The sequence below is a fragment of the Cottoperca gobio genome, chromosome 14 (genome assembly GCF_900634415.1).
Source record: "Cottoperca gobio chromosome 14, fCotGob3.1, whole genome shotgun sequence".
Lineage (NCBI taxonomy): Eukaryota > Metazoa > Chordata > Actinopteri > Perciformes > Bovichtidae > Cottoperca > Cottoperca gobio.
Window position 1 is genome coordinate 16,274,000 of NC_041368.1, and position 210,181 is coordinate 16,484,180.

Consider the following 210,181-nt stretch of genomic DNA (forward strand, 5'->3'; position numbering starts at 1 on the left):
AGATGATTCCGTGAACTCTTTTAATAAAATAAAGCTACAGCGCATTGATCTGTCGAGGTGCAAAAAGGTCAAAAACTTTTGTATTATTCAGCTGGCTGTGAACATGATTGGCAGGACGAGCTGGCGCCGTTCCAGGGTTTAATTCCCAAAGGTTATTGAAAAACGCTCTTGACCTTGATTATGGAGAATGTGAGTCTTTTATGCTCCAGTTTCCTGCTTATAGATGGAGAGAAGGACAGTTGAGGATCAGCCCGTAAAGGATTTAATCGGGTTCACAGCTGAGGAAAAAAATATATGTGAATGAAGGAGTGTTAAGAGGCTCTGGTGTTTGGATCGATCGGAGAGGGCTGAAAGCATGTGTATTAGTTTATTTAAAAAAATATATGAAATGAGATATTTATTCCTGCATGTCAACTGTCGTAGGCAATTAACTAATGCAAAAAATGCATTACTGCAAGTTGTCATTGACTTCTCTCGCAAACCATTTTAAATTACTCAATAAATGCAAGCGGTCTGCTAAACTTTGACGAAGAGATATTATCGAGTTATGTTCACCCTGAAAGATTTGTTGATTTAAATCTATCAGGTCAGACTTAAAACCAGAGGTGTGTTTATTATCCTACAGGATTTTTACATCATAAAACGCTGTAAGAATACTTAAATGTACAAATATCATTAGTATAAAGGTAACTTTGAAACTGGATTGAGCATAATATATATTATGTTTATCTACATGAATATTAAAGTGTTGTATTGCAGATTTTAAAAGCGAGATTAAATCATAAGAAATAAGAAAAGCAGGATTAAATAACCTAATAATGCAGAAACATGCACGCGCCCAACAGTAGCCCATTGAAGAACAGGAACAACTAAATAGAAAACACGATATAAAACCACTATAAACTTACTGTTGCGCAGTGAGTCCCTACAGTACTGTGACAGAAATAGTCCAGTGTGTGTGTGCGCGCGCGCGTGGCCCGAGCGACAGTTTGGTTGTATCACTTCCCATTCAAGTCTAAAAACGACACAACAGCGCCATCATGTGTCAGACTCGTCCAACTGCACGCGCACTGACGCACCACCAAACCTGGTAGCGAAATAATAAAATATATTATTCTGAATAAAACAAAGCTGTATGCATAGTGAAAAATCAACCATATCACCAAGTTCTCCTTCCTAATAATGTTTCAAAAAATATTGTATTATTTATTAAAAGTCTATATTTAAATACTAGGCCTGCTAATATACTTATTATAAGAATCCTGATTACCACTTCCCATATTTCTACTAAAGTGCTAAACTACTGCACTATTTTGGTACATACAATTACATAATATATGAAATTCAAATAAAATAAAGGTCCAGAATGGATGGTTCATTTTATTTCTGACATTCAATTTTTGTAAAATAACCAAGGCAATGTCAGGCAGAAAGTCCAAAACCAACCGTGGAGCATTTTAACGGAATACAACTTGCATTCAGAGTCAGGTTTTACAGAGCAGGTCTTAAATGTGTGTGTGGAAAAACTAAAATCAGACAAAACAACTAATTAAACAAAAAGTTGTCGGGCGTCTCAGCCCTGAAGATTATCAACTAACATCTGTTCGTCAGAGGCAATAGTATTAGACAGCAGTGAGGTTTTTTTTCTAAAATGCATTCAGAAAAAAAAAAAACAATGTGATGAGAGCGCTCCGTGGCAGCTACAGATTCCATTACAATATTTGCTTACATTTTCAGCGTTATAAAGTAACGTTTTTGCAAAGTACTGTGATAAATTGAGCTTCAAAAACATCTGGATTTCAGATGGGAGACGGACTTCAGCTATCATATGTATATGTATGTATCATAGGTATTCATATTACTCTTGGTTACTCCATTCAATTCAATGGAGGTAATTTCAAATGACTACACATCAACTGTTTCAGAATAAGAAATAATTGGGACATTTAGATCACATTGGCTTGTTTCTTTTGTGTTATTTTACCAGCAAGTCAATCAAGAGCAATGATATAAATATAATTTGTTTTAACTGACGTGGATTGATGGCAAACGTACTGTTTTACAATCTAAACAAACACTAGAGCTCACAGCTGACCGGAGGAGCTGCTATGTAAAGATAAATGCTGCTCAACATGTAGCGCAGCGGTGAAGGGTGATGCATGTGTTTGGCACAAGAGCTCACGGACAACTTGCCTAAACATTCATTGCTGCTTTTTATATGAAGTCAAACCCACAAGCTGAATGCAAATAACGCATTTAAAGATTGAAACGCTGAGTTTTATAATATGTATTTTCCAAAAAGCTTTCTTTGATTATTAGATGATTATGTTGTATACTCTTAAGATTGCATTAAAACATTTGATGTTAAATCCCAGACAGTATGAAAAGAGAAGTCACAGTTCATAGCCTGGAGATTGAACTAATACCTGCAATTTCTCCAACATGGAGTATAAACTGAGCAAATACATCTGGAATCAACAGCTGACAGGCTTCTCTGCCCGTTACTTATCACATAATACTGCACTGCAAAAATCACATACAGTTGCCAATGACAGTTCTCATCTTGACATTTTGTCGCGCAGGTGATCGCTCTGCTTTACACAGTTCAAATGCTCCACATTGAATTTTTTTTTTTAAATCTTTGTAACCATTTCAAGTGCTTTGTTTTACATCAAAGTAGAAGGAATGGAGCTGATAATAAAAATGAGAATGAGTCGTTCAAGAATACAGAAAAGTCCTTATGTTCACCTTTTAGTGGAACATGTGCAAAATACATCAAACTTTTCATCTCTTAATAAAAAAAAAAGAAACAGTTAAACAGCGTTGGCCCGGTTTGATCCTACATTGATTATGTATTCATTCTCAGCCCTGCGGCCAACGCTTTCCAATGTCAACAATTAAGTCATTCATAGTAATAAGACCTTAAGTTATAGTGGTAGTAAGTAATACAGTTGAGGGTTAACTAGTGCATCTCCTGTCCGTCGGCGTCGTGCTGATCCCACTCCTAACAGTAGAGGGCACTAGAGTGATCACACCAGCTTAAAAACGCGTCATACAGAGCGGAGAAGCAGCAACACTGGCTGGTCTCACAGATCAGAAGGCTTGGTTTCCCTCAAAGCTTCTTAGCCACAAGTTTGTCTTTGTTCACAGGCATGTAAAGTAACAAAGAACATCAAACCACTAGGAAGCTTTGGAGAAACCAAGCCCTAATCTTATTTATATATCAACAATCCTCTGGTTTAATATAGATGCCGTACAGAGCAACGTTTATATACATTACACACTAACAGATTGGGCTGTTTCCTCGTACACAAACACATCAGAGGGTATTTGGTTGCTGACAGCAACAAAACAGCTTTGGAGCGTTGCTAGTATAAATGACATTAGTGCAAATGCAACCCCCCCACCCCAAAAAGAAAAAGAAAAATTGCAAAGAAATAAAAACAATTGGTAGCAAGGTTAGAGCACATTGGAGACAAACGAATAAATGCTGTGGTAACAGTGGCAGCGTGCAAGCTCTACATATAAGCGTGCATCAGGACTCAGCATTCTCAAGTTTTAGTCTCATTCAGACTCTCCAACACACACACACACACTTCTCCCCGTCCGGCCCCGTTTACTAAGCACAGATGCAGACCGAGAGAGTGTGCGGGCGAGCATGTGTGAAAAAAAAAATATCTTTCTTATCAAACGGCTCAATTTGCTGGTAGTAACATTTCATGGAGTGACTGAGCAGCAGGAGGATAATGATGGTCTTAGAAAACACAGGGTGCTTTGAAGTGATTGGTTTATAAAGGAGGTGGATGGAGCAAGGTGATTGGCCCCTGCTATGAAAGAGTCTCAACAATCGCTTGCTCGCTCGTTGACAAACTTTGGAAGGACTGGTTTAATGCGTTTGTAGAATCAGCTGAGCTCGGGAAGATGAGCGGATGAGTACCATGAACGAAGTAAACCCAACGACAACAAAGTGTGGGCTCCTTGTCGGCTCGGTGGGCGAATTTACACACATTCTCACAATGCTGAAGGTTCAAATACAAACTGTGGCCTCTGTCGTGTGTTATCTCCCTTCTCTGTTTTTCTCTCCCTTGTTTTCAGTCCGTCTGCACTGCGGGCTGTCCAATAAAGCAGTAATGTAAAAACTATCTTAAAAATAACATCTCTTAACAGTTATACAAAAGTTTGGCGGTGAGGAGTAGAACTGTTTTTGCTGGGACCAGCCTAACAAGTTTGATTCATATATTGAAGCTGTATCATGGAGAAGACTTGACACATGAAATGAATTCGTTCTTCCATGTGAACCCTTTGATTTGTTCACACTGTAACACTTAAATAGACCACACTATGTATCCTCTTGCTTAGCACCGGGCTTCAGGTCACGTGACGGCCTCAAGAAACAACATTCGGTCTCTGTTAATGCTCAGTGTATTCATGAATACACTACGGTCATCCAACAGTGAAAACCAAAACTCTTTATCGAATCGATGGAGAAATCTGTAGACTCTATGAAGCTTTATGACTTCATCACGGTTTAAAACGCAACCATCATTTATCTCTAACCTATCGAGGCTCTCTTTGCCTCTGACCCCTTCCTCGTTGGATCATGGCACAGACAGGACAACGAAGAAAACCCAAATACTATGAAATGCACAGCGATGAAAAGAGAAGCTGCACAAACAAAGGCATGATGGGAGCAACCATCACATGAAATGAGAAGGACATAAGCATTGTTTTAGAAAGGTCATCATGTGTCCAATATAAATGTCAAAAGCTGTGATCTAAGTATTTCAGTTTCATTCAGGATTTCACATTTCATGGACTTGATGTAGAACTAGAGATAAGATTACTGCTTTCCCCTTTTTGGTTTGAATGGAAAATTAAAATCATTGTTGGCATGAAAGTTAAACTCATCATGGAAACACATTTCGACAAACTGTTCCAAGACAATTGCCTAAAATAAATTGTGAAGTTTGAATCATCCATCTTTCTTTCAATGCTCTCTCAAAATGGAAAGGTTTGGAATTGAATGTCTGACATGATGGGATAGCCAACAGCAGATGTAGAATATAGGCAGAATATTGGAAGATGGAGTATTTAGATTGTGTGTTTATATGTGCATGCACGTGTGTCGTGTGTGTTACGATGGGGCTCAGAGGCTGCGAGGAGGAGGCGACTGTTCCTCAGAAGGGGAAGTGAGCTGGTCAAGCTGTGACGACGGACCAGCAGGTGACTCCTGGCTGTCCAATAGGAAGCCTGGGTTTAGGTGAGGGCCGGGCTCAGCAGGGCTCACCTCTGTCTGGGCCAGTGAGGAGGAGGTTTGGGAGAAAGATGGAGGAGAGGGGTGCGTGTCCAATGTGTCAGAGGAAGAGGAGGAAGACGAAGAAGGATGATCTGTGAGCAACTGGTTCTGAGATTCAGTCACAAGTGGGGAAGGAAAAGAAGAAGAAGATGATGATAATGATGATAAAGGAGTCTTGGCCAGGTGCTGGGGAGTAGAGGGCACACCGGAGGAGGAGGAGGAGGAGGAGGAGGAGGAGGAGGAGGAGGAGGCGGTTTCTCCAGCTGACATGGCAGATCCACTACCTCCCTCCTGCTCTCCTGTTCCTTCCTCCTTCCCACCATCTGGAAGAGCGTTATCGTTCTGCTGCTTATGGGCTGTGGCTTCTTCCTGGCCTGCAGGGCTCTGATTGGCTGCAGGGGCTTCTTGGTTGGTGGTTGGTGATTGGCTCTTGAGTTGTGAGTGACAGAGGGGGCATGTCTCCTGGACATAAAGCCATTTCTTCAGACAGCCAGCGTGGAAGAAATGACTGCATGGAGTGATCACAGCATTGTTCATGTCCTGGAAGGAATGAGCACACAAAGGCTGTGTTATGTTTCCGTTGACATTTCATTTGTTTCAAAAACCACTTTGCTCTATGCAGGGTTGTTCTAAAAAACAAAAACAAACAATGTATATACATCACTTTTGATAACTAGAATTGTGCGGCGGGGTCTGTATCTGCAGAGATCTGCGTAACTGTCCTATAACAAAACGTTTTATTCCTCTGATTCTCTGCTAACGTGGTTCCCTGGAGAAGGAGGAGGGGCCAACTATGAATGATGTGTTTACAAACAGCTACCGACAAATCCTGCATAATACGCCTTGAACATGTATCAAATCAAATTTCACATTAGCCGAGCCTGAAATGTATTCTTGGCCATGTACTGAACGCAAACACACAAAACCAGTTCCTACCTGGTAGCAGATAGCACAGATGTCGTTGTACTGTTCCAGCTGTGTGCTGCTGGCTGTGGGGAGGCTTTTGATCTTGTTTACAGCATCTCTCCTGAGCAGGAAGCTCTGCCAGCCCAGCTGGGCTCTAAGCCAGACGTTATAATACGAGTGGACCAGGATGATGGTGCTGCCCATCACACTCCACTCCCCAAATACAGTCTCCGACACGCCGTAGCACACCACACACACCGCAACCTGGCAGGGGAGAAAAATCAGCAACATGCCATAGAAGCATTATCGTTTGTCAACAATGCCGCTGCATTTGGTCACATGCTGCCTTCTCGTTAGTGCTTCCTCACATTACTGTATTACTGTTTGTCACTCACCATGAACTCCAGCAATCTGTACGTCCCGTTGACACAGTAGATAACTTCATCCATGTTCTCCACTGGAGCCTTTTGAAACTCCTCCACCATGAAGAGAATGTAGATCAGCAGAGTGCCGAGGACCTGGGGGTGACGGAGGAGAGTGTCTCAGCATTTTGATGTAATTCAATTCAATAATTAAACACAAATTACAGATGGTTTAGGATCCTCAGGCACAGTGCGTAACGCATGAGTTTTAGAGACAGGATTTCTATTATCTTCTGTCTCTATAAATTGAGACAAATTAAGTGCAATTACAGCTATTGCAATTTATTGTTCTAAAACATTCAAACATAAAAAAGTCCAAGAGGTGTGTGAGTACCTTTAATAGCATGTGCATGCTCTGAGTGTGTCGGCTTGTGTTACCTGCAGTGACGTGAGGATGGAGGAGGAGATGATGATGAGTAGCCAGAAGTCCATGTGGAAGAACTGACAGATCATATAGGCCATGTAGGCTGGAAATATCAGCAGGAACAGACACAGTGAGACTGCTCTGAAGTGTTTCCACAAACTCCTGAAGGACAGACAGAGGAGGGAGCAAAAGAGAAGACGTTCAGCTTCATCTGTACCAACATGGGCATCTTGCTTTCACACATTCTGGGTACTTTTCTCATTTTCCAAAGCATTGCCTACCTTTCGGGGTAGTGGTAATAAATAAATGTCTAGTTTTGACCTTTAACTGTGTTGCCAAAATACAGAGTTGGCACTTTTGTTTAAAAGTGAGGATTATAAATCAGCAAAAAGATACAACTAAAATGAAATAACTTATTTTCTTTTTAAACAAGATGTATGGTAAATGTATTTTACTTGTCTCTTGATGCTCCCAGGGCCAGGACTATGGGGTCAGCTATCTCCAGCATGGACTGCAGGATGGAAGCTACAACAATGAAGAGGATGATGGAGAGGAGGAAGGCTCGGTGGATGACTTGAAGCTCGATGAGGCCAGTCTGGACAGCGAGGATCAGCAGGGTGATGCCTTCTGTCATCCCTCTGCACAGACGGACAGGAAACAAACATGTTAAGTGATTAAAAGTATAGACACATACCAACAGACACCCTCAACAAACCCACACACACGTGCAGACATATGCACTGACTGACCTGTGCATGGTGTTGTCATTCATAAAGGCTCTGTAACCTTGCAGGTAGAACTTGCAGAGTGTGAGAACTCCCAGAGCAATGAAGGAGACGGTGAAAACCAGACCCAGCAGGGAGTACGGTGTACTGCAACATTCTGCAATACTGAGGACATGGGGGGAGGAGTAGGAAGAAGGAGATGAAAGAATAGTTACAAGACAAGGCAAATAAAAAACAAAACAGAAAAGCCATTTTATATTCCAACACCACCATAACCTGCAAATATACAAAACACACTCTAAAGACTGTGATGTACAACCTGTGATGCCCCACACAGTCGGACCTGTGGTATGATCCTACCTGGTAAGAAAGAGGAAAAGGAGCCTCTCCCTTGAGGTAGGCTGGTCTCTGGAGCTGAAGTAGGAGTAGATCTGCAATGCGAACAGCAGTAGCCAGAAACACATGAAGAGAACTGGAAGTACCAGCTGGTTCCAAAGAGACATACCCAAAGCTAGCAGCCCGTATACTTCCACCACCTGGGGGACAGAGCGAGAGAGATACAGAGACGCAGAAGGAGAGGAGAGATGGAGGCAATTGGGACAAAGACAGAATAACATTAATATTAAATGTGATGAAATCTCTCAGGACTACTATGGCTGAACTCCTAATATAAAAAAGAAAGCTTGCAACATCAGGCCATATAACTAGGTTATTACCTGAGCCAGCTCCCTGTAGGCTGTCTTGGCCAGGTTGTATGGTACCAACAAATTGGATGCCAGGAAGTAAATGACCTCCAGGCCTGTGAAGATCATGGAGAACTTATTGATGAAGACGATGGTCTCCAGTGGGACCAGGCACAGTCTGGCCACCAGAGGGAGAAGGTGAGCAGAGAAAAGCCAAATCCTCTTGGTCTGCATCACATATGAACATAGCGTACACACCACCAGCTGACCTGAAAGAAGATGAAACGGAATGAAGTCGAAAGACGATGCACGGTACACACGTACACAAACCACTTGGACATTTAGCAGCTCTGATCCCTCCCCCCCCCACTCTCTCTGCAGCAGTATATCTTTGTCACTGTAACTATGTTATTTTCGCTTTCTGAGGCTTTCACTGTGCAGTGTGATCAGCACTGAGTGTGATCTATTTATAGCACAGGAGACTCCATATCTACTCTCCAGTAAGATGAAACCAGGACCTATGGATCCAGGAACATAGCAACTCGTAACATTTTCAATTCAACATGGACCAGCTTTCACAGTACTAATGGTAGAAGTGGATGATCAGTGAGATTTATGTCAAGAGCAGCCAGGTGATATGACCTTAAAGAGATGCTTTTTAATATAGCCGGGCAATTTGCAGCAACTCCCGTAAGAGGTCAGTGCCTTCTATATGAAGGATGGATTTTCGCTGTAACAGAAACGTGGGTTTAAGTTTCGTATATTGCAGTACTATAAGTGACAGAAGATCTATGTAATTCTTTTTTCAATACTTTTTTAAGACTGTGCAGATGACTGGGAAACCACAAAGGAGAGGGGAAAAGAGAGCTCAAAATAAAATAGAGCCAGAGTATCCTGTGAGCTGAGAAATGAGCTGTTGAACTACGTCCAACCTGCCAATGCTTGGCTTTGTGAACGACGCATCTGTGCACCGTTATGTATACTCTGCAAGTGCGTCTATATGCATCCATGTGTAATATTATACCTATGAGTGCAGTGGTGAATCTGTTCATGGAGAGAGGTTCCAAGTAGACAGGCCCTTCATGGCCAGACTCCAGTTCACTGCGGACATAATCCCTGACAAAGAGAGGTCAAAATGCTCAATTTACAAGGAAATCTATTGAGTCTTGTTATATACCACTGACCTATAGCTCAACACAAATATTTCTAGAGACTCAACTTAGCTAGCACAAGGAACACTCAGCAGCTATTGATATATTTGAAATTTGATTATTCACCTAAACATTATACAGTACAGTGAAAGCTTACAAATCTAAATATGACAACAAGCATAAGCAACAGTATGTCAGATAAACAGTATGCGTATCTGACAGAATATACCTAGCCACATTTGAAAAGTCACGGTCTACATTAGACACGGAAATAATGTCTCTGTGTGTGTGTGTGTGTGTGTGTGCGTGCGAGAGAGTGTGTGTGTGTACCTTGAGACTTGGTGACCAGCAAACAGCAGCAAGGCCGTAAGGACATACAGGTAGAGTTTAACCAGGTGCTGACGAGGCAGAGTCAGGAGCACCAAGCTCAGGATGTAACCTGCGATGTAATCAAACATGAAGACAAGCACAAACAGACACGCGCACGTACAACCGGTAAGAGACAATCGACAGAAACAGCATCAAGTAAAAGAAGAAGTGATAATACATGCCATATAAAAAGCATCTCTGCTGCTTCCTGTTTGACCATACTATCTTTTCAACACATAAGTGATATACTTAGGTGTGTGTGTAAAATAGGTTTCTATGTGATTGCATGGAGACATCTTTGATAGTGAATCAAACAGTCACTGTGGTCAATGGGCTTATCGCACAACAATCTACTTTCTAAAAACAGTGCCCAAAAAACTCCTCAGTGCATAGCAACAGTTACTCTCTCCCTTTTATTTATTCGTCTGTCCAGCCACAGCGCTCATCAGCACATACCAAGCCTATTGGCTCATTAACTGCAGCAAAGTCTGACTGCAAACACTCACAGAGAAAGCTCAACACTGTGCTCGTCGGTTTTCTTTTAGCTAGGTCAAATCACAGTCTGACCATCAGACTTTGCTGAGTCAACTTCACATCACTGTTTCTGTCTTTCAGTGCTCCTGTGTCACTGGAATACCTGACCGTCTCCCCGTGTTGCAGAGACCTTGTTTTATATATTCATAATCTGACTCAAGGGTCTTTCCCGTGTCATTTCTTCCATCACATGCTTAACCGCAGGTAAGAATGACCAACGCTACACTTGTAAACATGTTTACTGGATAACATTTAAGTGGACATTTCAAATGACAAAACTGGCAACTATCCAGTTAAACTTCAATCCTGGAATTGGCCAACCAAACATTAAGAAAAATTGGAAAACAGTTCAGTGATGATGAAGGTTGGCATTCTCACAAATAATTTTTCTTTGTTATTTTTCCTGTTTTCTTGCGCCATGTAAATCTTTTGCTTCTGTCTGACAGAGCTACCTACACGTATGACACACACTAATTCTGACTGGCACAGCTGACTCACAATGTCACAAATACTGCACAGCTGGAGGAGGAAACCTGGTTTCAGGCGGCATCCATCTTTTTTTATTTTACCAACAGATAAATCAGATAGTTTTGGTCGCACTCCACTTGTCTCCATGCCAAACCATCCCTCCCTCCCGACCGTCCTGAAATCACTACAACGCAGAGCCTCGTGGCTTACTGCCTACCACCATGTGTGAGCATTCTAAAACTGACCAGCGCAAGGTACAGAAGGCTGACTTTGATGAATAGAAAAAAAAGAAAAGAAACCATGCAAATCCAACCAAGAGAGGTAACATTGTGACTGTTGGCTCTCCACCTACTGATAAAGCCAGCGGAACAGGAGTCACTTGAGTTGATAGCCCAGTCAAAGTCCCCACAAAACACCTACCATAGGTCATGTTAACTTAACTGATAACATTGACAGGCCAGTAGTTACACCTCATTACACGTGTTACATTATGAAATGTGTAAAACTCTATTTTGTGCAGACAGCGCAAAGCATTTGTGTAATGCGTTTGTTTTACACTAATCCTCTAGGAAGTGTTAATACAGGGGGAATGTGTTTGTACTGGAACAGGCTTTGTGTCACGTGTGCGTGAGTGTGTGTGCGTGTGACACCAACACTGACCTACGTAGTGCAGGTAGAGTGCCAGGTATTTGTACTGGAAAAGGGGGTTGTTGGAGAGGCTGGAGCGTTGGATCTTCTGGAAGAAGGAGCTGACGTCCCAGCGGTACAGGACATCCAGCAGCATGATGCTGGGAACACGCAGACCCACATTGAGCACCGACTCTACACGGTCCTTCACTGCCATGGTCTCAGCTTATCCTCGGATCGGCAGGCAGAACTGACCACTAAGACGGGATGTTAAGAGTGGATGCACTGCAGAGAAAGAGGGAAAATGCACAAAAAGATGTTTAACAGGATGCGCGGGGGATACTAAGCAGTTACAGTTTATGAGAGCAAAAAGATGAAAAGTCAACCGGCAGAAAAAAGTAGGACGACTGAGGTGGGGAGTGAAGAGAGGTCACAGGGAGGTAGAGAGAGACAGATACAGGAAGTGCAGAAGGAAGCCGGAGATATAAAACAGCTATGTCATCCACGGGGCAACCGTGAAGTGCACACACCAACTGCTAAGTATTTTATGACACAAAAGTATTTTTATTGTGGCTGGCAGTAGAACTAAACCTACCCAACAACAGCCAATGTTTTCCTGCATCTAGCAGGTGGGTAATGTTAAATCCACACCTTTATAACAATAATTATCCATAACACTAAATGGGTTTAGTGGTATCTTTTGTATATGTCACTGTTTGTTTTGGTATTACAAGTTAGTGCTGAAACCCACAGTATGAGTGGCAATATGCCGTTGAAATTATTATCTGTAAAACATTAACAAAACGCTGTCTTGCTGCTTCCCCAATGTTTTTGTACTGTCAGGTGGGGGCAGGTAACAAAATCAAACTACTGCCACTAAATTACTGGCAGATACAACAGTGTTGACAGTCTTCCTACCTTCACTTTTGTGTGTTATGTTCCCATCTGCTAAATGTAGAAAAAACAATCCATGGAAACATTGTTCTAGTCCCAAAAGTGAGATTATATACAGTACATTACATTACATAAAGGCTTGTTGGCATGGAAATGGGTAGGTGAACAACTGCTTCACCCACATTTACAGTCAAATCTATCAGTTTATAATCATTTCAAACTCAAGTTCATGCAAAGGAATTGAGGCTATTCTGTTTGCACAAAACTTTACATGAGCACTGCACACGCAACTAAAAAATAAACTATGTGGGAACACTTCCAGGTGTTTTTATGCAGGTGCAACTTCACGGCAGGTTTGATAAATTAGGCGCACTTGCAAAATCTGCTTGTTCACATACAAAGTATGCTTAGTCAGTTTTTCACACACTGTTCTGTTTATATTCACAGCATACATTTATTTTATGTTTTACAACAGTCTAGTTGTAGGCAATGTGGGTTACTGTATGTGATATTTTATATCACAATAGTTATATACAAGGACATTTTTAGAAAGAAAACATTTATTTACAAAACAGATCAAATATCTAAAATAAATACTATAATATGTCTATCTTTATATGACATCACCAAACTTCAACACTGTATATGCATGTACTCAAAGAGCAAATATTTATTTTCCCCCATGTTTTCTTATTGGCTTACTTCTCTGTGACTATGTATACAGTGAAAGACATATTTCATATGTATCAACCAAAATGTAATAGTGCCAGCTGTATGTGAACTCATATATGTTACTTCCCACGTTGTTTAACTACTTATTGTGTTGGAGTCATCAGCAATCAAAAAACATAGACCACTAATTCAAAAGAGTTTCAACTGATGCGTCAAAGTCAAAGTAACTAGCTAATCAATAAAATGTAAACTGTAAAGCAAACACACTCAATATAATCACTGTTTCCCATGTAAATTAAAGCTTGGGTAGGTAACATTGGAGAAGCCAGCAAGAGTAAGCTAAACTAATTTAAATGATCCAAGTGAAAAACCCAGCCAATTGTTGCGAACTTTTTTCCAATGAAAGCAGGAGGCAGCACTAACCCCAAAAGTTGCTAAATCTATCAAGAAAGTCGCCATGTTGGCAACACTGACAACCCGTCCCTTCATGCCTCCTTAGAATTAACATAATTAAATGATGTAACATGTGATAATTTTTCCTTTTTTAGTCAGAGCATTTGATTTATTGATTGCTGTTGGGATGTAAGGGGTATTTGAACAAATATAACAAAAACGTTTCTAAAATGCATTGCCACTTTAGCTTTAACCCTTAAAGGGGATGAAAAGCTCTTATGGGGCTTAACAGTTACTCCAAGGCTATTAGAGTTTATTGTTACTGTCAGGTTAAGTTAAGAACCTGCTGCAGTTTCAAACTGTCCACGACAAACCAGATCTGTCCTCTTTTTGTAGACTTAAGGACCTCCAATAAATAAATCATTGCTAACCAAGGAACTTGTTATAAAGTCAAAGTACCACAAAGGGAAATCTGAGGCGGCCTTTTTCCTAACTTAGTTGAAAGAACTCTGACTCAAAACAGAGGAGCTCTTGAAGTCTTTTCGGACATGCATTTTCAACCCTGCAAGTTAGGTACTGCAAAAGGCCATTTCACAGGCCGGATTGAAGCTCACTGGGGATGCTACTTGCAAAATAAGAAACCGAAACTATCCTTGGTTGCTCAACACACGTTGCTCACAGAAGAACAACGTTTGATCATTTCACCTCAACTTCCGGTGTGGCACTTAAAAGACACGTTTCCAATCACTTCATGATGCCAATAGCAGAGTTTCCATCAATTAATAGTACTGCATCCCATGACAAGACCCTAATAACTTACATAACTTTGAATTCACCACAACTATCACTGGCCAGAGAGAGATCACTTCGCAGAATCCGATCTTATATAACGCGAGGTCTACCACTGTATTTTTATCTGTCGTAATCCATTAACAGCTACATGGTGTGGTTGGATTTAGTCTAAATGGGTGTATTTATACATGGTGTGGTTGGATTTAGTCTAAATGGTTGCTAAACATAAACATCGGCACTACAAACGTTATGGACGAGTGAGTGCTGCATCGATTGTGGTACGCCATGAACTTTAGTAACCCCTCCGTCTCGACGGACGAAAGAAATGTCTTCGCTACCCCGTAAAAGACTGCAACACTTTGCTAACTAGAGGCTGGTTTGTATGTGGCGGTATAATATAGGACTGCCAAAGCAAATTCACGGCTTCGGTTTCTCCAGGTGTGAAGTTGGTAATATATCTATAACTGTGTACGTGCTGTGTAGGGATCATGAGCTGCATCGAGCAGGCAGCAGGCAGAGTGCCAACAATTCAAGCTAACGTAGTCAGCTAGCATCGCTGTCTGTTAGCTACTGTCAACAATAAAGCTCACTTCAATACAACGGAAAATAGAAACATAACCGCGTTAGCTTGGTTCTAACGCTACTATTTTAGACACCAGCGTTCATACTAATTCAAATAAAAGCGGATATCGTTATCTTAAACCGTTTGAAGATTAGCACAAACTGTTTTCCCCTAGCCATTACCGTTAAGTCCAACAGTAGCATAGCTAGCAAGCAGATTGATATATCCTGAGCTAGCTATGGCGACAATCCCAAGACTAATAAGAAAAAATAGAGCTTACATTTTAAGGACGATGTTCGCAATATGTACAACTGTTTCGGGATACTTTTCGGGTCGGATATCGACCATTTTAACTTGGCACCGCCCGAGTTAACGGTCCTCTCGATGGAAGTGCCTCAAACTCAAAGGATGCGGCCGATCCGCTCATCTCACCTAGCAGCCATTACCCCGAAGTACCGAGGAGGACATAACGAGCATGCGCAATACAGTCTGTCCCGTTGCATATTTTGGCTCTTACTTGTTATACCAACACTGGACAGTACAGATAGTTTTGCCCATACGTAATGCACTTGTGTCTCCTTTATGAGGCATTATTGTACTTACTAGGCCTGGATATTTACAAAGTATTCGCTTCTGTTTATCATGAATGTGATCAAGTTTAGAGTTTGGATGGGAGGCTCGAGGGCAGTAACGTGGCTGTTAGTGTTGAGTTATGTTCAATGCAAAGGGCATTGAGATATTGTCACTGTTTTTGTGATATTGTTTTTATTTACTGTATGTAATATAAATGTAAATATGTGTTCATTAAACTTTATATTTTAATAGGGGCCACAGGTACAGGAGTAATAATAACTAATGGGAATCCAAATAAACACTAAACACTAAAGGGACTAGACATTTAGATAGTAAAAGTGGGGTTTTATTGGTGGATGGGATGCTCTGCTGTCATGTTAAAGCATTGTAATAAAACATTATTACATACCAGTAAATTTAACCGCACGTAAAATATGCCCCCATTTCATTCACTGAACTAAAGGTGATATAAAGTGCAACAACACACAACAATCACAATTCAAATTACTTAATTTCACCAGGTTAATACACTTTGTATCACTGCTACTGTACAGGGAGCACAGGGTACATATTAAAAACAATAAATAAAACATACCAAATTTTAATAAGCCTCTGCACAGTCTGTCAATGTTCTGGTGCACAGATTTGTAATTCAGTGGTATCTCACAATAATTTATGTGCAAAATGCATTTTCTATAAAAGTACTACTGGATCTATATGCAGGTTGCAGAGGTCGTCAGTGGCAGCTCAAGTACTGTACTCAAGTATCATTTTGAAGTACTTGTACTTTACTTGAGTATTTACATTTTATGTTCTTTTATACTTCTACTCCAATACATATTGTGAGCCAATATTGTAGGCCACTTTTTACTGATCTACATTTATGTAATCACTTTAGTTAGCCTACTAGTTACTTATCAACCTCAGTTAATACAAATCAACTAATAACTGATGATATATTATTATCATAGGTTACGCTACCCAGCAGTGATTATATCTAGCTCCACATTAATCAGCTGCAACATAAGGTGGTGAACATATTAATGCATCACTAATTATTATCCATTAATATGATATATATATTTCTGAAATGGGCCATTCTGCATAATGAATACTTTTAATTGTATATTTTGTAGTTATACTTATGCACTTCTACTTAAGTAATACTTTGAACGCATTACTTTGACTTGTAACAGAGTATTTTTACACTGTTGTAACCTGTTATTTTTTCCTTTCTTGTCTTTATAAAATTACATTTAAGGATGAAGTCAGTGGAAAACGATTTTATGTTAATCTATTGAAATATGGTCACTATGGCAACGAAGCTTTTTTTTTTTTCCGCGACGTCACTACCGGCATGATTCGAGATGCCAGGATGTGCGCCGCTCGATGAATGAAAATGAACGGCAAACTTAATTCATTCATTCAACTTTTCGACGAAATTTGACAGTGTTTGCCAAGCATTACATGTTCGCTTGCTCTACCAGGTAAGGATACCCAAACCGTGTAGCGTAGTCAGCTAATGCTAGCTAGTTTGCTCATTACCTCGCGTGTTTACATTGTTGCTAGTCAGTGTTAGCCATCTCTTGCTAAAAATATCAACATCAGGGAATGTCAAAGTATCTGCTCCGATTTAGGTAGCATTTGGCCGGTGTGTCTTGAATTAGCCAGCCAAAACAACACATGCTTAACACTAGGAATGTCATGTTTTGTTCTCTGTATTTCATTATTAGCTACTTTTTATGTTTTGCTCAAGCAACTGCCAGTTACAGTGTGGCATCCTGACACCTGTCCTTGTTACTTTCCCCTCTCTGCAAGGTGTACGTGTGCATGTGTGTTACTGTAGCTGGAAATAATTTTGCTTGAAAGTGTGTGCACTCGTTTGTGCGCCTGCATACCCAACTCCAGCTGCAGTCAAGTGTGTTTATGTGTGTGAAGAGTCCTGTGTGCCATGTCAGTATCAGTGATCATAAAGTGGGGAGGTCAGGAGTACTCCATCAGTTCTTTGTCTGAGGAGGACACAGTGATGGACCTGAAACAGTCCATAAAGACCTTGACTGGGGTGCTGCCAGAGAGACAGAAACTACTGGGACTCAAGGTCAAAGGTGAGTTGTCCCAAGTGCTTTATACCTGAGGGGGCCTCTGTGAATGATGCTATATGATATCCAAAACAAGTGGACAAAATATCAAGACTTTATTTTCCATAGTTTTTTTGCATTATTGTTAATTATATGTAAGAAACTTCTCTCCTAAGTGAAATAAGCTTCTGATCAAATAAATCCACCACTACATCTCCCCAGGCGTTAGCTGTGTTAATTCACATTCATACCAAGCTGATGTTTTACATGTGAAAACATGTCCATTTCTATGTCTTGTACCTGTTTGAGTGTCAATTTGCACCACCTGACTGCAGTCTATAAATTATTTCTATTTTCATTTTATGTGTTTTTTTAACTTTTTTAGCTAAATGAGTATCCCTATTCTACTATTGTTTTTTCTCTATGTCATTCCTGCCTCCAGGTAAACCTGCAGAGGATGAGGTGAAGCTGGGTTCACTGAAGCTGAAGCCTAACACTAAGATCATGATGATGGGTACCAGAGAGGAGAGCCTGGTAGGTGGCGGGGTGATAGAGAAATGAACTGACTCCAAATATATTTGTATGACTAGTTGTAGCTGCTATGTGCCTGAGTGACAAGCTAATTGTCAGTTCAACCAAACATGATAGTTGATGAAAGAGTAACATGATAAGCATGTTCTCTTACTCGTTATTTAAGCCTGTGGGTCACTAACTATCTTTAATCAAATGATCCATAAGTGTTTTGTTAGGTAACGATCCTGCTAGCTGTTGACTACAGTGTTGTCATTTTGATATAACTTGCCAATTGGATGGTTTGTTCTCTGACATCTTAAGTCTTAATATTTATTTTACTAACTGTGTTGTGTTTGAGGATGGGATGATGTAGAATCGCCCCTTGGCTGACTGGTACACTTTAACTGTGCATGTGTTTTGTTTTGTTTTGTGCAGGAAGAGGTTTTAGCCCCTCCCCCAGAGAACGATGACGTAGTCAATGATTTTGACATCGAGGAGGAGGTCATTGAAGTGGAGAACAGGTCAGATATTTGTCTGTGGTTGTAAGAAAGTAAGATTACATATGTGAGATGGCGTGAGTAAATATATCTGTGGTTGTCTGAGAAACAAATGCTGTTCTCTGTCAGCAGAGAGGAGAATCTGGCTAAGATTGCCCGCAGAGTGAAAGACTATAAGGTGGAGGAGATGAACTCTCCCAGAGAAGGCAAGGGGCTTCTGGTACTGGATGTGGACTACACACTGTTCGGTGAGTTACAGTGACACCAACATTTGTCAGATTTGACAGATTGATCTCTATTTAGCTCACTCCTTCTGTAATGATAGTCAGTCGAGCATATACATTATTTACAACATATATAACCATCACTGTTTGTATAGTTGCTAGCTAATCTAGGACATTATGTATTTATGTCTGCATCTTGTGTGTGTGAAGATCACAAGTCATGTGCAGAAACGGGTCAAGAGCTGATGAGACCGTACCTTCACGAGTTCCTGACGTCAGCCTACGAGGACTATGACATTGTTATCTGGTGTATGTATCTTCTCTTCTCTTCTCTCAGTCTTATTTGGGCTAAATGGCATGCTTCACTGTTGATGAATTGGAGAATGTAGTTAAAATATGTATGACTGCATTTCTTGGAACATGCAACAATAACAGTTTTTAAATGATTTACTTTGTATTTATTGGACATGTACCGGGCTTCTAAGCCACTGAATGTCCTCAGTACTTTTCAACTAAGTACACATCTTATGACTATTTGTTGTTTTTGAGTTCTTCTGTGTGCTGGTACCCAGCGGTCTTCCCACATCTTACACATATGCTTTTTATCCGTAGCTGCTACAAGTATGAAGTGGATTGATGCCAAAATGAAAGTAAATATTCCACTTGTTGTGTTCTTTGTTTGTGTTGTTGCTCAAGCTGCGTTACTGTACTGTATCTTTTTCTGCCAAAAGGTGGCAGTGTTAATCAATTTAACCCTGTGTGTGTGTGTGTGTGTGTGTGTGTGTGTGTGTGTGTGTGTGTGTGTGTGTGTGTGTGTGTGTGTGTGTGTGTGTGTGTGTGTGTGTGTGTGTGTGTGTGTGTGTGTGTGTAGGAGCTGGGAGTGACAGACAACCCTAACTACAAGATTACGTTCATGCTGGACAGCGCAGCAATGATCACGGTACATACCCCTAAGAGAGGGGTTGTGGAGGTTGGTACACACACTGCTGCAGTTTCACATGTTACTGATGCAAACAAATCTTTCACAGCAGAAGAAAGCATTTATATTTAGTTGTTGTGTCGCTTTTTCTTCTTTTGTTTACATCTCGATTAGGGATTATGCTTTTATTTGTGCTGTGTCCGTGTATCCAGGTGAAGCCCCTGGGTGTGATATGGGGGAAGTACGGAGATTTTTACAACAGAAAGAACACCATAATGTTTGACGACATCGGACGAAACTTCCTCATGAACCCACAGAACGGACTAAAGGTAGGCGGTCAGCATTATCGTCTTTAGAACCTCAACTCTTCTATTATTTTCAGCATTATGCAGATGTTTTGCTGAATTTTAGTGTGTGTGTGTGTGTGTGTGTGTGTGTGTGTGTGTGTGTGTGTGTGTGTGTGTGTGTGTGTGTGTGTGTGTGTGTGTGTGTGTGTGTGTGTGTTAGATCCGACCCTTCATGAAGGCCCATCTTAACAGAGAGAAGGACAGGGAGCTCTATAAACTGGCTCAGTACCTCAAAGAAATCGCCAAGCTTGACGACTTCAGTGGACTCAACCACAAACACTGGGAGAGGTAGACACACACATAAACACTACTAACAGTTTCATAATATTAGTGACATAACGCATGCTTGTACAACCTGTTAGAACTTCCTTTATACAATAAAATAATAAAGAAAACAAATATGCAAACACCTAAAAATACCTGTGTGTGTAGGTACCTATCTAAGAGGCAGCACCACTGAGGAGGGACTGCATCCTCGGCAAAGACTCGGGCTGGACACTACCACCCCATCATCCAGTTCACACACACACACAACACACACACACACACACTCACACTTGGCTAATACAAGCCCTTTGACACATAATGAAATCAAATCCAACACTAACCCTGCAGCCACCAACACTCAAAAGCTCAGGACTAAGATGGGCTTCCCAATTTATATATTTGCATGTTCTCTCCCAAATCACAATAATAACGGCAGTTGCCGCCCGTCTGTGTGGTGATCATAGAATAAACCTGTGTGGGTTAACAAAAACTACCCCTAGGTTTGAGGCCACATGCCACAATTCACCGTGACCCATGAACTTCTACATGTATATTTTTGAACACCTGGACATATTTGAGATCTTTTAAACCTGCTTGGCCTTACAGATGGGTTGAGTTTACAGCATTTTCACATTATAGGTAGTGTGAAGTTGCTCATCTTTCACTAAAAAGTAGGCATACTTTACTCTGACTATCAAGCCTCTCTGCTATACCAAGCAGCAACAACAAAAAAGCCGATACAAATGTAATTTCACAAAGGTTAAGGTCAATAAGTGGTGTCCTCCTGCCCTGTACGACGTTGAGTTGTTGCCTATTGCATACACCGAAGGGACTGAGAGTAACCTTCGAAAATCCAATATGCTTAAATAATCATGTTTGAGAAAGACGGATTGAAAATGATTGAATGTACAATTCAACAGGAAAGATTAAGTTTAACAAATATAATTTTGACTGTAGTACATCTGGGATGTTAATTATGTGCAAATGATATTGAGAGGAAGATAAATCTAAGTCCATGAGCATCTAACTGATGCGTGCAACCACACAATTTGACGTGCGATAATATGCAATAATCCTCAAACCTACAGTACCATTAACATCTTTGATATCCAGACGGGTTGTAGCGGAAATTGGTTCATCAAAAAAATCGACTTCTCGCGTTTTGATGGAAAAGTTGTTGCATGCAGGCGTCTCTGGACACAGGCCTGTGGGCTGCAGCAGGTCGTACACATACACATACTGTAGGCACGCCCATCAGGTTTCAATGGGTGTGTGTGCTTTGCCCATTGCTACATGCCAGCTCTGTTACACGCAAAGGATTGGAAGGATTTTTTTATGCAGAATTTATTAGTTAATTACTGTTTAGGTGAATTCAAATGTTGATGAACAAAGTGAAGACGAGTTATGGTGCTGAGAATGCAAGAAACTGACAGCACAAAATGTGCATTTTCTTTTGTTTTTGTTTTGATGGCTGCTTCATTAATGAAATTATTGTGTCTGTACTTATTGTCAATGTTGATTTTAAGTTATGGATGAAGAAGCAGAAGGATCGGGGGAAGGTGTGTCCCATCTCTATGAACAAGTAGCACCTGAAGCCCTTGGAAGCATCAGGGATGTGATTTATTTTCTTCTTCTGATTTTGTCAGGGTTACAGCTCTCTCCTTTTCATTTCTTGACATGATTTCTTGAGATCTGCCTTTTTGTGCTTTTCTGCATCACATCGCTGACATCCTGGCTGTAAATATGAGAATAAACCTTTTTTTTTGTACCTAAATTGCCTGAGTTGTTCATCGTTCCTTAAGTCATTAAAAATGAGTGGTCACAGAATATAATCTTTTTTTTTTATAATAATTACCACTGTGTTTGAAATGCATTTGAAATGTCATACAAAAAATGCCAAAAGTGCAGTAAATTAATATGTTCATTAATTTATTAAGAAAGTTTAAGAAACATTTAAGCAACAATTCTGCAAGGATAGTTAAATAAAGAGTTACAAAGGACAAAAATGAATGAGTTGTTGATTTCACTCATATTACAAATAAGCATTTTAACAATATACTGTAGTTCCAGAGAGACAACTAGTACTAATAAATAAAGGTATACATTGCATCGCTTAAAAACATGATAAAAAACGAGATGAAATAAATGTTTTCTTGCATCCTTTTGTTTTTCCCATCCTTTATGGCTGCAGTCAGGTGGAAGCGCAGCTCATAGTTTCTTTATCCACTCTGGAGACAGGAAAGGTTGGAGGGAAACAGTAAATCAATGTTGGTGGCATGACTCACGCAAATTACATGTTTGGTAACAACCCCCAGTTAAAACCGTTCTTACTCCCGATGGTCCAAGTAATATACTTACATGCATTGGTTCCAGTCGCTAAATGGGCCGTTGGTGAATTTGTCGTTTGCTCGCACACAGAAAACAAACTTCTTGGTTTTGACATTGACCTCATATTTGGTTTCCTGAGTCGTGTTTAGCTGCACAAGAGAAGAGACGACACATTAAAGACAAAGAAATGAATGTTCTCAGTAACTAAGTGTAACTTGAATATGATCTAGTGTCAATCGTGCATTTATTGATTACCGTTATGTTGTTTTCACTATCACAGTTAAATCCTTTTTTGACCACCTTGACATGGAACTGCAGGCCAAAGTAAGTACAGGGCTTCTCCCAGGATTCAGGGTATTCCCAGCTGAACACCCTCTCATTACTGATCTGCAGGTTTTGGACTTTTTCCGGCTTCACTGAATAGGGTGAGGAGGGAGAGGAATTAGGTGGAGAAGGGTGAAAAGGGAGTGTAACGGTACAGTGAGGAAGATGTGGCAGGATCGCAACAGTAGGTAAAACAAAAGGTCGGAGCGTCGGGAAGCTACTTTTTAAAGCTTTGCAAGGTACCAACAACTTCACCCTACACGAAGCTGAACTACAGCAAAGCTTACCGGGCGGAGAAATCTAATTTGGTTACCTAACGCTACTTAGAAAAAGTAGTTCAAACTACTTATGTATTACAGTACAAATGGTAAAATACATTTGTATGGCCCTAAATTGTTTGGAATTTCAGTAGTTCACTACACAACAAATAACCAAAAAGTTATTTACGGTAACTACTTGAATCACTACGCAAATATGAATAGTTTAACAACCAGCAAGATACTGCAAAATGTAGTTAAATGACCAGTTTAACATGTAGAAGAAGAGTGGATGGATGAAAATAAGGCCACAAACTGCAAATAACATTAAAATACAATCACTTACCAATGTCTCTCAGGTAGAAAACCTTAGTGTAGGCCTCGAGGAGAGCGGAGTTGTATATGTAGATGGTGATGGAGATGCTGTGCTGTTCCTCTTTGTATGGACAGTTGCTATCCTGGCAGTGAATCCCTGACCCATTAGCATCCAGCTCACAGGAAATATTTTCTGAATGACTAGATTGAAGAAAAAAAGTGGTTGTTACGATGTTATCTAGAACAGATACTCAATCTACTCGTGATTGAAATGAGTACAAAAAAAAAAGTTGGATGAGCGTTGTGTGAGAAATCATATTTTGTCCTCACCGTTCTGCCTTCACCAGGAGCACAGCGGCGTTCTGTCTGTACTGTGTTCTGGTCCAGGAGCAGTGGAAGGAGTCTCTATAGTTAGACGCTGAGCAGCTGATGTGACCTGGAGGAACAGAAACACAGTTAACACTCTGAGTCTGAGTCCCTCTCTTTGTGTTTAATGCTCTAGTGAAGAATTGATTTCATGTGTTGTGTTTCAGAGAGCTTTCTTTTGAAGGTCCCAGCATTTAAACATCAATAAATCATAGCAAGATACATTTCAGGTTGTCAGCTTCACACCATCTATATTTCACATTTTGTTTCCATCAAATCAGGCACAAAATCATTCCCAAACTGTTCCAACGCTTTTAGAGCTTTCACAGGTTTTTGCGAAATGTGAGACGTGGCACAAAAAACTATTTTAATTTCTTAAATGTCTTCAGTGAATCAAAGGAAAAACGTTTTTTTGTATCTGCTTTTGTGGAGTAGGAGCAACAAGTTTAGTGTTTTTAAGTTTCTTTTTTTGACAAGATGGTGATGGGTGTGTAACATAAAGCCTGCCCATTGTGTCAACCTTGGTGTGGTTTATGCCACATCAAAATATAATCATGAATTTAAAATAGACACTGTGCTCTCTGTCTGTTCCTTTTCCCCTCTTTCTGTTCATTTGCGTCTTCCATTCCCATTATCAGTCCACCTCTGCTGCTCCTTTCATCTAGTTTCTTTTGAAATGTGCCGCACTGTTCATCTTGTATTTGTGTTTTTGTTTTTGGACAACAGCTCTCTGTGGATTTGTTCCCCTTCTTATCTCCCTCTGCCACCATCTTCTTATCTAATCTCTTACCTTAACTCTTTATCTTTCTCTGTTTATCTTTTCTCTCAATGTACTTTCTTCTTCTCCTTCCTCACTCCCTCCATCTGTCTTATCTTACCCTCTTTATGGGATTTCTTTTCCAGTATGTAAGTCCTGTTGGCTGGATCTATTTGGATCAGGATCACAGTGTAGTTGAGGTATTCTCCGTCTGGGCTGAGGTGACAGGTGTAATTTCCTCCATCCAAATCCTTCACCAGCACCTTGACCTGGTTCCCCTGCAGATCTGGTATAATCTCGCCTACAACAACAACAACATAGTTAAATGTAACAATGATGCTTCAAAATGTCATAAAGAAAGAAACAGAGAAAAGAAATGGCCATCTAACTAAAGACGAGTTTAAGTTTAACAGAAAATGTCTTGTTTTTAAAGATGTAATAGTATCATGCAGGCACTGTGAAAAGTACCAGTCGTAGTAGAAGTATTACTACTAGTAGAAACAGTTGTATTACCGTCTTTCTTCCAAACCACAGGCTGGTTTTGATAAGCTTCTCCACAGCTCAGGGGAACATACTTTGTGGAGCTCACACCGTAAGGAACCCTCAGCACCAGAACTAGTTAAATCATAGACAAGAAACACACACACGTTCACACTTGAATCAACAGTAACTGCATAAGAGGCAAAGACACAAATGGAGAGAAAGAGGAATATTCGGTAGAGAAAGGAGGAGGTACCAACCATTATCCATTAGAGTCTCTATGTTTTCTTGGTCAGAGCTGGCGTAGCATAGCCCAGCATACAAGACCATAAGGAACAATACACGCATCTGGAAGAAAGGACAATAAGTGAGTATAGTACAAGGACTGGAACCAAATGTGTATCATTGATTTAAAGCCAGGCATATGTTTGGGGACAAACAGAGGAAAGTGTTCAGTTGCTTAAACCTCGATTGCTCGGCTTATTTTAATATCTTATGAGACTGAGACTCTTGTTCAATGATAATGATAATTCAATAACTAGAGACACAAGTTTTTTCACCAACAGGTTGTCGTATGTATGTCATACAACTGTAACAAGTTGTATCTTTCTTAGAGATTTATATTCCAAAAGATACAATAAAGTAAAATTAAATGCAGCGGGGTAGAATGTACAATACTTTTCTCTGTGTGTGTAGTGGATATGTATAAAGTCTCCCGAAATATTGTGTAAATATACAAGTTGTGACCAGTTCAACCACAATGCCTTTGCTGTATTTTAATATTCTTTTAGGGTGCGGAATCAAATCAAATCAAATTTATTTGTATAGTCCAATATCACAAATTATACATTTGTCTCAGTGTGCTTTACAGACTGTACAGGTTACGACACCCTCTGTCCTCAGACCCTCGCATCGCACAAGGAAAAACTTTGAAGAAAAGTTTGCCAGTAATTCATACAAGTACCTCTAAAGTGCATTTAGTTGCGATGATGCCGTAAAAACAAAAGTGTTTAAGTTATGACTTTTAGATATCACCTGTATTTTTGTATTTTTTAATACAAAACAATAAAATGAGTGTTTACCTCAGTATATTAAAATACATATCTAATGAATAAAGTGCAGGAGAGAAAAAAACAAACAGGAGAGATAAAATAAAATGAGTAAAGTAGATCTTACCTTGGCAACTGGACTTGACCCAACACTTTAAGAACAGATCTGATGAGGATGCCACAGAGGTGAGATGACTGTTCTGAGTGTGTGTTCAGCTTGTCTGCATGAACTCAGCGTGCTGTCGCTGTATTTATGTAGGACAGAAGCAGAAGGGACGAAACCCCCGGTGACACAAATAGAGGAACAGCCTTGTGTATCATACTCGGTGTTTGTATATTCGTGTGTGTGCGTGTGTGTGTGTGTGTGTGTGTGTGTGCGTGTGCGTGCGTGTGTGTGTGTGTGTGTGTGTGTGTGTGAATACAATGGCTGATGATGTGAGATCCTGATCTCGTTTATCGTTTATATTGGAAAAGGACAATTTTTATAAGTTAAGCAGCAAAAGAAACAGATCAGCATTATTTCTTCAGCCATCACACTTTATTTTCTCGCTCCTGACTCTTCAGTGTCGTGTTTTGTTCAGCCTGACGTGTGCAGTCATGAGGAAGAGGACACAATCTGAAGAGAAAAATCCAATTCATTCATTACTTTCCTACTTGTGAAATGTGTGCGTATGGTTGTGCAGCCACACTGACCATAGTTGAGGAAGTATGGGAGAACAAAAGAGATAGAAACCTCAAGGAAAGGGAACTGGAGAAGAAGTATGGTGGCGCCTCACTAAAGCTGTTACCGTGGAAAATGGTCATGACAGGTCTCAGAACAAGAACAAGAAATCCATTTAAGGCAATAGAGTTACTAGAATGAAATGGAAAAGTGTTTATTAAAAGTCACAAGATTGCTCTTTGAATAAGGTTTGTGAATTCATAGATTCAGTTTTATAAGTACGGTGCCACTTCACTGCTCCTTTGCACCAACTTTGATACCATACACTTGTCCCAAACTACAAACTTTTAAAAAAAACAGAACACTTTCAACACACATCCCCAAACAATCATGAAATTCACTCCTTAAAACCATACTGGAAAGTGACACATTTTCTCTTTTGGGATAGTAGGTCTCAAAACAGAAAAAAATAAGTTTAGACACCTCGATCAGGTATGATGTACAAAGGTATTTCCCACAATTGCAAGGAAACTATGAAGGCTGGAGATTGACCTAATAATTGATCCACTTCCTCTCTGCCCGTCACTTATGTACATCATGACCTTTCAGGTTTAAGAGCACGAAAATGTCCTTCCAATCTCCTTCTTCCTCTACATTATGTACTCAGGAGCTTAGTTTACACAGGTTTATGTGACTAATGGCAGATTGTTCGCAGACAGGTTCCTTCCTCATTCTATTACTGGTTAAATGACAGTTTGGTATTTGCACTCAAGCTGGGAATGCCAATTGGTGGCAGTTCTTTCAAACACAATGTTGATTGTGGATTCCTCTCTGCAGACAGCCTCTTTGCATCATGCTGTTTTTTTCAAGGTATTTTCCATGTTCTGTCTGGCTGGAATGAGCACATTTAAAAGGAGGAAGTTGAAATAGGCAAAGGAGGAAATCAAAGGACAAAAAAGAACCAGACCTCTTAATCAGCTGTGATATTATTACCGACCAATTTATTAGAGTATTATGGATTTATCGGTATCGACGTGTATGCTAGCAAGGAAGTGAATAAGTGTGTTTCCCACAATGTCACAATATTCTTTTAAATTCTCAGATATTGATATTTGTAATAGGTTTCTGTTAGAGATAAACTCATGCTGTTGCTACTGATCTGTGGTTTGAACCTGCCCACAATATAGATATATATTGATATATAAAGCACAACATGATTCTTATACGACACATTGCTCCAAGACAACGATGGTATAATGAAAAAAAGTGTTACTCACAAATATGTTATTAAAATGGGAATATGTTTGAATTAGTGGTATCAATCACATATTTGTGAGATGCATTATGAGGCCCCTTCTTTAGAGATCGGAGATCAAATCTGCCAAAAACTGTAAAACTTGATTAACGATTATTAGCTGAAGTGGAACTGAAAGACTGCAAGAGAATGTAAATCGCATTGTTATACCAAGAGAACATAGTGGGACATACTGCCATGATGTTTGTCCCGCTTCCACGTCATATCATTAACATATATTCAAAGCAAATAATAAGACAGAGATTGAGGAATAGAAACAATAATCCATTTTAATTAAAAACATTTTATTTTTAATCAAAATAAGCAACTGTGTTCCTGATGTTCCATCCTTTTGCCACATTTATAAGTGTGGTTGTGGTCACACACACACACACACACACACACACACACACACACACACACACACAAACACACACAAACACACACACACACACACGTGTTTATTACATGATTTTGTTTTGATTGTTCCGTGAAGCAGAGTGAAATAAAGCGTCTAATCCAGCGGCAGCTTGGTAAAACATCGTCATGCCCCCTGACTGCAACCTCAGTCTTGACAAGAAGGACACATCAGTTTACTAACTAGCGACCTTTCTGTACAGCATAGCATACTGACTTGATCCCCAAGTGAGGTGTGTTCTTGATTTGATTTACATATAATTAAAATAATTGTCTGAATAACATGATTGTTAAACTATCTTTAATCCTTTCCTTTCTGAACTGCCCGTGTAGAATTCTATTGAAATGAAAATGTATGTATGTATATGTATAACCCTGTAGCCTCATAAACAGAATTCTGCTGACCAAGAGCTGACTGCTTTGCCAGAGAGCAGAACTTGAATGGAAACTGAAATACAGAAACATTTGAACATCAGTGTTGCTAAGAAAACCCTTTACGCCATCTGACATAGTTCTCTTTTTAGTTGTTTGGTTTCCATAGGAACAGTTAAAAAGACGGTCAAAAATTAAAAAATGGTCAACGTTTCAACGTGTAAAACCAAAAGGAAGAGTCTTTTTCTCAATTCAAGAGTCTTTTCGCTCTGGCAGACAGTCAACCTCTGCCCAAAAAAACTAAGAGAAGAGAAGAGACCAAAAGAGAAGAGACAAGAAGAGAAGAGACCAAAAGAGAAGAGGAGACAAGAGAAGAGACAAGAAGAGAAGAGACCAAAAGAGAAGAAGAGACAAGAAGAGAAGAGACCAAAAGAGAAGAGAAGAGACAAGAAGAGAAGAGACCAAAAGAGAAGAGACCAAAAGAGAAGAGACCAAAAGAGAAGAGGAGACAAGAGAAGAGACCAAAAGAGAAGAAGAGACAAGAAGAGAAGAGACCAAAAGAAAGAGAAGAGACAAGAAGAGAAGAGACCAAAAGAGAAGAGACAAGAGAAGAGACCAAAGAGAAGAGACAAGAGAAGAGACCAAAGAAAAGAGAAGAGACAAGAAGAGAAGAGACCAAAAGAAAAGAGAAGAGACAAGAAGAGAAGAGACAAGAGAAGAGACCAAAAGAGAAGAAGAGACAAGAAGAGAAGAGACCAAAAGAGAAGAAGAGACAAGAAGAGAAGAGACCAAAAGAGAAGAGAAGAGACAAGAAGAGAAGAGACCAAAAGAGAAGAGACCAAAAGAGAAGAGGAGACAAGAAGAGAAGAGACCAAAAGAGAAGAAGAGACAAGAAGAGAAGAGACCAAAAGAGAAGAAGAGACAAGAAGAGAAGAGACCAAAAGAGAAGAGAAGAGACAAGCAGAGAAGAGACCAAAAGAAAAGAGAAGAGACAAGAAGAGAAGAAACCAAAAGAGAAGAGGAGACAAGAGAAGAGGAGACAAGAGAAGAGACAAGAAGAGAAGAGACCAAAAGAAAAAAGTCAGAATCAACTTTCTCCCTTGTTATCCTCCTTCTTTTACACTCCCAGCCCGCTGGTACGCCCACCTCCAGGCTGCCATGTTGGGGCGAGTTAATTCTCCACCGGCGTGGGCTCTTGCGGCAGTGCAGCCACTCCTTCCACCATCACTGGCCCAGAGGCCTCTGGTGTGTGTCCTGGTGTTAACACCGGCTCTGGCTGTGGCGGCTGGCTGAGGATGACCTGCACCACGTAGTCCCTGGAGATGTTGAGTTGGTCCAAGCGCAGCCTGTCCGTCAGTGGCCGACCTGAGAAAAACCAGCGTTGGGTTGCTGCAGGCACGCCCTCCTGACTATGTAGACGACGCTTCATCATACCCACTGTGTCCGTGGAACGGACCGCCAGCCGGAGGTCGCGACCCGTTGAAAGCCGGAGCCGAAGCTGGCACTCCCCTCCTGAGGCGGCGTCGCTGGCGCTGCCTGTGGACGGGTCTGCGGCCCCGGAGTCTGGATCTGAACCGTCAGGCTCGTCAGAGCGCTCTTCAATCATGTTGACGGGAGGAGAGAGGCAGTAGACTGGCAGCTGGTATCGATTCCCCAGTTCATCATAACATTCAGTCAGAGCTCCTGGAAGAATGGAAACATATCAACACTTTAATATAAATGCTGATTCAACCATCATTCCTATCAGTTACAATAACATTAAGATCTTCTGCTTCATTGAGTCTTGAGGGATACAGAACATTTGCCTATTAGAGGTTATAACAAGTCTATTTTATCCCGTGTGCAAACCACACATCTCAAAGTAAGAAGCGAAGAGAAACATTGTCCGGTTACTTAATGATTTAACTTGCTGTAATGATCTGATGTGCCACAACTATATTCTCTTCTTTCATTTCTTGTGTGCATGCGTAGTTATATTAAGTACACTAGATTAATGTTTAAGTTCCAATACAAAGCAATTAACAACTGAAGTGCCTTGCTAAGCCTGAGGTTTTTGGCACATTTATGTTGTATTTAAATAACTGTGTTCCTTTGTATATTTTCATTATTGCAATCATAAACTGAAGGTTAAATATATGCGTCATTTTTCCATCAAACAATGCCAAAACCTGACCTCAGATTCACATTTCATTGTAGTCAAATGAAATAGAGAAACGAGAGTCAGACACAATAGACAAGACTGAGACGAAAGAGGAGCGAAAGCAGGAGAAAGGGGAATGTCATGTTGTATTTAAAATACATTATGTAACTGTTGACCAACTGTGATTCAGACAAAGAGTATAGAGTTGGAGGAGAGGGGGGGGACATATAATGTAGTGAAGAGGTCATAGTACTCCACAAACAGAAACTTAATACAGTGATATTCGTAGGGGGAGACCCCCATAGGTCCTCAAGGGGATTTCAGACAAGTCCGCCCGAACAATAGTTTATTGTTAGTTTTATGTCACTACTCTTCATTCCTAAAAACACCCATGTCATATCAAGGTTTGCTTGCTTTAGTTTTTTACCCTTAAAGTTTGAGTGCGGTACTTTTACATATAAATGAACGCTTGTTACATTCAAGCCTTTGCCCAATGAGTTCACACTATGCTGAGCCAATCGTCACCAGGGAAAGCTTTCTGTATTTCGCTGTCGTGTCTGGCATCTGTGGTGACTTTCCAACGCTGAAATTTTTCCTTCCTCTGGACGCCAGGTTTCTTTTTTATCTGGAGAATCCTATCCAGTAACTGCCATAGTTTTCGGCAACTCTCCAAGCTGCTGCTCCGTCCCTGTGGTCTCCCCCATATAGTAATTTCTCTCACCGTCAGAGAGGGGAGACAAATGTTCCGCACTGCAGCTTTAGGAGTAATACACAATTAACCGGTGAATCTATAAACAGTCTAATCTTAACAAAGTTTTGTATTTTTAATGCAGAAGGTAGTGATGTTGACCTTCAGAGGGTCTAAAATTAGAACCAAATCATTAAAGTAAAGGGTGAAAACTCTTCCCACAAAAGCAAGTCAACTCAAAAGTCTTGTTGGTAAATATTTTAAAAGGTTAATGCACCGCTCGTGTTGTTTTATGACATGAATTGGAGTATGAATCACTTTTGAGGGCTTTGGTGGTTAGTGAGACCGAGAGGAGTTAGCAGAAACCCACAGGATGTTGCTCGCTGTTCTCTAAATGACTGCTGTGATCAAGGTGAGGACAGTAAGCTAATGCTACGCCTCAGGACACGGCTGTCATCACAGTGAATGTGAGAGCGAGAGAGCTTCACTCTTAAACTGAAATATGTAGTAATGTGGATAACAAGTGGGCAACACCTTATAACAACAGCACTCACCAAAAAACACTTGGTGTGAAAAGAAATACAGAAGTTAATTCAACCACATCTTCCTTCCAGTGTGAGAAAAGAAGCATGTATGCAAAATCCGCACCTTAGGTAACCATATAATTTGATGGCATACCATCATACCATATTTAAGGTATTAAAGCGCTCCACCTTTGCCACTAGCATAACTGAAATATCAACATGTACCAATAAACCCAAAGATTCAGATTCACCAGACCAGTTTGATTACAAATGTATTAAGTCTAGTTGATATCATATTTAATGATTTTTTTTTTTTGTAGTCAGGAATTACGTCAACAAATGTATTGTTAGTTTATAATTTAAAAGTTGGACTTTAAATTCCTTCCGTGTAAGATACCAGCAGAGACAGCAAAATGTGTGTAAGCTATCATAGCCATTAGCCAATGCCACAAGTGGCTAATATAGATACAAGATAAAAGACACACATGGTTCACTGACATTCTATAAACATGATTTAGGGTACGAATCTGTGTTTATATCTCACTTGCTTTGTTTGTTCTCCGGTTGGCTCCATGTTAGTGTTTACCCTTCGGCTGCAGGATGCTAATGGTTTCCAGGTGGTGCTAATGCCTTTGGTTTTGGGATTTCATTAAACAAGTTTAAATTGAAAAAAACATCCCAGCCTTGCACCAAAGTGCTGTTTCGCAACCAACAAGTAGTTTGACTGGTTAGGGCTGAAAACATAAAAAGGTGTACAACGATGCGAATCAGGTAACATGATGTTTTTATTTGTTGCAGGTTGGATGGACTCCAACATGTTGACCAGCTGATGCAAATGGCTCCCATGTTCTGCTCCACAGAGTCACTTTAGAAGACTGCAGATCAACTTGGTCTCCAATCTAATTATATGCACTGAAAAAGGAGCCCATCAACCGATGCATCTCTAATGAGGGAAAAGTCTCCATTATGAATGCAGTGGGTGTTTTAAGAAACCTAAATACTCGGTTCTATTTCCTGAATGGCAACAACAAAGTCTACACTATATGATAATGTGTTTTTAATTCAAGACTTTTTGGAGGGTCATTGACTGCTTCTAAAAAGCTGATGTTTAACCAACTAGTCCCACAGTGACGCTGCTTCTTTCACCATGCGAGCAGCTTCACTCTGTGGATGGCAATGAAAGTTGATCAGCCCACCACTTTGGTCCTGAAACATCAACTGATGGATAGATTGCCATGACACTTTATTTACAGACATTCACAGTCCCCCCCCCCCCCCCCCCCAGGACTTTTCCTCTAGTGCCACCATGAGGATTTGTGATTCTAAATGAAATCTCTCAATTATTGGACAGGACTGCCATGAAATTTGAAAACTTCACACATTAGATAGAACTTTATTTATCCCAAGGGAAATTGTTGAACATTCATGACATTCATGTCCTCCTCAGGATAATTCCCTTTGGTGATACGCTGACTTTTGTTCCAGCACCAGCACCATCTCCATCAAAATCAAAAAATATGATTTGTCCAATACTTTGATTTATCTAATGTCATTCCCATAAGCTTCAGTTGTATGTTGTGTTTAGTACTAATTAGCAAAAGTAAGCATGCTTATAAGCTAAACTAAGATGTTGAACATGAGAAATAACAACATCAACACGGGAGCCTCATCAATGTGAGAATGTTAGCATGCTGCAGTTCCTCGGATGGCCACTTGAGACTGGCTCTAAAAGCAAGTCAATCCCCATTGACCCCCATGTTAAAATGAGCAGCAGAAATGACATAAAATAAAAATAATAATAATAATAAGAAGAAATAAACATGTTTACAGTCTGGTACAACAGAACAGTTTGGGTCTCTATAGCTAATTTCACTGTGGATTTTTAAACAACTCACTAATTTAAATGATATTAAAGCCACTAGCTGTCTGTTCTGCTGCGTCACACGGGCCCTCCTCGGCTTCACCAACAATACACCTCTTTGTCCATTTTTGGATTAGCCGGGAGTGAGGCAAAGTCAGCACTGCCAAAATGGTGACAGCCAGAGCCGCCCACTTCACAACCGCTCTTCAGAAGACTATGGGTGACGTCCTGGAGATTATGTCCATATCTTATACAGTCTATGCTTTTAGTGCAAAGTACCACAATGCCTAAGTACCACATTGAAACTGGAATGGTGGAAGCAAAAAAAAAAGGGAATAAAGTTGTAAGTAATAAAAATATTTAAGTGATCTGGCTGCTCTTTGTACCGGAGTGCTGGATTAGTGAAATGGTGACATCAGGCCTGGGGAATCCACAGCTGCAGTCCTGCAGGATCTGATCTGACCTGGCCAAACTACGAAAGGGAATGGAGCAGGACAAGACATGACTATGTTTACATGCACAGAAAGCTGGTCTGTTGCCACCCAAATTGCATTCAGGCAGAGCTGACCTTGAAGTCTAATGTCCCTAACTAGGGTCGGGCGATGACGATGTCCACAGTGAAACATCGCGATGGACGATGAGATCGTTGCGGGGACAGTCTTAATGGATACTTATAGGCTAAAGGTGCTTCAATTTCAACTGATCGAACTGTGATAATGTGCTCAAATTACATTTTTTTATTAATTAAAATGAAAGGCATCTTGCTCCCTGTGCGCTCTGGCCGCATGTCTGTATCCGTCTCTCCTCTCTGCTTCACTCGACACTCGAAGTGAAGAGTCTATCATTTTATCAATCATGACGTTCTTTCGCCAGAAATGAGTGTGTTCCATAGACGGTAAAGACAAGTGCGTTTGTAATTGTACCATAGCGCTTGCTCTCCTTTTGTCCACCTCTGTTTTCCTGCAGAGGAGTTCACCGAGCCCCTCATAATAGAACTGCCTTTGATTAACAGGATAACACAAAGTGAGGTTATGTTTACCACCATGTTATCTATTGACTTCAAATATACAATACCCATGATGAATAAATCTTAAAGGTGAATCTTTTGGCCTTTAGCTTTTATTAAAGACATACGACAGATAGATTAGAAAGAGAGAGCGGGTATGACACGCAGCAAAGGGCCATAGGTCTGGATTCCAACCAGTCTGCTTGATAAGGACTCAGCCCTGCTACGCGGGCACCTGCTCTACCAGGTGTGCCACCCCGACCATGAAAACATTTTCACAAGAAAACTAACCTTTGCTTTCCTCAGTTGAGGTAATATGACTGAGGTGATACGAATAAGGAATCGAGAGAATGATGCACATCCACAAATAGAAAGCCTACACAAGCAGCGGATAATTACTGTGTAGAGTTGAGGGCTTTCTGAATCGAAGCCAATTCTATTGATTGGTTCTATGCAAATGCTCTCCAGTAAGTTTTCTAAGATGCACTCTCTTTATACTTATGCAAGTGATTATTTAATTCCTTCTTTCAGAAGACCAAGGCCATGCCCCTTTTAATGTATTATTTATTGATCCCTCATACAGTAGATTATTCCTAATAGCTCAAGTCTAAACTCTACAATGTGGTCATTGAGATACACTTAGGAGGTTCAGCATCTGTAACTTATTTTTAACTGCAGGCTGAATACTGTAAATGACTAACTGCCTGTAATCAGGTCCATATTCATTGAACACTCAATTATTGTGCACAGAAGCCACTCACCCAAACAGATGGCAACGTCTACTTCCTGTTTATGAAACTTCAACATCAGATGACACTTGAAACTACAGAGGGTGTATAAGATACTTCCTGAAGAAGCTTTCTTACATCCTTTTTCTTCTCAACTCGAACTCTGTTGAATATCTAAGATCTGATATTCAGTGCCCCCCCCCAAGTCGTAAGGGCGGCTGTCTGGTGGCAGGACTGTACGTCATGGCTTGGCAAAGCCATCTCTCAGTTTTTGCTTTTCTTATTGTGGTCTTGAAGGGCCATAGATGCATTTACTTGAGATGGGTGTTTTAAGCTTCCACTTTTCAAGCTAGACAAACATGGAGGCTGTTCTGAAACTATCCACCAAAATCAGTTTTAAAATCAATTTGAGGCAAGAAATTGTCAGCGCAGTTGCAGCATCATACTTCATTTTCTAGATAGTTATGAATGATAGTTGGCAGGTGGAAAGCAAGCAACAAACCCTGTCCTAAGTGTGTCCCAAATCCAGACTGCATACTAATTGAATTCAGTATTTACTGATTGTCTTACACTGCTTATACAATAAACGTTTACGCTAATAAAAAATGAAACAATATGAGCACCAATGACTGTCAAACAAACTGCTAATTCAGAATGTCATTGCCAAATAAACTTCACAACTAAATCAAAATGTTTTTTCCAAGGATTTAATGGCTTTTCCCCCTCTTTTCTGCATTGTTCCTGGGGCTGTTTAACCACCGTCCACAATTTGTTTTATTGTCTTCCTGCTGCGAGTAGCTTTTTCATTTCCTTTGTCTAATCTTGCATTGAGGGACAATAGTGTCCATCACCATAGGGCTGCAACTAATCATGTATAGGGAAAACATACAATTCTTTCTTTTAGTAAGCTGGCACCAGCAAATGTAATACATGTAATAATCAATTTTCTGTTAATCGACCAAACGGCTAATCGTTGTAGCTCAACATCAACAGCACACTGAAAAATCAAGGAGTTTTTAGTGTGCACACTCACTGCTTTGAGTATACTTATGTCACTTTTTAGAGTGTACACACATTGCATAGTCAAACCCACTTGGAATTCTTTGTTTTTCTTAAGATTAAGCCGCTTGCTTGGTCTCTCTTAAAATGCATTCTTGTCTCTTCTTGGATTTGAATTAACTTGCAATCCAACAGCCAAAAAGTAAAACTTCCAATACACATAAAAACTAGCATAGAAGATGAGATCTGCAGCCTTCAGTAAAGACTCAAACTGTTAAGAAACTCTCTACAGCTGAGTTCCTGAGTTTAAGTTTCTCTGGAGAACTTGGGAAGAGGGAGTTGAAATTCTTGAGGTGGTAATCATCCACTGCAATGTCCTACATAAAGTCCCCCCAGCGGTATTTTATAGAGAGTACAAGAAACAATATGAGGTATGTGCTACATCTTCCACTGAGGAAATGTGCGTTACCGTGCGGCAGTGTGATGCTGGCCCCGTCAAGGATGGCCTGAGCCAGCAGGTGGTCATTGATCTCAAAGGCGCTGGCCGCAGCCCGCAGTGCATCCCAGATCTCCTTCCGGCCCTCGAATGCTGGCGCCGTATCCCAGAACTCATCTCTCTTGCTGCGCAGCTGGCCTTCAGTCATCGGGTAGTCACTTTTCCATTTAGGCCGCTCTCTCTTCAGGGGCTGGTTCCGCCCTAGAGCCACTGGGAGGGAGGGCAAGAAAGAGGAAAGGAAAGGAGAGGAAAGAAAGATAAGAGGAAGACAGGAGGGTGGGAGGGGAGATGACGGAGAGGAACCAGAGGGGAAAGATAGAAACACAGAGTATGAGTGTGAGGGTGGGGTAAATTAAGGGATGTGAGGACAGAAAGAAAATGGGGATAGATGGGGGGAGGGGAAGAAAGGATAACCAAGATAAGGAAATGATAAAAAAACAGAAACAAATGGGGATGTAGGGAATCAAAAGTAGCCATGGAGTGGAAGTTAGAGAAAGAGAGAGAAGGTGGTGGAATACACAGAGGATGAACAGGAGAAGTAGGGATGAAGCGTTAAGGAGAAAGAGGGAATACGAAGTGTTAGGATTGATCTGAAACAAAGCATCAGTCTTTTAAGATTACTCAAGTACACAACTAAACGTAGAAGACAGATTAAACATGAGCCTACACTAGCATGTGATGTATACAAGTACACACAGACTGAGCAGAACTGAAGTTAGATGTGTTATGTTACTCAACCCAGTTACAAGGTTAGGGTTATAGCATCTAACAGCGCTCCATCTGCAGCAGAATGGCTGATGAATAACACCATCTGGATCAACACCGAAGGGGACGACAGGTAAAGGACGGTGTGTACGTGCGTGTGTGGTTGTTCGTGCAACACAGAGAGGAGAGGATGACGGATCAAGGTGTTGAGTTACACCTGCTGCTGGTACACATGTACTCTGATGATCACATGGCACAGTCCGATAACACCAACCTTCAACTGACTGTCTGTAGTAAATAAGAGCTCTAACTGACTGTTTACGCTTACTTTGACTTTTTCCCTTTTGTATACAAGACTCACACACTGTTTCAAGGTCACTTAATGGAGGGAAAATTAGGTCCTCGGTTGACAAAACAAGGCAAAATTATAGTTATTTTTTAGCCTGTGACGTCGCAGCAGTTAACTCAAACCGATAATCGTATAAATAATGATTATTTTCATTTTTGATTAATCGGAAATGTCAGAAAATAGGGAAAAATGTCCAAACGTTGCTCAAAGTCCAAGATAATGTCTTTAAATGTCTTGTTTGTCCCAAACCCAAAGATATTCAGTTGAATTATATAAAACAGAGAAAAGCAGGAAATGTCCGTAAAATATTTGAAATGCCATTTTTGAATCAAAATAACTTCAAAAACTAACTAATTATAAAAAAATTGTTGTCAATTCTTTTCCCCTCAGTCTACTAACCTATTAGTCGACTAATGGTTGCAGCGCTAATATAAACATCATCAACCACACATGTGGTTATGTAAAACATCAGCAGCCGCTCACACTGACTCAAGGCGAAGAAAATAAACTGTACATTAAAAATGTTCTGCGTGCAGGTTTAATAACAATAATCTGCTAAAAATAACTGCCTGAATTCTTGACTTCGTGTCCGTTAGTTCATCGGCCTACTTCTGCAACATCCTACTTTCCAGCTCATGCATCTGTTCACAATTTACTAATTTAGCCTCCTTGCCTGTCTTTCAGTAATTCCCAGAAATCTTGAGGGATGTACAGTATACGGGCCAGTATGTATAAAATAACACATAAACTAGGTAAGCCTAGTTATGATTCAGATAAATGTACATGTGTTGTGGTCTAATTGCATTGTCTCTGTCCTCATCAAGCAGGGTGTCAAGTAACAGCTGCTTGTCTGCATCTGTTTTAACACTGCGTAGCTTCTTGTTACTACACGCTCTCCTTCACAGATAAAAGGGATCTCGGAAACCTGTGACATCTAGAAGTCCAGCAAGTCTGGGAACGAGTTGTCAAAACGGATGTAGAGGCAGACATTAAGGAAACCAGGCTATATCTCACTAAGTGCTCAATCCCCACCCCCATACCCTCAGCTCCATGTCCCATTCTGTGATTAAAATAACTTACTGTTCAGTAGTGAAACCCCTTTTCAGATCAGACAAGCAGGAAACTACTGTACAAAGTAGTCTACAGCACTTCGGCTTGATAAACATGTCTAGAAAAAGGGGCAGGGATGCTTTTGCATGTCAGTTTTTGCACCATGATGTTGTGCACTCATGTGTATCCTGGTTAAAGTCTCACCAGTAAAGAACAACTACAAGTAAAACATATGTATATAATGCCCCATAACCCTAGGTATTACATGCACTACTGTTTATTGCTCAATAAATAGGCCTTTAATGAAACTAATCCGTTGCAGTCTTCTGTATTCTGGCACTACTGTGCTGCTCACAGTGGATGGACAGCATTGTGCTTCTTGCTCTCGGGCCTTGTTCACCAAATAATCGCAGTTAAAAACACACTTCCTTTATATAAAGCTAAGGCACCCTTTAAGTTGACACCTCCTCTTTTCTCCCCAACACTTTCAAGCCGTAAACATGCCAAACACCAATAAAAAAAAAAAAGAAGAAGCAGTCAATACAAAGCAAAAGCACAAGATGAATCCTATAAGTGCAGCTCTCATTAGGATCACAGATGGGACATAAGTCAAATCAGACTGCATCACTCCCTTGCATGCCATTGCCGTCTGTGACCCATATTTGTTATGCAGAAACGCTAGCAAGCTAACTAGGCTACATTTTAGCCGACTAGCTCAGTCAAAAAAAATAAAAAGAACAAAGGGAGGCAGCGTCGCACAGTAAATATCCCCCAGTTTACAAAGTGGCGACGAGGCGTCATTTCTCGCGTCAAGGCCCGCTGTTTGGAGCGAGATACCCGGGAGGTCTGCCGTGTCTGTCTCCGGCTCTGTCTGGCTCGGGTATAAAGGAACCTCCAGCCAGGACAACATGCAGAAAGCCTTCAGGAAGCCCCCCCTAAAAAAAAGCTTATATGCACTAAAATACGTTGATACACCCTGTAAATTACCTCCAGTGCCGTCCGAGTTCTCGTTTAAGCTGCCCGAGGAGTCGTGGTGGCTCCCGACACAGCCACCCATGGATGTTTCGGCAGAGCAGCCCGGGCTAGGTAGCTCACCCCCCGGCCCACAGCTAGAGCTACATCTACTAGCCCCCCCTCTTTCTCTCTCTCTCTCTCTCTCTCTCTCTCTCTCTCTCTCTCTCTCTCTCTCTCTCTCTCTCTCCCCCCTTCCCTTATTTCCTTCCTTCCCTCCCGTCCACCCTTTCCTCTTTCCTTCCTCACTACCCTCTTCCTCTCAACATTGGTGGGGTGCAGCGTGCATCCTCTTCTTCTTCATCTGTGGGGAAGGCGGGGGGGATACACAGAGAGGCTCACGTCGTTACAAGGTGACCGAGAGAGGAATGAAGGAGAGGGGGAGAAAGGAGGAAGAGAGGAGAGAGAACAAAGGAGAAGTGCACTGTAAGTAAAAAAAGAAGAAGAAGAAAAAGAAGAAGAAGAAAAAGAAGAAGAAGAAAGGATACCATCTCCTTTGGGGGAGCAAATGTTTACTTTAGACTTCAGAATATGTTGATGATGATGTGTTTTGACACAGGTGTTATATTTTGTGTTCAGAGAAGCAGTTTGCTGTCTTGAAGATCAACATCAAATGATGTATCCTTGTTTTCATGAATGTCAAGGAACCCCCCCCCCCCCCCCCTGCTGTTAGTGCTGGCCTCATGTTAACCAGTAGGCAGGGTCATCTGTTGTGTTCTCATGCATAGTAGGGTTTCAGTGTTAAGACTGAAGATACATTTTTTATTCTATTGCAGATATGAATGTGATTTTACAACCTACAGTGACATGTTGTTATTGTACTCACTCGGTCTTGCAGAGAGGGCTTTGTATCTGTAGTTTATGTAGTACTTACACATTTGTTACATAGCACATTTTAATATTATTGTTCTTTTCTATTCCCTCGTGCATAGTAGTGCTATTCTTTTGCAAATAAAATAACTGTATTTGAGTCTATCTTGCAGAGAGGACTTTGTTTTAAATTCTAATCTATCCTCTCCTTTTCACTTCTTGTCTGTTCTGTTCCACAATACGTTGTGATCATCTTGTAATCTCCTCTCTCTCTCTGGCAGAGCAATTCTACTCACTCTATTTCTGCGTCCGAATGCTGCAACGTTACACCAGATGGATCCTGCCTGGTCACTATCTTTAGGACTGTCCTAAAGAGACGTTAGTGTAATTTGACACACTGGCACTGACACACACATTCACACACACGGTCACTCACGTGTTCATGTACACACACACACACACACACACACACACACACACACACACACACACTAGCAATGGGATAGGGAGGGTACTTTTACAACAAAGCTGTATGGAATTACAATTATTTCCAATTGCTAGGAACAGAAAGTAGACATTTTATGCAGCAGTGCGCTTACTTGGAAACCCCTTCCTGATTGTCTGCATGACGTAATATGATGTAACAAGTTACTCGGGATACACTTGACATGTCGCTGCGTATTCTGTGATCAAGGTCACAGCAGGAGATACAGCACAATCTTTTGTATTATCTTCTCTCCACTCACGACGCAAGTGATTGAACATCGCTTCTTATATCAGGATGTTTTGTTCAAGAGGTGCCACTGTGTGTCGCCTGAGGGAAGGGATTTCAATCGTGAATGTTGCTCTTTAAGGGACCAATAAGTGCGTTTTAATAGAGATTACTGAGGCGTTATGGAATCTCAAACCCACATTGATATGAACATGTCCTAAAACGGTTGCAAGGAAAGTTTAATCGTCTAAAAACATGTGGTTGTATGGTTCCAATTAAAGTCGTAGGCCTTGCTGAAGCCACAGTTAGCTGTGAAATAGCTCTCACACTGTTCAAGACAAGAATACTCTGTTGACTAAACAGACATGGAAAGTGTGGAAATTTCTGAGATTTACAGTGACCTCTAGTGACTTTGTTTTATCCTACACTAGAATACAATTACAAATAGCTATAGTAGGACAATTAAGACACACAAAGTGTAATTAAAGCATTTTACCAGCAGAAACCCTCATTGAGTTAAAAGATACTCGAGGGACACACTGTAGTAATATCTTGTACAGCATGGGCGAGGAAAAATACATGTGTTACTTTTAAAATACAGTATTAAAAAAATGTTTGTCACGTATATTGTTTCAAATTAGACTCACCGACAGGTTGAAAACATCAGATTCATCTGTATGTGTGCAAACAAGCTGATACAGTTAATATTATGTACGACAAGTAAAAGGACACTTTGTCATGGATTAATGTCCTTGTTTGTTATTAAAGAAGAATATGACCAATTTGCTTTGTGACATATGAATCAATTACAATGTGTTTGTGTGATGCAAGTTTCACTTTGAAAGTGTCCGTCATTGATTGATATTTGGAGCAATAAATAAAAGTCATATACAGTTTACATGACTCAGCCAGTAGATGGAGCCATAGAGTCTGAAGTGCAGACTGAGGTACCAAAGTACTGTGTGTGTGTGTGTGTGTGTGTGTGTGTGTGTGTGTGTGTGTGTGTGTGTGTGTGTGTGTGTGTGTGTGTGTGTGTGTGTGTGTGTGTGTGTGTGAGAGAGAGACCCAGAAAGGGATGGAGGCTTAAAGGTCAGGATCATCCATGTTCTAAAGATTGAGAGTAATTTGAGTCCCTCGAAGGTTTTCCAACAAAAGCCTCTTCCATTTGTTCTGATCATGCAGTTTTCTGAAAGTGAATAATAAAGTGTAGTGCCGTGTAAGTACATTAAGACATATGACCCTATCAGCACTTCTTTGTCTGATATCAACCATCTACATATATAATGTAACATTTCTTTGTAACATATTTTGCACCGCTCGCATGCATTGCAGCAAAAAAAACCCCACCAACAATACAACAGATATGATGCACACGATGAAAAACATGACTCTAACTTCCTAAGCTTCCCGTAGAAAATAAAACAGACACTGACCAGCAGTCATTGCTTTTCACAGACTTGATGTTAACTCCTCTTTATCTGGCATTTCTCTCTAATCTCTATCTCTGTCGTTTCTTTCACTATCTACATCCTTTATTCTCTGATTCATGATCTTCTTCAGCAGTCTCGCCTCCTTCCTCCTCTTTCATACATAGCCAACAGAACAGCGGACACAAAGGTTAATAGGCTGGTCATTGATTTATTTCTTAACAGCGTGACTCGTGCGCTGCCCCAAAGTCTTCAGCCCTACATCTGTCCCATCATCTATCTGATGCTGCAAACCCAATTGTCTGGCCATTTAAAGATGTTCAACTGCCTCATCTGTGTTGAAGATTGGGTTGCTAGTGGATCCATTGATTTATTGTTATCTGTCAAGAGCTACCCCCATCCCCCCCCCATCGACCTATATAACCACAGAGTGTGTTTGTTGATGGCTAGAGAGACTTGTCCGTTTGGAGCTTTTAAAATCATTCTCATCCAGCTGTGTGTGAAGGACGCTGACAGACAGCACACACTTGATTGTCTTGTCATTGATTTACAATTACCTGATTTGTCAGAGCAAACTGCAGCCCGACTAATGGCCCTCCACTGTGTCACGAGTCCCTGGAGAGAGAGAGAGAAGATGAAAAGGAAAAAGACAGAGTGGAGCAAGGGAAGACAGCCAGGTTGTAAGAAATTTAGGTCAAGCTGACCCTGAGGATAAAAGCTGCATTCAGCAATTGGCCACTTATTTTCTGCCTTTTCTGTTTTTAAATATAACCGAAGACATCTATTCTTCTGTCGTTATTGTTCTGCCTACTAAACCTACTGCTTTACGAAGACCCTCTATTCAGTTTTCTATATTTGTTCAGATGAATGGAAACAGAAAAATGTTCAACTGACATGCAATTGGAGAGTCAGGAGACACACAAAAGATTTATTTTTGGTAAGCGCATGTAATTTGGCCATATTTGTTAAGGTCTAATCATTTTATTGCAAAGCTGAATGTTCCTGGCTACATTTAGATTTATGCTTTTCCTTTTGTTTCCCATTGACAAAAGAGGCATTGTCAAATGTATCTGCAATAGTGCGGGTACGCCATCCAATCCCCTCTGATGGTCCTCAAGTGTGTGTTTTTGTAAATAGTGTATACTTTTATAACATTTAGAAGAAGCAGCAAGAAAAGTGTCGCCTTGATCAAATACAAATCAAAATCAAATGTATTCCCCTGAGTGGAATACTGGTGAGAGTGTAAATAATAATAATAATAATAATAATAATAATAATAATAATAATAATAATAATAATAATAATAATAATAAGCTTTATTTGTTTATTTCATACAAGAATTGCAGCCCAAAGTGCTTCACAGCAAAAACATAGTACAAAGTTAGACAGAGTATTTACAGTACAATAATCACAGTGTTGATGTAAATGAGTTACATTAAAAATAATATAAAATAGCAGAATTAAAATAATATAAAATAGCAGAATTAAAATAGTATAAAATATCAGAATTAAAATAGTATAAAATAGCAGAATTATAATAGTATAAAATAACAGAATTAAAATAGTATAAAATAGCAGAATTAAAATAGTATAAAATAGCAGAATTAAAATAGTATAAAATAGCAGAATTAAAATAGTATAAAATAACAGAATTAAAATAGTATAAAATAGCAGAATTATAATAGTATAAAATAGCAGAATTAAAATAGTATAAAATAACAGAATTAAAATAGTATAAAATAACATAATTAAAATAGTATAAAATAGCAGAATTAAAATAGTATAAAATAAGAGAATTAAAATAATACAAAATAGCATTGGAAATCATGCCTAGTTTCCGTATATGTGCCGTAAGCGAATAGAATAACACCAGCGTTCAGCCCAACATGCTGAATTTAAATTATAAATGGCGAAAGATACCGTTGGTGTAGAGGTCTGAGAAAAACGGTGGAGACCTCCTGTGCATAGGGTCCATTCCTGTGTTTAATATTAACTGCTGGGACTTCATTAGAAGATGAATACTATTTGACAGAATTACAGTTAGATGGCTGCAATAGCAGAAGTGGATGGAAGATTTTCAGAAAGACACAAGAAAGACTGCATGAAGTAAAGATGTGTGGTTTGTTATATATTAATAAATAATAATAAATGTTGGCTGAAATGACCATCTAACACAGTCCCTCCACTGCAGAGATGAGGGGAATTTTGAGTTTACAGAGGGACCAAACCTGAAGCCAAACATTTCTTGAGAAAACCTGCTTATGAACGTCTGCAGAATCTTTTTAATGTTCAAGTGACAATGACCTTAAAATCCAGCCAGCTCAACACTGGACTGGCTCTTAAACAAGAATGTTAAAGTCCTTGAGTCCAAGCCCAGACTCAAATCCCTTTAAAAATGTAATGGCCAACTATTTACTGAGTGGATGAGCTCATGGACACCCCCTTTAAATTTAGCTGGGACAAATCTGCAAGGAATGATATTGGTATCCTAAAATCCAGATGTGCTAATCTGACCAAGATGAATCAAAGCTGTGTTTACTGATAAAACCAAAGATGTTTCTGCAAAGAGTTTAAACACTCCTTGTTTATTTACAGGAGATTCATAAGAAAACTATTATAATATTTGAGCTTTGTAAATTGTGTGAAGTAATGTCAAGAATTTAAACTTTAATCCGCTTTGAACTCAGGCTGCAGCGCCACAAAATGCAGAAGAACTCAAGGGTTTGTTGTGTAATGTAACATAAAGGATGCTTTATTATAGACTCTTACTCTATACGTTATCACTATAACATGAACAAGGACAGTAGTCCTTAGTCATGAGACCATAACAGACATCCACTTTGAAGAACCTCAGCAATAATACATCAACACAATCCACAATTAAACCATAAAATAACCATAATTGCTACAGCTGAAATGTCTTTGATTGAGTTTTAAGAGAGAGAGAGAGCGAGATGGGAGAGCGGTCCCTCTCTTACTTATTTTGGGCATTACTGCTGCGGTACTGGTCGCTTCGTATATCTTATCATTCCAGAGTCTCTTCAGTGCTCCGAGTGTGTGAGCGTGCCCGCACACAGACCTGACTTATTATGGTAAAGATCAGGCGTATGGAGATTAGTCTGTCCGCTGGATGTATCTCGCACCACCTACTGTATGTATTTGCTCTATAAACACAGCTATAGCCTCTCTCGATGTAAACCTTTAAACTCAATAGATTACACCACCGGCTGTGAATCTTCAGTTTATCATTAATGTCCAGGACAAATCTTGTCACATGACTTCACTGTTCTGGCTGGTGGTTAAGGAGTATTTGAAGTTGTGAATTCAACAGTAGAACACTTCCTTCAGCTGTTAGAAATGAAGATGCATGTTTCATTCTTGTTTTCTGCCACAACAGATGTGATCAAAAATACTGATCAGGTCCATCAGCAGAGTTAGACCTCCTGGCTGAATGTAAACCGCACCCTTTATTATCTTTACCATCTTAAAAAAACTTTTTTTTAATCGCTGCTGTTGTAGTCCGCAAATATCAAGAACTTCACTTTATACGACTAAGATTATGATTCGACTTTGAAATGAATTATTACTTTAATTTCCACTGTTTTACGGTGTTATTTCAGATCAAATGTTAATGTGTGTGCCTCAAAAGCAATGTGAAATGTGGACTCAACAGCCCACTTCGCAGATAGGAATATACTGTCAAGGGCAAATCCGGTTTCACGAGGACATATCTGTAATCACAGTTTGGCATTTCACACACACATTTCCTTTAGTCATTTGTTTGTGTGGTTTCTCAACTTTAACAGCAATTACCCACATGATCAGACGAGACCTCATCATGATCACCAAGAGCTTCAAGCACTAGCAGCAGGAAGACAGAGAGAAGAGTTGTATATCTTTTAACATCATTCTATAAAGAGGTCCGAGGTGAAAATGCAATCGTCATCCTGAGATTTCCTTTCCTGAGTACAGAATCACAGCATACTAACTTGTTTGTACTCCATCTCCGCAAGTGTCCCTCTGCAATGAGCAATGCAGTTGGGTGGAAAAATCCAGCAGGCTTTGGCAGAGCTTAAAGCTCAATTAGCAACATAATGAAATAAACCAGCAGAGTCTCCTGTTTGACAAGGGAAGGATTACATAGGTATTTCTTTTCACCAACCGGTAGCATGGTACAAAGGTTTTGAAGATACTTTTTCTGAAATTGGATTTGCACAAGGTGTAAAAGTCATGCATGGCTCCAATACATCTCCCGTGGTTCCTATCTGCATTATGTATCTCCCCATGTATGTTTACATTGCCATCCTGTGTGTGACAGCTGGATTGCCTACAGGGAACACAGAGATGGGATCGTAAAGTAAGCCTGAGACACCTCCATGGTTTGGATTGTTCGGTAGCAGTGTGAGTCAAATTAGATTTTTGTATCAGAGTCGTCTCCTAATGCGTCCTGGCATGATTGGATAATAAAAGTCACGATTGAAACAACAGGAGTAACGACAACATCAGACAGCCAGCATGAATTAAAGTGGCTGGATCTTTACCCTTTTTTGTTGGCTCTGTCTGCCTGGCTAAGAAAGTGTCTAAGTGATGATCTAATCCTAATCTAATTAGATCTAATCGGGCTTGATGTAATGCAATCTGATGCTGTTAACGTGCAGTGATTGGATTTCTTAGAAGGCAGAAAGGAAACTTCAGAGTTGTAAACACCGGTAGCACTTTTGTGTTGTCGACATAAAGAAGGGTACTGTTCAAAGGAAGCAAAGTGTTTGGTGAGTTTGGTGTTTAATGTGTCAGAAAACTGTTGAAAACTATGGATTAAAACATTGGCAGTTAAGATTTGGTCGCCCTTATTTTCTTGTCAGTGAGCCTCTCTTCAGTGCTGTGCCAATACTAACTGTTACCTTCAGTACATTTGGATCATTTAGTTTCTATTGGGAGACATTAAGTGAATCTTTAAGTGAGATAGCGCTGAACTCAAACTCACAGTGCTGTCAAATTCAGTAATTGCATTCAAACACTGTGTGAAGTTCATCTTTTGGTTGCAGGTCAGGTATCTGCTGGAGGGCCAAATGGGATGCAGACAGACAGCAGGACATTCAGGAATGTTTAGCTTCTTGTGCTGCCCTGGAACTATACCATAGACACACAAACACACACACACACACACACACACACACACACACACACACACACACACACACACACACACACACACACACACACACACACACACATATGCATATACATACATGGAGTCAGACATGCAGCCTGTTGCCAAGTCAGCTGGTGAGACGCCATATGTTGCAGCGTTGGCAGCGCCACACGTGTTCAGTTGGTGAGTTACAAACCTGTGAGAAGCTACTGACACACTCAGGAAATAGCCATGTGTTGTTAAAAAACAGGGAAGTACAAGTCTACACACACACGCACACACACTTATATCTGTTGAATGTACAATGTTTTCTTCCCTAAAAAGGCAGCAGAAGTGGCACCTAACCATCTTTCCTCAACGCACACGCGATAAACAATCTCGGTTCATGGACTTTACATTTTCTCTACTCTGGGGAAGTTTTACAAATACTTTCATGGAGTCAAAATTCTTAATAAAGAGAGACGGAGTAATAATTGACCCTGTATGTAGTTTCAGGTGTCCTGTCAAAAGTTTTACAGACGTCTTTTTTATAATGGTGGCCAATAGGGAAAACCCTTTTTTGGGGAAGGGAATTTCCCTCCCAAAGAAATGTGCAACTTGTCAGAAGGGTGTAGCATTGACCAATGAAGAATCCATTAAATGTTGGACCAGATCTGAATCATCACAAGGTGGATACATTATTTTTCACTTTAGGAAACGGCATTGGCGGAAGTCTGTTATACTGTATTATCAAGTTCTTCCTGGTTAATGTAGCGACCAGCTGAGCTACTAAAGTGGAACGGCTCCCTTGGACATGTTTAAAAAAGAAAAGAAAAATGGGTCTGATAGATTTGTACAGGCCCCCTAAGTCAAATTATTCAGTACATTTTAGCAGATTTAGAAAAATAAATCATCTTTTGGCACTTTGGGGACTCCATAAATTTGTTACAGTATGATGACAAAATTCTGAAAAAGAAAAATGCATGTAATATAATATATATAATCAAAATACTGTCTCAAGGTTTTGTTTAAAATCCTCACTTAGTGGGCTCACTGCTCGCCATGTATCTGTCAAGTTAATCTATACAGAGGCTATGGGAAGCTTAACACCCTGAGCTGAAGACTGCTTGACATCCAACTCTCAGAATACCACCAAGGCCCCAAATACCATCCGTTGATTGGGGCTCCCCTTAGTTGGACAGTTGATGTCAGGCTTTTCGTACAAAGACTTCCCAGAGTTTCATCTCTACTTCTGAACAGCTGAAGGATCTGTCTGTTGGAACCACAGACTGTATATAGTCCGTGGTGTGTTTAGTATACGACAGCTGGAGTGCTTCCCAGCTAGTTCTCGCACAACCTGGAGAAGCACTAAACTTGCTTCTGATGCAACATATAGTGTAAAAGATACGGAGCATAGGTTTCTCTTTGACATGCTTCACCTTCAATGTTCTTCAATGTTCTCTCTGTTTATCATCTAGCCTGTCTATCTGAGAATGGTTCTACACTTATTCCCTTGCTTGCCTGAAGGTTAGATGAGAAGCTAACAGCCAAGGCCCAGGAGACAGTTCTTATCGTAGCGTTGAGACTGAAAGCAGGGGGGAACAGCTTGTCTGGCTATGTCCAGAGGTAAACAAAAAATCCACTTTATCAGCACCTCTAAAAACAATTTATTAACATGTAAAATCTGGAAGTGCTTAAGAGCTTTAAGTGTAAAAGTATCCACCGCTCCCCCACTTCCACAAAAACATTCCTCATGTGATCAGAATGACGTGTGAGGAAGATAAGACAGGCTTTATTTTTAGATCAAAGCTACCAGAAATAATCAGTGTAGTGTTGAGTCACTATGTTGTTGTTGGATACAGTATTGTGTTTATTCCTATAACTAACGTGTGCTGTTGTTTAATTGTAATTCCTGGTTTTTATAGAGATCTGTTTGTACCTGATGTCAAAGGCGCCTGGTAATAAACTTCTGAAGAGCTGTTCAGACGGCGCAGGCTGAGTTGGGTCTTCTTTCCACTCACAGTCTTACCTCCCTGCTGTTCGTCCCGCCAAAGGAGCAGCAGCCAAGAGTAAAGTTAACTTTTTTGAGAAAAGAATATGAATAGAATATATCAAAGAATATCAATTATGTTGGTTATTCATTCCCAAAGTAGCAACACTACAAGCAGACAGCTCAAACAAGCAGCATGCCTGGTGCACGAGTACGAGTAACTCGAATTTCAAAGGTGAGTGTGTGTTTGAGTCTGAGTCTGGGTGTCCCGTTTCAATTCTTTTCTCCATTAAAATAGTTCATTCACTATTATTTCCTTCAAAACCGATCGGTAAAACTTTGTCGAATGTGATATGGATGTTAAATTAGTTAGTTCGTATTTCTCGGTGTGTGTATGTCTGTATCTGTCAGTGTCTCTCTTTCACTTCCGTTGAGCGACTCTCAGATTACTCTACCCGAGCACCCAAGGACAGAAAAACATTGTAATGTCTCTGTGACGAACAGCAGTCCACTGTAGGAGAGCAGTCATCCGGAACCACACGTGCGCTCACGCAAACAGATGCATACAGGCGCCCATGCATACATTCTTTAAAAAGGAGGAAAGCTGCCTTAGTAATGTTTATACCTTGCTATATTCAGTGGACATTAAACTCTAGTGCTGTGTTCGATAGTCTGTTCCATCTTTCTGCAACTCCTCGTTATGATTAAAAAGTACAAAATTGACCCTTTGAAGAAAAATGTATAATGAGATACATGTATGTGTGTGTTGCACGCTTAATATCATAACCTTTAGATATACAGCATAGCTATTGGGATTCATACCATTTTCAGATAAAAATGTGGTGCGTTTTGTACCTGTGACACCAGCAGACAGACAGACGCACGCACAGAATATCTGTCTGTTCTCACTGTCTTTCTGGCTTTTTGGCAGGAGATGTTGGGTCGGCTTCAGTTCAGGCAGCAACACACGCTAGCTATCTATAAACTCTCTGTGATCATAAGATACACTTGGCACATCTCTCTAACACACATTCAGGACATTGTGTAACTGTCCACGTATGTTCTACATATTTTACATAGCCAGTGTGTGTGGTGACGTGTGACATAAGTGATCATCTGTGCATGCGTACATGTGTGCATATGAATGTACAGTGTCACTGCATGTCCATGACTGTTTACAAGTGTATTTGATTGTGTGTGTGTGTGTGTGTGTGTGTGTGTGTGTGTGTGTGTGTGTGTGTGTGTGTGTGTGTGTGTGTGTGTGTGTGTGTTTATCTAGAGGGCACACCTTCAACCCTGTGTACTGTGTACAGAAGCCTGAGGCACAGCCCAGAGTGTGTCTGTTTTGATCTACAGGGATTAAACTGCATCTGCCTTTCAATGTGTGTGTGTGTCTGTGTGTGTGTGTGTCTCTGTGTGTGTGTGTGTGTGTGTGTGTGTGTGTGTGTGTGTGTGTTTGTGGGTGAGTGATCACACAGGATATATACGATCGTCTGTTGTCAGCATTATAATGCTGGTTAACACCTCGTAACAGGATAAAGCACAGACACACCCAGACAGATCTTTGACAGGGAAGTGAGGGCAGACACTCTCGTGTGGCAGATGAAGGTGGCAGGATGTAAAACATTTAAAGCATGTCAATTTCTCCATCAATTTAATGCTAAAATGTGAATTTGAATACAGGTTTAGGGGTAGAGTATTAAACAGATACGCACACAGAGAGAAAAGATGGCACCTGCTATTAATATTCAGGCGTTAACATAACCACTGAGAGTCCATTATAGGTTCATTATGATACGAATCTGTGCTTAGTGCTAAGAATGAACTATTTTATGTAATTAAACCACTGAGGGGATTTCTTTTTCACAATGTCCACCATGATTGTTTTGCTCACAATGGTAAGAGCAATGTGACTTGAGCTGCAACTTTCCGTACAAAGGAGTCACGTAACACCAGATGAAAATGCTGTTTCTATGGACCTCCAGTGTGTTGACGTACTCATCTTAATGCAATGATGTAGAAGTTTACGTTGCATGTGTAGACTATGAGGTGTGTTTACAGGTGCAACACAAGTAGTTCTTGATGTTAAGTTAACAAAAGACACAATCCACAGTACACAAACATCCAGAAGACAATACATTTGCAGGTTTTAATAATAAAAACAATCACAAAAAAAGACAAGACACAAATAGCTACAGCTGACAAACAGGACGCACAACAAAAGACATGCATGTTAAGTACATTTACTGGTACACTGGTATTATTTTGGAACTACGTTTAACTTTTATTAAATTGTAAACATGTTTCATTGAAACAGGTCACATACCCACACCCACACACACACACACACACACACACACACACACACACACACACACACACACACACACACACACACACACACACACCTCCTACCTTCCTATCGAACTGTAAAGCGATGTGTGTCTGCATGTATTGAGGCAGTATAGCTGATTGCATTTCCTCTGCAGCAGCTGATACTGTGGCTGCTGCGACTGCCTGCACCTGTCACTGTGTGTTACGCCACACACACACACACACACACACACACACACACACACACACACACACACACACACACACACACACACACACACACACACACACACTAACACTTTATAAGCACAAAAGGCCTCTGTCCCACAAGCTTAATTAAAAAGTTTATAGTTGAAGAGAACATTTCCTGATCTTAATGTTTTGTTGACAAAGATCCTTTTGAGGAATCTTTTTCCAAAATTGCCGGAGTTATGGTCATTTTGAATCTCGGAATACATCAGCTATTGGTCTAACGACGATAAGCCTCTGGGGGCAAGAGGCAATATTCTTGGGTTTTGGTTTAGGCAGCGGATATCCAGGCCAAGACTTCCTCTTCAGTGCGCCGCTCTTTATTTATAGTCCGATTAGCAACTTGAGAATGGGGTTGGAGTTGAGACACGACGTCTACAAAAGGATTATTTCACAAGTTTAAAAGCTAATGTTAAACTAATAAAAAGATAAATTGCTGTGAGACGTTAGCATGTCAGCCAATACGTTCCAGCTGTTTTTGCTCTCTACACGGTCTGTTTACCTGCATTCAACCAAAGCCTGCTCAAACGTGATTAGTCGATACTACTCGTACTGCAAACACTGTCGATACCAACATGTTTCCGCACGGCCTACATATTCTGCATTCATATGTTGATATGATACATCTGTTTGAAAAGAATATGGTCATTTCTTATATGCCTATGAAAATGTGTCCTCATGGTCATTTCCATTATGCATTGTCAGTGAGTGCAAATGATAAAATGAAAAATTTGCAATGCAGTAGTTGACACTTTTTAAAGGAAAGATTAGCCTAGCTTCCAGTCTAATAACTCCAGATGTCCCCGGGCTGTTTGTTGGAAAGCAAGCTGTGAATGGTACTAAGCCAATTTTAACCTTCTATCTTTTTCTTATCTCTGTCCCTCTTTTTCTGGAAGCCTGTCTCTTGTGATCACACACACACACACACACACAGACACACACACACACACACACACACGCACAGACACACACACACACACACACACACACACACACACACACACGCACACACACATGGCTGAGCAACAGATTCAAACAATATAATGTCAAACTTCATTATTTTACTCACAAAAAGATCCAACAGCTTATGAATAAATATCTACTGAGATGAGATGTGAGTGTGATGGAGGTAGAAAATAGAATCCGCTCCTCTGGTTAAAAGTTTCACACCTGAAAACGTACTTTTAGTTTCGACAAAGCAAATTTTAGATTCGTCTCAGTATACACACAGATATCATATAAAATGAAAACAAATCATTTGAGCGTAAACTCGTGTTTCAGTGCTGCTTAAACTCCACATGTATTAACAGACAAGATACAAAACGCACGTTAAAACAACCGTTGTTCTTTTCAGAGAAGCAGATCAATTATTGAATTGAAGTATTTTCCAACTTTAAATTAATCCAAGTACACATTACAGTTCATCACACATATTCAATGTTTCAAGCTTTAAAATGCACAAATAGCTAACATCACATCACAAGTACACAAAACATACAGACACACAGACACACAGACACACACACACACACACACACACACACACACACACACACAGACAGACAGACACAACACACACACACAGACAGACAGACACACACACACACAGACACACAGACGTGCAGATTATATTTACTTGCCAATCCTTGACCCTCGTTACCTTGTTGAGTTGTAATTTGACACATACAAGTTAAATAATTATCTATACATAGATGCAGGGTTGGGGAGATTATTTTCAAAATGTAATTTGTCCATTTAGAGTACAATGTCATCTATATGTATGTGTGCTACTTTAACATCATTAAGCGGCTTTGAGGTCTTGAAAAGCGCTATATAAATTCAATGTATTATTATTATTATTATTATTATTATTATTATTATTATTATTATCGCTACTTTGAATTTGGAAAATAATGATATAAAAACAAATCCCCCCCCCGGCTCTTTCTGACAGAAGACACTGTTATTAAAGAGACAGATAAAAGCAAAGTGGGTGCTGATGTTTGGAGAGATAAAGAGTTCCAGTGAATATGTGATGTTACAAAGCAAGTAAAAAGAGATATAGTTATGAGTAGAGTCACAAGTTTGGGTCTCAGATGTTTATCTAGCACACAAGTATACACCAGTAAATGATTTTGGACCTGCAGTGAGGTTTACCAGGAAGGAATGAAAAACAAAAATCTCTGGAGGCCATTATAAGTCAGCCTCAAATGACACCTTTTGTTTCATATAAGACTTTTTAGCTACAGGGCAAACAAAATGTATTTTTTAATCTCTACTTTATGGTTTTGGCTGGATGTGTTGTTGCTGTGTTGGAGATCATCAGCATTGCAAATGTGGCGGTTGAAACTGTTTTAACCGTCACACTTCCAACTGTAAGAAATGCTACACGTTCACAGCTATGACACACACATTTAGTGCGTTTTTTAAGGTCTGTTGTTGCTTCTGAAGCACTTTGCGATCTTGTTTTTATGAAAGGTGCTATATTAAACTTCACTTTCGTACAGATGTTGTTTGAATGTTTTACTGTTGATGGTAAGAAGTTGGTGCTACGATATGTTTGCGTCGTGGCGCTTTAACTGTAGTTGTTAGACGTAAAGGTGAATGATTTGCCTCTTCCCAGCCTGACAGTGTGCAGTCAAAGCAACAAACCTTCCTGCCAGTGGCTCAATTTTCTACATTTCTAAGCAGCAGCAACGTCTTGTTTTTCCTATTTGACTACTTTCAATAAAAGAGCATTTTGGAGTCTCCTTATCGAGCAGTCATTAAAACCTTTTCACTTGTAACAGTAGAATTGTCCTTAAATATTTTACTCCTATTCGTCCTGAATTTCAGAAGTAAGTAATTAATAGGAAGTCCGTTATAACATCACCTTTCTGTACATAATAAATACATCTTCTAATAATAGCTGTGTTGTAGCTACCAATTTGGTGAAGCTCGTAATGTTTAGTGTCACTTCGCTAATGCAGTATTCTTGGTCTTTTGAGTACATTTTGTATAATTGTGTTCACTAAGAATTCTGCCTTATTGTACCTCAATGAGCTGCGTTATGATGCCTTGAAGTTCCCTTCAAGTGTTAAGTCAGACCTCTTTGAATGCTGACAAATACTGCTTTACTTGTGTCTATGTTTTGAGGAAAACTGCAGCAGCAAAGAGGAACAGTGACCACAAGTGAACCCTCAGTAACACTGAATGAAATACACATTATAACATTAGCTACACCCTAAAAAAAGACTCAACCAAAACAAACACTTAGAGCTCCACTCAATTGGTGTTCTTAGCACGACTATGCACACACAATGTAATGTCTAATATAGGCTGTAAATGGTCACGCAATAGAAGCCAGATTTTCCTTACTGCTCCCATTAGCAGAACTGTTAGCCTGCCAGTTCGTCAGGGAACCAGGAGCTACTTCTAAAACCTGCTCAAGGCGAGGAGTCGGAGGAGCCAGAGTTAGTGAGCTGTCCCGGATAGAGCTGTCCAAGCTGCCCTTCCAGTCTGTCCTTTGCCGAACGTCCAGCCCCCTGACACCATCCACATTTGTCCTACCTGGGGGCTGTGAGTAACAATCTCTGTCTCTGCACCATCCCCATCCTCTCCTCCCTCCCCAGCTCCCTCGCTTGCCCCTCAAACAGAGTATCTCCTGAAAGGCGTGTCTGAAGTCGGGGCTGCGGCAGTAGATGAGTGGGTTGAAGGCCGAGTTGGAGTATCCTAGCCAGTTGAGGAGTCTGAAGAGCAGCGTAATATCACCCAAGTTGAGGAAGGTCATGAGGATGTTGAGGATGAAGAAGGGTAGCCAACACAACGTAAAGGTTCCCATGATGATCCCAAGAGTTTTCACAGCCTTGTGCTCCTTCAAACAGAACTTAAGACGCTTTGCGGCGGAGTGTTTTCCTTCCCCTTTTTCTGTCCTTGCTCTGCTTTCTCCTAACTGTTCCTCCTTACCGTCTAAACCTCCTGTTTTCTGCATGTTTAGTCTGCCCTCATCCTGCTTGTTCTCTCATCTCAGTTCCCGTTTGTTTATTTATTGCTGGACTGTCATCAGGATAAGACAGCTGTACAGAGTAATGTAAGTTATAGAAGTGCCTCTCCCTCCCTCTGATCTTCTCCAGCTGCTTCTGAGCCTCCTGGAAGACCCGAGTGTACAGGAAAATCATCACCACCAGCGGCAGGTAAAAGGACACAATAGAGGAAGACACCGCAAACGCTGCATTGGTGTTGAAATCACAGCAGTACTTGTCGTCCAAGCAACGGAGAGCTTCCTTATCGTGCGACACCCACAGCTTCAGATGGATGGGCAGGAATGAGATGAGGGAGGCCACTGCCCAAACCCCAAGGACCACTGCAAAGGCCCGACCCCTGGGAGACAAGAGAGAGCACACTTTCTAACTTCACACTTCCAGACTTCTTCATTTGCAAACTTATGGCCTTTCAACTCAATTAGCATCACTTTATAGACACATTTATAGTATTTTGCGCTGCTTCTTCTTCTGGAGCCACAAAAGACTGTTCACATATGCTGCTCTCAAAGACCTTTAAACAGACTTTGACGTGTAACATCGTTGCAGTTCCCCTTTAAGTTGTGTGTAGACAGTACAGAAGGGCTTGTACAGCAGCAGGTCCTTTCCAAAGAGCTTGAAAAACACAAAATAAATGGATACTAATACTAATATCTTAGAGGACCACATTTGCAGGAGGGTGGATACGACCTTGCTGACTAAAAAAGCATAAAGTTACCGGTGCACTGCTGTATGGATTCACATTTTCCAGAATGTTGCACCTCTGACCACACCCATAAAAGTGATGCCACAGCAGTTTTTGCCTTTGACAGTAGACGAAAACACCTGCTGTAACATCACATGCTGGAAAGTAAACATGTCTAAAGTGGTGCATCAGCAGCATTCTACTGCATATTAAGTAAAAGTTTCTAAACTTAGATACCAAAATGTCTTGGTCATACCTGGTGAGAAGCGTTGGGTAGCGGAGCGGCGAGGTGATGGCGAGGTAGCGGTCCAGAGCGATCACACACAGGGTTTCGATGCTGGCCGTCACACACAGCACGTCAGTCGCGGTCCAGAAATCACACATGAAGTGCCCAAACTGCCAGGTTCCCAGCAGGATGTAGCTGGAGCCAAAGGGGACAACAACTAAACCCATGATGAGGTCGGCAACAGCCAGCGAAGCAACGAAGAAGTTGGTGACTTTCTGAAGCCGCTGGAACCGCAGGATGGCTGTAATAACCAGCACGTTACCTGACAGAAGAAAAGACAGATTCAGAGTAACTAAAGGTTTATTTTGATCCTCCAGTCATAATTGAAATGTTTTGTAACTTACCAAATGCGATGGCAAGAACCAGAATAGCCATCGCAACACCCAGAAGCACGAGCTCTGCATCGCTGTACTCCGAAGATCTCGCTGGCCAATCTGAGCCTGAGGAGTTGCTGTCCTGGGATTGGTTAGCCAGTGCTGAGACAGCACTCACATATTCCATGATCTAAAGGCAGAACACACAGAACAGCACAACTTTGTTCAGGTCTGGTGCTTCTCAGGGACGGTGTGAGATGGATTTAAATAGAATTACACTATTTGGATATCAAAAGATGATTATTTACATAGAAAATAGCCTTTTGCAGGGTCAAAGGTCAGCTAGAGAGAGTTCCCTTTCTTGTAGAGGTGATGAACATATGTGCTCTTTCGCAGAGAAAGTTATGTATATGTCCCTTGTTGTTATAGTGAGTTCATCAAGCTGTCTGCAAGCCTTTCTTTCTCTACCAGTGTTGACTCATATAAGAAATCAGCATTTTGTAATGCAGTGTAATAGCGTGCATGTCCAGCTTACCATTTACCTCAGTTTTTCAGTCAATTCATGATGTACAAATGATAACGCTTTAAAAAAGCATACTGTAACCCGACAGCAATGTCTGCAGTGGCATTTGCAAAAGAGTAGCAGAGCAAAACCAGGCATTCACTGTCTTTTTTTTTTTTTTGCTATGAGTGAGTTTATCGTACAGTATATAGCAGTGAGAAGAATTCATACATACATATCCTGTGTTAATGTCCTGTAGCAGCAGAAAGACACTCGCCTGCTGTCGTCCTATAGCAGCTGCTTATTATTTAAGCGTCATTCTACCCGTTTGCTCGTAGGTGGCGGTGTGTTTATTGTTGTGTTGCTCTTATACAAGGGTACAGCAAGTTTATGTTTATTAAATGCACCTCTGACTAACTCCAAAAGCTGTTTGGTGAACTGGATTTTTCCTTGAGCATGGACACCTGGATTTATATGTACGTTGGCTTTATTTCAACACAAACACTCACAACACATGTTGTTGCCGGCTGTGAAGAGACACATTGATTCACAGGTGTTTACCAACTGGTCAATGAGCAAAGTGTTGAATTTTAAATATGCATTTCAAAATGCTAGGGTGGACCATGACATGTCATTCCAGCAGTGGGATAAATTGCCCCCATAAGTAAAAGCATATGTCATTACATTCCTGTAGTAACACAAAGCACAAGTGTCAGTGTCAGTACGCTGCTGTCAATTACACTGTCTGCGTTCCACAGCATCCAGTTTGTGCGTCATTTGTTTGTCCTCAATACATTTCCATTTCGAGAATATAAAGGTGTCACAGTTTGGGCCAAATGATGGATCTGCCTGGAATGTTGACTGCAGACTCATTTTGAAAATCAATCTTTCATTACTGATGCTCAGCGGTCAATTGTAATAAATTAGGAACAGCACAGTCTGCACCTGACAGATAATTATGCACAATCCAATACTAGGCTAAATAACAACCAAAATAATGATTTCATCATGTACTCATGGTTGCAAAATGCTGAGTGCACTTGTTGCTCTGTCACCTTTTCACACCGATGACTCTCTAATGCCTCGTGACTTTTTACTGCTATTGATCCGATCAATAATCTGGGAGGCTACCTGCACTAATACACAATACAACTTGTGGAAGATGCACGAGCGCTGTTTAAACATTTATACACACACACACACACACACACACACACACACACACACACACACACACACACACACACACACACTGGATCAGCTCTCTAAGGCCAGTAATCAAACACAAAAGATTTACTGTGACATAGATATCTCAATATTTAAATTATAGGGAGCACTTAGAAACACAAAAATGCACACAATAGTACATTCACAAACACACTGGGACAAGTGCACGTGCAAACACAGAAGTGCACATGCACGCAGAACACCCAGCTTTTGCAGTGCTTAAGAGAATAAACTGATGACAGTAGAACAAACTGTGAGGGGAGAAACATGTCTTTGCACACAAAAGCAAAAGCACACATTCTCTAATAACAACTCAGCCATAAAACATGTTGCTGTCCTGATAAACTAAACCATATGTGTTAAAGATGAACGCTAGTTTGGATTCACTGAATATGAGAAACTAACACAAATATGTTTTGATGAAAAGAACTTGTTGATTTTTAATGGCATTGAGTTAATTTAACACTAAAACCCTTTTAATGCTTTAAAAGTATACACTTAACTGTAAATAAAATGTATATATATACATATATGTATATATGCACAAACTCATTACAACACTGTGTGTGCATGAAGCATATGTACAAAAAACAATATTTGACATTTCAGTAAGTTTTCCTACCTTCAGGCTCCGTCCTGTGTTTTAAAATCCAACAATTTAATAATCCCAACACCTTCACATCCGCAACACAAAGTATCATTATAATGTATTTGTCAGCAGCTTGTAGTCTCTCTTCCTCTTCTGCTGAGTTATGAGTGTCTGGTTGTATGTGTGACACACACACACACACACATTCTGCCTCGCTCTCTGTTTCCCGTACATGCATAAACACTCTTTCAGCCCTCGACCACACTTGCCCTTTTGAAGCAGCTGAGCCCGTCACCCTTTTTTATAAGCAAGCCCTCGTGACATCACAGCAGGACAGTAGCCTATCAGAGGACAAGGAATGGCTTTTAGTGTATATCGCATGTCTGCAGTGTACTGACAGTTCAACAGCACCCAGTGCGCTCTTTAAAACATGTTGTTTTTAACCTTTATTTATTCAGGGATGGTTCTCTGAGCACTTCCTTTGCACCACCCTACTGAACATTCACACATTAGAGCTGCAGTGTACAACCACAGACTTCTGTTTTTGACTGCTGTGTGTTTGTACTGCTGCAGTTGAGAGTTTGAAACCTGAATACCCGACTATATTGTATTCTCATATGCTTCACTTTATCTTATCGAATAAAAACTAGAATAAAAAGACACTGTTGCATTTATAGTCGCCATTAAAGCAACTAATAACAACCAGGGTGGGTCGAGGTTGTGGTCTTGGTCAGATAAGACTAGATGGAAACACAGTAAACAAATACTTCATGTTGCACGTTGAATCCAGATTAGAGGACACGGCAAGACTCAGTGTGTTTAGTAATAGTGTCGAGTTTTGCCTGTTTTACGTGATTAATACGATTTTGCTTTACATTACTTTTGTATCAGGTTTGCAGTTAATATAAAAGCTCAGACAGCTGAAGTTGAGTTTATTGAGTCACATTTTTTTTAATTGATCTAAAAGGTTTTTCAAGTGTCTTTGAATGCAGCTGCTTTATGCTGACGATAAACCTGCACGTACACAACAAAAACCCTCACACACACACGCGCCACATTTGTTAGCTGCATCTAAACAACCCATCACAATGCATTCAGTGACGCTGCATAATCAGTGTATTTCTGTATTGATAATATGAAGTCGGCTAGTTTGAGTTCAACACATGTTCACAAACAAGAACAAGCACAACGTTATGAAATTAATGTTCGAGGAGAGAAGTCCTGGCATTTCCACAGGAAACACCCTGCCATCCAGGTAACGCATCATTATGTTTTCCATTTTGTCAAACCTCCGACTTTCAGCCAGAAATAGTAGTTCAGAAAAAGCAACACTACAATGTTTCGGTTTTATTTCTCCAGAGAAACAGGACACACTATTACTACTATTACCTTCAGAGCTTCACCCTGTCTCTCTTTACTCTTCTAAATGTTGTTATTTATCTCTGCTCCTTTAATCATCTATTTGCTTTTCATTATCTATTTTGAAGCACGTTTGTCAAGAAGCCCTGAGCCACATCTATATGGCCAAAAGGACTGATTACTGATGAAGTTCTGTGCACCAGAGTCAATTATGTTGTGACCACACGGTCGATCTTCGGTCAGTCACTCTGCTCGTGCACATGCAGGCCGCCCAAGGGCGCATAGATTTGCATATAGACAGTAGTACCAATATTTCTGCAAATTCGTTCGCAGAGTGAGCGATCCACCGAGAGATAGAGAGAGGAGCTTGTTGACCCTGTCTCCAGTTGTGGGGCAGGGGCAAAAATAATTAAAAAAGGGCACCAGCTGCATGCGGTGGAGCACCAGCACACAAAACGTTTTCTAGTGTGTAAGGCTGCTGTATCACGATTGTCTTCATTTTAAGGCCACCCTAGGGGGCACATTATCGGATTTTCTCCAATTATTATAATTTCAGTTGGGAGCAGGAGGCTCTACAGTCAGAGAGAGCCACACAAATGTGACAAGAAAAGTAAGGTGAAGGAGAAAGATGTAGTGATTCTTAGGCAAAGTCTGCGTGAAGAGCAGAATGAGACCCTGTTGGTCGAACGCTACTGGAGTGTAGAGCTAAACCGGGTCACTGCGGTCTGGAAAGCGGAGAACAAGAGAGAAATTGGACAACAACATTTTGATGAACTTAAACGCAAAGTGGAAAAAAACGGTGGCGTGTAAGAGAGGAGGAGGTAGTCGACAAGATCAGAACTCTTCAATAGGACTTTGACAGGAAAGTGAGTCAGGTCGTCCTGGAAAAGGATGATCTCATGACTAAAATAACCACTGAAAACAAAGCTCGTGGAGCACAGAGTTTGGAGAGCGAGGACAAGCTGATCGAGAAAGAATGTGACATTATCCAAACCGAGGCGGAGTGGAGAATAAAACTCAGGGAGCAACAAAATAAGCCAGATGGAGAAAGAGATCAAGCTCCAGACACAGCGCTACGCCGACCTCCAGGTACTGGGAGCAGTTCAGCACGTCAATGAGAGGATATACAGTTTTAATTATCATGTATCTTGAGTCAAGATAGTACATTTAATTTATTTACAACAACCACGATTATCTCACTGATTAAAACGCCGACACTAAAACATATTGATCATCAAAATATTGCAAAATATTCTCATTTTAACAGCAGAAAAACAAGTAAATATAGGTTTTAATGCAGCTTCTCATAAAGATAGATATAAAAATATACTGTACTTAAAGTATCAAAGCACATATTCTGCAGAGAAACGTCTGCTGTGACTGATAACGTTAGCTTGCACTATGTTACTATTGTAGTTGGATGTAGTAGTTTAAAAACTAGCTTTGACTAGCTTAGTCAAAGATCCAAAACGACTTACTTCAAAATGCCACACCAGATTTATTCTTCTTAAAGAAACGTTTATTTACATCAGGCTTTATGTGCAAAACTGTGCCCTAACATTGCACAATTCTTACATTGTAAACCAAAACACTTCAGGGCCATGCTCTAGTGAGTGGAGCATCATATGGAGCAAAAGGCCTTTTTTCCCAGCACACATTTTGACTTGTAGTAGGAGAGGTTCACAGGGTTCACAGTCATATAGTTGTCAGGAAAGAGGAAGAAGTGAGGTTTTTTGTAGGGACCTGCATCCTTTCTTCGGCATTCAGCAGAAGACCGACGGCCTGCAGAGTTAGTGGTAGAGCTGCGAGGCTTGGTGTTAATTCCCTTGATGCAACAAATCCATTTCCTCAGGTGCTCTGTGTCGTGACATTACCAACAACATTAACAATGGCTCTGGTCTATCCAAGTGTCCGAGTGAGCCAGCACATGCACGATACCAGGAAACTGAAGCATCTACTGGCATTCAGCCATACTGTATTTCAATAACAACTGTGAAAAAGCTCAACACAACACCTTTTTCTTTGAAATGTCCGCTGTGAGAAAAGGTCTACTGGCTCAGTTCTGAACACTGAGGGTACAGCTTGTTCACGGTGCGAGCTCTCTTCTTTCTCTGAATCACTCCGACTGTAATCAGAGTCTTCCTCACTCTGACCTGCCACGTCACTGCCCTCGTGCTCATCCTCTTCCACGTCAAGAGCAATGTTCTTCAGTTCCTACAGATTGTCTGGGAATCTAAAAAGACAGTACATTAATTTACATAAAGATAGGTCAGTGTAGTTTAGTTGAAGTTTACTTGTCATTCTGGTTCTTGTGATGGTTCCTATCTGAACATGTGACATTAAGGGGCCGTACAAATGTCTGTCAAATGGCCAACTGAAAGGTGGGAAGGTGGTAAATTATTTATAACAATCAGAAGCGGGACTTAAGTAACACGAGGTTGAGAACCTGCTCTACTGCCTGCTCTGCGGGACACACGCCATGTGTGTTTTGTACTTTGTAGTTGTCATGCCAACAAACAAGAGAAAAAACATCAGGAGCTTGTTCAGGAAACAAAAATTCTGAAATATTGTGTTATGTTTTCTAAGCAAATGAGGACATAAGCAAAAACAGGCCGGCCTACTGAATATGAAAATGTTCATGTTAGATGCAAAAATGCATCCTTATGGTTTTTTTTCTCAGTAAATGAGATCATAATCTCTTTTACTTTGACCTATAACATTATTTCTATTTCAATGTAGATAGAGATCTTATTTTACAGCTTGTACTGTATGTTATTAAACCATTCAGTTTAACAGATTTAAACAGTCCACTGTTTGTTTGTTTTTGCGGCGGTCAGCTCAATGTTGAGACCAAACCTACGTACGCCCTTGAAGCTGCCGTCATCCAGAGGAGCCTGCAAGCCGTTCATTGGAAGGGCTGAACACTCGCAGAGGAAACCACGTAAAGAGCAAAAACCAAGTGGTGGCATTACTGGTGAGATAATACAAGCAAAAAGTCCTGTTTGTCTTCTTATATGGGAAAAGTCACACATTGCAGTCAGTGTGGCCATATCCTCCTGTCTGTCTAGCCCCAGCACATTCCTCCCTGCACCTCTTCCTGTCCGCGTCCTATCCCTTCCTCTCTCTTTTTATCTCCATATCCTCCTTTCCCTGCCACACCTTCCAGCTCCTAAAGTATCCATACATTAATATCAAAGCTCTGTTCCCTATAGAGAGCTCATTCTTGTCTGTTATTTGCAAAGTCGCCGGTTGTTTCACTTCTTCACTCAACACTGCTCATCATTAGTCCATTTGAGTGACCCACTGATTCGGTGTACATGTCTTTGTGGACAGCTGTGCCGAGTTATGAGATAACACATAATAAAACATTCGCCGACAATGTCTTCTGTTTGTTTTGCGTAAAATATCACTTCTTGCAATGTTGTGTGTTACGTAATGCTCAGGTAAAGTCTATCCAAATCCAAAAGCAGGTCTCGTACAGCGGCTTCAATGAGTTTCTTAAGAAGCTTGGTGAGTAGGAGCAGGAGAGGCAGGGAGGACCGAGCGGTGGGAGACAGACGGGCGAGGTGCAGGGGGAGAACAAGAACAAGAGTTCAGTTTGGCCAAGGCGTTAATGAACGAACTGGTGAAGGCTGGAGCGAAGAGCCGGGGCGTAGAAACTGCAGGAGCCTGACGAGTGATGCTTTGCAGGTGTGCAGATACTGAATCAGCTTGGCTGCAATCAGGGAGCCGGGAGACAGTGGAGAAACCACGCCCCTGACAATATCTGCTGATAGCAATTAAAACATGATTAACATTTTTCAACATTTTTTTTTTGTCTACTTGTCATGCTACTCAAATGATTTTAAAGTAAAAACAACACACAATTCACCATTTATAAAAATGAGAACAAGGACACATTGTCTTTTGTTGTCGGTCACCTCGCAACTCAACAACAGTGTTTCAATATCGCACTTAAACATGACTTCAGATACTTATGATACGACCTCATGAGGTCTATTTGAAGGGACCATGTGACACAAGCCACGCTCCAGTATGTTTCCCCCGCTCAGTGTTTTATCATCAGTCAAGGAAAATGACTGGGAGATAACAGTGTGGGGGAACAAATGAGGATTTTGAGGTGGTTAGGTTCCCTTATTGCCAGTTTGAGTCTGCTTCTGTTTCTTTTTCTAATCTCCTCTGTTACTTCCCACCAAATCCAATATTCAGTAAAGCTGAAAAGCTAAAAGACTTCTTCAGAAATATCTGCTTCTGTATTGAGTGGCTTCCTCAAGTGGTGGGACCAATCTATAATGCAGTATGTTCACATATGAATCGTGCAGCTGAAATGTACTGACAGGTCTGATAATCTTTTTACCACAGTGTTGGTTGTAAGCATTTCATACGTATTGCGTAAAAGAAATGCATTAGTAGCGATAAAGCAACAGTTATTCATTCTCTCTTTTGCAGTGAGGAAATAAGGAAAACAAACACATTCCCAGCTTCATGTGTTTCTGGTGTTTATTTGTTCTGCTAAAAGAGGCCCAGCCTGTTTGTTCTGTACATAATGTGCATCTGGACCTCTGAGACCATATTGTACTGTATCCTACACCAACTAGTCAGGACTTGTACCCCTTATCTTTCCTGTGCCAAGATCCGACACCGGATTTTTTTCAGAATTTGCATGATATAGCCCAAAAAAGGTAGCTGAAGAAAAGGTTGAATACTGAAGACAAGCTATGATGTTGTAATGTTATGTAGAGGAGCTGCCACCAAAGGGAATATGAATGGACTGGTTCTAAACATCCAACAAAATACAGAAAACCTGACACAAGCTCCTGCTCTGCCTCTCTCCTGCTATATAATGCTCATACTCTTACAACCTCTGCCCGGCTGAAACAGCTCTTTTGACAGATGCGATGATTGGAAGAGTCAAACAAGAGGAAAGATTCTGCATCACCAGAAAATTGTCATTTTCAGACATGTCACACAAGTGTTCCTTAGTTAGTTTCTGTCTATCCGTGTGCTGCTTGTGTGTGTGTGTGTGTGTGTGTGTGTGTGTGTGTGTGTGTGTGTGTGTGTGTGTGTGTGTGTGTGTGTGTGTGTGTGTGTGTGTGTCGATAGGTAAGAAGAGGCGAAATGAAAGATCTCCTTCTCACAGATCAGGGACGAGGCATGTGAGCGGAAAGATAAACACACTTTCAGCCAGTCAGCACCTTTCCTTTCCTTCCCTCCTCTCTCTTTCATCATCGTCGCTCTCACTCTTCCTGTCTTTCCATCACTCGCCCTCCCCCCCCGGTTCTCTCCTCCCTCATCGCTCTCTCCTCTTTTATCTCCTCTCCCGTCTCGTTCATAACTCTCTCTCCACCTCCTCTCTCATCACTCTTTCTGCTTCCTTTCTTTGGTTGTTTCCCCGAAGGGTAACACTCCTACTCTGCTGCTCATCTTTCAACTGTCCTTACTTTTCTAGCTCACCCTGCCCTTCTACCCGTATGACTTTTTCACACTTGTGTCATTTGTCATCCCCTTTGAAATACCATTTGCGAACAATTCTCAGCTGTGTTCACCTCTTCGGGATCAGCCGATGCATCAAGTGTTCTCTAATCTTTCATGATGGTCTGAAGTTTATAGATTTTAAAGCATCTGATATAGCGGATGTTTACGCCTAGGAGGATTTCAGCTGAAGAAATGCACATATTCTCATCACTCATCATGTTCACTTCCTGTGGAAAGCAGTTTCATAAAGTTGGCAACAAAATGGTCAAAGCAGAGCTGAGATATTCTGACGTTTTATCCTCTCGTATTATTCAGGCTGGACATCCTAAATGTCCTTATAATGCTACTAAACAGCATCTTCCCTTCGACCCTCCCGGTGTGGTAAATGTCCACGTCTGTCTGACTCCACATCCCCAGTTTTTAATGTAGGTTTCTCATTAAAAAGCCTAAGCTGAGATACCATGTCATTTTATTAGACTTTATTAGACCTAGGCAGCCATCCTACAGAGCTGCTCTCACATGCTTTACAGTAACTGAGAGGAATATTTTTACCAATATACACATAATTGCCAGTTTATGGCACACAGCTTGTAAAAAAATCTCATAATTTCTTTTCGTGTTAGCTTCTACAAGTTATTATTTTCTCACTTTTGAGATAATTGCCTTGAAGTCAGATGAAACGGTTTCATGTAAGCATACAACACTTAGATTATATGGTTTCTGCGTATCAATTCCTTCGGGGGACAAATGTCTTATTTTGTTGGACCAACAGTCCAAAACCCAAATATATTGAATTTATAATAACATAAAACAGAGAATAGTAGCAAATTCTCCCGTTAGAAACACTGGAAACAGAGAATGTTTGATGTTTTTGTTTGATATATTACTTCAACGATTAATTGATTATCAAAACAATCAAATCAAATTGACAAATTGACAAATTGTTCCAGCTCTAAAACTTATAAATAGGAAAATCTTCTAAATTGTAATTATTCCTTTAATGTTACCTATTTAAGATATTAAAGTGTCAAGTATCATGGTGTTAAATCATTTGCTTTCATAGTTTGGTTCCGCTATTACAGCTTCAATGCTGGAACAATCCAAGATTTCATTTGTCTATTGTAATAATCTTTAAGATCAACTGATTGTACCTAACAAACATATTTATACAAGAACCATTCACTAAGATACAGTACTATCTTGCTATTTTACTGTTTCCATGAAGGCTCACAGGATTCCCGTCTGTCCAAACACAGCTGATTCAACTACTTTGGATTCGAACCAAAGCTGTGAAACAAACTATCTCCACGCCCAGGTTTGAGCGATATGAGATAGAGAAGCAGCAGTCAGCCAAGAGGGATGTTGAGGTTCTCTAATCTACTACAACAGCACATTTGGTGACATAATACTGATGTGTTTCAACACAGAATTTGGAGTTGTAAGAATTACAGCTCTCAGTCTGTCCTGATTCTTTGCACATAAAGGTCGTGTGTAATCCTCACATTGTTATCACAGTCAAATTGGCTGACTGAGAAAAATTTTGTGTCTTCCAATGTGAAAGATGACACCATCAGTGTTGTGGAAAAACACACAACAATATGTGACTTAGCTGAATGACGGTTTACGATAATCACCATCTGATACGGAGTTAAACTCACACTGAGGTGATTTCACCAGGACATTTTGTGGGAACGATGAAGCTTCAAAGCACCGTAAGAAGAATGTCTTTTTATGTGACGTGTTTTCAGACAAAGCGAGGTGTGGTTTATCTAAATATTTAGAGAAAGAGCATGAATATCTTTAGATTTTTCAGCCTTTACTGTTATCTCCTGCAGTTATAAATCTTTAGTTTTCGGGGTGTGTACTGTGACCTTTGACCTCTACATTCTGATTTAACAACAATAAATCCAGCTCTAAAGAACAGGACCCTGACATATAAAGAATCCACTTTTGACCCCTTAATCATGGGAAGTGGAGGTCGATCAGTGATTATACTAAGATAAACACACACACACACACCGACACACCCTCTTGCTGTGCAACCACATTGTTTTGGTTCACCGCCCTTATCCGCAATGTCTTTCAGCAAAAAAAACATAAACACCCTCTGTACGCTACCTGTCCACCACCAAACGGCACACAGTCAAAGTTAGCGGTGACAGATGGAGCATTTAGCAGATAAAGAGCCAGATATTTATCTTTCGATCTCGCTGCAGTGGTATTTATAGGCTGGTGTTGTGCCACATTTCCTATAAAGCCTTTTACTTCCTGTCCAAGAGGATGTGACCACTAACTTCCCTCTCATTCACCACATGTGTGTGTGTCTTTTCCTTTTTCTGTCTGCCTCTTCACCTCTCAATAAGCTCTTTTACTGTACGTGCAAACACAAATATTAACCCGTTTGCACTGGAACAGCAGCGCCCTCTTCATGATAGAGCCATACTTTATTTGTGCTGGTTATTGCAACATGTTACGTAGCAGCGCATGTCATGAAATGTGACTTAGTGACAAGTGGAGGCTCCCAGATACAGTTTATAGCCTCTCAAACTTCATGTGAAAAATGAATCTCTGACATTTATAGTTTTATTAAATTCTCAAATCGTATTTATCTTTCCTTTTTTCCCCTGAAGCACTGTCAGATAAAATGCAGTTTGAGGTTTCTGCTATTATTTTATTATTTATTATCTCAACTTCCCCATCAGATGCATCTGGTCTGAGCAGCAATATCGCTTCATCTTTTACAGACAAACAGACATCCTCTGTAATTCGTATTTCCTCTTTTAGAATATAATACAACGGAAATACTATAACACGATAGCTTTTAAATTGTAGAAACTCAATTTCTTATTCACAGAAAAGATGGCTGCAGTTTTGGGGAATATTTAAAACTCATTTTGAAACAACAATTTCTGCACTGCAAAAACAAATGCTGATTCAAATAATTGCCTATGCTCACACACACGCACACACACACACACACACACACGCACACACACACACACACACACACACACACACACACACACACACACACACACACGCGCGCACACACACTTTAGTATAACACACAGTGCAGTTGCCAGATACTGTTCCTTTGGAGGAACTTCCCATTGTGTCCCAAATGCTTTTCACTAGGCAAACTTAATCACTTGACAATAGGTCATTAATCACACCTGAAGGTCCCACAGGCACAAACCGAATGTGATACTACCGGTGACATATTGTTTTTCTTTCCTCAGTCAACTTCCAATTGAAGGCAAGACCTGAACTCTTGACTCTGTGATTGTAAAAGCACATATGAGAGGCTGGGATCTTCCTGAGGGAATCAAACCTCTACTGTAGCTGATGTTTACAATAAAATACACACATTACAGACTTGTGTTGAATAAACTGCAGTTTGACAGATTCTGCTCAAAAATATTCCGCAACTTTATTAGTCATTATCATAAATTAACATTATTTTAATTTTAAAACCTTAAACCTTTCCCTTCCTTGTGCAGAAACATCAGCAGGAGGTTTTAGGAAGTGTCAGTGGTTTGTACAGTTTCCTGCACATTGTTTTTAATTACAGGGACTTGAGCAGGACAGACTGAAAGGTAACTGTATAAACATGTGTTTGTGTTGGAGGGCTGTGGTATCCTAGAGAGGACACATCTCAAATTAGTTTTCAAACGGCAATATCTTTTTAATAATACTATTAATATAAGCTTTACTTGTGTAGCACCTTTCATACAAGAATTGCAGCCCAAAGTGCTTCACAGCAAAAACATAGTACAAGATTAGACAGAGCATTTACAGTACAATAATCACAGTGTTGATGTAAATGAGTGCGAAGTAGCATTAAAAATAGTATAAAATAGCAGAATTAAACAAAAAGGAAGACAAAAATAAATCATGTACATCATGTATGTATATGTATATCATGTATGTATATGTATATCATGTATGTATATGTATATCATGTATGTATATGTATATCATGTATATATATGTATATCATGTATGTATATGTGTATCATGTATGTATATGTGTATCATGTATGTATATGTATATCATGTATGTATATGTGTATCATGTATGTATATGTATATCATGTATGTATATGTATATAATGTATGTATATGTATATCATGTATATATATGTATATCATGTATGTATATGTGTATCATGTATGTATATGTATATCATGTATGTATATGTGTATCATGTATGTATATGTATATCATGTATGTATATGTATATCATGTATGTATATGTATATCATGTATATATATGTATATCATGTATGTATATGTATATCATGTATGTATATGTATATCATGTATATATATGTATATCATGTATGTATATGTATATCATGTATGTATATGTGTATCATGTATGTATATGTATGTATAAAATGTACATCATATCATTGATTGCATTCATCAGAGTGCTGACTGTTGAATTAAAATATTCCAATATATTGGCGTTCCAGTGACACCACTACATTACCCAGAATGCATCTGATACAGTTTGAATGGACAGTTTCGAGTAATTCAAGTTTCCTTATCTGGTTCCTATTTTGACATTTCAGGAATAGGAAACAGTAAAACAGCTCCACAACCTTCAGTGCAGTGTTACCATGGATGTTGTCCTAACTTGTACTGCCACCTTATGGTGTTTCTTTGTAGCTACAGAAATCTGTGGCTGACTTTGCTTAACTTTGGTCTATTCAGTCTTCTACTTGTCCACCTGTCCATTTAAGCCAGTGTTTCTCAAACATTTTCAGACCAAGGACCACTTAACCAATAAAAAAACACTCACGGACCACCTAACTCCCCAAATATCCAAAAGCAATAGGCCTGCTTACCACTCCATCAATATATTACAAATGACAGCCTAATAATGAGCTTTATGTGACCTTCTCTATATCGCTCGTTCACACATTAAATCAAAAATACAAATACAACTACGGATTCTACAAGCATTTTGTTCATATGCGATTTAAACAGTAAATGCCTTCGTCATGTGTTTCTTAAATTCATCACGTTTCCCAATGTAATCCTTGTGTTTACTCTCAAAATGTTGTTTGAGTTTGGCGGGTTCCATATCCAAATGTGATGTAGTCGCTGTGATATGTTCTCTTCACTTTAGCGCTGGATTTTCCGCTTTCAAGCCGAGTTTCACAGCTTTCAGCCGGGTGGTGGTTGGACGGTGAACCGCTCTCCTGGGACTCAGTAACGCACACAAAACCACTTATAAAACTGCGGCTGAACCACTTGTTGTAGCTGCTGAATCACCTGCATCAGGACGATGCACATTCACTGTTGCGTCACATTTTTTATTTTATTTTATTTTAACTGACCCTGTCTTTAGCCATTGATCCATCTTGTCAAATTGACCGCGCAGATCATTCATGACGTAAGATCATAAAACAAACCTACGTAGCTACATCTATGCTACACTCTAGTAGATACTAGTCATTTTAAAACAGTTTGAGAAACAGTTTAAACTTATAATATATTAATTTCAAATGTGACATTTTACCAATATACTCACGGACCACTAGCGGTCGCTCACGGACCACCAGTGGTCCGCGGACCACTCTTTGAGAAAGACTGATCTAGGCCTATCTACAGTATAACTCCAGTATTAATTAAGCAGACGGAAACATCTGTTTTTAGAATCGTAATAATGTTTGTTAATGTTTTTGATGAATTTGTTTTAAATGAGCACCATCAATGTTGATTGCTAGTCTTGGAGTCGTGTTTTAAATGTTTATTTTTTTGTTATTTGATTATTATCTGATTATTAAAGTGACACGCTATGACATAAAAATACCATATATGATTAAAGTTCCCCTTCAGGCCACCATTTAGCGACTATTGAGAGCCAACGACACACTTTGCTGTTTGGAATATTACAGGACTATTACATTGATACCACAAAGGACCGACAAAATACTAAATTATAAACACGGCTTGTCTAAAATCCCAGCAGAGAGTGAGTAGCAATTAACCCACATATGGAGCCTTATACATCCCCCATAGGTGAATGTGATAAAATGTGTTGGCTGGTGAATCTGGGACCCACAGCCAATCACAGTCCGTTTGGTGGTTATTAAAAATGCAGAGGAGCTGAACGTGAAAGCAACTTTTACTGCCTGCTTTGTCCCCTTTATAGGAAGCCTTGTAGGAATTAGCTGCCATTTTTGTTACATGTCCTTTTCTCCTGTTCTTTGCGTTGATAGGGAATTAGGTGTCATATTGTAACCTTTCTTTTGGGGTAATTTATTTAGTATTATGGTTGTATTTATACTCAGGGTTGTATGGTTCAGGGCTGTCCCTGAAGTTACATTTAAGCTTCTATATATGGCAATAAAACCAATTAGTTTGCTGCTATGGATAGGTGCCACAGCGATTTAGCAAAGATTTCATGGTAATAGACTATCATCGATGTTGTGTAAATTAAATGGGTTGTTTTTTGTTCATAAAACCTTGTTCATGTTATGGTAAAGTGTATTTTCCCAAATAGTTTAAATAAATAAAAAATTGTCGAACAATCATTTTCTGGCCAAGCTCCGGGACCTCAAGGGTCCGGGACCCCCTGATGAAGAAGACCCATGGTCTCTATCTATTTCTATGCCACGCCCTCTCCACTACATCACTTTGGGGTTGCAACATAACCATAGAAATGGGCTACGTTCAGGTTCGGCTGGTTGTTTTCACCGGTAGTTTGGAGCACAGACGCTATGCGGCGCTCTCGCACCGTGAGAGGAGCTCGTCCTGCCCGGTTGAAAGACAGCTCTGACAGCTCCGAATCTGTGGAACACCTTCAGAAACTCACCACCCAGCATTTCAGCTTTCCCCACCGGAGTGCACTGACTGTCCAGGGAGGTATGGACGCCTCTGCACCGGACCAGACGACCGCTGGGGTTTGTTGGGTTAGTGAGGAGGAGGCTGAAGGCGCGAGGAGGAGGAGGAGGAGGAGGACTGAACAGTCAGTTTCGATTTAATTCCTCAACCGGCTGCCTTTACGCAGGGTGGAGAGGTTCAGCAGTCTGCAGCCTGGCTGGCAGTGTAATCCGCTTGCCGGGAGGAGCAGGGAAAGCCCTCACCAGACGCAGACGCAGAGAGAGAGGGAGACATTTAAGTCGGCCAGAGACAGAGAGAGTTGACTGGAGTGCTTGGTCATATTTGGAGCTTTTGTCCTGCTGCTGGAAGCTTAATTGAACTGACAGATACAGACTCTGAGGATCATTCACACTTCACATCATGAGTGGACCGACAAATGGTAAGCAGTGTGTGTGTGTCATGTATGTAAGTGTGTGTGTGCTGGTGAGTTTAAGGTGCACACGTGTAGGCTACGTGTGTCTTCATGTGAGTTTGTCTCTGCTCAATCTTTAACATAGTGTGTCCTGGGAGAGTTTAACCTGAAGTAGACATAAACAGCCCTTCATTGAGGTTATTGATCAGTGACTCACTTTTGGACATTGCATTTCATCATGCCATTAGCCGGCTCTCTGTCAATGAAGGTTAAAGGCAGGCTGATATTGTGTATTGAGATCTGATTGCATTCATCAGTATTTGCGTCATTGTCAGTCTGTGATGATTGGCATAGATTTATGTGGTTCCGATAACAACCAGGGATTACTCCACTGGAGAAATTCCCACAGTCATCCATTGTTTTATTTAATGCATTTGTAAAATTACACCTCCAGCATTTTGTTTTGTGGGAGGAATCAGTACTTCATACAATCAATGGTAGTCAAATAAGACAGTCAGAAGAGCCTGTGACAGCTACTTAGATATTTTGTAGGGAAGTTAGGAACCCCACTGTTTTTTGTTTGATAGCTGGGAGAGAAAGCAGCACATATTTGGTCATCACTGCGCCAGGCACATATTAAAATGTCCCAATATCTAAACATAGAAACACATAAAGCAGGTTTTTTATTAATATGAAACCACTAAATCTCCAAATCTGTTTTCCCAAAATAAAAAACAAAGCGTCTCTGCAGACATGACACAACACTTTCCAGTAAAAGAACATCAAGCAGCTACTCACATGTCTGAGCAGCCATTCAGTTTTATACATCTCACCTGAGGGAGATATTAACCCTTATAAGGGCTCCGCCGCGGCTCCACTCTGATACAAATAGGACCGTGTCAGTGCAGCAGAGGGGCCCAGGCTGAGCGACTGTAACCCCAAAAATCTCCCTCAGAAAAGAGGAGGATTATCTTTTTGGCTGACTGGTTTGGTTCACACTATGGGAGACTTTATTGTGTTTTTATCCAAGCTGTTTATCCACAAGGTCAAAGGTCAGAATACATATGTGTTGCTGTCAAACAGTGCAGACTTTGAAGCCACTCGAGGGAGAAATAGAGGGGACATTATATTTCACTTTCTTTAATGGAAATTCAATCCATAGTGTCAAAGATGTTTTGTCTGACCTTCTGTAGCACGATAAGGTCAGCAAGACCTTTGTTTGATACCTTGTTCTTAACAGCAGTGGTTTTAAGGATAATCTTTTAGATGTTCCTCTAATATTTGCTTTTTTCATGCAAATGATTGGAAAGTTGTACCTGACGTCAATAAAACCGGAAAATACTTTGACTGACTTCAGGCAGATATGCCCAACATGGTGGTCAGACATCTCCATGGGGTTGCAAAATAGATCTTAAGGGTTACGACTAAAGAGATTTGTGAAGCAGTATACAACCTATCCACACACACAAAAAAACACACGCACACGCACACGCACACACACACACACACACACACACACACACACACACACACACACACACACATACATTGAGGCACATTTAGTACACATTGTGCCACCTTCATCAATTTCATAAATTAGAACAAACCTACTAATAATAGCAAACACACACAAAAATAACACATTAAGGCTTTCTCTCTCTCTTGCACATACACACACACACACACACACACACACACACACACACACACACACACACACACACACACACACACACACACACACAACACACACACAAACACACACAGGTGGCTTTCTATGTCTGTTGTTCCAGTCCCTGTCCTGCCATCTGGCTACAGAGCCAATGCCAGCTTTTTTGGTACACACACACACACACACACACACACACACACACACACACACACACACACACACACACACACACACACACACACACATTGTCAATGATGATACAATTTGTTAGGAAACATTTGTGTCCCAGTTTTACCTTTTTTTCTCTCCTGAAAACATTTATAGAACCCAAAGTCTCTCTGTCCCTCTCAGCTTAACCTGCCCACATGTTGGGCTGATGTTGTCATCTGATTGCATAATACTCAGGGAGGCAGCAGCATTAACTGTAATGTGATTGAACTGAGCAGTATACAGTAAAATTGATTAGATTGTTGCACACCGGTTAGAGGTCAGTTGATTGTCACAGGAAATCAAAATCAATATTGATCAAATATGCTGTCAGTCAGTGGAATTAATAATTACTGTCCTACCATGACACACACAGAAGTGTGTGTGTGTGTGTGTGTGTGTGTGTGTGTGTGTGTGTGTGTGTGTGTGTGTGTGTGTGTGTTTCGGACAGTGTGAAGAAATTATTTATTTCTATAAAAGGGATTTGACCAGTTTCATAAGTGAGGATGAAAGAGATTCAAAATTCAAAACTTTATTGTCATGTGCACAAGTTGCAACATACAATGCAATTCTTAGTATGCTGTCGTCTCTGATTGCCATAAGTATAAACATAAATAAGTCCTAAAAATGCACAGTGTACTACGTCAATGTAAATGTGTAATAGTTATAATAGCAAATATTTTCCATTGCAGCAATAGTACACACTTGTAGTGTACAGTATATAAGTAACTGAATATTGTCTGACTACTATACTATAAGGACACCAGCAGTTTGAGATGTCGCAGCCAGTTAGTGTGTTTCTTTTTCTACACCTGTCTCTTTCTTAAGCCTTGTAATGAATAAGTCTGGCTGATCTCCCTGGCAGAGTAGCAAGCCACTACTAGTTAGTTACAAAGTCAATCGCTAAGTCTTCTTTGTCTCCTCTAAACCTTGTGTGTGTGTGTGTGTGTGTGTGTGTGTGTGTGTGTGTGTGTGTGTGTGTGTGTGTGTGTGTGTGTGTGTGTGTGTAAAGGTCATGGGTACTGATGTTTGAGAATTAGTCAACTTTTTTGTTTCTAGTTATAAAGAAGACAAACCTGAGCAGCTGTTTTCTAATTCATTATACCATTACACATTAAAGCTTGTGTTGAGCTGTCACATGTTCCTGTAACAAGACACCGAGAAAAACAAATATGCATCCGATCCTTTATCTTTTTTGTGGCAGGCATTCCACGTTTGTTATCACTTTGATCAGAGGTTTGAATTCAGTTGAAAGAAAGACGACAGGAAGGCCTTCAAAAATGACAATACGTGACATGTCTTTGATCCTCTCCTCTCCCCAGTTCAGTACCAGTCAGGTCTTTATGGAGGAAACAACAACAGCAGCTCTCCTCTCTCCAGCCGCGGAAATTCGGCCATCGTGTGTGAGCGCTGTGGGGAGGTGTGTCGTGGGGAGGTGGTGCGTGTCAAAAACACACACTTCCATGTTCACTGCTTCACCTGCCAAGGTAAAAAAAGCCGCCACACACCCACACACACACAAACATGCTTCCGTATATTCATTAACACCTCCTCACGTGCACACACATCCGCTCCCATTCTCCACACACACACACACACACACACACACACACACACACACACACACACACACACACACACACACAATGTTTCATATTCATTTATCTTTCTGTCTTTCCACCCCCATCAATTTGCATAATTAAATATTAAATAATTACCCGTACTCAGACAAGAAGGAACCGGCGCAATTGAATCAATTATAGCTTCACTGAAATAGAAACGGAACTATGACTCCACCGAGATCAAAGTCCATCACAAACTGTTTTATAAAAGAAATACATTCAGTCATTGGACGGCACCGTCACCCGAGACTCAAGGTGACATGTGATATCTCCACAGTGAACCGGAGGTGCGGACATCTTTGATCTTTTAAACATTATAGAAGTTTTTCCTAAGTATCCCAGCAGCCACTGTAGCGCAATTACGGAAGTCCACTGGGGATCAGTGCACATCTCTAAAGAATAAGAAAAAGAGGCTGGAATGAGTGAGGTTATTATGCTACTTACACCCGATGCTTCATGCATTTAGGGCAGATCAGATAGCAAAAAGGCTGGTAGTAACCTATAAATACAACCAAGAAAACCAGAGATGGATATGCAATCTGATTGCTCAAGAGACAATGTGTTCCTCAGTCCTCCTGCTTTTTCATCTTATTGTTAACATACTTGAAAACATTAATGGTTCCATTAAGTCACAGAGAATTATCCCCGCTGACTCTATCTGTAAAGGAATAGTTAAATATTTTGGAAAAAATACACATATTGGCTTCCTTGCCGAGAGTTAGATGAGATAATTCATACCACTACGCTAAATACAACGCTAGAGCCAGCAGCCGATTAGCTTAGCGTGTGTGTCCGTGTGTGTATGTGTGTGTGTGTGTGTGTGTGTGTGCTGTGTGTGTGTGTGTGTGTGTGTGTGTGTATATATGAGTATTTGTGTGTCTTTGCATGTTTGAGCTCCACCGGTGAGCAGGTGGGACAGAACGCACAAATAGAGGTCTGGAGTCAGCAGCTGGCTTGGCAGTGCAGTCAGCAGGTTTTCAGCCCGTAGTCAGACTCCAACCAGCTAACCTTCTTTCACCGGCCAGGACCCACACAGTCCCAAAGCGTGCTGCAAGACAACACTGTTGGCTCTGTTTGATCTGCCAGTAACATCGCCTGAATGCACTCAGTCACAAAGCACCAGAAAGAACAGGGTTTTCTTTTTCTTTTATATCATGCATCATTGCAGATCTTAAAAATAACCTGAGCTGAAATAACAGCTTTTGATTGTTTGTTTGGTCGAATAATTGCTTGTCTAATTGACTGCACTCATTCCTTCTGATGGGACACAAGCTAGACTTATTGATGGAAGTGCTCTTTCTCTTTGATATCAAAGTATTTATTATTATGGACAATTGATCTTGCAAAGTAAGCTTAATGACTTTTAGCTAATGGACCTGAGTAGACATCAGCTGATGAAGTGGGCAAGAATGAAATCGTCAGCTTTTAGTACACAGGCGTCTTATTTTTTCCTTTTCGTTCCTCCCCCGCTGTGTCGCTCTCTTGTCTCTCATGCTTTGTGTGTAGCCGTGAATGTCAGAGAGTTACAATGCGTCTTTGTTTGGTTAACAGTGTAATCTCATGTTAGTGTGGCTATTTGGGATTAAAGAGAGATTGTATTTGGAGAGAGAGGAGAGGAGATTTGGAATAAATGAGAAATAGAAACAGATGAGCGGAGTGAGATAGACGAGACAGCAAGCCGCCTGTATGTTGCCTGTTATTGGGTATTGCTTAAATTAATTATAGTATATCCTGTTTTAGCGTAGGGTAGAAGCTATATCTGATACTTTCTGATAGCCGTACGTGATGTGCGTATCATTACTCTCCTTTAACACATACACTTTGTTGTCATGATGTCAATAAAACATGTCTTAGGTGTGTTTGAAGACCTTGGTGTGTTTGCTATTCAATGTTAACTATAAGGCTGCTTTAAGTCAATTGGTTGGTCCACCACTTCGGTCCACTTGAAACATCTCAACAACTATGGGATGGATTTCCATAACATTTTGTACGGACATTCAAGGTCCCCAGAGGATGAATCCTACTGACTTTGGTTTCGGTTTACATTTGTGGTTTTGAGTGAAATGACTCAACGACTCGGATGGATCGTCGTTAAATGTGAGACAAACAGTCATAGTGTAAATGTTTTTGGATATTGAGACATGCTTTAGCTTCACGTTAAACTAAAGTTTAATGTTTTAAACCCTCTTGATTCAGGCCCTTGTGGATTTCATAGAAATGTGTAATTTGTGAAGTAAAAAAAGTGGTTTCCTTCAGGGATGAGCGATGTGGATAGAATCACTGCATATGTAATGTTATATCTCAATATTGATATATGTATCATGATACGGTCAACAATCTGTCAAATCAGTTGAGAAATGATACGGCAAAGTCTTTGTTGGTAGAGTGGACAACTTTATCGTCTCACCATCGCAGAATGCAATGAATGACATTTTCAAGGCTGATCTCTGAACTCTGCAAATAATATATTTGTGCTCTCATAAAATCTCTTTAAAGCGAATGATGCCAGCAAATAATCAGGCGTAACTCCTCAATTTCACAGACAAATTCAAACGATGTAAAACAAAAAAAAAGAAATCCATATTGTCTCACATGCTTGCAGTATTTATACAGACCACTCCATCAGTTACACTGTAGACTGGTTAGACTTTCCCCTTTTCTTCTTCCCCCTCTCCTCTCTGATCTGTCCGTCCATCCTGATCACACTAATGCAAATGCGGAGGAAATCCATCCCATGTTGATGATGCGAATAGATGAGGGAAGACAGTGACAGGACGGCAGACGTGCGCTGGACGGGCAGATCGATAGCCTCATTGATACCTCCCCTGGGTCCCCTCGTCTCTTCCTCCACATCCTCATCCCTTCACTTTGCTCTCTGCTTCCCTTTCTCCTCGCATATGATGCCTTCTCTTTTCCCTTTTCCACTAATCTCTCCCTTGACTCCCATCTTGGCTTTCTTCTCTTTTCTTCTCGTCTCGTCTCGTCTCGTCTTAGCCTTGTGTCTAAAATAATCCTCTCCTCTTTTGCACCAGAACATTGAACCCTGTACATCATCTGTGACCTGACAGCGTCTCCTTTTGTAAAGAATGAACTCAGTAATTACAGGGAAAAAAAAGACAAATACCCCAAGTAGTCGGATTCTTTCGTGGGATAATTGTCAGTTAAAGAGTCTCTCCTTGAAGGTGGTGTACAGGTGCACACTTAATGTATTTGGATGGATTGTACAACTGCAGGGTCTTCACCTTCTCAGCAGAATATAAAACAGAGTTGTATGATTCTTATTACCTAGTAAAGCTTACTGCAAAGCCTGACCCACTTTGGTTTGAAACAAATGTGTGTTTCAGTGGTGAAACAAACCAGGAGCAGTGTATTTTATCAGTAGTGTACTCTCAGCCGTGCAGACAGTCACGGATGGCTGTTTCTTCAGAAGAGACTTCAAGGACAAACTGTGAAGAATGAACCGCTGTATCAGCTCAGCTGTGCAGCAGCTCCTTTGTGTGTGTCCTTGTCTGAGCATGTGCACAGGGCTGGTGTGTTTCTGTGCACGCTTGTATGTTTGCTTGCGTATCTGGAAGCTAAATCAGAAAGATGAGACAGTCAACATGTGCATCAAGCCTCCAGGAGTTCTTGTTTCTAGCATCCATCTTCATTTATGTCCCTTTAAAAAAAAAAAGTTCATTCCCCAGACCCTTTGCTTGCGCCGCTGGCAATAAGCAAAGAAATCATTATCTGTTGTCTCTCTGCCAATTGTGTGTGTTTGTGTGCATGTGTGTCCTGAAGCACTTCAATGTAATAGGCTACAAATCACTGTTAACAGATGTAAAATAAACATATTTAAATACTTCAGTTCCTCCGATGAACTGCAGCTGAACCTTCCCCCCTGATGAGCAGAAGGGAGGGGAAGTGGGAGGGTGGTGGCGAATACAAACTCATGGAGCGAGTGAGGAAGGGGAGGAGAAAGAAAATGCATTAAGCATGATTTTATTTATTGAATGATTTGCATTTATTTTATTTATTTGTGACCTAAAATGTATCTTCTGTTTGCTTTCTCTACAAGCCTCCTCCAACGTTCCCTTCTTCTGGGTCCATAGTGGAAACTTAGAAGGATCTTTCACTTTTTGCTAAAATTAAACATGGAAAGAAAACTCCACATAATGTCTTTAACATATCACAATCAATATAAAGTTATTTTTCCCCCAGAAATATCTGTTTATCACATGGCAATCACATAAATAAGCAAAATGGACGTGCAAGAAGTTTAGTCAAGCAGTTAATCTTTTGGATGTTCATCCCTGAATACTTGCTTTCTATTCTTTTTGCAACATCATTGTGGGATGTTAGAAGCTGTGGTCTAGAATTTCTGAAGGTTCAAGGTTTGTTTTAGAATATTTTGCTTGTTTGCTTGCTAACCTCAACCTTGAGCGTTTGCCAGCATCACAGCACTCGTGTTTCTTTATTGTTCCTAAATTCATCAGATTCATACTATTGCTTTTTTTTCTTCACAGCACTCAGTTTGAGAAGCAAAAAGCGTAACAAACTCATAATATCAACAATAGCTTTATTGCAACCGCTCTGTGCCCCCACTTTGGGAACCATCTTAACCTGCGTTCATGGCCGAGGCATCACCTTCCTGTGACTTTAAACTTGTTATCAGCAGAGTGAGAAAAGATGAGAAGAGCCCGCCTATCGTCCTCAAGTGTGTGTCTGGGAGAAACGGAACAAAACTTGTTCAGACTTGTCGAGTGATAACTGAACCCCAAACTGCAGCAGTGATGGTGTCGTTTACTTTTTATTGAGCCGCTATGACGGCTAACAAATTAGCAATTTCTCAGTCATTATATGACCTGAATTATTTCCCCTGAAATCTCTTTTGATGGTTATTTCTGTCTGGTGAGAATAAATTATACCGGTCCCTACACAGACTGAGTATGGATGTACTGCACGGTGAGACAGATTGAAGGCAGGACGACTCTCTAGATGGTTGTAGATGGTCATAAAAATGATGTTACTCTTTCTGCCAGGGGATCAACCGTCCAGCGCAAATGATCCCCAGTGAAGGGGGAAATCGCCCAAATCCATGATGTCAATTTCGCATTAATGAAATGTGCATGTTACTGTGTGCAGGACTCTGCTGTTTCTCAACTTCATCCGTCAGGCCAGTGCTGATTCCGCACACAGAAAAGAGACTAAATGTGGAAAACAGAGTTTGGGGCAACAGGTGGGGTCAGGGTGAGGTCATCGGGTCTGGCATGGAGGCGACTGACTTGTCTTTGACCTTTTTGAACATTGAGCTTCAGTCAGCAAGTTCAAGGAGCGGCGGGAAGATTTGTATCGACTGTCACTGAAAGACTAAAATGTCATGTGACAGAGAGGGAGTAATGTATGGCAGCAGCAGGCACATCATTTATATTATAGGAGTTCTCTGCTGTGGCATTTACTGCTTCTATTATTAATACACTGTACATTTGCAAAATGAAATCTTTAGCTTCATGAAATTATTTATGCTCAGACACTTTTGATGTCATTCCTGACAGGTCGGTTTGTTTTGAGAGGAATTGTGATCTCATGCTCTTCATGTATGATTTGGGGATGATAACAAACATGCCTTTTTGCTCACAGTGCATGTTGAAACGCTGTCACAGCCTGGGACATTTTGGGATGAATCCGTTCCTATTTACTTTATGTCTCAAAGAAAAAAAAACCTCTACATCGTATCTGCTGAGCTTTGCTAATTCATCTTTCATCTTTGTTTGGAGCAACGTTTTAGCAGTAAGACCTGAAATAGGTTAATGTCCATCTAATAAAGATGCACTGACAGCAAAGCAGAGTCTTGCACAGCTGCGCTTTGAGCTAAATGCTAACGTCAGCATGCTAATATGCTCACAATGACAATACTTGTATGTCCTAATTCTTATCAGGAATAATGTTTACCATCTTTATTTAGCATGTTAGCATGTTAGCATGCTAGCGTTTGCTAATCAGCACAAAATTCAATCTCCTCACTGGTTGTACTGACTGAGTCCCATTTGCTCTGTAGGTTTAAAGTTTCTCTACCGGTGTCGATATGTGTCGGTGTTTGCGTATTCGACATCAATTGTTTTCTTTCGAATTTGTTACGTATCTAATCTAGCTTGTTTTAGGGGAGTGCACTGACACCTCCCCCTTCAGTAGAGGACTGAAAACAACTTAACACAGATACAAGTCAGTATATTAAAGGTCAGATATTTTAGGGGACGTGAAAATAAGAAAAACACATTTTTGAGTGGAGGGGATCTTTAATGACACTTTTACATTTTGACCTGATTATGGCGCTACATGAAAAGTCAATATCAGTTATTACAGTTAATCCTCAAGGAAATCTGCACGACATTTCATTGAAATCCGTCCAACAGTTATTTTAGTCTAAACCAAAGTGCCTTCCCTGCAAACATGTTGCGAACACCAGTGAAATGAGCATTAAAACTCTCCAGCGGCAAGCAAATCACATCAAACTTATATTGAAAATGACTTGATGGTGTTGCTTGTTAAAATCATCACATCAAATATATCCCAGCTGAATATTAAAATGGATATCAAATCATCGTAGCCAGTGTAAATGTCCATGCATGGATCTTCTGTGAAAATCCAAATATACCAGAGGTCCCTCCAGAGACCGTCCAAGCGCTCAACTGCTCCCATCGCTTTCCTGTTTGCCTCCACATCTTAATGGCTTTCCATTTAGACAGTGATGAATGTGTGAATGTTATCAGCAGAGTGAGAAAAGATGAGAAGGGGGCTATCGTCCTCAAGTGTGTGTCTGGGACTAACGGAAAGAAAAGTCCATCTATATGTGAATGTGGGTTGGCTGAAAACCACATAACTCCATCTTTTGTAATCCCAGTGGATCAAAAGGAAAAAAGGTTAGGGTATTTTATACTCAACAACAAATGAATGTGGCATACACGTGTGTGTATTAATATGTTGTGTGTGTGTACAGCACATACAGCAGTGCGTTTGTGTGTTAGCTGTAACTCTTCCACTGTGAACAGCTTTATTCTCTGGCAGACTGATAAAGGTCAGGCTGGCATTTTAAAGTTGTGCGACAGCAGCTTTGCCACAGCAGGGACACAATATCAGAGACAGAGAAAAACAATAATACTGTACAGCGTTTCCCATGTTCGAGAACCATAGTTTTCTTTCCTATATGAATGATAGTGTTTGAAAACAACATCCTTCGATACAAATTTCTAAATGTATACTGCAAACGGACTTTCAGATCTGTGTCGTGCAGGTGAAAACTTAATTTAAATACAGTGAGGATTGTGTAGGAGACTTAACAGCTTTCAGCCACCAATGTAAACGTAAACACATAAGGGACGGGTATATACATTCAGGAAATACATGTTTATATTTATCTATCTTATAACATGTCTGTACAAGTATGTATTACTTGTACAGACATGTTAATAAGATTTATGTATTTTATTTATTAGTTGTTATCATCAATTTATTTGATGATTGATGAGTTGTGTGGCTTTTGTTTTCCGACGAGGACTTCCTTGCGATGTCAGAGTCGGGAAACATGTCCGCTACACTGCGACTGAAATCATCGAAGAAGCTGAAGGCTACATTATTTTTAGCGCAAAGCATCGACATCTTTCCCTCAGCTTTGGTCACTTGGTTTACCTCCGACACAGTTCTTATCACACATGAAGTCATTGACAGTGTATGTTTTGTGCCTCGTGCTTGTGCTTGTGATTGGATGATTTTTCTTGCTGGTGAACATCGCTTATTCCGCCGTGTGCGATGCTAACATCTGAATGACACACTTTACAAAAAGCACGAGTTTGCCCGACTCTGCTTTTTATTAAATAATGGAAGGTCTCCCTCTCATTTGGTACTTACATAAAGTTTTAACTTGTTTGGCAGGTACAACTGCATCTCCATCTATCTCCCGTTCACTGTGACTCTCATCCATATGTTTTCGTCTTCTTATGTGTTATTGTTCCTGTTTTCTTCTTCTGTGTGTTTACGGGCAGATAACGTTTTTCAGCTAATGTTAAACATAATACTGCCACCTGCTCTACCGGAGGCCACTTTACACTTTTTTTGAATTAGGCCTTTTTTTTTTGAAAGGTTAGAAATATGGGATAATTACGGGAAAAACGGGAGGGTTGACAGGTATGGGTTAGGGTTAGGGTTAGGGTTTAGGGTTAGGGTTTAGGGTTAGGGTTTTCCTGGAGTAATTCAGCAAAAACAGAGTAAAAAAAGGAGAGAAACCAAAAGACTGGTTTGAAATTGAACCACATTGAGACAATTACAAAATCAGCCTTTTTTATATTGTTTTGTGGTTCTTCTCTTGTCTTAATGCCCTGTGTGTCTCTAGCAAAGCACTCTGAATTGCCTTGTTGTTTAAGGGGTGCTTTACAAATAAACTTGCCTTGACTAGACTCTGTACTGTTTACAATTATGGGGCTCTTGGCAATAATGATATTTTTTATGGTCAGCAGTTAGAGGATGTAATGCAGTGAACAGCAAGTATACCATGTTAACATCTACATGATATTACTTTTTAAATGGATTGAAAGCTACCATGACATGACTCCATGGTCTTTGGGCTTCATGAAATACTTTTTTCTCTAAGTTTGAAAAGGAATACAGTTAAATGAAATGTTGCTTGACTGTCCGAAGGTTGGCTCCAATAGACGTATACATTAGCTGCCAGACGGCTTGTCTTGCTCCGCAGAGTCTCTCTCTCTGGCTCTCTCGTTCTCTGTATGAGCCACTTAACACACTGGCTCGGATCAGATCAGATCCATTCACTCCACTGGGTTTAGAGCCATTAGCTTAATTAGAGACCAGACATTCAATTCACTGTCAGATATGTTGATCCATTGGCTGCCTTTCAAATGTCTAACTTTCAATACATCCAGGTTGTATTATGGTGCAGTTTATAGCTCCACTAACTGAGCCTGTTCATCATACTGACAGCATGAGTGATTCCATTCATTTTGCGGACATGCATGAAAAACAATGTGTAGCTTGGTTTTGGCTCCCGGATGGCTGCTTTAAAGTCTGAAAAACACAACTGATAGGAGCTAACAGTAATGTTCCAGTTGTCGGAAATTTAAACTGAAACGTCCCCTAAAGTCCAATTTCCGACTCACCAACTCTGACCTCGTAATCCCAGTTTGCTGCACTGCGCATCAACTAATTAAAATCTGTATTAATATACTGTTTATTTAGCACTTCTGTCTCACACACAGTGCTGTCTGTGGACATGTTGTTACAGTGTTTATATGCGCAAAATATCGCGTAATGCGTTGTTACCAACTGGTATTGCTAACAATGGCTAACATAGCTAACGATTTGTTGTAGTGGAACGTGGTCAACTCGAGTGTGACGTCATTCCCAGCTCTGATTTCCGACTTCCGAGGTAAATGGAACGCAGTACGAGCTCCCTGCCTCCCTGATAGCTGGTACGAATCATAGCTCCTTTTATAAACTGTGTAACAAACCAGCTCAGCAGAGGCCTCGTAACCCTCGGCACTGCTTCACCACAAGCAATCATTTGGCTGAAGGACTTTGCATTTGCTAAATGAAAGCCATACATCATGCTGTCACCACATACAGTATAGTGAACACAGTGTGAGCCCTCACGTGTCTCTTCGCCCGGATATCCATCTATCACACAGCACTCTAGATACTTATAAAAGTATTTATTGTGTGTAAACACTGGACTCGTGCAAATACATATTTACAAAATGAGGTTTACACGCAGGCACACATACCATATATTCTCATATGCACTGACAACCATAACATTAGGGCTGCAACTAACGATTACTTTCATTTTGGATTAATACGTCTATTATTTCTGGGATTAATCGATTAGTTTGGTCTATAAAATGTCAGAAAATGGTGCAAAATGTAAATGAGTGTTTCCTAAAGCCTGAAATGACGTCCTCAAATGTCTTGTTTTATCTACAACTTGAAGTTATTCAATTAGCTGTCGTAAAGTAGAAACCAAAGAATACTCACATTTAAGAAACTGGAATCTGAGAATTCTGATTTTTTCTTTCTCTTTAAAAAGTACTGTGACAGATTACTTGATTATGAAAATAGTGTTTAATTTAATAACTAACACTAATACATATTTGCAGCTCTATATAACATACTGTAACATATTAACAGATTAGATGGTTACTGGTCTAATCCTAAAAAGCAGATTAGAGTATTAACCTTTTAAAAGGTCAGAAAGAACAGCAGATTGCACTCTCAGCAACCCCACCCCCTCAACCACACACACACACACACACACACACACACACACACACACACACACACACACACACACACACACACACACACACACACACACACACTGGCCATGTGTACTGTTAACGACCCTCAAAGCAGAAGGTGAAACCTCCAGATTATTGGATTAACAATGGTGTTTGTGTCAAAGCAGACTGACGACTAAAGTTTCTTAATATCATACATACTGATGTACCAATGTATTTAATTATTGGCATGAAATGGCTTCTACTAAGAAATGCTTAATGCATGCAAACTACATACCTGACCAGCTCTCTAACGCCACCTCTTTACCTTTTTTTTGTTGCGCCTCAGAGTTTTTCTTTATTGTAGCGAGGGGTTTCTGTCACCCCTGCCACACAGAGACTTTGTACAGTACCCTTTTCTCTGTACGTAATGATGTGAGCTAATTAGTTTTTCTCTCTCTGTGTGTGTGTCCAGTGTGCGGCTGTGATCTGGTGCACTCGGGTTTCTTCCACCACTCTGGCGAGTACATCTGTACAGAGGACTACCAGCGGCTCTACGGGACCCAGTGTGACAGCTGTGACCTGTACATCACTGGGGAGGTGGTGTCTGCCCTGGGGAGGACGTACCACCCACACTGCTTCGTCTGCAGCATCTGCAGGTAAACAAACTGTCATTTCTCGCCTCATAATTCAATAGCGCCCTTTTATCTGCTCTGTGAATTCATAAAAGGTAGTAGAATTAAGATATTTCTAACTCGTAACACGATTGTTTACAGTGAAGTGTCTTCTGGGATTCTTTTAGATTCATTCGGAACTTCTGGATCGGCAACAACAAATGAGATTTCTATTTATATACTATATCGCCACACACTGTGGCAAAATGATGTTTCAAGTCTGTACACAACTTCTTGCATACCACTGGTGGCCCTTTTATAATTGAAATGCATTGATGTGTAAGTACTGCGGGCCAGTGAATTCCTGTGTCTGTGTTCGGTTTCAGTGACCAGTGCGCAGCAAAACTACTGCAGAGCCTCGACAGTGCTAAGAAACACTGTGGGCGATGTTTTAATTGAAACTTTCACAGTCAATAAAACTTGCTATAGCTAATTAAAAGTAACAAATCAAAGTTTATTGCAGCGTGCCTTTCCCAGGTTTGTCACAAAGTGCTTTACTGAAGATAAATGGCGACTGCAGTACCATGTTTTGTACACATAATTTAAAATCAATCGGTTGCTATCTTACTAATTAAAGGGTTACTCCAGTGATTTAGCATCATACTCCCGTAACGTTTGGGGAGAAACAGATATAAAAAACGAAACGATTAAAATTGATGCAGCTATCTTGAGTTTTAGTTCTTAGTATAAAATCCCTGGATTCTACACTTCCCACAATGCAACTTGATAGTGTCTTTCATTCGACTGCCTGCCTGATAAACTCCACATGACATCATCAGGGCTATTTTCTCAGACATTATAAAACTTTTACAGGCTGTATAATATATTTTATAAAATACATATAAAATCAGTGGAGTGCCCCCGTTTTATAATTGGTTTTGGAGTACCCACATTGGTAAGTGTATCCGGGGGTGCAAGAGGTTGATGAGAAATCACATCCAAGAGCAAACTAGTTACTAATTAAAATATTTAAAATATGAAACATTCATATGGAAGATATGCTAAGTGTCTGTTGTAGTTGGCTGGTTTCACTTCATACATTATATATCATGTAAATGTAGTATTGGCTGCAGTTTAGTTCACTCAGAGCTGGAGTGAATGTGATAAGTGGCTGGCAAATAAAGGGTGACCTGAACGCAGCACAGTAAATATATTAAAGGCTAACTGTCAGTCAGTGTCTTAGATGTAGAGATGGATCATTATGTTTCGGTTCGCTTATAGTGGCAGTCTTTGGGTTCCCAAATGTGTGAGTGTGTGTGTGTGTGTGTGTGTGTGTGTGTGTGTGTGTGTGTACGTGTGTACCTCCACTCAACTGAATAAGAACACAATGTACTGAGATTGCGAATGATTCTTCATTAAAAAAATGCCTGTGTCAGCATATTGCAATAGAATTGTGTCTCTCAAATGAACTTTTGTCCCACACTAACCTCTCTGATGTGTGCAGAGTGTGCAGCTCTAACCAGAAGAAAGGCCTATAGCATAATAATAATAAGAGCCGGGCACTATATCGATTCTGACTTCCAATTTGAGGGACATTCATTTGACAATTTGACATAAAACTAGATTTTCCTGCAAAAGGTATCAAAAAAAAAAAGTCCTCTAGTTGTTATGTCTATGTTTTTCCATATTGCCCAGCGATAGCAAAGTCTATTTACTTTTAACACAGTTGCTGAATTATAGCAATGAGGTTTTTTTTTTTTTTATCAGATACCTTAGTCTAGATTTATAGACGCAGTCCAAATGTGAAGCATAACCTCGTCCAGAAAAGCAGGTTTTAGCCTGCTATCACTCAGGCTACTGGCGGGATGTAAACACTAGAAATCTTCTCGCTGCCAAGAGACAGATCAGTTTACAATCTTCAATTATACATGAGAAAATACATATATACAATAATTTACATCATCACAAAATACAGGATTAGTTATGTCTTTACGACGATGTGCCTTCCGAGTATTTGTTTGTGGCGCTAAACCTAAGTTCATAAAGTTCCAGCGTTAAATACCCAAAGGTTAAAAAGGTAGCAGACACACACACACTCACACACACACACACACACACACACACAGATCTTCTGCACAAAGTAGTTTAATCGCAATTTCACCAAATATGATAACATTTCAGGCTTTAATCAGGATTTTCACTGGCAATGTTGAATCTGTACACTGGAGGAACTTTCTGTGTTTCTGAGGTGACTGTAGCCGAGCAGCAGCCACCGTATCATTTATCAGCCTATGTGTTGCAGTTTTCTTATTTTTGGGAATCTCTTGCTGTGATCGGCATACACATTTTTGTACACAAAGATACTATTTTGATGTATCTGTTGCTGCATTGCAGCTGCTCACCTCTTCAGTCTCACACTACGTGGTCCTCAGGCTAAAAGGTATTTACTTTCAGTTGGGTCTGATGCAAACATAATGTGCTTGTGCGAGGTGCAACCAGAAACGAGAAATAATATCATGTGATGGGAAGATTGTTGTGTGGAACAGAGGGATCGGGTCGACACTACTGTTTCATTGTTTGAGAAGGACCCAGAAATATAATAACCCCATATGTTCTTGGATACTGAAGGTCTATTGATTTACTATACATTTTTTAGTGGGGAATTAGAGACACAATGTAAGTCGTGCTGTAGGAGAAATTCTGCCTTGTACATTTTGAATTTACAAAGGATAACAATAAAATCTCTGGTGTCCAACTACAGAAATGCTGTGAGAACCTCAGCTTCCATTGCTTTCACATCCATTATGTTAGGATACAAATATCAGTTAAATGAAACTGTTCTATCTGCACAGATGGATACTGTACCAGTCGGGGGTAAGATGTGAAATGGTTTCTTTTTGGGTGTTTTGGGTGAACTGACCCAAGTATAATTTCCGCAACACTATATCTGCGTAGCTTTACTGAAATGTTGTGTGTCTGTGTGTGTGTGTGTGTGTGTGTGTGTGTGTGTGTGTGTGTGTTCACAGGAGTCCGTTCCCAATTGGAGACAGGGTGACCTTCTGTGGGAAGAAGTGTGTGTGTCAGCAGTGCTCACACACTCTGAAAAGCGACAAGCCCGTCAAGGTCCATGGGCCAAGCTGTAAGAAACAAACACACACACACACACACACACACACACACACACACACACACACACACACACACACACACACACACACACACAGACAAATGTATGCACACACATTTAAAAGGTGAAATAATATATTTCATACACCTGGGCACTGCAGTTTTTAGCAAACGTTACTAAAAGAGGAGTAAATGGTGTATTTGTTGGGGACTATTTCCAGACCTGGAATAATACACATTTAGTGTTTTATTTACTACCTGAGGTTTAGATTTGTTGACAATAAGAGAAATGTAGCATATAATATGAAATTTAATTTCAATGTGACAGACTTTAGTTGCTACACCAGAGCTGTGCAATTACTCAATCTTGCATACCATCATCTAGTAGCAAGGACACATCTTTGTGAATCATCCAGCAAGTAAGACTGTTTGTACCCCTACAGGTGTAAAAACACTAAAACACTTTCTACTGTCCACCTGCTGGATGCTGCAAAACATAGCCACACACACACACACACACACACACACACACACACACACACTCACACACACACACACACACACACACACACACACACACACACACACACACACACACACACACACACACACACAGAAGGTGGCCTGCTGCTCCAGGTAGTGTTGTAGCCTGGTTCTGGTAGCTCCATCTGGCAGAGACAGTATGACTATGATGACAGGATGAGGAAGAGAGAGGAAGGAGGAGGGAAGTGGTGAGAGGTTGGCAGAGAGACAAGGACGGAGATAAAATGCTCTTATCTTCTGTGTGTGTTACTTCCTGCATCTCTTCTCCTCTCCTATTCCTCCTCTCCTCTCTCCTCTCCTCTCCTCTCCTACTCCTCCTCTCTCCTCTCCTCTCCTCTCCCATTCCTCCTCTATATCCTCTCCTCTCCTCTCCTCACCTCCTATCTCCTCTCATCTCCTCTTCTCTTCTCTTCTCTCCTCTCCTCTCCTCTCCTCTTCTCTTCTCTTCTCTTCTCTTTTCTCCTCTCCTCTCCTCTCCTCTCCTCTCCTCTCCTCTTCTCTTCTCTCCTCTCCTCTCCTCTCCTCTTCTCTTCTCTCCTCTTCTCTCCTCTCCTCTCCTCTCTTCTCTCTCTCCTCCTCTCCTCTCATCTCCTCTTCTCTTCTCTTCTCTTCTCTCCTCTCCTCTCATCTCCTCTTCTCTTCTCTTTCTCTCTCCTCTCCTCTCCTCTCCTCTCATCTCCTCTCTCTCCTCTTCTCCTCTCCTCTCTCTCCTCTCCTCTCCTCTCCTCCTCTCTCCTCGCCTCTCTCTCCTCCTCTCCTCTCATTCTCTCTCTATCCTCTCCTCTCCTCTCCTCTCCCATTCCTCCTCCTATCCTCTCCTCTCCTCTCCTCCTCACCTCTATCTCCTCTCCTCTCCTATCCTCTCCTCTCCTCTCCTCTCCCTCTCTTCTCTTCTCTCCTCTCCTCTCCTCTCCTCTCCTCTCCTCTTCCTCTCCTCTCCTCTCTCTTCTCTCCTCTCCTCTCCTCTACTCTTCTCCTTCCTCCTCTCCTCTTCTCTCTCTCCTCCTCCTCTCCTCTCTTCTCCTCTTCCTCTCATCTCCTCGTCTCTGCTTCTCCTCTCCTCTCCTCTCCTCTTCTCTCCTCTCCTCTCCTCTCCTCTCCTCATCCCTCTCCTCTCCTCTCCTCTCCTCTCCTCTCATCTCCTCTTCTCTCCTCACCTCTCCTCTCCTCTCCTCTCCTCTCCTCTTCTCTCCTCTAGACTGTGCAGGCTGTGGCGAGGAGATCAAACAGGGTCAGTCCCTGCTCGCTCTGGAGAGACAGTGGCACGTCAGTTGCTTTAAATGCCGAACGTGCAGCTGTGCGCTCACCGGAGAGTACATCAGCAAGTAGGTCCAACATATTTACAGTTTGTACTGTAGTTATGTTTTTGGATGTTTTAATCGATCCACATCCTGTGTTGCTTGTGTGTAGGCATTCACATCTAAAGCTATGCACTGTGACCAATTAACTTAAAGCAGGTAAAAAGAAAGCTACTTGAAGCTCTCTGATTGTCGCAAGTCATGGAAGAAAAGTAGGATTCTTTCACCAGCACCTCTGTCTGTAAGACAAAAAACGACAATTATCAGTCTTTTAATCAACTCAACACTCACAGTATGTATTTAAATGTTCATACATGGAAGTCACATTGAAAAATCTTTGGTTTTGGTCCAGTTGATACTCGCGTATCAAAAAACACGGCGTTACAGGATAAATAATGCACAAAGCCACAAGGTGTGAACTTGCTGTTTTATTTTTTTTGTCCCTGGCAGGGATGGGATACCTTACTGTGAGACTGACTACCACACTCAGTTTGGGATCAGGTGTGACAGTTGTAACAAGTACATCAGTGGCAGAGTACTTGAGGTGAGTGCACTCTTCCATGTGTGGGTATGTGTGTATGCTTAAGATACAGGGAGAATGTGCATATTTTTCGTCTGTGTGTCTCTGTGAAGGAAAGTGTGGATTTGTATGCATGTATGCAAGTATGTGTGTGTGTGTGTGTGTGTGTGTGTGTGTGTGTGTGTGTGTGTCAGTCTATAAAAAGCTGTGAAAAAACGCAGCTGTCCCTCTTTAAATGACTGAAGTGTTGACTGATGAAGGAGCAGCTTTGGAAAACCAACAAAGCAACACTCTCCCATCTCCTCTTCCCTGATTCATTCCTGTTTTATTTCTATTTCTTATGGCGCCTCTCCCCTTTCCTCCTTCCTCATTCTTCTTCTCTGTTTCTTATCGCCACTTTGTTCTCGATTCCTCATTTGTGTCATCTGCCCTATTTCTTCTCACTTTTCCCTTCCTTTCCTTTTCTTCTCCTCTAGGCTGGAGGGAAGCGCTATCACCCCAGCTGTGCCAGGTGTGCTCGCTGTCACATGATGTTCCTGGAAGGAGCGGAAATGTACCTCACAGGTGAGGGAGGAGAGCAGAGGAGAGCCAGACAAATGGTACAATATATGTCAAATCAATAGAATAGATGTTTAGTTTTGTGAATAGATGGCCATACAAAGGTGCTTCTACATTTGGCTAATATGCATAAAATAGATTTGTAGCATCTATTCAATCAGCTGCAGCAAGTACCCAGGTGTGTGTGTGTGTGTGTGTGTGTGTGTGTGTGCGTGTGCGTGTGCGTGTGCGTGTAAAAGTTAGAGAGCAATAGGATACGGTCACCTGATAAATGACTGCTTTTAACAAATCAGTTATATAGCTTATTGATCTCACTTATAGCGCTCTTGACCACACTCGGCGGTAGAGACACACAAACACACACACAGACATGCACACACCTTCCCCCAGCAGATGTTTTCTTTGTACACACAAAGGTTGGAGTCAATTACCTCCCAACCTTCGCCTCCGCTGTGTCCATTACTCTGCCACGCCCCTGACAGAATGAATCTGAATGAAACCGTCTTCACCGGAGGTTTAAATTTAATCAACGAGGATCTTCTGCTTTACAAATGAGATAATACTAATTAAAGTTAATGGACTCAATCATGCATTTAAGTAGGTTTGTATGAGGATGCTGGCAAACCCTCTTGACCGTGTGGGACTAGCTTTGTATGTATTTTGCTTCATATTTTTTTAATGAACCAACCAAATGTCCTACAAATTACTCTGATAAGCAGCTGTTTTGCACTAGCAATTATTTTTTAATGCACCACAATGTATAATGTTCATACGAAGCTAATTGGAATTTGCAAAACTATGATTAAACGGCAACAGCACAGCAATTTTATTATTTAACCGCAGTTTAGTTTAAATACATATACTTTATAATGGAGGAATAAAAAAAGGGTTGGCTATGAACATTTTGCAGATAAATACAATATCAACACGTCTGTTATGTTGAAGAAAAAAGAGCAGCAAACATGATTTTCATGCAAATTAGCCGCATAAGAACGTACCGTAGGAGATATGGTTATTTAAACAGGCCACACACGAACATACGAATTTGAAACTGCACAAATGTTCCTTTCAAAGATAACGGGGATGGGAAAAGGAATTCAAATAGTACACACACAGAGGATTTAGCCTGGCTGAGCTGAATCCAGATAAAACATGTGGCGGACGCACAGAGTCCCAGGGTCGCCACACAAGTTGACATCTCCAGCTTCACCTCATTGACATTCTGCTGCTCACCTGCTCACAGCCACATGTAAAACGAAGCATTTGCATATTGTACCTAAAGTGTGTGTGTGTGTGTGTGTGTGTGTGTGTGTGTGTGTGTGTGTGTGTGTGTGTGTGTGTGTTTATCTATGCCTGTAAATATATGCAAGCGTCATTTTCCGTGTACACCCATGTATCAGCTTGAAAGCATATTTTCACAATAGTGTGTCTGCATATGAATGCTGTTGTGTGTGTGTGTGTGTGTGTGTGTGTGTGTGTGTGTGTGTGTGTGTGTGTGTGTGTGTGTGTTTGTGTGTGTGTGTGTGTGTGTGTGTGTCTGTGTGCTGAGCCCCGGTGAGCTGCCCCAAGGTTACATTCACTCCTTTTGATGACTTCAGACATGTAGGAGGGCTGAGCAATCACCCTCGTGACACGCACTCAATTACGACACACACACACATGCGCGTACACACACACACACACGTGCAATCAATCTCATGATGCATGTCTGGAATAAGAAGTGGTGTGTGTGTGTGTTGGAGATGGGGGGTGGAGGACTATTTCATGAACTAATCGGGAATGTTTAGTCTCTTAAAAAGGATAGACGGATGGAAATAGTGTTTTTTTTTCCCCCTCAATTATGTTTTCATTATTCAGCATTGTTCAAACATCTGAAAACCTTAGTGTGGTGTTACTTAATGGTAACACCTCCACTGTATTCTCAACAATTTTGCCTAAACTTTGGGAGCGGCTCATGGTAGGTTTTGCTCAGGTGGTTCAAATGTTGACTCTCATGCCGTTTTGTTATTAATGTCATCATTGATTAATTAATCTGTTGAGTAGTTCTTCACTAATTGATTGTGAAATGTGACAAATATCATTTTTGACATAATTCCGATGTCTCGTTCCATCCATCCATCCATCCATCCATCGTCCACCGCTTATCCGGGATCGGGTCGCGGGGGCAGCAGCTCCAGTAAGGAACCCCAATCTTCCCTTCTCCGGGCCACATCCTCCAGCTCCGACTCGGGGATCCTGAGGCGTTCCCAGGCCAGTGAGGATATATAATTTCTCCACCGAGTCCTGGGTCTTCCCCGGGGTCTCCTCCCAGCTGGACGTGCCTCTAACACCTCCCTAGGGAGGCGCCCAGGTGGCATCCTTACTAGATGAACCACCTCAACTGCTCCTTTCAACATACAGGAGCAGCGGCTCTACTCCGAGTCTCTCACGGATGGCTGAGCTTCTCACCCTATCTCTAAGGGAGACGCCAGCCACCCGTCTGAGAAAACACATTTTGGCCGCTTGTACCCGTGATCCCGTTCTTTCAGTCATGACCCAGCCTTCATGACCATAGGTGAGGGTAGGAACGAAGATCGACCGGTATATTGAGAGCTTTGCCTTCTGGCTCAGCTCTCTTTTCGCCACAACGGTGCGGTAAAGTGACTGTAATACCGCCCCCGCTGCTCTGATTTTCCGGCCAATCTCTCGCTCCATTGTCCCCTCACTCGCGAACAAGACCCCGAGGTACTTGAACTCCTTCACTTGGGGTAATGGCTCATTCCCTACCCGGAGTAGGCAATCCACCGGAGAGTCATGGCCTCAGATTTTGAGGTGCTGATCCTCATCCCAACCGCTTCACACTCGGCTGTGAACCGATCCAGTGACTGTTGAAGGTCACAGACCGATGATGCCATAAGGACCACATCATCTGCAAAGAGCAGCGATGAGATCCTCAGGTCACCGAACTGCAACCCCTCTCCTCCACGACTACGCCTCGATATCCTATCCATGAAAATCACAAACAGGATGGGTGATAAAGCGCAGCCCTGGCGGAGGCCAACATCCACTGGAAACGAGTCCGACTTACTGCCGAGTATCCGGACACAACTCTCGCTTTGGGCGTACAGGGATTGGATGGCCCTCAGATGTGACCCCCTCACCCCATACTCCTGAAGCACCTCCCACAGTATCACCCGGGGGACCCGGTCATACGCCTTCTCCAGATCCACAAAACACATGTAGACTGGATGGGCGTACTCCCAGGCCCCCTCCAGGATCCTTGTGAGAGTGAAGAGTTGGTCTGTTGTTCCACGACCAGGACGGAATCCGCATTGTTCCTCTTCAATCAGAGGTTCGACTACCGGCCGAACCCTCCTTTCCAGTACCTTGGAGTAGACTTTACCAGGGAGGCTGAGAAGTGTGATACCCCTGTAGTTGGCACACACTCTCTGGTCCCCCTTTTTAAATAGGGGAACCACCACCCCGGTCTGCCAACCCCTAGGCACTGTCCCAGACTTCCACGCAATGTTGACGAGGCGTGTCAACCAAGACAGCCCCTCAACACCCAAAGCCTTCAGCATTTCTGGACGGATCTCATCAACCCCTGCGGCTCCGATACTCGTTGATTCTCATAATTGTTATCAGCTTATTATAATTTGATCTAACTAATAAATGAATCAACTAATGGTTTATATAAAGCCTCTGGAGAAAAAGAGCCAGTGCTGCTGTCAATAACATATTTCAATCTGTATTGATCCTAAATAGTGAAAATAATTTATTTGGTGCTTCCTGTAATTGAACACATTTTTCTTCAGCAAGGGGCAGAACATTGGTTTGAATATTTCCACCATGACTCGTGTATTTATTTAGTGGTGCAAAACATGATGTTTTTGTTTGGAAAAGCTGCCTTTTAAAATAAATGATTCCATCTCTAAACTGCTTAAGTTCATGCACATTTACCACCTTTCTTACTATTTCATTAAAGACTTCGTTTGAAAATAGAAAGGCATCAGACATCTTGAGGTTAAAGGGAACGGGAGATAGAACATATCTGACCGGTGACATTAGCCTGACTTCCATGCTGTTTCTCGTGGCAGCATGATTCAGCAAAAAGCAAAAACTCCTGAGGCCTTTCAAATATCTGCTGCTTTTTAACATTAGAATTTCAAATGACATAAGCACAAATGTCAATATTGCTTCCTCTAGATTTCACTGGCTTCCTTCATCCCCTCTTTTGAATATCACCGGTCAAGATTTGGAGGCCAGTCGTGTCCACTGACTAACCTCAAGTTAAGAAAAGAGTTGACATAAAGGTTTGTTTAAACATAGCTGAGAAAAAACAATATAAAGACAGAGATGGAGTTCATTTGAGTTATTATTTAGTGACACAGTCAACTCATATTCTCATGACTAATGTTGTTTTAGATTGAATTCCTTTCCTCTGCACCATTTAGATTCTCCTCATACACGAGATAAAGGATCCCAAGTCCAAGACCATACATCTGTTCAGCAGCAGGGCTGAGGAGAGTGGGTGGGACGGGGGTGCACTGAATCACCACGCATGGTTTCTGTCTACAGTATTGATTTGTGTGTGTGTGTGTGTGTGTGTGTGTGTGTGTGTGTGTGTGTGTGTGTGTGTGTGTGTGTGTGTGTGCATAGTCTCTGTGTATCTGTGCTATGTTTGTGTGTGTGCAGGTCAGATTGATGGTGTTGATAGTATAGTTGTAAATTAGAGTCATGATCAGCTAACTGAGTCCATTCGGTTACTGCATTGCCAGATAAAATGTTAGTGTGTGTGTGCGAGTGTGTGTGTGTGCAAGTGTGTGTGTGTGTGTGTGTGTGTGTGTGTGTGTGTGTGTGTGTTCAGAGCGGATACATTACTGTCATTAGCACTAACAGCTCCACATGCATATCACATCCTGACATAAGTGGGTTTATTGTTATGAATGTTGAATGAATTATTGTTACGATCTCATAGCTTCTATTCATTCCCAATTCATCTTTTGTTCGATAATAAAGTTTCCTCTTCCCTGTTGCTTTTCTTAGTTTTTTCTCTCAGGCCACCTCCTGTTATCATTTAATTCAAAAAACCTTTTTAGGGATGATTGTTAAAGCACAATTTTGTCAAAGCAGTGGTTCTGTTCAGCATATGTGTACGCACAGGGTATGTGCAATAAATGAGCATTTGTAAATTACAGAGAAATAACAAAACAGTAAATGAACACAATTGAATGAGTAGTATTACACAGTGTACTGTAATATCATACTACTTACAGACTTCTCTTCCTGTCTCTTTCTTTCTTGCTTTGGGCTTAATTTCAAGTCATTTGTGAGTCATTTAGTTAAACAGAACTTTATTGTTTTGCAGGTTTAGATCAATAATCCTGAGGGGAACGTGATTGTGTGTACTAAATCCATCCAGTAGTTGTTAGTCTAAATCACACATATCACACTCATGGTGGCACCAGAGGAAAAGTCAGGGGATCGCCAAAGTTGGAAGGATTAATAAATAATATAGTTTTATGGCAATCCTTGTAACAGTTGTTGAGATATTTTAGTGGCATGCTTAAAAATTCTGCTTCTCTCTCTCTCTCTGTTCCTCTTTGTTTATCTGTTTAGGGAGACAAGAAGGCTTACATCCTTTATCCTCAGACCAGACAAACTGCCTCCACAGCCATATGCACTGTGTGTGTGTGTGTGTGTGTGTGTGTGTGTGTGTGTGTGTATGTGTGTGCGTGTGTGTGTGTGTGTGTGTTGTTGATTGATGTTGATGCACTTGAGAAAGGCTGATCTACTCTTCATAGGATCCCATAAAACTGTACGGCTGCTGCCCACACACAGTAAACACAGTAAACTGAGTTAAAAGTGTGTGTGTTTGTGTGTTTGTGTGCAGGTTCAGAGGTTTGGCACCCCATGTGTAAAGAAGCAGCTCGGCTGGAGAGAAAACTGAGGGTGAGCGATACTCGAAATACCCACAACCCCCTGCCATTTCTCTCTATTTCTGTCATCTCTGTGTTTCTCTTTGTCTCTCTGTGTCTGAAATGTCTCACTCTTGGTTTACAAGCTACATTGTTCTTTGCTTTATAAGAAACTAATAAAAACAAGGCTGCCCTCCAGATAAATGTGGTATAGTTGTTTGTTTTTTTTATCTTGCCAATAACTGCCAATGTAAATGTCCCCGAGGTGGGACTAATACAGGATTTCTGATTCTGAACGAATATAAGACTTGTTCCATATTTTACAATACTACATGCACGTTATGCTAGTCAGGGGCAAGCATGTTTAAACTAGTCTTGTACTTATCCAAAGAGCCTTACAAAAAGCTGTTCTATGTTTCAAGCACGCCATACATAACATATGATGTATTGGTCATATTAGGCCAGAGGAGTGAGTTGTTTCTACTGTCCTCCTCATCTCCTTCCTACGTACTTTGTACATTTAGAAGCTTTAGCAACTTTAGGATCAGCTAAATGTGTCAAGTCGATCTAACAAGTTGTACGAATGTCTACGCTAAGTTTATCAAACTTCTATCCTCTGTCAACTGATGCTTTTTATGTAAATATCATGAGTGTTTTTAGCAGTAGACAAACTCAAATGAAAGTGTATATTGTCGAGAGTTGGTATATTTTTCACAAGTTAACATAACTTTCTCACTTTATAATAAACCAAAGCCAAAGATTGTAAGTTAACGGGACTCTGGAGCAAGAGACTGGCTCAATTTGCTGTCCCAACTAACATTTGAACAACTTGTAACCTTGTTTTATGCCAAATAATACGCAGTAAGTGTTACCCAAGAGTGTGTGTGTGCAGGATTTTACGTATGTGTATAGATGTAAGGTCGGGGATGATGTCTCTACTATTATATTATTATTATTATAACTTAAGAATGTAAATACATGTTGTATATTTGATTGTACTTTGACCTCAGGCTTGCTCTGACTCTCTTACATCTGTCCTACCAGCTGAGACGCACCTCTGAGACGGCGTCCATTTCTCCTCCAGGCTCCTCTCCTCTCCTCGGCTCCCCTCACCGGCTCATCTGTGTGAGTACCGCCGTCTCCATGGTTACTCTAACAATGCTATGGTTACGCCCTCAGCTGTCACTGTCGCTGTCAATCAAAATTCAACCGACAGCGACAGGAACACTAAAGAGTCTCTGAAAGCTTTTTCTGTCGACCCTATCTGTCTCTGAGCAGACTTTCTGTTTGTCTCCTCACTAATACTGTGTCTGCAGCACCCTGGTCGTGAAGTCTAAAGTCAATTTCAGAACCTTTTTTTCATTTTGTATGACATCATTAAACATGCTTTATCGTATCTGTGTATCTGTGTATCTGTGTGTCCCTGCCTGTGTGGGTTTTTGTTTGCACACGTATGTCTCGTCTGCTGCTGATCTTTCTTTCCGTATGTTCTATTTCCTTTTCCATTTCCTCTCTCTCTCTCTCTCTCTCGCTCTCCGTCCACCCGTCTTTCAGTCCAAAGCCGACGGGGATGTTTTGGACTATAAGCAGCTGGCGGCTCTGCCCAGGGTCAAAGCCATATATGACAACCAGAGGCCTGACATCATCCCTTATCAGGCCGACCAAGCGCACACACACCTCTCTGATGACACTTTGGAGCGGTACAGCTGCGGACAGGTGCACACACACACACACACATACACACACACACACACACACACACACACACACACACACATAATCAATCAATCAATCATGAACGTTACAGCATTAGTATTTTACACGATTTTGTCTGACTAAAAATGAAGATAAAAGGAAATGTATATATTTCTCCTTCTCATCCAGTCACTGGGCTCCTTATCGCCATACTCTCATGTAAGTACTCAATCCTATTGTAAAGTAGTAGCTGTGCTGGGAAACAATGTAATGGAAGGAAAACTAATGCAAATTTGTGATGGATCAACTATCTGTCGCAGGGATGGGCACCGATGGGACATTAAATACAATTCCTTCGTCAAATTTCAGTGTTTAGTGATATTGGTTGCATGCAGTTCAATCCATAGGTTCAGTCACAGCGCCTCATGTCACCTTACATACAAGTTACTTCAGTGAGTTCTGCACAGTGAAGTATACTAAATCTAATAACTGATTGACATTTAAATGAATAAACGACCTGTAAAACAACAACGTGAACAAATGAGATATAATATCTTGAGGTGCTGCTAGATGTTCACCCCTGTTCTCAGTCTCATTGACACTTACCAGCTGCCAGCTCCAGCTTCATATTTAACGTATATCTATCTTCTCATCTAACTTTTGGCAAAAAAAAGTAAATGAGCATATTTCCCAAAATGATAGCTGCTCTGCTTTGCTATGACACGTGTGTGTGAACGTGTGTGTGCACGTGCATGTGTTCACTAAGGAAACTTCTATCAGCACACGCATAGTATAGAATATTAAACTGCTCTCAACGTGATTAAAATGTTGTTTCGTAAGGAGACTTGTGTAGTATAATTTACTGCATTTAGTAAAGGAAAGCACACTACTCTAAGGCAGCCTCTCTCCCTGTACCTCTCTCTCTCTCTCTCTCTCTCTCTCTCCAGGATCTCTTGGACAGCGTGGAGCTGAGAACGAGGCGTTCCTCCAGCTCCGCCTTCACCGACTCTCCTTCACACAGTCGCCACGGAGGCTCCCCACTGCATTATTATCTCCCCGGTAATGTGCCCACTCAAGCAGAGACACACATACATGCACACAGACAATATGAGGTCTCCAACTGGAAAGATGTTCTAGCTCTTTGAGTGGGTGTCATGTCCCGTTCAGCATCACCACACACACACACACACACACACACACACACACACACACACACACACACACACACACACACACACACACACACTCATATACATGTAATTCAGCAGGTTATCAGTGTGTTTGGGGACGTGGGCCATTCTGTTGCTCATGCTTTGGTTTCTCACACTGTGATTGGCTGCGCTGGCTACAGGCAATGAGAGTGGCAGGAGTTCACCTTATTACAGTCAGCCAGAGCCCAGGTGTGCCACACCCACCACCGACACCTTCCAAGCCCCCAAGCATTTCCATGTGCCAGGTAGGCCGTCATCCGCAACGCTGACCCCTGACCCGTTTACTAACCCGACTTTACCCACGTCAGCTCGTAACCAACCCACCCTCCAATATTTACTCATGCTTGTAGTCTAGACTCGATCTACCCATTAATCATCAAATCAGTTCATTCCTAGCCAAACCCCTGACCCCAGATCAACAGTAGCTGCTCTCCTAACCGGAACACAACCTCATTCCCAGTGAGCTTTATTATTATCATTATTATTATTATTATTATTATTATTATTATTATTATTATTATTATTATTATTATTATTATTATTATTATTATTATTATTATATTATTATTATCATTATTATTATTATTATTATTATTATTATTATAAGTGCTGAAGTTAGTCGTTGACAGAAAATGCATCGACAATGATTTTGATAATCGATTAATTTTTCAAGCAACAATGCCAAATGTGAGGATTTGCTGCTTTACGCCGTCTTATATTATTGGCAACCTCTTTGGGTTTTTGAATGAATGAAGGAAAAAGAAATCGAAGACATCACTTTGGGCTGTGGCTTTCATTTGTCCCTATTTGCTTTTATATTTTATAGAGTTTCATTGATAAAGGAAACGATCGTGATACGACTTTAGATGCCTAACACGTTTCTCCCACACCCTCTATGCATCTAAGAAAATGAATCATCCATCCATGAAACTGCACAGTAGCTATGTCCTTGCACTCCAGCGGGAATCTTTGTCTGATTTATCGTACTGATCTGGAGCTCTTGTATAACATAAGAGCACTTTAATCTAACAACTACGACCAGATCATTTTATTTAAACGCTCCCATCAACCTTCCATTTTATCAAGTTAATGCCTCTCCTCCCTGAATGTTTCACTCTGTCTTTGTTCCCGTCACTTTAAAAGGCCTTTACTTTTCACTGCAAGCTGTGCATTTGGTTTCCCTCCATCACTCCCTCTTCCATTTCCTTTCCATTTCTCACTGAATGTTTTTTTCGAGGCTGTTATTCCTTGCCAGCCCCTGCGACAGCACTCCCTTCATGCTTTTCAACACGGAGCTAAATGTATTTGGTGGATGCTTTTATCCAAAGTGCCTCACGAGTGCATACAAATTTAGCTTGGATGGCCCGTTGGGAGTCGAACCTCTAACTCTGGCAGGTTTAGTGGTACACTCAGCTGCAGAATTTGTAGGTATTTTTTGAATTTTTGAATTTTTCTTAGTTGTTGTTTTATTGCATCTCATGAAAAACTATTTTTAATTAAAATATTTAATTTGTTGTGGTGCTTATCCAGCATCATTATACAGAATAATCCACCAAATGAGAGCTACAAGGTACCACATGCTCCTGTCATTTCTAAGTTTCTCTCTTCTCCCCTTTATCTCTTCTTCCTCCTCTCCATCCACACCTCTCTCCACCCTTCCACTGCTCTCCTCCCTCTTCTTTATTCCCGTGCCATCTGCTGCTCTTTCCGGTAATAAGCCTGAATCTGTATTAATCAGCCTCTCTGCACGTCAATCGGGTTGTCTGGATGCATGGCACTGTCTCCGCCATAGCAGTTTATTACCCGTGCTGTCAGCTTTACAGTTAAATGTGTACAACACATTCGGTGGGACGGGATGAGTAAGGACATACAGACTCCTCTCTCCTCTCCTCTCCTCTCCTCTCCTCTCCTCTCCTCCTCTCCTCCCTTTCCTCTTCCCTTTTGTTTTGCTTTCCACGCTCATCCTCTTGTGGTTTCTGTTCTCAGCTTCTGAGGAAACCAACATCTACAGGAAACCCCCCATCTATAAAAGAAAAGGTAAATCTATTCCTCACCATGTTGTCCTTTTTATAGCGTTTGTTAGGATGCCTACCTGTCAGCCGGTTGGTTGTCGATGCATTCTCAGTACGACACATGCTTCTGTGTGTCTGACTTAATGAATCAGTTAGAGAAAAGATCTGTCTAACATCGGGTGCTTCTGATGACACTCAGTCCTCCTTTACAGCTCCTCTAGAAGGAAGGTAGTCAGAGGAAGCCAAAGCATTTCTTCTGCAAGCCCACACAATGCTTAATGCAGCCGTAGTTTACTACTGTGTTTTAAATATTATCTCAAATTCTGCTCTTTGGCTGTCTGTTAACCGACCAGCAGATTGTACTTGTGCTCTGGTCTATAGGTTCTGAAACTGTTGCCAACCATTTTATTTCAAATTGGAAGAATAAGTGGCAGACATGCACAGGTTCCACCCAGTAAAATATGAAGAGTTGAGTTTTTATACCATTGTAGTTTAAATATCTTTGGGTTTTTCCATCTGGACTACATCTGCATCTGTTTCAATTACATTTATTGTTTTTGCTACAAAAGTGTTTTTAGCAGCTGTGTCAAAGGAAAGAGTATTGTTGTCTAATTGAAGAACTGGAACAATATATGTAAGCGTTAAACCATCTGACACTGAGTGGATTTGTGAGTAACCGTCTTATTTTAAGGTGAATGCAAACTATTCACTAGGGAGGCTTCATATCAGCCCCAATAATGTTCTATTAATAGGAGTGGGTATCTGCCATGATGTGACCGATCCATATTCAAATTCAATGTCATAAACTTAAGTGTTTCTGCTGCTACTGTATGTTAGCTACATTACAGCCTGCTCCATGTTTACCAATCCCGGGCCTTTTGTTACACAGAGATATTTTTAAATTTGGAAAAACAAGAACGCTGCATGAGTGCAAGAGTTCGGTACAGGCTGGATTGTTGTGTTCACTGCACATCACATGCATCATTATTATGTTGGGTGAATCCCCTGAGAAATAATAATGTCACTGTAAGCTGGCTAAAACTAAGCTAAGCTACAGATGTGACGTTGGGTAGATGCAGCCACAACAGAGGCGGATTACAGATTCAATCTTTGACTCACAAGGTGAAGTAAAACTGAGAGAAGCAGTGCCAAATACTCTGGAGTGTGCAGGTGATCCATCAGTGCTCGGATGGCAGGTCCGACAGACTTACAGTTTCTCAGAAACACCTCTGGATGATTTACACTGAGCTACAAAATGCTGACAAAGCTCTCTCTTCAGTCTTAGCTGGAGATCTGGGCTGGAGGAATTTTAAATTTACCGTACGAATCATTTATTGAGCAGTTTTCATATTAAGGCAAAGTACCATAATCAGGTTTATATGCTGTATATTTAGGACCATAATGTATGTGGTAGTCAAACCTGGCTTCAGTTCAAAAATAAACATTTTAGAGCTCCTCAACGTGGCGTTTGGTTATATTACCAGATGGAACAACTGAGAAAGATAGGGTTTGAGGATGGCAGTTGCAGAAAGCAAGATTAATGGTTTTATGTTTTTATTTTGCTGCCTTTTAATGCTTCTTATATAGTTTAAGTGTAAACATATTACCAGGACCAGGGTATAGGAGGTAGCCTCGTCCCAAAACATGTCTGCATGGCACCTCTCCTGCATGTTGAACATGAATCAATGATGAATAAATGACCTTATAATCCCCTCCAGATAACAAAAACTAACAAATAGGAGACAGATTGCTCTATTGTTTTTATTTGTGTCCAGTGTAAGTCTGGACTGTCCAAAGACTAAAAGTCACATTCATGCATCAACGCCATCAGTTGAAATATAACCTTTGTTATATGTCACACACTCGCTCTTTTCCCTGTCTATCTAAAGCCTACATTTCCCTTGAAGATATTACATCCTTTCATCCTCACAAAGAAATCATCACAACGGTGCTTGCTGGAAGTTGTGCATTATATCCCATCACTTCTTCTCTGACCTCCTTCTCTGTTCCCTTGCTTTTGATGCCTTCTCCTCCTCCCTTCCTCCCCCCCCCCCCTGCTGTGCCCTCCCCTCTCTGTAAGTAAATGCACTACTTCTTCCGTCTTGTTTCTCCCACACGCACACACACACACGCACACACACACACACACACAAACAAACACAAAGTTTCCAGCAACGAACAAACAAACCAAAGCATTTAATTTCAAGCATGTAAATCGGCCTGGAAATGCTTGGTGGGGGGGGGGGGGGGGGGGGATGGTTTTGTGATCACAAATTGTGATGAGGAATTCTACAAATTCTCGTCTCTCCCTCAGACATATCTGCCTCTCCGACAGCCATTAAAAGTAAGACCAATGAGAACCTCCTGAATTCCAGCCGCCATTCAACCTCCAACTGCAGCAGCATTTATCACCCAGACTCCAACTACTACCCATATACTGGCTCTCCGAAAGGTTCTGCTCCCTCTCCTTCAGAAACACACACTTCTGCTCACACGTATGCTTAGAAACCTCTATTTACTCTTTTACTCCCCATCTCTCTCTCTCTCTCTCTCTCTAGTCTCCAGGGTGAGGAGGTTTTCGGCCGGAGGAGAGGAGGATGGATGGAATCAAAATATAAACAAGGTAAGAAAGAAAGATGTTCTCCTGCTTCTCCCTTTTTATGTTGCGTGTGTGTGTGTGTGTGTGTGTGTGTGTGTGTGTGTGTTAATACTTAATGAGCTCGTTAATTAAATGCTTCTTTCCAACCTCACCCACTGGACACGATACAAAATGATGCTCCTCTCTTCTTCTTTCACTTCCCCTTCATCCCGCTGTCTGTCCAAACCACAACCATCACGTTTGCCTGTCTCATCCTGCTTCATTCCATCACCATCTATCGACCCCCGCATCCATCCCACTTAACCAACTCTTATTGCTCCATCCATCTGTCCATTTTCCCACCTTCTTTTCTGGCCCCTTTATTTAATCCATCCTTCTATTCCTCCCCTCCACTCTTCCTTCCCCTTCCAACAGGGAATTGGCAGGATGATCCTGAAAGAGGAGATGAAAGCGCGGTCAGGTTGTCACGACAATGACCAGTGGGGGAGCAGGCGCAGTTCCCGCTGTAGCAGCAAGGAGGCGCTGAACAATCTGGGATACAGCTCCCTCAATGGCTGTAAGTGTGTGTGTGTGTGTGTGTGTGTGTGTGTGTGTGTGTGTGTGTGTGTGTGTGTGTGTGTGTGTGTGTGTGTGGTCACATTAAATCTGTAAGGGTTGTTTTTTGTAGATTTACTCACATGTTACTTGACATCACTATGTGTGACTTGGTAATTTGCTAATTAGGGAATGTCATTTAGTTTTGCAGGTCGTTAACTTAAGTATTGAATAAGTTGAAAGTTTCTGTGTTAATGGCACTAGACGAAGAGTAAACGGATCACCAAGATTAATACAATTATTTCATGGCGATCCATCCAACACTGGTCAAGAACCCTTAAAAAAACCCTTATAAAAGCCTTTTTCCTGGAGCTACAGGACAAGTCAGGGGATCACCAAAGTAAGCAGGTTTCATCCTCTGGGAACCATGAACGTCTTTACAGAATTTGACGGAAATCCAACAAATAGTTGTGGAGATATTTCAGTTTGGACATACCGACATTGCCATCCATTAATTAAGTGATGCTGCTAGGACGGCTAAAAACTGATCTAAAGAATGATGGTGGACTCTGCTTTGAAGAGTGGTTGTCAGTAACGTAAAGTCAACACAGACATGGTCCTTTCAGGTTGTATGAGGGTCAAGACTGCGGTTTACAGATGAAATTAGGATCAGGTTTCAGTTAGTGTGATGGTGATGACTGGCCTGCGGTCGTGGTTAGGAAATGAATATAGTCACCTTTACGGGAGAAAGATTGTGTGTCTCGGGAGGCTGAGCGAGCTGTAGTGGGGGGAGTTTCCCACTTCTGTATTAACTCTCCCATTGATTCCGTTCCTCATTGCATTCAGCACGAGTAAGAGCGAGACAAGGATGGAGAGACTTGGAGATAAAATGAGAGAGAGAGAGAGAGAGTGTCTAGGTTGAGGTCAAATGGGAATAAAAGAGAGGGTGTTCTAAAAGCAGAGACAGAGAGAAGGAGATGAATTAAATTCAAAAGAGAGAGGGGAGTGAGAAGCTAAAGCAATTTGGAGCTGTTCTAAGAAGATGTATGACATGAAGCCAAGAGGTAAATCAGGGTCAGAGAGCGGCCGAGAGAGAGGGAAATGAGCTCTGTGCGCAGGGGGGTCAGACAGAAAGGTGGGGATAATGTGGGTGTTCGGTGCCGTATAATCACTGTGGGTTTATAGTGTCTGCTGTTATTACACTCATTAGAAAAACACTGAGAGGTGTGAGCTCATCTGTTCTTCAGAGGAGGCTAATTCTCAATTGGGATGTCCACAGTTTGATAGAAGTGACATGAACTCCTACTAAATAATTGACTGACTAACTGATTTTGCTTCATTCTAGGGATGGAAATGGTAATGTCCGTCAGTCGGCCACTTTGGTCCTGACTCAAATATCTCAACAACTTTTGGATGAATTGCCAACAAACTTTGAGCGTATGTTCGTGGTCCCCAGAGGATGAATCCTAAAGACTTTCGTGATCCCCTGATTTTTTTCCTCTTATTGAAATATGGTACACACATTCATGTTCCCCTCAGGATGAATTGTAATAGCTTTGTTGATTCCTTTGACTTTTCATCCAACGGTACCTTCAGGTCAACATGCGTATGAACGTGTCAAACACTTTGGTTTATAAACCTGCCAATCTAATGACGTTCCCATCAGCCTCAGTTACATTTTATGTTTAGCGCTACATAACAAATATTAGCATGCTAAGGAAGTTAAACTAAAATGGTGAACACGGTGAACATTATACCTGCTAAACATTAGCATGTTAGCATTGTCATTGTGAGCATGCTAGCATGCTGATGTTAGAATTGACCTCAAAGCACCGCTGTGCCTAAGGCAAAACCCAACAGAGGTGCTAGCTTAGCATTAAACTCTTTGTCTTGTTACTTATCAATTATGATGATAAAAAAAAGATATATTTTCTATAATTTTGTATTCAAGCATCTATGTTTAAGAAAATAATCTCAAACTGCAGCACAGTCTATTACAATTACAAAGTTTGGGGGGTGGATGCCGTAAACATGTGCATTTTTAACATGCTGCATGAACGTGCCCATGCTGCTTCATATTTTATATGATGTGTAGGGTCGTGATGGTGATTTGTCGGCATGTTGATGCTGTCGGGGGAAAATCTTCACACAGCTGATGTTTTATAAACGTCCCTCAACAGCTGGCCTTCTTTATTTCCCCCTCCGCTGAAAACTAACTCTCTCATTTACGTTTATTGTTTGTCCTCATACTTTTACTATGTGACAGCTTTATTGACCCCACTTAACACAGACTCCCATACTGGGCGTGTTTACACAATCACACAGACACTAATATGCATGTATTCATGTGCACACAACAAATAACATGCAAATATGTAAAGTATATCTTGTACTTCATCCTCACCACCACTGGGTTTTTGCAAATATATTTAGGAAAAGGATGCAGGACGCATGTTTTAGTTTCAGGCTTTCAGTTTTCATCAGGGATATTTACAGGTGTCAGAAAACATCAGCTGGTTACTCAGTTGGCACACATCCTGTAAACAACTTCACTTCCTTAGAAGCTTTTAAACCAGTGTTCAGGAAAGGTTTATATATGCTAATGCTTCATGATTGTAATGGATTAGGTCTACAAAGGTTTTGGGTTCAAGACACAAGACTTGTGATTCAAGATATTTTTTATTTCCAAGGTGTATCGCTGATTAAATTAATATATTGTCCCCTTCCTTTTTCCTTTTTGTTCTGTCTCTCTGTTCTCAGCTCCCAAGTCCGTCTACACTTTAGACAGCGGTGAGTGGTTCATCAGTGCATTTTGATCTCTGAAGTCCTCTCAAGGGGCCGTCTTCCCCCTGATCCCTTCCATCCTATCGGTTCTGCTGCAGAGCTTTAAGTGGGAGATTGTTATCAACTCACACGCACACACACACCCCCCCCCCCCTCTCTTTTCTTTTGGGTTACAGGTGGGAAGATGAATGGCGCTGTAGCTTAGGTCTGCATTTAGCAGCTTTTCTTTAGCAGCAGCACTGATCCAGGATCACTGACCTGAACCCCTCAGCCATCTGTTTCACAGGCCGCAGTAACACGCTACAGTGTAAAGATAGATCTTACAATGTAAATACAATGTATTTACTGTTTTTTCTTGCGATGTCTTCACCATCTCTTTTATTGCACTTGCATGGATCTTAACTAGCGATGGCTCGATACCACTTTTCTTTACCGACACCGCAACCACGAGTATCTTCAGATGTCAGACTGTATCGCAGACCAGTCGCAGTAAATAATACATTTGTATGGATGCACTTTGCTTAAACTAGCCATCCAAAAAAACATCATACTCAAACTACAAAACAAATATTCTACTACTCCTCTAAAGGAAGAAATACGTAGCCCACAGCGTGACTCAGTTATGCTGCTTCTTTTTGTTCAAACCTTTTCACATACAGAACTTTTAAAAGGATCATTTATCAGTCAGCACCATTCAAACATTCAAAATGAAATATAAAGAGCAACTTTTCCCGATGCCGGATCCAGTTATTTTGGGTTGTATCCGACGGATACTGAGTATCCGACGACTCATCCCTAATTTTACACTCGATATCTTTCAAATAAAAAAATAAAATAACTGATCAATAATTGTGCAAATTGCTCCAAAACCTTAACTGCGATGATTTAAATGGCAGCAGAGACTACAGGCCAGCACTTGTGCTATAAAGAAATGAAACGCTCACGCTATTAGTTTTCACACTGTTTGGCATCAGAGCACAACCATATTTTGAGACGCACACGAAGACTAATCTATGAGACTGTATCCCATGTCTTAGTTGAGAGAGAGAGAGAGAGAGAGAGAGAGAGAGAGAGAGCGAGAGAGAGTTGTACATGACAAACCAATTATAGTTCAGCGTCTCCAACATGCTGCACAGTAGCTCAGCACACCGACCAGTATTCTACTGCATCATGGTGTTTCGCCCCGGCTCTTTGACGTCGGTGTGTAATTTAATTCCTTTGAACAGCAAAGTGAACAAGAGAGAGAGAGAGAGAGAGAGAGAGAGAGAGAGAGAGAGAGAGAGAGAGAGAGAGAGAGAGAGAGAGTGAAAGAGAAGAGAAGGAAGGCAGAGCAAGAAAGCAGAAGAGAGGGAGGGGGGAGAGAAAAAGACTGAGGAAGAATGAATAATGAAGCCAAGAAAAGAAGATAGTGAAGAAGAGGCAAGTGAAAGTAGAAGTGAGAAAGACTGAAGAAGGATTTGAGGGGATCAGTGGGACTCCACTGCCATCTGCTGCTTCCGCTGCAGCAGCTCACATCACAAAGAAAGGTCTGCCACAGGACGCTTAGGATGCTGCTGGTTACCAAGGGTTACAATAGAGATGCTACCATGCTGCACAAGAAACAGAAGAAATGGGTGTTAAAAAAGATTCATGTTATCAGTGTTTTGTTTGGTTTTCATATTTAAATATTAAATAGTTGTGATATTTGGAATTTTCCTGCAGTGTTTATTTGTATTTGCGGTGTAAATGTAACAAGCAGAGGCAGAAACGCACCTCTAAATGACTAAAATGTCAATCTGATTACTGTGTTTGATCTGAGCCTCGGTTCTTAGTCTAGAGCAGGGGGGGGGGGGGAACCTTTTTCCTATCGAGGGCCATTTCATTTTTTACAACATCCTTCGAGGGCCGTACTAATTATTGAACTCATAACCTCTGCAAACATGTTTAAAGACACAGCCCATTCATTTCACCTTTCTGTTATGCTAAATGTAAAAAAGTAACTTTTGTATCCATGTATCTGTTTCATCATTAAACCTGTATTAGTCCCACAACGGGGGCATTTATCTTGTCACAGCAAAATAACATATGAAGTAAAAAGGCAGTACACAATAATTAAATAGAATAAAAAACAATATAAGTACCAAGTGGTTGATAGAAAATAAAGTGAGTATTGTAAATGGCAGTGATAATTGCACAGCAGTGGTGGAACAGTCTGTTCTTGGTGTGGTGGTCTACCTCTCTATCTCTCCATGTTTGTATGTTACGCTCTGCAGACAGCAGCTTGTTGGGCCAAACTCCACCGAAGAGCGTTAACTTTATCCAAACGCACTCGTCCTCTCAGCTCGTGCAGTTCGGCATGTTTCGTGCTGTAATGACGCTCAAGATTATTATTCATCACCGCAAGTACGTCCGCACAAACTAGACACACTGGCCTTTTACTTCCTCAAAGAAGTAATCGTTCGTCCATTTCTCCTGGAAAGTTTCTGTTTTACACTCGCCACGCTGCGTTCACTGATGTCTATGAGAGTCTCGTTTAATATTGAAGTTTCTGACGTGACGTGACCACGTGATGACACGTTCCGCTCGCGTTGTGTTCAACGACCCTGACCTTGGCCAGGATAAACAGTCAGTCGCCCGTTTTTTGTGTGTTTATGAATTACCTCGAGGGCCGGATCAAATGGTCTCGCGGGGCCGTACCCGGCCCAGAAGCCGGAGGTTCCCCACCCCTGGTCTAGAGTGTGTCAGGTGGGTGTACCGGGGGGGCAGTGGTAGCCTTGAGGTTTCAAAAGCAGCATCCCCAGAGTGATATTCTCAGAAAACTGACAAAGATGTTAGAAACACGTTTTCTAATCCTTAAGCAACTGTCAGTGTGTAGAGGCACTGGGCTGCTATTCATAAATTGAGTTTGTTTATATTATTTTGCATAGTTTGTTTATGGGTGTGTGTTTTGTATTTGTTCTTCCAGACTCGTACATTGCCAAATCGTCCTCGTTGCCAGGCTACGGCAAAAATGGACTGAACAGGGTAAGCAATCATGCTTAGTGTGTGTGTGTGTGTGTGTGTGTGTGTGTGTGTGTATATATAATACAGGCATGGCCATTCACTAAACTGTCATCTATAGCAAAGTCCTTCATTTCGCTGCATGTTTGCTAAACTGCTCTCGTTGTGTTCTGGCAGCCTGGCAGTGCGGGTGCAGATTATTACCAGTATGACAGCAGTAATGCAGTTAATTGGCAGATCAGAGGTAAGCCTATTGTACAGTTTAAATCTGCTTATCCTCAGTACTTCCAGTTTTCTCCTGATTTATCCTCCCCTCCCGATGCATGTTATTTAGAGTGTATAGTCAAAAAGTAACAAATGCAGTTAACATGATAAGGTATTTTCTCTTCCCCTTTTCCTTTCAGAATACAAGGTAAGATGTTCTCGCCAAGGCTAGCCGACTGTTACTGAGCCAAGAGAGAAAGGTCTGGATCAATAGATAACAGATAAGGATGATGTGTTGCCTGTTTAAAGTTCATAGTCAATGGTGAATTGATCTCACTCAGTAACACCCACTGAGGCTGACTGACTCATTTTATTCCCCTGTCTCACTATAGTGTGCTAGGATTTTTTTTTTTTTTGTACCACCCCTAAATATTTGTGAATGAAATTCTGCAACTGTTTTTCCCTTTTTAGGAATAGTGGAAAAGAGTTGTAAAGAACGCTCAAGTCCAACACCTGATTTACAAAAGAGTCAACTGACTTTGTCAAACAGCATCGAGTGCTTTTGGAGCAATTCTCAAATCCATTCTTTCATTTAAATCCTAAAACGTCATCACTTTAAAGCTGGAGTGACGAACTTTAACATGCAAACGAACGTCCGTTACATCAAACCCCTGGAATATGGTGGAAAATCCTAAGAACCATCCAAGTAAGGTTTCTGGAGTGGATGAACCAGATAAAAAAAGAAACTTGATTAAAGTCAAAAGAAGAAAGCGATCTATGGCGAGGACGAATCTGCGGTGCTGTGAGCTCACCTGCAGGCATTTGTCTTAAGCACAACAGTGTTTATGTAATTATTCTCACTGCCAGAAGGGAGGGAGACAACATTTCCACTCTCCAGCTTTAAGGTAGAAACTAGGAAAAAAACCAAAACAATGATTTCCCAAAGTCTCCTCTCTTTATTAAGAAGAAAAACAAGAACCGTGTCAGCACAAAAACAGATTTGTCTTAATGTCCTTCTCAGTGGAATACTTAAATCTGCATGAATAATTACACTAAACTAAACAAAGAGACTCAATCAATTGTTCTAATTAATGTTAGACTCTGTCATTGTTGTCAATGCTGCAGTTCGCCACTAGATGGTGACAAAGACAAATTAATAATTTAAACAGTTTTAATGGTCTCGAAACATTCAAACACAAGCTGGTTTACAAGCACATTTTGTTAGTAGTCCATTTCATTCATGTTGTAAATAAACTCCGTCCATAAACAATTTAGAATGACATCATCAGTGAATGTCCCTTGAAGGAGCATCTGAATGCAGTTACAATTACAGTTTCTGTGTTTAACTATGCTGAGTCTTTGAAACTCGATTCAGATGTTGACCAAAGCCTCCATGGTGCATGTTGGTGCAAGAAGCTTGTAGGAATGGCAGTTGTAAATCTTGATATTGAAACTACAGCTCAGTAGTGGTGGCGCACTTACATGTATTTGTAATAATGTATCTCTCTTTGTATAGATCTACGCATATGAAGCCCTGATAGTGTCTGTCAGAGGGCAGCAGCGTCTCCCGAGTGACGTGGACCGAGCCAGACTGGAGGTAGACTTAAACAGGAGCGAAGCCTTTTACATAATCTACTTAAAGAGTGTAATCACAACACAGACAACACAGTGTTAGGGAGTATCTAGTTACAAGTTATGTAATTAAATTACAAAATAAATGTAACTGCAATCAGTTACACTTACTGAGAAAAGAATATCTAATTAGATTACAGTTATATATATATATATATATAGAATATAACATTAATGCTATGTTCCCATCTTAATTCAGATGCCTGGTTTAAGTTGATGTTTTCAGCTTTATTGCACAGTTAAAACATTTGTTAGAAAAGTATTTAAAAAGTAATCAAGTGCACATAACTTTTGATTAAGTAATTAAGATAATTACATAACTTATTACAGTGTAACCAGTAGTATGTAGCTTATTACACAAGTATCTTCCCAACACTGATCAATGACTTCCTTCTCTCCTTCTTCAGCGTCACCTCTCACCAGAGGAGTTCTTCAGAGTCTTTGGCATGTCCATGTCTGCCTTTGATCATCTCGCTCAGTGGAAGAAAAACGAACTGAAGAAACAGGTCCGACTCTTCTGAGAAAAGGAAGCCACGAGAACCATCTAACACAATGCAGGACCACCGCCAGACTGACTGTGTGAAGAACTCTTGGCCTCCTGATCTTGTGTTTACTTGGCCTTCTTAAGCAATGCGTACGTCAGCCAAGTGGCCAAAAGGTGGGAGGGAAACTGGAATGAGAGGAAGGAGAACTGGAAGGAGATCATGAGAACTTTGAGAGGCAGCAGATGGAGGGAGGAGATGGCTGCTTCTCCCTCTCCTACCAGCAGATGGCAGGGTGTTAACAGGAGCAGTGTGGCAGTCTGATGCATGACCAGGTGGACTGTAAGCTGAAGTACTTCCAACCATACTAATGTCTGCCAAACTTACATTCATGCTGAAAATTAGGGAGACAGTTTGTGGAGCTACTATGCTGCTGCCTGGGAGACCGACTTACATATTGTTGGAAGCAAAAAGGATGCAGAAACTGACAAGAATAGTTTGATTCTCATTAGCTTTAGGGTTATTGAATGTGACATGGTGTTTTTATAATGTGCAAACACTGAAGCCCAAAGGTTTTCTTTTTTCTTATTTTGATGTCAGTTGTTCTGAAGCCATATCAGTGTTTAGAGTTCTCCTGTATGAGTTCAGCAGACTACACTGAAGGGGTTTTTAAAATATGATGTGGTCGTAAAGGTTTAATGTGAATGAACTGTGTCATAAAATCAGGTTTTAGTACTACACACTTTAAAATAACATGTGTGTTTTGCTTATTTTATTTAAATACATCAATGTTTTTGTCAAGTCATTGCAGCTGCACTCGTGAGGCGGCTCAGGAATTTCAGCTGCTGGATTACAATTAAACCAGACTGAATCGTGTGTGTGTGTGTGTGTGTGTGTGTGTGTGTGTGTGTGTGTGTGTGTGTGTGTGTGTGTGTGTGTGTGTGTGTCTGTGTGTCTGTGTCTGTGTGTAATTACAGCAAATGACTAATGGAGGATCTCCATGAAGGATTATTTAGACCTCTGAATTAGGAGGGAAGAAAATGTCCAAGTGAATGAAGGAAACAGGAAGTGAAGGAAAGAAGGATGGAGAAAAGGAGGAAATAACATGGGAAGGAATGTATGAATAGATAAACAAAGAACGATGCAAAGAGAAACTAACAAAGAAAGTTTAATAAAGAGTTGACAGGTGTAAACAAAAAGAAAGGTTTTAAGAAAATATGTATGTTTGAGCTGAAATGATCTTAATAGGAACAGAATGTGTTGGATAGTTTGTAATTGAATGTAAAAGATGAAATAATCCTCTCTACTGCAGGAACTGAAACCATGAGGTGTGTGTGTTGTTCTGTTTCTTTTTACAGGTCTTTAACAATACAGTAAAGCACATAATCAAATGTGTTTGGTACCAACGTATTATTTATAATTTGCAAACCGGTGTCTGTCCCTACGACTTCTGAATAAATTATTTAAGCATCACAACTTTATTATTTATCGTCCTCGTTGTTATTTTTTTATGACTTGTAGTTTTTGGTTTTGGTGTCGTTAAGGTCAGCAGTTAATGATTCAAGTGGTTTTTCCAAGAATATCTGTTAATCTAAATGTGACTTCATAGTAATTAAGTTCTGGGCTGTAATTTAATTTGAGGTAGTTACAAGAAATGAATGACTACTGTCGTGAAAGCTTTCATCTTTACCACTCCACATGTTCAGGGCGGACAACAGTAGTTGTTGTTCTATGATCCCATTAAACAGCACTTTAATTGTGACGCCTCCTCACCGATTGTCACCAGTTCAACAAAAAAGTTTCATTTTTAGAGGCTTGAGGAGGCAACAATGTTTTCTAATTCACTTGAAAAATAGCAAAGAACGTCTGAGGTTGTGTAATGAATTCTTTCTTTTTCCCCTGGTTTCTCTCCTGTTAATCATCTAGTGACCCCTTGATAAGAGGCCTGCATTTGTGAGCTTGTGTAAGGCATGCAGATAGTTTATTCTCCAGTACAAGTAACTGTCCTGCATTCAAAATATTAGTAAAATATGTAACATGAGCAAGAGGCACCAAACAATAGCCTACTCAATGCAAGTTATTATATAATGCAGTTATTATATATCATGACATTAGCTCATTATAACTCATACAGCAATGTGAATGTGCTTTTTTACTGTTGCAGTTGAGGTGTAACTTTATATTTTGTTTGGTAGTTTTGTATCTAAAATTGTATCATATTGTATAAACTAATCGTATGGGTTGTATTTATACAACCTGTAACTATAGTAAAGCTAGTGGAGTAAAAATATTCTTCTGACAAATGTATTCTACCAATAGTATGAACACACTAATGAAAAACATAATGTGTGGATTGTATTTACTACAATCTGACTTCAATATTAGTGTCTTTAGAGTCATAGTTTCAAAATGTGCAGTAAACCCAATGTTTAGTAGACTTGCTGTGACTCGCACTAGGACCCGGCGGAGCTCCGGATGATGAACCAGCGGCTGCCGAGTCAAACTACAAACTGTAGCGGCCACTCTGACTCACTTGGCCGCACGGAGGCTGACAGAGCTCCGCTGAGTCTGCGGCGAACACGCCTCACATGTTCACAACCGTAACTTCTCAATGAAACAACTAAGGGATTATCACCGGAAATAAGCACCCAGACGATATGGACTCCAAACGCCAAAGTGGTGAGTAACAGTCTCTGTTTTAATATCGCATGGTCGCATATATTCGCGACAAAGAAACTACAGTAACTATGTAATAACTTTGCGAAGAAGCCTCTGTAGATATAAAGGCACACTTACAAGGAGATACATGGTTATAAACACGCGAGACTATAACTCATTGGATACATACACTCACTACCTAGCTTATTATACTTTAGGCTTCTGCTTGTCACTTAAACTCATCATAAAGAAACATTAACATTTACAGTAAAACAACGGAGGTGACATTACAACCGTTTTATTTTATTTAAGTTATCAATAAACTAATTTGAAGGGAAGCACCAACTGTAAGTTTACCTTAACCGCCTCGCGCCCTGCTCCCGGTTTAAAATATATAAATATATATATATATATATATATATATATATATATATATATATATATATATATATATAATATATATATATATATGTTATGCCTTTATTTGATAGTGATAGTGGAGAAAGACAGGACATAAGGAGCATTGGGGAATGACACGCGCCCTGCTCCTGGTTGACTGTAACAGGGGAGTGATGTCATAGCACCTACACGCCGGTTGGTGCGCTGTGTGTGTGGATGGAGGATGGAGGAGGTATCCTCACTCAGGTAGTGTGATGCAATCTGATACCAACAGAGAAGTGCCCCGCTGGAAGCAGCACCGCTGGAAGTGAAGCAGCAGCAGCAGCAGCAGCAGCAGCAGCAGCAGCAGCAGCAGCAGCAGCAGCAGCAGCAGCAGCAGCAGCAGCAGCTCAATGGCTGCTCTGTTTCAAACTCCTTCAGGCAACAGAGCTGCAAACAGGAAGCTGCATTGTGTGACACACAGGTGATGAAGCAGTGGCCTGAATTGAGAATCTGGCAAAAGACGATCACAAGTGCTTTATCTGAAGGGAAGCAATGACCATTATGAAGCATTCATTCATGCTAAAACACCCCTTTAAGTTGCCAACAGGTAATAGGCCTATTATTTAGTATTATTTAGGCATAGTACAACCCAAAAATAATGTCAGTTCGCTTGCATAGAAGGATAAATAGAGGTACAATAAAGTTCATCCTAATTTTAGAAATAAATGCAGTCAAAGCTATACTGACACTGTTCAAAGTCTGAGCACAAACCCAGCCTCCAAACTTTGTAATTAACGAGTCAGCTGTATTACGGCTACGTAATCGTGATTATCATGTGATGACGATGATGATGATAATAGAGATAATGATGTGCTGCACTGTGGGTGCATTACAGCATCTACTCACTACCAATGTTACTATAGTCACATCAGACATTTTGACTTGTTATAAGAGAAGCACAGGTGTTGCTAATAACACTAATGAGGGCTGTTTACCCAGTGACAGTGTGACAGTGTGACATTGACACAATCATTAATCAGACATCGTTAAATGTATAGTTTACACCTGGGCTGTTCCTACTTTGACATGTCAAAATGTCTTTCATAAAGAAGGTCTCTCAAACACTTGGACATACGCAGCTTATACAGTACAACCAAAGTGGTTTTGTTTTGCCAAACACTTGTGCAGCCGTTCACTCACATAATTGAAAATGGGAGAAATTATTAAAAATTGTAAAATGGCTTTTTAATAAGGCAAAGTTTTCTGTTTAACGACTGTCACAAGCCTTGACCTCGACCATGGTTACCTTTTCATTTCCTTTTCCCTTTTCCTCCTCCTCACCCAGTGACCCCCCTCCCCCTCTTTCCACTCTCAGAGTCAGAAAGTCCAGAACTCTTTTGTGATTTAATTAAAGTCATATTTAAAATGGTTAGGGAAATAACTTCTTACCTTTGTAAACCCAGACTGAGCGGCCCTGTAAATCTATTGCATTTAAACTTTCTGCGACTTTCTAAAGCAGCAGGTCTGTACATGTTGCTGTGGAAGCTTAGCCGATGATAACACTCAGCTACCAAACATGGAAAAACTCTGGTTTGTCCAGCTCACGGTTATATTATCACCTCACACCTGGGGAAACACTGTCCCAAAGAACAACCATAGAATAAGAGTGTGTGCATGTGTGTGCGTGTGTGTGTGTGTCTTTTCAGCTAACTCTCGGTATAAAGCAAATCAGCGTTTTTTTACCACTTTTTGAACTAGCTGCAGAGTTGGGTGGTGTTTTACTTTTGTGCTTTTGATGCAGTCACTTGATTTAATGCTAATGTTAAAAACTTCAGTGAAGATCTAAAAGAAAACTTTGACATTTTGACATTATTCGCTTCCTTCGGAGAGTTAGATAACACGATTGATACCACTCTGTAAGCAAAGTATGGATATACCGCCACCAGCCAGTTAGCTTAGCTTAGCACAACAACTTGAGAAAGGGGGAAAACAGCGAGCCTGACTCACACGATTTGTCATTCTCACACTTTTGTACAGATTAAACAAACGAGATACAACGTGTTCATTCATGAATTCTAGAGATTCTGGTAGGCAGATTGTGTTACTGTTTGGACAGAGGCAGCGTCGCTATTTATTTTTTCTTTAATGCCCAATTCCACCTTTCCGACAATGGACAGCAAAACCCAGATTTCTGATGGTTCTAAGATTATCTTATTTACAATCCGATCTCCTGTTCTGTGTGGGGAACCCCGAGGACATCAGAAAATGATTATTACATTTTCCTACATCATTATGTGTGGGGTCTCTCACATTTTGAACATCTGTTCAGATGTGAAGAATGTTTTAGTGTCGGCCAGCCTTAACCAACGCATGTGGCTTCCCCACTGGTCACTATAGTGGCTGAATGGCTCCATACCTGGAGAAACCGCAGCACAACAGTCTGGGTTTTAAATTAGACTCATGCTGTGCCACAGTGTCTGCTCCTCTGTTTCCTGTGTCTCCTCACTATTTACTATCTGAGGAAAGTGATAAGATACTGAAAGAATGTGAAAAAGACAGAATCCCACAACTATTTCCCCCAGCTGTTTCTTTTTAAAGATCTTGCCAGTTTGGAGGGGACTTTTTAAAGTGTCAGACTGAATGCTAACCCTCATAGAGAAATGGCATTGACTCCATCTACTGTTGTCACGAAATAATTAAGTACAGGATGCTGAATCTCTGAAATAGACTTTTGTCTGAGATGGAGCTGCTGGGGTCACCACGACTTGAACTCTGACCAGTCTGAAGAGGACGGGTGTCTGGAGAAGGGATGGAGGGAGGCAGAAGAGGGAAAGGAGTTGAAAGGAAAAGATCAGAAAGGGAGGGGGGGGGGAATAAAGGAGTGGAAGGGAGAATGTGGGATATGGAGGGACCTCAGCCTCTGGGAGTGTGGGGGAGGCAGGAAGAGGGCGCCTGCTGTGGTACAAAACAGCAGCTTAATACACTTCTCTAAACTTGGAAAAGGCATGAAAATGTATATTTGTGTCACAAAAAAAAAAAACTTGAATAGTCCTGTTACAGATAATCATGTGCCTCAGGCAGCATGCTTCATGGAAACAACAATTCAATTCAATGCACTCACATATTTCTTCCTAGTCTTGTAGGGAAATAAAATAAAAAAGGAGGGATGGGAGCAGCAAGTCAGGGAGGAGGTTACCTTGGACTGGTGTGATTGATGGGTTAGACGTGTAATGGATGGGAGTCAAAGACTCAGGTTAGGAAGAGAAAAGTATACTTTCTTTGTCTCCCTGCCGCCCATAAGCATTATGTGGTGAGATAAACAGCAGCAGCAGTAAGTAGTAGTAGTTGTTTTGTTCTGAACTGCAACCAAACACGCTAAATCAGTTCAAATGAGAGTCGCATGGCTCAGGTCTCATGACTGACCTTCCTCAGGAGGCCTGTCTGCGGACGCACACAAAAATGTGGGTAAAATACGCAAACATATTTTTCACTAGTACTCTTGTGACTGTGTGTAGGATTATATCTCTGTTTAAGAGACAATGTAATAGTGTGTGTGTGCTCCCTGTGAGTTAAGTGATTCTCCATTAGAGAATTCGAAGGGGGGAAATCTGTGCTGCGTTTGTGTGTGTTTGAGCGTGTGTGCGTGGAATGGGGGGTTACAAAGATCCCTCTGTGGGTGAGACCGACCACAAGCCTCCAGAACAGCTGATTCTCAGCCTCTGAACCCTCCGGTTCCCCCGAGAGAATGAGAGAGAGAGAGAGAGAAAGTGACAGAGAGAGAGATGTACACAGATTTGGAGGAGGGAGAGAGACAGCATTGATTGGACGGCCTTGACTGCAAAGTTAGACTTCAAGAAACAGAAAATAGACCAAAGGCATCAGCATACTGCCGGCTTTGTTTACTCTGACATTGAATCTTGTGTTTTTTCAGCCTGTATTGCAACATTTCGTAGATAAGTGAAGTACAGAAGATCAATAGAGAAAAGTATTTAACTGCTTATTCAATAAATAATAAATAAACTGAGGATGTTGACAAAAACAATGTGGAAGCAAAAGTGTGAACAGAGATGGAGGGACAGTTGCAGACGCTAGAGGACATTGGCACAGAATGAGAAACAGCAGAATGGACAGAAATGGAAAACGGAGAGGGGAAAGTGGGAGGACGGGGGGAGAGCGAGAGGAGGTGAGACTCGCAGTAGGATGGAGAGAGTCGAGATCAGGAAGGAGTGGAGAGAGGCTTCTGTCGACAGCTAAGACAGGAAACCACAGCTGCTGGCCGAGAAATACTACACACACACACACACACACACACACACACACACACACACACACACACACACACACACACACAGCTGCTGGAGATATATCCTTTAACCCAAATGCCCATGGATCGAAGCGATGCAGCTGTGTTGCACCACGCCTCTCTGTGTGTGTTAGTTCCTGTTTTGTTTTTTGTTGGGGTTTCTGACATCGTATTGTTTGCTCTGGTCTTGCGGAGCATTGTGGTCGTCTAATTTTGGCCCTTGTCGAGACAATAGAGTATTGTCAGACTGGGGGCCTAGCGGACGAGACACTGAGGGCTTTTCTCTCACCCTCTCTGTCCTCACTGTGGTGAGAGAAAGAGCGTTTTGATCTTATTTTAACTTAACCCTTTTTTTAGACACTTCTTTTCAAAGGATTGCACATTTTTCAGTGCATTTCTTCCTTAAATGACATCTTTTATTTACCTGCTGCTAGAAACTTTTGTATCTTTTATCAGATCCATTTTAACATATGATTGTGACGATGAAATCAAACTCTTGGCATCGTGCTTTCAGAGTTTATTCGGATTGTAAGAATGACAAAAGCTAAGGACAGTGGACACACAGAAATCACTATGTCCCATATTGAGGTTCCAGCAGCCCTGCTGAAGTTTCCTTGAACATCCTCTCAGCCTTGTTTGTGTTTTGGGTGAAAGAACATTGTAAATTTGACAATTTTAATGCCAAAAATGACTAAGATTTAATGCTTCCCCAAAATATTTTTCTTGGCAGTATGGAAAAAGCCACTTAAAGAGCATGTGGGCCATGGTGGGAAAGTAAAACTTTCCACTGAAACCCAAACTGAAATGAAAATGTTTTAGGGTTAGCAGCTCTCAAACTCAGAATGATCCACTCCATCTGTTCAATAGCAGGAATAATACGTCATCATATCAATAGTGGTCAACAGTATTTAATTAAAGGTCCATTACTCTGCTATAGAACTGGAGCTGCCTGCTTGGACTCAAACTTATGTCCTTCTGATTCTCAGACATCTCTTGATAATGAATGAACTAACTCAGTGCTACAGGCGGTTTGGTAATCATACCTATTCTATCTCTAGTGGAATTACAGTTTTTATTCTTTACTTTGGCTCCATTTCCTTTAGGGAAGGAAGCCTCCTCCCTCTCCTCCTCACCTCCTGTTCTCTCTGACTCTCCTCTCTTTGTCGGCTCTGAGCAGGCAGGATGTGTAAGAGTGTGGCAGGTCTTTTGGAACAATGTCAAGGTCAACAAAACACACACAGACACACAGGATGTCAGCGTTGAACATTAAATCCATTTTTTTTTAAAGAAAGTTTGAAAAACTGTTGGACTTAATCAGTGGTGGTGCAGTGACAAGGGAACAGACTCGCTCATACAGAAAAAGACTGAGGCAGACAAAATGAATAGGGTGAAGTGTTTGGATATGTGTCCTCCCTGTCAGCTGTTGCAACAGGCGGTAAGCTGAGTTCCATGCCTCATGCCCCTCGTGAACTACCAGCTTGCACTTGCCTTGCATGCGTGTGTCAAATTGATATTTGATGCACTTGTTGTAATAGCATAAGAATTTTGGCCATGTTAGGAGTCTGCAGGGTGGGCTTTTATGATGGGGTTGATAATATTTTGCAGTTATTCTACAAACATAATAGTATTATTATCTTTTGTGTTTTTCAGTGGTGATGGAGCGACTTGTGAACGAGCTTGGCTCTCTGCTGAAGATGCTGGATAACGAGACGGTCAGTCCTGCCACTGCTGACAAGATGGCCTCCATACGTAACATCCTGGACTCGATGCAGCTGTCAGGTACAGAATTAAGTCGCAGTGTACATAACTTACCTGGACTATGTTTCTTACTAGGGGCAGTTTTAGGATTTTACCTTCTTAAACAAGAACGCAAGGAACGTACCCTTATTCAAAGCTCAAGAAAAAAATCTTAACAGTTGGAGGGGCACGCTGTCCAAAAAATGCCAAAGACACAATTAGCTGCCAAACTACAACATTTTAAAGAAATTTGAAGCAGACTATCGCACAGAAAAATACTGCTATGGCCTAAATTGGCCCTTGTTTCTTACCTTTTAATATAGTTTGGTGCAGTGATGTGACAAAACTCTTCAAACTTTGTTAATTGGCACCACAATGATAATATTTATTCTTGGTGTAATGTTGATGCACTCCTGCTGATGTTACTTTTACAGTTGGCGTAACTTAGTTTTGATTGATGTGTGCACTGCACAAAAAAACAACACTCACATATTTGTTTATACAGTCAATGGAATTGAACCCAAAGCATGAAATAACTTTTGCCAAAATCATTTAGTTATTTTTTATTTCACTGAGCCTGAATTGAATATTCTCGCATCAGTAAGTTACAAGCAGCACTTCATTTCAAGCTACTGTAGGTTTGACACTTCCAAGCTACATGATGTAATTTTACAAGAACAAAAATGTCTAACTGGGTGTTAAATGAGGTAAAACTATAAATTAGATTTTATTTTACTGATGGAATTTGAGTTGGCGTGCGGTTTTTCAGCCGCATCCTGCCTCACATTAACTTTTGCAGCCGAATCATTTCTGAGTTGAGCAATTTGTCCAAGGACACTCACTACAACAGTGTTTATTCAGACAGGCACAGAGCATGTCTTTTCTTACTCACCTTCCTGCCATGAGCCAGCCATACTGCATAAGATACAGTACAGTAATTGTATTGCATGTAGAAACATGCACATGGACATCACATCTTCCTGAGGCCTTTGCAGTAGATCCTTGTTTATCTGGGAGATGTAGGATGTCCTAGAGGATAAAAGGATTGAGGTAAGAGGATTATGAAATGTAAAGTTTAGAGAGGATAATGAGAGGAGGTCAAAGTAAGGAGAAAAGCAAAACCTCCTAATAGATAATGTCCTCACAGTTGTTTGAAAGGACCCAGGCCTATTCTCACTCTTTACACCATATTCCACTTAAATTCAGCTTTTTACAACCAAATACCTTATTTCTTTCTTATTTCTTAAAGTCTCTGGAGGTTTAGCAAACTTTCACACATTTTCTGACTTCAGTTATCTTTGTTCTCCTTGAGCAAATATTTACAAGCTCCAGTCTGCTCCCTTGTTGTCTGATTTAAGTCTAAAGATGCAGATTGTTCAGTATTGATACTCGCTGATCCTCACTTGCTTATTTTGCTGCGTCTCTGTACACTCTGGTAATCCTGACTCTCCTGACCCTACCGTTCACCACAATCCTAACTCTGACTTTGATCCTTTTTCTAACCCCTAATTTATCTTTTCCACAGTCAATGGATCAGACGTCTACATGAACAGCTGTCTCTATGGCAACGGCACCAGTTTTGTAGAGTCTCTGTTTGAGGGTTTTGGTGAGTTGAGCTTTAAACCAGTTCAGTGTTGTGTCATAAAAATGATACCACATGTATATTTCAAATCATCAAATGTATAATATAATTAAATGTATTATTATATATTGTATTGATGACAACATCTGTCCTCCTCCAGACTGTGATTTGCACATGCTAAGCACATCTCCAGTAGAGCAGAAAGAGCAGAAAGAGGAAGAGGAGAAGACTCATCCAGATAAATCTGTAAGTCTTCTACAGTTTGTAAGTCAGTCCATGGCTGCGGTCAAATAGGAAGGTTTTTTATCTGAGTAAAATGATCCGGAAGTATGTAAGTGGCAGCCCTGATAAGAGCTGTTCAAATTCTCTAAATGCTAAGGAAAGGTGCTTCAATGCTTCTTTTTGCTATCTCCTTTACCATAAGGCACACTGGAAGTCCTTTATGGAGATAATGCCGTCCCACAATTCTATGCAACAGCAACATTCAAAGCGACACGGCAGATCCACGTCAATATGTAGCCTGGTTGTTGGTTCTCCTTCACATCAAGGTCAAGGAGAAGTTGTTAGGGATAAACATAGGATTATTATTATTCGACTGCAGCTCATCTGTCTCTGTTGTCCTCGTAACTAAAACTTTATTTTATTTTTCACCTTAGACACCGACTGACACGCCCCCTCCCCTGCCGACCACCCCCCTTCCTGATGACTACTATGAAGAGGCAGTTCCTCTAAATCCTGGATCCACCCCTCAGTACTTCACCTGCCACCATCAACAGTTCTGTACACAAACTCAGATTTGCTCACTCATGAATAATTATAACCAACTGAGTTATTAGAAGTTTCTCTTTTATCTCATCTCGTCTCTTCTGCTCCTCTCCTGCAGCTAACAGGAACTCTATGGAGGATGCTTACTATGAAGATGCAGACAATAACTACCCCATCACCATGCTTAACGGGCCGCCCAAAAACTCCTGTAAGTCCACCCTCTCTGACGCTTACTCACGTAGCAATTCAAATACAAACGGAGGAATGTTCTGAACATGATGTACATAAAATACATGAATAAGCAGAACCAGAAATTGTTTTGTAAATTAATCGTTTATGTTGCTTTTGGTGCTCAGACAACGACTCCGATGCTCTGAGCAGCTCCTACGAGTCTTACGAAGAAGACGAAGAAGACGCCAAAGGGCAAGAACAACCTCAGAGATGGACGGCCGAGGAGAGTACCGATGGACCAGTTAGAGACTGCCGCATCTGTGCCTTCCTGCTGCGAAAGAAACGCTTTGGCCAATGGACTAAACAGCTAATCGTTGTCCGAGACACTAAACTGCAGGTAGATAGAGCTGTTTATGGGTATCTATTTTAACTTTCAATCCAAAGAATCTAATATATCCCTTTGGAGGCCACAGTTTTCTCCCTGGGAGGCTGAAAGGCTGCGAGGTTAAGTGTTTGTGACGTTATCTATAATCTACAACAGGTGACCGAACTTGAAAGACTTTGATGCAACCAGGCAGCCATACATGTGTCTACAAAGTGTCAACAATGGAAATGCAAAACAAATGCATTGTTAGAAAGTGCTAGCACCTTTAATGGTATACCTTGCATTTAGTTTCAGGTAAAAGAAAATGTCTTTGTGTTGGGACGGTAACATTAAAACAACAATGCTATAACATTTCCGTACCAAAGTCAAATAGCGTTAAATTATACATCAAAGTAATTGTTTTGTGACTTGGTGCTGCGTTATCTCACTATGTCTCTTTTACAGTGCTATAAGAGCATCAAAGAGAGCACTCCCCACACAGAGCTCCCGCTGAATCTGTGCAACGTCATCTACGTCCCAAAGGAAGGCCGGAAAAAGAGACATGAGCTGCGCTTCTCGTTGCCTGGAGGCGAAGCTCTAGTCCTGGCTGTTCAGAGTAAAGAGCAGGCCCAGCGGTGGCTCAAGGTACCTTTATTCAGTCTATCAGAGGGCTGGTGCTGAGACAGACAAGAGTGGGGGAGGACACGGGGGGATATGGCAGCAGGGAGAACAAAAGGTTGTTTTAAAGTGAAGGTTTTCTTTTTATGGAACCAGGTGGTGCAAGATGTTGGCAGCCAATGTAGCAACACCGAGGGACTGGATGGATCCACTTCTCCCATTATACAAAGGAAGTTGGAGCTTGACAAGGTGTGTGCATGTGTTTCTGCTTGTGTCTTTAAGTGTGGCTGCCTGCCCGAGTCCAACAGTTACTTCTCACAATATCTGAGTTTTACTTTACTGCGATATCCATTTCTTCATGTACTGGGCTGTATTTCATTCTGAATCTATACTCTAGTTTTTACATTTCAACGTCTGTTGATGACATCACCTCTTTCAGCCCACGCATGACACAACTGTTCCTTTGGCTTCTAGTTATAGTAAGTGAGGTGATATTATTGCGGTTGCTGAACTGGCTAGTTTTCAAAGAGCTTCATACCCTCAACAAAGTTTTGGCTCACAGCTGCAGAGCCAACGAGCTAAATGCATGGTGACATGGCAGTTACACCCCATGTTGGCAGGATAGTTTTAAAAAGTCAATAAAACTTTTTTCAAAAACATTCTGTGTTCTTTTTGCTGTCGTTATTTTGCTCAGTTAAAAAATAAGGTAGATATACAGTATGTGTTAAAATGTAGCGTTCCTCTTCTCGTCTCTAACAAGGAAAAATAAGTAATAAAGGTTTGTGCTCTTTCTTTGCCAGGTGCTGCAGTGTGAGCGGCAGGCATCAGACTCCGACAGCGGACCGACAGCAGAAAGCCAGTCCACTGCACAGGGAGCAGGACGGGACACTATTGACTCACTGAGTAAGTTTGCCTTCATAATCAGCTAGCAATAATTGATTAATATGTAATTATTGTGTGTTGTTTCAGTTAGCTGAGGGATACAGCAGACTGCTCTTATATTGCAGATTAAATCCTCACACGGGGATTTAACATTAGATTTGTGTCTGTGTGTGAGTATTTGCGATTAATTTAAGGCGGCTTTCATACAATAATTACTTTAATTGTGAAACATATTTAAAAATCTGTCTATGATGTCTTGAGGCAGAGCAGCAGGACTGTCCACTTTCCTCACCCACGTTGTTAATTTGCATAAATTAGACCTCAACCGCTTTCTTTCGAAATGTAAACAAAGTTTTTGCCAAGTGGAACCCAAACACACACCTCCCACTGTGCTCACTACCCACACGCTAACGACCCAGTAATGATGGGCGGGGTTAGCGAGCACCCCACATCCTATTTGATTGGATACATTTGTGTAACGGAACAGTTCAAGATTAGAGATTAAAAATAATGTGAAAGAGTTTATGGTCATTTTGGAAGTCACAGTTGTTTTGCAGTTGAATTGTGTTGAATTATATTGCATTCTACAAAGAGGCTTTTCTGATATATATCTTCACTCCATTATCTCATATTAATGAGGAGAGAGGAAATATTGCAAACACTTAGTGTTGTTAATAAAACGCTATAATATTAAAGGTTGTGCAAAAGTGCTCATATTAGTATTAGTGACCCCTGACCCCTGACCCCTGACCCCGAATCCAAATCTAGATCTAAAACCAAATCTTGACCCTCAAATGGTCTTGAACTCAAGTCAAGGGCAAAAGCGCGCGCACACACACACACGCGCACGCACACACACACACACACACACACACACACACACACATACGCATCCTTTTAAGAGTCTGATCAAAACTATTTTTGTTTATCTCTCCACACAATCAGGAAGGATAAATCAGGGGATCCATGATGTTGGGTCAGAATATAGGTCAAAGAGTGTTGTTACAATCTGTTTACTGTTCGAGCGGCTCTGAACCTAAAGAGACATGAGAGAAAGGGAGAGACAGGAAGTGAGGCGCGAACAGATATGACATCCTTCCTGTCCTCTTCCTGCGATTGTCCCCCACTGACATCATAGGATACAGGGGCGGTCACAGCGCGGCAGCACCTGGTGCACGCAGTATGACCTCGCAAACACAATATAGAAAAAAGATATGTACATACATTATATTATTGTTGACTTCTGAAAGTAGCCTACAATGAATTTGGAATTGGTAGATTTTTCTCACTTCATTACATGTTTTTGTTTTAATGTAATAAATTAAATGTATATGTTTGTATTGAAAAGTATTTCTGGCACTGCTAATGTAACTAACACAGACATATATTACACTGATGAGGCAACATGGTCTCCTTTAATTGGTTGTACATCATGTAAGGTCCCCCTCAGTGTCAGCCTGCCTGACCAGGGTATGTTTGATTTCAGACAGGGGGAAGCGCGGAGGGTTCTCAGAGCTGACGGGGTCGATGAGCCGAGCAGCAGGGAAGAAAATCAATCGGATCATTACCTTCTCCAAACGGAAACCTCCTTTACCGGGAGATCCTCCCTCGTTTTCTGGTCACCACGACAACCCTCGCTGTGGTGAGGACACACACTGATCAAGAAGCTATTTGGTTGATTGACAGACGGGTTGGTTAGTTTGTGGATTGCTTATTTAAGGAAGTGATGTTATAGTATTTGTACTTTTACATTAGTTTGGTTTGAAACAAGTTGATAAACAATCCAAAAAGAAGCTGTAGGCTGTAACATTATTGTTCCATATATCAGAATTATATTCTGTTGAATTGCTCAAATGTATCTGACCTTTAATCATATTGAGAAACAGAAGCCCTTTACATCCTAAAAACTACAATAAAGAATTTAATAAAACAAATCCTCAAAAGTTACAATAAACAATTTAGTAATAGGTTAAAAAGATATAGCCGCTAAACATGTCAGCCATCTTTTCATCACTCTCTCTGCAGGCTTCCTCAGCGTGTGTCTGAGCAGCGCTTGGAGAGAGCTTTGGTGTGTTGTGCGAGGAGGAAGCTTGTACCTGCAGAAGGACCCCAGGGACCAGCGGCCTCCAGTCATGGTGGTGCTGCTCAAAGGTGCAGAGGTGGTGACAGGAGGCCTCGGCCCCAAACATCCCTTCTCCTTCTGCATCCTGCAGGCGGGCAGCGAAGTAGCATCTTTAGAGGTACTATATTGTGGTATTAACAGATCACTTTTAACCAGCAGAGAAGTTAATGTAGATAGATTGGTGTGCTTTCTATATCATTGTGGACACAGACGAGACAGAAAGTTAACATGTGCACAGGGATGACACACCTACATTTTTCTGGAAAGTAAGTAGCTTTGTGTGTGTGTGTGTGTGTGTGTGTGTGTGTGTGTGTGTGTGTGTGTGTGTGTGTGTGTGTGTGTGTGTGTGTGCGTGTGCGCACATGTATCCATCAGGCCAGCTGCTCAGAGGATCTCGGCCGCTGGCTGGGTGTGTTGTTTGCTGAGACCGGCAGCACCAGTCTCCCTGAAGAACTGCACTATGACTACATCGACGTGGATACGCTCACTGACATCCGGCACGCTGCCAGAAACTCCTTCCTGTGAGTCACTTCCTACAGTATATGTTTGCGTGTTTCCACTTGTATTTATCTACGGTTGTCTGTCTCTTATCATGGGCTTTTATACTGAAATACATCTGTCTCTGTCTCTGTGTTTTTTCCTCTCAGGTGGGCCACTACCACTTCCTCCAGCAGTGCGTCAACAGACTCCAGAACATATGATGAGGTCTATGAAAGTGTTGCGGTGAGGACACTTCATGTGAACAAGGGGATCAAATACAATATCATTAAACATGGAGACGCTTTAACCCTTGAATCATTATGGGACTTCTGCCTCTATTCTTCTGCTATTGCACATGTTTGATTTTGTGGGTGGATGTTCAGAATAAAACGTGATTAAATTACACATAAATCTCCCCTTATGGCTTTGGCTGTACAGTTTTAGTTTGTTTGTTTTTTTTAAACCACATAGCTGCATGAAAATAATGCTTTGGAAATCTAGATTTTTAACAATCTACTTGTTTCTCCCACTGGAGGAGGAGGAGGTTGAGAGCAGAGCTGGACCGGTGAGACGTCATGCCTCCTTCTCGAGCAAGGACTCTGAAAAAACTGAACAACAGGCCACCGTCAAGAGACACGCCTCCAGTGAGTCCTTTTGTTTTATATGGTTATTTATATGGCTTCTCCTGATCATGTTTGTGGTAAAAGTAAAAGTTTGTCAAAGTGGATAGTTTCTCATAACTAATCTGCACCAGCTTTGCTCTGTTTATTTATATTATGCCATGTATTCTGTTAGATGTGAATCATTATGCACGCTATGGGAAGACGCGTGCAGAGGAGGACGCCAGGTGTTACCTGAATCAGAAAGAAGAGCTGGAGAAGCAAAAGGAAGAGCTCAGACATGCACTGGTTTCCCTCCGCAGGGAGAAGAAGGAGGTGAAGGAGGACGTGAAGAGTGTTACAGGTCAGAGACAAATCACACACGCAGCACTGTTAAGACTTCAGCTTGGTAACAGTACTAACTTGTGAGTGTGTGTGTGTGTGTGTGCAGGTCCTGGTGTGGAACAGCGGTTAGCCAAGCTGGAGACGCTGTGTAAACAGAAAGAGGAGGAGAGGGTGGAGCTGGAGCTCAGACTGACAGAGGTCAAAGAAAACCTGAAGAAATCGTTGGCTAGAGGAGCGCTGGGTCCGCCCACTGACACCAAGATCAGCCCCAAGGTAGGCAGCTGCAGCAGAGACGCTTCTCCTATATCGTTCTTATAGAAAACTATGAACAGTGAAGAGAATTAATTTCTTAACACTGTATGTTTGCCCTATTTTTTGTTATTTTTTTCTGATAGATGTCAGATTCTTAAAGTTTAGATTATATTACTAAAGCTCAGTAAATTATATAATAGGAGATTTATCATTGCTTTAGAATAGTTGGACATTTTGGAGTTTTCACGTTTCAAGATTGACACCACCCTTATGTCTGCATGCTGAAAAATAATCTACAGCCGGCAGCAAAATCTGCCTACCAGCCCCCCTAAAACTCACTAATGACCACGTTTTATCTTCTTTGTTTAATCCGTACAATATCAACAAGTTGTGGATTTACAGCAAGTTAAGTGCTGGACCTCCTGGACCATAACTAGTTCAAGAAAGCAAAATAATATTGAAGTATTCCTTTAAATGAGTGAAATCTGTCATATGTGTATGTGTTTGTGTGAACAGGCACAGGGCAGTAAGGTTGAAAAGGTTTACAATGAGACTGTGCCGGTCAACTCGGCAACTGAGCATCGTAAACGTCCTCCGTCTCATTACGCCTCCTCCAAGGGAAACGTCATGCAGAAGGCAAAGGTAGGGTGTGTGTGTGTGTGTGTGTGTGTGTGTGTGAGAGAGAGAGAGTCTGTCTGTTGTGTAACACATTGAACTTGAGACACCCTTGAACAAGAAAAGGTTTTCAAAAAATACTCCTTCATGAAAGATTTTCAATTTCAGATAAAATATGGGATCACAAAACTGCTGTAGTGTGTGTGTGTGTGTGTGTGTGTGTGTGTGTGTGTGTGTGTGTGTGTGTGTGTGTGTGTTTCTCACGTTGTGCTGTGTCATGGTTTACAGGAGTGGGAGTCAAAGAAGGGGACCTAGATTGAACATAAACGGATCGACAGATGGATTAATGGAGAGAAAGTTGTGACAAGAGGATGTGTAAAAGAAGAAACAGGTGAAGATAACTGGCACTGAGAAGGAGGAAAGGAAGAAAGGGGGAAGAAAGGGGGGAGAGGACAGACTTTGACACAATCCTCCCTTCTCTTACCTATCAAGAAAAAGAGGAATATTTGCAAGTACAGGCAGCTGTCTCAACCACTGTAAATATGACACTGATGTACCAATACAGTGTTAATGTGGATCACTATGGACATGAAATCTATATGTTTGTGTGAGTGTGCACGTGTGTTTACATTTGCACAGGGCTGCAGAAAGTGAAAATGTGATTATTTCGTAGAAATGCATCACAAAGGGAGAGTGTGGTTCATCAACACTGTGAGTTCAGAGTTACAGGCAAGACTTCCACTGACTATTCCTTTTTTACAGGATACTTGCTAAATACTAAAATTCATTTTTTGTTTTTAAACTAAAGTTAAGAAATTATAATTATTATTACCTTAAGTTATCTTTATTAGTGAGAAAAGTATCCCACATCTTGTGAGATGTATTTAAACCATTAGGAAAGCATATTGAGTATGACACTGTTCCTGAAACAAATGAGTAAATGTTTATTATTGCAATGTGAAACTATTGGTTTTTACCATTGTATGTGTTTTTTTCATATTTGCCTTTAGCACTTTATCTTGTTGTATTTTGTGATTACACAAATGTCTTGGAAATTAGCATTAGCACCCAACTTCAGAATTGTGAAGATAAATGCCTGTCTGATTTCATCACGGAGATATGAACGTACACACACATGTTGGAGTAAATGATCACTTTATCAAGAAACTTTGTCTACTGGACTGTTTATTTGTGTTTCTTTGTCTGGTACTTCCGCCCAGGATTAGTTTACTGGAAGAAACCAACAGCAGGATCACAACTCTGAACCATAAGCGCCATCTAGTGGCGAAATTAAGTTATAGCAACAGAATTGACCAGTTTGTACTAGCTGACAATGACACAATACTTCCAAAACTTTCATATCTATTTTTTTTCTGATGTGTTTATAGAGCTGCCTCATCATCATCCACTATTAGTTTACAAATAGTTTGTTTAGCTGTTGCAGCCAAAATACATGTTGTGTCATTGTGATTATGGGAAAAGGCCATTTAATGTAGTTAGGTCTATATTGTGTTCATGCAACACTTGGTCGCATTATTTAAGTATGGTTTATTTCTGTAAATGTTAAGTGACTGGAGTAGCACTGTGGATAGGTGGAGGCGCAGGAAAGGCGTGTGCTGCACCTTTAATACAGGTGGGTGCCTCACTGCCTCCCATCGTGTGTGTCAAGCGGGAGAGCCAACACTAGCCGCCAAATGTTTGTTTTTAAAGTTAAAACGCAGACAAATGTGGCTCAAGTCAGATGTTTCGTGTGATAGAAACACGTTATGAGTTTCGGAAGTAATTACATCTATTTTCTTTCAATGTTTTTTTTACTTTTGGACTTTCAATCGCTCCGGAGTAATCTGAAATAACCCTACACAGCCACAACTGGAATAAAGAAACTTAAATCTGAAGGATGATAAAGACATCGACGTCTTGGAAGGGATTAAATAAAGTGTGTTGGGTCATTTAAAGCTGTAATGGAGGGAAATGCGTCAACACTGAGAATGGGTTAGGGTTAGGGTGCGTTGTTTTGTATACTTTGATACTTTTCTAATGACATCCTTAAAACCGGTTTAGAACTTCTGAAATAATACAAAGGAGAAACGTTTGGCTGCATTGCGCAATCATGCTTGCAAAATGAAGTAAAACAAAAGAAACATGTTTTTTCCCACGTCTCCTTTGTAGCCTGCATGGGCAAACATAGTTTTGTAATCTGGACTCAAAGCATGGCACCAACACAAGACAATAAAACAAGACCATAGCTTCTTTAGAAATAGTTTATTTAGTGCATTTCTAGTTTGTTCACAGCAGGAACCAAAATAGTAAGTTAATCTGTGCTCCCATTGGTCCAGGTGTTCCTGGTTCTGGTCCAACACCATTGGTCCATTCATGTTCTGGTGCAATACTATTGGTCCAGTAGTGTTCCAACACCCTCCTATTGGTTCACTAGTGTTCTGGTATGACACTATTGGCTCACTAGTGTTCTCTTAAGGTCAGGAACACGTAAGACCAGAAAAAAAAATGACCTTCAGCATGCTGCTACTGAGCAGAGGTCCACAAGCTTCCATGCAACAACGAACAAACAAACAAACAGCAAGGGGACAACGACAACAAACGTAAAGATAAACAACAGCATTGCTTGTAAGAAGTAAGCATGGAAGCATATACAGTAAACCTAATTTTAACCTGTTAAAGCCCTCAGGAGGTTTGTCTGATATACGACAGATCTTAAAAAGGTAAAATCCTCCCCCCGTCCCCCACCCCCCAGACACATGCGCGCACACACTCGCTTGCCCACACACGCACATCACTCCTACTGCAAGCACAGCGTGTACTTGACCACTCGCGCGCGCACACACACACACACACACACACAGGCACACCTGCATGCAAACAAATGATCAGTCCTCATAAGTGTACATGGAATACATACGTCATTTTTAAAAATATGACTTAACCCCATGAGCTCTGTGTAAACATAGCATATGGTAGAATAGATAAATACTTCCTTCCTTCCTTTGTCACTAACTTTCTTGCCACTTTTTTCCTTTTCGCCTGCGATAACATAGTTAATACTTGGACTCTTTGGTTCTCTGTAACAGTCTGTTTATCTGGATATGTGACTGACTGACTCTCTCTATCCCTCTTGTCGCACTCCTTCTCCCTCCCTCGTTCTCTCTGGGTATCATACAGTGGGAAGAGTAGTCAAGGGAAGAGATTCACAGGTCCTGTCCCTCTGCACACCAGAGCAGCAGAGGCAGACGGATTGATTGTCCTTGATTTATTTACATCACAGTCAGTCACAGTTGGCTCCGTAAGTGGAAGAACACACTCTTGTCCTCCTTCCTTATTCTCCTCGCCTTCTCCTACCCCTCACCAGCCTGATGTGTGGGCATGTCGGCCTGAGATCTGTGTGTGTGTGTGTGTGTGTGTGTGTGTCTGTGGGTGTGTGTGTGTGTGAGGGGTGGGGGGCTAGGATAAGTCATTGTTGCTGGGCGACTTCCCTCCGCCGTTGAGTAGGGCCGAAGCGCTGCGACTCTTGGTCGGTGTGCCGCTGCCTGACCGTGAGAGTTCTGTCAGGTCATGGAGAGAGGGCTCCCTATACATGGCCACTGCACACACACACACAAAAACACAGGAGACAAGAATCATTGATTAAATTATTAATCAAGTTGTTGGTCTGACTCAATCTCTCAGGTTTGGTATGCATGCCTTGTTCAGGCTGTTGGGCACATTTAGTTCCCCTGCACGTAGATCAGAATTCCTGCAACGCTGAGCTGTAAACCTACAATAGCTTTTTTTTGCCCCCTCTCGAATGCATCATTGGCATAAATCAACCTCTAAGTTTTAAGCCTGTTAGAAAACAGTTGCCTATTTACACACAAAGCAGGTACAGAGCAACATTAGCATTAATTTGTATTCATGTTTGTGTCCAATATTCATTCTCCTTTTAGCTTTGCCCTCCACTAATGGCGTGCAGCTGGTTTTTATAGCTGCCTTTCAAAGCAGCGAAAGCAGTCATGTGATCCCTTGTTACTATACATTACAACTATTGATCAAAGCCCATCTTCTATTTTTCTCTCCCGCTTTATGTGTGTTGTTCTTCATTGCTCTAGTTCCAAAATAATTTTGTGCGTTTTCATTTTGATGTAGCACGCCGTGTCTTTGAGGAAGTGCTTTCAGCCCTGTCTTTAGAAGCCAGGTCTCCCATGGGAAAGACAAAAACACATTTTTGTATTAATCTATTAAAAGAAGATGAGTGCAGGAGGGTGATGGACTGTAAGTAAGTCCAGGAAGCTAGACTCTTTTCAGTTGACAGTCTGAGTTTTTTTTAGTAATGAGCTCTCAAAGTCATGAAAAATGCATTCTCATAAATATGTCATAATTCTGTACCCATCTAAATCTATTGTGAACATATGTTAGGATTTTCTTATTTTGGGCAAAACAAAGCATTCTTTCAGATAAGAGACCGTGTGATTTGACATATTCACATGCATCAATCAGACTACAGCAAAATGACAATCAGAGTCAAAGTCTGACGGCTTGTGGTGGATTGTTTGCTTATGACGCCACTGTCAATCAAATCTGATCAAAGCACACCTGCAGAGACCTGATGAAGCAGATTTAGCTTTTGAATTTAAAATTTCATAAACTTAAGGACAAGTGATATTATTTTCCGTTCCGCTGTCGCAAAGACAACCGGATTGCTTTCCGTTTTCCTCAAAAGCCTAGCAACTACCAGCAACACTGACGGGACACACTGCATTTTGTTTTCAACACTTTTGTTGTTTCACCGCCATTTCCACTACTGGGGAAAGTAACCAAATAACTTGCATTGATACTCTTTGGTAAATGGGAATAGATATCGATACTCCATACTCTTCCTCTTACTCTTGTTTTGATCGTGCAATGTTTGACGCTCTTTGTTTCGTCCCGTAAATAAAGCCTTCATTCTCGGTGGCAGACAGAATTGCAGAGTGAAAGCGAGGCTTATAGGAAACTAATTTAAACGCTAATGGTGTCATTATTCTACAGCCATTACATTGTGCAATCAACATTTACTTCATAATAAGTTAAAGTGTCTATTACCACTTTAAAGTTAGAGACATTCTTTTGTTTTCTGGAGCTTTAAATGTGTTTTTTAAGTTGTTTAAGTTTAGAAATATTTCTAATACTACAGCAGAATGAAAGTCTGAACTTAAGCATGTTGCTGTTTGTGAGACGTTGAGCTACAAAGTGCGCTTCACTCCCCTACTAGCCTTACCTTTGAGCGGTTTCGGTATGAAGTGTGCGGCGGCCTTGTTCTTCTTGACGTGGTTCCCCTTCATGCTTCCCCCCTCCTTGTTGAGTCCGAGGTACCAGGCCCGACCTGAGGCCTGCTGCCGGTACAGCATGGAGGAGTAGGTGACGTAGTAGTTCTCAAACACCGACTCCTTGAACTTACACTCCGGGGTAAAATGTTCCTGAGGGGAAAGTGTGACAAATATTAGAACAAATAATGAGAGAAAGGAGATTAAGTAGACTTGGAGAGGTGGGTGGGTGGGGGGGGGGGGCTTAGCCGCAGAGAAGGAGACCCAGAAGGTTTCCTCCATATTGCCATCAGTGAATTCATCCATCAGTTGCTCCGCTGTTTGAATCATTATCTCGGCCGCGTCTCGGAGAACAAACTGCACCGACTTAGGACAGCTGACATTTGCATTTTCTTATTCCTGCATCTCCATGGCAACTGGCTACTCCCTTGAATACCAACCAGCCCGCTGAGAGAAAGACGACACTCAGGAAAGATCCAGAAAGAATCTCTCCTTCATCCAATTTGTAATTAAGTTTCGTGTATGTATGATCTTCAAATGCATTGAGTACAAGTAGACGGACAGATGTATCTCTAAAGATCTTGTGTTTGTGTATTTAATATCAGGGGAGAAGATGATGTGACCGATATGAGTGTTATGACTGAGGCATAGCATGCAGGACTGGACATGATGGGTCAGATATTGTGGAGGTGTACGTGCCTGCGAGGGCGTAGCAGCGTGGATGTTATTACTTCGAGGTGTGGGCCATTTTTCCATTTCCTCTTGGTTAGTTTTCATCTTTTAGTCTCGCAGGCTTGTTTAGATTGCTAGAAGTGCGCGTTATTATCGTTGATTCTTTTTTGTTATTGCAGCTACAACACCCACCATCCACGCTCAAGAGCTAAAGTGAGGCACTCAATGCACTGCACTGCCGCCAACACTGATCGGTCTGAGGAAATAGATGCACAGTGGGGATGTATGTGTAAATCTAGCTGGAAAAGCATAAAAACACATTTCAGATCCGTGTGTAAATGAACCGAAAGTAAGCTTCCTATCAAAGAATGACTAAAGGGAGATACGCAAAAGGAGGCTGGAGGATGATCTGCCATCAATCCCGTGAAGCCACAACATCAGTAGTTAGATAAGGGAGGCTCAGACGCTGGATTATAACACCCAGTGGCAGCTGACTCACAAGGCAACACTGTAGTTAAAGTATTGAAGTGATTATAGGATGATAATCACACTGGCCACACTGAGAGCTGCTGCTTCATTACCTCAACCCAAAGAAGAGATTTCAGTCCCTAATAGTTTCTAATGATGATGATGATGGTGTTAGTCTCTGTGTGTGTGTGTGTGTGTGTGTGTGTGTGTGTGTGTGTGTGTGTGTGTGTGTGTGTGTGTGTGTGTGTGTGTGTGTGTGGTGACCTACAGATGTGTAGAGAAAGCCTTCGTTGTTCATCGCCAGATACAGTTTGGTCTGGACGCCCTGGATGGCCACCACACGAAGCCCCACTGGGATCAGGTTGAACACAGCTACGTATGCACAAATAAACACACACAAATAAACACATGACAAACACACAGATGGCAAACAAACACGCTCGCACAGAGAAAAAACGGGGAGAAACATCCTCATCAATATCAGTGTAGCATCTGGTACGATGACACCTCCATTTTGCAACAGAGAGGCTATTTCACAAGGTCAGTCACGCGCTAAGGCCGCTGAATAACACTAATCGTTTAGTGGCCGTCAAGTCAGGGTGGAAAAACATTTGGCAATGACAAGTTTCATGAGTAAAGATACAGCGTGGGAGTTAACGGCTCTTTCTATTATTATTAATAAATATCTTTCCACTGAAGCTATAACTCAGGATTATTTACACAACAGCTCATCTGTCAAATATGTTTTGTATTAATCGATTAATCATTTGGTCTATGAAATATCAGAAGGTGGTGAAACATAACCTGAAGGTGATACCTGTTTAAATGTCTATTGGACAAATGTATAAATAATTTAAAGGGGACATATAATGCTCATTTTCAAGTTCGTACTTGTTTTATGGGTTTCTAATAGAAACACGTTTATATGCTTTAACTTTCATAAAAACACATTATTATTCTCATACCGTCTGTCTGAATATCCCTGTGTTCACCCTCTGTCTGAACCGCTCCGTTACAGCGCCTGTCTCTTTAAGCCCACCCCCCCTCCCCCCTGAAAAAGCCCAGTCTGCTCTGTCTTGCAAGAGCAATTCAACCAGTAGGTGGAGATACTCCGATGGGGGGAGGGGGGGGTCTGTATATGCTAATGAGTCTGCATGTGACGTAGGAAGGGGAGCCATGTTTTTGAGACAGCCCACTAAAGGTTGTCTTATTTCACAGATGGTTGGCTGCAGATACAAACATGTATGGACTACTACTAGTATATACTATTACTATTAGAACATGTAGAGAAGAGATGTGTAGGCTTATTGACACTAGATGCTCATTACATAAACATTAAAGCACACTGATCTACTTTAAATGTATTTGCAGTAGAGTTATGACAATATTTTAGACCAATGTCGATATTACAACGATAATGTAGGGTTGACGATTGGTGCTTTCACAGAATATTTACACAGTAATGTGGATATAATTGACGTGTGGGTAAACAGCTAGAACAGTCTGGTAAATTTAGAAAATGACATCACTTTACTGTAAAGCCTTTAAAACAAGACAACACTGCTAAAATCCAAAATCTAAGCGGATACATATATCTATCTATAGATATACATATACCGTAGATATATATCGATATAGCCCAGCCGTACTTGGCAGGCCTGTCAGATAAACAGATAAAGCATCTAATGTGGCAAAACGAGTATAGTGTAGATGTACAGCTTTATCACAAACACATTTGTGGGTGTATAGAAAGAATTACGTCACAGCACTGATACTCTCCATCATTGTTGTTTTTGTTGTTGTTGTTCTCTTCGCTGGTGTGCATTCAGTTCTCACAAGCACAAAAGTTATTTATGTGTTTCTAAGGTGGCTCCGTAGCAGGGACATAATTATTCCGGGCAATTTGATGAGCCAGGCTCTTGTTTAATTACAACCATTTAGCCAACCATGTTTTCTTTTCTTTTTTATAATGACTGCGGTTATATAGAGATGTGGATTACATGGATTATCCATTGAAACCCAGTCACAGTCGACTGATTTCACGCGGGTGGGCGTCTACATGATGTATACACCATGTAATTGTCTAATTAAAGAGCACGCAACCTTTGTAGCTGCGTCTATTTGTTAGTACACACAATAGTTGGTGGCCTGAGAAGTAGCAGAGATTAATGCGTGATGCTGGCAGCTGGCAACACCAACTGTGCACGAGGAGGAGAGTGATTACTGTCTGAACCACAACAGCAGAATTCAATTAGTCGTGTCAATCATGCCTTGTAGAGTGAGTGTATCTGTGTGTGTGTGTGTGTGTGTGTGTGTGTGTGTGTGTGTGTGTGTGTGTGTGTGTCTGTGTGTTTGTGTGTGTGTGTGTGTGTGAGAAAGAGATGGAGCAAATGAGAGAAAATGTGCTCACTTGATCAGTAGTATGTTTTGCGATGTGCATTCTGTGGAATGTGAAGAGATTTTAATGGATTTTTTTCTGAGGAAATCTTTAACGCAGATACTTTAGATGATATCATCTGACATTTGAAGGAAAAGCAGCCACCAGTTTCCTAATTAAATGAACACTTGACATGTTGCTGACTGAGTGACTGAGATTAAATTTCCCACATCAGACAGATTTTCTCAGAGTGAAGTTTATCATTAAATTGGATTCAAACTGGTTTTGGGTGATAACACCAAAGTGGACAAAATGAGAATTAAACTAAATCCGACATTGCTAGATATTGAACCTTCAATATGTTCTATTGTACCTTAAGTAATATTGAATATTGAGATCAAAAGAAAGCATGGTTTCAGTTTCTACTGTACCTGTAATATGTGCTTATCTTATTTTATCTTCCTTTGCTTTATAAGTAAAGCACATTGAGGTATTACTACATATGATGACACTCATTTTCAATGTACCAGGACATGAAGTTAACATGCGTTTTTACCAGCGTTGGAGTAACGCATATTTGTCTTTGCATTAATAGTAACTTAAGCTCTCTAAATATGAAACAATGAGTTGATTAATCGATTGACAAAATCGAAATAATCATGATAACAGATTTGTCATTTTCCCATTCAAAGATATCAAACATTTTTGGTTCCAGTTTCTCAAACATGATGATTTGATGCTTGTCTTTATCTTATAGGATAGTTACCTGAATACCTTTTGGTGTTTGGACTGTTGGCCAGATAAAACAAGCATTTTGAAGATGTCACCTTGGACATATTCTGACATTATATAGACAAAACGATTAATCGGTTAATAGGGAAAGTTTTCAGCAGATAAGGCTTATCAGTTGCAGCCCTAGTTGATTTATGAAAAAGAAGGCAGAATACGAAATTCAGAGATTATGGAAAAATGTGGATGGCCAGTATTTTTTTTATACGTGTAAAGGTCAGAGTTAGACTTACCGTAGGTGCTGTCTTCATCCTTTGTCCCATCAATGGTGCCATCAGGCTGCATCTGCAGCTGGAAGCCCTGGCTACTGGAAAGCCTGGTCACAATGCCCTTTAACTGGGGCTCTGAGAGGAGCAGAGGAGAGGAGACACATCAACGGCATTCACTCCTTATCATGCGATCACATGTATCAAATCCAGCAATTGCCATGAAGCCAGAAGAATCATTTGGAAAATAAGCTGTTTATGTTTCCAATCACAGGGCCTCAAGGGCCCAATATCGATCCCTGACCCCTGTACACTGTGGCGCACATACAAATCAAAAATAATTGACAGATGAAACGTGAGAGCAGGAGTAGCTCCAGCTCTGCTTAAATTGGGATCCTGCTTTATTGAGATCTCCATCAGCTGTCGCAGACACATGCTGCTACAACACTTTGCTGCGGGACTACACAAAGTTATTCACATGTGATGTTTGTGGTCATGCAACAGCATTAATTCCTGAGCCCATGCCAAGAGGAGGGTGACGAATGATGAAGAGATGAAGGACCAGCCTCAGTGATGAGAGAAAATGGTGTTTGTTGGAGGTGATGATGGCAATGATGCTGCTGGTGAAGATGGTTGAGGTGGCTTTCCCACTTTTCTCTCCCCCTCTATCCCACCTGGAGGTCGCCTTCTCTTCCGTTTCTTCCTCGATCCAAACAATTTGACACGCGAGAACACGTTCAGTTTGCTCGGTTTCTCATTTGTGCCTTTGCTGTTGCTCGGGCTGACGCTACCGCGGCAAGCATTCGCCTTCTCCCTCGCCTGCCGCTTCTGGCGGATCAGGGAGCTTGCGATAGCCGCTGCCCGGGACATGTTCCCACGGTGGAGTGAAACAAGACTGCGCGTCCCGCTTGGGAGGGACGGAGGGTGTTCACAGATAAGACGATGGGGGTGTGTGGAGCGCGGAGAGGGTGTCTACACCACCCACGGCTCAGTTCGCATCACACACCGGCCGCTGCAGTCTTGTGATTTTAAAAAGCGTCCAGAATCCTCCATCGGTGCGTCCTGGCGCTTCATTGAAGTCCTTAAACAAATCCAGTAATCTGCCAGTGAGAGAGCGTTAACGACGCAGCCTCACGTCCCCCAAGGGGTCCGAGTGGCAAAAGCTGTCTAAGTGATTCCCCCTCAGGTGATTCTGCTGGCTGTCCCGATAGAGCGTGGAGGAAGAAGAGGGGGCGCGTGGGGATCCAGTCCGGGTTCAAGTGGCGAATCAACAGCTTATAAACTGGTGCGAAGGACACCAGGGGTTGTTGCGATGATCACTGCAGCGGCTGCTTCCTCTTCTTCTTCTTCTTCTTCTGCTCTGCACCGCTCCCCCGGCGATGCTCCGCACGTCGACGATGTCTGTGACAAAAATGCAGCAGCCGGAACGTTTGTCAATGAAACAGCTCAACGGGAAAGGGTCCATGAAGTAGCCGTGCCGTTCATAAAACTGCTGCAGCCCTGCCCGCCCCGAGGAAGAAGAACGAGGAGGGTGGTGGGAGGAGGTGGGGGTGTGCATGTGTGTACGTGTGTACGTGTTATATGTATGTGTGTGTGGTTTTTTTTTGGGGAGGGGGTCGAATGGCGATGGGGTGTGATGAGTGCCGTTAGCTCTTCCTCATAAGGCACCTGTAGCCCTGAACCCCACGTGGCATGATATTTACATGTTCCACTCAATACTGATGTGTGATAGGCAGGGAGATTGAGAGGGGGGAGAGGGAGGGGAGATGTAATATAGGAGGTGGAGTGAGAAGAAAATTAACAGAGAAATGAGAGGGAGAGAGGAGAGAGACAGGTGAACTAATGAGAGGAGAAATAATGAAAAGGGGTGGGGGGCGTGGGGGAGAATATGAAATGAGATTTTGAGTGAACCTACAAATAGATTGGGAAAAGAGAAAGATGAATGAAAGAGAGGAGGCAAAAATGAAGAGAGGCAAAAGAGTGAGAGAGTGTGTGAGTAGGAGAGAGAGCAAGGGCTGGAGACAGAAATTATATATATGAGGAGGCATGAAAAAATAAAATATGAATAGAGATGAATTAAGTGAAGAGACAATAATGGAATGGAGAGGGAGAGATACCTACTGTGTGTGTGTGTGTGTGTGTGTGTGTGTGTGTGTGTGTGTGTGTGAGAGAGAGAGAGAGAGAGAGAGAGAGAGAGAGAGAGAGAGAGAGAGAGAGAGAAAGTGGAGAAAGGAGGGGCTCTCATCTTATTTTGGTGCAGAGGTTCACCACTGCTGAAAGGCTGCAGCGTGCAAGAAGAACGAAGTGAATAACGGAGACAGCACTTCAGTGCAGATGAGCTGTGTTGTTTTCTAGACGTTTTCTAGCACACATGCAGCAGCAATCGTCCAGCCCATGCATGTCGACTGGCCGCAGGCAGATACAGCTGCAACGGCGCATGGCAACTGCAACTCCAAGGAAGACGAGGCGGCGGACAAAGAGCCGTCTGACTCACAGCGGAGGTCGACCTGCGGCACCTGGCGCCCAGCAGCAGGCAGAGCCAACGCACGCTGTTGTTCGACAGTGGAAAAGGTAGTGAAAATCGATGGCTGGACAGCAAGAGGATGTGGTGAGCAGTAAATTACATGACTGAAGAGGAGGAAAAGTCAGTAAGCTGTAGCGCGCTGTGAGAATAAGGCAGTGGGTGGAGGAGAAGGTGATGGACTGTTGACAGAAACTGGGATCAGGAACTGGGCACTGAAGGAGAGCCTTTAGCCTCTCCTTGACTGAAGGAGTTGAAGTTACACCTGTGGCATCCTGGTTAGGTAAGATCCTCGTAAATGTACACATAAAAATACAGTTGGTGTTACCCACAGGCTGTGCACTCCCTGAGAGAGACGACACTTCAGCCATGAAATATTTCATAACCAGTCTGTGATGTCAACTAAAACATCAACATATGAAAGCAAACACGCACAACCACTGTAATGAAATGACTGAAAGCTAAGCCTTCATCTTTCATTTATGAGCTCTTTGCTTTTAAACCCACACCACGTGCCCCTAAAAGCAAAAGCAGCACAAATATGAGGTGACACATGTAACAATAGAAGCTGCAGGGAAAACAAACCAGATACAATGTGACTCTGGGGAACCGTTTCCTCACCCTTCTAGCTTTAAATCGGCACGGTAACACGTTTAAATGTGACAGAAAACACATGAATCAATAAGGGCATTAATGGAAACCCATAAACTGCCAAATAACACAGAGGGAAAGTATTATTAAGGGATTTGCGTGTAAACTTCTATAAGGTCTGGTTGCTGCTCCGCAGCGTCCCCTACATGCAGTAAGATTTGACAAAGATTGGAGAAGAGGGAGTTAATCTTGATATTGATAACTACATTATATTTAAAAGCAAATGTCCAGGGGAGCCCTTATGGGTGTGTGATTCTCAGTCAAGTTGTGAATGCCACTTAGAGTATAATCAGAAACCCAGCAGCACGCAGCAGTATTCATAATGGAGTTACACACAGGCATTCAGAAAAGTAGGCCATCAAAAGCAGCAGTGAACAGTGTGATACATCTTTACAATAGGGCTGCAACTAACGACTAAAATAACGGTCGATTAATCTGCCGATTATTTTCTGGATTAATCGATTTAATTAAAAAAAAATCAGATTTTTTTTTAAAATTTTTAAAACATCCATCCCAATTTATTTTAGTCAAATGTGATATCTTTAAATGTATTGCTTTGTCAAAGATATTCAGTTTACTATGTTTTAAAACAGAGAAAAGCAGGAAATGAAAATACTTCAATGATTAATCGATTATCAAAATAGCAATTATTTTTATGTTAAAAATCATTGAACAAATGTGTGCATCTTTTGAAAGAACTATTAAAATATTAAATGTTAGTTAAAAAGCTATTTTAGTGGAGTACACGGTGTCAGAAACCATCAATCAGGCCAACATGGATTTTGACAGTAAAGGGATAAGTGTAAAGAGCTGAGACTTTTTGATTCAGGGCGTTGGTGTAAACTCATTTTAAGCCAATTGAAGAATTTATTTAGCGCTCCCAACCTGAGACTTCTGTTAAGTCCTCTAAAAATGTTTAAAGTTGGAGTTGTCAGCCCTGTGAGCGTGGAGCACACGATGCAAGTCCATGGTCTCAATTCCTGAAATGCTTTAAAGATAAATCTCAAAGATTCTAAGGATACAACACAATATTAATCGGAGCCTAAACTACTAGAGCATGCATTATGTATATATGTTAATGAGGGCATGTATCTTACAAAACGTATTTTGTTTGGAGTGGAGCAGCCTCTGTCAGCAGCAGGGCGCGCCCGGCCCTGCTTTCAGCACCACGGACAGCGCTTCAAATTTGAACTCGAGTTTGAGTTTTTAGTTTATAAAATAATGTTAAACTGATATCAATAGCAACTTTATAAAAAACAAAAATGTAATATTTTAAGAACATGTTAAGATAAAAAATAAAAACGATCTGTAACATAAAAAAAGCAGTATTTTAGAAAAATCCATAAATTCTTCTCCCCTATAACAGCATATTCCCAAAGCTTTTTATACAAAGTGCCGAGTTGTGCTATTTTTTTACAGAGGTGCCTTTTAAGAATTATGTAGCAGATTTACTTCAGGCAAATCTCGTTATTTAATTGAGACAGTTCCCCCCCGGTCCTACCTGAGGTCGATCGGCGGAGAGGGAAACTCATGCTGCCCTCGTGGAGCTCCGGAGCCTTGTGCTCATGGCTTTTCGCACTTCCTGTTGTGCGCTGCTTCACGAAAAGAGGAGGAATTACCGAAGTTCAAAGCTGAGAATTCTCCACGGCATTGGATCCATTAAGACCGCGCACATGGCGTTGACGAAAGATCATTACAGAACATTAGAGACCATTACGCCTTTGGAACCAGTCATTAATGATTCATCGCAAGGCCCCGCTGATCTGGCACAATAAGAGAGAGAGGGAGCCAGGAGGCCGTTTCCAAATTCAAGGATCTCTGAGTGTGTTTGTGTACTTGTAAAGACTCACTATCCCCTAACTTTAACCAGGCACACTCTATGAATCCATACCCTTTATCCAAAAACCTAAATATAACAACCATGTATTTCTCCTTGCCAGATAAAAAAAAAAAGTTTTCTCTACTCTAGTTGCAGCGTTTGTGTCACAGTATTTCTACATGTATACATCGCCCTGAAAACACAGTTAAGTACTGCAATTGACGATTATTTACATCATCAATTAATCTGCAGATCATGTTCTTGATTGATTAATCACTTAGTCTTTGAAATGTACAAATTAAATGCCTTACAGTTTCTTAAAGCTGAAGGTTGTGTCATCAAATTGCATATTTCCCCCATTCCTAAAACCAAACTTCAACCAACTTCAAGTCCATGTAAAATGGAATAAGACCAATAAAAGCAGCACACGAGGGAATGTTTGCCATATTATGTTTCTGTTGAACGACTAATGGGTCAATCAACAAATCCTTTTAGTTCTAACTCAGTTAAAAAACTGTGAAAGTCAGACCACTGTAAAAGCGTTGACTTGGCATTTAGCCTAATATGACTTTGTGGAGTAAACCTGTGTTTGGGATTGTGATGTATTGCTCTCACTGCCTTCAAATGGAGCATCAACAGAAAATGACAAGACTAAGGAAACATTGAGATTATGTATACCAAACACAAGCAAGTGAGCCGTACCTTCAAACTACCTCCAACCTAAACGTTTTTTCTCTCACAAAATATATTTAATAATAGTATAGATACCAAACTTTCCAAAAATACAAAATAAGCCAAGTGGAAATTTGGGCAAATGTTGCACTCAATACTCAAATAAAAATCAAATTAAATAAAAATGGATATTTCCCTTTGATGGAATAATCCAGCCATTAAAATAACAGTTTTATTATTCCATATACTGTGAACATCATATCGCTTCACTGGAATAAGATGATGCAGATAATATAAACTGCTTTCATGTTGGAATAAGGTCATTTACAAACTTTAAAACTGCTTAAGGGGACACAAAGGGAAAGGAGTCTATAACCCTCATCCACACCTTGGAAAAAAAGTAAGAATGTCCTTGATTTGAATGATTCTTTTAAATTGAGGCAAACTCACCCAGCACACACATAAATACAGAAACCCACACGTCTAATGGCTTTGCATTATATCTCTCTGTGGGTGTGCGGGTTATCCTCAATGCACACCATCATAGTACATTAATAGTGTATATAGTAACCACACTCAGAGCAATGCAGCCAGGCCTCCCATAACTCTGTATTATCAGCCCATTACATTATTGTGCTCTTACAATGCTTCCAACAGCATCCATATTACTGAGATGATACAGAAATTATTACAGATTGCAGAGTGTGTGTTGCTTGCATATCCTGCAGTACAGGAGCCTATAAAAGCCATTGAAGGCAGTGAAGCAGGATGTTGCCGGAGAACATGTCCACTCAGCAACTTAATGCAAAACTACTAGAAAAAGAAACATCAAATGTATCTGAGAAAATCATCTTTGAAATAAATCTGCTTCCTATTCTGTTTTCCCAAATCTCTGTGAGGCTACAAAAAACAATATTTTCAGGGAAATAATGTTATTGTTGTTTAAGCATAATTGTATTCTTATGCTGTGGCTTCCTGTGATAAGGAAATTACTCTGTTAGATCAAGCAGATGCATTGGCAGGGTCACTGTGCCTGTGGTCAGAGTTACACAGTTTATTTTCTTTCTTTCTTTTTTCTGTTTGTCTCAACTGAACTGAAATACCCCTCCAGCTTTGAACAGATGCATCACGCCTCCCAAAACAAGCTTTGTAACCTTGGCCTGAAATAGCGAGCCACAAAGATGGCAGCAGGTACGTGTTGGCAAAGGTTCCTAAGCCCACAGCCCGGGCAGGTAGCCAGTATCCAAACAGTAGTCTATTAAAAAGAAAAACTCAATTAAGTTTCCTTTCAGATTTTGGAGAGCATCATTCTATACAAGTGATTTACATTAGCAGCCACTAGATGGCGCCATATTATCAGATAACAGAAACATTAAGTGTGAGCCAACATGTTTATCTTCCTTTCCTCATGTGCACCAACACAGTCTAAATAGTTCTATCTCTCACCTCTAACAATAATAATAATAATAATAATAATAATAATAATAATAATAATAATAATAATAATAATAATAATAATGATAATAATAATAATAATAATAATAATAATAATAATAATAATGATAATAATAATGATAATAATAATAATAATGATAATAATAATGATAATGATAATAATAATAATAATAATAATAATAATGATAATAATAATAATAATAATAATAATAATAATGATAATGATAATGATAATGATAATAATAATAATAATAATAATAATAATAATGATAATAATAACAATAATAATAATGATAATAATAATAATAATAATAATGCATTTGTTTTACTGCCATGCTTATGTTGACATTGTATAAACAATTAAGTAATGCAAAGATCGATGTAGCATAGAAGAAAACAATAAAGGGTAAACATTTTAAAACTTTTATCAGAACTTTTTTTGCAAAAAATGCATCCTTGGCACATTTTTATTTTCATCTATACTTCATATACTACCAAAACTACCAGGAGTCCCACACTCAGTCAAATTTGCAATGAAATGTTTCACATTTTTTATATGACGTCACACAAAGTACTCCTAAATTATAGAGCCATAGCTAGATAGATGTTTGGTCTCCTCGTGATATTAACAACCAACAAATGAAACTACCTTCAAGGTAATAATCTCAACTGTGGGCACGTAACATGAATTTGTTGCTACAAATATTCCAGAAAGTTGTCTCTGTCAGTGATATGCCATAACAAGTGTGATTATAATGGAAAACATCATATTTTCAGGATCTAAATAGAAAAATAAATGTAAAAAATCTGTGTCATTATGAGATAACATTTGGAAAACATGTAGACTAATATAGAAAACAAGTATATAGCCTTATTAGCCTCACTCTCTGCGAGGCTGTATTATAGCCACAGCAGTGCTTTGAACTAAATGCTAAGATCGTTAGCAGTACAGCTTTAACATGCTGATGTTTAGCAGGTATATTGTCTATTATGTTCCTCATCTTAGTTTAGTGCGTTAGCATACTAACATGTGCTTATTAGCACTAAACACAGAGTACAATAGAGGACGATGGCATTACTTTTGCAGGTATTTAGTCATAAACAGAAGTAACCAAAACAAATGGAAATGTGACCTGATGATGGTGCTATAAACGTCAGGGGATCCCCAAAGTTTTCACAATGCAAATGTGGTGCTTGTAGTGCTGACATCACTACATCAGTGAAAAGTCAAATTAGGGTCAGTGATCTATTGGATGGGTCTTAATTGCTGTGCAATGTTGACCTCTGCTGCCGTATTGCTGGGTCACAATCAGGGTTAATTAACAATAGTGTCTCCGTGGTGAATCCTCTCCTGCTGATTATTTATGAGTCCAAATACAGACACTGAAACACGCGCACTGAACCTCACGCACCCACACAAATGCACAAGCAGTTTTAATCCACATTTATAAGTCTAATCTCTTTTAAGAACAAGATGTTAATGAGTTCTTGTTCTACCCAAACTTAATCCGTAATGCCACTATTAAGCTATTGCATAAAGAAAAGAACAAGGTGACATATGACGCTGCATGTCTGTCCACCTGAGGGGGAGTGAGTCATTGCTGAAGATATTTTAGTCAAAAAGTACATCAGACTGTTTGATTGTAAGAGCAAACATTGCTGGTGTCTTTTGACTCTGTGTCACGTTGTGCTGCTTTAAATTATTCAGTGTAATGTGGCCTCAGTAATTGCTCAGTAACTTTTGATTTTTCACTACGACTTTGTCTCTTAAATTGTTATTTTTCCATGCAATACTTTGGAAAGCGTTAACTTGCATGTAGTTTATTGTTCAATATTTCATAATTAAAGACTGCGATTCAAAGCCATCTGTTCCAGTCATTTAGTTCTAGCTCACTATATACACTATGCAAAATATACACACCTGCACAAAGTAAAGAGCGCTTCAACAAATACTGCTGCATTTAAAAGTTCTGTTTTATTGAGACTACTATGGTATGTGGTGAAGTTGTACGGGGCAGCATTATACTGGAAGGTCTAATATTTTGGTGCCGCAATGCTTGGTGTCACAAAGGCAGAATTTATTGCAGGACTGTTGTATTGGAATCCGTTGTAATGTGCAAGAGATATTATAGTTCTGCTCTCTCAGTAGATACATCATCGCATAAAGCAGCTCTTATTGTCTATTGGCTTGCTTTTATTGCTTTTTCTGTTTATTGATGTGTGTATCATTTTAAAGGTGCTTTATGAGTAAAGGTTGCCATAAATAATCTTTATTACTATTCTGACAGCCGCAGCTAGTCTCATTGAACATTCTGTTGCTATAGCAACCTCTACTGGCACAGTTCCATAGCAGCTGAGGTTTAGCAGACCTGTCCTTTTTATGTCAGGACTGTGACCAGGAAACTATTTTGTTCCTGGTTTGTTAACTATTCTTTTCTCCGTTATGTAGCCTATACTGCTAAGCTAGCCCTGTTCGGCACTGTCTCAGAAGATCCCATTGAAAAGCTCAGGGAAGCGTCTGTACGCTGCTCTTTAACGGAGGTGAGGCCGTTAACCAGACGTGCATTTGCATAACCAACAAGTTAATCTTCATCGTTCAAGTCCTTTCTCTTTGTGAAACCGAAAAATACAGTGAAAAAACTTCAGATAAAACATAAATCTCATATTTGTCACTTGGCGAAGTTTGTGATAAAGCAGGGGTGTCAAACTCATTTTAGTTCAGGGGTCACATGCAGCACAATTTGATCTCAAGTGGGCCGGACCAGTAAAATCAGAGCATAATAACCTATAATTAATGACAACTCTAAATGTTTCCCTTCGTTTTAGTGCAAGAAAGTACAAGTACATTCTGAAAATGTTCAAACTTTTTGCAAAACATTATGAACAACCTGAAATTTCTTAAGAAAGAAAGGTGCACTTTCAACAATAGTATCAGTTTATCATTTACACATGTGTGTTACAACGTACTGATCACAGTGTATCTGCAAAGGCTTTTACTTTATGATCAAAACAACTAATTCATACACTTTGCAAAGTCATCCCAAGGGCTGGATTGGACCCCCTGGTGGGCCGGTTTTGGCCCGTGGGCCGCATTTTTGACACCCCTGTGTTAAAGTGTGGAATAGACTCATTGTTACCCCTTGTGGCCGTTGGGGGGGAAAACACCCAATACAACTGCAGTTCTCTCCAACCATCAGGTTCCAGTAGGCGTTTACGCCCCTTTGCCCTCAGGGGCCAGTAATAAGACCATTACGGCTTAATGACCCACATTGAGGGGAAGAAGACACCGCAACACAAAACTTAATTGGACAAGCAAAAGGGGGATTTATGCTTTATTGGAAAAAGAGTTGTCCGACTTGCGGCCCTTAGCTGCAGATGGTCTCCTCTCTCTCGCCCCCTTTCCTGTGGATCTATCTCGACTATCCAACAAAGGTGAAAAAAGCACTAAAAAGAATCTTAAAATAAATAAATGAGGGTTTGGAAAATGATCCGCCCGCTCGGTACACTCCATTACTCAGTCACACTGACTTCTCATCGCAACCCTTAAAACTTGAATTGCAAAAAATATTTTTGGACACAGTTTGTATCTTTCAAGGTATTTTTGTAATCACATGAATATTTACTAAAGAGTAGGCCTACACTTTACTCTTTTTATTTGTACTCTTATGGACTATAAGTGTACTGTCCGTGTTTACAACATGAGTTACTGTGGTACCCATGGGGGCTTGTGTTAACCCTCCACTGCTGATGTAGGAGGAAACAATGTAACTAATTTAATAATGACAACTTTTAATAAAATGTCCTTTTGTCTTCCTTTTTCCTAAATCTCTCATTGTTTTCTGATTTGTAATCCTTATCATTAAATAGTTGACCGGTACTGTTTCTGCAGTTTCTTAAAGATCCTCTGTTTTCATTTAAACATTAAACATGTCAAGAATTATTTTATGGAATGAGAATATTTTTAATAAGCAAACAAACAAAATTAGCATACTTAGTTGGCCTAAACACAGTTTAAAGGGCCTTAACCTTCCTCTATAAACGCTTTATTTTCATGTGTTTGGAGTCATTTTATTGTCCTTTAATTTATTAAGCTATATATGGACTTCATCTAATTGATTGCAATTAAATCCCTGCAGCTGCATCTCCCTGCTTTTGTTTTTTGTGAATGAATAATCTCATGAATAGACGCGGGCAACTCCCTTTTTTGTCTCCATGGCAATGATTGTTTCCCAGTTGCCATTGCGGTGTATCGCTCGTTGGTTTTATTGCTGTCCACAGGGGAGACAATTTATTCGTGTGTGCGCGCCGCTGAAATTACATCTGAGACCCACAAAGCCTTCTGTGGGGGGGAAATTGCCTATGTCAGTGAATTTATAATGGAGACATGTATTGGATGTTTCATCTTGAGCACATAGAAATAAACACCATGCAAGGTTTAAGGGTTAATACTGTACGATGCAAGACCCGTACAGAGAACAATGTGCTTACATCAACATAATTGATATATAACATAATTTTCTGGACGGGCTTGTATAACCTATTTGAAATATACGTCCAACGATATTTTAAAGTAGCCTAGTCCGTTTCATGTTTTCTGTATTGTGGGGACAATGGGGATAAGTGGCCAGCATGCTGATCTCAGCATCACCGCACAACCGGATTATTCCCTCTTTTGTTCGCACAATACCGAAATAAAAAATGCACAAGAACATCCCATTCTATGTGACTGGGGTTCATCTTCACTCACCTTTGGAGGCATCCTCTTTGCTTTTCGTTTTTCCGCTCATGAAGCACTGTCGCTGCTGCTGGTTGTTGAATCAAACTTCAAGTGACAGATGCAGGATCGCGGTTTTACTTTTTCATCCTCGTCAGATTTCTTAACAGTCCAACTATCTCCGTCCCTCTCTCTCTCTCTCTCTCTCTCTCTCTCTCTCTCTCTCTCTCTCTCTCTCTCTCTCTCTCTCTCTCTCTCTCTCTCTCTCTCTCTCTCTCTCTCCACAGTCGGACTCTATCTGAGGTCCCGTTGCGCTTTTAGATGCCAACATCCACCGGCAGGAGCGCTCCCAAACATGCACGCGCAAACACTGCACTCGCACGCGCACATTGAGAGACAAAGAAAAATGTCTCAAATAATAAGACAATCAAATCTGACTTCCTAAAGAAAGGATAATATGTACCACTTTTATAAGACTCCCTTTAATATAGGGATAACAAGCTGTAACTATTGTCTTTATTCATGTTTGATACATTATGTTTAGTTATAGAGCTGTTATTATTAACATTACAACTATTGCGTTGCCAGGTTGTGGAAAATCCTCCCAAAATCCCTAACTTCTAGCTCTTACTGACTTAAGAAGGTCACCATATTCACGAGGATGTCTTCAGTCCGATAATTGCAGATTCATCTGCAAACTCAGCAGTCTTACACTATGCAAATGTGTCAGTTTATTGATCATTAAATCAATTTGTGCTAGAAAATGGCTTTTTTAGCGAGGCAGAAGTTGGATACACTTGCATTTTATCTTGCCTGACAAATGCTGCTTCCTCCAGTGTATTTCACAGCTTCATTGTTATTTATTGGAAATAACTGTGAAAATGCTTAGGAATGACAAAGACAACTTGAAACCATGATCCTATTCAGTCTCCTCCTCTCTCCCTCAGTCTTCTCTTCTCTCATGCGCTCCGTGTTTTTTACAGCGCGGGAGAGAACAGTTAATAGAAATAACGGCCGAGAAGCGGCTTAGGAGAAAGAGCGCGCCTGACGAGCAAGAAAGGAGAAAGATAAGAGTCTCCTCTCCTCGTTCCGTGTTCTCTTCTCTTCGCTCCTCTCCTCTCCTCTCCTCTCCGTTCTTCTCTCCTCTCCTCTTCTCTTCTCTTCTCTTCTCTCCTCTCCTCTTCGTTCTCCTCTCCTCTCCTCTCCTCTCCTCTCCTCTCCTCTCCTCTTCTCTCCTCTTCGTTCTTCTCTCCTCTCCTCTCCTCTCCTCTCCGTTCTTCTCCTCTCCTCTCCTCTCCTCTCCTTTCTCCTCTCCTCTCCTCTCCTCTCCTCCTCTCTTTTACACTCTAGATGTAACTTTGTGACTGAATTGTCTTTTTATATATTTACGTAATTTGTCTCAAACAATGCGTCCGTAATACGTACAGCTTAACTAACTTTGTCTGTTTGCTGTACATGTATTTTGCAAATAAATGTATTTTGCTCATGTAAAACAGTGTGGAGAACACGTGAATATGTTTCTTGCAGCCTGAGTTAATGTAGTCCTTCTAAAAGCTTTATTATGTAAGGAACGCTTGGCCATCACGTATTCAGGTGTATCCAACAAGCAACCAAGTAGAAGGTCTATATGTAGACTTCAACTGAAGGTAAACCGATTAAACCTTTTGTTGAAAATAAAAAAGACAAACTTGTAAAAAAAAAAAAAATGAAAAAAAAAAAAATACAACCATAATTGCCTTAAAAAACAAATTACAAATATAGACACACTATTAACTATAACTTAGAAAGAAGCTCTGGGCTACAATCAATAAATGAAATTTAAAGTTGAAGTTGAGACCTGCTGGTCACAGAGCTATGTGTATAAGGCCTCTCTGTGGAGCAGTTTCCTCTCAAAGTTACCTCCCTGTGTGCTGCAGTGGTTTTCATTTCTATCCCCGAGCACTGCATATCTTTAATTTAATGCGATTCACCAATGAAGTGACTTGCAATAGATTTATGTTTCCTTACTGCAGCACGCACTTTAATGCTGTTTGTAAATCTTACTCACAGAATATGAAAAGTGTTTCTGACTCTTGCATAACAGGTTTATGACGTCAATTTGTTGTGGCTTTTTGACTGCTACTAAATGAACCATCAGACCAAAGCACAGCTGGCTCTCTGCCAGAGTCTCCCCTGGAGGATTACTGTTCTGGGACCAGCTGCTCTATTAGAACAAAAAGTGCGACTGCTCCGGCCCCATCAGCGGAACCAGCTCTCAATAAAAAGGACTGACAGGGCCACTGAACTTACTTACTTATGACGGATGTAAGTGTGAAGCATAGAAGAGGTGTTCAATTAAACTTCCTTTGAAATATGTTCTTGTAATTGGTGAAATATCTCTCATTACATCTTCCTATTACTTCTCAACACACTGAAAATCGTGTACCTGGAGCTAATTTAGAAAAACCGGACAAATCCTCAGGTGCTTTAATCATATTTCGCTCAGTCATAGTCATTTCGATGCACTGTGAGCTGGTCTCAGGTCAGCTGTTCGCCACTCCGTGTTGGCGAGGGAGGCGAGTGAGTCACACACTGTTGTCGGATTATACTGGGAAGGAGTTTTTTATTGATTGATTAAAGGGTGACGTGAAAAAACAGAAAGGTTATTGATCTGAGCCCTTGCCCTTCATTACGGCACTATCTCTGCATTTACATCACCCAAGCTCAACAATTGGATGACCAAAGGGATGATACTCTTTGATACATCGAGCCAAAAGGTAAAGTACTTGAAAAAACAGGACTCAAGAAATATAGATGTTAAATGTTGCCGGCAGCAAAGACAAATAAAGATGCACAACACTATACACAATGACTGAAGAATAAACAAATCTAATTGTGAGTAAAAGTAAATTCATCGCTTTTTTTTGCTCACCACTTTACAGTCTGTTCACTATAAAGACAAGCAGATTATATAAATGCTGATCTACTTAAACTTGAAAAGCAGTCATGTAACAATACACAGTCTGGATGGGACTTTGCCCCCTGGGGACACGCTCTCCCACCACCATGCTTTCCCTAGTTTTAACCCACTTTGCCCTGCTTCTCTCTCTCTCTCTGTGCGTTTACATGCGAGATGCTTGACGTCAGCAGACCCCTCTTCCGCTCACGGCACTGACGGATCTGGTCCCAGAACTCTAATCAGCAGGGAGGGATTTAATCCGAATTGTTAGCGAATGGGCGGTGAATGTATTAATTGTATCTTCCCTCGCTTTTTATTTATTAATCTATAGTGTGCAAGGGGGGTGGATTTAATGGCTTGCATAAATTGCCCTAAAAAAGAGAAATGCAACCCTCTCATTTAAATCACCCACAGACAATAAGTCACCACAAGGCCTCTGTGCCAAGGAGCTGCTGGCTCAAGGCCAGCTGACCTGGCTGTCAGTCACAGTGATTTGTCCACAGCCTCACCCTGTGTAACTCACAGTCTAATCAAACAGCCTTCAATACACAAGATCAAGTTTGGATTTTGGGTGTTTTTTTGCTTCAGTGTGTAAATTGCAGCACCAGCTGAGGAGTTTTTCTGTCTCTTCTGTTGTATCGAAATGGCTTTAAGATGATTTGCCTGGCTGGATTTACAGCAACATTTGTCCACTCGGTGTTGGCGATACAGTTTGAAATGTGGACGCATTTGCCAGTTAGTGTGTGTGTGTGTGTCCGTGTGTGTCTTGTATGTTTTTGTGATGAGCAATTTGAGCTTGCATCTTTGGAAAGTGAGGACATTTTGGCCAGTCTTTGAACAGCAGCCACTGTTGTCATAAGTGAAAATGATGTCATAATGGCAAATGCCTAAACATAGTGTAACGGTAGCACAAACAACAATCAAAAAGTGTGACATGTGCCATTCGACCTCTACAGCTCATCCAGCATGCAGCAGCCCGACTGGTCTTCAATCTACCAAAGTTCTCCCACACTACACCGCTTCTCTGGTGGCCCGAATCTGCTTCAAGACTCTGGTGCTGGCCTACCAGTGCTGTGAATGGATCAGCCCCTTCCTACATCCAGGCCATGGTCGAACCATACACCCCAGCACGTTCACTTCACTCTGCATCGGGCAATCTGCTCGTGGGACCCAGATTTCCCTCAAACAAAACCCGCCTGTTTGCTATCCTGGCTCTAAAATGGTGGAACGACCTCCCCATTGATGTTAGGACAGCAGACAGTCTTCACACCTTCTGCAGACTGAAAACTCACCTGTTGCACTTTTTGTAAGTCGCTTTGGACAAAAGCGTCAGCTAAATGATTTGTATTCACTGTACAGTATTTTAAATTTCACATCCTGTTTTATCATATTCTATTTTATATGCATATATGTTACTTATTCCTGCATTTTACTTGCACCATTATGTCAGGTGCATATGTCAATAAAGCCTTTGAATCTTGAATCTAACAGTAGCCATAATAAGCTCATGGTCATACCTGATGAAATAGGTCTGTGGGGGCAGAACCTCTGAATGTGTTGAACTGTGTGGGTATGTACGCTTTGTACGGCTAATAAATTCAACTTGTTCTTTGTAAAAGCTGTTTCTATTTAGTTACAAAGTCTCTCTGAAACACTTTCAGGTCAGAAGTAGATTTAGTTTCAGGTTATTTAGGGTAAACCAACCATGTAGTTGGGTTAGGGTTAGGTGTGTGTGTGTATGTGTGTGTGTGTGTGTGTCTGTGTGTGTGCTCGTAAGCCATGCTGCAAAAGCTGCTTATCGGACAAGACTCATCATTATAAACAACATGACGAACAGCTGGTAATGTCAACAAACACACCAACACACACACCAACACACACACACACACACACACACACACACACACACACACACACACACACACACACTACACAACAGTGTTCCGAACTGTCCTTCTGTCCCAGCAGTGGTCAATATTTGTTGTTGCTCAATTTCAACCTGATGTTTGAATAAAATCCTCTGCTTTTCGAACTTTGTCACTTCATACCTCTCTTTCTTTCTTCTATACACACATTCAAAAGTGATTCAAAATCACACTTTTGTTTTCGTATCCTTACTTTCCCTCTTAGACCCACAAACGCACACACACACACACACACACACACACACACACACACACACACACACACACACACACTCTGCAGCCTCCCAGGTGAGTAAACAGTGTGAGTCTGTACTTTGGAGTGGTGGATTTCTCTCTCCGGCACTGAGTTCAGGATTTAGCTCTACAGTTAAAAGCAGAAGGACAACTGACAGCGACAAGATGGCCGGAGTTTGTTTACTGGCTTTCATTGCTGGTTCCCTGCTGGAGGTGTACGGACTGCCCGCTGTAATCCCAGAAGGTAACGCAGGTAAACAACAGGACAGAGGAGGCAGCCAAAGGTCAGAGATGTAAGAATATACGAAGAGGCTGGAGGTCAGGTCGGCCTTTTTAAATGGCCTCATCTCCAAAGTGATGTCACTTCAATAAATAAAAAATGTCTGATCATCACTTACCTCCTGTAAACTTGAAATGTGGTTGTAAAAGTGTATCTCCTCTGTCATAAAGGACATAGGATTTAGTCATATGATGTGCCAAATATGGCTAAGTATGTTACTTTATGCAGAGTTTAGTGGACGTGGATAAGGTGACATAGAAGGAGTTTAAATAGCTGTATTTTGGAATAATGCTGTAACTGTAAAATTGGCCAACTTTCTTCCATTGGAATCATTGTAACTACAGTGAATTCTCGACAAACTATAAACTTTTACAGCCATTTATTGGGCAACAAGTAGTGAGTGTTTGTTACTCAACAAACGAGTATTATAGTCTTTATCGAAAAGGAGATTTAAGTCGGATTTAGTTTTAGTTTTCACGAGAGCTTGGCACCAGTGATGATGGGCTGTGATTGTTTAACAAATAGGTGAAAGGGACAGGCGCATGCTGGTGTTCTAAAAAAGCTTTCTCGATTTTGTCCGAGTGGGGGTCCTCAGTGTTAGACTTTGACTCCTGATAAACCCTTTTATACCGCTGATGTAGCACAAAATACGTTTTTTGTAAAAAAAGCTTTTAAGGAGTATTGCTGGAGAATAGAGTCAGACTTGTTTTTAATCATTTCCTCTTTGTCTTCCATTACATTTTAGGAGCTGTGTTTGTGTCTCAGCAGGCGGCAGACACGGTGCTGCGTCGCCACCGCAGGTTCAACAGCCCTTTTGAAGAAGTATTTCAAAAGGCCAACCTGGAGCGGGAGTGTATGGAGGAAACCTGCACGATGGAGGAGGCCAGGGAGGTGTTTGAGGATATCGAACAAACTGTAGGGCACACACACACATATATACAGTATATATATATATATATATATATATATATATATATATATATATAGATATATAATCCCATCTCCCACTGTAATAAAGTGTGTATAAAGGCTGAACTCTGAGGTTTCTTATTTCTGTTTCAGTTGGTATTCTGGGCAAACTACATCGGTAAGACAAATAAAAGATAAGTTCTCACAGCTACTCTGAATTGAAAGCACTCTGTCACCTCTGAACCCGTGTGTGTATGCATTATTCTTGTGTTTAGATGGTGACCAGTGTAAGCCTTACCCCTGCCAAAATGGAGGTGTGTGTGCAGACGGAATCAACACGTATGTCTGCTGGTGCAAACCAAACTTCGACGGCAAGAACTGTGAGATTGGTGAGTGAGAACGGCTGGAGGTGATCTTTACGTTCTATATGCCAACATATAGAGTGTATATGTGTGGATGCTAAGAAGATATTTATTCTGCTTTACCGCTTGTTTCCAGTGGTGACCAAGCAATGTTTGGTCGACAACGGTGGATGTTCTCATTTCTGTTTTATGAGGGAGGATAGACCGGTGTGTAAGTGTGCAGCTGGTTACAAACTCGGGCCGGGCAAGAGGACCTGTGAACCAACAGGTAAAATAAAATGATAAAACATACATTCAGCTAAGTGCTTGTTCAGGTGATTTGCTTATATATGTTTGTATTTCTCAACACACATTACTATGAATGCAGACTGGACAAAGAGTGCATATATTTCCTTTGTTCCATATTTCCATTATACTTTGTTACAAGTAAAAACATTCAAAATTGTACTTAAAGTACAAAAGTATTAATTATGCAGAATAGCCAATTTCAGAATAATTTATATTATTTCATTGGATTATAATTATTGATGCATTAATGTGTAAGCATCACTTTGATGATGTAGCTGGTAAAGGTGGAGCTAATTTCAACTACTTTGTACACTGCTGGGTTGTTTAATCTTTAATAATACATCGTTATTTATTACTTGATTATATTGTTGTTAAAGTTCAAATCAAGAGTAAAAAGTACGACATTTGCCTCTAAAATGTAATAAAGTTGAATTACTCAATTAAAGAACCTTAAAATGATATTTAAATACAGTAAATATGTTAAGTTACCTTCGACCACTGCATATTTTATGAATTCTAATAAACTAAAAGTAACCACACAGTCTATGTCACATTAGCATAAATGGAAACAAATGGAAACACTCCCACAATAACGGAAACTCCATCATACAGCATACAGCTTGATACTAAATTACACCTGACTCATGAAATCCTGGTGTCAGCTGCTGTAAATAAACGTCCCCCACAGATACCACACACCAGACCTCAAGAGTGATTTACCAGCTGTCTTTCAAATAGCAATAAGATGGTCTCCATTAAGTGATCACAGACTGCCTCATAAACTGTGCCTTACAGTTTATAGATGTCAAATAAAGTACATCATGTATGGGCATTGTGGACATTGTAAACTCTCTAGCTAGATAACCACACAATGATAATTGAGCTGCTTCTGATGACTTCTGTTTACACTGACCATAACAATAAAAAACACAAAACATACCCATCTCTAACTTTCTTCTTCTTAATAATTCTTAATAATTAAAACCTCACCAGTTCACATACACCTAACTCAATTAAGTCAGCTAGCCATGCTCATGCACTTTGTGAAATGACACATGTGCAGGTCAAAGTCAGTGGTTGAATCTGCCTATAGTGTAAAACTAATCACTCTTTGCGACAACTTCCGCCTGTGACAAATAAACAAAAGGGCTGCAAGAGATCTGTTCCACGCTGTAGTTTAATGACAAAGCTAAAATATCTCCCTCTTTGTCTTGCCTTCCCCCCCCCCCCTCAGAACAATTCAGCTGTGGTCGTATGAACATGTCTTCCACCCCCGTCAACAGTTCCACCCTAACCCTCACCCCGCGGTCATCAAACACTACACACCGGTCTGAAAGAAAACACAATTCCAGCGACACCATGGAGGATGAGTTTAATATCGACGATATAATAGATCAATATGATTACTACAACCCGCATATAAATGACTCAGACCCGTCCAACATCTCCTCAAGCTCCTCTGTAAATCCAGCGGAGGTTGTCAGGAAGAGCAGGGAGGCGAGAAGTGTCCCTGTAACGGAGAAAGAGCTGCCTTCCTGGGCTTTCTTCCCCACACTCCCCACCATCACAGAAGAAAAGAACAGTGACCAGAGGATTGTGGGAGGCAATGAGGCCATTCCTGGAGAGATACCTTGGCAGGTAATGTAGTGTGGGGTACAAAAATAAAGAGTAGGGGAAGAGTTGAAGGCAAATGGATGGTATTCACAGATAGGATGCAGTCAGCTGGATTTTGCTTTCTATCATTCAGGAAGGAAAATGGGATTTCTTGCAAAGGATCACTGCAGCAGTGCAGATACTTAATCCAACAATCCCCTTTCACCCCATCATTTATGGGTCACTATGAGGTAGAAAATATAGCATGAGAGGAGAAGTGAGTAGAGGCCGAATCAGAATAAAGGATCCAGTTGCAGGAGTTGCACTGTTGGACACGTGGACGAAGGGGTTTTTGAGTTTGACCCCAACACAAGACTGCTCAAATTTGTGCGTTCTTGTTTTAATCTCTCTCAAATGTCCCCCAAATGTATAGAGGGAAACTGGTGGATGTTCCCTTTAAGTGGGACAAGGTCACAGTGGAAAAAAATACAAAGACAAATAATAAAAAGATGAAAGAATAGACTGCAGTGGTGAGGGTGGGTGGGGATGAGAAAATGTGAGCATTCAGAAGTTTAGAAGGGGACAAGGAGGCAGCATTTGCTGAGATGTGGCTCTGCCATTTAACTATTAAAGTATTTGTGTTTGCAGGTGTCCCTAATGTCTCACTCAGTCAGCCTTCAAAGAGCGATTCCTTTTTGTGGAGGATCTCTTCTCAATGAAGTATGGGTCATCACCGCTGCCCATTGTCTGTTGCCGGCTAAGATCTCTAAAAATGGTTTCTTCGTCAGAGTGGGTAGGAAACACAATTACAATACATCTCTACTCTAAAGTCTTAATCATTACAATTAATATCATGCAATGTTTGTTATGTTCATATAAATTCATTCATTCTTCCAGGTGAACATGATGTGAACAAGGAGGAGGGTCCAGAGCGAGACCATGAGGTTGCAGAGCAGTATGTCCACACCAGTTACAATGACAAGAATTCACTGTTTAACCATGATATTGCACTACTGAAGCTTGCCAATCCAGTGGAACTGTCCATCCAACGGCGTCCCATCTGCATCGGCCCCAGAGACTTCATTGAGAACCTAATGAGGGAGACCAGCCGCTCTCTGGTGAGCGGCTGGGGACAGGTTAGGTTCCAAGGCAGCCAGGCCAGCAAGCTTCAGAAGCTGGAGGTCCCCTACGTGGACCGCACCATGTGTAAGGCGAGCAGCCGGGACCACGTCACACCGTATATGTTCTGTGCTGGCTACCGAAATGGACAGATGGATTCATGCCAGGGGGACAGTGGGGGGCCGCATGCAACCTTTTACAAAGGCACTTGGTTCCTGACAGGCATCGTCAGCTGGGGGGAGAAGTGTGCCATGGACGGGAAATATGGCGTCTACACTCGACTCTCACGGTACTACAAGTGGATCAGTAAGAAAACAGGAATTGAAATGAACTGACGAATGGAGTCATGTAAAGGAATAACACGGCTGTCAGTAAACAAAACATACAGAAGAAGTAAAGGTTGTTCTACTACTCAATCATGTTAATGTAGATTCTTCAATAAAAGGCAATTAAAATATCTGAGTATTTGAATGTTTCAGTTGAAATATTGCATAAATACTAGTTCTTCATCCACTATTTAAATTGCAATTGTATTCAAGAGGAAATATTAGATGCAATAGAGGTTCCTGAATTAGCACAGGTGTTTTCACTTATTGGCTGATTAGACCTCTGCTCAGGTTGGCGATGGGCAGAGCTATGCTGTCAATTATGGGATGTCACCAAACTCCATAAAGCTGCATTCAGACCTTTGTCATAGCGAGAAAAACACAGGTGTAATTAATAAGGTTAACGAGGGCTCAGTACCATTTAAGTGTATTTAAGTGCAGCTCTGGTTAATGATATTAATTACATTGTGATTTTTATGCTGTGTCATGTCAAAATCTCTGCTGTTAAAAATGTCAGATTTTACTTTTTGACTAAGTACATCCCCCCCCTTTATCACAAACTAAATGGGTAGTGAATTTTGTTGTGACCACGTCATAAAGGCCATTAACATGTAAGATGACCTGCCTTAACAGGTGCAACAAATCTAACAGCAGTTAGGGACGTGTCAATCAAATAGTCTGTACAGGCAAGAGAAGTGAAAACACCTGTGTGGTTGCAGTCAGCTGAAGTAGTCAGTAAACCTAATCTACAGTATATGGGGAAGAAATCAGTCAGGTTGAAACAAATGAAATAATTCTGTGCTTATATTTGGGAAAATACTCATATACATTATGCATTATAATACAAGCTTTCACAATGATTCAAAATTGTGCAAAATGAGCAAAAGCAGCAAACACTAGTTAACGGTACTGTGGAAAAGACATATTATAGCCTGATCATTGAGGATGTGTGCGTGAAATGTTACTCATTAATGAGTTTGATTAGTCACACCTTATTTAGACAGTCCGGCACTCACTATCAAGTGACTAAAATGTTCCCCTGTGGGTGTTAAATACTGTGAAAATTAATCTTTATTCAGTGATTTATATAGTCCAGAGATGCTGCAGTGATCTGATGTACCTTTTGTCACTTGATAGATGAGTGTCTACATCTGACTGCCCAAAAAAAGTTTCACCATTAAGACACCGTTTAGATTTTCAACATTTACATATTCAGTTAAGTGAAAAGCTGTCAGTATCTTAAGTAATTAAATACTTTGATCCGTCTGCTCTTCAGAGCTTAACCCTCAGCACATATGGCGGTAAAGTGGCAGTGTTTTCATAACCACTTTTCACACTTTGTTTTAAAGCTGCTCAACTATTAACACTGTAAAGAAAATCAGACTGGGCCGTTTTAAAGTTCTTATTAAATCAGATCCACAATTTAACTGTAATACTTCAGCTGGCAACTATAACTAATCTATTTATAGTCACTACCTAACACTGAGCATACTTCTCTTATTGGTGTGAAGTATAGACAGCAATAAAGCAATAGGCATGTGCAGTGATTTGTCCATGCAGAGCAGCGAACAAACAGAAACATGAAGTGTCTCCTCTCAGTGGTAACAACAGTTGTAGCGGAGAAGGACGAGACGTATTTGACGGAAGAGTTGCAGAATTATTAATTAATAGATCAAAAATCAACAAATCGTCAAATTAACTCAATTTTGAAATATCTGCATTTGTTTATCTCACCAAGTTACCTAACTTACTTGGCTGCATCAACATTGTTTCACTTGTCATAGCAGGAGAAGCACAGGTGGAATAAATAACATTAACGAGGCATCGCGCACCAGACCAAGGCTAAATAGAATGCAACCATCACCAATGTTAATAATTACATCTGCATTTCTCCTGCTATATGTCTAGAAATATCTATAGAGGGTATGCAATGATATTTTCACATATACATCCCTAACCAACACAACTGAGTGGGAAAACAAACCCACTATGGTTGCTATGAATGAGGAGACCATGACTGAATATTCCTGTTTTTTTTGTCTGTCATGTGAACGCACCAAGCAAAGGCAGTCTGCCTTTGCCACTAAGAAGTGGAGTAACTATGGCGATTTGCATACCCTCTACTGACGTAGCTGGCTGTCACAAAGTAAAGCTACTTTCCATAAACTGACGGTGTTATACAAAAAGAAGCCACAATAAATAGCTGAGCTGTTTGGCACGTGAACAGTACGATTCCTGTCATATTTCATAAGAAAATAGAAATGATAAAACTTGAAGTCTCAAACTAAAGTCCATTATGTACGTATGAATAAAAGCCCCTATTCAACATCTTAACCCCGGGTCCAAATAATCTTCTGCATTACTGCTGGAAAACATAAATAAAAATAGGTCCCACATATGTGCTTTGCAATGTTACAGTTCTTCTGAGGTCTGTTCTGTAGTTTACAGCCTTCTGAAGTGAAAGTGTCACAGTAGTTTGAAAAATGTAATACGCAGTTGATGTGCTTCGATCTGATGATCTCTGCAGAGTCTTATGCCCCCTTTTGGACAGAAAGTTGATGGAGAATTTGAGTGTCATCTATCCTCTTTTCTGATTGGCACTTAGCAAGTCTCTCCCAGAATCCTGTGCAGGTCCTCAGGAAGAACACGCCCTTCTTCCCCACGACTTATGTTCCTCACCATCCTGTGTTTACACACACGTAAACACAACACAGACGCATAAGAAGTGACGATTCTAACATAACTTCAGTATTTTTATCTCTAGGTTTGTTTGCATCTCAATTTACAATTGTGCCTAATCAACATTTCTGAAAAAAGTAGCTTATTTTACCACATTCCCGACAATTCCTCATGCAGCAGCTGGATGACATCGCCGCAGTTGAAGATGATGTCATCAGTGCTGGCCATGCTGCTCTCTACCATGACCCTGTACCTGCCCGACACCTGGAGCAGAAGAAAGAAAGGTAAAACACAATAGAACGGTGCATTTTGATACTTGTACACATGCACAACAGTTCTAAATCTATATCTATAGATAGATCGATAGACAGATACATAGATACATAGATACACAGATTGCAGGTTCCATTGCCAACCAATTGGCAGTTTTTGAGCAATTTAGGATTTAGACTTATGCTGCGTTCCAGTCAAAGTCAGAGGTCGGAAATTCCCAGTTGAGCGTCAATGGATTAGTTTACAAGTGAGAACATTTGAGTGCCGTTCCATTGTACTCTTTCTAGTAGGTCAGAAATGTTCAAGTTCTCAGTTTTCTGGAACGCCGCATTATAGCCCTCTTACAGGAAGTAATTGTGTGTGTGTGGACTCCCACCACACGGTTAAGGGAGGCAACACATCTGTAGATAAGTCGAACTCTACAGGGTTCAGGCAGGACCTGTATACTTGGTGTTGCCAACCAATGGCACTTGTTGTAGTCTGTTAGTAGCTGGTATAGCTGCCAGGCTATAAATGCCCCTAGACATAACAACACATGACTTCTACAGTACTTCCTGTGCCGTGAGTAATAAACTCTCACCAGTGGGGAAGGCTGATCCTCATCGTCTGAGTCCGATAAGTTGGAGAGGTCTGTAGCTGCACCCCAGTCCTCCAGACCCTCACAGATCGCCACCGAGTGGGCAGGAATAGGCCAAGCTGCAGGTGACACACACATACACAGGGTGATCATGAAAATACTCAATTCTTCTTCTGTTTATTCCAAACAACTCTTCTGCTTGAGGAAATGTAAAGATATGTGTGTTTACTTTAATTTGAAGCCTTGCACTCTCATTGAGATCATTATTAAGGGTTGTGTCAATTCATCTCAAGCAATGAATTGTAATTACTGTGAAGACAATTATGTTACGAAGGGATTGTTGTGTGTTCTACTTTGTTGTAATCTGCGTCAGTGACTCACTGCGTCGAGGTGAATGTACGATGGGTTCCGACTGGGCGGGGCTTCTGTATATCGACTCCTCCCCCCGCATCCTGTGGGAGTTGCTTGTTGCCGACGAGCTGTGAGTGACAGGGAGACACGCTGAGCAGCCTCCCACCGACGCTCCGCCCCACGACACACACATTCCTGATGCACTAAACCCCATCACCATGGGAACAAGACACGACCACAACAAACAAAAACGAACAACAACAACAACAACAACATCCACGGTGTCACAAAAAACGAGCTCATCCACATTCTGTAAATTAAAACAGCATTCCAAGAAGTTCACAATCACATATATTTCAGCGTCTGATTTCAAAGGATGTTTGAGTTTATAACACAAATATCAATTATATCAGAGATCGCTGCAATATATGGAAATATTACTTTCAGTACACAGTATTCTACGCACAAAGGCCTTGATTGAACAGCATCTGCAAATAACCCACAGTGTGGCTTTAAGTAGTAGACGGGTGGAGTTTGTCCGATATTGTCCAACGTATGGAGAGAAAATGAAGACAATCAGTAGAACATATTAGAAAGCCACTTAGTGTGAATACGTCAAAGCCTACCCATCTGCTAAATAAAGTAGAAACACTTTAATTACTGACAAATGCTGTGTGACCTACACCTAAATCATGTACACAAATCATTCAAAGAGTGACACACATTCATAGCATCTCATTCTCCATCTATTTGTAAGAATCACAAATCTTGTGAATATATCGACTTAAAGGATAAGACTGGCATTATGTTATACTGTCAACAAACCCCATGAAAAGACCAAAAACCAACAATGTGTTCGTCCGTCGGACTGAAGATGTAAATCTTTGAAGCTGAGTCTCAAATATACAGTTAAATTTTTGTAAAAAAAGCTCTGTAATTCCCCAAAACAGCTGGGCACTGCAGTTCTTGGCAAACATCTATCTAACAGGAGGAAACATTTGTTGGGGACTATTTTCAGCTGTGGATTAATACACATTTGGTGTGCTATTATGTACAGCAGCAGGACAGTGTATGTGGATTGACTAAATATAAGATACCTTTGTTCATGGTGATGCAGGAACATGTCACCAAGTGCAACAGTGTAGCTCCTTGATGTGTTTTTAATAGTTTTTGGGACAATAATGGAGGTTTATGACACAGAGGAATTAGCTATATTAGGATTATGTCATGGAATTTGCTGAAAAAGAACAATACAGGATATTGCCCGCCTTATCCTTTAAGTTCTAAAATGACACCGTTGTCTTTAAATATTTTACCCCCCAAAACAATTTGTGCCAATGGTAATAATTTTCCCACATAATGAGCTGAATGAACTGATATGGATCTACGTGTCTGAAATAAAGTGAACTGACATCCCCTGTAAAGTTCCATTTGTGACACTGTCCTAGAGAACCAGTACGTCCAATGCAAAACAAGAATAAGTGCAACAACTGTAAGATCTTGGAAAACCTCTGATAGTGTTCCAAAAATGTTCACTGACTTACACTTTGACAGTCGTCTCGACACCTCTAACATCTAACACATTTGCTCACCCTGGCATATTTAAATGCTTACTTAACAACAGGATCAATAACATAAATCTTAAACACATTTAAGGACTGTTTAAGCAGCCTGGCAAGATGTTGACTGCACTGGTGCAGAATTGAGTTATTTGCAGTTGATGCAGTGTGAAGTGCTCTCCCTGGTGCTGAAACCTAGCAGCATGGCAGGTGACCATAGACGGCGTTAAAGCCGCCTGCAGGACTTGGCAGCGTGGTCATGAATACCAGTTCTCAAGGGTAATGACAAAGATGCTAATGCTACCACACATACACACACTGCACACAAACTTTACATGCTTTGTTGTAAAATAAAAATAAAAAGGTTAGGGGGGCATGTGGGTGAAATTAAGGGGTTATTTCCATCATCAACACTAGTTGAGAGAAACCTTCAAATCAGTTTCTGAATTGAGACTGGATCCCATCATGAGACCATAAACTGACACAGAGGGCGATCGGGAGGTCATGCAGAGAGATTCACCTGTCAGAGAGAGGGTTGTCTGAAAGTGTAAGAGAAGGAGCCTCATCTGAGAAAAGGAGAAGGAACAGAGGACACAGACATAATGCATTTAGGGAAATTGATTCTAAACAACAAAGTGGATTGTACCCCAAACATCTGGACATCCCTTTTAAAACTAAGCAACTCTTTTAGAAAGCATGAACAGTAAAAACAATGAAAGAGGTTAAATATTAGATCTACAGTTCTATATTGCCTGTTTACATAAACAAATGCAAATGAATTATAGCAGTAATAGAAACCTTGACGCATTTTCTGCTGGTTGGTGAGTATTTTTCGAATCTCTGTCAGCCAGGCAACTTTGACCTCAAGTGTGGGAGCCTAGACAGACGAGCACAACACACACACACACACACACACACAGCACGGACCATAACACACAAGAGAGGTTTAAGTGAATGGGCTAAAGGTACAGACACTGATACACAGAAGAGAGACAGAGTAGAAAGCAAGAGATCAAATACCTGAACTATGTACACTACTTCTCTGCCACTGTACCAGATTTCAAATTTCTTCACGTCTCCTTTCACATTTTCTGTGATTCCCACTGCACACATCTAAAGAAAGATAGAACAGTTATCACGTTTCACTATCACCTGTCATCCTTACCGACTCTACACTGTTATTCTTATTAGAAATTGCAACCAAGGATTGCACCATGTCCACAAATAATATACAGTACAATTCAACGGAAAAACACAATCGTTATAAAGGATTAATTTCTGGAAGGGCTGTTGAATTGTATTGCATTAGTTGTTGTTAGGTGTACCTCTGGGAACCATCACCTTATCGTGGTGGAGAGGTTTGTGTGTCCCTATGAACCTGAGAGCTGTGTTGTCTGGAGCCTAGTGCTCCTGGTAGGGTCTCCCAAGGCAAATTGGTCTCAGGTGAGGGGCCAGACTAAGAATGGTTCAAAAACGACTTCATGAAAGAAAGGGAAAGGAAAGGAGAGACCCTGCCCGGAGGAAGCCCGGGGCCCCTGTCTGGAGCCAGGCCCAGAGGGAGGGCCCGACAGCGAGCGCCTGGTGGCCGGGTTTGCCACAGAGCCCGGTCGGGCACAGCCCGAAGAAGCTACGTGGTGCCTCCCATCCATCCATCCTGTGGGCCCACCACTCATGGGAAAAACCGCTGGGGTCAGGTGCGCTGTCACACGGGTGGCAGTGATGGTCAGGGACCTCGACGGACCAGACCCGGGCAGCAGAGGCTGGCTCTGGGGACGTGGACGTCACCTCTCTGTGGGGGAAGGAGCCGGAACTAGTGCGGGAGGTGGATCGCTACCAGTTGGATCTGGTGGGGCTTACCTCCACGCACAGTCTTGTCTCTGGAACCGTACTCCTGGATAGGGGTTGGACTCTATTCTTCGCCGGAGTTGCCCAAGGTGTGAGGCGTCGGGCCGGGGTGGGGATACTCACTAGCCCCCGGCTGAGCGCCGCTACGTTGGAGTTTATCCCGGTGGACGAGAGGGTCGCCTCCCTACGCCTTCGGGTTATGGGGGGGAAAACTCTGACTGTTGTTTGTACCTATGCCCCAAACCGCAGTTCTGAGTATTCGGCCTTCTTGGAGACCCTGAATGGAGCCCTGCGGGGGGCTCCAGTAGGAGACTCCGTAGTCTTGCTGGGAGACTTCAACGCACACGTGGGAAACGATGGAGACACCTGGAGAGGCGTGATTGGGAGGAAGGGCCTCCCTGATCTAAACCCGAACGGTCGTTTGTTGTTGGACTTCTGTGCTAGTCATGGAATGGCCATAACAAACACCATGTTCGAACATAAGGATGCTCATAAGTGCACGTGGTACCAGAGCACCCTAGGCCAAAGGTCAATGATCGATTTCGTAATCGTATCATCTGATCTGAGGCCGCATGTTTTGGACACTCGGGTGAAGAGAGGGGCGGAGCTGTCGACTGATCACCATCTGGTGGTGAGTTGGATCAAGGGGTGGGGGAAGGGGTTGATGAGATCCGTCCAGAAATGCTGAAGGCTTTGGGTGTTGAGGGGCTGTCTTGGTTGACACGCCTCGTCAACATTGCGTGGAAGTCTGGGACAGTGCCTAGGGGTTGGCAGACCGGGGTGGTGGTTCCCTTATTTAAAAAGGGGGACCAGAGAGTGTGTGCCAACTACAGGGGTATCACACTTCTCAGCCTCCCTGGTAAAGTCTACTCCAAGGTACTTGAAAGGAGGGTTCGGCTGGTAGTCGAACCTCTGATTGAAGAGGAACAATGCGTATTCCGTCCTGGTCGTGGAACAACAGACCAACATCTTTACTCTTGCAAGGATCCTGGGGCCTGGGAGTACGCCCATCCGGTCTACATGTGTTTTGTGGATCTGGAGAAGGCGTATGACGGGTCCCCTGGGTGATACTGTGGGAGGTGCTGCGGGAGTATGGGGTGAGGGGGTCACTTTTGAGGGCCATCCAATCCCTGTACGCCCAAAGCGAGAGTTGTGTCCGGATACTCGGCAGTAAATCGGACTCGTTTCCCGTGAATGTTGGCCTCCGCCAGGGCTGCGCTTTATCACCAATCCTGTTCGTGATTTTCATGGATAGGATATCGAGCCGTAGTCGTGGAGGAGAGGGGTTGCAGTTCGGTGACCTGAGGATCTCATCACTGCTCTTTGCAGATGATGTGGTCCTTATGGCATTATCAGTCTGTGACCTTCAACAGTCACTGGATCGGTTCGCAGCTGAGTGTGCAGCGGTTGGGATGAGGATCAGCACCTCCAAATCTGAGGCCACGGCTCTCAGCAGGAAACCGGTGGATTGCCTACTCCGGGTAGGGAATGAGCCATTACCCCAAGTGAAGGAGTTCAAGTACCTCGGGGTCTTGTTCGCGAGTGAGGGGATAATGGAGCGAGAGATTGGCCGGAGAATCGGAGCAGCGGGGGCGGTATTACAGTCACTTTACCGCACCGTTGTGACGAAAAGAGAGCTGAGCCAGAAGGCAAAGCTCTCAATATACTGGTCGATCTTCGTTCCTACCCTCACCTATGGTCATGAAGGCTGGGTCATGACCGAAAGAACGAGATCACGGGTACAAGCGGCCAAAATTGGTTTTCTCAGACGGGTGGCTGGCGTCTCTCTTAGAGATAGGGTGAGAAGCTCAGCCATCCGTGAGAGACTCGGAGTAGAGCTGCTGCTCCTTTACATTGAAAGGAGCCAGTTGAGGTGGTTCGGGCATCTAGTAAGGATGCCACCTGGGCGCCTCCCTAGGGAGGTGTTCCAGGCACGTCCAGCTGGGAGGAGACCCCGGGGAAGACCCAGGACTCGGTGGAGAGATTATATCTCCTCACTGGCCTGGGAACGCCTCAGGATCCCCCAGTCGGAGCTGGAGGATGTGGCCCGGAGAAGGGAAGATTGGGGTTCCTTACTGGAGCTGCTGCCCCCGCGACCCGATCCCGGATAAGCGGTAGACGATGGATGGATGGATGGAGGTGTACCTAATAAAGTGATATATTATATATTGTTACTCTGAGGCAGGACTTGAAGCTGTAGAAAGGCGTCCTGTCACAATTGTCCTCGTCTCTGCGCTTGCAGAAGAGCAGGGCGAGGTCATACAGGAAGAGATGTCTCTGCATGGGTTTGAACCTGGCAAGCTCCTTCATGCGCACTGCTGCCCTCTTATGGCTGATCCACACACTGAAGCCTCCCTGCATCACCACACGGCCCAGCTGGCTGAGGTCACCCTGGCACAGACAGACAGGTGGACAGTGAAGACAGAAACATTGATGAACTGCACCTACAAGTGAGAAATGCATCACTTCATAGCAATGTTTAAGATACTCAAAGTAGTTCCACACAAAACACATTACATGGATTATAAGCTATTTATCAACGTGAATATATTGCTTTAAAATCACATTTTAGTTGGGGCTATTTGCAACCAAATAAGCTTTTATTTAATGTTATGATGCAGTAGAATTTGACTGAAATTTTAGGTTTTTATGCTAAACAGATCTGGGATATGGTGTTGAAATTGAAAGTTTATCAGTGTGTCCACATAGTCCTCTTTTATCAGATCATTTTTTTTATAACTTTTGAAGTCCTGTTACTGGACTACAAGCCAGCAGGCAGAACATCCTACGCTCGATGACTATCTGAAAGTGCTGTGACTAGATTTAAGGAGTGATTCCATCAGCACTTAATTCAATACCAGGACTCAATATCAATATAATGGAGGACTCCAATGCTATCTTTAGTCCCTCCCAAATGAATCATCTTGTCGATAGCGCTGCAGCCTCACTGCGAATAACACTCGACTCTGTCGCTCCTCTAAAGAAGAAGATCATAAAACAGAAAAAGAAAGCTCCATGGCTTAATTTACAAATCCGCAAACCAAAACAAAAGTCGAGAAATCTTGAAAGTAAATGGCCTTCCACTAAATTGGAAGAATCTCGTTTAGTCTGGTTAGATCATCTTAAAACGTATAAGAAGGCTCTCCGTAATGCCAGAGCAGCTTATTACTCTTCCTTAATAGAAGAAAATAAGAACAACCCCAGGTTTCTTTTCAGCACTGTAGCCAGGCTGACAGGGAGCCACAGCTCTACAGAGCCTTCTATTCCTATATCTCTCAGTAGTGACGACTTCATGAGCTTCTTTAACGATACAATTATAATTATTAGAGACAAAATTAATCTCCTCCTAACCTCAATTGGTAATGACTTAACTTCAACCTCCGGAATTCAGTAACTCCTGAAATATATTTAGACTGTTTTACTCCAATCAACCTTAACCAACTAACTTCAACAATCTCATCGTCTAAGCCAGTGGTCTTCACTATTTTTTACGTGAGAGCCACATTGATTGGACAAAGGAGAGCCACTTTTACCGCAAAGTATGAAAAGCTACATCCAGTCATAAAAAGCCTGTCTGTTTATTAATCTGTCATCCCACCCAGAACATACAGCATACAATGCAGCCAACCAATGCATTCAATACAATCAGGATTATCTTAATACTGTGATGATGTTGTCAAACTCTGCTAACAATATTTCTGCTGAAGCCAAAAAACAGTGTTTCACAATTTTTGAGTCTGAGAAGGTTTTTTTCCCCGAGCCAAAATCCATGCGATCTCTAAAGATGCCTGAGTTAGCTGTATTAGTTGTCCTTGTGTATGAGCCTTTGTTGACCAGAAAGACAAGAAAGCTGCTCTATTTCTATTAATTTTTTTAACTCATTTCTCTTCCAGGTGCGTAAATTTCGTTGAATTTTAGATGCGTCGTTTGGAAATGCGGCTCAAAATGACTTCGCTTGAAACCAGAGCGAAGCACAAAGCACAAAGACTCGTGGAGGACAAATAAAAATTCCTCTGTCCACTTGTCATGAAATTTCCTTTGCTCGTCTTGAATGGCTCGTACCTTTCTTTTTTTAAACGGGAGCATCTGTCCACAAACCACATCTCCAGTATCTTCCTCTCGATTCCGCTGTGGTTTGATGCTCCAAAGCCAAATTTTAATTGTCCTCGTTTGTCACGCTTTGTTTCTGTCCACCTGGTGTGCAACTAATTTTTTAATAAGAAATCGATCCATTTTACGTCTGTAGAAACACGTGCTAACTAGCTTGTAATGGTGAAACGAGTAAACCTGAGCCAAGCTAACGCGAGTATGAAGTGCAGGTTGGTCGTAGTATCCTTCAAATTAAATGTTCAAATTTAGCGATATAAATTATTTTTTAGCAAATGTCCATATTCATAAGCATGCTTATGATAACATATTTTTAATGAGCTTAAGTTTATTTATTTCTATACTAGCCCACCACATATCTACCCACCATTGTAGCGCTGATAGACCGGTCAGTGTAGAGTGTAGAGTCAGTGTTGGGCCGAGCAAGTTTAAATATCTTGTTTCTAGTCTATATTTGCATCTTTTATCAATTATTTGTATTATTTGTAGGCTAATAGAGCAGACACTTGTGTTGTATGTAATAGCCCTGCTTGTTTTTAGTGTTTTTATGAAATATCTGTATTGACTCCATAATCATATCTATCACCCCTTTATTTAGCCTACTGCCAAGTGAGCCACCAATTAAAGATTGGCTAGCCGCAGGAGGCTCTTGCCGTGCAATGAGTAACACTGCTAGCCATCAACCTGTCTTTTAGACCCGATTCCAACTAAACTGTTTAAAGAAGTTTTACCCTTAATTAACACCTCGTTATTAAATATGATCAACCTGTCTCTATTATCTGGCTGCGTACCACAATCCTTTAAAGTAGCTGTAATAAAACCACTTCTTAAAAAGCCTAGTCTTGATCCAGAGGTTTTAGCCAACTATAGGCCGATATCTAACCTTCCCTTTCTCGCTAAGATCCTTGAGAAAGCAGTTGCAACAGTTGTGTGATTTTTTTACATAATAATAGTTTATTTGAGGTTTTTCAATCTGGATTTAGAGTTCATCATAGCACAGAAATGGCACTGGTGAAAGTTACCAATGACCTTCTATTGGCATCAGACAAAGGACTTGTCTCTGTTCTTGTCTTGTTAGACCTCAGTGCTGCTTTCGACACTGTTGATCATGACATTCTACTACAGAGACTGGAACATTGTGTTGGCATAAAAGGAACCGCACTAAGCTGGTTCAAGTCCTATTTATCTGAGCTATCTCAATTTGTACTTGTTAACGATAAATCCTCCATGACAGTCAATCTTGGAGTTCCGCAGGGTTCTGTACTGGGACCGATTCTATTCACCTTATATATGCTTCCTTTGGACAATATTATAAGGAACCACTCTATAAACCTTCATTGTTATGCGGATGATACCCAATTATATCTATCAATTAAACCAGATGAAACCAATCAATTGGCTAAACTTCAAGCATGCAGACTGCAGGGTTACTTGTAGTTCCTAGAGTCTCTAAGAGTACAATGGGAGCCAGAGCCTTCAGCTATCAAGCTCCTCTCCAGTGGAACTAGCTTCCAGTTTGTGTTAGGGAGGCAGACACACTCTCCACATTTAAGAGTAGGCTAAAGACTTTCCTTTTGATAAAGCTTATAGTTAGGGCTGGCTCAGGTTTGCCCTGGATCAGCCCCTAGTTATGCTGCTATAGGCTTAGGCTGCCGGGGGACACCTCCCTGCTCTCTTCCTTCTCTTCCTCTCTCCTCCCCTCCTTCTCTTCTTCTCCCTCTCTATCTGTATGCATTTATGTAAATGTATGTTACTAACTCATCATCCGGGGCATCATCCCCGGAGTTTCTGTGTCTCATGTGGCAGGTTGCCACTGATAAAGTTTACGTCTGGATCATGAATCGTGACAGCGCCTGCTGCCCTGGTCCTGCTGGACACCAAGAAGCCTCTTTGACATTTTCCTGGATTCATCCAAACTTTCTCTTTTTCAACACAACATAATTTCTGTCAAATGTTGTATTTGTACTATGTTGTTTATCCTGTACACACGGCATCTATTGCACGTCTGTCCGTCCTGGGAGAGGGATCCCTCCTCAGTTGCTCTCCCTGAGGTTTCTTCCATATTTCCCCCTTTAATTATGGGGTTTCTTTTAGGAAGTTTTTCCTTGTGCGATGCGAGGGTCTAAGAACAGAGGGTGTCGTAACCTGTACAGTCTGTAAAGCACACTGAGACAAATGTATAATTTGTGATATTGGGCTATATAAATACATTTAATTTGATTTGATTTGAATAATAGTATTATTAATAATAGTATTAATAATAATAGTATTAATAATAATAATAGTATTAATAATAATATAATTATATATTGAACCATTATTAAAACACATCATTTATATGTCCCTATGGAAAACTTGTATTGGATTCAGCACTACAGTTAAACAATAACAAATATTATACAAAATCAAAATGTCATATTAATACAAAAGAATAATTTTGCCACCATCTCCAAATTGAAAAAAAGGTTATATAGTAATATCTGAACTTGATAGTAAGTATATTGTGGCAAATAGAGGACTTATACATAAACCAAAACATTTAATTAAATTGTAATGTCTTTCAGTACAATGTGAACACAGTTAAAATCGAATCAAGACAGTTATTTGGAATTTCCAAGAACATAAAACTATTGAGTTTCATTTAATAGTTCATTTGATTTATACTTGAGGTAGTAGAAAACAAAAGTCAATGGGAAATATGATAATGCAAATTAAATGAGGATTACACCGTTTTATACTGAAGCATAATAGTGCGCTATTAATTCGACATCCACTTTATCTAATCTAGTGATTTGACAGGTTGGTACCTGATATCCAGTGATGGCTATCTGATGCATGGAGTCGTTGACAGACTTCAGCAGCTCCAGCATGGAGTCGAGAGCCTCCTGCAGCTCGCAGCGATATTGCTCCTCCGTACAGTGCTTCAACAGCTCCTGAACAAGGACATAGACACAGGATGACAGGTCAGTGTTTTTCAGTATGTGTGTATGCTTTGCTGTTGGTATGTGTGTGCTTGGCTTGGCTCTCGTGTCATCGTCCATATTTAGATTTTTATAAACAAATCCTATTGCAGCGCAGACGGACCTGAATACATGATCACATGACCGTATGGATGGCCAGTCGACCAATTTGATCCAGAGTAAAGTATCTCAACAACTATAGGGTGGATTGCCATGGCATTTGGTTCACGCATTCACGTCCTCCTAAAGATGAACTGTAATAACTTTGGGGATCACTTAACTTTTCGTTTAGTCAAACAGGTCAAAATCGCCAATCTGAGATGGTAAAATTGTTAGCGTTTAACTGGGGTCACTGTAGACTCATCTTGTAGCTGAAACAATTTGGACCTTATACAAAATGAAGCGTATTTGTAAGGCCTTGATTAAAGCTATACAGCATAAGGGAATTAACTTTGCTGCAAAGATGTACAGTAAGTGCGCCACATCTCTGCTTCTTCTCCTGACAAAAGCTGCTTTTTAAGAGTCTCTTTTGCATTAAGGCAGCAAAATCTTTATTGTTCTGCCAAAAAAAGGTTTTTGAATTGAAGGACATGTATCTGGAAACAGTTTGCCTTGATGATGGCAACTAAAACCTAAATCTCTTAAACATGCATGCCATTGTGTGAGCTGCATTTCTACAGGTCTAGCCATCACTGACTGACTCAGATGTACGAGACCTTGAGAAGCAGCTGGAACTTGGCGAGGCGTTGGACTGGTTTGAGGAGGTAAGAGTCCAGACCCAGCTTGTGGTACAGCTTCTTCTGGCACTCCTGCAGAGAGAGAGAGACACCTTTTACAAATGCCTTTCAGACAACCAGTATGAGAGATTGAGTGGATCATGTAATCGTGAATCATAAATAATATATGGTATGGGACTACCTTAAAGAAGGGTGAGTCAGAGCACTGTCTCCATAGCAACTCAGAGCTAGGCTTGTTTTGGCAGTAACGCTGATACATCTGGAACTTCTCTTTCTGCTTACACACACAAATGTACAGTTAGATATATCAAGTTATATCACTTCACATAAAGTTTCCTTGATTATCCTCTTTTTTCCTCACCCGTTGCAGGAAGCAAGCCCCCACCCTCTCTGGTGTCTCCAGGCAAACCTGCAGATCTTGGAGGAAGATCCTAAATGGAGGGGAAAATTAAAGGAAATTGGATTTGCATGAAAAGACTGGTAGACAAGGACAATTTTGTGACAGCTTGTGTGTGTGTGTGTGTGTGTGTGTGTGTGTGTGTGTGTGTGTGTGTGTGTGTGTCTTGCCTGCTGTGGAACTGGTAAATCTCTGGCATGTTGCCAAACAGAACGTCCTTCTGGCTGCGTAGAGCTGAAGGAAGAAGATGAGACATGGATGGGTCCTCCATTTCTGCCCGGTAGCCCTGAGGGGAGGGTAGGAGAGGAGAAGAGAAGAGAAGAGAAGAGAAGAGAAGAGAAGAGAAGAGAAGAGAAGAGAAGAGAAGAGAAGAGAATTGATGAGAGGAGAGGAGAGGAGAGGAGAGGAGAGGAGAGGAGAGGAGAATTGATGAGAGGAGAGGAGAGGAGAGGAGAATTGATGAGAGGAGAGGAGAGGAGATGAGAATTGATGAGAGGAGAGGAGAGGAGAGGAGAATTGATAGGACAAAATAGGAAATTCAAAGTGCCATTAAAATAATCTAAAATAAACTCACCAGAAGGACAGAGAGTAGCTCGTCCACATAGATCCTCTCTGTAGCTATTAGTTCCTTCATTATATGGCTAAAAGGGTGAGAATAAAAGACAAATAGACAAAATCTGAATACCTTGGCACAAAGAGAATTTTAAAGGGCTCCTATATAGGTCACACACACAAACACAAACACACACACACACACACACACAGCTGTAGATTAATACACTATAGACCGTAGAAGCAGGGGGTCAGGCGGGCTGCAGCCTGGGTAACTTTTGGAGTCTGATATAATATTTTTATGAATAAAAGCCTTATATCTCCCACTGAATTTGCAATGCAATTTTGTTTCAGGACCATGGACAGCGCTGTTTGTTGTGTGTAGAGGGAAAGAGAGAGAGTTCACTAAGAGCAGCTGTTTTTTTTTACAGTTACAGCTGTTTCTAAAGCAGCAGACAGCTGTTTTTACAGCTGTTTATAAAGCTGCAGACAGCTGTTTATAAAGCTGCAGACAGCTGTTTTTACAGCTGTTTATAAAGCTGCAGACAGCTGTTTTTACAGCTGTTTATAAAGCTGCAGACAGCTGTTTTTACAGATGTTTATAAAGCTGCAGACAGCTGTTTTTACAGATGTTTATAAAGCTGCAGACAGCTGTTTTTACAGCTGTTTATAAAGCTGCAGACAGCTGTTTTTACAGCTGTTTATAAAGCTGCAGACAGCTGTTTTTACAGATGTTTATAAAGCTGCAGACAGCTGTTTTTACAGCTGTTTATAAAGCTGCAGACAGCTGTTTTAACAGATGTTCATAAAGCTGCAGACAGCTGTTTTTACAGCTGTTTATAAAGCTGCAGACAGCTGTTTTTACAGATGTTTATAAAGCTGCAGACATCAGTTTCTGATACCACAGCCAGCTGTTATTCTGCTAGTTCATAAATTCAAAATATATTTAGCACTCTGAAAGTGCTATGTTCTTGTGTGAGTGCTCAGATAAATAAATGTATTTGATTTTGAAACAGTAATCTATGTTGTTGTTGTTGTTGTTGTTGTTGTTATTTATCATTTCTAAGGATATTGTATGGTTCAATTAATACATTTTATTTTATGAAAGATATTGCCCCCTTGCAATTTTAACAGCATTCTCAGTCCGCCTATTCTGGGTGTTGGACTAAAATAGTGTCCAGTAACTAGTCAATACTTTTATACATCAGTAATATAGGCCTATGTCTGTTTCATATGGCCCCCATCACCTCTGTGTGCCCTAAAATTATTGCTCTCCCTTGTTCAAATGTGTTCCGCAGCCCATGTAATACACAAAGTGCAATCTTAGAGTCAGAGGTCATTCTTGTGTGACTGATTGCGTACCGTGTGACCTGTTCTGGATTGTCTTCCACCTCTGAATCCGTTTCAATCGTGGAGCCATACAGACAGCTGCGGTTGCCTTGGAAATCATGCATTACCTCGATCTGACAAAACACACATAAAACAAGAATCTCAGCTTGGAGTCTTGGACACATAAATGTCATGGCAATTCATCACACACACACACACACACACACACACACACACACACACACCTTGCGTTGGTTATTGTTCTTCCTCGCTGCTCTTTTGCCAGGTAGCAGGTCAAATGAGAACTTGGAGTTCAGGACGTTAAAGTCTACACCTGTGAAGAATGAAAATCACAAATACAAACAAATATAACTGGTGGTGACATAGCGCAGAGGAAATGCAGATAAATGACTACACATGAGATATACAAGAGAGAAGAAAACATGGACAAAATCTAAACCATGAAAACAAATCCACACTACAGAAATAAGTGTAGGAAAACAGATGAGATAAGGGGCCATTAGAGGGGGTCGTACCATGTTTGGGGGAGAAGAGGGGTGACTTGCAGCGCTGGTCGGGTTCAGGCCTGGGGGCCACCAGCTGAATCGGTCTGACTTGTACATCCGCCAACTTCTTCAGACACTGCTCTCTGTTTCTGATCATGGACTGCACCGAGTTCAGCTTCTCTGCTACCATGGAAATTTGGGACTAGAAAGAAAGAGGTGTAGGTTGAGGGGAGTTCCGGATCATGTTGCGTGTTTGTGTTCAGTAGCGGTGGGTTACCTGCAGCTGTGGGGTGAGGATGGCTTCCAACTCCAAGCTAACAATGTCCTGGCTGTTTTTCAGTGCGGATGGTGCCCTCTCCTGGTGAAAATACAAGTACTGCAGAGCTTCCTGAGCCCCCTCTCTGGTTTGGAACTTGTCGACCATCTGACTCGCCAGAAGATAGGCGCCCTCGTCACACCACCTAAGGGCCTGCACACACACACACACACACGCACGCACACACACATACACGCACGCACACACAAATATAGGACAAGAAAACACACGTTTAAAGGCACATCATAAAAAAAAATGATGTAATCAAAACAAGGAAAAAAGAAAGAAAAGATGTCATTTTAAGTATGTTGCTCCTCTTCTGTCACACTTGACACAAAAACAAAACAATAGCTTTGCTTCAGGAGCACAACTCTAAGATGGATGACAGAATGATACAGATGTGGTGGCATTGCACACCTGCATTTGTGAGAATTCATTTTTCTCTAATACTTTGATATCAAAACAAACATATAGCTTACACTAACTGTTGTTTGTGCTGAAACACAGAGCATGCACGGACAAAAAAGGGAGTCAAACAAAAATACACTACAGGGAATTATTCTTTTAATGTTTTTTCACTGCAAAAATTCAGTATATATATATTAATAATTTATATAGAGAGCCTTAGAGTCTGTTTGTCACGCCAGCCTTTTTACCCCTTCAAGGCGGAGCAGCAGGTCCTGTGCTCGGGTGAGCGAGGCCCGCTTGGTGCGTATGGAAGCAGTGATGACATCACAGCGATGTCGCAGCTCATTGCAGCGCTGGACGATGAGCGCCAGGGCATAATGGTGGTTGGCAGCCAACTGGTGGCCATGAAGGATCACCACCTGGGCACGAGCCATCTCCTCCTGATCCACAAACACACACATTTCATGTTTTAGTTTTTTGATGCAAGAAGACAATTATGAAGTTAACAGAAAACAGACAAAAAAATGGTTTATTATAATGAGCCCTAAATACTGTGTGCTGTGTTTTAATGGGCAGCAGAGGGCGACTCCACTGGTTGCAAAAAGAAGTCAGATTGTGTAGAAGTCTATGAGAAAATACTTCTCACTTGATTTATTACCTCAATAAACATTTTCCTAATGGCTAGTGTAGAGTCTTCTTCAAAAGAGCATGATGTTCATTTTGTTAAATGATGGTCCCATTTAGAGTAAAATATACGATAAAGCAGTGAATGCTTTAGGGCGTGGCTACCTTGTGATTGACAGGTCGCCACCACTGCGTTGTCCGGTTTGGGTGTTGTCCGCGTTTTCGTTTTAGAGCTATAACCCTTTTGCAGCGTGTTTTCTGTTCATGAAAGTTAATTGTAACATTTTTGTCGCTTAGAAAATCAATGTTTTATTCAGCGTTCGGTTGTGCTTTGCTCCGCCCTCTCGTGTCACTTCTGGTTCCAAGAAAACAAGATGGCGACTGCCAATATGCCAAATTCAAGGCTTCAAAACCGTAGTCCACAAATAAGGAACTAGCTAAATACCTGTACCACATGAAATCTGTAGGGGGGGGGGTGTTCTTCCACTGCAAACAGACCTACAGCTTCATTGTGTTCATTCAAACCACATCTCAAACTAACTGTGTGCATTTTGTGTGACTTTGATTATGACCTGAGCGTGTGTGTCCAGAATCTCCAGGTCCATCAACAGCTGTTCTGTTTGAACCACCGTGGTTCCCACAGATGCAATTTCCACCTCCTGGTCAGTGATCCTCTCCAGTACCTCCTCCATCTACACACAAACAGGAGTTAATCATCACAGCAGTGTAACATAGACTCAAGGCCAATACAACAGAAACCGATCATCACACCTGCTGGAAACTCATTTCATAGTGCAGCAGCTGGAGGTACTGCTGCAGCTTCAGGTGGTGTTTCTCAAAGAAGCCATCAAACGCCTCCTCCATGTCTCTGAGCTGAGCCAGGAGCCTAAAACACACATGACACACCGACAGTCGCACAAGCTGCCTGGTAACATACAGGTTTAATAAGATGTTTGTGTAAAGCTGAGAATATGTCTTATACAATCCTCTCATCTATTCAACCTTCTCTCAATACTATGTGGAACAACTTGTCTTGTTTCCAACTCATTTCTCTACAGATGTCTGAATGCTGTACTTCACTTATTCACTGATGCTGCACCTTTGAACAGTGTCCATGTCCCTCTCTGCCTCTACATCTCTTTTAGAGGCCTTGACAGTCTCCAGGTTCGACAGCAGCAGCCGTCCTTCTTTCAGCACGCTACGGATATCGTCCTGAATATGACAAACCACAAGAAAAAAGCGAATGAAAAAAATAATAATAATAAAACGTGAAATCAAAATGCAAAATCTCACAAACAACAGAGAGGAGAGCCGACCTTCATCTGTCGGTATCGGTGTGTGTGTGAGTGCAGCAGGAACTCGATGGTATTAGCTTCATCCGGAAGATCGCTTTCAGAAAGCTCTGATCCAAAGCCCTGAAGTTGCTGGGCGATATCCTTCACTGTCACTGCAAAAGTCTCGATGGCCTGCGCGCACACACACACAAACACACACACACACACACACACACACACACATTTCCACACATACAAAGAAAATACATTTTGTAATTCATGTGGTGTTTGTCAAATTAAGTAGTTTCAACTATCAAATACAAGAATGGCTAATTGCTTGCTTTATCTTTAGTTGCAAACACCATTGAGAAGTGTGGAAACATCACTCTCTCGCAAAATCTCGCTTTAACTTCTTCATATTCAACAACAGCATGCCAAACTCTGGTGGATTGACTAGCACGTACATACCGTGCGGAGGACGATCCAGTCACTTTGGCAGTACTCCACTTTGGCAGTGAAGTCTGATGTAAGGTGGTGTTCGTCAATGTAGCGCAGCAGGTCACCAACTGAACGCAGCATCACCACCTCAAAACACGGAGCCAATAAAGTAACATCATGTTTCAACTTGTTTGTAGTAAGAAAAGAGAAAAAGATATCAAAATGTGCAGGAAGAGTGTGTGTAGTGTGGAGCAGAGACAGGATTGTGCTGCATCAGATTAGTAAAAACATTTTTATAAAGTGAATAAAAGTATTTTCCCACCCCTCTATACTCAGTTTCTAGCCCCCTCTCACCGGCATCTTTAACAGGAAGTCATCTTGGCTGAAGCGGAAGCCCAGGTCGGTGCTTGAAGACGGACTGGGGGCAGAGCTTAGCAACCCGCTGGGTCCGAGCACCAAGACCAAATGCAGATTTCCTGGAAATGAGGTCTGAAAGAGGAAGAAGTGTATATTATTAGATACTTAGACACAATTATACCGTGGACTAGAAAAAGGGAACAAAGTAAAAGGAAAGAGAAATGATTCATGTCAGTCATCAATGTGATAAACCGACTTTGGTGTATTTTCCTTCCACCACATCCCTGGATTAATGCAGAGGAGTACAGGATGAGAGGAGACGGACAGTCAGTCAGAAGCATTGACAGCTGGATGTTGTTAGTCGTGCAGTCTAGCTAAGCTCAACACAGCATCAGCAGCTCTCTGTGTCAATCCGGGAAGTGTGTCGGTTTCCATAGCACTCCAGCAGGGCTGACAGTCAGCTCCTCAGACTGACTCTGCTGCTTCCTCTCTCTTCTTCATTATAAACTGCCTCGCACTTCACTTTTCCTTCTCTGTACAAACATAGAGCTGTTGTGTTGACACTTTTTTCTCGTCGGTGCATGCTTGAATTAGTCAAAATCCATTTATGATCAATTTTCTTATGGCTCAATTTCCTATGATTTGTATCTTTTTCTGTTCATTTGTGTCTCTCTTTATGTCTCTGTGTTTTTTCCCTGCAGATCATTTATCAATTAGAAATGCAGAAAAGAATTGCTGAAATACACGGCTGTGTTTGCTTAAAAATTCTAATATGTATTGAGCACAGTGGCTCATGGGTTTAAAAGCCAGTGGTGTTGTCCTATTTCTTCCAGTTTGGGTAGGTGACTACCACAAGATTGACAACCATTGAGTGCTTACCGAGTGATCTACTAATTGTGATGATTCTTTTCTCAACTACGTTTCATCTTTTCCACTTATACTTATCCTCCTCTCCTCCAAAAAACCTGCTGTCCACCTCATGTTTTTCTCAACAGTGTTCTCACAGATCCAATAGCCTTAGGAATTATTACCACGAGGAAGACTTTAACACTTCATGTACGCCTCTGTATCAGTATGAAAACAGTGTTGCTTTTGGTACACTGCTTTCACACTTATCCTCAACTATAATGCATAAAACAAGCAAAAGTCTCACACCACAGATTGTTTCCACTCACCTCTAAGGCTTGTGAGTTTATTATCCACTCGCACAAACAAGGATACAGGTATTTTAGCACAGATGGGCTTCTTCTACGACAGTGGTAAGAAAACAAACAGCTTTCTGTGTTCAGGTCTGTTGTAATCTAGAGACGATTAAACAGGAAAACTGCTGACCTAAGACTAAATGCACACAACTTTCTCTCTCACTCACCTTTCTACAGTAGCCTTTTGTACAAAAACACTACCCTAGCAAGTAAATAGTCATCTAAGTGTCATCATAAACCTGGATATGCAGTCATATAGCAGCCATGATGGATGTTACTGGATGATTACAGACTTGTCAGAACATCTGCATTTAGGTCTGTGGGCTATTCCCAAATCTATTACATAAAGCTGCATATGTTGAAAACACTCCACAGTTACAGACTGCAGTGCTAAAGCTGATACAGACTCTTGCTGTTCTGTACCTGCAGTTGCAGTCCAAACGCGCACACACACACACACACACACACACCCACGCGAGAAACACGTTTGTCATTGGCCTGTCCTGGTCCCCTACACATACTCTTAACATTGACCTGCCATCTGAATCTCAGCAGTCTCTTCCCCGATATTTTAAATATCTAATGCAGTTTGCACTGTATGCTACTGAGAGCACACCCGAACCTCTATGTCGCAGTACTGAACTGTCTTAAGAACAGCTCGTCTCTCTCTCTCTCTCTGCCCCTCTCTCTGCTGCAGTGTCCTCGCCGCCCCGTTAGAAGCCTCCCACCTCCCGGCGGAGCTTACCGCGGCCCGGCGCAGACGGGGGAACCCCCACGGCAGGTTGGACTCGGCCATGGCTTTCAGCGCTTCCCTGTTCCCCTGTTCTCCCCGGGTCCGGGAAGTCTGCAGCGGGACGTGGACCGGTATCGGGAGCGAGCAGCCGCAGCGATGGCACTGTAACCTACACTGCAGTGTCCGGGCGGGCCGAGCGGCGCGCTGAGTGCGCACCTCAGCAGATGCACTTGTGCTCCGGATGGTGGGGTGTGTTCATCCACCTGACGTCAAAGCCAAAATAAGTTTGCCACACCTCAGTTGCGCTACAAAAATGTACATCTCATTATTTACTGAAAACTACAGGCTACAATACGATGATTTAATTAGGTTATTAGTATCCTGTTATATCATTGGATAGTAACTACCACCTGGCTGTAAAATATGAAAAATAAGTTGTCTTCTCGTTTCTAAACTTAAAGATTAGCCTACTTTACCTCTTTTTGTTTAATAACTGGTAGAAAAAAGAAAAAAGAGAGAGTATTGGTTCATTTCCACTGGATCCGCTAGATGGCGCTCGGAATTTAGGAGACAGTTAACCACTTCTGGATCACCTTCTGAAAGAAACAGCAGGCATGGTCAGATTACCCTGTTATTTCCTGTAGACCTCTATGCTAGTGCCCCCAGGCCCCCCATTGACAAGTAAAACCTGTCACGTCCACCTTCCCATCAAATACAGTCACAGAGTCCGACTGTGAACAGTTCAGAGTGAGCTGGAATACATGGGACCAGGTTTTCTGTGTGTTAATTAGCTTTAGGTAACGGGATTAAAGCCCCTGTAAACTTTGTTCCAAACCCTGTATAACGTTAAATAGACATTACTATATAGGCAACTAGGGGTGTCGCAATATACACTATATTGACGATAACCGTGACATTTAAAGAATGAAATATTGATATCATGTTAATAATATACGTATGATAATATTGTGTAAATAATCCAGTGCTTCTTTAATCATGTGTCTCGCTCTCCAACTCCCCACACACACACACACACAAATGAGTGTAATTGATTTGCCAAAAAAGAGACAAGACACACAATATCACAGTTAAAGATGAATTTGACTGATCAAATTATTTCCCCCAAAATGTCTATAGCTATTACGATAATATTGTTATTGCAAATTCTTTAGTCCACGATTATTGTCTAGGGAAAATCTGATATTGTGACAGCTATATAAGCAACAATCACATTTAGGATCAAATTAAAAAACATATTTAAGTTTTATTTATTAAAACAGTCTAAAACTAATCTGCTTGATCGGATCTGTGTGGGTTTGATAAGATTTGATGGACAGCAGATTCTGATTCTAATACTGATTGAGAAAATATGTTTATGAGCCTTTAAACTGGACATAATCAGGTAATGAGTCACACAACAGAAGCGTGGAGATAGCCTGGTTCGGTTGTCTTGCAGTAGGCTGCGTCCATACGACCGTCAAGGAGCGAGAGCCGGCAGAAAGAGTGTTCGGGTGTGAACGCGTTGGACTGTGTTGGAACGGTGTTTTTGTTTTTGCCTGAAAAGGCCACTGTGGCACTCCATTAAACTCTTTTACTTAACAAACATCCTTCTCCTTCCGTCATTTGTATCTCAGTGAGAGCAAGGTTGTCTCACAATTTAAAATTAATGCAAAAAAGAAAAACAGATTTTGGTCCAGACTCAAATATGTCAACAACTGTAAAATGGATTCAGATGAAACTTTGTACAGGACATTTATGGTCCCCAGAGGAAGAATCCTTCCAACTTTGCTGATTCCCTTACTATTCCTCTGGTGCCACCAATTGATTTATAACCAATACCCTAAACTAATGTAACCATCAGCCATCTGCTAGTAAATGTTACTATGCTAACACGCTAAACTAACATGGAGCATCAGCATGTTAGCATTTAGCTCAAAGCACCACTGTTTCTAAGTTCAGCTTCACAGAGCCGTTAGCATTGCTTTAGACTGTTAGCATTGTTTCTGTCCATCAGGTATGATTATGTGGATGTTATGACTCGGACACAGGGAAGGAAGACTCGATTGCACGACTCCAGACACAAGGGTAAAGTGTAGAATAAACAAAACTTTATTTCCAAAAAACAACAATTTAAAACTCTCACAAGGAGGATATACAAATTTCTCTGAAAAGCACACTTCATGGAACACCGGTAGTTGCGCATGATCTCACAAGGATATGACCAGATGAACTGACACACGACAAGGGGAGACAGGACAATTTATACAAGAGGTGAGTGGGAACAGGTGGAAACAATCAGGGGTGGGGCAGACGCTGACGATGGCGGGAAACCACACAAAGACAGGAAGTAAACACAAGACATGACACAATGGAGGTGAACTCTACAAAATAAAACAGGAACACAAATCCAGAGTCATGACAATGGATGGATTTAACTAGTACGTTATCTCATATTATACTCAGCTAGCTTCATGTATTGTACCTCATCATCTTGTTGGTGTGAATAGTTTCATCATTGTTTTTTCTGGTTGTGACCTTGAGACACTCCACATCATTATTTGAGTTTGGTCTAAAAAAGGCTCAGCAACGTCACTCAGCTGGCCCTTAATAAAACCTCTCAGTCTACATGGGAACTGTGCCAATTTGGGCTTTCCTGACCGTGTGCTAACATGACACACTTACAAGACAAACACTACAAACATTATGATTTATTCAACTTAGTGGCCTTTGTTCTGAGTGAACAACAGTGGCCGAAGAGATTACGAATGAAGTGGATTACATACATTATGTAGACCGAGAGTCTGATTAGGTATTCGGATAAATGACAGTTTTCTCTCTGTTATTATCAGTTTTTAACCCACCTCTTTGTCAGTTTCAGTCAGATCAAACTAATGCAGCCTATTACGTAGGTTTCATAAATGTATTCCTCTACTTTGATGTCATTCTTGTATCCAATATTTTGTATTTGTATCTCGTATCCAGTATTTCAAGATCATGCTTGATATCTATTATATCAGTGATTATAAATTCCAAAATATTTGCTATCTTTGTCCCTCCCTCTCTTTTTATTTGTGTGTGATGTTCGTCATATGGTCATATGTTCATCAGGGAAATCCTTCTCAGAGGGAAGTCACGTTGGGTTTAGATTGATGATCAGTGTGGTGAGAGCCAGAGAAGCCACGCTGTTTCCAAGAAACAAATTGTGCTGCAGATGAAACAGTGATTAGTAAGGAGGCATTCCACAACAGATCACGAATAGGTGCGTACATGATGTTGCGAAGAATAGAAAGTTTATCCAACCATGGAAAAACGCTTCAATAGATAACCTCCCCCGCTTGAAGCTTTCTTTCCACATTACATCAGTTCAAAGCAACCTGAGAAACAAATAAGCTGATAAAGCTTTCACATAACATGTCACCCGGACAGCCCCCGTGTTTTGAACTTACACCTCAGTTAAACCGTGGACATTATTACAACACAGTGATCCCTTGCTTTGCGGGCCATCCTCGTGGCCGGACTCTGCTGGCTGGATTCCAACTAAGACCTTTTTTCATATTTTGATAAAAAATACAACAAAATATGAAATGATCTTGAAAGAAATATTGTCTAGTGGTCCTTGCTGAGACTCCAAATAATGACAGTAATGCTGTTTTACCCATCATTTATTCTTGTGGCATATTAAAGAACACATTAAAGAAAGCACACACTGCTGGTGCTGTGTTAAGAAACAATCAGGGAAGTTGCATTATCCAAATATCAGTGTGTCAGTGTCAATCGATGATAGAAGAATATTCACCTATCTGAACCATTACATCGTCAATAATCCCCGGACACATCTTCAAAGTGAAGAAACATTCTGCATGTGCTTTTTTAAGCATTTCACAAGACAGCATTTATATGACTGTACCAATGTACCAGTTGGAAAACAACAAACTTGTTATAATGGACCTGTCGGAGAGTCCGTGGAGAGGTCACCTAAGTAATCTTTGTAGTGATTCTGGATGATATCTGGCTGGTCCCTGGGACACGTTGAATAAGACTGCTTAATCTGATTTTGCCGCCGATACTCCCATCAACCACGGCGTAATGGGACTAGGAGCCTTTAATCTGCTGAGATCAGACAGAATACTGAGGATCTCCACACTGCTCCACAAAGACCTAAACATATTACACACACCTTTTATTTGTACCGTTTACCCTTTATTTTATTATATAAAACTGTTTATTTTCTGTCTATTTGCCCAGCAACACAAGCAACACTGAAACAATAAAATAAGCAATAAGGAAATATTCTTTAGACAACACAGTACGACTCATTGTTTAAATCCGGAGCAGCTCACAGATAGATCGGGTTAATTATAGCAGCTCTAAGTACTTTTATTACGTAAAAGTCAACCAACGTATCTATTAGGAAACCTCCAATGACAAATCCACAACATTTTGACAAAAAAAAAAACCTCTTAGAAGAGTTAACCCCAATTTAAAAGGCCTTGAACTTCATGACCCTGATTTATTCCAAATTAAAGGATTGCTTTGATTGTTTTGTTCATGTGTATGCCGATGGGATTACCAGCCTACTACTACCACAGCCATGTGGCGACTATGTAGTTGTATCTTTGCCAGTATGATTTAGCTGGCAGGTATTATTAACCCCTTTGTGGTCCAAAAAAAGCCATTTGCTGATTGCTTAACTGGATTAAGAAGCAAGAACGGCAGTAATAATGGGCAGGATAAGCCTGGATGATGCTCAGAGAGCGGCTGCACGTATAAAAAGGCAGATCAACTGTTGCAGACCACACTGTCGACTGACACGCTCTACCAAGCTCCCAGACAACTTACAAGAGGTAAGACCCATAATGGATGGCTGAATATAGTGGTGATACTAATGATGAATTACAGCTGTTGCCTTTAGCCCATTTAGAGCATGCTTTTACTTGGGCGCATACTTTTTATATTGTGCCAGAAACTCTATTTACTTTAAAATGGAAATTAATTAGCTATGTTATACCTTGGAGTTAAGTGCAGTCGTTCACAGGGAATTTTACAGCATACAATTTCTCTAAATGGGAGCTGTGAAGCATTTCTACAACAAATGTACATGAGAAAGATATGTTTGCTTCATGCTTGTGTCATGTTGTGCTGTTGGAGTTTTAAAGCAAGCTAAATGATTGATGATAAGGTTTCAGGTAAATGTGCTGATCTGACAAAAGTCAGAATTGCAAACCATGACGCTGAGCCAAAAGTGCAGGCAGATATCAAGTGAAGTAAAAAGCTTCAGATACAAGTTCCTCGGCACAGTTTAGGAGTTGTTGTGACATCAAGATTACAACCAGCGAGCTGAGCACTAACAATAACAGAACATGTATCCATTAATAAGTGATGAACATAACATGTAAAGAGGAACATTTCAACTGTTAAATAGCTTTAGTACTTGATAGTTAAAGTAGTTGCAGTAATAAAAATTAAAATAAGGAATAAGTGATGATTTAGATTTAGATGCTAAGCAATCGCAGGTTTCCCTTCAATTGATGCACATGTATTTCAGGACCACACAGTTGGTTTGGATTTTTCTTCCTTCTTGACCAAACAATTCTCCATTGTCTCCAGTCATGCAATAAATATACTCAACACAGCTATCTCCGTGTTGTTCCTGCAGAGTATTCAGAGGTCTATTCGCCTCTAAATTGAGGCAGAACTGCATGTTTTTAATTAATTCAACCTTTATTTAAATAGAATTACAATAAGAATTTTGAGGGCATGCTGAATTTTCAATGATGTCGAGATTACAATTAAAACAGAATAAACACACACACACGAAAATAAACAACCAGAAAGAACACGATTAAACACATTTACATTCAAGAGCGGAATAGTTTGTAATCATGGTTGAAAATTGAGCTATAGGTACAATTGTGTTAACTTATATTGCGTGTTGTAAATGCTTAAAGTGAGCAGCAGCAAAAAAAAAACTAAAGGCGGATTTCTCAAATTTAGCGTTTGCGTGTCTCGCAGGATTTATGACTGTCGGACAGATTTAACACAGAAGTGATATTCTAGGATTAAGAATAATGTATTGTCTGGGAGGCTCCTTGAACACAGACACTAAATAGTAAACATAAAAAGAGATGTTAAATATAATAAAAAGAATAAAATATTCAGAAACAGTAAAAAATATAAATACATACATTAAATAAAAACAATAAAAAGATTGTATTCAAGGCGCTTGGACATATTGCACGTGGGTGGGAAGCTGTCTGCTTGTGCGTGCTATAGGCAAATTGTAATTAAGGGTTATATATATAAATAGAAACCTATATGTATGTGCTGCAAAATGATCTATTAAGCTTTTATTTGAAGTAACAAGTTTATCAAAGTAAATATTTAGTGGAACTCACAAGTCAATAAGACTCTCAGGAGAGTTAGGATACCTGAGATGAAATTGAGAAATTGGCAAACCCCATTTTATCTTTAATGAACAATTAATGAAATGCTTTTATCCATTTAACTTTTAACTGTCCTTGAATAGTCCAAACAAGCCACAAGTCCGGCACTGCTGTTGCGTTTGAATCGAATGCGGTGTGACATAATCGTGTGTGCTGTGGAGTTTTGGTGAGAGGCCAGGTCTGTTGGGTGGAGGCTATTTGGGATAACGGATAAAGCCGGAGCCCTAACACCGATGGTGTAATCTTATCGCAAAGGATTAGCCTTCTGTACCCTCAAAACAAAACATCACTCCGGCTGCTAAGAAGCTGACAGTCGGTGAGGGATCACTGTCTTAATCCCAACATCTGACTGATGCTGTGACCTACCGATAACCTACTGCTGCTAAAACTGTCTTTTCTTCCTTTTCTTACAACTGAACACGTCTGAAGATCTTCCAAAGATGGCAAAGTAAGTGTTGTTTTTCTTTTCTTCTTTTCCTTCTGTCACCCAAAGGTAGTTCATCAAATCAAAATCATCAAAACCTGTAATCTCTTTAAAAACGGGTCCACTTTGGAGATGCAGACTTTGACCCGGGTCAGTCAACTCCTAGAAGTGAAGAATAGTTTTAAAGTATTTATTTAAGGTTTGTAAAAGATTAGTCGTTTGATGCATTGGTTCCAATGTGGACTCAGACATTAACACTGCTATTTAAGAAACACCATTGACACACCATTAGTAGCTCCCTCACCTGGGACAGCCTCTCCATCTGGGCTTGATAAGGTAAAGCTGCTCCACACTTAGCTGTTCCTAACTGGATACAAAGTAATAAGGGATTACTGGCCCTTCTGCTGCTTGCAAATGAACCCACATTACCTTCAGAGTTTAAAGATAATCATTATTTTATGTGGATCATCCAGACTCAGTCACTCAATCACAATAGGTGCACTCTTATTCACAGTCACAAGCGACTTACTACGCTTGCTGTACTATTACACATCCATAGTTCTGCAACTGCATTCAACTGTTCATGAATATGTGCCAAAGTTTCTTTAATATTGCCCGAGTGTAAATTAAAAGCAACATTAATTCACAGCAGATTCAAGAACATCCAAACACAGATTAAAACAAGCATCATATAATATCAAATATAGCATCAACTTTAAGAACTCAAAGAAAGTCACGACAACTACACTCACACACACACACACACTCACACACACACACACACACACACACACACACACACACACACACACACACACACACACATACAGACACACACATACAGACACACACACACACACACACACACACACACACACACACACACACACACACACACACACATACAGACACACACACACACACACACACACACATACAGACACACACACACACACAAACACACAAACACAAACACACTCACACACACACACACACACACACACACACACAAAACAATAAAAAGTTGTCAGATAGTTCTAAAGTGGAGTTTCTCTCCCTTTTTTCACAGGGTTTTCAAGAAGACCAGTGGAAATGGAGGGGTAAGTCATATTTGTTATGGATTTGTGTCGTGGTTTTAAAATATATTTCATCAATGGAAAATAAGAGAAACATACTACATGCCACACTATCTGCCAACTGTTGCCCTTCCTTCTGTCTGACAGGTCACACTCTACCTGGGGAAGAGAGACTATGTGGACCATGTGGAACAAGTGGAGAAAGTTGGTACGCCCCTTCTTCCGTGTGTGTGTTTGTATGTGTGCGGCTGCGGCTGCGGCTGCGGCTGCGGCTGCGGCTGCATAGTGAGGATGATAAATATGGTATCGTCTGCTCTATTACCTTCACAGATGGTGTTGTAAAGCTGGACACTAAAGATTTCGGAGACAGGAAAGGTAACATCAAGTCCTGAAAAACAAATCCCAAGTTGTATCTTTTGGAGATGTAAGACATTTTAGTAAAATAAAGATGAATCTACTATTATGTGTTGACAGTGTTTGTGCAGATGGCATGTGCCTTCCGGTACGGTAGTGAGGACCTGGATGTGATGGGCCTGTGCTTCAGGAAGGACATCTGGATCCAGCACGTCCAGATCTACCCTGAGAGCCACAAGCCCACTCTGTCCGCCATGCACGAGACCCTGCTGAAGAAGGCGGGAAGCGACGCAAAGCCTTTCACTTTTGAAGTATGACAACATGTTCAGATACAAGTGTGAAGAGTTTCAGACCTCAGCCTGTTCAAGGACACAATATTTATTTGGAATATTGTATAATAATAATAATAATAATAATAATAATAATAATAATAATAATAATAATAACAATAATAATAACAATAATAATAATAATAATAATAAATTGTATTTATAAATTAATAATAATGTATAATAATATAATAATAAAATATTGTACCCTTTTACTACTGACTATTCAATAGGTAATAAAAAAATGTAAAAGCTCAAACTTGCTTGATGTGCAGCGAGGGCCATGGAGGATATTATTAATCTTAAAGGGAATTTAAATGGTTTGAAATAGATCACTGTTTCTATATAGTAATTCAATTAAAAATAATTCAGAGCATACAAAATATAATAACAGTGTGCCATCCTTTAAATCACATGATAACTTTTTTTTTTCATAAGAACATTTTGGAATAAGAAATGGAGACCTTTTGCCAGAAAAGCTTGATTGAATATAATATCTGAAAATAAGCTTATTTTGTTAAACAGATTAAAAAAAAAGTTTCAAATGTTCTTTTTTGTCTGCAGATTCCCAACAACCTGCCATGCTCAGTGTCTCTGCAGCCTGGACCAGATGACCAGGGGAAGGTAAACCTTGTGCTAACCTCTCCACGTCCCAGACCCTCATTGTGGAAGCAGGTAAGTTTGTTGTTATGGCTGCTAATGTTTTATTTTTACTTTGCAGGCTTGTGGCGTCGACTTTGAGGTCAAAACTTTCCTCGCCGATCAAAAGTCCGACCCTGATGAGAAGATTGTAAAGAAGTTAGTATGCTTTCATTTTCACTTTTTCACCATCATTGTTTTTACTTTTTGTCTTACTATTCTGCCTGACTGACATTTTCTCTACTTCCTCTGTCCCATTGTGCCCCAGGGACACAGCTCGCCTTATTATTCGTAAAATCCAGTACGCTCCATCTCAGGTTGGCGCCGGGGTCAAGGCTGAAGTCTGCAAAAGCTTCATTATGTCCGACAAGCCTGTTCACCTAGAAGCTTCAACGGAAAAAGATGTAAAGTGTAATTTTATTGCTGTTCTAAATGTTAATGTTTCCAGAGTGAGTTTAAATGCAGACTGTGACGACGTGTTCCCTACTATACCACCATTACTCACCACTAACTGGTTGCTTCCTGGTTTTGACCACAGCTCTACTTCCACGGAGAATCAATCCCAATAAAAATAAAAATCAACAACGAGAGCAACAAAACAGTCAAGAAATTCAAAATCACTGGTGGGTACCTCTAAAAACAGACTTTCAAATAGATTTAATATGACTGTTACTAAGAGGATAACATAATTGTGTGCTTCCTTCTTCTCGCAGTGGACCAAGCCACAGACATCGTCCTCTACTCTGCAGACAAATACACCAAGACTGTTTTCAACCAAGAGTTTGGGTAGGTGTAGAGAAAACTGACAACCACAGCACAGATCAAGTATCACAGAAGCAAAACAAGAGCATGCAGTTTGGTATGTTTATGTATGGGTTTGTTTGTGTTTTATTCTCCACAGAGAGACAGTGGAGTCCAGCAGCACCTACGAGAAAACTCTGGCTATCACCCCCCTGCTGGCGGACAACAAGGAGAAGAGAGGGCTGTCACTGGACGGACGACTGAAGGATGAGGACACTAACTTGGCCTCCACCACTATGTAAATTCACAAATAGAGCAGACAGACTAAAGCAGGATTAACATTTAATTCATGTAGCTTTTATTGGCTGTCCATAATGTCGTATAATAACTTTAAAAGGACAATTAACGGAATTAAACCTTTTAATCCCTAAAATCCTTGTAATTCCTCTTCTCCGCAGGATGCGACCGGGTCTAGAAAAAGAGATTTTGGGGATCCTGGTTTCCTACAAGATTAAAATTAACCTCATGTTGGACGGAGGAGGGTAAGTGTCTTATCTTGGTTAAGTATGTTCGGTGCAAAGATAATTCATTTACTAAAAATGATGACCATACTAAAACCAACTCTCTCTTATCGTCATGTAGTCCTGCTGGGCGGCCTCACTTCCAGGTGAGTAAAACTTACTTGCAATCACATCCCAGCACATGCAGCCAAATTAACAGTAATTAGGAATCACCTGTATTGCTCTGATTGGCTGGTTTGTTTTCTCTGCAGTGATGTCACAGTGGAGCTGCCATTGAAGCTCATGCACCCCAAACCTGAAGGTGTGTTTGAATAACTCTCTACAATATCTTACAGATACTAATGCACCTACTAGCTTTTCTAATTATGTCTTCCTCTCATCCTATTATTTTCTTCCTTTCTCATCAACCTATCACATTTAACAGAGTAAAGATGGCACATAAGTGTAAGTATAAAACCCCTTTTATTGTTGGTCCGATCACCTAGAAATCATATTACTGAGATTTATTGTATAAGTTGACAAGTAAGTAGAACAATTAAAGTGACATTTTTTACATTAAGTTTTGGTTTTCAAAAAATAAATAAATATTGTATATTATATTATATCATTTTAAATGTTCTTCTCTTTCAGTGTTTTGAAAGAAGACTCTCCATTAGTCAAGGTAAGATTCATACACAGTTTGAGTGGCTGTACACAACCCTGTAAATATATTTGTTCCATAGTATGCTTTGTTTTCTCTGTGTGTACATGTGTGGTTATGCATGTTTATATATATATAGGCCTAAGGCCCAGTCGTCTTTATCATTGCTTAATCTCTGTCAAAAAATCACAATAAATAAAAAATAAAAAACATTCTCCCAGGGCATTAAAAAACAATTGCAACACTACATGCTTTACCTCTTACCTGTAGAGCTATTTATCAATCTAGATTGTTTTAGTGTGAGTTGCTGGATATTAAAGATATCTGCAGTAGTGCTGTCTGCCTTCTCTCGAATATAATGAAACTAGATTGTAGGCTACTTTGCTTGTGGTACATAGGCCTATTTGAAAAAACTCAACAGCAATGTAATTTTCCAGAAATCGTGTCACGGTTAGTGAAGATAATCCACAGACCTTGTTGTGAGCAGTCTCATGTAGGAATTATTCTCTTTCTACGTGTCACTGCGCAGAAGGAAGTGCGGATCTACTCATTGAAGGCTTGTGCTTGTGACAGTGCAGAAAAGATACTTCTCAGCTGAGCTGTAACGTTAGCTGTAACGTTAGCTGTAGGCCTAATGTTAGCTGTAGGCCTAATGTTAGCTGTAGGCCTAATGTTCGCTGTAACGTTAGCTGTAGGCCTAATGTTAGCTGTAATGTTAGCTGTAACGTTAGCTGTAATGTTAGCTAGCTCAGATGAGCTGAGGAGCCTCTTATCCACGAGTAGATGCAAGCTTCCTTCTGTGCGGTAAATATGATAAAAAGAAAGTAGTTCCTACATGAAACTGCTCACATCAAGGTCTGTGGATTATCTTGAGTAACCAGGTCATGATTTCTAGAAATAGACATTACTGTTGAGACTGTTATTTCTGTCCACGTGGTAGGTATTGTAAACTCTTGTTTGTGTTTTCTTCTTCCCAGAGAGGATGTCACCCTGGAATTGAGAAGAAACGCACATAAAGACAGGAAGACAACGAGGGGAAGTGGCACTAAACAAAGAAGAAGGATGTGACTGGTGTAATGAACCCATATAACATACCTGAGTAACTGAAGAGAATGAACTTTTCAACACACCAACGACATACAGATGTGACAGTCCCCTCGCAGATTGTTTTGTTCTTGTCTTTGTTGTTTAATAAGGTCATTTAGCTGTAGAGGGAGGATTCTCACTGCAAAATAGTATCTGACATTTAGAGACCAATGATTTCTGTAGAGCCACACATACCGTGTACAAAAACGTTTTCACCTCACTTCAGTGGGATGGGAACTCAGTTTGAAGACCATAAAAGCTGCTTTGGTGTACATTGGCACACTGATCTCTTATTTTGAATGACACCTTTCTCTTTCTGTGAAATGTATCCGATTTATGTTTTTGATTTCAAGTAGAATAATCCATCATTCAATAAAATTATTGTTAAAACAAACTTATTGTGGTGTGGGTTTTGTTTGTGTTTCTGTCTCTGCTTATTGGAGGCTTTCCGTTTCTCTCTCTGTGATACTGAAACATCCAAACGTAGTCTCTGTATGTCAGTTTCTCTACATCTTCATAGTGTCCCAACTCGGACTCAGTTGTTTTCAGCATTTGTGAGTTTATAGTAGTTATTCAGAAGGGAAAAAGAGACATTTTGAAACTAAGTAGTCCAACTCCTAAAAAAAAAGTCATATTTCATAATAATAGATTGGTTTGTGATATTTAAATTATTTCAAAATGTATTAGTTTGAAATTTTCTGCATGTATTAATTTAATAATATATTTCTACGACTGCTATCGTTATAGTAAAAGTTAAGATTAAATTTGGAGTCACTTTGTCGCCAACATAAGTAATTAGTATTGAGATAGAGGCAAGTAAAGATAACTAGGATAGGTAGCTGCCTTCTAAAAACTCAAACTCAAATATTATCTTACTAGAATCAACTTTTTATGCTTTAATAATTATTACACAATTAATGGATATTAGTGGATGGATAATGGATATATGGATAGTAATGGATATTCTTTCGATTTGTTCAAATTGCTTGCTTGTCATAACAATATAAAATAACAATTTGTCAAAAATACTACAAAATGGGAAGTTTTTGTTTTCTGCTTTCCCCAGGCAACTTAGTCAATAGTCATTTTTGTGAGTCCAACAGTAAATCAGGTAATGAAGATAGAACCAATACAACAAACAAAAGAATATCTGATTTGCAGTTTAGGCGTTTTTTTAAGTATGTTTGGTTTGGTTTCAATAAATGTAATGGCAATAAAATCAAAGAATAGATTAGAAATCTAATTATTCTTTCAGCAAAATCTCAATATTGCCCCCTGGCATTCTGTTTTTTTTTTTTTTTATTATTGTGATTGACTTGATATCATGTATGTGTCTTCTTAATATTTTTAAAAAGTAGAGGCCAGTGTGAAAAAGTGTTGAGGACAGAAAATGGCTACTTGTTTTTATGAGAGCTTGTGGATTTATTACAAAACTTTTTTTTTTCTGGACATTGTTTATCCAGAAGGAGGCAGTAGAAAAAGGAAAAGAAACCGTAAAGCCTCAAAGAAGAAGAAGACACTAGACGACTCTGACGTCATCACGCACAACGTGTAGCACTGAAGCAACATGGCTCTGAATGGAGGTTTGTGAACTTATGAGCTTTTAAGCAGGCTAACTTTGACATTTCTCACATTCACCTGTGCTGTTGATAAATAACTATTTTCTTGGACGCATAGGCATTGATTCTCGTGTGTAATTTTGATTTTACTAAGATTTCTTTCGTCACCACCGTTAGCTGACGTTAGCCCGGTTGGTTTGCTAGCTAGCTTATCATCACTTCCTAGCAGAGCACTGCGGCAATGCTAACCACGTAACAACGCAACGAAAACAAAGTGGTGTATAAATGTTTTAATAAGTGTAAAAGTCTTGTAAAATATAATGAATATAATAGACAAAGAGCTAACATGGCGAGGCAACATACACACACGTTAAAGCAGTGCTAACGACTGTTTCTATGTGTTATTTATATATTATTTGTGATGATATCAGTGCAGTAATGTTTGTGTAGGTGGGATAAAGTTTAATTAAATCAGCACTTTATTACTGACTCCAGATGATAAGGACTTTGAGTGGGAGCCTCCATCAGATGCAGAGATGAAGGTAATCCAGGCTCGCAGGGAGCGACAAGACAAAATCAGCAAGCTGATGGGAGACTACCTGCTCAAAGGATACAGGATGCTGGGAGATTGCTGTGGTGTGTGTGGGGTGAGTGAGGTGGATTTGTATACTGTGATTGTGGTAGTGCTTTAAAAATGTACAAAAGGTGGAGGCCTATAACACTAATGTTGAGATAAGTTTGTTTTGTGTTTCCAGACAATTCTTCTCCAGGACAAACAGCAGAAAATCTACTGTGTCTCATGTCAGGAGCTGGACTCTGATGTTGACAAGGACAACCCTGGTATACACACACTCGTATTTAATGCACATGAGTAATAAATACACCAGCTATCCTATCTCTTTTTGTCTTCTGTCCACTTCCCACATATTGTATTGTTTTTTCTGTCCTTTCCTCCATCACTGCGGTTCTTGCCTTGAGCCTTTTGTAAATTCCCATGCCTCCTTTTCTCCCTTTCTCCCTTTTCTCCACTGCCTTCAGCTCTGAATGCGCAGGCAGCATTGTCCCAAGTGAGAGAGAGACAGCTTGCAGCCCAGACTGCTGCAGCGCCCCAGGCCCCTGAACTCAATGAAGGCCCCAGCACCAGTCAGACAAGTGTGTCAGTTCCTCAGCCCAGACCAGAGCACTGTGAGGGAGCTGCCGCGGGGGGAAGAGCTCTCCTGCCTCCGCCTGCTGTCCCTTCTCCTTCAGCTCCTGCCCCCACCCCAGTCCTTCCACCTACTCGCCCACCAGTTAGTCCACAAAGCCCTGTCCTCCCACCTGTGTTGCAAGAAGCTGAAGATGCTGTTCTAATCAAACTACGCTGGGCCACTAACCAGCTACAAAATTCGGCCTCCCTGGAGTCAAGTATCCAGCTCTGCAGCCTCATTGCCAGCTGTGCCAACTCTCTGCGCAGCCTCAAGGAGCTCAGCCAGTAACCATCATGGAAAAGGTTGTAACCCTGGATTAACGGGAACGCTGTTTTTTCTTGCTTCTGTCCTGGAATACTGACTCTGGTTCGCTGCTTTGCAGCATCTCTCTTTGACTGAATCCTTGCATAGAGCTGAATTCAAAATTGGTCAGGAAATGCACTTGAAATAGGATTAAAATGTCAAAAGTTCACAAATTGCTCTTGAGTTAACATACTTATATGGCTGGCAGAAATATCATGTTACATTGTTTCATAATATGTTTAAGTACAAATGTTTGAACATTTGACTGTTTTTGTCAATTTGTAAGTTATGATATAATGATAAGAACTGAACATTTCTTAATGCACATTCATCATTGGTATGAATTTAAACCATCTGGCCAATAAAACAAAGTGCTTATCTATATTCTACAGTAAAAGACTGCTATTGTATTTCCATATTTGGTTGTCTTGGAAATGGCCAACAAATTGACATCTGGAAAAATTAGAAGAGTTTTCCGATTGGTTGTTCAATAGTATCCAGAAAATGATGTTGGTTTGTAAATTGCAACATTCAAACAAAAGCTAAAACCCCCGTGCACGAATGTCTGTATAATTGTGTGTCTGCACAAGCAAGAGTGTAATGTGCTGATAACCAACATACTACTAGACTGCAAGTCATCAATTGAAATGTATAGTCTGTTGGTCCTCTGATCAGAGGGTCTCTAGTTACTGTTCAGTCTGACATTCAGATGGTTTTCTGTTGTCTCTGACCCTCTGGTCATGCAAAGATTGTCATTTTGTGCAGGCAGTGTGGAGGTTTTTATTGTAAATATATTTGATATATGATGGTGACGATGATGGTCATGTGATTCAGTGATGCTCAGATGAGACGTTCAGGAGTCAGGCTCATAATTCTTCATTCATTTAAACCATCTAGAGCAAATAAACTGTGCACTGTACAGCAATAGACAGCACTTCATATTAGATAAAAGCCAGCTTCAGTGTTGTTCAAGGCAGTTAGTTTTCTAATTATGTACCTGAATAAAGCTTTGCCTGATCAGGAGTTCTGCAGTTTGTTTCTTTCCACAAGAGGGCGCCAAATGCAAAACTCTGCTGTAAAGATACATTGAAAAACGCTGTATTTAAACAAGTACCAATAAACTTGTGAATTGCATTTCTGTTTAAAATGTGTCCAGTGAATTGCAGTTTCATCTGCAGCCATGCATCTTTGTCTCGACACACGTTGCCACTTCCGCTCTAGGAATTACATTATCGACACATTTATTTAGCCTTTTTTTTTTTAATGTTCATTTAACAATTTACCAGTCTTCTTAATCATCATCCTGTTTAGGATGTCAGAGACTTTGTATTGTGTGTAAACGTGGCTCAGCAGAAATCCAGTTAAAAACCCCATTGACAGTCTCCCTTTCCCCCCCAAACACAGACTGTAGCGGGGCGTGGCGCGCTCATTGCCGGGCGGAGCCGGGGGATGTCTGTCGGTGAACTCTCCCACACAAAGGAGAGGAAACAAAACAAAGCCAGGAAGCCTGACATTAACTCGCGTCCAGACAAACAGATCAATTGACTTGCTTTTGTCTTTGAAAAGCCTTGTTTCAAGACTTGGGACACCGCTGCTGCTGCTGAGAGAGGAAAATAGCACCTTTGGGTGATGGTGAGACAGCATCTAGACTGTATGCGCATTTGAAAGTGATCTTTCCTGATTGATCCATGCAGAAAGTGTGGCGTTGCGTCTCGTGCTGAGTCAGCTGGCCGCGTCGTGATGAACGGGAGTCGGTGCAGCGCGGTGGCCTGTCCCGGGGGCGGTGTCTTCTCAGGGCTGCCGCCGCTGCCCAAGGGCCTGAGCGGCATCCTGAACTCCAGCGGCGGGTCGTGGCGGGACATCGAGAAGGTCCACAGCAAGAGAGCGCGCATTCAGGCCGACATCAGCCGGGGTGGCGGGGATGCGCCGCGCGGTCACGGCAAACCAGGCGGACTGGACGCTGCTCTGGCTCTGCTGCGGAAAGAAATGGTGAGGTGGTCTGCGAGTACCCTGCCTTTGTCTGCCTGTATGATATGTTCTATGCAAAGAAAAACCTGCCCCTTTCTACTTCAAACAAATCTACATTTAGGCACTTAGATGAGAATTAATTTTGTACAAAATAAATCTTAACTCCAGGTCCACTTACTAGTCACTTTTACCCCAAGAATTTGCATTACAAAGTTATCAATTATTGGAGTGTGCTCAGTTGCCTTAGGGTTGTTCATCACCTCTAGCTCTCCTCATTCGTTGTATAATCTTTGATGTCCAGAACAGATATTTTGTATTGTGCAACAGGTCGGTCTGCGTCAGCTGGACATGTCTCTGCTGTGCCAGCTGTGGTCTCTCCATGAGGCCATCCAGGAGTACAAGGGCTCCTCGCTTCTGTCCGAGGCCTCGCTCACTGCTGATAATGGATCCTCTGAGGAGGACGATGAAGATGAGGAGGAGACAGGAGTTCCCTCACAGCCTCCATCCTCTTCCTCCTTGTCTCTGCCTCCACCCAGCAGCAACTCCAGGGACCAGTGGATCAAAGACTCCTTTCATATTCCCTGATGAAGACACACACACACATACGCACACACTCCATGTGGAGACACCTTAACGTTCATTCTTACTGCACCATTAGGAACCATTTACACTAGTTTTTATGCATCTCTTGTCCAGATTGTTTTTCTGGCTGTGGGCCAATCTGGCAGCGAGACAATAGCTCTGTAATACAGGGTGTTGACTGGCTGCTTATCAGTTTATAATCTTGCACTACATGGGTGTTAAAATAAGACAAGAAATCAAGACCGACAAGTGAGACCAGATGTTATAATTGTTTTTGCTCTTTATTGCATACTCTGCATGCTACTACATGCTGCTTGCTTGTCATTGAATCTTAGCTAGGAGCAATATTTCTTAGAATTATTGTCGGGTCTTATTCCACTTTTGATGCATCTGGTTTTCTGATGATTTCAGACTTTAAAACTCGCTGTTCTGTAAATCGAGTAGGATAATCTTTCATTGCTCAGTATCCTCTGCCACTTAGTGTCTTGACTGAAGAACAGAAGTGCTGTCTTCAATAATCTGTATTCTCTTTATTTCTATGAGCATTTGACACAGTATATGCATTTTCTGACCCAAATATGAGGAGGAATTATTTTTGAAAAAATGTATGCACAGTAGCTTTTATAAGCGGTATCGTCGGCTAAAATTTTGTCGGAAATCATTTTGTTTTACATTATGTGTGCTGCTGTTCTCGGTGAGGCACCTCTCTTCATTAAATACAGTTATATACTGTATATTGATATAAATGTAGCTTCATGTCGCGACTTCCCCAGTCCAAACTCATGACAAACCTGGGGGGGGAAACAAGGCAAGATACAGGAAATGATCCCAGTCTGAAGACAACACATATTCAGATGTCACTAAAGGCTCATCAATCATGAGTTGTTCAGTATTATTAGAATCAAAGCAACTCCTTAATGCAATGTTAATGTTTTGTCACAGTGGATTTTCCTCCTGTGAATCAGTGCTGTTTTTTTTCTCGCCCAAATGATTAGAACTGTATATGTGCAAATGACTATCAAACTCTGTCTGCCCCGCAGAAACATTTACATAGTCTTGAATTGAATCACTTGTCTAAATGACTCTTTTTGTATCTTTCATCTTAAAATAAAACTGCAGTGTACACCGCAGACATGCACAGTGTTTCTGTATTTGAATTGAAAAGGTAATCAGAGGATGATATTGCAAAATGTGACCAACAGGGGACACACTGTCTCCAGTCCAGAGAGCTCCTCCACTGGGGTCATGTTTAAAGCAGCAGCAGCAGCAGAGTGGGGGAAACCATTTGCTGTGTGTGGAGCAGGAATGAAGGGCTGTGACGTTTTGAGTAGACAGTCTAATGCTGTTCTCTATTTATAATCGACATATGTTGTGGTTATTGTTAGAATCTGCCCGTCTGTCTCTCTGACAGTCTAAGTGACGCGTTTAGCTGCGTGAGTCCATCTCTTCGTCACAATGCGTGTCTTCTCACTTGCTTTCTTTCTCTGCCTCTTTGTCTTTTTGTTGTCCATTTATTGTCAATTTCTGTTATTATCACATCACATAGTTACTGTAAGCGCTGTTAGATTATTACCGTGAGTGATTATTAAAATAAATAGACGTCGGACTAGAGGTCAGTGCAGTGGATGTCCGCAGGGAGAGCTGGGGAGGCTAGGCGTTGCACTTAAAGGATTACTTCACCCCCAAAATGATAATTTGTGTATCTGTTACTCACCCTGTGTTTACTTAAACTTGTTTAAATATATATATATTCTTGCATGTCTACACAGTGAATGAAGAATCCAAAAATGGAGTAGATCCTTGATGAATTGAAGTAAATAGGGGCTGCGTTCAATAACAGAAAAAACGTTTACGAACTCTCACGCAACTGGTGATGTATAATCCAAGTCCCATTTATCCAGTTGTATGCTCGCTGCTACCCAAACGCATGTATTTTTGATAAAACCTTATTATTAAAACACTTCCACATAAAAGGTGTCATGGCGGGTACTGTTCGCTGTTGTTAAACACGGCCCCCATTTACTTCAAATCATCAAGTATTGTCTCCTGTTTCTCGATTCTTTGGTCACCGTGGAAGCATGCAGGAAAAACAAAGTTTTCTTCTCGACTTAGAGGTACCACAGGGTGAGTAATTAATACAGAAATGTTGCTTTAAGTATTTCTTTAAGATGTTGACACTTTAATGTTAGGATACAAATGGCTGTGTTAGATTAAAAGCATACAATATGTATTAGTAATAGAGGTCTGTTTATTGAACACGGAAAGCTGTACGAGCTTCAGGTACTGAGACCAATAATGCTCCTCTGAGTATTGGACACACAGTGTAATATTAGATCAACTCTGAGTCATGAGAGAG

General features: G+C 40.9%; 13 protein-coding genes and 1 long non-coding RNA gene across 25 annotated transcripts; 8 read left to right on the forward strand and 6 right to left on the reverse strand.

Moving 5' to 3' along the window:
- Positions 1-1,360: 1,360 nt before the first annotated feature.
- LOC115018690 (RING finger protein 145-like) lies at positions 1,361-15,317 on the reverse strand. The gene is made up of 12 exons (XM_029447843.1): positions 15,139-15,317; positions 11,579-11,830; positions 9,878-9,986; positions 9,421-9,512; positions 8,430-8,665; positions 8,074-8,249; positions 7,738-7,878; positions 7,444-7,626; positions 7,003-7,150; positions 6,598-6,720; positions 6,233-6,466; positions 1,361-5,836 (listed from the first exon to the last, which is right to left on the reverse strand). Exons 2-12 carry the CDS (start codon positions 11,760-11,762, stop codon positions 5,147-5,149), a joined length of 2,316 nt encoding a protein of 771 aa, XP_029303703.1. The 5' UTR covers positions 11,763-11,830; positions 15,139-15,317; the 3' UTR covers positions 1,361-5,146.
- A 1,459-nt stretch (positions 15,318-16,776) lies between these two features.
- Positions 16,777-22,084, forward strand: ublcp1 (ubiquitin-like domain containing CTD phosphatase 1). The gene is made up of 11 exons (XM_029447364.1): positions 16,777-16,918; positions 17,250-17,536; positions 17,952-18,043; positions 18,458-18,543; positions 18,652-18,767; positions 18,954-19,052; positions 19,356-19,393; positions 19,615-19,713; positions 19,875-19,991; positions 20,170-20,297; positions 20,442-22,084. Exons 2-11 carry the CDS (start codon positions 17,383-17,385, stop codon positions 20,467-20,469), a joined length of 957 nt encoding a protein of 318 aa, XP_029303224.1. The 5' UTR covers positions 16,777-16,918; positions 17,250-17,382; the 3' UTR covers positions 20,470-22,084.
- A 110-nt stretch (positions 22,085-22,194) lies between these two features.
- On the reverse strand, positions 22,195-26,370 carry il12bb (interleukin 12B, b). The gene is made up of 9 exons (XM_029448488.1): positions 26,280-26,370; positions 25,364-25,451; positions 25,137-25,238; positions 24,745-24,924; positions 23,831-23,936; positions 23,532-23,701; positions 22,860-23,020; positions 22,635-22,753; positions 22,195-22,504 (listed from the first exon to the last, which is right to left on the reverse strand). The coding sequence occupies exons 2-9, from the start codon at positions 25,449-25,451 to the stop codon at positions 22,468-22,470; spliced, it is 963 nt and encodes a 320-aa protein (XP_029304348.1). The 5' UTR covers positions 26,280-26,370; the 3' UTR covers positions 22,195-22,467.
- A 3,485-nt stretch (positions 26,371-29,855) lies between these two features.
- Positions 29,856-40,618, reverse strand: ubtd2 (ubiquitin domain containing 2). The gene is made up of 3 exons (XM_029447355.1): positions 40,430-40,618; positions 37,312-37,548; positions 29,856-30,579 (listed from the first exon to the last, which is right to left on the reverse strand). Exons 1-3 carry the CDS (start codon positions 40,497-40,499, stop codon positions 30,068-30,070), a joined length of 819 nt encoding a protein of 272 aa, XP_029303215.1. The 5' UTR covers positions 40,500-40,618; the 3' UTR covers positions 29,856-30,067.
- A 12,030-nt stretch (positions 40,619-52,648) lies between these two features.
- adrb2b (adrenoceptor beta 2, surface b) lies at positions 52,649-65,157 on the reverse strand. Its single transcript, XM_029448914.1, is given in 5 exon segments — positions 52,649-57,091; positions 57,093-57,465; positions 58,067-58,358; positions 58,441-58,600; positions 64,948-65,157. Coding segments are annotated over 5 exon segments (1,506 nt in total). The 5' UTR covers positions 64,972-65,157; the 3' UTR covers positions 52,649-56,434.
- A 9,379-nt stretch (positions 65,158-74,536) lies between these two features.
- Positions 74,537-118,744, forward strand: LOC115019214 (actin-binding LIM protein 3-like). Of its 6 annotated transcripts, XM_029448661.1 has the most exons (23): positions 74,537-74,839; positions 78,014-78,178; positions 89,051-89,234; positions 92,216-92,328; positions 94,057-94,183; positions 94,607-94,700; positions 95,153-95,240; positions 101,107-101,165; positions 102,176-102,256; positions 102,686-102,847; positions 103,016-103,045; positions 103,774-103,885; positions 104,178-104,282; positions 106,024-106,074; positions 108,364-108,501; positions 108,608-108,672; positions 109,063-109,204; positions 111,943-111,972; positions 114,911-114,969; positions 115,123-115,189; positions 115,350-115,357; positions 116,666-116,746; positions 117,189-118,744. In XM_029448661.1, the coding sequence occupies exons 1-23, from the start codon at positions 74,821-74,823 to the stop codon at positions 117,300-117,302; spliced, it is 2,094 nt and encodes a 697-aa protein (XP_029304521.1). In that variant the 5' UTR covers positions 74,537-74,820; the 3' UTR covers positions 117,303-118,744. The 6 variants fall into 6 exon arrangements, with proteins under 6 accessions (XP_029304521.1, XP_029304516.1, XP_029304518.1 ...); XM_029448656.1 differs by lacking the exon at positions 104,178-104,282; XM_029448658.1 differs by lacking the exon at positions 104,178-104,282 and having other exon boundaries at positions 108,385-108,501.
- A 1,059-nt stretch (positions 118,745-119,803) lies between these two features.
- Positions 119,804-136,304, forward strand: afap1l1b (actin filament associated protein 1-like 1b). 2 transcript variants are annotated; one of them, XM_029448941.1, is made up of 19 exons: positions 119,804-119,942; positions 126,256-126,384; positions 127,868-127,948; positions 128,085-128,170; positions 128,581-128,699; positions 128,815-128,897; positions 129,046-129,257; positions 129,690-129,869; positions 129,999-130,091; positions 130,643-130,745; positions 132,211-132,366; positions 132,750-132,964; positions 133,222-133,367; positions 133,494-133,569; positions 133,862-133,970; positions 134,122-134,289; positions 134,377-134,543; positions 135,039-135,164; positions 135,426-136,304. In XM_029448941.1, the coding sequence occupies exons 1-19, from the start codon at positions 119,921-119,923 to the stop codon at positions 135,450-135,452; spliced, it is 2,298 nt and encodes a 765-aa protein (XP_029304801.1). In that variant the 5' UTR covers positions 119,804-119,920; the 3' UTR covers positions 135,453-136,304. The 2 variants fall into 2 exon arrangements, with proteins under 2 accessions (XP_029304801.1, XP_029304802.1); XM_029448942.1 differs by lacking the exons at positions 119,804-119,942; positions 128,085-128,170 and having other exon boundaries at positions 126,369-126,384; positions 128,808-128,897.
- Positions 136,305-137,397: 1,093 nt separating this feature from the next.
- fgf13b (fibroblast growth factor 13b) lies at positions 137,398-157,703 on the reverse strand. Of its 3 annotated transcripts, none has more exons than XM_029447806.1 (5): positions 156,809-157,703; positions 144,971-145,081; positions 141,840-141,943; positions 140,386-140,584; positions 137,398-138,733 (listed from the first exon to the last, which is right to left on the reverse strand). In XM_029447806.1, the coding sequence occupies exons 1-5, from the start codon at positions 156,846-156,848 to the stop codon at positions 138,594-138,596; spliced, it is 594 nt and encodes a 197-aa protein (XP_029303666.1). In that variant the 5' UTR covers positions 156,849-157,703; the 3' UTR covers positions 137,398-138,593. The 3 variants fall into 3 exon arrangements, with proteins under 3 accessions (XP_029303666.1, XP_029303667.1, XP_029303664.1); XM_029447807.1 differs by lacking the exon at positions 156,809-157,703 and adding an exon at positions 149,617-149,671; XM_029447804.1 differs by lacking the exon at positions 156,809-157,703 and adding an exon at positions 145,618-146,516.
- Positions 157,704-162,037: 4,334 nt separating this feature from the next.
- f9b (coagulation factor IXb) lies at positions 162,038-166,758 on the forward strand. Its single transcript, XM_029447808.1, has 8 exons — positions 162,038-162,125; positions 162,898-163,067; positions 163,215-163,239; positions 163,337-163,450; positions 163,560-163,691; positions 164,946-165,349; positions 165,953-166,097; positions 166,202-166,758. Exons 1-8 carry the CDS (start codon positions 162,038-162,040, stop codon positions 166,756-166,758), a joined length of 1,635 nt encoding a protein of 544 aa, XP_029303668.1.
- A 779-nt stretch (positions 166,759-167,537) lies between these two features.
- On the reverse strand, positions 167,538-190,181 carry mcf2b (MCF.2 cell line derived transforming sequence b). 3 transcript variants are annotated; one of them, XM_029448477.1, is made up of 26 exons: positions 189,986-190,181; positions 188,036-188,170; positions 187,712-187,828; positions 187,286-187,435; positions 187,069-187,181; positions 186,741-186,855; positions 186,542-186,661; positions 185,594-185,785; positions 184,899-185,090; positions 184,652-184,823; positions 184,361-184,449; positions 184,149-184,249; positions 182,809-182,875; positions 182,405-182,520; positions 182,199-182,268; positions 182,019-182,111; positions 181,817-181,909; positions 180,948-181,073; positions 176,209-176,424; positions 173,209-173,301; positions 172,987-173,065; positions 172,709-172,754; positions 170,660-170,757; positions 170,282-170,397; positions 169,580-169,692; positions 167,538-169,432 (listed from the first exon to the last, which is right to left on the reverse strand). In XM_029448477.1, the coding sequence occupies exons 1-26, from the start codon at positions 190,034-190,036 to the stop codon at positions 169,351-169,353; spliced, it is 2,955 nt and encodes a 984-aa protein (XP_029304337.1). In that variant the 5' UTR covers positions 190,037-190,181; the 3' UTR covers positions 167,538-169,350. The 3 variants fall into 3 exon arrangements, with proteins under 3 accessions (XP_029304337.1, XP_029304336.1, XP_029304339.1); XM_029448476.1 differs by having other exon boundaries at positions 170,660-170,832; XM_029448479.1 differs by lacking the exons at positions 187,286-187,435; positions 187,712-187,828; positions 188,036-188,170; positions 189,986-190,181 and having other exon boundaries at positions 170,660-170,832; positions 187,050-187,168.
- A 6,675-nt stretch (positions 190,182-196,856) lies between these two features.
- Positions 196,857-200,806, forward strand: arr3a (arrestin 3a, retinal (X-arrestin); the record flags this gene model as incomplete). Its single annotated transcript, XM_029448005.1, has 13 exons — positions 196,857-196,864; positions 197,910-197,940; positions 198,064-198,124; positions 198,247-198,291; positions 198,391-198,581; positions 199,164-199,223; positions 199,321-199,397; positions 199,507-199,642; positions 199,777-199,861; positions 199,952-200,024; positions 200,140-200,277; positions 200,438-200,521; positions 200,752-200,806. Coding segments are annotated over exons 1-13 (1,044 nt in total), but the record flags the coding sequence as incomplete, so codon positions are not given.
- Position 200,807: 1 nt separating this feature from the next.
- On the forward strand, positions 200,808-202,614 carry LOC115018930 (uncharacterized). Its single transcript, XR_003833427.1, has 3 exons — positions 200,808-200,944; positions 201,131-201,161; positions 202,118-202,614. It is a non-coding gene; the product is annotated as an uncharacterized LOC115018930 (long non-coding RNA).
- Positions 202,615-203,679: 1,065 nt separating this feature from the next.
- znrd2 (zinc ribbon domain containing 2) lies at positions 203,680-206,409 on the forward strand. Of its 2 annotated transcripts, none has more exons than XM_029448313.1 (4): positions 203,680-203,809; positions 204,281-204,432; positions 204,541-204,625; positions 204,824-206,409. In XM_029448313.1, exons 1-4 carry the CDS (start codon positions 203,794-203,796, stop codon positions 205,258-205,260), a joined length of 690 nt encoding a protein of 229 aa, XP_029304173.1. In that variant the 5' UTR covers positions 203,680-203,793; the 3' UTR covers positions 205,261-206,409. The 2 variants fall into 2 exon arrangements, with proteins under 2 accessions (XP_029304173.1, XP_029304174.1); XM_029448314.1 differs by lacking the exon at positions 203,680-203,809 and adding an exon at positions 203,895-203,915.
- Positions 206,410-206,668: 259 nt separating this feature from the next.
- fam89b (family with sequence similarity 89 member B) lies at positions 206,669-208,963 on the forward strand. Its single transcript, XM_029448315.1, has 2 exons — positions 206,669-207,264; positions 207,571-208,963. The coding sequence occupies exons 1-2, from the start codon at positions 207,016-207,018 to the stop codon at positions 207,826-207,828; spliced, it is 507 nt and encodes a 168-aa protein (XP_029304175.1). The 5' UTR covers positions 206,669-207,015; the 3' UTR covers positions 207,829-208,963.
- Positions 208,964-210,181: the final 1,218 nt, after the last annotated feature.

Bases quoted from the DNA above. Each gene is read 5' to 3' on its own strand.
- LOC115018690 (XM_029447843.1), bottom strand. From the start codon at position 11,762: ATGGCAGTGAAGGACCGTGTAGAGTCGGTGCTCAATGTGGGTCTGCGT. The intron at 7,151-7,443 runs GTAAAATACATT...TCTGTCCTTCAG, and splicing joins CTGGGAGCATCAAGAGACAA to GAGTTTGTGGAAACACTTCA. The intron at 6,467-6,597 runs GTGAGTGACAAA...CTCCCCTGCCAG, and splicing joins ACAGATTGCTGGAGTTCATG to GTTGCGGTGTGTGTGGTGTG.
- ublcp1 (XM_029447364.1), top strand. From the start codon at position 17,383: ATGTCAGTATCAGTGATCATAAAGTGGGGAGGTCAGGAGTACTCCATC. The intron at 18,044-18,457 runs GTAGGTGGCGGG...TGTTTTGTGCAG, and splicing joins GTACCAGAGAGGAGAGCCTG to GAAGAGGTTTTAGCCCCTCC. The intron at 18,768-18,953 runs GTGAGTTACAGT...GTGTGTGTGAAG, and splicing joins TGTGGACTACACACTGTTCG to ATCACAAGTCATGTGCAGAA.
- il12bb (XM_029448488.1), bottom strand. From the start codon at position 25,451: ATGCGTGTATTGTTCCTTATGGTCTTGTATGCTGGGCTATGCTACGCC. The intron at 24,925-25,136 runs GTAATACAACTG...TTGTTGTTGTAG, and splicing joins TGTGGTTTGGAAGAAAGACG to GCGAGATTATACCAGATCTG. The intron at 22,505-22,634 runs GTAAGTATATTA...TCCTGTCTCCAG, and splicing joins AGCGACTGGAACCAATGCAT to AGTGGATAAAGAAACTATGA.
- ubtd2 (XM_029447355.1), bottom strand. From the start codon at position 40,499: ATGGGTGGCTGTGTCGGGAGCCACCACGACTCCTCGGGCAGCTTAAAC. The intron at 37,549-40,429 runs GTAATTTACAGG...CCTCCCTCCCAG, and splicing joins GAACTCGGACGGCACTGGAG to TGGCTCTAGGGCGGAACCAG. The intron at 30,580-37,311 runs GTAACGCACATT...CCATTCTTCCAG, and splicing joins CAGCATCACACTGCCGCACG to GAGCTCTGACTGAATGTTAT.
- LOC115019214 (XM_029448661.1), top strand. The intron at 94,184-94,606 runs GTAGGTCCAACA...TGTCCCTGGCAG, and splicing joins ACCGGAGAGTACATCAGCAA to GGATGGGATACCTTACTGTG. The intron at 94,701-95,152 runs GTGAGTGCACTC...CTTCTCCTCTAG, and splicing joins TCAGTGGCAGAGTACTTGAG to GCTGGAGGGAAGCGCTATCA.
- afap1l1b (XM_029448941.1), top strand. From the start codon at position 119,921: ATGGACTCCAAACGCCAAAGTG. The intron at 126,385-127,867 runs GTACAGAATTAA...TCTTTTCCACAG, and splicing joins GGACTCGATGCAGCTGTCAG to TCAATGGATCAGACGTCTAC. The intron at 132,965-133,221 runs GTACTATATTGT...TGTATCCATCAG, and splicing joins GCGAAGTAGCATCTTTAGAG to GCCAGCTGCTCAGAGGATCT.
- fgf13b (XM_029447804.1), bottom strand. From the start codon at position 145,813: ATGTCCCGGGCAGCGGCTATCGCAAGCTCCCTGATCCGCCAGAAGCGG. The intron at 145,082-145,617 runs GTGGGATAGAGG...TGCTCCTCTCAG, and splicing joins GAAGAGAAGGCGACCTCCAG to AGCCCCAGTTAAAGGGCATT. The intron at 140,585-141,839 runs GTAGGTCACCAC...CTTTCCCCTCAG, and splicing joins AAGGCTTTCTCTACACATCT to GAACATTTTACCCCGGAGTG.
- f9b (XM_029447808.1), top strand. From the start codon at position 162,038: ATGGCCGGAGTTTGTTTACTGGCTTTCATTGCTGGTTCCCTGCTGGAG. The intron at 163,240-163,336 runs GTAAGACAAATA...TCTTGTGTTTAG, and splicing joins ATTCTGGGCAAACTACATCG to ATGGTGACCAGTGTAAGCCT. The intron at 165,350-165,952 runs GTAATGTAGTGT...TTGTGTTTGCAG, and splicing joins CTGGAGAGATACCTTGGCAG to GTGTCCCTAATGTCTCACTC.
- mcf2b (XM_029448476.1), bottom strand. From the start codon at position 190,036: ATGGCCGAGTCCAACCTGCCGTGGGGGTTCCCCCGTCTGCGCCGGGCC. The intron at 188,171-189,985 runs GTAAGCTCCGCC...TTCCTCTTTCAG, and splicing joins CCCGTCTGCGCCGGGCCGCG to ACCTCATTTCCAGGAAATCT. The intron at 169,693-170,281 runs GTGAGAGTTTAT...CTTCTGCTCCAG, and splicing joins AGGATCAGCCTTCCCCACTG to GTGTCGGGCAGGTACAGGGT.
- znrd2 (XM_029448313.1), top strand. The intron at 204,433-204,540 runs GTGAGTGAGGTG...TTGTGTTTCCAG, and splicing joins ATTGCTGTGGTGTGTGTGGG to ACAATTCTTCTCCAGGACAA. The intron at 204,626-204,823 runs GTATACACACAC...CACTGCCTTCAG, and splicing joins TGTTGACAAGGACAACCCTG to CTCTGAATGCGCAGGCAGCA.
- fam89b (XM_029448315.1), top strand. From the start codon at position 207,016: ATGAACGGGAGTCGGTGCAGCGCGGTGGCCTGTCCCGGGGGCGGTGTC. The intron at 207,265-207,570 runs GTGAGGTGGTCT...ATTGTGCAACAG, and splicing joins CTCTGCTGCGGAAAGAAATG to GTCGGTCTGCGTCAGCTGGA.